This window comes from Pinus tabuliformis, chromosome X (genome assembly GCF_031772625.1).
Source record: "Pinus tabuliformis cultivar Carrire ecotype Pingquan chromosome X, CPIR1, whole genome shotgun sequence".
In the NCBI taxonomy this organism is placed as follows: domain Eukaryota; kingdom Viridiplantae; phylum Streptophyta; class Pinopsida; order Pinales; family Pinaceae; genus Pinus; species Pinus tabuliformis.
In genome coordinates, this window is record NC_142308.1 from 681,145,886 (window position 1) to 681,434,243 (window position 288,358).

General features: G+C 37.1%; 1 protein-coding gene across 1 annotated transcript; it reads left to right on the forward strand.

Annotated features, from left to right (window-relative positions):
• Positions 1-13,125: 13,125 nt before the first annotated feature.
• On the forward strand, positions 13,126-120,281 carry LOC149141813 (FK506-binding protein 2-like). Its single transcript, XM_089446363.1, has 6 exons — positions 13,126-13,368; positions 50,335-50,381; positions 59,637-59,699; positions 87,608-87,698; positions 108,248-108,352; positions 119,876-120,281. The coding sequence occupies exons 1-6, from the start codon at positions 13,269-13,271 to the stop codon at positions 119,956-119,958; spliced, it is 489 nt and encodes a 162-aa protein (XP_089302489.1). The 5' UTR covers positions 13,126-13,268; the 3' UTR covers positions 119,959-120,281.
• The last annotated feature ends 168,077 nt before the right edge of the window (positions 120,282-288,358 follow it).

The following is a 288,358-nucleotide window of genomic DNA, read 5'->3' on the forward strand; positions in this document are numbered from 1 at the left end:
GATCTGAAGAATGATCTTAAAAATTCGATTTACCTGCGAAGACAAACTCGAATTTTTCTCTTCTATTGTGATTGTCGCTCCGATACCATGTAGAAATTCCTTGTAGATTCAAACTGCTTATGTAATTTGCTAAAACAAAAGACTTTAATCTACTCTACTCATAAGCGAAAACAATTAATCGATCAAGAAATCACAAAACATGAAACAAGATTCAATCACATATGCTCATATATTTATCTAAGGGGAAAGCTTGTTACTCAACACCCCTTCCTATTTGTATATTGCATTAGATCATAAAAATAAAGAAGAAAATACAATGCTTGTTCAACCTGAACAATCTCTACACAAGTACAATCTATCTCACTACCTCACAAATTGACTTTGTCCAATACTTAGCTAATTATGTTGCCCTGCCAAGCTCCTATTTCCTTGCCTTGTTTCTCAAGGAATTAGTTCCCTATTAATTAGGGAAATCCCCATCCTGAATTGTGCAATCCCTATAGGCCCTTCTTTGACCGCATGCACCACTTGTACAACTCGAAATTTTTTACAACTGATAGTACACTGCCCTTAAACCCCAATCTCAACTGGAGAACTTGAATTTCATGCATGCATGAGTTATGGTAGATTTATTAGTTAGCTGGTTGAACACATGAAGCTACACCCCATTGCTAGACCTCCTACTAGTTCCTCCAATAGTTGGAACTAGTTTAACTGACATTAACTAAGTTTAACTGAATTACACTATTACAACTCAAATTAAACTCAACCTAGGCTCCTAAAATTTAGGAACCACTCTACATGACTCAAGTTAGGCGCTCAAATTGAATTAACTGAGAGAACTAAGTGAAATTAACTTAGTTAACTCATTATTGTTGTCTTGTTATGTGGAATTACAATTTTCTCCTAATTCAATTAAAAGGAAAATTAAATCAACAATTTTATTATTGCCATTTCCAACATGAATTTCATTAATCTCCCCACCCTGTAGCCTTCAAAGAACTTGGTACGAGGGTAGGGGATAAAATTAAGGCTTTCCCAACATCATATGGTGCCACATGTGAGGGGTGAGTGGGTGCATGGCCTACACGCTCAACGTCCGCCACCTTAGTCATCACGACAAGACCTCGATGCCAAATGATAAATAAATGATTGCATAAAAAGGAGGAGGTGGGGGGCTTAGAGAGGAGAACCTTAGAAACCTTCAAAAAGTAATTCCCATGATGCATATATCCAACTATCCTAATGACAGGAGAAGGAATAATTTCATGAGTGGAGCTCTTCATGGTATAAGTTTCCATTTAGACAAGTCGTTGATAATGCACTGACCTGCTTTAAGGAGACAAGCTTGGTTGGCTTATGCATTCACCTCTTTGTTTTGATTTCTTAAAATGTGGTAATAGGCCTTTCGAGAGATTGAATCCATGATACCATTGATTCTATTTAGAAGGAGGCATAAATGGTTGTTCTTAGGTAGAGAACCCTTTTAAAGGTGTTGAATAGTGATAATGGAATCCCCATGATCACTATCTTGGAGACATCCAATTAGAGTCCAAGAAGAAGCCTCTATATTTATGTGAAATTGTTTGTCCTTTGGCCAAGCCCCCATGAATACTTTATTTCTTGAATTCCATTAGGATTTAAGAGAGTTCCTCCCTGTCTTTCCACCCAATAACTTAAAAGTTACTTGCAATAATAGTTGGCAATTTTAAAGGACTTCGCTAAGTTTGAACCTGTAACATATATCCTCACACACACACACATATATATATGAAAATGAAGAAGTGTTTGCAATCCCCATCTAAAATGCAAAAATGATCTAACTTATTTTTATTATAGAAACAAAAGTTATTTAATAGAAAATTATTGTGCTGCTCTCTAGCCTAGTATGGTAGAGATGTTGTAATGTAATGTAACGCCTTTTGAAAAAAAAATAAAAAAATAAAAAATAAAAAAAAAAAAAAAAATATATATATATATATATATATATATATATATTACAAGCTAGGATACCGGATTCGTCCAAAAGTCTTGTCGAATCGCGAATCCAGAGAATCCGACACGATTCTCTGCGGATTCGTGTCCAAACTGCATGACACGTCGTGTCCCTTTATGACACGTCGTGTCCCTTTATGACACGTCGTGTCCTATAACGTGTCCCGAATTTGCACAGCATGTTGCGATTTTTGGGACGTGTCCTGTTTCTGGGACTCGTTTCCAAGACTCGTTTCCAGCTGCTAGGTTAAAGGGGCATGTTTGCTCTTTGGCAGGCTCATTTTGCAAGTCATTTGGCAACTCATTGTGCTGTTGCAGCGAGGAGCGGACTCTCAGCAAGGAGAATCGACCACCAAACGTCCACAGTCCACCAGGTCTGAGGTAAGTAGTCCACCAGATAACGCAGTTTATAAATTATAACACAAGTGGACCGTGGTTATGGTGGATCATTGGATCAACGGTCAAACTGGCAACGCATTGTAATCATTTTTATTGCTCTGAAATCAGACTTGAATGCTAATGTAACATTATTTTGGGGCCCTTGAATTAGTTAGAAAGACATCTCAGTAGTCTTACAGTTTATAACTTTATCGTTTTCCTGAGCGTCAATCGTTTTTGGAGTTCTGAATACATTAGTTGTCTTTGAATATGCCACCGTTGCATAATTATTCCAGGCTACTTGAGCTTGAATGTACTTCAGATCTCTTAAAATATCGTACCAGTTATAGGCAACTGCCATCAACCATAATAATATTGATATTCAATGTTCATATAAGTTTATAAGTTTATAACAGTGCCATGCTTGTTTGGAGTGAGAAACAAGCTATATGCATAGCAATAGACATGTTATTTGTAGGTATTATGTGCCATAATTGTCAAAAATGTGTCCCGTTGAATTTCAGCCAGACGTAATGAACTTAAATGTCCATGTTATTCTCATAAAAAGCAGTTCCTCTGCAGTGGAATTGCCCATATAAGTTCTTTAGACAACATTCTAACTAATTATAACCCTACCCTCAGCAATGTATTAGCCTTTGACCATTTAAGCACAGAAATTCAGTGAAGAAAGTATTCCGCTGCTGAAAAAGCCAAAGGCAAATAGACAAAGTTATAAGTTATTAGTGTTAACCTCCATACCAACAGATGCAGAGGCGACTATGGATACAGGGGAGGAGGAGGATGCAGAGGAGAGCAGTGGGGACCATGATGATGGGGACAGTTATGTTGATTCTGATGCTGATTGATGCCTTGAGGCTTGTATACCTGTAGGCTGTAGTTGTTTTATATTTTCTATTTATATTTGCCATTGGCATTGCACCAACACTACCTATGTAACAGATTTTGATTTGATGACTTAATGAGAAAACTACAGTTGTCAGTGTGTTTATCTTACTATCTTGTAGTTGTAAGTTGTCTTTCAGTTATGAATTATGAATCATGATTAAATTCTCAATAAATTTATCATTTATGTGACCAGTACCACTGACATTTATTTGAATTTTGTATGTACTATGCATGCTAATTAGTAATAGGCATAACTATAGATGAAGAATCAAGATCTATGTTTGAAATCAATAAATTTGTATCATTAATTAAAATTTGTGTAAGAAATATGATAATATCTAATTTTTAATATATATATATATATATATGTATATATATATATATATATATTTTTTTTTTTTTTTTTTTTTTAATAAAATAATATATAACGTGTCCTGTTCCGGGGGGTCAGCGTGTCCCGAATCCGACACCACGAATCCCGAATCCTACGTGTCTCGAATCCCCGTGTCAGGTGACTTAGATTACAAGTGGTTTTTGAGTTCCAAGTTTATGAGATCCCATGGTATTCATATGGAATATAGCCTATTTAAAGGGGGAATTAAACCAGTGTAGATCCATCTTAACTTCTTATATACCAAGCATCGACGATCTCTTGAGATGGAAACCCTCTTTTAGAGTGAAAATAATTTTGATCTGTCTTGGTGTTTGGTACATTTAGAGTTAAAATAGATTTAGACGAGTTTTAATAAAATTTGTTTATAAAAAACTAATCTCCTCAAAACTGAAAAGAAAAAGAAAAAATTTAAGAATTTGAGTGGACCATTATGTAAACGCTTGAAATATAAAATATTTCCATAAAACAAATTTCATTCACTATCTTGCAGAGAATAACTTAATCAAAATAACTTAGCCAATTAAATTATTACTTTATTATTATTATTATTTAAAAAAATTAACAAACTAAATTCTTTTTATTATTATTTAAAAAAATATTAGATAAATCTAAAGCTAAATTCTATTTACATTTTTTAAATATTGAATTATAGTACATTTATTGGGCCAAGAGGTATGGGGTAGATCTCACATAAACATGTAAACGTAAATGTAAATGTAGACCTCACATAAACGTGTAAATGTAAATGTAAACATTTAACATGTAACATTTAACATTTAACATTTTTAATGTAATGTGGGCCCTATTTAGAAAAAATGTAAATGTAAACATTTAACGTGTAATGTTTAACATTTAACATTTTTAATCTAATGTGAGCCCTCTTTAGAAATTAATCTATTTATTATTATGTATAAACACAATATAAATTTAAAATATAAAGATATTTATGAACACTAAAAAAATAGATATGGTAAATAAATAAAAATATAAATAAACTAGAAGTATGGTAAATAAATAAAGCCTCTTTTTATATTTAGTTCATAAACCTCTTTATATTTAAAGAAGACTCAAAAAAGAGGTTTTATTTAGGTGAAGTCTATGGGCCAAATACCATTTTAATACCATGGGCTAAATATCACGGGCCAAATACCATATTTATAAAAGAGATATGGTAAATTAATAAAAATATAAATAAACTAGAGGTATGGTAAATAAATAAAACATTTTTTTCATTTACTCCATAATTCACTTTATATTTACTAACACTAAAAAATGAGGTTTTATTTAGGTGAAGCCTATGGGCCAAATTATTATTAATATCATGCAAAAAAAAATTAATAACCCTAATATTAAGAGTAAAGATGACACATGATATTGACCCATGGTATTGAGAACCAATGGTATTGATCCATGATATTTATACTAAGGGATAAAATATCTTGATATGCAAACTAACATAGAATGAAAAAAGATTTGATCCCTCTCAGGATTTTGCAGATCAAGATAGATCTTTGTTGGTTTTAAACTCAAATCAATAATCCTAAAATAAAAATTATTTAATATTATATTAAAATTTTTAAATAAGAACTTAGTTTTATTTTAAACTGAAATCAATAATTCTAAAATAAAAGTTATTTTATATATATTAAAAATATTAAATAACTTCGAGCTATTTTAGAGCTTAGATTTATGTGATGTGAGTAATTTTGATATATTGTTTCAAGATGTATCACATTATTTTTGAGTCCACTCATCATCACCGTATTAATGAAAAAATTGATAAGCTTCCTTAAATAAATAAGTGCGAGAGATACCAGGTAAGAAACTCACCCAAAAAATTGATAAGCTTCTTAAATAAATAAGTGCGAGAGATACCAGGTAAGAAACTTACCCAAAAAAAAAAAAAAAAGCATGGAAAGAATGTCAAATAAACATTAAAAAAATGTTAAAATAAAATCATTTTAGAAATAAAGAAACAAATTATAAAAATACAATAAAGGTAAATCTAAGTTATAGATTTAGAGTTATAGTTTTTATCTTATGAGATTTGATCCCTCTTTCTAGATAGTTAAAATGGGTATGGGGTAGTTTAATTATTAATTATGCTTGTAATTATAAATATAATTATTAATTTTATGTTTTTATTTTATTTTTATGTATTTTGACCAAGTCAAAATGTTAAACAGGGCATTATATTACAACATCTATATTATACTCAATCAGAGAGTGCCTCTTGGCGCAATTAGATAATATATTAACTCTGAATCTACCAAGAAGGAATCAATTCTCTTTTCTCTCTAAAAGATGTTTGCATCTCAAGAGATTTGATCTTAGAGTGCTTCTCGACCCAATTACATAATATATTAACTCTGAATCTACTAAGGAGGAATCAAATCTCTTTTCACTCTAAAAATTGTTTGTATCTCAAGAGATTTGAGAGAGATCTCTCTCAGCATTTGGTAGATCTGGAGTTAAGATAGATCTAAGCCGATTCAATTCTTAATTATAAATATAAATATAAATATAATTATTAATTTTATGTTTTTTTATTTTATTTTATTTTCATGGAGTCAAAACTTTATATATATATATGTTTGGTTAAGAGATCATTTTTTTGGACGTAAGGAAACAAGTTAATAGCCCAAGGTCGATAGACATTTGAAGGAGTGAAGAGGGTAATTCCATGTGGTGTGGTTTCTTTAAATAATATTGATGAATTAGCATGCATAGATAGCAAACAATAATAACTATCCTCATTGCTGGTTTGACAAATAAATTATGATTTCTTTTCTCATTAGAAAAAAATAATATAAATAATGATATTTATATATGAATAAATTCTTTTTATATAAAAATATTAATATATTAATAAATATTTTTATTACATTTAAAATATTAAATTATTAAGGTTGAAACAAATAATAAATGTATTAATAATACCAATATAATTATAAAAAAATAGTAATACTTATATTGATTTTAGGATTGTAAACTTAAAAATAAGACAAAGAAAAAAAAAACATGGATGACCGAAAGAAATATAAGGATAAGTTAATTGAGTTAAATATGTATAAATTAAGATTAGAATGAGAAGGCAACGATTAATATAAGGAAATAGGCTAAAAGGAAAATTAGAAACCAAAAAAATATAGAAATGTGTTAATTGAGTTAAATATATATAACTTAATGTTAAAAGAGAAGGAAAGGATTAATGTAAGGAAATAAGTTAGAAGGAAAATTAGAGGGGAAGATTAAGGATCAATAAAAAAAAATATAGAGAGAAAAGAGAAAAAAGAAAGATGGAAGATAAGAATAGAGAAAAGAGAAAGATAAACTATTAATCTAAAAAAAATAAAGGTAAAAAAGAAACAAAAAGAGAGGGTTTTGGGAGGAAGCAAATCGTGAAGCAAGAGCATAAATCTAGTTCTTACGGATTTTCTAGCCAACATCTTTGTTTAGATTGCTTGATCGCCTTTTGATCTCAATGGCTTCTTTTAACTTTATATGATTATAGTGCCTCATTTTGGCTAGGATCTTGTAGTTTTCAATACAAATGTGGTGTTTGGTTTTTTCAACGCGCTCAACTAGAGCTAAGGAATGACACCAACTATGTTTAATGTTAGCCACATTTTCCTGAATCATCAGCTTAACAGACTAGCGTGTCTCACCAACATAGGGAGCCCCACATGAGCATGAGATTAAGTTAACACCTTTCATGTTTAAAGGGTCAACGGGAACTTTAACTAATCTCAGGATACTATGAATGGTGCTCAAAGGTTTGAAAGAAGCCGAAACTTGAGTCTTTCTTAAAATGTGAGCAATCTTAACTATCATTCCCTGAATAAAGAGAAGTAGAACACTGGATATAAGATCACTAAGGCGACTCTTTAACCTAGGACCCATGCTTGATTTTCGAAAGGCCCTGATGCCTTGGTATTTATTATAACCATTTTTCACAAAAAAACATCAAGGAGGTGGGCCTTTTCCTCATTAAAGTGGTTTTCATCGCAAATTATTAATGTGTAGGTGGCTAAGGTGTGTTAGGCCCCTATACTACTAGTGTAACCCCTTATTGTTATTAGTACAACCCCCTTATTGTATTGTTGTACCCATGCAGTCCCCATATTTTTATTATTGTGCCCCATAGAAGTCCACTATTGTTATTATTGTTATGTCGACTCTGATTATATTATGACCCCTTAGACTCCTATATATAGAAAGGAGGTCTTGTCATTTGTATCATCTAAGAATTGTTCATTTGTGTAATGTAAAGGAGGTTGCCCCCTCGAATAGGCTTATTTCTAAGGCGTTCATCTATCTTTTCTATCTTTTTGTGAGCTGGTTTCATAACATTTGGTATCAGAGCTTTGGATTCTAGGGTTTCGCGGCTCCAAACAGGTCGTCATGGCATTTTTGCTATAACTTTGTCTTTGCGACGTTTCAGAAGCGAAAAAAACCCATTTGAGACGAAATCGCGCTAAACCTCGGGTCTGAATTTCAGATCTTGTCTCACTATATTTTCAAAGATATGATATGAGGAAGTTAGGGTTTTGGCAAGCTCCTGAATTTCATCTAAAACAAGTCAACCTTAGAAATAAGCCTCTTCGAGGGGGAAACCTCCTTTACATTACACAAATGAACAATTCTTGGATGATACAAATGACAAGACCTCCTTTCTATATATAGGAGTCTAAGTGGTCATAATAAAATTAGAGCCGACATAACAATAATAATGTAAGGGCACAATAATAACAATAGTGGGCTTCTATGGGGCACAATAATAACAATATCGGGACTGCATGGGTACAACAATATAATAAGGGGGTTGTACTAATAATAATAAGGGGTCACACTAGTAGTATAGGGGCCTAACATGCCCCTCTCCTTCAAAAAGTGTTGTCCTCAACGCTTGAGTAGTTCTTGATGCTTCTGTATAAAATTCTTGTCCTCCCATGTGGAATCTTCAACGGGTAAGTTCTTCCACTTGATGAGATACTCTGAAATTGATCGGTTTCGTAGCTGTCGGGTTCTTGTTTCTGTGACTTCTCTAAGTTCCAATATGATTTTTCCTTCCTCTTCAAGTTCTAGCAATATTGTTTAAATTGAGATATTCTGCAACTTTTGAATGAGTGGCCACACTTCTTTGTCCTTCTTCTATTCATCCCTTGCTTTGTTTATCCAATCTGGTTGGATAATAGAAATAGCACAAAACAATGCTTCCACATCCTCATCCTTTCTTGAGAGTGCATTTGCAACAAAAAATTTCTTCCCTTTTTTGTAGATGATGTCAAAGTCATAACCCAACATATTTGTGACCCATTTTTTTGTTCTTTTAAAGATAATATTTGTTCTAAAAAGTATTTAAGACTATCATGATTCATTTTTACCTTGAAATGTCTTCCCATTAGGTAAGGTTGCCATTTATTAAGTGCATGTAGTATTGCCAAAATTTCCTTCTCACAAATAGCTTGCTTGCGATGTAGCCGTAAAAATACCCAATCACATACATCAAAACTTTTTTCACTGCGATGTTGATCTACCTGTTGTTTCATTCGATTCTACACCAAAGTGGCGTTATCCTTTAAAAGTTGGAGAACTTGTTGTTGATGCTCGATGTGATATTTCACTACTTAAAACTTTTTCTTCTTGATATGTCCTTCTATCTTGAGATTTTGAGGAGTGGTAATTTCTTCCAATGCTTTACAATATATGGCCGGAGTCATTTCTTGATCCACGATGTGATCTTTCACTTCTTGAACATTTTTCTTATTGATATGTCCTTCTATCTTGATAGTGTGAGGAGTGGTAATTCCGGCCAATGCATTACAAGATATGGTTGGATTCATTTCTTCTTTCTCGATGTGATCTTTCACTTCTTGAACCTTTTTCTTCTTGATATGTCCTACTATCTTGAGAGTTTGAGGAGTGGTAATTCTTGCCAATGTTTTACAAGGTATGGTCAGATTCATTTCTTCTTTCTTTGGGGTTAGGTCCTGGCATATATCCTCTTCTTTTGATGTTTCTTGATCCTTTTCTTCCTCCTCTTCATACTCTATGTAAAATAATTTCTTCTCAGCACACTTATGACCTTTAGTGCAATTGCTATGACAATTGTAACAAAACCCTTTTTCTCTTTTTTCTTCCAATTGTTGTGGTGTAAACCTTGTAGGTTGTGGAAGGCTAGGAGAAGAAACACTTCCATAATTATAGTCATGAGTGGTGGGATTCCTTGTTTCCATAATTTTGCTTTCAATTTTTCTTGCCCAACTGAATGCCTTCTCTAATGAATCAGGTTCCCAAAGACGGACCTCATGTTGAATGTTATCCTTTAAAGTACCTATGAAGACATCAATCCTTTGCTTCTCTAGAATATCATTTACCCTTATATTCAATTTTTGAAAGTCCTCAATGTGCTCTGCGATTGAACACTTTTGTTTGAGATTTATCAATTGTCTAAGGAAGGTGTTTCTCTTTGTATCCTCATAATGTGCTATCATTCCCCCCCTGAAAATTGACCACGTAACAAGTGGTTTACGAGAACAAAGCCCTTTATACCATAAAAATTGATCTGGTTCTAAATATGAAGATGTAATACGTACCTTTTGTAACAGTTGCATCTCTTGTAGATCAAAATATTGCTCCATCTGTAGTATCCAATTTATCGGGTCCTTGCCATCAAACTTCCTCATATCGCCTTTTCTTGATTTTAGGAGCTCGATCTTGAAACAACTATAACTCTGTAATTTCGGCTCTTCCAGTTCTGAAATTGCGACCTGCAGTATCCTTCTGTGTCCTCTTTCCAATACCACCAGTTTGATCAAAATTGGATTCTCCAAGAAAGAGTTATGCACAATATCCCAAGATGCACTGATTATATACCTTTTCAGAAGAGCGAACTTGTATGAAGTGCCACGTGTCACTGTTTCAACCTTACATTCTGAAAATTATACCCAAACACAATACAGTCTGTCCTCTTTTTGTAACTTCTTACAAAATTTCAATTTGATGCTTAGAGAGAAAGTTATGATGATTTTCCCAAGGTCACCTATTTAGGATGTAATTCGGGAGTCTGCAAAAACCCTAACTTCCTCAAATCATATATCCGAAATATAGCAAGCCAAGATCTGAAATTCGGACCCGAGGTTCATACCGATTTCTTTTCAAATGGGTTTTCTTTTTAGCTTATGAAACTTCATAGAAAAAACGGTATAGAGAAAATTCCACGGTGACCTATTTTAGATGAAATTCAGGAGCTTGCCAAAACCCTAACTTCCTCAGATCATATTGCCGAAAATATAGTGAGACAAGATCTGAAATTCAGACTCGAGGTTTAGCGCGATTTCGTCTCAAATGGGTTTTGTTTTTCGCTTCTGAAACATCGCAGAGATAAAGTTATATAAAAAATGCCATGTTGACCTGTTTGGAGCAGCGAAACCTTAGAATCCAAAGCTCTGATACCAAATGTTATGGAACTAGCTCACAAAAAGATAGAAAAGATAGATAAACGCCTTAGAATTTAGCATCTTCGAGGGGGCAACCTCCTTTACATTACACAAATGAATAATTATTGGATGATACAAATGACAAGGCCTCCTTTCTATATATAGGAGTCTAAGAGCCGACATAACAATAATAATGTTAGGCCCCTATACTACTAGTGTAACCCCTTATTGTTATTAGTAAAACCCCCTTATTATATTGTTGTGCCCATGTAGTCCCCTATTGTTATTATTATGCCCTTACATTATTATTGTTATGTCAACTCTGATTATATTATGACCCCTTAGACTCCTATATATAGAAAGGAGATCTTATCATTTGTATCATCCAAGAATTGTTCATTTGTGTAATGTAAAGGAGGTTGCCCCCTTGAAGAGGCTTATTTCTAAGGCGTTCATCTATATTTTCTATCTTTTTGTGAGCTGGTCATAACAAGGTGTTTAACACACCAATTTTTTTTTGGGCCGGATGATGATGAGACTCAACGTGAAGGTTTTCGTGAAGGTTTTGTTTTGTGTGAGTCTTTTTATGAAACACTTGGTGCGAAATGGAACCATCAACATTCTTGGAGATAAGGAAATTCAAGAATGACAAAATACCATTAACCTCAACCTCCATAGTAAACTTGATAAAGTCAGATTGATCATTCAGATGTTGCTTGAATACTTCAAACTTTTCACAACCATGATGCCAAATAATAAAAGTATCGTCAACAAACCTTTTCCGTAGCTTCAAATAGAATGGTGAAGAGCCCAAGGCCTTGGTCTCAAAGTCCTCCATGAAAAGGTTTGCCACGACAGGGGAGAGAGGAGAGCCCATGGCAACGCCACAAGTCTGCTCATAGAGTTCACCATGAAAACTAAAGAGGTGCAATTCAGACATATCCCGACTAACTTAGCTGTGTCAAAATATGTTATGTGGTTAATAATATTAATGACTTCACTAATGGGGATCTTCATGAACAATTAAACGACATCAAAGCCCACTAAAATATCAGAAGTATTGAGTTTGATATTTTTTTTTGATTTTGACATTTTTTTATTTGGATTGAATTTGATAATTTTTTGATTTGACCCTTATTTTTTATTTTTATTTTTATTTTCCTGTGAATGTTTATTTGACCTAATGCTAATTGGATTCTTTTCCATCTTTTGACTTTTTAAAAGTTTCTCACCCAACATCTCCCACCTATTTTTTTAATGAAGTGATCAAATTTCTCATCAATGTCTCGTGAGCCACATTTATTGGCTCGAAACATCAACTAAAAAACAACATAATATTATGGATTTAAAAGTATAATAATAAATTTCATACAATAATTTGTCTCGAATCTTATAATATTAAAAAATGAAATAAACCTTTATTATCATTTACATCAAAGGGTATTCAAGCCGTAAAAAAATGGTATATGCCAATAATTTCAACCCAACATGGTCACATAATGAAAAAACCTATTTCAGTGCTGCAATCAAGGGGAAGGCTAAGATTGGATCCCATCATCTTAGATGCGAAACATGTAGATGGGTAGTTCTCAAGGAAGAGTGAGAAAAAAGAACTTGTGTATTTTGTGAGAAAGGAGCGGTTGAAACTGTATGGCACTTTATCATGGAATGTCCTGCCTATAAGAACAAGAACATTCTTAGTCATCTATATGAACTATTTGTGGAAAAAGTGAAAAAAATTAAAAGTTAGTGAACCATCTCTTTGAACTATTTGTGGAAAAAAATTTGGGGTCATGGACCATCTATGTCAACCATTTATGGAAAAAAATTCGAGTTCATGGACCATCTATGTGAACTATTTCTGAAAATAAGATTCATGCCCAAAAAAAATAATTGTGTGATGTTTTATTGTTTAGATATCTAGGTACATTACACCATTTTGGTATTGTACACGTCACTAAAACTCTTAATCTCAAGCTTTCCTCACCATTGTCGTATCTTCGTTTACTTCTTGGAACGACCTCCTTATAACCAGCGACAAATCAACTTTTTGGGTATAAAAGCTTAAACCCAAATCCACTCCAAAGAGCGTGTACTGCTTTTCAAACAAAGTTCATAACTGTAAAGCAGGAGCAGAGAGAGAGATTACAACGATGGCGAGCAAGAGGAGCCTGAGAACGATGAATGTTTGGGCAACGCTACCGCCATTGGTCCTCCTGCTACTCCTATGCTTCTCTTCCATGTCAAGTTCAGGTATGCCAGTCTATTCTATCGTATTCCATGCAAAAAATCACATCATCTCATGATTGGCCAGATCTGGGTGTTATCTTCTGCATCGGACAGAGTATACCAAATGCTAACAGAGATCTCACTAACAATGCTGAATTTTAAGTCAAGAGTCCAAGGGATGTATCCCTCGTCTTGTTGAAGGGAGAGAGATAAGCAAGGGTGAATGTTCAATAGCCAGGACTTCAGGCTTCGGTTGGATCCATCTATTGCCACTGCCACAACGTGTGTTTAAGGATTGTTTGAATCAAAACAACTCACTTTTATCCATCTGTTACATTAGATCCATTTGATATGGCCAAGGTTAGGGTACATGTTATCAGAAACCGCACCCGAGGTGGCGTTTCTGACAGAAACCCGTCCCGAAACTAAAATGAAACTTGAAACCTGTGTCTGTGCTCTGTTTCTCGTTTCCGTGCAGGGAACCTGTTTCTCTAGAAGTTGTCAGTATTTGTGTTGCAAGAAACGACAAACAGAGAAGGCCCTAGTTCAGGTTTTTGAAGTTGAATTTTAAATCACGTCATCTCCATTTTGTAGGCATGCGACTAGTTTTTCGGCATGTAAACAGAATTGGATCGAGGATTCCCTCGTCCATTCTGTGCAGTGGACTCGCCTACCTTGCAAGGCTTAATATCTGGTGTGTACTCACTCAAATCCTCACCTTCTGTTATGGCAACAGAGAGACTCCCCTTTTGCACCCACTAGAATGTGGGATTAGGTTGGTTCTTGAGATTATGGCGATGATGAGCGGCCTTTGTAGGTGTTGCAGAAGAATGTTTGAAAGTCTTAGTCGTAATTCAACTGATCCAGGTCAAGGCAGTGCCTCTGGCTTTTTCACTCCAAGGCTCCAAAAGAGCCAGCAGATGAGATGGCGTCTGAATATTAATCTATTTGTGAACTGAGTTATCATTGATGAACTGAATAGTGAACATTTTGATATTTGCGTAGTTGAAGACTTTCTGATGCGGATATGAATAATGTTCTAAATATGAATACGCTGTCTCTTTTCAATATTATAAATTTGAATGATTTGCAATTTTTTAGTTTAATTTATTCTTGCATGTGTATTAAAAACCCTAAAATGTTGCTTATTGTGAAACCTCAGAGTTATGATTTCCCTTTCTGAGCTTGTTCCTTGTTTCTAGTAAGTTGGTGACATAGAGGAAGGGCACTTCACAAAGCTAAGCTTCTTTATTGACGATATAAATTTTCTCATTCTCACCTTGCCCTCAATGGAGTTATCATATATATATTATATAGTTATTTTGAAGGAAAACTTTGCGAATGTTGAGAATTATAGCTTTCGATGGGAACTTCTACATATATTCAATGTGAATATGCAAGAATTAGTTTAAGAATTAGTAAAGTAGTGAAAGTCTTATATTTAGTAGTTGGGTATAAAATTGTACTTAGATTAGGGGAAATCTTAAACGAAGATTTTCTGTTTAGTATAAAGACAGGGCAAGGTCAAGGCTTTCTCACGCAATTGAGCAAGTTGGGCAATGAGGGAAAAAATTGGCACTGAGGAAAGTTATTTCCAGTAGCTCCCGGTTTTGTATGGACCTTTGTACAGTCATATGGACAGTACTGTACAGATCTGTATAGTTGTATGGATTCTGCATTGCAGTGTCATACAACAGCTGTACATCCTGTACAGTAGTGCTGCATAGCAAAGAACTGTTGTTGTTTTCTTTTTAGCAGCTGTACCTCTCAAATAGCTTGTAAAAGCTGAAGTTCGGGGTGATTTTTGATAACCATGCAGTTCTGTTTTTTGGGGCAGCATGTGGAGGTTTCTTTGTAGGTTTTTCAAAGGAATTAAAAGTTGATTTGAAGGAGAAATTACTTGTGTGTGCGTGCGAAATTAATTTTTATGCTTCTGGTATTTAATTTCTAACTATTGTGTGATTGATGTTATGGTCTGAAATTTAATTTCAATGTTAATTAAATTCAACAATTTATTTGTTGATTAAAATAATAACCACATTAGTCAACCAGGGCTTGAAGTTGCAATAATGAGATCCGCTCTCTCTCAAAATATTTGGATGGAGGGTGGTTCAACTGTGAGCCATAATAGCGGCTGTTACCCAATAGGATTTTGCTGGACTTGAACCTTAGCTGGACTAGAGCTGGAGGCCTCACGTCGAGCTCTGTTTTGCAATAGTCTGTTTTAACAGGTTGAGCTAACCCATTGGGCAGTTTAAAATTTGACAGACACAGGGGTGTGCTTTGTTCCACTTATGTGTGCACGAGTCGAGATCATTACATGTAATCTCTCTGGAACACACGCGCGCACACACATTTGTTACCCAAAATAGACTAAACATGATTACATTTTAACATTCCTGCTTCTTTCCTGTATTGTAGCTGATGGCTTGAAAAAATTTGCAAGTTGCAATCTAACCTAAAATACTAATTTGTCTGGAAACAGTTGTGGTAATTTACTTGCAGAGATAAGTTCATGTCAAATTCAGGCTTATGTACTTGTGTGCATCAGAGATGTGTGACTGCAAGGTTTATATCTTGCAGGGATAAGTTTGTGTCAAATTCAGGCTTATGCACTTTTGTGCATCAGAGATGTGTGACTGCAAGGTTTGTGTCTAAACCTTGCAGTCACACAAGATTTAGTTGGGCAATTTCAGCCCAGGGGCTTATGTTTTTCAACACACAGGTAAAATGACTTAAATTTCGTGAAGTTGAGTGACCAACTTAATTTTATATTCATAAACTTTGAAAAGTCTTTCTTGGTGGGAGTTATGAGTGCGTATCAACAATATAACTGTGCTGCTGAATGTCTGAATGTGTTGTGGGTTAACCTAGTGGATTTTGCCAACTGTTCGACATAATTTTGTAAAGGGCATATCCTGTCTAAGTGGTGCTATTTTCTACTTCTTAGGTCAATCTATAAACTTCCCAGCATAGAAGTTGTTGTCACTCACTGCTTTTTCAGTCACCAGTGGCTTTAGAAGCCAAATAGCAGTGATGTTTGATGCCAAATTTTGAGCCATAGAAGCTATCAGAACTAGATGGGACCCTCTCTAGTGTGTAGTTTTTGAAAAGAGCTTTCTGGTGGTATATTGAAGTCCAAAAAAGGGTTCCTGGTAGTTAGGGCCGGTTGAAGAATCCCTTTAGAAGGCTAAGAAAACCCAAAATTGTCTAAGTGTTGAAGAAAAATCGCAATTGAGACAGTTCATTGCAATTGCATATCGGTATTGGTGGGGACCAGGAGGCAAAGAACATTCGCGATTGCAGAAACTGCGATCCGCCGATATCGCATATCAATAGTGAGCGGGTCTGCGCACAACATATATTGCATATCGGCCATCGACAGGATCCTTGGGGCGCAAAACTACGGTTATTGACGGTTCTCAGCGCCGAAGGCCGATATTACAATCCCGCGATATCGGCGATCGGTGGATCGACAGGGTTCCAAAACTTGAAAGACCTATAAATTGCCGATCTTGCGATATAGTGGTGCATAGCCGGGGAGGCCGAGAAATGATTTATAAAGGAATTTCACTGAAAAACAAACGCCAGACAACCCCCTTCTCTCTCCTCCACATGGTAGTACAACGGTACGACAATCGACGATCAATGGCTTTGGGTTCTTGGCTATCGGCTATGGACGGGGGTCACAACTCCAAAACATGGTAAATCGCCAATATTGCGATTTATTGCGAAGTCGTCGGGGAGGCCGAAAATCGTTCACAAAGGAAATGTTTGCCGAAACAGGGTAGGGCATGCCTTTTTCTCTCTCCTCCAGGGGGCCATGTGGTGGCTTCTGATTGGTCCTCAGAGCTGATGTGGTGGATGACGTCAGCAATGATGTGGCAAGTACAAAGGATGACGTGGCAGTGGACATGTGTCACTTGTTTTTGGCATTTTTAGCGGTCCTATAGGGTTGTTTCTGAGTGCCACGTGGCACCACTCACAGGGTGACACATGGCAGTGATGACGTTAGCAGGTTATCGGTGATTGGTGGCGTTGGGTCTCGGATGCAATCTATTATAAATGATGACCTATAAAATTTTCGGGTCCAGGAAATCTGCCGATAAGGGACTTATTGCGATATAAAGAAAAAGGCCCACCGCATGTTTATCGAAGGCCTTAAGCACTTTGAGGAAAAGCCCCTGGTCTCTGCTTGCATTCCTTGGGGAAATTCATAAGAGGGGCTGAAACAAAGAGGGCCTAAGACTCAATTGAAAGCGCCCGTCGATTCACCTGTTTGAATGATTTAACAGCCTGCCTGTTCGCTTGTTCAAATGGTTAAAAGCCTGCGATATGCCGATAACACTGCACAAAGCCTTTGAAAGATGGATGAGTCGGTCGCTGGGCATTTTACGAGGATTATGGGCGCATTTAAAGAAAGACGACTAACAACATGCCTTTATTAGTCGATGCCAAAGTATTAATGGCAAAATTGACTTAAGTCGGTTGATGTATAAATGAACAGCCTCAAAACAACCGAAAAGAGTCTATGACAGCAGGGATGTGGCTCCTTCCGAGGCCTCCACTGAAGCAACAAAGGGACACCTCCTCCTTTCTCTCTTGATTCTCCTTCTCTGTGCATTTATTTCGGTATTTCTTCAAGAAAGGGATTTGATCCCGTTGTAATCTTTTTGGGGGCAGCAGAGCCTGTCACAAAGTCGAGACAGCTAGTCTAGTATGACAACTGGGGCTTGGGCTCTAATCTTTTTGTAAACTATAATGACAGTACCCCTCTCTTCTCATAAAAAGGGGGAATAAATATTATGTAAAGGCGCTGGTTCTGAGGGGTTGCAGAGATTCTCGGACCCACGAGGGCTGATCTTTGTGAGGCCGATTTGGGCTCAATTTGCCGTATTCATGGGAGGGCTTCACTGATTTCATTAATGGATGTACCGACTGGTGATTGGACCTTTAAGATCAATGGCAATTCTTCTGTTGATTCCAAACATGATTCCAAACATGGTTGATGTGTAGTAAGTTTTCCCTCTTCTAACTTCATTTCATTATGTATCTCTTCCTTAAAACAATGTTAAGGTAGCTGTCATGTTTCTGGCTGATAAATGGATTTGTCTTCACTGCTAAATAGAAGAGAGTACCTGTGCGAGACCACAAAATTACTTTTGTTGTCTTTATGCATGCAGTACTTGTCATCCTTAAGATTTACTCGTGTTTGTGAGTAGCGTATAGTACCTGTTGTGGCTCAGACTTACCTCAACGGTCGAACAGAGATTGATACCCATTAATATGCAACCTGAAGCCTTAGATCAACTCCCCATATTGCTGTCAGTCCACCTTCTTACTTTTTCATGTTTCTGCTGAAATACAGTGGCTGAGGTCTCTGTTTATTACAACCCTTTGCACCTGATTTCCTACTTCTCCGCCCCTCTCCATCACCACTTCAACTTTAGTTCAAGCTGTCTCATTTCTGTTGTAGGCCACTAGAAGAAGAAACCATTTCTCTTTGAGATTGCTCCATATACCCCCAGCATTTGGATTCACAAGTTGGCTTGAATCTCTCTCATTAAAGGCATATTGAACCAAACCCTCTTACCACCATCTTCATTTCGTGACAATTGGAGTGTTGCAAACCTCTCTCATACCATCTTACAAGCACTCCTTTATTTAAGATGTCCTATGCACTGGTCTACAATCAACCCATGGGCTGTCTCTAGGGAGATTTCCTTGCCTCCTGCTGCACTTGTGCTGCTGGTGCAATATTTAGCGTCAACATCTTTCTGGCGCCGTTGCCAGGGAAAGGATTAGAATATTTTCCCCAGGTACGACAAAGTTTTACATTTCCCCTATTAGGTGAGTTAGGGAAGTGTGGGTTGAAGATCTCTCACCTTGGCGACTCCACTGTCAATTCTATGGTAAACATCATGGCGACTCCACTGTCAATTCTATGGTAAACATCGTGGCAACTCCACTGTCCATATCTCTATTTGATCATCCTAGCTTCCAAGCAGCCCAAGCATCACTTAGATGCTACAACAACTGAAAACTCTCCCTACTTTTGAAGCTGAAATCAATCATATAGGGAGGTTTTCAAGATGGCCATTCCTGCATTCTTGGCCAACCAATTTGCACCACTGGATTTTTCTTCTATTGCTTGTTTTCCCAATCATGCTCCTCCATATCATGAGTGGAACACCTATTTGCCTAAATTCAGTGAGAACTCAGAGAAAAGACCTAACCAACACCTCAAAGACTTTCATGAATGCATGGAGGAACAAGGTATTCTTCTTGAAGGTGTACAAATGAAGTTGTTCAAATTGTCTTTAGAAGGCGATGCTAGGGTCTGGTTTAAAACACTACCTCATGGCAACATATCTTCCTTGAAATGTTTCCATACATCATTCTATCAATATTATAAGAGATTTTATCCACAGAATGCTCTGCTTGAAGATTGTTGCACACTTTGTAATGATGAAAACAGTCTTGAGGTTGATGAATCTGCTGAAGATGTTGGTGGAGCTCCTCTTCAAGAAAGCATCTACTCACATCAAGAAGCATCACCCTATGAGCCAGAAAGAGAAGAAGGAAACAACACTGAGCTACAAATAACCTCTCAGAGGGCTTATTCAGTTGAGTCCAAGGTTTCTCCTTCTATGATGAATATGACTTTGATGGAGAGTCTAGTGAGGCAGAGCTACCATACTCCCAGCTATGGGAAGTTGAACAAGAAGAAGAGGCCCATCAGGAGTTTAACAAAGAGGCTCCAACCCATGATGCATATCTTTCACATGAAGAGCAGGATCAAGGACTTCCTCCTATCTATGATTCATATGATTCAGAGGAGGAGGAAATGGTCATGGAGGTGTAGAAGGAGCTGTTTACTAGCAAGTGGGGAGAAAGCTCCCAACAACAAGTGTTTCAAGAAGAACTCAAGGCTAAAAGACCATGCAGAGTCTGCTGTTGCCTGCTGCAGTAAGATGCCTGCCAAGAATTCTCAACAGACCCTCCAATCTATGACTCTTACAGTTCAGACAGTGAAGAGTCTATTGCAGATTTCCAAGAAGATGGCCCCATTGAAAAATGGGTAGTGAAAGATCAACAACAAATTTTTCTTGAAAAGGCTGAAGTTGAGGAGCTGGATAATGTTTGTGGCTGCCCTGGCCAAGAGGATATTGGTCAGTAGACTGTATGTGAAGAAGAGGCTGCTGCAAACATTCATTGTCTATTCCATGACCCTGTGGCTGAGTATATGAATCTATTCTTTAGCCAGCAACAGAGGTTATTTCAACAACATGTATCATGTTCCATATCTGCAGATTTTTCATGTTGCATGCCTGTTTTAATCTTTCTTTTTCAGCAGTATGAAGGCATGTGGTCCAGTACTCTAATGCTGGCCTGGTTCTATTGGAGAGTTGAACATACTTAACCGAATTAAGCATTGTGCATAAGTAGGATTATACATAAATAAGCTCACCAGTTGAGCATTTACTTTCAGTTGTTAGAGTTTTTATTTTCTGCATGTAGATGGATAAAGAAAGGTCCCATGGAGATTTTGCTGATTATAAAGTACATATATTACTGACTCCATGCCCAATGGTGAAGGATGCTGGTCTACAGGTTCTCAGCACCTTGCCAGCAAGGCACTACTCCCAGTAGGAGCCAATGTTGTCACTTATTGCTTTTTTATTCACCAGTGGCTTCAGAAGCCAAATAGTAGTGATGTTTGATGCCAAATGTTGAGCCACAGAAGCTATCAAAACTAGATGGGACCCTCTCCGTAGTGCTCGGAAAGTGCTTTACGGTGGTATATAGAAGTCCAAAATAGGGATTTGGTATATAGAAGTCCAAAAGAGGGATCCTAGATAAGAAGTTAGGGCCTGTTGAAGAATCCCTTTAGAAAGCTCAAAAAACCCAAAAATGGCTAAGTGTTGAAGAAAAATCACAATCGGGACAGTTCATCGCAATCGCATATCGGTATCGGCGGGGACTAGGAGGCAAAGAACCTCGGCGATTGCAGAAACTGCGATCCGCGAATCGCCGATATCGCATATCGGCAGTTGGTGGGTCCAGGCACAACATATATCGCATATCGGCCATCGACAGGATCCTTGGGGCACAAAACTACGGTTATGGTGCCAAAGGCCGATATTGCAGTCCCACGATATTCGTGATCGGCGGATTGGCGGGGTTCCGAAACTTAAAAGCCTTGTAAACCACCGATTTTGCGATATAGTGGTGCATCACCGGGGAGGTTGAGAAATGATTTATAAAGGAAAAGCCCCCGGTCTCCGCCTTTGTTCCTATGGGGAAACTCATAAAAGGGGCTGAAACAAAGAGGGCCTAAGACTCAATTGAAAGCGCCCACCAATTCACCTGTTTGAATGATTTAACAACTCACCTGTTCGCTTGTTCAAATGGTTAAAAGCTCGCGATACACTGATAACATTGCACATAGCCTTTGAAAGACAGATTAGTCCGCCGCTAGGCGTTTCACGAGTATTATGCCGCATTTAAAGAAAGACGACCTGCAACATGCCTCTATCAGTGGGTGTCGAAGGCATTTTAATGGCATAATTGACTTAAGTCGGTTGATGTATAAATGAACTGCCTCAAAATAGCCGAAAAGAGCCTATGCCAATAGGGACGTGGCTCCTTCCGAGGCCTCCACTGAAGCAGCAAGGGGACACCTCCTCCTTTCTCTCTCGATTCTCCTTCTCTGTGCATTTATTTCTGTATTTCTTCAAGAAAGGGATTTGATCCCATTGTAATCTTTTTGGGGGCAGCAGAGCCTGTCACAGAGCCGAGACAGCTAGTCTAGTATGACAGCTGGGTCTTGTGCTCTGATCTTTTTGTAAACTATAATGACAGTACACGTCTCTTCCCATAAAAAGGGGAAGAAATATTATGTAAAGGCGCTGGTTCCAAGGGGTTGCAGAGATTCTCAGACCTGCGAGGGCCGATCTCTGTGAGGCCGTTTTGGGCTCAATTTGCCGTATTCATGGGAGGGCTTCACTGATTTCATTACTAGATGTACCGACTGGTGATTGGACCTTTAAGATTAATGGCAATTCTTCTGTTGATTCCAAACATGGTTGATGTGTAGTAAGTTTTCCCTCTTGTAACTTCATTTGATTGTGTATTTCTTCCTTAAAACAATGTTAAGGCCATTGTCATGTTTCTGGCTAATAAATGGATTTGTATTCACTTCTAAATAAAAGAGAGTACCTGTGCGAGACCATAGAATTACTTCTGTTGTTTTTATGCATGTAGTACCTATCATCCTTCAGATTTACTCGCGTTTGCGAGTAGCTTACAATACCTGTGGTGGCTTAGACTTACCTCAACTGTCGAAATAGAGATTGTTACCCATTAATATGCAACCTGAAGCCTTACCTCAACTCCCCCTATTGCTGTCATTCCACCTTCTTACTCTTTCTTGTTTCTATTGAAATACAGTGGCTGAGGACTCTGTTTATTACAAGCCTCTGCACTTGATTTCCTGCTCCTCCCCTCTCCATCACCACTTCAACTTTAGTTCAAGCTGTCTCATTTCCATGTGTAGGCCACCAGAAGAAGAAACCATTTCTCTTTGAGATTGCTCCATATACCCCCAACATTTGGATTCATGAGTTGGCTTGAATCTCCCTCATTAAAGGCATATTGAACCAAACCCTCTTACCACCATCTTCATTTCGTGACAATTGGAGTGCTGCAAACCCCTCTCATACCATCTTACAAGCACTCCTCTATTTAAGATGTCCTAGGCACTGGTCTACAATCAACCCATAGGCTGTCTCTAGGGAGCTTTCCTTGCCTTCTGCTGCACTTGTGTTGCTAGTGCAAGATTTAGCGACAACAAAAGTAAATAGCTCAATCATGGATTGTTCAACATCGAAAAGATTGTTTTGGATTGTATGTGGTTTTCCTCTTTCTTCCAATATTAAAACTATGTTTAGTTAATTTTTTTAATGTATCTTCAACTATGTAGATAGAACAATATAAGCTAATGTGTAAGATTTATGATGGAGCTTAGGCTAGAGTGCTTTGTTGGATCTCAAACTAGTGCTCATTGTTGAGAAAAATGAATAGTCTAAAGAGAGTTTTTAATCATTTGTTGGAAGATGAATTCTAAACAATATAAGCTAATGTGTAAGATTTATGATGGAGCTTAGGCTAGAGTGCTTTGTTGGATCTCAAACTAGTGCTCATTGTTGAGAAAAATGAATAGTCTAAAGAGAGTTTTTAATCATTTGTTGGAAGATGAATTCTAAGTGTAATGTATTTGTAATGTTCCCAGGAAATTAATTGCCTAAGGGACGAAATAGCCTATTGATCCTTGTAGGCTATAGTCTTTAATAAAGGGGAAAACCCCAAAAATTTCCAACTCCGGGCAAGTTTTGGGGTAGCTGGGCATTGAAACCTAAAGTTGGGGTTTGGAGTAAAATTTACCCAATCAATTAAGAAGAAGAGACCCCTCTAAGAAATCTATAAATATATGAGGGTTGATTTCATTTGATCATCATTGGATTGGATCATTTTACCTCTGTTTTCTGAGCTTGAGGCTTTGAGGGTTTTAAGACCCCTTTCCCCTTTCAATTTCGTTGGTGAAAGATTCCACCATAGTTGGTAAAATGATCTTCTCTTTTAATTTTCTTATTCTATTATGGGGAGGAAATTATCTATGAAGTAATTGAATTCTATGATTTAGGTTTGAAGGCAAGAACGAGCCATATGAAGCAACAAATTTTCTCGTGGGCAAAAATTGAAGGGTTTTTGAAATAATTCTAGTTTCCTGGTGCTAGCAACAAAGATTTTTGAAGCATCGAAAATCATCTGTGGCAGATGTCGAATATTTTGTGTGGAAAGGCTCTACGGATAATCCAATCGAGGCATACAAAAGTTAGTAGAAGGGTGTTGTTTCTGAGGCTCAGTCCATTTTGAGGGCACCATTCAGAACACAAAATCATCCATCAAAACATTTTTTTTGGACAAGGTCATAATTGAGCAACTCTCTTCCTCAGGGGTTGTGAATGCTAGCATGACGGTTGAAGGTAGCATGGGACAATGAACCTTCAGGCGTTCTATCTTGCAAACGAACTCACGAGTGATAATCTGTAACAATGGATCAAGACTTTTCTAAAGGTGGAAAGCAATGTTCGATCTTCCAACAGAGAAAAATATAAAGAAATCTTGAGGTCTGATTGGATCCTGTAACAGTGTGAAGAGATTATTGGAGGAAATCGGAGGACGAAGGTGACAATCGATTGGAAGCTCATTGAAAAATGAGGGAACGTTGAGAAGTTTCTAAGGATAGTTTAAAGTGAGGAACGAATGCATTTGATCATTCTCCAGAATTCGCATAGGGTCCACAATCGACTAATTAACCTAGAGTAATTGTGTATCTATGGATAGGATTCTTGGTACTATCGAAGTTTCAAGACGAAGGCATAAGTAATCGAAGTCCCTCGTTCTGAGTTCTGAGGTGGGTTAGCTGATTTTCTAAGGTATTCGGGGCACTGGGAGACATCCATAACAGGTTATTGAGTTTCGCAGAGAAATATGTTGATATGGTGTAACTCTAAACCTTTGAATGCTCTGTGCATGGCCTTACGAAATTTTTGAAGTAATTCCATTCTCTCGACGTGAAGTGGTGGGAAGACGAATCTAATTGTGGCAAGGAACGATATCACTGAGTAGGTAATCAAGATATTCTAAAATCTATGCAAGACGTCCTAAAAACAATTTTCGTGGCTCCTGCAGTAATCAGACCTGCTCTAAAGGAACAATGATCCCATTTGCAACCTCTGTGGAAAATCGAAGGGGTTTTCTCCGTGACCCAATCCATAGTTTGAGGTTTTGAATCAAGATACAAAAACCTTGGTTAGGTTATCATTTAGTTGTCAAAATGGTTATGCTTGCCACCATCGTACGTGAACCATATTGTGAATGAATTTTTAGTATTGTGTCAGATTTCTGGAAGAATTAAGGAACACGTCACTGAACTATGGAGTTTATTGCAATTGTTGATTAAAGTATGGATTTATTGAATGTTGTATTAATCTGTTCAATTTATTGAAGCATTGAGAAGTTGTTACTTGTTTCACTGAAGAATGCAATAATTGGTATTGAGTTAACTATTGTCTGGAAAGAGAAATTCTATTAAGAACCCTAGTATCTGAGAAAATCCTAGGGCAAAATTTCCCTCCTACATTACAGTGGTATCATAGCAGAAATCCTGCTAGTCGGGATGGTATTTGAAAATGGAACCACTGCGCTACAAGCAAATTTTTGGAAAAACTATGCAAAGTTTTGGGAGCAACAACCAGAGCCTTGGAGGAGGCTAGAAGAGCAACATGTATAAAATATCAGAAGATTAGAAGAATTCAACAAAATGCTACAACATCTAAGGAAAAGGAAATGGAATGACTTTTGGAATAGTGGCAAGAAAAGCAAGTCAAGTGATACTGATAATAAAACTAAGCCTGAAAATCAAAGTATTAGAAAAATTGAAGCAAAGGCAAAGGCATGGTCATGACTATACAAGAAGTAGACAAGTCTCCATGAGGACCAGAAACCTAAGTAATCATGTGATGAAAACACCAACCAAACCTCTAGTTCATCATGTCAGTTTAAATTGAGCCAATCTCAAACTAGAATTGAAAACAAGGGATTTAGTTTTCATTTGGATGATAAGGGTGGAATTAAAGGTGATCACCTATCTTGTAGTGAAAAATCTTTAATGCGGTTTGAGGATGGTAACATCCTTGAAGATGTCAATGTTAAAAAATGTGGCAGCAATTCAAAAGGTACCGAGGTTAACTTGCCGACAATAAGTTTTGCAGCTAGTGGTATGGTTGATTTAGATACACCAATAGAATAATTTCCTTGTACTGATGCCACAAATGTTAACAATTATGAAGAAGCAAATCAATTCACAAAGAAGCAGTAATAAGGACAAGTGAGTCCCAACTGAACTTTTCAGTTGTCGAAGGGCCAATCAAATCTCTTAATACAACTGGGTCCTTCTGTAAAGAAAATATGGACAATCTTCCTCTTATTGAGACAACTCAAAATTATGTTGGCTCGAATGGGTTCAAAAATGACAATACCTTGAGTGGGGAGTTAGATACAGGGTGCTCATTTATCAGTGTTGAAGTTGGTTCACTTTCTAGCAGTTAGGCTAGTAGTTGTAGTGAAATCATAAATACTGATATCATGGAAGGTTTGGTTGAACATGAGTCACTTTCTTATGGTGGGACTTCTAGCCCTAGCCAGATTGTATCCGTTGATACCTTGGAAGGTTCTATTTTTGAGGTTAAGCTTGAGAAGAAAAAAATGGCAACGTGAAAGTTAGACAAAAAACAACTACATGACATAGTTTAGATAAGATTTTGATGAAGGATGTCTCTAAACTGGAGGAGAAAAATTTGACAACAACACAAGAGGCATTTCAAAGGATTCAAATAAATCAATGCCAAAGTGATGAGGGTAGTATTGAGAGTGTAGATAAGATTTTGACCAATCATCTCTCTCGGCTTGAGAAGGTGAAATAGAGAGATCATCAAAAGGTTTTGAAATTTTGCCACCTAGGAGACAATGACAAGTAAAACCCTATAATAAGGATCTATTTTTGCAGGTTTCTGGCTTTCCATCGTCAGAGTTTAGACTTGGGCTAGGTGATAATGTTGTCAGTATGAATGGAAGGGCGATCCTTCACAAAGACGACAATTTTGTCAGTGATGATTTGAAGCTCTTGGAAACTGTAGAATATGACAGAAGAATCAAATTGGTAGCAATTATAATTGAGCAAGTTGAGTGTGAAGGAGTAGATCCTGATGACCTAACAAGTGATTTTCTGAGTGATGCAATAATGGCGATTTCCTCTGCAATGGCTATTCGTTCTTGAGGTGCTGATAATGCTTATTTTGAAGTTATAAATGCAAAATACGGTGCTATTATCCTGGAGGAAGAGAATTCCATCATACACATTGATGCCATGATTGATCCTTCAAGCTCCTTTGGTCAAAAGATTGCTCCACTTCTTCGCCTTCTACTGAGATGTTTTCAACCTACTTTGCACATTGTTATGAATCCCCTGAGCTCTCTTGTTGACCTTTCAATGAAGAACTTCTATAGATATGTTGTTCCATTGAAGGATAATTTTTGTTTTGATGGTTCGTCAATGAATGGCCCTATTGCTTGGTTTTCAAATATGCCCTTAGCTAAAACTTTAACCATGAATATGGATGTTCTTGAGCCATGGCTTGTTGAGCCCGTCATTCCAATTCATGACTTGGACAATATTATTCTTGAAAATCTCGGAGTTGGAAGCAAATTAGTCACTGTTTTTGAGCTAGAAGCACTTGTTTTAATTGGGCATTGCGCTGAAAAAAACCATGAGCCACCTCGAGGTCTTCAATTTCTTTTGGGGACAAAATAGAGGCCACACATAGCTGATACTGTTGTGGTGGCTAATTTGAGCTATTGGCAGCTAAAAGCTTCTTGTGGAAGGTGGACTCTACAACTTGCTCCAGGAAGATCTGTTGACCTTTACACCTTAGAAGGGACACAAGAAGAAACTAAGGAGGGTCCCAAGACAAAAGGGATAGTAATTGACAATTTCGGCGTACATTTAATCCACCTCAACGTAGTGAAAAGGAAAGGCAAAGGGAAGGAACAAATACTTATCAGTGCATACGAGGTTGATGATGATGGTCACTCACAAGAAGAAAAGGGGGGTAAGCAAAAGGGGGTGGAATAAAGGATTTCTAAAATGGGCATCTGGTTTGATTGGTGGAGAAGAGAAGCAGATAGGAATGAATAAGCCTTCGCATGTTCAAGGGCTAATGGGAAGGTCTTTGCTTCAGAGTAAATTCTCAAATAATCAAACAAGTCAAGAGAATTGGGCAGTGCTTTAGAATTTATCAACTAAGGATCTTGAATCTAGAGATATGCAGCTCCAGTAGTTGATGGTTGAACATCAGCATTTGCAGGAACATGTGCATGAAAATGGAAAATAAGACACTATGCATGATAATGAAATCATAAATAGTGGGCATAAAAAGGACGACAGAGGGGGGTAGTAGCTGAACTTGCCATTGCTTGAGGACAAGCAATGCCAAGAAGGGGGGACTGTAATGTTCCCAGGAAATTAATTGCCTAAGGGACGAAATAGCTTATTGATCCCCGTAGACTACAGTCCTCAATAAAGGGGAAAAGCCCCAAAATTTCCAATTCTGGGTGAGTTTTTGGGAAAATCTATAAATATATGAGGGTTGATTTCATTTGATCATCATTGGATTGGGTTTACCTCTGTTTTTTGAGCCTAAGGCTTTGAGGGTTTTAAGACCCCTTTCCCTTATTAATTTTGGTTGTGAAAGGTTCCACCCTAATTGGTAAGATGATCTTCTCTTTTAATTTTCTTACTCTGTTCTCGGCATGATATTATCTCTGAAGTAATCGAATTCTATGATTTAAGTTTGAAGGCAAGAATGAGCCATACGAAGCGGCGAATTTTCTTGTGGGAAAAAGTCGAAGGGTTTTTGAAATAATTCTAGTTCTCTGTAGCTAGAAACAAAGATCTTTGAAGCACCGAAAATCATCTGTGGCAGAAGTTGAATCTTTTGTTTGGAAAGGCTATGCGGATAATCCAACCAAGTCATACAAAAGTTAGCAGAAGGGCGTTCTTTCTGAGGGTACCGTTCGTAACACAAAATTGTCTATCGAAACATTTTTTTGGACATGGCTGTAAATGAGCAACTCTCTTCCTCGACGGTTGTGAATGCTAGCACGGCGGTTGAAGGCAACACGTGACAACAAACCTTTGGGAGGTCTATCTTGCAAATGAAATTGTGAACGATAATCTGTAATGACGAATCAAGACTTTTCAAAGGTGGAAAGCAACGTTCGATCTTCTGGTGGAGAAAAATATAAAGAAACCTTGAGGTTTGATTTGATCATGTAACAAAGCGAAGAGATTACTAGAGGAAATCCAAGGACAAAGGCGACAACCGATCGGAAGCTCGTTGAAAAATCCAAGAACATTGAGGAGTTTATGAGGATAGTTTGAGGGTGGGAACAAATGCATTTGAACATTCTCCAAAATTCGCATAGGGCCAATAATTGACAGATTAACCTAGAGTAATCATGTATCTCTGGATAGGATTCTTGCCACTGTCGAAGATTTAGGACAGAGGTATTAGTAATTGAAGTCCCTCGCTTTGAGTTTTGAGACGGGTGAGCTGATTTTCTAAGGTATTCGATGCACCAGGAGACATTTGGAACATGTTATTGAGTTTCACATAGAAATATGTTGATTTGACGCAACTCAGAACCTTTGAATTGCTTTGTGCATGGCATTACAAGATTTTTGAAGTAATTTCGTGCTCTTGACATGAAGTGGCAGGAAGACAAATCTAATTGTGGCAAGGAATGATATCACTAGCTTGGTAATCAAGTTATTCTGAAATCGATGCAAAGCCTCTTGAAAACGATTTCTGTGGCTCTTGTAGTAGTCATACCTACTTTGAAGGAACAACGATCCCATTTGCAACCTTTGTGGCAAATCGAAGGGTTCTTTTCTAGGACCCAATCACAGTTCCGAGGTACTAAATCAGGATACAAAAACCTTGGTTAGGATATCATTTAGTTGTCAAACTGGTTCTATTTGTCACCACGTGAACCATATTGTGAATGAATTTTTAGTATTGTGTCAGATTTATGCAAGAATTGAGGAACGATCTACTGAACTATGGTGTTTATTGTAATTGCTGATTAAAATTTTAATTTATTGAATGTTTTATAAATCTGTTCAATCTATTGAAGCATATTGAGAAGTTGTTAATGTTTCATTGCAGAATGCAATAATTGGTATTAACTATTGTCTGGAAAGAGAAATTCTATTAAGAACCCTAGTATTTGAGAAACCCTAGGGCAAAATTGCCCTACTACATTACAATATTAAAAGAAAAGGATTAATTGGGTTTCAAGTCTAATTGGGTTAAACATCATTAATATGGAGAATACATTTATTTTTTCTCTTTTGGGAAATTTAGATTCAAATCTTACTTTTTTTGTCATTTTTTTCTTAGGAATATATGATTCATTTTCAATATCATCCCCTGCCTTTTAATTGGTGGATTACCTTTCTTTTTTCTTTCCAAAAATCTTTTTTTATATGAGTTTTCCTTGATGGATGTAGTCTCTAATCCCATTGACCTTGTTTAGTCTCTAGTGGTCATTCTTAAAATGTTTAATTTCAATTTTTTCTAGCATCTCTTCCTTAAATGTCTCTTAACTATTCTTATTCAATAAAGAGAAGTGAATAGAAATTGAAATTGCATGCTAGACAAGAGTTTGTAGACTCACTTGAAAGGGGAATGTTAACAATGCGAATGCTAGGTCTTAGTTGTTTTTGCTTGCATTCTCAGTTTAATGGGCACATTCTTTCACCATATCATAAATAATTTGGCCTTAGGACTATGATTATCAGTTCATCAAGGAGGATTTAAATGGATGCGCTTCCCCCTCCACCACTTTTCAAGTCATAGTCTCTCCTCATGTTTCCCATTTGCCATTATGTATTTGGTTTATATTAATTTTAGTTAAATAACTACATCATTTAGACTTTGGGTCTCAACTTTAGGTAAAGATCACAATACATATATGCTACATGCTATTTATATTTTCTAGTTGGGTCTTAGCCTTGGACCCCCGCTAGGAATTTACATGACCACATATTTGCAAATTATTCATGATATTTGGACATGGCCCATGTTCAAAATAAGGACCTCAAAATGAGGTATTACTTTCCACTTTTCCCTTGAATAGCGGCAACCTCGTGCAACTCTCATGACGCAAAACAAAAAATGGGTATTTTGTGTCTATTGCGTCATCTGTCTCATAGGTCACCTTATTTAGCTTGAAGTGCTCCCTTTGCAGCTTGATTAGAGCAAATGCTCAATTATAGAACGTAAGGTCATCATCTCGTCAAGGGTGCATGGTTGCTTGAATCTGAACTAGTTGCCTAGTTTTACTTAAATCAAAGTCCAATTAATCACATAATTAGGATCATGCAAACCATTGTTGTTGACATCATGTCGGCAAAAAGATCATCGAGGGTTCGAAAAAGCAAGATATTGTATAAATCATGAAAATATTTGAAATTATTAGCAAAATTAAATGCAACATCTAAAGCAACAACAACATCAAATAAATGCATTGCCATATAAATATGAAAATAGAACTAATATATAAGATGTCTAAGATGTCTAGTGCTACATCACTCATCAACATTGAATCATGTTTTGACTCCCGAGTCTTGATGTAGCCTCAAAATATCAAAAATATATATAATATCTCATCATCATGAGTCATCTATAATAAATTCAAATACATAAACTAGTGATTTATTTTGCCCCTTTTATAGGCAAAGGTAATAGCTTTAGAAATGGCTTTTCCTCTAGAGAAAGAGGGCCTTGGGGTTGGTGTCAGAGTTTGATGTCCTCTAGAAGAAGTAGGGGGTAATACTTTGATGCCCACTATTGGCGCTACTACTAAGTTAGTAAGTCCAACTCGCTTTGTCCGAGTCCCTGAAGGTAGTGGTGCTAGCTCACTCCTAGTCTCAATAGTCACCTCTTCCTCCTCCTCTAATCTCTCTCCCATGCAACCTCTCTTGGTGCCTCCTTTAACCATCTAGGGATTGATTCCATGATAGGCCTCTAGGTATCAACCCTCTATGTAGTAGTGGTGTCAATCCCATGTAACAAGATTGCATACACATTAAGTGTTTTTTGAAAGTTGAAGGAAAGTATGAAAAGACAATGAAATTTGAAACAAAAGCTTACCTGGCATATTGGACTTCCTATGTTGGATAACCATGTCAAAGCCAAATGTTCCATCTTCCATCCTATATGTCTCCATTTCTTTAGAGATATTTGCATGTTCTTTTGTAGATGGCCTCATTTTCTAAACACAAGTGAGTAATCAATCCATCACCTTAGCATCAAATCTAGAACCATATGAGTAAGAAAATGTGGGGTTGATGTAGATCCTTGTAGCTTGAATGGAGTGATGGAGTGTATTGTTCTATCACTTATCAATCACTGTCCATATTGATAGTCGTTTCTCAAACCCATCATCCACCTTATTCTCACAAAAGATACAGATGGTTTCTTTTGCCTTATCCATGGCCTCATACAAGTAGCCCATTACAAGCTTGTCTCCATCAAATCAATACGATGTGTAGTAGAAAGAGTCCAAAACAAGATAAGATACCTCAACATAAGCAACCTTCTAGCAACTACATAATTTGTAGCATTGTTTGTTATGACTTGAACAATATTTTGTGGCCCTGCTTCTTGAATAAACTTGTCCAACAACTCACAATAGTTGTACATCTTTAATATGTACAAATGCATCAAGAGATTTAATAAACATTGTCTCATTGGAATAATAAACCAAGAAGTTAAGAAGGGTCTTACCATTCTACTTAGTGCAACCATCTGCCATCACAATGCGTCCAATGCGTTCATATAATGCATTTACACTTTCAATTTATTAGTGCAATTGGCTTTTTCATTTTGAAGAATATGCCTTTTCAACTCATCATGAGAAGTGACCTTCTACCTCAAGCCAAAAATAACATCAACATCAAACATAGGTTTGTAGAATGAATTGTTTTTGGCAATGTTGAAAGGAATTCCATTCCATAGAAAAGGCCTACCCACTAGCTTGTCAACATCTTTCCTTATTCTTTATTTTAAGCATCGACTTGATAGAAGGCTGTGCACCAGGTGTGGTTCTAGGAACAAAAAAGGACGAGGTTGATGGGGGATCTACCATTGTGGAAGGTGATGCTAAAGAATCACTATCACCTCTTTACCACATTCCTTTCATTGCAACCCGACTTTTCATAGCTTTCCTGTTCTCTTTGGTTTCATCCTTATTTACAAATGTTCTGTTGGCAATATAGATGATCTCTAGGCTTGCTTCTAAGCATATTTTCATATCTTGTCTTAGAATTTGTGTGGTGGTATTTCAATCAGGAGGTTATGGCCATCACATGCTTTCCACACAACTTGCAATTCAAATTTTGTCTACCAAATCCCCCGTTGGGTTTACCATATTCCCACATGGGGTCCAAATATTTCGACATTTTTTAGTCTTCAATGTAATGACTAAACCTAGGGCATAAGAAACGTTTGAAAAAAATTAAAATCAACATTCTCAGAATCAAAATACAAAATTTTTACATGGAAAATACAAATTTAAATGATACGTAAATGGTATATATCCTACAATCCAATAAAAGTTAAAGAAAAAAGAAGGTAAATTGATAGGCATGCAAAATCTATTAAAAAAATGTTATAAAAAAAGAGGTGGACATACCTGCAAATACAACACAAGTTGTGTGAAACCCTCCCCACTCCACAATAAATTGTTGATGGCAAACAAAACACTCTCTTCCTAGCTAGATGAAGCAAAACTAATTAAATGAAACCCTATGGTGTTTTTCTTTAATTTATTTATCTGTTTATTTTTAAATCAAACGGTGAAAATTGATGCCCATACATGCAAATGAGTACACAGTTGAGGGAAATCAATCACCACTCCAAAAAACCATGGTGATGGCAAAGGCAATTGGTGTCCTTCTCATCCTTGGCTTAAGTAAAACCAATCTTCTTCTCTTTTGCTCTCCAAATCCTTTTGTTGATTTGCAAAATGAGTCTAAAAAACCCCCAAAGTACCATTTCAAGCTCCTTTCTTCGCAACTTGGCATTTTTTTTGGATTGTTGTGTGATGTTATCATGATTTTTACAATAATATCGTGATATTAGTATCGGGGCAAATATTGCCAATTTTCATCGATGATATTATCATTGAGTGGTAAATTTATTCATATCGTGATTTTCGTAACACTGATGCAAACATTTCTTAAGCAAAGAAACTATATTATGTGCTTTAATGTTAATAGACAATGCCTATATGCAATTGGCCCCATTCTTTCAGGAATCTCAAAGCGCCTACAAAATCTAGCTATTGGCTTGGCCCAATTCATTAGCTTCAATGATTATTTTTTAGACTTACTCTAAGAAGCATGTGATTGTCAACTTTGTACTTGCTTATGAGATATTCTTGGATTTGCATGGCATTTCTATTTGCTTTGGGTTGCCTTTAATTTTTTATTAATTCAAACAACTTGCTCTTCTATCTCTTGGATTAATTGTGGCCTTAGCCAACTCGCTTTCTAATGGGTTATCCCAACTCATTGGAGTGTTGCATCTTTTGCCATATCAAGTCTTCAATTGACTCATGCCCAATGATGTTGAGTGCCCATTGTTATATGCAAACACCACTAAGTGAACATGGTCCCACCCACTTGGATGATTTGTGTATCACGTACACTTGTACCATGTCCTTGATGGCTTGATTAACAAACCATCTTGGTTTGCCCATCTAATTGTGAATGATAGGTCTGTACTAAAATTCAACTAGGTGCCCAACCTTGAACAAAAGCTCTTCCATAAGTTTAATGTACTCCATGTCTCTATTTAACACAATCACTTGAGGCACACCATAAAGCCTCATTGCTTTGACAAATATTCTAGTAATATTTATTGCTTTATGGGTAGACCGAATGGGAATCATGGTTATCAGAATTGGACCGGTCATTGAACTGGTAGACCCGCCAGACTGAGAATTGGTCAAAACTGTACGGAAACCGGTCAACCAAAAACACATAAAATATTCAAATTTTAAAGAAAAAGATAAATACTCATGTACATCCCATATGAATCCAAACCATTTATACACAAATAAGCAAAAGTTCTCATTTATATAGCATGTAAGGGTGCACATAACCAAAATAGCACCAAGTGCAATCCATCTCTAAACCAAAAATACATTAGCAAACAAGCTCCACATGGCCTCTAACATCCAAAAAATATGATGCTACAACAAATACCTACATATCATCAAAATCATTGCCTATATTGGGATATTTGTCATCAATATCACCCTCTAAGCATTAAAATAAGATAGAAAAATCATAGCATGTCAAGTCAAGATTTTGTTTGAGTGATGGGTATTTTTTTAGTAGGCTCATGATAGAGGAGTTCAACAACCAATGCCACTAACATCAAGGTACATAGAGGGCTTGGTGCTCTTGATTAAATACTAGTTCCATACCCTCGTACATGAGAAAATCCAATGTAGCGTTGCAATCCCCCCAATCCTGAAATCCTGGAAAACTGTTAAGTCTGTTGGATTTTGAGTGAGATCTAAAATTCTACTTTCTCCATATGAAATCCAATGAGGTCAAAACCACTCTCAAACATCCTGAGTCATTTCATGGTAATGTTAAAAATTTAAGTAAAAGGATGAAAATGAAAGATAAAGGAGAATGTCACTTTTACTTTAAGAATTTAACATTACCATGAAATGCATAGCAATAGTAGGGCCATATGCTTGAATATTAGGCACCTATTATGGGCTAGTGCCCAGCTAAGACAAACATTAAAATAAAAAAAGCAAAATAGGGCCCACTTGTTGCGTTCTACGTGGCTTTATCATACCCAACCAGACAATAACAGTTCAAGTCACCAATTTGAACCGGTTTTTGCCTCAAAATAGGATGACCAGTCTAAACTGGCCGGTCCGGTTCGGTCCTTATAACACTGGGAATAAAGTGTTGAAGCTTATAGTAGTTTCAGAAGGTCTTCTGCATAGGCTTGGTGTTTTAGCATGTAGAAGATGATATATTTCTCCTTAAGGTGCCTGCTTGGTGGAGTAAGTGATTTATGTCTTCTTTCCGAAGTTTAACTTAGGAAGAGTACAATAATTAAAGTCAATTAATTATTGTTGACTATTAAGTAATTTTTTAAAGAAGTAATTTAATTATTTAAGTGACTTAGGAATGATGTCAAACATTGATCTCCTAGATCTTTTAGAAGGGAGATTAGGGTTAGGGATCCAGGCGTAATGGAGATTATAAAAAGAAACCTAAAGGAGAGGTGAAAACACAAGAGAGGAGACACAACAAGAGAAACTGATTTTCTCTAGTGCGAGTGGCTCAATAGACTCAAGTGTAGAGGAAGAGTGCAGGAGGATTCGAGGGCATATGTAGGAGGCCAAATTACTAGTAATTGCAGGGCCGAGTTGTTGGAGTGTTCGATTGGAGAGGCCTATTTGCTAGGGCTGAATTTCCTGAGGCGCCGTGGCAACTCAAAGGGAAGGCGTAGGGTTGATTTGCTAGCAAATTGTTGGGACGAAATTCTCCAGGCCAAGTTCTGTAAGAGGCTGATTTCATCTAGTGGGGGTCGACTCACTGAGTTGCAAATTCCAGTAAATGTATTTTTCTAGACTAATGAATGATGGAGAATTCTTGTGGTATTTATCTGTTGTAATGTGTGATTTATCTCTCCTATTTTTTATTTTCTAATGCATATATTTTTAGAGGTTAAATTACCAATGATTTCATTTTTTTGGAAATTCAGAATTTATTTGGTTGATTAAATAAATTGTTGGGAATAAATAATTGCTGCGAGAGAATAAATTTGCGCTGGTATTAGGAGATTTAACATAAATTTTGTTGGCTTTGTCACCATATCCACTACTACCTTGAGAATCAGGCTTCTTTGATAACTTGGTTAACCTAGTTATGATATCTATCATGACCACATCATCTTTCCATTTAGGGAGAGGTAAAGGCTACACCGACCTAACTAGATATTGATGGTCTACTTTGTCCTTCCAACTCTGTAGGTGTCTAGTGACATATTTTGTGATGCCCTTCTTCATACTTGGAAAAAAGCATTGCTACTTTTTAGAACAAAAATCTTGTATTACTTTGGTTGTCTTGCATAAGGAACATTGCACTTCTATCTCAAAATTGAATTCCTTAAATTTGCAGAGTTAGGCTCGCTTATTCAACCTTGAACTTTAAAACATGGTCTATTCCCAACTTGAACTTTCTACCAGTGAGGTAATGTCACAACATCTTTAAAACATGCACCCCTGCAACGTGTTCTAAATCGTACATGAGAATTTTCATCCATGCTACTTAAGTTTTTGAGACTCATAGCATATCACATACCCATTTTACACACATAAATATGCATGATAAGATTTTTTTTTTGGATTTGTTATTCTCAACATTGGTGCACTAGTAGGAAGCTTCTTCAACAATTGAAAGTTTTCTTTGCACTTAAGTTTCCATGCAAACTTCCTAGCCATATTCTAAAGTTAGTAACAAATTCCATATTGGACAATCCCTTAATGAATCTCATGTAATACCCTACAAGACCCATACATGCTCTTACATAGACACATTTATTGGAATGGGCCTTTATGTAATGGTGTCAATCTTCTTTGCATCCCACTAATATACCCTTTTCAGATACAATATGTCTCCAATAGTGGATGTACTTTTGGAAGATTTTGTAGTTGCATAGTTTAGCGTATGGCTTGTGTTTTCTCAACACTTGTAAAACAATATGTAAGTGTTCCTTGTGCTCTTTTTCTAGTTTAGAATAAGGTATGTCAATGTATCATTCAAGAATATAAATACAAACTTGAACACATTGTTTATTGGGCACATAAAGGTAGTTGGTTTGTTGGTTAGCTCAAATCACACCACTATAAACTCATAATGATTGCAATGCACCCTAAGTTGTCTTGAATATGTTTTGATCCTTTGTCTTGACTCTTGATTTGAAATCAATTTTGATAAGGTCTTTGTTCCTTTCATTTGATCACAAAGAAGTCATTGATTATCAACAATGGATACTCGTTCTGGATTATCACTTGATTCAAGTTCTTGTAATCTTATGCATAATCTTAGGGTTCCATCCTTTCTCTTCACAAAAAGAATTAGTGCTCTCTATAGGGATACACTTGGGCTAAAATATTTAATATTCATTTTCAAGCAATACTTGCAATTGCATTTTGAGCTGTAGTGTTTTTGATGTGCTCATTCTATATGGAGCTTTGGATGTAGGTTAATCTTCCAGAGCTAACTCTATAGAAAAATTTCTCTCCTTTCTTGGGGGAAGTCTACATATTTCCTCTAGGAATACATCTTGATTTCCTTCAATATTGCAAACTACTCAAGCTTGGGACCGTTATCCTTGGACGACTTGATCACATTTTTTGTGAGGATTTGACAACCTTTGTTGAAATAATTCTTTACTTCCATAGTGAAATTAGGTCTCGTAAATACATACCTAAGAATGTATGGTATAGTTCTCACATTCCTTTTGTCATTGATGCAACCAATTTTTTTACTATAAAAGTGAACTTTGGTTTGATATGGCACTATCCAATTCATTTCTACTATCACATTACATTATCCAAGAGGCATGATATTCAAATCTACATAAGAGGAGAGTATGTTTATTTGTACTAGACATTTCTTCACCATCTCACTTACACATCTCTTTATCCTAGTGGCTCGCTGAACTAACCATGCCTTACTATGCTTAACATGATTAACAATGCAACTCTAATTTAATTTAGGTGTGTTACCCCTCATATTTTTTGTTTGTTTGTTTTGTAGTGTATTAGTGACTTGCAAGACTAGCTTGTGGTCTAAGAAACTGCGACCCAAGGGCATCTAAATTGTCAAAATCACTTTGGGAATGCGCTCGGCTGAGGCCACACTAACTCTTAACATGGTTGGAATTTTTTTGTCTTCTCTTGACCATTGTAATATTTTGAACCTTGGTTGACTTATAGAACAAAACCCTCAAAATCCAATTGCACTAGCGGGAATTGACTTTTTTAAAAGGACATGGGGGTGGGATTTGATCCACTTATGTGTCCATGCTTCACAAGACCATTAATATAATCTCTTTGGGGTGTGTTAATCCTCATATTGAACGAGAGGTGAACTTGTGATTTTCATCACATAAACAAGATTTGAGGATAACATATAGGGTTGATGATGGACTCCAAGTATAAACTCTCTTTTGCTTGGAGGTGATGCATATTTGGGTTAAGTAGATTGATTATTATAGGTTTGATGATGGACATGAGGTATACACTTTCTCTTTTGCTTGGGGATGATGTGTTTTTGGGTAAAGTAGATTGATTATTATAGGGTTGATGATGGAATTGAGGTATACACTTTCTCTTTTGCTTGGAGATGATGCATTTTTGGGTTAAGTAGATTAATGATTATTGATCCTACTACCTCATCATGATGTTGCATGGGATGTTATGCATTCATTCGTGTATGATGGTTCTAGTCCCCAAGGGTTGGATAGTAGTACGATGGGATGGGAGTGGCTTATGTGGTGGGTTGTATTAGTGCTTAGTTCTCTCTTCAAGATTGCCTATCTTGGTTAAAGGAGCTAGGAGCTTATGGTTCCATTGACAATTGTGGGATGCTTCTTGGCACTTATGATGTTGATCCTAACATATGATTTTGACATATGGTGGAGTTTACTTGAAGATATTACTTGTAATGATGATGGTGAAAAGCTTTTACACTCCCTATTGGCACATATGAATGTGAGAAAGTCTATTATTATGAAGGGGCAACTCCCCCTTTTATTATCTCATACACTATCTCATCTACATTCTACTCATGTGATGAAGAGGGTGATGTCGTGGTGGCACATGTTCACAAAAAATCATACTTTAATGGGGCTGCCCACTCCTTGTTCATGTGGCTTGCAAAAAACATGAACTTTGCAAGTGAGGGTGCCATATGATGATGTCAACTGTGAAATCCTTTTATTGGATGAAAGTTATCGAGTGGAGCCCCCTTTGAATTAAGGATATAATTTAGCTGAGAGGTGCCTTGAGTCGAGAGGCTCATTCTACAATCCAATATGAGGGACATGTGTAAGTATGTCACATCCTCAAAAAAATAATAAAAATAATTTTCTCTCACGTCAGCCAAACAAAAAAAACAAAAAATAAATAACCATATAAAAACAATTAAAAATCTATTAACACAACAATTAACTCAATTGTTGATATTTCACTTTCACTCTTCAAGTAATAAATACAATATTTCAATGTCCATCTTAAATAATATAATAAAAACAATCTATTTCTCTTATAAATATCTCAATATAGAACTTAAATAAATTGTTTGAATATCCATATTAACTAATATATTTCAGTATGAACTTTTTCTCTCTACAGAAAGTGTGTGTTTATATATATATATTGATAAAATATCAAAATATACAATTTAAACAATGAAAAATTACCACTATAGATCTATATTAATCACATATTTACCAAGCACTAAAATGGATTAATTGACGTGTAAATATTTTTTCAAGTTTGAGATTTGATCCCTCTAGGCTCTTGGTAGATCCGTGGTTAAAATGCATCTATACTAGTTCTACAGCCCAGTGTGAAGGCGTATGTGTAAGTATGTCCGTCCCTCTTAAAATAAAAATAAAATATTCTCTAAATAGAAAAGCAATGTCAGCTATAATAAAAAAGAAAAAAATATATGCTATGCATTTTTAATTAGTTGTCCATATGACCTAATATCATGTAAAGTAATTAGAAGTAAAAAAAATATGTAAGATGTTTAAACCTTATGCTTTTCAAAAATATTTTAATACGTGATATCAACTTTATATATATCTATATATAGAAAAAAATGTTAAAAGAAAATATTTTAATGTCGTATAGAATAAAATATCCAATGTGAGTTATGAATAAAATATTTTAATATGAATTAATATAAAATGACTCAATACACATGTTATGTAATCTCTATAACATTCAAAAATGCAATTTAAACAATAAAAAATTACACATTGTTTTTTGCACTCTAAAATAAGTTTGCAACTAAAGAAATTTGATCCCTCTTGGCTCATGTTAGATCCGTGCTTTAGATGGATCTATGCTGGTATATAAAGGGGCCAATACATGTGCATATATGGAGGCATCATTATAAACCTTATTTGTCTTCATTTGGCTGTCATTCATATTGTAAATTATGAGGGGGTGATTCATATCAGATTCATTTATTACTGTGCTTATCTAGCATGCAGAGCTCCCTTTGACTTGAAGGGTCCGATATAATGGGTCCATGAGTGCATATACTAAGATTTGAGCTACCATCCATTGCATTCATTGGCCACGAACTAATGTTTCAACTTATACTGACCACACACATTAATTCTTAAGAGCATGGGTAATTACAATTCCAAACAATGCCACGACATATTGGACCATGTGGAACCCAACCACAATATGCCAAAGCTACAGGGATGAGGAACGATGTTTTAGATTATGGTTTTCACTCATTGGACTTTCTGCTCAGTTCACAGCCCAATGCATCCAAAGGAATCACTGGACGATTAAGCAATTAGTTTAGCCATGATAAAAGTCGGCTCAGGAATGTGGAACACAACCTAGGCAAGTGGGAAAATGTCCCAACTACTTGGAAAATGTCCTAGGCAACTGGGAAAATGTTCCAGGCAATTGGAAAACGCCCCAAGTGGTTGGAAAATATCTCAGGTAGGTATTAAATTGGCCTAGGCTGTAGTGCAGTCATCCATGTAAAAGGAATTCGACCAACAAGATATTAATTTGCCCAGGTGAAAGAAATTCTCCCCAAGCAAGATACTCAGTCGCTTAGGTGAAAGGAATTCAACCCAAGCAATATGAAATTTTCCATGCAATGTCTAAACACACCAAGGCATGTAAGAATTTGACTTAGAGTTAGGCAATATGAAGTCTGCCCCACAATGTCTAAAAATGCCAAAGCATGTAAGAATTCAATCAAGGTAATGTGAAATTCTCCCAACAATATCTAAAAATTCCTAAGCATGTAAGAAGCTGATCGATGTTGAAATTTTCTTGATGTCGGCAAAGTGCAAAATTGCTAATCCTATAGAAGATTGACGCTTCCTTCAACCCAACTCTATGGAATCCACACACAAACATATAGCCACAAGGATAAATCTCTCTATAACCAAACATCGACCTATGTGGTATACCCCTTTTTTTAAATATTTAAAAGGGCACATAAATAATTTATGGGCCAAAGAGGAGGGGGAACTACCTTTTCAAAACCACCAAGTTCAAAACCTTTCCAATATATATGTGTTTGTGTTGCATGCCAAATATGGAGTTAACCCTCCAAAGAGGAATACGACAAAGTCCCAACCTATGTGATGGAGGAGTATGTATATCATAATGGATATAAACAGGGGGGAAGGGAAGAATGCCATTTACTATAACCTAAAACTACCGGGCTCAAGACTTTACATACCATATATGTGTGTGGGCCAGTTAAGCCTTAGCACCTACACTTCCAATGAAGGCCACATGACCATATCCGTAATCTGGACTTCAGTCCTTGGCGATTTTGTTTGTTGAACAAATCTTTAGTGCTGGTGCTTCATACAACCATACCCCGTGACCAAAACTCCAGCCCCTGACGATTTAGTACTGTACTATTGACTCACCCTGACGGTTTTGTATCGAGTCCCCCTTTTTATTTCCGATGAAAAACTTCCAGGATGGTAATATTGCTTATCTCTGTCTATTCCAAGTTTGTCCTATTGTTTAAATGCTTGTCTTAGCCCTCTACCCCCTCAACGAACTTTGACTTTCGAGATGCCAAATTTAACTGTCAGTCGCCAAATCTATCTTCCATCAGTGGTCGCTAATATGTCTGTCCAAGCATTTTGGAATGTAGTCACTTAAAGAAATCTTCGGGTCAGATCCATACGGGACAGGAAATTCTTGACGGAACTCCAATTTTGTCTATGGTTTGTTGTCAAGTGACAACTCCTGGAACCAAAAAAACTAAGTCTTTCCTCTTGTTCTATTCCATAGAGAAAATTGGCCTTGTTCACCATTATATGATGAAATCTTGCATACTCAAGTAAACTAAATCACGACTCCTATTCTCTATTCTCAGTTAATTGGTTATGTCGCAGGATTTTACAACAATTATATGAAACTTTCATGCGCTCTCCTTCCATTAGTCAGAATCATTCATTGTGCTATTTGATCAATGATCAACAATGAAATATTTCACCCGATTGTGAAATCGCTTTGGCTCGTCCAAGGAATTTTAACCTTCTCTGCGCTAATTCTTGCACTCTTCAAAGACGCTCTCCCTCTTGACCTTTATTCTGATACACTTGCATTACTCTCAATTCAATATGTTTTACAAAGGTTCAAATTTACAAGGTAACATGCATTCCCAACAATCCTTTCAATACTCCAACAAAGTACTTTCTATTAATTAAAATCCATTGTACATAAATTACAAAAGACTTCTCCTTGGCCTAATCTCGCAATATTGGCTTGATTGTCTCTCTAATGGTCAATTGCCGAATGCCTATTTTGACTTACAAATTATACACACGGATCTTGAACTAGAATCTGTTCAGATCCACAAGTTTTTCAACTAGTAATCCCTAAGGATCCTCTAGATCCACAAAATCCTCACAAAATTTATTCTTAGCCTAAATCTCTCTAACCATCACAAATTCTCGAGATCTCTCCTTAGAAGCAGATCTGATTACACACCAATTACATTAATAATACAATCTTTATAGAATTCGCAAGAAACATAAGAATTAGAAACTAATTAAACCATTAGGGAACCAACTCCTTTGGTCTAACCAACATGTTTGAATTTTAAAGTTTGCTCCTGCATCACAACCTAGGTCTGGTCTATGACTTAGCTAAGCACATAAATGCACTAGAGATGCCCAACTATAAAGCACTTTGCACAACAGCATATAACAACAGAGAAATCAACAAAGTACACAAGAATTTTATGGCTCAAACACATTTCTTATTAGTCCATCAATAAGAAAATCACAAGGCTTCCATACCAGGGATCATGACCCTTTACAATCCCTATACAAATGCTAATATACAACAAAATACAAGTCTGTCTTTTGACTGATACAACTAGGGCTGAGGTCTAGTCCATCGGGCTCTCATCTGCCCATAAAATCAAAGAATATACAAATGCACTTCCTTGCTGTTGTTGTCCTTGGCAACCAACCCTTTCAGTCCACCTTTTTCCATAGAGATGAACTCCTCTAGACATCTTTCTAACTGATCTTCACAAGTAGACTCCTCCTTTAGCCCACTCAACAATACCAACCACTGATCAACCCTCCTTAGCAACCCATTTGTTGCTATCAACAACCTTGGTTTTCTTCCCTTGGGTTTTGTTTAGCCTTATCTAGGCATGTGTAGGCCTCAACCTACTTTCTAGCCACAATCCAACCCTCAACTAGGGCTCCAACCTGTCTTATATGCCTACGGCCTTGCCCTCCAACAGTGAGCCACTTGTATAAGTCCTTGAGGCCTGTTACCCACCATTTTGTGGGTGATATCCCTAGATTTTTTCTTTTTTTCTAGAAGATGGTCCTCAGTCGACATTCAACAACCCCTTGCAGCCACCAACTAGCTCGTTGTGCCACTTCTCCGCCACCTGAGCCAACCATGTGGCCCCTCACCCATCTGTCATGATTGTATGTTTGAAGGTGGGCCTCCCAAACCTAAAGGTATGCCTTGTCATTTGGTAATTGAGTATTGTTGTTTACTTATCATGGAAACTTTTGGGCATGGATTAATGGGGGGATTTAGCAGAAAGAGTGGGCTAGGTCTGTGCTCTTGTCCCCTAGACCTCTTTTGGATTTTAACCGTGGACCCTAGTCTCGTGGGATCTCTTTTACTTACCTTTGGGATTTAGAGATGGTAATTTATGGGAAACCCTGATTTTGGTTGCGTGGTCTTGCTTTCTCATCCACATATATCACTTCTCTTCCGCTCATTATAACCCCATTCACCATTCCTCCCACGTGGGTCCACTTTCCTCCATTGGGTCCACATAGGGTTAGCCTTCCCCTTCCCCTTATCCACACCTTAGGTCGGGCCTGGAACGATGCCTTGGAGGTTGATGCAGCTGAAAAGAAAAGTAAAAGCATAACTGACCACATTCAACAAGGAAATGTACCACAAAATGCAGAAGATGGCCTAGACAAACACATTTAGCACGTGGGCAAAAGCCAATGCATGAGCTCTACCCCATTCTCATGGCCATCACCCTGGTCCCTATAGGACCTAGATGGGTCTCTTTTATTATTCAGGAATCCAAGATTGTCGCAACCCCTAATGGGCAATGAACCGCCCCACCTCAAAGGGGGTATCCATTGCTATACCTTATATATCATGCTCTTACTCCTTGAGCTCTGAGCAATTAGCCAAAGAATAATCATCAAAGACTAAAGGCAAATGAAGAAAGGTGGACAAATCAAGGTCGGGGTGACTCATTAACCACAATTGCTCCCTCCTATACATCATATACTCAAGTGTGGACTTCCCCTTTATTAGCTACCGTTGTACCTTGGCATGTGACCCAGGATTGTCCCCTCCATCCCCTACTCTGTACCATCACTTTATTACGTGCTACCACCATTTGAAGGATGTACCTTGGACATATCATCCACTTTAAAAGTAGAAACCACCTAATAGGGCACTTGTTTACCTTGGACATATCATCCCCTTTAAAAGTAGAAACCACCTAATAGGGCACTTGTTTACCCCCTCTGGAGCTTGGAGACATTAGCACATGCCAAAGCCCACTATGGAAGGGCATGCCATTATGAAGTACCCACTTGTTTTCTAGGTTTGCAATCTTTTAAACTCAATTTCTTTAAATGACTTGTTGTACTGGAAGGCAAGGGGACGCATTGGATCTTATGTAGAATTACAAATGGTCTCCATTTTGGGTTTGGTCTCCCTATACGGGGTCCCAACCCTTCAAAGTGCTAGATTGGCACATATAGGGTGTGTGTAGAGAGCCATGGGCCTCCACAATAGTAGACAACATTCCATGGATCCCCAGAGATGTTTAGAGGTTGCTTGAGTTTCATCTGTTGGACGAAGAAGATGCACCTCGTTCACCATGCCCAGCTGGCCCCACAGTTGTATCATGCACTTTGCAGATGACCTAGGACTTGTATGCTGATGTGGCATCACTTACATTATCATTTGAGCCCTTATCGATGGTCTACATGCATTTTTGATCTACTTGGAGACCCATGATGTTGCTTGTGTACCCCCACACCCATTGGGAGCACCACAAGTTTATTATTTGGAGAACAAGGGGCCAACCCTTGTCCACTACTTTTGGGAGTCCTATTTCTCATTATGGCACCTATGGACTTCATCAAGTCTCTTAGAAGGCCCAACAACATGTATTATTGATCATTTAACCTCTTGAGAGACTTATTCTTTTGTTTATGAGCTAGTTTGGTGGCCTTGTCACCAAAAGTTAGTTATTTTGCACATTATTTTATTTTAGGGTCTAATGTAGGTCTAATTAGCTAAATGAAACTCATTAGAAGTGTTGTATAAATACAAGTGATGTGAATTCATTTTAGCATCATCACTTGGATTGGACTTGTACCTCTGTTGAGAATTTCGCTATCCTTCCTGGAGGACAAATTTTGGAGCATGGAATGAATTTTGATGTTTGGATTATTTTCTCTTATCTTGGAGCTTCTTGATTGGAAAATTCTTGATGGTTGGATATACTCTTAATACATGTAAGTACAATTTAATGCTATTTTCTTTTCTATTCTTGTCAAATACATTGTTGCTGAGATTTCGCTATACTAGGGCTAATTTACAACGTACATTTATGCGAAGTTGTGGAAATTCGGTTTCTAGATTGTGATGCTTCATGTATGGGCCATGTATTATGAATGAATGTTCCTAGAGATGCTTCTTCATTGAAATTCATCTTGATAAGCCATCGATCTTGCAAAACGAAGTATAGATTTCTTGAAGCTACTTTTGCTGCTGCCCTAATGCTGTGCGAAGTTGTCTTTGAGGCCTCCTTGACATAGAAAATTCAATGTCTATAGTCATAATTACTCTTAACTTTAAATTTCCCCTAAGGATTAGGCACTGGTCCACCATAAGGTGATCACCTAAGTCACCTGACACGGGGATTCAGGATTCGTAGGATATGGGGATTCCAGTGTCGGATTCGGACACGTTGACCCCTCAGATATATATATATATATATATATATGAAAACTTAGATATTTCTTGCACAAATTCTCATTAATGATACAAATTCATTGATTTCAAATATAGATCTTCATTTAGATGTTAGTTTTATTGTTTACAAAGTAAGTTAGTAACATTATAGCATGCATAGTACATACAAAATTCAAATATTTGCATAAACCCGCACAAACCTCATAAACCCTCATAAACCTCATAAACCCTCACAAACCTCATAAACCCTCCCTCATAAACCCTCACAAACCTCATAAACCTCATAAACCCTCACTTTTTTGGGATTCGAATCCCAAAATCGGGACACGATGTGTCCTAACGGGACACAACCGGGATTCGATGGTGTCCTGTTAGGACACGTGGTGTCCCATTTTAGGATTCGAATTCCCATCGAATCGTGTCGGATTCGTGGGATTCGAACATGTGGCCTGTTTTGGACGAATCCGATTTCATATGTGATCACCTTAAAAACCTATTTTCCTCTCCCCTCTCCTCTTCTCTAGGTCTAGTGCTCTAAGTCACCTAGGGCATCAATTATCTCACAATCTAGGCATCCAAATACTTCAATTTTTTGTCCACAACTGCGCTGGTGTGTCCTCAAGAAGCCCTCCAAATTTTGTGAGATTCCCACAGTGGGATCTTGAAATATCACAAGCCCTAGCTCAAAGACCAATTCTTGCCCTTGGTTTCCCTTAGGCTAGAAACCTCATTGGGATCCTTGAATTGCCTTTTATTGAAAATTCATTCTTTAATCCCTTTCCCCTCCTTAATTAGGTCAAGCATATCTTTGGTTGCTAAATCCTATGCCCTTGACCTAACCTCCGGTCCACTTGGTCCCGTGTGGTCCCATGCACTATCAAGGTTAATTCTTCAAAGATCACCTGGAACCCAAGTTTCCACAAGAATTATAGGGCTTGGGGATCTCCTTTATAAGCCACATACTCAAAACCTAACCCTTGAAATTCTCCCCACGCCCTTCCTTGAGAGCCTTTCATCTTGTCTTCCAAGACAAACAAGCTACATATTTGAGCCTCTCTTGTGAATAGGGTTCCAGGATCACCCCTTGCCCTATCATTGGTCCATCCATTTCGTGATCTTTATCATAACGGGTCTCCTCCCATTGGTGAAAGTCTGTAAAGAGTATGGAGCCTTAGCCGGGGTGAGAGTGGGCTATCGCTCCATTGTTGCCCTTAGCCTAGTAGAAGCCCTTCAAGGATCCCTTTTTAGGACCCTTGCTAGTTTGAGTGGTAACAAAGCCCTCAACCTTTCTTAACAGCCCTGTGGTCAACATTTCAACCTGAACAAACCCTTGGCCAGGCCTAACCACGCTGAGGCCCTCACAAAAACAATCCTTCAACATATCAACGAGACTTCTCGAGGCCCACGACCCTCTCCTGGCTATCTTTCAGTCCTCCAATCTTCCTTGGTCTTCAAAACAGAAAGATACCTCAACTCGGCCTTCTCATGCTAGTTGTCGCTCCTCCAAGGTCTGCGGCTTTTCTAGGGCTAATCTTTTACATAAATGAAGTCTCATCTCACTTGTATCTTGGCTTATCCTTTGGCCTATATTTATATCTCTCCAATAAGTGACTTAGGAGCCCTTTTTATCCTTCAAGAGACCCCACTATACAAATTAGGATATAAAATTCATTATTTGGGTTCTAAGCCCACTCCTTTGGGTCAAGACCCCCAAAATTTGGGTACTTTGTCCACAAACTCATCTTTTTGTGGGTTTTCTCCTCACAAGCCTAGCACCCAAGGTTTGTGGGAGTACCTCCCAAGCTACCCAAATTTCAACAATCCAGGCAAGGAGAAAATAAACCAGACAACTAAGATTGCAGACCGTAGGGGAATTTGAGCGTCTAGGAAAGGTTAATTCACCCAACAGCCATTATTGAACCAAATTAGATACTCCTACAGAGGTGCAACTGCTCTGAGATGACAACCGTTGATCTCTGGGCCTGGAAATGCATCCTATTTTGCTAGCAATAGAGCTGTTTTACATTCTATTAGACAAGGAATAACATTAATGAAGTAAATTCACAAGTATATTCACATATTTCATTTACACTCTCACTATTCACTGGCAGCCATTAAACCAGAACTAAAAGATGAATACATAGAGCACAATCTCATAAAAATCTGAATAATTTAAGACACAATGGACACCATATTTTTCCGAGAAAATTAAAATGGAAAACTAACTTTGAATGGGGCTTAGTTTGATCATTTTGGCAATCTCTGGTACAATGCTTTCATGGCTTTGTTTGCCTCTTCCTCTCTTATTGATGAGAGAAATAGGGAGAGATAGGGGGTAAGAAGAAGGCCAACAGCCATGACCCTTCACTCATATTCCTCCGCCTTCTCTCTCATTCAATTTTCTTATTTCATTTTATTTCTCTATTTTTCCCTCATTCTCAGTTTTGTCTTATTCGAATTTCACATTTACAGTGCTTTACATTCTTTTCTGACCTTCATAAATTGCTAGCTTAATCTTGTACGTACCATGTCTTACACCCATTCATTCGTTCAAATCCTTTCAGATCAATAGCTTGATGAAGGATACATGTAATTATGAAAAAGTTTAATTTCTACTAGTACTCATTTAAAATTAACTTTATTTTTGTATCTTGATGTGTCTTTTACCATAATATTAGCCTTTGGGGTCATGATTTCTGTTCATTATTATACATATTTTTGCTTGAACTGTGCCATATTTATTGTACACTTGATCCTTAGGTAGTGCCCATCATTTTCTGGATTCTCTCTTATTCATTTATGCATTCTACGTATCCTCATGAACAAGATTTGGATGTACCTCCATTATATATTAAATGATGTGTAGGATATACTTCCATGATTATAGTCATACACATGCACAAAGAGAGGGAGAGAGAGTGTGTGGCAGTTTTTGATTGATTTTCTTAACAACTGAAATTCTTGTTATTGCAGTGGTTGCTAAGAAGAGTGATGTCTCAGAGCTACAAATTGGAGTGAAGGTAAATTTCATTTCTTTCACAATCATTTTCAATAAAAAGGAATCAACACGTCCAAAGAAAAAAATGACAAGATAAAATGCCTTTGACTTGTTTGAATCAAGGGAAAATAAAATCATGACACTAATGGTAGGTTTGGGTGTTTATGTTTGCTTTCTCTGAGTGAGTTGGGGAAGCTTCCCTAATTGCATAGCCATTTTGTTAGATCATATTTTTGAAATACAAATCTTCTTTTGTCATGATTTCTTAGGAGCACTACTAAATTGGGTTTTTGAGATATGAGTCTTTACTAGAACAAGTAGTCTATTTTTAGTTGTTATTGGCAATTGCATGGGAAGTGAAAGGGGGCAATTAATTGTGAATATTGTGACAAAATGTTCTTTCTTTGTGGATAACATACAGGAAAATTATCTTCCTTTAAAATTGATGATTTTGGTTTCCTAATAATATTGAAATACACTCATGTAAATGGTTGTCTTATGTACATAATAAGTTGGTTTGTACTTTTTGATTGCACCATTCCATGGGTTTACTTGTACTTATAGGCGATACCTTTCTTATAATCTGTTGGTCACATTAGCAAATCAAAAAACAATGCATAGGAAAAGATTTCTTTATGATAGATATATTATGAAGGTCTATCGGTATCCATATGGGTAGTAAACATCATAAAAACTTACAAGCATATTGTAAGGTCGCACACCCACTATCATTCGAGTTAAGCGCTTCTACAGCTTAACCTTGACCTTCTCCATTGTTTCCCTTGTATTTTAAACAGGTTATTGATGAAATACCTTAAAACCTGGTAGGAGTTAATTAGACAGATCCTTGGGGCTTCATTATAAGTGGCCATGATTACAAGTTGATGTCATACATGTTATGGTGTTGGCAATGAAGTCCTCACCAAATGTAAAACATTTATCTTGTATTTTTCAAGTCATTGAGGATATCCTATATGCTTAGCAAAAAAGAAAATATTCAGTCAAGGGCATGTTCTTTGACAAGGATTAAACTGTTTTCATGCTAGAAGAGTAATTGTAATAATAATGGAAAAGGGTTGCCTTAAGTATAGTAGAATAGCTATGCACTTTAGGATGACAAGCAAACCCAGAAAATTGATAATAATGATTCAATCTGGAACCAGAGTGTTGACTTGAGACATAGGGAACTTATGGTGATTGTAACTGTTGTTAAACACCTCATATTTAGGGCATATTTTCTGGAAGTTTTTCCTGCATTTTCCTTTGCATAATTGAGTTGTCACCTCATCAACTGTAGCAGTTAATCATTGAGCTATAATAATGGTGTAAATTGAAGAATTACTAGCAAATCAATAGCATTTTGTAAGATGATGGTGCTTTTCTACTTATCTATGTTTTTTATATTTGCATACAGGTGCCATGATCCTTATTTTTGGCCCTAGAAATTAGCTTCCTTTGCTAAAGTTCTCATTCTCTTGTTTATGAAGAGAATATTGTGTTTGATGATGGAAGTTGTTGTGTTTCTTGTAAGGGTTATCTTATCGATTGGTTGTATGTTGGAACCTCTTGCGATTAGTGTTTTGGTTATTGCTTTCATTCTTTTGTAATATTGGATTGTTTTGGTTATACAGTGAAGATTTGTCAATCATCTAGATCAACCCTTTCTTAAGCAACTACAAGTTGGGTAATTATGTTTTATTGTAAACTCGTTTGTATGATTGACAAATCTTCACTGTAAACTTGTTCTCTCACCTTACTAGGGGGGTTAGTCTTTGACCCTATTCCAATGGGACCTCCCTGAGGCCTTAGGGTTATAGGAGAGGCACTACTTAGGAAACTTGTATTGAAGTAGCATGTCCATAACCATTCCATACTTACCACTCTTCACCCATCCCTTGATTGCACATCCATCCTTTGGCTTTGCTATTATTGGTTCATTAAGATTGGCACCCTCATAATGCATATCCTCATCCTTGTGTTTGGGCCAAAAACTTTGCTTGTAGGTTGATGTGACTAAAAGAAAGGTAAAAGCATTAAATGGACACAATGAAAGGAAAAGAAAAAATGTAAAAGATGGCTGAGACAATAACTAGTACGTGGGCATCACTCTGTTCCTGAGCACTTGGTGCTCCATCACATAAGGAACCCTTGCATGTCCCAACCTTGACGAGCGAGAAGTTGACTCATCATTGAGGGGTAAATCAATGCTATACCATTAAAAACAAGCTTGGACACCTAAGCTATGCTCCTTATTAAAGCATTATCAAAACAGAGTAAAAGGCACACCGAGGGGCGAAAAAAGCAGGCTAAGGAATGGGGTAACTTATGCCTCCACGATTGCTCCCTCCATACATCTATACACTCAGGATGACAAACCTCCATAAGCTAGTCCCATGATGATGGCACCTTGCCATGAAGCATTTCCCCTCCATTGCCACACTGTCACAAACACCTATGAATTGAAGGGTTGACATTGGACATGTCACCTTCCCTTAGTGGCTAGAAGCACCTAATAGGGTTTACCACCTAGCCATCCCTAACGAGGTAGTGAATACTTTTACTGGACTTGGTCTAGTTTTATATTTGAAGGTGATCCCAATTTGAAGTCTTATTATTCCCTTAACAATTAAGTATGGTCCACTATGATGCATCTATGTTCATTTTCTCTAATGAATGGTAACTTTCACTTGAGTTTGAGATAGTTTTGCCAGGTGGTCTTTCATATAGTAGCAAAGGCCTTGAGAGTACATTCCATGCCTATACTACACATGATTTCCTAGGCCGTGCCATACTTCTAGAGAGCAGTGATGATCTTGTAGATGCATCGTTGCCCCTTTATAGCAAAGTGTTGAGCTCACTTTGCTTGGCGTTGGAGATTCTTGATGATGTATTCAATGGACCCAAATGCCCCCATGTCGGCCTTGACATTGTTTGATGGGCATGACTTGATCCAGAGTTTAGATATATTCATTAATATGTTGAGTTATTATCAATTTTGTGTTGAGGCTCGTCTAGTTGACCACGTTAACTCTCCATTTTGGACCCCTCATTGTAGGGTTCCAATAGTGTAAATGATCAACACTATTCTTGTAGAACTTCATTGAATGTTAATTCTTTCAAACATTGTTTGAAGCATCATGTTTTGGGTTTTTGATTTTGATTTGGTAACACTAGGGATGTTGGGACTCAATCGAAACTTTTCATTTATTAGGGGCTTGATGTTCTTGCCATGGTTTGGGAGGTTCATACCATTGTTGCATGTAAAGAATGGCCATGGTATCTTAAGGGCTACTACAAATTCCCTTTTGATGTCTTTTGAGAGGTTGAATAGTAAAATTCCTTTAGTTTACTTTTATATGCGTTCAAGAGATGACAAAAACTACTTGTAAGGGAATTGGTTCATTAACAAGTAGATATATCTATATTAGTGGTATTAGAGCTCAAGAAAATAGCTACGCCCATCCCTAGCATAATTGTCCAAAAATTGGATGACCAACCCACATATATAATATGCCTTAAGTCAGAGAAGGCGAAGGCAATCTCAAGTAATAGTTGAGATGCAAAGCAGTTAATTAGAAAGATAAAATCGCAATTCAAGGCAAAGGTTAGATCCTAATATGTTGTAAGTTTACTTACATATGGAATCTAACTCAATCTACACTTGATGAAATCCTACGTAAGAAGCTCACCAAGGTCGCATTCTTGGACTAGGATGTAAGAGAGAATTGAGCATCTGTTTAGGCATGGCTAAGGTCAATAAAATGCTATCTTTAGTTACATTACAAGTACCTCTAATAGTGTTACATTTCTGAGGCAAACTAAAGAATCGTAGAATAATGTGGAAATAATTGTCGAATCCAAATTCTATAATCTTTTAGTATGTTGGGATGATATCCAAATCAGGGATACTACAATTTTTTAGGATGGGGTTTCTCATGCTCTAAATTTGCATTGCCAAAATGAGTCCATGATGGGAGCATTGTTGGGAGTGCACTCTCGATTTATTATTGCTCTTGGCCACTGTTGAATTCAATCGCTAAAGTGTTGCTTCAATCATGCTCTACCTATGATATTGATAATCACCTCCAACTTGCTCGTTGTGATGCTCTTGGAAAAGTCAAATGCTCTCTCACATAAGGTAGGGTTGGCATCTTTTTAATTTTTAATTTTTGATAATGTAGACCCATAGGCAGGTCCCATGATTTAGGCTAAACACACCCATGAAAGTAAAACTCTTCTTCGTTGTTCTCTTTCATCATCTCATTCATTTTTGACTAGGGTTTTGCTTGTTTGAAGTGCACAACTTGGCCATTTTGCTGGTTTTCGAGGAAGCAAACTTTGTCACCATTTGGAGGTGTGCTTGAAGGTTGCCATTGTTAGATTTTACTATGGTAATAGTTGGAGAGTTGAAGAAGGGAAAAGCCCATTTTGTTACTTACGTTGTTTGTTTGTGGATTTGTTCTCCTCTCCTACACTTTTCCATTCATTCACCCTCATACTATTGTAGGTTTTAAATCTAAGACGAAAAAGTTTTTCAGGTGGTGTATGCTTCCTTTTTTTATTTTCATGGTGTTGGTAGGGAACAAGCATGTTGGGGAAGAAGAGGACAACAATTGTAGTGACTATTATGTACATAAAATGACGCTGTTGTGGCCAGAGGCACTCTACAACCTAGTGTGGGGGAGATATTGTGTCTGTAAATGAGTGTAAACATTTAAATGTCAGCGCAATATGGGAGATATTTTGTAGTGTACATACAATGAAGCATTATATTAAAAAATAATAATAATAAAACATAATGTGAAATTATCATTATGTTGGCTTATTTAGAGATGTGAAATTTATATAACTAGCACTATTGAAAAGTGTAGCGAGAGAAGGTCTTCTCTAGTGTGTGCCTTGGATATAAAGACCTTGAATTGTTCTTTGGAGATAGACTTCAGTTGTGGTGAGTTAATTTCCAGTTTATGGGAATAATCATCACGAGTTCATGCGTAGAGTTGGAGCTCCAGTTAAAGAGGAGTCTTCTTCAGTTAACTATAGGATAGATGGCAGTTTGAATTTAGAAAAGGACGAGTTGGGAACTTAAGTCCTTGATTGAAGGAGGACGAGTTATAAGTTCAACTGATGATTTGGAGAAGAGAACTAGTTCGAGTTAGTTAACTAGTAAGTCACAACTCAACCTCCAAATTTGTAACTTGCCTATTATAGTGTGGAAAAAATTTATAAAGGAAGGACGAAAGGCACAAGTTGTTCAATTTTTTGTGCACAAAGGTTTGTGTGATAATATAGAGATCACGAGTTTGTGAGAGAGCCTTGATTGTGGAGAACACAAGAATTGTGTCCTAAGAAATAGGAGGCACAAGTGTGCTAGGATTTAGGAGCAGGTCGTGTGTAGAGAAAAGGAGTTGGGTCCTAAGATTTAGGAGGTAAGAAGTGCACAAGGATATAGGGATTTTCCCTATAAAATAGGAGCTGATATGCACAAGAGAATAGGGGCTGATGTGTGCTAGGAAATATGGAGCTAGTGTGCAAGGATTAAGGAGCCTCTAGTGCGCTGAGATCAAGCAGAAGTGAGTAGGTTTTGTAGAGCAAGTGAGGGAGGCAACAAAGGAACAATTGTGTGTTAGAGGACTGAGATCAAGCAAAATCTAGGCCAACCAAGATCAACTGTATCAATTGAGATTTGTGTGAGAAGCAGAATGCTTTCTCAAGAGAGACAAATTGCTTTGTAATAGATCCAGTGCTCAAGAACAATCAATAAAATAGCCACACCAAGCAAGCAAGTTTTCTTTGTTAGGTTTCCTGATGAAATAAATGTGTCAATTTGTGCATATATGGTAGTTAATAATACACACACTATAGAACTTATGAATTTAATGTATTGTTAAAAGCTACATTCATAAAGACAAAATTTCAACTTTACATGAATGGTCACCACAAGGCCTATAAATGTAAGACCATTTTTCATTATAAAACATCATTCATTTTTTCCCTTGATGAGGTGTTATGCCCAATGAGTGGCAAGGCGCATGCAAAGGAGGGTGAGGTGGTGGATGAGCATGGAGATGTGGGAAGTGTGACATATGAGGTTGAGGTTCATCAAGTGATTGAGGGGCTCAGCTAGTACAGGCTCCCTTGATGGTCACCTCCGCTGCAGTTGAAGTATGTCTCCATATCTAGATATGAGCATGTAGATGATGGCCATTAATAGCCTGTACGAGGGAGAATGCTAATCCAATTGGCATCATGGGCAGTTGCATGGGGAATAAGTTTGTTTCTAGATCTCGGGGCACAAATTGAACTTAGGGTTCTAGGTAATGGTATGTGACGCATGTGGAATAAGATATAATTTTAGCATGCAGCCAGTTCTGATATCGATAAAGCTTGCATAGAAGATATCAATTTGAAGGTTCAATGACCATGGGAGGGCACCGCATGGCTTGCATTCTAACAGTTCTTAAGGTTGGATTTTGGACCTAGAAAATTCTAGGACTCTAGAGGCGAGGTGTTTTAGAGTATCGAGGAAATGTATTGGACTATGAAAGTTATGGTAACTCAGGCCATGACTCTAGAGTGGGTTTGAGAGGTTGTGCAGCTTTGACAACAACTCTCGCTTTTTGAGGGTAAATTCCAAGCTTGCATTCAAAAAAAAAAAAAGCTCATGCCATACAAAATTTTCAAGTATCAAACTTTGAGACAACCAATATAAATTGATGTTGGAATGTCCTAAATAATAATATGTTTAACATAGTGTCCCAAATTTTTGACTCTAGCACATTTGAATACAAAATTGCATGGCTTCTAATATGAAATAAATAACCAAAGGGGGAAAATGCCTCAACTCATGCTTGTAACTGTTTGTAATGTTCAGGTCTGCAAAGCCACGGAGTTAACACTATTTTGACTTGGAAATTTACAGACTGAATTTTATTTAATAAAAGGTAGCTGCTGTACGGACCTGTGTTTTGGCTTGGCTTGATCACAATTTTTAAATATTTCTTATCTCTTGTAACAGTACCTTCTGAGAGTTACCTACAGCAGATGTCCTTTTTGGCTTGGAGATCAATCTACAGGTCCGGAAATGAAACTGAAAATGACTGCTTGCCTGGATTGACATTCTGTAATGACCAATATAATCTCCAACAATATTACTCAGCTTGACACATTCTTCTTGTACTCTGGTGACTGGTCTATGGTTACAGCTTACAAGTGTTTCATGCATTTTTGCCTGGCCTTTGTTCAGTTCCTGGATTCCATAATCCAACATGCTCTTTTGTTTTTGTTTTGTTTTGTTTTTTTTATTGGTTGGTTTTTGGCATATACCAGTGACAGCGATCATGGGCTCCAGTCTTCTCACAAATAAATTCAATACTGGTGGCTGATTCATCCTATGCTCAACCAATCTTCTCACCAGATTTGGCTCTTGAAAACAGACCACTGCAAACCCTTCTGCTATTGCATGTGATGAAATGACCTTATGGCAAGGTGAGCTTATGTACTATGTGGCTCTGATACCAATTGAAGAATTATTATTGCCAGTAATAATGGAGCATAGCCAAAATTTAACAATAGTGCAGACTAGCAAAATCTTATTCATTATCAAGGCATTTATACGCAAATGATAGTTGTCTCATGAAATAACTATCACTTATAAGTTATAATCATTCAATACACACCCCTTAAATTCTCTTACCAATAATTATCTCAATCTCAAGTTATCTCTGCAAGATATCTGCACTTTAACAACTTTAACAATTCCTCTGAATCTAACGACAACACAAATGAATCATTTAATATATGTAGAGTGGAGATCCGATAAAATTGAGGGACCACTTTAATTGAACAGTCAAGAAAGGGAATAGAATCCTAAGAGAAATATTAATCAGAATGTTATCAACCTTTGAATAGATTTTTGGTTGCGAAGATAAAAAATCTATTAATTAAAAAGATTATGTCAAGGTTTTCTTGAAGGTTACAGCTTCATTACATATGTTGCCAAAGCTCACTATAATAGTGAAGATAAAGACAATTCTCACACACTTTACTGGATGCTGTTTCTTGAGCTCACGACTTCCATGTTTAGAAGACATTCTAGGTTAACAGGACACATGGAAGTAATATTGGGGTAAAAAAAAGGTCGGGATTCATTTAAGGTGCGATCTTCTGCTCAGGATCTGTTTCAGCATAGTAAGTATCCGTTCCCAAGTTGGATTCTAGCCAGATCCTGGTGGATCAGGATGTGATCCGTGGATCCACAGTTCCAGCACCCAGGAAGGAAGGATCTGGTAAAGTAGCTTAATTCTATTAACAGTGAACACTTTATTAGCTTATAGTTGGTCACTTTACATGGATGTAACCTTTATTGTACACTAATGTTACCTTTATTTAACTTTGACTTCTATTATTGTAGTGTTAATACTCCAACATATGGCAATGGGAAATTAGTGTACATTGTATACAATTTCTGATATGGGATGTGGGACAAGGTCTACCTGTATTCCAAGTAATTCATAAAGTGCCTGACAAGCTATCGGGTGTCCTTTTAATGGCCTCACTACCCATGAGATTATTGCCAGTGTTCTTTTAGAAAATGTTAATCAATTTCAACATCCATGATTTCAATTTGTTGTCCAGTAGCAACAACAGTATTCTCCACTGTTACTGCATTACCATTTGGTTAGGCACTGGGGTAGCATTACCAATTAATGAATTTTTTATCTCTAGGACCTTTTCAATTTTATGCCATTGTCAAATTATCAAAATCTTGAATGTTTTTGTTCATGCCTAGGGAGTGGTTGAAGTTTCTGCAAGACAAATTATTTTTCCCTAGATATACCCATCTTGTCACAGATTTTTTTGGATATTCTCTATCCCAGTGTGGGAGATACTAGAGGTTGACAGTCAATGGTAGCTGGCAATCTTGCAGATTCCAAGCTAGAATGTTATGTGCGAGTATAAAATGGTACATCAAGTTGCTTTCTCAATAGAGGGCAAGTTGTGATGAAGTAATGGTGTCTGTCAGGCCTAAATTTTATTTACCACCATCATATGTGTTTTCTATTTGGACAATGACTACCATGATCGGATTTCTGCTGCTTGGAAGATGCGTAAAGATAACAGTGTATGCTTTCATGTAGAAACGTTAAGGATTATATAGATTCCTCCAACTATTACTTATTACTTTCTAGCTGTCATGGAAACAAACATATTGGATATTCTAATTTTCTATTAGTTTACGAATTTCGTGTCTTATATGGGGTATTGTTTGGTGCAGCACAAACCAAAATCATGTGATATTCAAGCCCATAAAGGTGATAGAATCAAGGTGCACTATCGGGTATGTGCAAATCCACCTCTAAATATTGGTAAAGTCAAAATAGCTGAGAATAACATCATTAATTGATTTCTCATTCTTTGTTCCTTTGTGTTCTCCTGTAGTCTAATATATATGAATCTGAATCCTAGTACATTAAACTGCTGATTTGTATCATCTGCAACTAGTTTGCAAAGCTGCAATTGTTTATACATGGAGAGAATTAATCTGCAGAAATCAATCTTTAAGACACTGGCAGGGCATGCCTCACACTGGTTCTTTTCTTGTACCTGTCTTGGAGAAATAGTTTTCAATGTTCCTAACAAGACAGAATGACTGACTGATTCACTGGATGTGAATTGCTTGTTTCATTAGTCCTAACAAATAAAATAAAAAATAGAAATACTGTTTTTTAATCTATTGACTGTTAAATCCATTGGGACAATGGATATTTTGGTTCATTCAATGCAGGATGTCATGGTTTTGTTTCCCAAAGAAAAGATCTTTGTAACTTTGGGAAGAGAAAAGTCATACATGAGGCTGTCCATCAACTGGACTAGCTGTATCACCTTTCAAAAACTCTACAGGCCAAAAGTCTGAGCCTCCTAAGACCCTTTACGAAAGTAACTGATCCTCCTTGGCCCCTTGCCTTTTCTGTTCATTCTTTTCTTGTAATGAATTCCCTTTACAAAATTGTACATCTATCCCATGACAAGGACACAAAAATACCTACGAAAAATGGACAAAAACATTACGGATGAAATTACATGGCCTCACATTCCTCATCTATGAACTCATAGACTCCAAAAGAACTAGCTGGGAGAAGGAGAGTTTCCTTTGAAAACTCACTTGGTTTCTGATTACATTCTCTAAGAATGTGGATGAAAGATATCCACTGGAAAGATTGAACCAGAATGAGAATCTCCTGAAGCAACCCTTTTAAACTAACATTTTCTTAAATTTCCATGAAACTCTGCAACTAATTAGCTGAATAACTGAAAACTGAAACCTAGTTTACTTTCACCAAGATACAGAGTCTCTCAACAATTCATAGCAGCGGAATGTAAACACAGAGATAAAAACACATCGCACAAATTGACATGCTTAATTTTTTTCAAGAAACCCAAAAGGGAAAATCTGGTTGCTTGATGTGGTATTTTATTGATTGTTCTGGAAGCAATCAAATCTATTACAAAGCAATCTGTCTGTCTTGAGAAAACGTTCTACTTCTCTCACAAATCTCAGCTGATATGGTTGGTCTTGATTACTTCTTGATCTCGGCCCTCTAGCTTGCAACCAATCCTCTGCTGCCTCCTTGACTTGCTCTACAAACCCGGTTCTGTTGCTCGATCCTGCTCCTCCTTCCTTGCGCACTTGGTAGCCCTGTTCCCTTGCACTAATCCCCTATTTCCTAGCACACATCAGGTCCTATTTTGTTAAATTATGGTATGTTTTATGCTTAGAGCAATTTACTTCAATTTCTTCTTATTAGCCCAATGTCAATTCACAGTTTAGCAATCACATTAACATAAAGTAAAACGCTGATAGAACATAAATAAATTGACAGAAGACAAGCCAAGACAAGAGACACCAGATGTGGCAGCTAGCCAGGGACAAACCCCAATGTGGGGAAACCCTTTGATCAATTCTTCTATATTCTTCAATAATTCAGCAGAGAGAGAGAGATAGTACAATATCACAAATCTGTGATTTTATATCAGCAATAATATATCAGCAATCGCAAGTCAAAGCTAGTCAAACAGCTCTAATTTGACCTTAAGTCAACTTTGAAGAACTCGGTCTTCAACAGCAAACATCAACAGCCCAAAACAGCCCTCAGTCAATGGTCAAACAGCAGTCAACAAATTAGCAGCCTGCGGTCAGCCCTAACCAGCCGCTGGTCAACGCAGCACCCAAACAACAATCTGCAGATCAGATATGGTCAACGCTTGGGTCAACGCATTCCTAGCAACCTGCACCTTGGTCAATGCAGCCCAGAAAAAGTCAATGCTGCCCAGAAAGTCAACACTGCCCTAGAAACAGAAATATCGTCCTCCTTCTAGCACGTGTGAGAGAGACTGCTCCTACGCTGGCCCAATAAGATTAGGAGAGAGAAGATGAAGAGATGAGTGATGGTGTAATGAGGCACAATGTCTTCTTCCTTTATATGCAACGTTGAGGTTTAGCTGGGGTGTGCCACACACTTTATCTTGCTGGCCGACCTTGACAAATTGTCAAGAAATACAAATAAATTCATATCTCCATGAATACATGTTGGAATCGGATGATCGTTAGATCAATCCTACACCTCTCGACGAGAGGAATCCAAGAAAAATATCAGCTGCCATAAATAAGACGACCCACATGGAGCTTGACCCTAGTTGCCAATTTTAACATATTTTCTAGCGCACTTGTGCCCTATTTCTTAGCGCACTTTCTGCTTCCTATTCTTTAGGCCCTGGGTGCTATTCACTGTGCACAAGCAACCTCCTAAGATCTAGTGCACTTGTGATCTTCCAAAACTTAGCACACAATATCTATGCTCTCCACCAGTGTTACTTGGGAGCGGGAGCGAAAGCGAAAGCGGGAGCCGGAGCGAAAACGGAGCGGGAGCGACATTTTTAGAAGCTCCCGGTTTGGGAGCGAATCCCAGAGCGTCTTTTATATAATATATATATTTTATATATTTTGATATATATATGTCAACAAAAACATGTAGAATATTGAATTAGATATAAATAACATAAAAAAACGTAGATTGAAACATATAACAACAATCATCTAGAAGTTATAATCTTCATCAACCACGTCCACAAGTTAGTAACATAGTAACATACAACATATTGAGTCTCATGATTCATCAATCTTAAAGTTTCAAGCTTTCAAAATTCAATATATAACATTTATCATCATTGATCACCAAAGTTGTACTTGTAAGCTAAGTGTAACCATTACAACAAATAATATCTAACATGAAATGAAATGAAACAACTTTCAACTTTCATGAAGCATCATATTCATAATTCATTGCTAATGAGTTATAATTGTCAACTTCAAACTTAAATTGTCATATATTGTTTAAACAAATATCATAATAAATATGAAAGAGTCAATAGTTATAAAAGCTACTAGAAACTGGAAAAGAGAAGTAAATCTATTATCTATTTCTTATGCTTGGGCCTCTTGCCACCACGAGAAATGTCTAATTTTTTAGTCTTGTTGGAAAATCAGGATCTGCTTCATTAATATCACCCTTTAAGCATTAATATCCAGAGGTATCTTTGTCATTACCTTTGTATTTGTATCGGGATCTTTGTCATGAATATCACCCTCTAAGCATTAACATAAGATAGAAAAAGCATAGCATGTCAAGTCAAGATTTTGTTTAAGTGATGCGTACATTTTTAGGAGGGTCATGATAGAGGAGTTCGACAACCAATGTCACTAACTTCAAGGTACATAGAGGGATTGGTGCTCTTGATTAAATACGAGTTCCATACCCTAATACATGACAAAATTCAATGGAAACATTGCAATCCCCCAATCCTGAAATCCTGAAAAACTGATAAGTCTGCTGGATGTTGAATGAAATCTAAAATTCTACTTTCTCCATATGAAATCCAATGAGGCCGGAACCACTCTCAAACATCCTGAGTCATTTCATGGTAATGTTAAAAATTTAAGTAAAAGAATGAAATCCTTTTACTTTAAGAATTTAACATTACCATGAATAGCATATCAATACTAGGGCCTAGACTTGATCATTAAGTTGCCCCACTAAAAAATTATTTGTTTCTTTAAAAAAAATTGCATTTCGAACATTACTACCAAAAAAAATTGCAAAAAAGGCAAAACGCTCCCGAAAAGGTAGGGAGCGAAATTTTTTTTAGGGAGCGCGCTCCCGAAATTGCTCCCGCCCGGAGCGCGGATTGGGAGTGGGATCAGGGGGGGGGGCGCTCCCATGCAACACTGCTCTCCACAATTAAGTGTTCTCTCAAAAACTTGTGAGCTGTCTTGTCACAAACCTTTGTGCACAAAACAATTGAATTCTTTGTGCCTCTTCGTCCTCCTCTTTATAGGTCCAATTCAAACCAAGGATTCAGCCTCTCTTGTGAGACTGGTATGTTTCCTTGTCACACTGCCTTCAGTCCCGTAACCTATTTGCTCATGCATGTACTCTTACTGGCTCAATTTCTGAGTGAAGAACACATCCACCTTCAGCATAAACACTCAGTAAATGCCATGTCAAGGGTCTCATTCATATAACCAATGCTAATCGTTCCATTCACCAGATGAACTCATCCAGGCCAATGAGGGAAACACGGCTCAGTCAAACAATAGGAAGCTCAGCCTCAAGATTACAGACTCGATCACGATTCACAGTCATAAATGGAGAATCTCATCCTTCCTTACACAGTGAAAATTGTGTTTAGAACTTTAGTGAGAGCTTGGATCTGTTCCTTTACTCCTATACAACTTTAGGTGGCCACAGAATGGTAACTAGTTGAACCCTGTATTACAGTTCAGCCTCAGAAAGGTGACGTTTTAGCTTCACGAGGGCTTCGGCCTGCTTCACATAATTACTCCTTTTGCTACAGGGTGATTTTCAAAGGATTAGGCCTTAGGAAAGTGTGACCCTGATCCAAGAATACTTCGCTGTCTCAGGCTTACGATCTGCTCATAAATTTAGCATCAGAAATTTTGACTAGCTTCAAGTTTATTTTGCTGCCTTAAGAACTTCAAACTGACCTTGAATTAACCTCAGACTTCGTCCAGATTCAGGAAGCTTGATTTGACTTGCTGCTCCTTAGTTAGAGAATTGCCTATGCCAGAACAAGGTAAAAAAAATAGAAAATAGAACTAACTAGGGTGGAATCTTTCACCACCAAAATTAGTAGGAGAGATGGGGTTTTAAAACCCTCAGAGCTACGGCTGAAGAGAACAGATGATTTGTTGGAAAATTGTAGCCGTGGTCGATATTTTCATTATCAAAAACAAAGGAAGAATAAATTGATTTCTTGCTGTCCAAGTGGGCCCAGTTTGACAGGTCAGCCCCACCTCATGAAGGGGTTTGACCCTTGGTCAAAACCCCTCCAATTGAACGCCTATATATTGACAAAAGGTTCACTCCATTTGAACATCACGTTCTGTTCACACGTGTGAAGGAGGAAGATGATTGTTTTGACCAAGCGAAGTTGACCTTGTGTTCTCTGCATTGTCCAGCATTCACTTGCATTCTTCTGCTGTGGTTTGACCTAATCTCTGTCTGTGGTTGAAGACTGAATATTCCTTTCAGCAATGACCAGCTGTTGACCGAATCTATGAAGATGTTTATGGGTGTTGACCATGTTTTGACTGCAGGTCAAATTCAGAGAGTTGACTGAGCTTTTCTGTGGAGTTTCAGGACAGAATTTTGGCCCTTTGATCAGCTACTGTAGGCCGAAATTCGGCCCTTTGACCAGTCTTGATCTGTGACCTAAATGTTGACTCTCTCTCCTTGGACTTTATATGACTGGGCATTTAATGTGGTCAATGGTTGACCTTTTGACTGGAAATATCTGATGTACAAATTGATTGATTTGAACATTTCTCATAAGGAAAGATTATCGGGTTTTCCCCCTAGAAAATTTTGGTGTTTTTTTGTATCATTGTTTCATTGTGATCTCTGCTCTACTGAATTTAAGTGGTTGAAATTTTATCAAGTGTAACAGCTTGACGATTTGAATGCTCGAAAAAGTTAACTTGTATCATTGGAAATAGTTATCTGGAAGAAAATTGTTCTAGTCAACCTAGCTACTAGAAAATCAACATGGTATCAGAGCTATGGTGGAGGAAAAGAGCATTGAGATCACATCTGAATTGATCATCTCACAAAGAAGAAGTCGTTCTTGTGATCAAAGTTTAGGGCTTAATCTGTCAACAAGACCTAGATTAAGAATCAGATTACTTAGGAGGCACTCATATCTCTGATAACAAGCAAAGAAAGACAAGACAATTGGAGTAAAATTTTGTCTCTTATCTCTGTTGAAGAGGAGCAAAAGATTGTGATTATATCTCTGTGCTAGAGGATCAAAGGTTTGTGGTATACCTTCTGTGGAAGCCAGTGAAACTGTGACATATTTTCTGTGGAAGCCAGCGAATTATCTTTGTGGAAACTAGCGAACTACCTCTATGAAAGCCAATAAAGATCTGTGGTACATCTTCTGTGAACGAGGGACGTATATACTCTTTAAAGAAGACTGAAATCTATGGTATATACCTTTGTGGAGAAGCCCTTGTCAAAACTGAAGTTTCATCCTTTTTTGCAAATCAAAATCTCTTGCAGACCTGATCACGATCTGATCATAATCTAGTAATGAAAAATGTATTGTTTGTCAAGTCTCCGTGTCCAAGACCGAAACTCATTTGAAGAAGGTATTAAGCCAAAAAGGCCTCAATATACTTTAAATCTCAAAACCACAGAAGGCCAAGGAAGGCCTCAGGGCCTGTTGAAGAAAGCCTTGGATGAATAGCCTATTGTGTGTGGTTCCTTTATGAGAATTGTGAATATTGTTGAAAGACTAAAGAAACCAAAGTTACCCAATTCCTTAAAGTGCCAAGCTTACGAAAGAAGCTGCCTCTTGCCTCTGAAATGAGCCACCAATTGTGTAGAGCAAGCATGAAAGAGTTTGAGGCTTGAAGGTACTATACTCAAGAGAAGGTGTTGTTTCAAGGACCAGATCAGATGGACAAAGTTGCATCAGAATCAAAAGGATTCAGGTTGATCATGTCAGAAAAGTCTAGAAGAAAGGACCGAATGTCATCTCAGCCTGTTGTGACATTCAGTCATTGCAGAAGGCCAAATATGACCAAGATAGCTGGGGATTGAAGACAAGCAAAGCCAGTAAGTTAAGGTATGTATCTGCTAAAAAAATCCTTTTGTTTGAGAGAGTTTGTGGAACAAGCATATGTCTTTTGAAGTCCGCTTGCAAAAGTAAGATTGGTGAAGATACTAAATATTTGATCTCAAAAGGGAGTCTCTCTCAAAACCTTATGTGGCATTGACATTACACAGTTGACAAGATTGAAATATTTTTTTCCAACTTGACATATTGCTTGATTGTAAAGGGATTCCATGCACAGCATTCTACAATGCGAGAACTAAGATTGATGACTCCTAGAATCTTTGAAATGAAAACTATACATCATCTTGTTTGAAGTTTTTGATGATCTCTTATCATCATAAGAGGAGCTATGAAGAGTTGTATCATTATATATCAAAGTCTATGTCAATGTCCTGCCTTACAAAATCTATGGTAGACCGAATGTTTTCTTCGAATGATTTCAAAATTATCACTGTTTATTTCAAAAATTTGTGAATGATCATCTAAACCTCTGTAGTTCAGGCCAAGCAATTAAATCAGTTTTTGTCACTCAACAAGATGATTGATACATTGGAGCATGTTTCTGAGCATGTCTGATATTCTATGATAGTGCATAAAATCTAATCTATGAACTATGAAAGACTCCGTTATGGAGGAAGGATTGGTCCATTTCATGAATCTCATAGATCTGAAGGACATTGTTTGAGCATGAGGCATACCTATACAAAGATCAGCAAAGCTGGACGTCTGTGGATCAAGAGGTTTGTAATTCTTGATGATATGGTATCAAAACTTTGATGAAAGGTTGAAAGACTCTTCAATATTAATGAAAAAGTATCCTGGAAGAAACCATTAAAGGACAGATGATAAAGTTCCTCCATGAATAATCTTCAAGGAAATATTGTGATAGGAAGATTGTAACTGCTATTTGACCTGTAAGAGACGATATTTGAAGAATATGATCAGTTTTGAAAGAAGGAAATCACTGTCATAACACCTTTGTTAAAGGAATCTTTATTACAATGGAAAAGAGGTCGAGTCCCTCTTCAAGATCAAAGTCATTTACTGATCTAATATTGTCCCATCATAAGATAAACCTATTGAGGTCAGATATGCCACTGTGAAAGACCTTGCATTTACTAATGGTATGGGTACTTGGATTCATTTCTTGCACATTAAATGAAGACCTAATTTATGTTGCTACAATGAGAAAGTAGAGTTGCTTGGACCAAGGACAACCTGTGGACAAAACAATGATGTGTTTCATCACTAATGTAAAGTCCAAGACAAATCTAGGGTTTTGACATTTATTGAAATTCAAATATTTTAAGACCCTTGTAAGCAGCAAGGCTTGATAAGTAAAATCCTAGGATTGGTTCCATTGAAAGGAGAAACTCTAGGAAGAAATGATATCACGATGATGATGTGGAAAATGTGGATCTGCAAGTTGGATGTAAGAAAGCTAAGATCAAGAGGGAGTCGACATGTTCTCAAAAGATAAATATTTTATATCTCTCTTTCTTGATTATTACTATTGTTGTTATTTTTACTATTAGTCTCTTGTCTTTGTATATCTTGCTTGGTTGTATTTGGTCTTCCTTGGCCTCCTAGTGAGGAGTGTAGGTACTTATTGAAGGCTGTGTGAAATTTCCTTAAATTGCAGCAATTGGAAATTTATTCTTCTAATTGATTAATTATGCAGTTTATTTGCTACGACAAACAACGAATAAATCACACTACAAATTTTCACAATAAAAAATACGTTGCGGAAATAAATTGAAAATTGAGAAAATGATAGCACACACAACATAAAATTGACATCGTTAGTTTCAGACAAATGTCCTGGAAAAAAAAACCAATGTGGGAAAAATAGTGCAACAAATGAACATTTTATTATTATTATGCAACAATGAAATTTTCGAGTACAATATGGATGCCAAACTGACAATCCTCTCCTGAGAAAAATACTAGCAAAATATTAGAGAGAATTTCCTCTCTCAACGAGCAATCTTGGCACAGCCTGCTTTAGAAAACTGGCCCTCCTAGAACCCTTGCGCAGTGCTTGTGCAAACCCTCACACACACAACCTGGATTTGCATCTGAATGCAAAGGAAAGACTTCTCAATGTTCTGCGCTGGTCTCTGCAACTGGCTGGAAGAAACCCCTATTTGAGCCTCCAAAATTGCTTAGAAAATTCTGCCAAATTAATCATGAATTCTCCACCACAAACCCAGAAAATCTAGAAAGGGTTTGGCCTTTATCCAAGCCAAAGTCGAACCCACAAAATGGCGCAAATTCCCCAACTAACTAGCAATTCACCCTGTTATAAGAATTAGCATTTCAGGCCTCAGTATTGCCTGGAAAATTCTGAAATTTTAGCCACGGACTCTTCCCACAAAAACCTAGAAATGGTTTGGCCTGATTTTGACCTCCCAAAATCGACCCTCAAAAGGCATTGTGCAGTCCCCAACAATTCTACACTGTCTGCTGCAAAGATACGGCTAAAAACCCCACCTTTGGTGCTCAGAAAATTTTGCAAATTTATATCTGAGGTCCTTGTCAAAAACCCAGAAAAACCCAGAAATGGTTTGGCCTGGTTTTGACCTTCCAAAATCGACCCCCAAAAGGCCCTACGCCCTCCAAATCTGCTGAAGCACACTGCTTGCCAATACACCAACAAAATCCTTCTCAAACACTCCAGAAAGGTAGAAATCAACTCCACCAATACTTCCCTTATTTCTCCCGGCAAACAATAGCCCTCTAGAAGAATGTTGCAATGGCCACACTAGATACACTACTGTGTCCTCCAGAAATACACACTGCTGGGGCGAACTGAATATAGATGCTGGAAATATCTCTACAAATATCCTCCGAATGATAATGGATGAACCTCTCTAGGGTGGCACTCGAAGTCCCCTGAAGAAAGGGTGAGTTCTTCGCTTGGAAAACTCTTGCTAAACAACAATGACCCGGCTAAATAGCTCGAGCAACAAAATCAAATTCAATAATCCAAGAATGATGAAAAGTGAGGAGTGTTTCCTTCCTTTTATAGATTTCGTAGAGCCTTTTTTCCTCCATTTTCCCTCCTTCGTGGGTCCCTCACTAAGCCATCGATTTTCCCTCATGTAATTCGAACTATTGGCTTAGGAAGTGCTTATTTTCCTTGTGTGAACAAAACCAAAATAACTTATTTCTAACTCCTAAGTCTCCTAATAAAATTGAATGGGCCTCAGCTCCTCCAAAATTGGCCTCAAAATGTAGAAACAAATCACGTTCTAAAATAATTTAGGAAGGGACATTACAGGATGAAGTTTGTTTGCTTCCGAGAGAAGCTTGGAGTGGCTGAATCCTTCTTTGAGAGAGAGAGAGCATTTAATGTATAACATCATGAGAATAAATATCTTTCTCGGGCTTGGCTGAGAAACCATGGTTTATGGTTGGGAAGACTGTCTTGATTACTCCCTTAGGTCACTGAGTTTGTCGAGAAACCTTTATGGTTGGGGAGGTTGGTTATGAGGCTTTGAGTGCTCCCTTAGGTCATTGTATTTGACTGAGAGACCAGTGGTCTTGGTCGGGGACACTGATTTTGAGCACTCTCCCTTGTGTCGTTGTATTTGACTGAAGAGACTGTATGGTCGGGGAGATTGGCTCTTTTGACATCAAGATCAAGATTCCTCCCTTTGACAGTCTTGACCAGAGCTAAATGTTGACTCTCTCTCCTTTGACTTGACTTGATTGGGCATTTAATGTGGTCAATGGTTGAACTTTTGATTGGAATTGTCTGATGTACAAATTGATTGATTTGGAAAGATTATCTGTTTTTCCCCCCTTGTGGGGGTTTGTCCTAAGAAAATTTTGGTGTCTCTTGTATCATTGTGATCTCTGCTCTATTGAATTTAAATGGGTGAAATTTTCTTAAGTGTAACTGCTTGATGATTTGAATGTTCTAAGCAGTTAACTTGTATCATTGGAAGTAGTTATATGGAAGAAAATTGTTCTAGTCTACCTAGCTACTAGAAAATCAACATGATTTTATCCACAATTGATAATGATTGATTTGATCTCAACTCTCCTCCATTTATAGATTTTCAATGGGCTCCAAAATGTGAGGGGTTGTGGGTGCAACACCTAATTTTGGATTTCTTTTAGCCCCAGCCAACCCAACTTTTGCCCAATGTTGCCCCATCATAGGAAGAATTGGGTTTTTACCCCTTTATCAAGACTATAGCCTATGGGGTTGGATAGGCTGTTTCGTCCTCCAGTAGCCCATCAATTTGGAGAGGACATTACACCAATCTCGCTTGAAGCTGTTGTCGTAGGTAAGAATCTTATTCAAAAGGGCCTGCCAAAGCGTGATTTTACATTTGACTAGGCCATGAACTTTTGAAATCTTATCCCTCCACTACCTAACCATCCCTCCATTCAAAGATTCCACCTGAGCACTGCACCCAAGATTAGTAATAAAATCCCTTGAATTTGGATTTTGAGACCAACAAAGAAGATCCCCTTTGTCCTCTTTTAACTAGATGAAGCTCATACATTGCAGGTTGACAAAGTTATGCCATTCTTCTGCTTGAGCCCCAGGTATACCCAAATGTTCCTCACTTTTCTAGCCTTCCCTTCCTACATTTGGGCAGATTATGCTTTAGCATTTGCTAAAGAGAAAATTACCTGCGAGTGGAGGGAATCAACTAAAACATCAAACAACAAAAAACATTTCCAGCTGCGGTCCATAGGTCTTGACCAATACAAACTTTGGAACCGTCCCCTATCCCGCAAGCCATCCACGAACCAATCAAGGGAAAAGAAGAGACCAATGCTTTCCAGACTGTTGATCCACCTTTTGATGACCTCAACATCTTATAACGTTGTTCAATCGAGAGACCTCTTAAGTATTTCGATGACACAAATTTTGCCCCATAGAGCTTCATTGTGCATTAACCACCAAAACGAGTGAGCAGCTAAGGATTGAGAGAAGCTGTGGATATCATTTAACCCCCATCCCCTCTACTTGTTTGGTTTCCCAATGGAAGACACGAAGGGAATGCCATTCCTCTGATGAGTCCCAAACCAAAGGAATCAGAAACTGATCTTTCAAATTTTGGTTAAAATGGCTTTCATGATTGCAATGATAAAAGACCAATACACATAGTAGCCTCCAAATCGATTTCACAATCACCAAAGGACCACCTTGAGAAAGGAGTTTATTCATTGAAGCTGAATTTGGCCTCTATCTTTTTAACCAATCACACCCAATCTCATATTTTTATAAATTCAACTTGAGATGGAAACTTAGGTATTTAAACCCTCATCCAATGAACTTGACAAGAAGGGAAACCACTGTGGCAACTGATTTTGAACCCGCTTCAGAAGATTACTCCCTATGATGCAAGACATAGCCTCATTTAAATAAAGTTCTTCTCAGAGCTTGGATTTTTGGTGTCAAGCCATATTCCAAGATAATCACATCATCCACAAACAACAAATGAGATATGGATTGAACCTTAGAAGCCTTGACACCCCTAATCACATTGTTGGATTTAACATCAACCAACAAGCGATTCAGCCCTTCAACTAATAACAAGAATGAGAAAGGTGATAGATGACATCCTTATCTATGATAGATTGAAGCTTGGAAAAACTGCGAAGAGGTTCTGTTGATCAACACAATGAAAGAAGTTTATTGGGAACACCCCACTATCCAAATGACAACACTAATATTCATTCCTAGTTGAATTATGATGAGACTTAGAAATGTCCAGCTGACTCTATCATAAACCTTCGACAAATTGATCTTTATGACTACAAACGCCCTCTTAGACAACTTGATAGAATAGAGTGCTTCTTGATCTAGAGCTTTTATTTTTACATCATAAATTTTTGTCAATTGTGAAGGAAACCAAATTAATCTTTAGAGATGAACTCACTAAAATCATGTTTGAGCTTTGCTGTAATAATTTTGGCCACCGACTTATAGATAAAATTACAACAATAAATAGGCCTGAAATCTTCAAACTACTTCACATCTGCTTTTTTGGAAAAAGAATTAGATATGTAGAATTAAAAAAGCTCAACATCTTCCTTGACACTTGGGACTCTCAAATAGTCTTAAGAAGATCCTCCTTAATGAGAGCATAGGAAACTAACATAAAACGCAATAGAAAGCCCATCCAACTACTTACTTTTACCTCGCTTGAGAGAGAAAAGAGTACTTTTGACCTCTTCTTTAGAAACCTCCTCTACCAAACTTTGGTTGGCCCCTTTTGAGAAAGAAAGAGGAAAGAGTCTCTATATCTCTAATATCTTGTGAATAGGGCAATCACTCGGCTCTTGAAATAATGCCCTGAAAAACATGATTGCCACTTTTGCTTTCTCCTTGAATGACTTGGCCATCTTTCCATCTTGATCATGGATTTCCTTGATCGATCATAATTAGTCTTGTAGTTAGCATACTTGTGAATTTTTTTGTATTATCATCACCTTCTTGGATTCATATAGCTTGGCTTTTAAGTCTTCATAAAGTCTCTTCTTTAGCCAGTAAATCATGCCTAATCGCCTTGAGACCTCTCAGACTTATCGGATCTTCCTCCAAAAGGAGACTAGACAAAGAACCTTCATAGAGAGATTTCATTTTAGATTCTACCTCCCATAGCTGAACACATTGATTGGCAGAGAACTCTTTACCCAACACTCTTGAAAGAGAATAAATTTTGGCTATGTTATCCGTGAATTGCTTCATAAAGGATTAGGAATCATTGGAAGAAACAAGACTCCAATTTCCTCCACCAAATTTCTAGTCTTGCTCATAAATACACTTTGGGATTAAACGTGAAGGGACACCTTGGAATCATGCTTGCTCTCCATTTCTACTTTCTGCTTTTGCTAGCAAATCATCCCTAAAATCGACTTCTACATGAAACCTTGCACTTCTATCGACCTTTCTATTCCAAGTTTCTTCCAAACCTAGAAATCTACCTATTGTCTTCCCCTTTGCCTCTACATGTTTTCTTTTCGAAACATCAAGGGGAATCCAAGCAGAATTTCCTGAACTTTCTGTTTATAGGGTTCCTTATGGGATCGAAATCAACAAACCGATGCTGTGGGATAAGTCCCAAGGGACACCAATGCTAGTCCTTGCACATATTTTATTCACATCTTCTGTTGAGAGAAATAAGAAAACTAACCACCCACGAGCTAAAATGTAAAAAGAAGGGGAAGAGTCCAAAAAACTATAGCCCAATTCTCCTCCACCCAACCTTTAAGAGCTTGAGTGCACAAACTTACCACTAAACCTCCCCACCACTGACTTTTCCATTGCTTTTGTAATGTTTCCGAAGGAGTAATTGGCCTAAGGGGCATAGTAGCCTGTCAATCCTTGTAGGTTATAGTCCTCGATAAAGGGGAAAACCCCAAAATACCCAATGTTTGGACAAGTTTGGGGCAACTGGAGCAAAAAATCCCAAAGTTGGGGTTTGATGTGAATTTTATTCAATTAATTAAGGAGAAAGTACCCTCAAGGAAATCTATAAATATAAGAGGGTTGGATTCATTTAGATGATCATTGGATTGGATCATTTTGTCTTTGTTCTTTTTTGAGCCCAAGGCTCTGAGGGTTTAAGACCCCTTTCTCTTGGACTAGTTTTGGTGGAGGTGATCCCACCCTACCTATTCTCCTCCCTTCTAATTTTGGTGGTGAAAGATTCCACCCTAATTAGTTTTATTTCCTATTTCTTCTTTGTTCTGGCATAAGGCTTCTGTACAAGGAGCAACAAAATATATTCATGGAAGGGTCTAGGATAAAGAAGATGGAAACATAGTAAAGATGGACACTTTATCTCTAAACAAAGTGAAGTTCTCAAGTTGAGGCGACTTCCATCTGAGGCTAATCATCTAGATTAGATACAATCTCATTGCGACCGAGCCCTTGCTCAACATTCTTGTAGCAAAGAGGAGCTTAATTGAAATAGGGCGAAGCAATTTTGGGGTTAACGCTAGCCTTTCAACTATTTTTTGTGATAAATTTGTGGATAGATAGCCCTCTGTGGTCACCAAATTGATTAAGAGCGTAAGTCCGAGTCTTCTCTAGGCTAAATAGAGACTAGAAACAAGTTGAGTTACCTTGAAGTAATCATTGCAAATCTTGGACGAGTTTTTGAAGGAATAATGAAGTAGTTTAGCGGGGATTCGTGTAGCTAAATATCGCAACTTGAGGAAGGTCTTTGAATTTCTTGAATAGTCCGAGGTTGGGCTGAAGTAGCAACCTGAAGCAATCCGAGGATCCTGGCAAAGGTCGACATTCTTGGAGCAAGTTTGGCACAAATCTTGAGGTAGGCTTGCGAAGTAATTGGAATATGTCCACACCAGGTATTAACATCCTGTAGCAGATATAGTTTGAGGACAGTCATATTTAGTTTACTCACTAGAATCTACAAGAATACTCGTTGTGCTCAGGTGGAATCAAATCATGCTTAGTATATAAGCATTGGTTATTTCTGTGGTACTGGAACTCTTTGTTTATCAAATTGCATTACATGAACAGTGATATGGTTGTTGACAAATGTGTAATGATACTTAGTGTGGATCATATCCTATTGTGCTATTGAATTAGTTGATGGTTTATTTACTGAATGAGTGAAATAAATTTCATTTAAAACCCTAGATACCTGAAACCCTAGGCCAAAACTACCCCAGGATATTACACCTTTAGGCACATATGTAATGTCTAGGTCTTGGCCAACCACCATCTTAACTTTTGCGGCCTTCATTTCACTCCCTTGGACATCATCCCAAGTTTTGGTTGCATATGAACTCCAATATCCTTAGTCGGTCGCTAAATAGGCTATGGAACAGGGCTACCAAGGATTGATTTTAAAGACAAAGGAATTGGATGAAGGGAATGAGCATGGCTTGAGACAGAAGCTTCACCTTCTCGCTGTGACTCCACCTTGCCCACTTGCATAGGATGTGAGCTTACCCCTTCCTAATAATGTCTCCAAGACTCTAGCGATGTCCCCCAATCTTACATGTAATGGACAATGGACCATGGAGTTGGATTTGAAGGAAAGAAAAAAGCGATTGTGTGGGCCGAGCTGTCAGGCTTAGAATCTATAGTGCCCATCTACTTTGCTACCATATCTGCTATGGACCTAAAACCCTATCTTATTCTAACTATTGACCAATTCTGGCCACTGTCTCCAAGAGGATGGGTGACTTCTTACTAGCTGACAAAGGCCAATTGTAATATCCTCTCTAAATTGATGGGTTGATGGAGGACGAAATAGCCTATTTGACCCCGTAGGCTATAGTCTTGTTAAAAGGGTAAGAACCCAAATTTTCCAATATTGGGGCAACATTGTGCTAAAGTTGGGCTAACTGGGGCCAAAAAACCCAAAATTGGGGGTTGCATATTTGGGGGCCCATGGAGTGATCTATAAATAGAGGAGTTGGAATCATCATGTCAAATTGGATCAAATATAATTGTTTTCTTGAGCTATGGCTTTGAGGGTTTTAAGACCCATTTTCCCCTACTAATTTCGGTGGTGAAAGATTCCACCCTAGTTAGTAAAACTCTCTTTAATTTTCTATTATGGTCTAGAAAATCGTAGGATTTATCAATCTGAGGAAACAACAAAACTTGTGGCATTTCTAGGATAGAAAATTTGTGGCTCTTCTAAGGAGAAATTCGTGGCTTTCTGAAGGAAAACCCGTGGCTCTTATGAGGCGAAATTTGTGGCTATCCTGAGTTAATTTGCTGGCTTTCTGAGGTAATTTGGGGCATCTTGAGGCAACCTGCAAACATTCGCAAGGGTCGCAGGAACGACATAGGGCCGTCAGACTGGCCACAGGGCTGAAATCTGCTCACAATATAACAAGATCGATCACTTTCCTGAGGCAGTGTCCAGTAATTCCCCCTGAAGTAGCTCGGTCACTCTTGAGACAAAGTCTTGTAATTTTTGAGGCAACTTGGTAATTTCCGAGAGAAAACGTTTGGTGGATTTTAGACCACTTTTGAAGCAAGATCCGATGATTTTTCCTGAGGCATTTCGTAAGACTCTATGGTAGACACTAACTAGTGATAGTTTCTCTAAATATGATATAATACTATTTTTACTTGATTGTTGTCAAATACTTAGTACAGTGGGTAGTAAGCCCTAGAGCAGTGTGATTTTCATTTGTTATTGAATCTTATATTTGTTTTAAGGAAAGGATTTTATTGTTTATGTCTACTATTGTTTGCTAATGGGAACCCTAGCCAAAAGTAAAACCCTAAATTGCCCTAAGACATTACAATGGTATCAAAGATGTGCATCCTACTAGCTGGGACTACTTGAGCCTTGTATGCTTCTTGAAGATATAAGCAACGTTACGTTCAGGAAAAAGAAAACTACAAACAATCCAACCATGAGGGAGCAAGAAGAACCCATGGGAATTTTGGCGGAGAAATAAGCAAGGGACAACAACAAATAATTTATGGGCAACAGGAAATAGACAGAGTGTTAGCTCGAGGACAACAATAATTAGGCCAATTGATTAACCACCTCATAGGGAATACTAACATTGCTTGTAACAATTCTAACAAACTAAATGAATGAAACAAGGCTTGTACTGAAGGCAACAACAACCATAATCCTAAACCCACTAGGCACACCAACATGAGGAAAGTCAATGGGAAAATTCATAGATCGCTACTTCCCTAGTTTTTAAATAATTAGGCGACAACAAATCAAGGGGAAACTGATTTGAAGAGAGCCTTTGATGAATACCTTTAGGAGTATCCAACCCCCAGAGAGAATAAACGGGCCGCCTTATCCTTCCAAGAATTCTGCAACATCAAACACAGGAAGAAACCGAGGGGACTCCAAAAATTTTGATTTGATGTGCAAGGTAAGTAAATTATCTCTCCCTTCTTTTGATGGATCATCTAAATGTTCAACAAGAGCTTGGGTACAAAAATTCGACATCTACTTCCTACTCAATCCTATGACAGAAGCAAACACTATCCAATTCGTTACTCTACCCTTGGAAGGGGAAGCCCATGAATGGTGTTATCATGGACTGGTTACATTGGGACATGCAAATATCACATCTTATGTAGACTTTAAGCAGAGATTGGTAGATTGATTTAATAAAAAAAATTTGGATATACACTTCAGAGAATTGCACAACTCAAACAAATAGGATCACCAGAAGAATATATCACAAAATTTGAACGAATCGTAGTCATGGTGACAAACATATCTAAAGAAAGACTAATTATGCTTTTCACCGAGGGATTATCCGAGCCCCTATAAGTCTGGGTTAAGGCGTTCGATCCCACAACCCTACAAGATGCCTTAAAGAAAACTCGAGATATGGGAAATGCATCAACCAAATCTAAGTTCCTGTCCAAGCCTTTCATCCCTTAGAAGGATAAGGAGAAGAAACCCTTTCAACATGACCGAACCAAAAGGGATAGATTGGATGATGAGACCCGAAGTGAATTGAGACATAAGGAATTTTGTTTCACTTGTAAGGAACCACGGGAGCAAGGACATCTTTGTTTAGGCAAAGAAAAAATCCACTACATTGAAGTAGTCTTCGACAGATTAGGGAATGGTTTTCATGGAAAGTTCTTAAGGATGACGTACTTGTGAAAATTTAGAATCCCCGAATCACCATTGCAACAATTGATTACGTTCCTCCTATTTGTTAATTACTTGAACACATTATTTATTGTTTCCTACAGTAAACACCTAAACTAATACATTGCAGCCTTCACGATTTAAATAAAATGCAGAAACAAGAAACTGAGTAAGAAAGAAATACACACCACATCTACAGTTATTTTTGGACAAATGTCCCCGGAAAAAACCAGTGTGGGAAAACTAGTGCAACAGTTGAGGGTTTTATTATTAAGCCCTAGTAATTTCTGAATACAATCTCTGGATGCCTTCATGGCTATCCAGTACAAGGAATATCGCTGACAGAGAGATGAGTGAGATTACCTCACACTATCACCGAAAAGCCTGGTTGATCTAGTCACTGAATGACTAGCCCTTGGCTGCCTCTGCGCTGCTTCTGCGCAGTCACTGCATCAGCCCAGCGTCACATTGTCTGGGGTCTGTGTCACTCCTGCCGGTTGATCGATTTGCCTATGAGATTCTAACTTTTGCTCTCCCGGTCTCACACCCTGGCTTCCAGCTACAGAAATTGATCCCTCCTGCAAATTTCAGATCTCCTCAAGGCTCTGCATTGCCTCTGTGTGGTCATGCGTCAACCTCTTCTGGATTTGCGCTGCCTCTCCCAATCTCTCTCTGCCTCCTCTGCTGAGTATTCCTGGATCAGGAGAAATCTCCAACCAGAACTATCCCTGCCCCTCACTGCAAAAGCTCACTTCGAATTTCTCACCGGTAGCTGCTCCGCTTCAGAAATTTGGTCTTCTGAACTTTACTTAATGTGTGTTCTCCAAGTGCCCATCGATGTCCTTATAATCCTCCAGTTGAGAACCAACGACCCAGATTAGATCCTAATCAATGGCTCAGATCATTTGGACTCAATCTCCGTCTTCTTCTAGAAGTTTCACCCACAATTTAGATTAATACCCATTAATTATTTTAATTTCCTAAGTTTAGACTTAGGGACCCATTAAAAATAATTAATTATTTTAATAAAACTGTCTCCGGGTGGAATTTCCAAAACGATTTTTGGGTATTGGAGAATGCATGTGTCTAAGCCTCCCTGCAAATTTTGAGACTTAGAGCACATCCAATGCTACCAGAAATCAACACTCCCTCTCAGCGAGGAATGTGCTCTAGTAATGCAACCTGTTGAAGCATCACTCTGACTCTGAAACATCTCCCTTTTGCACTGCTCATGTTTGACGTCATTGCCCACCAACTATTGCACAAACGCTACATCTATACTGTTGCTGACCTTGCATTGCCAACACTTCATCTGTACTGCAACTCCCTCTCAAATTCTGCATCCGTGCTGCTGCTGGCACTGCCACTGCCAACACTGCAACCTTCTCCAACTGCTACTGCTACTGCATCAACAACGGAAAAGCATCCCAAATTACTGAACAAGTGTTCAGTATGATACATCTCGTTGCTGGAGTCCGACTGCTGCTATTCTCTACGCTGATCCTCTGAAGCCTCTGCGTTGTTGCTGACCTATGCTCTGTGCCAACTGCATTGCTTCCAACTCTGTTATGAGCTGCTTAGTCTTTGGCGCTCCTAGCCACTGCAACTGTTACTCCGACACTCCTCTGCATCAACTGACCCAGTCCATCCTGTTACTACTGATTTGGGCTGTCGTAGCAAGGAATTGATTAAAGAGGTGGGCTCCTCAAGGATCCTGCCCATCTACAATTCTTTTGAACTACAACTCTAAATCAACCCACCTCCCTCCTGGAGGTATCTCGATTGTCATGGCAAACTCCTCCTCCTCAATCTTCGCGGGGGCAACCTTCAGATCATGCTTCTCATCTATGTCCTTCTTCTTGAGAGGACACTGTGTTGCGTAGTGACTGAATTCACCACACTTGAAGCATTTAATCTTCGAGACATCTTTCTTCCTCTTTCGCTGCTCCTATTGCCCCTTAGATGCAAGGGCTGCATTCTCAACCTCCTCCTTGGGCTTTGACCCACTGCTGCTGCTTCGTCAAATTTACACTTGACCAAGTCTCTCCTCATCTCCTCTTGCTTAAGACTTGCCCACATTCCTTCCCAGTCCAGCAAGTCTCCCTGCTCAGGATGCTCTGGACAAATACTTGCCACTCATGTGAAACTGAGTTGAGGGTCAGTCTTACCATCTCGGAAAACTGAGGTGTAGACCCCACAACTGCTAGCTCATCTCGGGTCTCCTGAAGCTTTGCAAGGAACAAATCAATGTGTTCCCCCTTCTGCATCTACGTGGACCTCATCTTCTGCTCTAAGTACATCTTCTGTTGCTTGGAAGATCCTTGATACAACGTCAAGAATGCATCCCACGTCTCTTTGGCAATCCCTCTGCCAGCGATGTGACAGGCCACATGATCCTTCACTCCGTCGAGGATCATTCTCTTTGTCTTCGCCATTTCTCCCTTGTACTTCTTGAGCGGATCTGGATCCGCGGGTATAACTACCACACTGTCACCGTAGGTCTTGAGAAAATTTTCATCCAGAAGGCATGACATCCTTGCCTTCTAGATCACATAGTTGGATGCACTATCCAACCGATCCTGATATCTCAACCCATTGGTTGCCATCTCTGCCAATCGAAAAATTTGAATGACCTCCTCTCTCCTGTTGTTGCTCAGCAAATGAGAATTCAAATTCCCTGGCTTGGAATTCTCTGAGGAAGAAATTCCCTCAAGTGTCTCTTTTTCCTTCTGACGTCTTTCTGCCCGACAACTGCCTGCAGAAGACTGTGTCATACTAGAAACCCCTCTTCGCTGAACCTATTGTTGCGCTACTCCCTCTACTGCCTGACAAATTTCGATCTGGAAATCCTTAAAGAGATTTACCACGAAAATCTTGCAATCCCTCTGGGGATTCAATTTGCTGCCTATGCAACACTTCGACTTCCCTTCTTCCTTCAACGATGGGCTCTTCCAACACAACTCTCTTGTTTCACCTGCAGCTCTGATACCATGTGAAAATTCAGAATCCCCGAATCACTACTGCAACAACTGATTATCTCCTATTTGTTAGTTACTTGAACAAATTATTTATTGTTTCCTACAGTAAACGCTGAAACTAATACATTGCAACCTTCACCATTTAAATAAAATGCGGAAACAAGAAACTGAACAAGAAATAAATACACAACACATCTACACAATTATTTTTGGATGAGTGTCCCTGGAAAAACCCAGTGTGGGAAAACCGGTGCAACAATTGAGGGTTTTATTAGTAAGCAATAGTAATTTCTGAATACAATCTCTGGATGCCTTCCTGGCTATCCAGTATAGAGAATATCACTGACAAAGAGATGAGTGAGATTACCTCACACTATCACTAGAAATCCTGGCTGATCCAGTCACTGAATGACTAGCCCCTGGTTGCCTCTGCACTGCTTTTGTGCAGTCACTACGTCAACCCACCGTCACACTTTCTGGGGTTGCATCACTCCTCCCGGCTGATCGATTTGCCTCTGAGATTCTGACTTCTGCTCTCTTGATCTCACACCCCGGCTTCCAGCGAAAGAAATCGATCCCTCCAACAAATTTCGGATCTACTCAAGGCTTTGCGCTACCTTTGCGTGACCCTGTGTCAACCTCTTATGGCTTTGCGCTGCCTCTCACGGATTTGTCTCTGCCTCCTCTGCTGAGTATTCCCGGATCAGGAGAAGTCTCCAACTAGAACTATCTCTGCCCCTCACTGCAAAAGCTTACTTCGAATTTCTCATCGGCAGCGGCTCTACTTCAGAAATTCGATCTTTTGAACTTTACTTAATGTGTGTTCTCTAAGTGCCCATCAATGTCCTTCTTATAATCCTCCAGTATAGCGGGTGGTAAGCCCAAGAGCAGTGTGATTTTCATCTGTTATTGAATTTTATATTCATTTTCATGAAAGGATTTTACTGTTTATGTCTTCGGTTGTTTGTTAATGGGAACCCTAGCAAGAAATAAAACCCTAAATTGCCCTATGACACTATACCAGTTGACATCTGACAACCCTCCCACGAGATCTGACAGGGAAAAAGGACTGGTGACTAATAAGAGATAATCTCCCTGCCTGCTGAAACTCCATTACTGCAGATTGCCTCTAATGCTAATGCAACCTCCTTTTGATCACACAGAAGCCGCTGGTATCCATCCGCAACAAACTAACCCTAGCCTGGGCTCAGATTTATCAAAACTACTCCAAAGCAAACAAATTTACTAAACTTGTTCTGATCAAGGATTAAAAGTGACCATTTTCAACCTAAACCTATAGAAACTAAAAATTCAAGTTCTGAGAGTTCTTAATGCAGATCTGCAGGGAGAAATGTATGTTGAATTTTGAGTTGATTATGGGAAAGCTGTCAAATGCTAAAATCCTCAGATTGTTTTTACATTGATTTCATGCGCATACCATCCATAAAATCATATCAAGAAACAGAAGCAAAACCTGGTAGAAAACTGAGAAGCTTTCTCCATCTTCAACGGGCTTGATTCATCCCATTCTGGCAAGAATTGCATTATACAACAAAATGAGTGGCACAGTTGGCACCTTGTGAACTTATGATTCAAGAATTTTTAGCAGAAAATAATACTAGAGTTGAACTGTTCTTGTTTAGACCTAATGTTAGGAGGAAACAAAAATGTAAAAATGTCCACACTGCACAGAAATACTGCAATGCTTTTATGGATTACCATATCAAGGCCAAAAATCATTGGACTTGGGCTAGGCAATATATCTCAAAAAACTTAAAGTGCTGATTCAACTCATAACTCAGCACAAAACCTGGCAATAGGTCAACTTATTACAAAATCAGGGAACATAAAGTCGGCAAAATTTTGCAAAACTTAACAAAACAAAACTTGACAAACTTACTTACTAGAACTGAGTCTGACTGATTTTGACCGGGAGTTTTGATTCTGCTCACCATCTTGTAGAGTGAGGTTAACTTGGAGTTCTTGCAGAGTTACGAAGCTTCCTGTTCCACGATTTTAATTAATAAAACAAATATGTTAGGATTGAATGGACACATTATAATCTCCCAATCAAATTTGGCTACTTAATTACGCACTTTGTTCACTTACAGAAATTGAAAATTTGATATTTAATTGGCTGAAATTGGTGGTTCTGTAATTGACAGTTAATTTTGCACCGAAGAATTGAAATGGTCAGTGCATATTTGTTTGCCAATTTACAATGGACATGTACAGATATTTTAAAAAGAAAGATCAGTTTTTTCTCTTAATAACAAATAGGATTGTCCCTTCTTTCACAAAATATTCGGATTGAGCCAATACCTGCGAGAGAGAAGGTGCATGACTGAAGTTGAAAAATCGACACATGTTAGTAAAAATGCTTGGCCTATTTACATATAGGCTATGTTGCATGAAATTGGGGGTGATAAAGTTTCTAAAACAGGTAGAGGTTGCAAAAACGACAATTTCACAATCTCAGGAAATGGGGAAATACAGGTATTAAAATAATATAAAAAATTACGAAGATATAGAAGAAATTACAAAAAAAATTATAGCCAATTAATATGAGTAGAAAATATACTCATAGATTGCAGAAAACCAAAATGCAGTGAGAAATACCCAAGACAACTGGAGTACAATAGGGTTTAGCCCATATATAAAAAAGATACAACCTGTCAAGATTATCAAGCTCCATATCATCTTAAATCTAATAGCTGATAATGTGTATGATCTATTTATATAAAAATATGCTTGGAAAACCCTAGAGTAAAATAAGTTTGTTTTTATAACTAAAATCTGCTAATGCAATAAATTACTGATATTAGAGCTTAGGCTTTTTTTGTTGTTGCTATTTTCTACTGGTAAGGGTTGTGGTACCTATTGTGTACCATATGGTTACCTTTTTGTTTGCTACCTCTGAAATCTTTCAGAGCATGAAATACGTATCTTCCATTGAGTTTCTTGCATCATAAAGTATGAGCTTGGCCCATGAAAGCTCCCAAAACGAATGCATAATATATTCATATTTCCAACATATGGGATCAGTAACATTCATGAGGTCCATTCTCGCCCTTTTTTCTTTGATTGCAAGATCATGAAAAGGGACAACCAAGTTAAGATAGCCCTTTGTGAGCTAGGTTGACTATCTACAACACTTCTTCCACAAAAGGTTCAAAATTGCAATCTTGTACTATGAGTTTTCTATAATATATGTAATAATGGTTTTATTATTTAAGCAAAGATTGACCTTAATGATTGTTAGAAAATCATCAAGGCAGAAATCTTTTCTTATCATTGATAATTACTTGTGATATTCTTGTAATCTTATTATCTTCTTTATGTCTGGTTTAAGTTCTTTCATCAAGCAACTATCGAAACAAAAGCATGAAGATCAATGACACAAGATGTTGGCTCTCAGCCAGGCAAAACTCCTTTCAAGGGGAAAACCCAGTCTAACTCTTCTTCAATAGTAGAATCATGTCAAATGAGACAACCAAGACCTTTTGACCAAGACAAAGACTCTCCCCCATCTACCAAGTCAGCCTCCCATGATGACAAGTCAAACTTTAGTCAAATCTTCTATAGTCAATATTAATCAGCTCTTCAACATGAGTCAACAAGGGTTTGGGTCCTCTCTTCAATCCTGAAACTCGGCCTGCACCTTCGGCCCTGCAATTACCTCAGTCTCCAACTCTTCTTCAATAGTAGAATCATGTCAAATGAGACAACCAAGACCTTTTGACCAAGACAAAGACTGTCCCCCATCCACCAAGTCAGCCTCCCATGATGACAAGTCAAACTTTAGTCAAATCTTCTATTGTCAATATTAATCAGCTCTTCAACATGAGTCAACAAGGGTTTTGGCCCTCTCTTCAATCCTGAAACTCGGCCTGCACCTTCGGCCCTGCAATTACCTCAGTCTCCTCGCACGTGTGGCAGAATAAGACAAATTTCAGACTTCCTCTCCTTTGTTAGAGTTCTTGTCTTCTTCGCTAGGCTTCTTGAATTTGGATAGGCACTTCTGTTTGTACTTCACACTTTCTTCTTCTCTCAAAAATTGCAGATCGAATAATGGATGAATGAATCACACAATAGGTCGAATCCATTGCTATTTATAGTTGTTTGAAGCTCTTCTATTAGGCCGACATGACAGGCTTGAGGCCGACTTGATGACGGAGGAGTAGATGACCTAATTACATTAAAATAATTATATTTCTTTGATATAGAATGCCCAATAAGGGTCTAGACGATAATGACAAGGACATAGACTCATGACTCAACCCTAAATGCCTTCAATGGAGGCTTTGACCTAGAAATAAAATAAATAATGCATGAAACCCATGCTAATAAATAAATTTTCTTGTATACTAATTTTCTTTTTCTTTCTTTTGACAAATATATTACATCATAAATACAATTATGAAGATCGATACTAGTTACATTTCTCAACACTCCCTCTTAATAGGTACAAGGATGAACTCAAATTGACATGTTCTAAGAAGAGTATCAGCATACACAATGCTAGGGATACCATAACTGCCAAGGCGATTTCAGCATTCAGGAGGAAATTCAATCATATGGGTCTGTGTTTTTTTGTACCCTATTGGGTGTTACTGGAACTGATGACAAAGTTCATGTGGTCAATGTGTGGTTTTTCTTTTCCATAGCTGGTTTGATATTCAAGAGGCGCAATGTGTTGGGATGTTAAAGCTAAATGACACAGTGTTTGTCTACTACAATCATTGGTTGTGGGTCAGGCCGTTGAAGAAACCAACTGATGTTGAGGTTATTTGCTTGGATGAGATTGACCCTACTTCTGAATGGTTGATGGAGATTCAGAGTCCTAATTTGGAGGATTCTCCTGGTTGATTAGATGGGGAAGCTGACACAAGAGCAGGAGGCATCAGAGGATGTTCCAGACCAACTATTGCAGGAAGAGCAGAGGCAGGTTCTGGCCCTGGTGCCCCCCACTAGATGTTTGACCCTGGCCACATGACCTTCAACTGCTAGAGGATGTCCTATCGATGCACATAAAAGTGGTCAAGAGCATTGTTAGTATCATAGTAGATAGTAGAAACATATATATTTGACAGTTTTGTTTGGACTCTTCAATTTTGACTCAGCAACTACCCACAATAATGTATGAACATTGTACATGATTGGACATTTTTTTACATCTTTTATATGTATCTTATTTTCATACTAGTATGGAAATGTGATTATTTAATGTTATTTTAAGTTTATATTTTAATTTAATTGAATTTTTTAATCCATTTCTTAATGTTTGCCACTTTTTTGCTGAGTTGGCAGAGTTTTTCAAGAGTCCGAATCCATTAAAACTGCTAACAATAACTGTTTACTTTTGCCCTTTATGCTTAGTTGCAGGCAGTTTGTAATAAAAAATTATTTCTCCCTTGCTCCTTCCTGCTCTTTCTGCCACCTCAATGCCATATTGTTCAATTTCTTTTTCGATCCACTGGATATATATATATATATATATATATGCACAAAACTTAGCTTATGGCCTCTCACGTCTTAAGACAAAATTGAACGTAGTTTATGGCCTCTCACGTCTTAAGACAAAATTGAACTTAGTTTATGACCTCTCACGTCTTAAGACAAAATCGGGTTATTAGCTTAAATGTTAAATCACCTGCTGAAAGGCAGTTGAACCCTTGCAAGGTTCCACCATCACCAAGCTGAATATTGTCTTAACTTCTTAATAGCCCAGTTTTTGAATGGCAGATAATAACTGATCTGGATTTCTTCTGCCGGCCACAACAGTCACATGCGTCCTGTGATCACCATCAACCCAGGCAGACTTATTCTTAACGACTAGATCTCTTTTTATGAATACAAAATGCTCTTTACTGTTGTCAAAAATAAAATCTGTAACCAAGAGTTTTTTTACTTCAACACTGGAATCACAGGATCCTAGTCTTGGTAATTAAAAACTAATAACATAGGCATTCAAACTAAAACGTCTCACGAAACTGATCTAGGGCAACAAGAATAGTAGTTGTTGAATAGCTTTGTGAGTATCCTCTCAGTTTGTGGACTCAAAACAATATATCAATCATTGAACTTGATCTTCTGTTTGTGAGCTCTCCAAATTAGGCCTCCTCATTCAACAGATCACTGGCTGAAATTATGTCATTATCCACTTTTATGCATGACCATTTTTCTGTCTTCAAGTTATTGCTTGTGCTTGTAGGAAGCAATCTTCTTGCAAATAGATATATTGCAAATGAATGATTTATTTTAATGGTTCTCATGTTTCTGAAGTTTAACTGTTAACGAAGGCGAGACTTTTCTTAGGCAACTAATTGCTATTTATTGACTTGTGACCTTGCCTGAAAATTGTGAAACTTTAAAAAGTGTGTAGCAGTGAAGTAGTTTGCATTGCAAATATCTCTTCCATGCATATATAATTTCAACTAAACTTCTATGATTTCCTCCATGAATTGCAGGGATCTCTTACAGATGGGACAGTTTTTGACTCAAGCTTTGAGAGGGGTGATCCAATAGAATTTGAACTTGGTAGTGGCCAAGTAATTAAAGGTTAGATCTTGGTGTTTATACCATTAACCACTATTAGATCTCTCTCTCTCTCTCTCTCTCTCTATATATATATATATGTTTTTAATGATTAGGAAAAGTTCTTGGAGTTATTTGAAATTGAGATTTATTTTTAAGACTGGTTCAAATCAAATTTTTAACTAGCTATTAGTGTGTGTAAAGTATTGTAAGTATGTGTGTGAGGGTAGGACCCTAACAGAAATAACCTTTGTAATAGGAGTCAATCAAAAAAGGCAAGAGAAGAGAGGTACAACAAAAGTAAATTGATTTTCATCTGGCAGAGAAGTTCTTGGAGTTATTTGAAATTGAGATTTATTTTTAAGACTGGTTCAAATCAAATTTTTAACTAGCTATTAGTGTGCATAAAGTATTGTAAGTATGTGTGTGAGGGTAGGACCCTAACAGAAATAACCTTTGTAATAGGAGTCAACCAAAAAAGGCAAGAGAAGAGAGGTACAACAAAAGTAAATTGATTTTCATCTGGCAGAGAAGTTGCCAAGGAGGGTTGGGAGATTTGTGGTCTCATTTTGATATTGATAGGTGACATAAATCGTAGCTGATGGGTCTTCTTTCTCAAGGGAAAGTTAGTAGAAAGAGGAATATGCTTTCTTTTGTGAGCAGTAGGGAATCAAGTGGCAGATAGTCAGTGGTGAAAGAAGAATCAAAAGAGACAGAAATGGTGAAAAATATGCTTTGCGGAAGTAAATTCTAGATACGTGTTGGGTGAAGATGCACAGAAGGATTTGTCTATTGAATAGGAATCTCAATAGAGGAGTGATAAGAGTCACACCCGAGGAGGCATTCATGTGGTGGGAAACCAAATGTAAATTTTCTAATTCTTTTTGGTTTAGCTGCTTGTGTTTCGAAAGCAAACAATAGCAGTGTTGATGCCAAAGTTAGAAAATTGTTGTGTGTGGGTTATTCAACCAAGCAAAACCATGTAGGCGTTTAGACCCTTGCAGAGATAAAGTTGTTGTGAGTAGGGATTTGAGATTAAATGAAAAACCAAACCTAAATCAAGATATTGCTTTCTGGTTGGTATTGGGCAATGATTATGATTGCCCACCTAATCATAATCATAATCATAACCATAATCACATAATGATTGCCCAGAATCACATAATCTCTATAGTTATTGTTGATGCACATTTTTAATCCTTTCAACTTATACCTATATTTTCTAATTTGGCATGGGACCAACAAAAAAGTAAAAAACATGAATACAAGAAGAAAGAACATAAAGATGGTATATTTGGAAAATAATGAAGTTTTGATATGCCATTTATGAAAATCACCAACTTTTTGATATTTATAATTATTTAGAAGGCATCTCTATGTGCGCATGCAAGCACACAGCACGCACATATATACATACATACATACACAAACACATAGGTTGTGCATTATTTCATTGCCTACAACAATTTTAAGTGTCATTTTTAATACCCATCCTTGTTTTGGAACCTTGCTTTCTTTCATGTTTCAGGTGATAGTAGAGCAATAGTGTGTAATGCAGAGATGGGTGGAATTTAATGAACGTATGGATAATACTTCAATTGTTTTAATTAGGAATAGGATCTGGGGTAATGGAACAACAATCATTAAATTTGTGTAGGTGTCAAAATATATAAAATGATATAGTGTAGGTATAATGGCATTTTGGCCGAGGAAAAGAGCTTTCATACACAATTAATGCAAAATGATAAGGTGGAACACCTACGACGGAAAACGTACAAGAACATAATCGAAATCAATAATAAACTTTAAAGAAGTCTATAAACCTATACAATTTGCTACTAAAGATAACAACAATGCTAATAATAAACCTACATGAGAAGCAATGTGCTATTAAATACGCTTGGGTGTGGTGGGTGGACTGTATATATTTGTGTTGACAACCATGTGCATAAAGCATAGTTACAAAACACATCTTGACAAGGTCAGAGAGTAAGAGCTTGACTTGGACTTGTCAATAATCTAGAAAAGCTTGAATAAGTACAAAAGTTGGAACAAATTCTACTATCTCAGTAAGAAAAATCCTATGTTGCATTGCCTTTGGGGACGAAGGGATGGCGGGGATGGGGGGCCGAGTTTCTGGTACGGCTAGAGTGCACCCCCAAATTTTCTAGGGTATGGCAAGTTGGGGACGACAGTAATATATATATATATATATATATATATATATATATATCTATCTATATATATATATATACTTGATTAAATGATGATCTTTTTACAAGGAGGGCCCTGGCTTAAATAAAACCTTGGGCACCTTTTCTAGAAGGGGCATGATCTTTGTTTGTGCCCTAAAACCCTAATTACATTTTACATAACGTTGCCTTCCTCTCAAAAGAATGCTTTGTCCTCAAAGCATAGCTAACAAAGTGTGTTGTTGACAAAATGCCTTTGTCTCCCAAGAGGCTTCTTCTTTTGGTAGATTCTTCCACTTGATAAGGTATTCTTTAATTACTCGTGAACGTAACTTCTTTCCCCTGGAAGTGATGATTCCCTCTGGTTCTAGAATGAGCTTGTCTTCATCATCTAACATTGGCATGGAAGTTTGTGCTGATTGGTGTTTGGTCAATGCTTTTTTTAAGACAAGATACATGAAAAACGTTATGAACTCGACTATTATCAGGAAGGCTTAAGCTATATGCTACTTGGCCGATCTTTTTTTTAATTTGGTATGGTCCATAGAATTTCGGCGCCAACATGTTTTTACCCTTCTGCTTTAAGGATAATTGTTTGTAAGGTTGAAGCTTAACAAATACCCACTCTCCAACTTCAAATTCTCTTTCTGATCTATGTTGGTTGGCCTGTTGTTTCATGCGATTCCTTGCAATACTTAGATTTTCTTTCAATGCTTGAAGGATTTTCTAGGTCTCTTCCAACTGGTCTTTAACTGCTGGAACTCTAGTTTTAGTGAAAGCCAAGTCTTTCCATTTAGGAGTTTCATAGCTGTACAAAGCTTGAAATGGGGTCATTTTTGTGGAAGTATGATATGTTGAATTGTACCACCATTCAACAAGGTGTAACCGCTGAGCCCACTTATTTTGTTTGTCTGCTGCATAACAATGAAGGTAAGCTTCTAAGCACTTATTGACAGTTTCTATTTGACCATCTGTTTTAGGGTGATATGCAAAACTCATGTTGAGGTGTGTTCCAATATGTTTGAAAAGCTCCTTCCAAAAATTCGCCTTAAACTTGGCATCTCTATCACATTCTTAGAAATCCATTCAATTTGTAGACATTCTTGCAAAATATCTCGACAATCTCTTTTGCTGAATGATGAATATGATTTCTTCATTCCTATGAAGTGTGCATACTTTGTGAGTTTGTTTACTACTACAAGAATTTTATCTTTTTCGTCTGACATGTGTAATCTTTCAATAAAATCCATTGATATTTCTTCCCATTTTTGATTAGGAATATTCAGGGGATGGAGTAGGCCAGAGGTCTTAATGCTTTCACTTTTATTCCTTTGGCACTGCTCACATTTTGCTACATACTTTTGAATGCCATTACTCATTGCTTTCCAGAAAAAAGACTGATGTGCATTATAGTAGGTTTTAAAGAACCCTATATGTCCTGCTGAAAACAAGTCATGGGATTCCTTGAGCACATTGGACTTAAATTTAGAGTTAGGGCTTAGGTAAATTCTCCCTTTATACCACAAAATATCTTTCTTTCATTCGAATTTTGGATTTTGAGTAGGATTATTGATTATAGCATATGTTTTTGGGTCTTTTGCATATTCACTGTGGATTTCATTAAGCCATTATGGGATTATAGCTGAGACTGCAAACAAGGATGTTTATCCATCTTTTCTGGAAAGAGCATCTGCCACTACATTGCCCTTTCCCCTTTTATGTAATATCTCCATATCAAAAGCATCATTTTTTTCAATCCACTTTTGTTGTTCTTCAGAGAGCGTTTTTTGTTGGAGGAGGTACTAGAAACTATTATGGTCTGTTAGGATGGAGAACTTACTTCCCAAAAGATATTGCCTCCACTTGGCGAGTGCGTGCATAATAAAGAGCATTTCTTTGTTGTATGTAGACTTAAGACGTTCTCGCTTATTGAGCTTTGTGCTTTCGAAAGCTATTGGATGACCATCTTGCATCAATACTGCTCCTATAACAAAACTTGAAGCATCACATTCAATTATAAATGGTTTTGAAAAATTAGGAGTTGCTAATACAGGTGCATTAGACATAATTCCTTTTAAGTCTTCGAAACACTTTTCTGCTTCATCACCCAACGACATAAGTTTTTCTTTAGAAGGTTTGATAGAGGTGTAGGTACACGGGCATAGTTTTTAATAAACCTTCGATAGTACCCAGTTAACCCTAAGAAACCCCTTAACTTGGATATGTTAATTGGTTTCGGCCACTCTCTTACAGCCTTGATTTTATTAGGATCTACTTTCACTCCTTCCTTGGATATTATATGTCCGAGATACTCTACTTCCTCTTTCCCGTAAGTGCATTTGGATTTCCTGACATGAAATTGATGCCCTTCTAATACAGTGAGAACTTACTCTAAATGCTGTAAATGCTCCTTCCATGTTTTACTATAAATTAGAATATCATCGAAGAACACTAACAGAAACTTCCTTAGATATGGATGGAATATCTCATTCATGGTGGCTTGGAACATTGCTGGAGCATTAGTCAGTCCAAAAGGCATTACCTTAAACTCATGTGACCTTCATGTGTACGGAACACAATTTTTGCTATGTCTTCCAACCTTATCCTTATTTGGTAGTACCCAGATCTCAAGTCTAATTTGAAAAGTATTAAGCTTTGTGTAGTTCATCCAACATTTCATCGATAAACGGAATTGGAAACTTATTCTTAATCTCTATCTTGTTTAGCCCTCAGTAATCTACACATAGCCTCAATGATCCATCTTTTTTCCAAACTAATACATCTGGAGCAACATATGGACTTTTACTTTTTGTGATAACGCCACATTTAAAAAGATCCTGGACTAATTTCTCAATTTCGGTTTTTTGATGATGTGGATATCGATACGGTTTGATGTTGACGGGATTTGATTTTGATTTGACTTCGATTGTATGCTCGATTTCTCTTTTAGGAGGCATCTTCATTGGAAGGTCTTGGAACACTTTTTCGTGCTTTTGAATTAGTTCTTGAACTTCACGTGAACCTTTGTTAACTAGGTTTGGGCCACTCTCTTATAGCCTTGATTTTATTAGGATCTACTTTCACTCCTTCCTTGGATATTATATGTCCGAGATACTCTACTTCCTCTTTCTTGTAAGTGCATTTGGATTTCCTAACATGAAATTGATACCCTTCTAATACAGTGAGAACTTACTCTAAATGTTGTAAATGTTCCTTCCATGTTTTACTATAAATTAGAATATCATCGAAGAACACTAACACAAACTTCCTTAGATATGGACGGAATATCTCATTCATTGTGGCTTGGAACATTGCTGGAGCATTAGTTAGTCCAAAAGGCATTACCTTAAACTCATGTAACCTTCATGTGTACGAAACACAGTTTTTGCTATGTCTTCCAACCTTATCCTTATTTGGTAGTACCCAGATCTCAAGTCTAATTTTGAGAAGTATTTAGCTCTGTGTAGTTCATCCAACATTTCATTGATAAACGGAATTGGAAACTTATTCTTAATCTCTATCTTGTTTAGCCCTCAGTAATCTATGCACAGCCTCAACGATCCATCTTTTTTCCAAACTAATACAACTGGAGCAACATATGGACTTCTACTTTTTGTGATAATGCCACATTTTAAAAGATCCTGGACTAATTTCTCAATTTTGGTTTTTTGATGATGTGGACATCGATACAGTTCGATGTTGATAGGATTTGATTTTGATTTGACTTCGATTGTATGCTCGATTTCTCTTTTAGGAGGCATCTTCATTGGAAGGTCTTGGAACACTTTTTCGTGCTTTTGAATTAGTTCTTGAACTTCACGTGAATCTTCGTTAACTAGGTTTGAAGTTAGCATCTCTAATTGATGACACTGCACTAAATAAGTTGGTGCTCCTTTTTGGATCATTTTCATCATCTGGGATGATGATACAATTTGATTCTCAGGGGGTTGGAACACATATAACTTTTATTTTTGCCCTGCTCATTTAAATTTTATAAATTGCTTTTGATGGTTGGCAAAGTAAGTGCCTAGGGTTTGTAGCCATTGGATACCTGGGACCACATCCACTCTTCCTAATGGTACAATGTAGAACAGAGACTCTAGATTATAGTCTTGAATATGTAATTTGACTTTATGGCATTTCCCTACCTTTTCAATTTTCTTACCGTTAGAGACCATAACTTTCATGTTGGGCCTTTTCGCCATAGTTGAGTCCAAAAAGTTGTGGGTGCTACCAGTGTCGATTAGATCAATTACATTGCTTTTTTTGAAATGACCTTTTAACTGGTTTTGGAGAAAATTTGGAGAATATTCGATCTCTTCTACGTCCGAGTCTTCACTGCTTAAATCATTAGTTGCTTCACACTTATACAGGGTCTTGGTTTCTTTTCCCTTAGCACATCTATGTTTAGGGTTCCACTTTTCGCCACAACGTTTGCACTTGCTTTCTTTCATTCTTGTATTTCCACGTTAGTTTTTTGTCCTTCATGAAGATGTGGTGGAACATATCTTGTATTATCCGTGTTCGCAGTATGGGGAAATCTTCGTCTCAAATATACTCTTTCAACTGTTGGCCATTGCATCTTTTCGTGCTTCTTTTTAGTATCTTTTGCCTTCTGTCTTGCTGCTTCTATAGAAGTGATGTCATGAAGCTCTAGCTCAACCTGGAGATGGGGTTTAATGAGATGAGTTTTTGATAATCCAGGTACTCGTGTAGCTAATGAGACGAGTTTTTGATAATCCAGGTACTCGTGTAGCTAATGAGACGAGTTTCTGATAATCCACATCTTATTTTTGTTGCAGTCTGGTGAGTGTTGAGAAGAACTCTTCTTCCTTGACACTTTGGAACCTCTTAAAGAATGCATTTTTGAATTTCTTCCAACTGATAGCAAGTGTCGTCTTCTTCCACCACATATACTAATTATATGCTTTGCCTTCCATTTGCATGGACACATGCCTGATCTTTTCATCATCATTGTCAATACCGTAAACCTCGAAATATTCTTCTGCTTTATTGAACCATGCAACACTACACTTCTTGTTACCGTTAAATTTGGAGAGCTCAAGTTTTGCTCTTTGTTGATATGTAGCAACTGATGGAGTGAAGAAGGGGTGTTGATTCACGAGCTGCATATTTGAGTATTGATTCCAGAGTTGCATATTTTGAAAATTCGTGTTACTATTTTGTTGGTGGGGTATGGACAATGCTTTTGGAGACTCAAGTTTATCATGTGAGTCTGACAAGTTTGATGTATCCAGAGAATTGAGATGTTGAGTAGCTTCATTATTCTGCGGTATTTGATCGGGTGTAATCTTCAACTTGTCACAAATATAGGTCAACATTACCTTTGCTTGGTTATGATTTAGATCCACCTTATTTGAAAGGATTGCATGATCCTTTTTAAATTTGTTATGGTTCTATTCGAGCTGGCTCTCTATTCTCTTTGTTGTATCCTGGAGCTCCTCAATTTTTTCGCCATGTCTGGTCACCTTAGTCTCAAGATCTATCAACCTTTTAATAAAATCGACCATCGACATTGATGAAGACATTGAGCGGGTATGAGGTGGAGTATACTTATCCAACGTAGCCTTTTTCCTTAATTTGACCTAATATTTTTTTTAAATAAGATATATATATATATATATATATATATTTTAAATAAGATATATATATATATATATATATATTTTAAATAAGATATATATATATATATATTTTAAATAAGATATATATATATATATATATATATATTTTAAATAAGATATATATATATATATATTTTAAATAAGATATATATATATTTATTTAATTAACTATATATATGATTTAATTAATTATAAGTATAACTATATAATTAATTAAATAATTATACAGATAACTATTAATGTTTGAACTTAAAGATATGATTTTAATGGACATATGAAATTGAAAAGGAATAATATGGAAGTCAACGGGGAAGGGTGCGAACAGGTGCGATGGTCAGAAAGTCGGGGAGGAAACAAAATGGCGGATGACAGTGGCTCAAATTGATAGCGGCAGACAGGGCTTGTGCGATGATGTGTTGAACAAGAATGATGTAACTACGGAGGCAGAGGGCTTGGAACAGGATACAGACGATGGCAGGGAAAATGATGGTTGTGGATGGATGCGAACGATGGTAGGAAAAACGATGGAGCAATGGATCGAAGGCGGCAGTGAACTGGTGGTTCGACTTGTGCAGTAGTAGAGCGATGGAGGATCGTCTGCTCTGAGACTAGATGGAGCATGAAAGCTCAGAAACATATATATATTGATTAAATGATGATTCTTTTACAAGGAGGGCCTTGGCTTAAATAAGCCCTTGGGCACCTTTTCAAGAAGGGGCATGATCTTTGATTGTGCCCCAAAACCCTAATTACATTTTACATAACACACACACACAGATATATATAATAAATTCTAGCCATCTTCACCTCCATCATCCAGTCATATAAATGACAAAGGCTTTCTGGCCTTTTCTATGCAAAGCATTCATGCCTACTCTCACCATCTCAAGATGGGAATACTACTATCCCGATTTTAGGGCGGCTTGGATATGGCGCTGTTCAAGTAGCGGGATTGTCATCATGACATTCAGGCTTAACTCAGTGTTGATAGATTTTTCTTTTATTTTTATCTGAGTAAGTGCTCTAAAATTAAAAGGAGTAAGACCTCTATATACATCAGAAGGTGAAACTGGGGGAAGTTTCCAATTAACAGTAGGATTATCTTCTTCTTCATTTAAACATGCTTCATTTCCAGAGGATTCTTCAGAATGACATAAATCATCTAGACCAGATCTCAATTCTTGTTCAGATTGCAAAGCATCAAAATATTGGGAACCAAAACGTCCCATTGAACTAGAAGTACTTGCAGAATCCATAACTACAGATGTTTCTGAAAGATAAATACCCGATAAGATTTTGCAGAATAATACCAGGAAGAGATTGCGGCTTCCTTTTGCAGGCTAAATTGCGGCTTCCTCAACTTGAATTCTCAGTCGAACGTCTTCAACACCCTCCAAACGCCACCACGGCAACACGGGCTACAAACGCTATTCATGACTTCAACAAATTCACGATCCACTCAGACAATATAGCACTAGCAAAATCCACTCAAACAATAACTTGGCTCTGATACCATTTTTCACAGGATCAATTCAATCAACACAATTCTTATCATTATTATTTCAGAAAATCATGATTTTACAGATATGGACTCAATACAGGGACTGAGTTCTCTTCCTCAGATTGACTGCAACAGCTTTTAACAGATATGTCTTAGCTAAAAAGCTTAAGAGATCTGTAGGCTACCTGGCATGCATGTAGACTGAGTCTCGAAAACCAGCAGGCTTACAGACCTATAGACTTACTATATGATTCAGCCACTTTAGGTTCATACCGGCGTCAAGCACTGATACGCAGGCTTCTCAAATCACCTAAGGACTTGAATTTTTCTCGTGATGCAAGCAGTTCAGACTGAAAGTCCGCAGATGCAGAGCAGGAGAGAAATTCGACTCAGACCTCTCAGATACCAAGACTCTTAATTCCGAATGAGCCTTACCTTGTTGTTCACATTTTATTTATAGAACACCAAGGGGGACAACCATCCGTGAATCACCGAAAGCAGAATGTACAAAGCTAGATTCGGGCATGAGTGGACTACTCATGTTATCTCATCCCTTTTCCTTTCGGAAAGCCATCTGGCATATGGGGACCGAATCCAGGACAGAGAAAAGACTTAAAGTAAAATTAAGAATCACGACATGTGATCTTAATTATTGTACTAAAGATTTACACAGTGGAGATTCATGATCGAGTGAACCCACGAAAACTCGTCCAACACCATCGTCGGTTGGAAAGACAACACTATTACATTGTGTAATAATCAATCTGAGGGTATGTATAATGCTGGTACTGGAATCTTTCAATTAGATAATTATTGAAGTACTGGACCCTTACTTCTTTTTCTGATTCCCAGGTCTGCGAACTGTGGCTATCAGGTGGCTCCAGGAAGTTGATGTACAGAAAAGGATTTGATGCAATATCAACTTGATTGTGAAAATCTTCATAATTGGTACTGGAAGATATTGTTCTTGCCTTGTAATGATTCGTGACGAACCATCAGATATGACCACATCGCCGTGCTCCTTGCAAAAATGAAAGATCTTCTATATCAACAATATCTTCAACAGATTTGTACAATATTCCATTCATATGGGCTCTTGGTTCACTAAAGCCAGGAATCTTTAACATGTGAAGAGTGTATGGCTTTATGATTAAAGCTGAGAGTCCATATATTCGCCACCATTCAATGAACCAATCTGGTGTGGGGTCTTCTTGTTCTAGTGCTCCAACTGTCATTCCTTCAAATAAAAATGAAAACTGTATAGAATAAAACAAATTGGCTGAACAATTTTGGAGATTCATAGCTGTAAAGAAAGCTTCCTTCTGTCGATCAGTATCATAATTATCACGATGGAGATGATTATTAAATTTTCTGAAAGTAATATGGCAACTTGTGATTCTGTCATCATCTTCATCATCTCTTTCAAGAGCATATAATATGCTACCAATGTGTTCTAAATACTCCAGGGCTTCAATTGATTCTTCATTCATTTCATTTTGCATAGTTTCCGTCCAAAGATATGGAATATCTTCTCTGTATCTGACTTCTTTAAGCGGATACCAGGCTTCATCATGAGTAGGTAATGGAGTTTCAAGATCATAACTTACCCATCCAGTTGGGGTTTCTATTTCAACAGTGCCTTCATATCTTCTTAAGAAATTGCAATTCAAAGCAAGGATGGAATGTTCTGATAGGAATTCCCTGCTTAACATATCTGCAAAACTATTCTTATCCCCTGGAACAAATTCTATATCAAAAGAATATTGGCTTAATTCCATGATCCATCTGACCATTGCCGCATCTTCAAATTGACATTTGTGGATAGCATATTTTAAAGCCTGACAATATTGCTCTCAATTCTTTTTTCAAACTGGACCAATTCAACTGATTTTTGGCCCAAAGTCCAGAGGCATACTGGCATACCTCTATTTCTTTCTTTCCGCCAGATTTATTATGATTTTCTTGGCACAAAACTGCTCCCCAACCAGCCTGGCTAGCATCTGTCATGATTATCTTTTTCCATTCTTCTCTTATTGGAGACAAAGGCTGGATGCTCTTTACTCTCTCTTTTATTCTTTTTACTGCTTGGGTGCAGTTTTCATCCCATGGGATTGGGATCTTCTGGAGTCTCTTATTCAATAATTTCCTATCTTGGGCGCAATGACTCAAAAATTTTGAAATATAATTAAGACTCCCTAGGAATCTTTGTAACTGATTTTTATCAATTATTTCATTTCGGAAATGGTCCACGAAATTGAGACTCCTTTGAATTACAGTATATGAACCATATTGGATATTATATCCCAGAAAATCTATCATTGTCTTGAAGAGCTTCATCTTTGATGTAGATAAGACAATTCCCATTTCATTGACTCTCTTCAAGAAAATCTTCAAATGTTTGATATGATCTGGTATATTATCAGAGTGTATTAACAGATCATCAATGTATTTTTTCAAAAATTCATCCATACCTTCAAATGTCTCATCCATGATTCTTTGAAATGCTGAAGGTGCGTTGATAAGACCAAAAGGCATGATGTTCCACTCATAGTGCCCTTGTGGAACTGAGAAAGCTGTTTTCCATTTATCAGCTTCTTTTATACCAACCTGCCAAAAACCTGACTTCAAATCAAATTTAGAAAACACCTTGGATTTTGATATTTGGGCCAGAATTGTGGATGGTTTTGGCAAAGGATAAGCATCATAGTCAAGAATGCTGTTTAGAGGTTTATAATTAACCACCAGTCTGGGCTTACCTCTAGCAATCTCTGCATGCTTATTTACATAAAATGCAAAGCAAGCAATAGGGCTCTTGCTTTTCCTTATTAATCCTTTCTTCAGAAGATCTTTGATTTCTTCTTTGCACAATTTCATTTGTTCTTCATTCATCAGAACTGCTCTGGATCTTCTCAGTTTTGCGCTGAAATCTGCCTTTAATGGGAGTTCAACTTCATGTTTATGAATGTGCCAGAATGCATTAGGGTCATCTGAACAACATTCCTTAAACTTAGCAGTGAGGTCTGCTATTTCCTTAGCATACTTCCCATTATCTAAAAGTTCATTTGTCTTTAGAGATTCTTTCTTTATTTCCATTTTAGCCAATAGACTTTCCAATCTTTCTATCCTTCTTAGTCTATTTGGTGCATTTGAATTGATGAAGGGAAAGAATATCTCTCTATTATTCAAGCTGACAAAATATCCATACCTTTGAGTAGCAGTGTCAAGCTTGGCTCCATGCTTGTCGAAGTTCTGAAAGAAAGGCGTTCCAAGATACAAGGCACAATCCATACTTGGAACTATCGGACATACAACTCTTACTCCGACATCTTTAGTCATAAATACATCGATTTTTGCCTCTGTTTTAGTAGCAGTGTCACCACGCTATAGTGACTCTGGGACACACAATAGGTCGTCGCAAATGTGCATTGACCATTGTATCACTTACAATGTTCAATCTTGAACCAATATCCATCAAAACTTTCCAATCTTCGTACTGGTTCCCGATCTTTACTCTCATTTTGATGCAATACATTACATCCCGATTCACAATGTTGCATCCAAGTGATAATCTGTCATCCTCTTTTTCTTCTTCTGATGGCTCTTGTCTATGAATCTGTTTAGAAATTGGATCAACAATATAAGTCCAGTTTTCTGTTTTCCCTGAAAGAGGAGGATTCTTTGATGTAGAAGCTTCTTGAGATCCCATCATTTTGACTGATAAATCTTTGTGATTTTCAATGCATAATCTCTTATTTTCTTTCACAGTCTTCCTTAGTTCTTTTATAGCTTGATGGATAGCGGGAAGAGTCTATGGAAGATCTTCTCCAAAATCTTCATTTTTGAATTGTCTTGTTAATGCTTCTACTGAAAATAATGTTGCAGGAGGGACATACCCTTTATGCGGCTGGTTCTTTAAACTTGTGGGTACTTGCTTTAGGTGATCCATTAACAATGTTTTATACATTTCTTTCAATTGTGGATCTGACGCGGCCATCATCTGTGTGAAGAGATTCCTGCTAGTCTCTTCATAATCTGTCTTCATCATTCTTACTGCATTGCAGTTGCAGACATCTGGGTCACTGCATTCACAATCTCTGCATTCAGTGCAATGAGGATCTCTACATAATTCTTCTTCTGATGATGAAGAATAATCTGCATAATTTAAGTCATTTTCTGACTCTGATTCAGAGCTGATTAGCTCATCACAACTGCTGGGAAGATCAAAGAAGTTGACCTTTCCTTTCTTATTTCTATAGGTAATCTTCTTCTTAGAAGATTCCTTTTTCTTCTCAGGACACTTATTTGCTGTGTGCCCTTTCTTATTGCAGTTGTAGCAGATTATTTCTTTTTCTTTCGAGAACATTTCAGTATGTTTGTATGGCTTCTTTTTGAAATGTCTCTTGGGTTTGCTCTTGGAAGGCTGGGAATTCTTCTTAGAATGGTACTTGTGCCTTCTCTTTTGCCCCTCAGAATTGCCAGCTTTCCCAAGGTGCCATTGCTTGCAGAGCTGCTGATAGCCATGAGGTTTCCTTGGATTTGTAGCAGCACGAGCAATTTTCATTTGTGAACAAAGCTCAACAATTACAGCTTTGACTGCTTGCCTGATCACACCAAATTTGTAGTCTCCTACTTTGCCTGGAAGCTTATTTACAATTGCTGAAGATACCCATTGTGGAAGAGAGGCAACAAAAATCTCCTTCCATTTTGGTTCTAGAATCAAATCAGAAGACAAAGTATGGAGTCTGTGAAGAAACTCATTAAAATACTCATCAAAATGTTGCATATTATGCAACTTCATAGCAAGCAGTGTTATGGTAGTGATTTCATTAGTGATCTGAGGAAAACCAACAAAATTTACAGTGATCCCATAAAGTAGTTTTCCTATCATATTATTTACAGGAAGATGGGTGACAGGATCCATATAAGTAGTTCCATCTTCATTCAACATAACTGACTGTTCCCAAGAAGGAAGAAGGTTAGGTTCTTTTAGTGTTTCAGCTCTTAACCATGCATCCAAAGTACCTTCAAATCCTCCAATTATTCTTCTACAGGCATTAATAGGGCCAATGTCATCTGCAAGATATGTTCTGTAACATACTAACATTGAATGTAAGACTGACATTACCTCTGCCTCAGTACAATTATCAATATTCCACGAATATGTGGAATTTGCAGACCAATCTTTGTGATACTCAGATTTCATTAGATCACGGCGGTCTGGGGCTGGATCCCAAGTAGTGTTCCACTTGGATCTGGAAGAAGTGGCATTGATCTGATTTTCTAGATCTTCTTCAGGTTCTGTTATGCCAAATTGTTCTTTATCCTGTGCAGAAAATTTACTAATACAAGCTTCAAGATCCTCAAGTTCTGGAGTTATTTCAATCTTGTGAAGACTTGTATCTACATCATCCTTGTCATGTGAAGATTCACCAAATATGAATTCAGAAACACTTCCTTTAAAATCATCAGATTTTTCTTCATGAGGTTTTTCTGGCAAATAAGGAACTTTACTGAAAACACTGGGATTAGCAAACAAAGAATAAGGATGTGTAGAAGTAGGCGGTGGAAAGTTTATGGAGCTAGGAGCTTTGATCAGGCTTTCCACTGAAGGAGTTATAGAGTATGGGACTGGCGTTTTAGGCTCAGAAAACAGAGTGGTTGATTTGTAAGCCTCTGCACTAGGCTTCTTTTTCAATGATTCTACTCCGGTAGACACAACCCATACTTGATGTTTGACTATATCAAGGCTTTTACTCACCTTAATAATTTCCTTTCCATGAGCTACTGCTGCTTCATGGATCTTCTTATCTGTTTGGATTGAGAGTCTGTCCAAACTCTGGGCAATAGTTTGATCATTTTCGGCCAAAGTTTTCACACTATCATTCAAACAGACTGTATTATAATCTTGTTTCTGTAGAACTCTGTTCAACATAGCTTTCATCTCAGAGCAAGCAGTTTCTACAGAATCAAATCTATTTCTTACAAATTTTTCCAAACTGGATATGGCTAAGTTTGTCTAGTTGGTTGCTGCAATTGCTTCTTTTGCAGACAAAGAAGGATCATCAGGATGTGAAGGAAGAAGTTTGTACAATTTTCCATCCTGTTGTCGGATCACAAAATTTTTCCATGGTGGGAATTCAGTATCTGTCTCTTGGATAGATCCATCAAGAAGTTCCCACTTATGCTTCCTTGGAGTTCCTGATCTGATCATATTAACATGAAACTGGGAGCATACAGACTTTATTAATTCTTCTCCTTTTGCTCTGACAACAATCAAATGTTTTGGCAAATTTGGCTTTGAAAGCATATTTTGAATTTTAGGAGAAAATTCAGGAGTGCGGAGAGGAGAAGGAATGATGACACGATTCTCCTCTAATTTCTTTTCTACATATTGTTCAGGTTCTTTGATTCTTTTCTGTTTGGCTTCATTCCTGAACTGTTTTATTAGAGATTCCTCTACTTGACTTGCAGAGGGATAATACCATTCATAGAATGATATCCAAAGGTCTTGGGCTTTCATGTATTCTTTCCATCTCTCATTGTTTTGCTGATTGAAAGCCTTTCTATCTTTCTTTTCCAGAAGGAGCATTTCTTGCATGTAGAGATGTTCCTTCTCATGAGTAAAAATATCCCAATTAAACATTTTCTTTTTCCAGACATCATCTGGATTATATGGTCCAATTCCCTTAAAAATCTTCAAAAAAGCAATTATTTCTTCATCTGAGGGAATTTCTATTGAACTGGGAATTTTATCAATAGGATTTCTTCGGTAGGCTGGGATAGCAGACTCATGTACAAAACCCAAAGCTCTAGAAGATGTAGGATTGACAGAATTTACAAGGAGATCTTCTTGAACATTAAAGAAGGACACTTTTTTGTAACTTTGCTCAGAAAGATCTTCATCAGAAGGCGGCACAAATTTGATCATATTTACACGGTGGTTACTGGATGATTCTCCATGGGGAGTAGGAGGATCAGACGAGAATTGACAAAATGTTTTTGAGCAGTGTGGATGGTCACAGACTGAGCTGAAAGGCTGAGATGGGCCTGGCTGTGAGAAAAGTCTTTTGATTGATTCATACACTGCTTGGTCAATTACAAACTGTTGTGGAGCTGGGGCTTGAGCAGGATGTAATTGATTGACAGAGACTGTTGTAGGAACTGTGGTGACAGAGGGTCCACCACGCTGAGCTGTGTTTACTCTGGGGAATCTGGTGATAACTTTCCCATCTGTCTCTGTAATAATAGACTGGGCGGCAACAACAGTTTTTCTTGTAGGTTTTCCCCAATTGGTAACCCAATCATCTGGAGGACAAAGATCTTTGCGGGAGACATATACAGGAGCTACTGGATTACATGCAGAGTCATATTGTACAAGGGTTACTCTGCCAGAATCTTTGCCAGGGGAATGTAAAACAGCAGGAATAGTAGTATTATAGAAGCAGACACAAGTAATATAAAAAATTGTCAAATTTTTTGATTTTGCATGAAAATTTTCATAACCTTGTGTCTGAACACCTAAGGTTAGACATTTTAGAATATGCGGGTCATCAAGAGCAACAGAAAAATCAGGAAAGACATCATATTGAATCGGACCATCAGAAAGACTAGTCTCGATTCCTCCTATCAAGGCTTGTGTGAAAGTTGTCCATCGATTATCAAACAGGGCTGAAAAGACAAAGGCTTTCTGGCCTTTTCTATGCAAAGCATTCAGGCCTACTCTCACCATCCCGAGATGGGCATACTGGTATCCTGACTTTAGGGCTGCTTGGATATGGCGCTGTTCAAGTAGTGGGATTGTCATCATGACATTCAGGCTTAATTCAGTCTTGACAGATTTTTCTTTTATTTTTATCTGACTAAGTGCTCTAAAATTAAAAGGAGTAAGACCTCTATATACATCAGAAGGTGAAACTGGGGGAAGTTTCCAATTAACAGTAGGATTGTCTTCTTCTTCATTTAAACATGCTTCATTTCCAGAGGATTCTTCAGAACGACATAAGTCATCTAGACCAGATCTCAATTCTTGTTCAGATTGCAAAGCATCAAAATATTGGGAACCAAAATGTCCCATTGAACTAGAAGTACTTGCAGAATCCATAACTACAGATGTTTCTGAAAGATAAATACCCGATAAGATTAGGTAATCCTGAGTAACAGATTCCAACATCTCACTAACAATGTTCTCTCCATCTAAAATTCCATGCTGCTGGGGAAGACGAATATCTTCATTAACAACATTTTCTCCACCCAAAAATTCATGCTGTTGGTGAAGATGAAGATCTTCATGTTTGTTTTCAGAGGCTATTTCCCCTGTCACAACAATTGGCTTTGCTGTGGTTTTTGATAACAGAAGCTGGCTCATATACTTCTAACAAGGTAACTAGAGTTCGTGGTGGAGGTGAAGATGGTTGTGAAGAAAAACCAGTATTCATGTCTGTATTTGTATGTTTTACTTTTGTTGCAGCATCATTTTTTTGTGGAAGTGGCATTGAATGCTAGGTACAAATACCACTCCTCTGAGAAATGTATCACTTCCTCCAATCTTAACAATAATGAGATATCCTGCAGGAAATGATCCATCAAGTATTCTATAGACAGTTTGTCCAATCATAAATCGATAGGGCAGCCGATGAATTGTCCCCATTTTCATTACTTGGATTTGTGATTTATGATAAGAGGGGGGAACATACTGTTTTTTCCTTGGGGATGGCAGAATGGTGCCTGAAAAGTCCCCAGAATTTTCTCGAGATGGATTGGGAATGTCTTGGAAGTCCCCAAGTCCTCGATGACATTCCCAAGAAACTGGGGATGTTCCCAACCCCTGTAAAAGTCCTTGGTATGCTGGAATGTAGGGTACAAGGGATTTTTTGGTGGGGACGTGTCCCCGTGCAACATAGGAAAGATCTTAGGAAGAACTCAGGGGAAATTGAATCTAGAAAAATTTGGGAAAAACTCAGCTGATCCTTGAGCACTTGCCAGTTAGATCAACTTGTTTTATATGTCAAGCCGAGTTTGATTGATGAGTTTGAGTCAAACTTGATAAGTTTTATAAAGTCGTTCAAAGATTTTTCTGTTTTCCTATGGGGAAACAACATTGGACTGTTTGTTTCTAAACTAGGATTTCTAGAGTGCGAGCAATCGACAACATTCTAAAACCTCTGGATAGCATGGGAGAGTGAAAAACTCCAAGACATTTTTTGTTATGTATAGAATAGTTGCTGCTTCTTTCCCAGGTTCTATAGAAACGTACATAATCATGGCTAATCCTATAGTTGATGCCTTCCTGTTAAGTTTTGTTAACAATGGTATGTTCTATGCTTAGCACAATTACTTCAATGTTCCTTTAGTAGCCCAATGACAATTTCCAATTTAGTTTTCCAATAGCAATCACATTAACCATAAATCACATTGATAGTAACTGTAGATAGAACATAAAATAAAATGCAAAAGACAAACCAAGACAAGAGGACACCAGATTTGGTAGATGCGAGGGAAAAACCCCAATGTGGGGGAAACCCTTTGACCAATTCTTCTTATTATTATATCAAATGTCAGCAGAGAGAGAGTACAAAATGTCATAGTTGACTTGACAAATCAAAGTCAAAACAACCCTGTCAAATCTGCAGTGAAATTCAGCCCTAACCGGAAAGTTAAAGATGGTCAACGCAGCAACAAAACTTCCCCTTTGAAGTTCATTCAAAGGGTGCCAGACTCGACCTGCAGCATTGGTCAAATTCAGCGCAAAATAGTCATAAAATTTGCAGTCAAACTTGGTCAACCTGAAGTCAACCCTGTGGTCAAATGGGCCTGTGGTCAACGCAGGTCAAACAGCCTAGAAAATCTTGGTTTTTGTGCCAATCAATGTGGCCTGGTCAAACAGAGTCAAACCCTCCAAAATCACAGTCAAACTTGGTCAAACAGTCCCTAGTCAACGCTGGTCAAACTTCAGTCAACTCCTGAAATTTTCGGCCCTGTACTTCAGTCTGAAATTTGTCCTCCTTGCCACACGTGTGAGAGAAAGAGAATGCCCAATAGCTGTACAAACCAATGAGAGGAGAGAGAAGAATGTGTGAGTGATGATGATGCCAAATGAGGTGAGAGGTCACTTGTATTTATACAAGTCGTTGAGGGTGAAGTGACATGTCTCTTGGGCTTCATGAGCCTACATGATGATGTGACCAACCTTGACAATTTGCACATATGTGGGCATAAATTCAAAAACTCATTTCTGCTTGTCCAAATTTGATGATCTTTAGGTCAATTTTGGTCCTCTCGAAAAGAGGAATTAAATGCAATCATCATCTCCATCAAATGATTTGTCGAAAGTGGAATTTGGCCCGAGTTGCCAATTTTAACACTTCCTTTACTTGTTTTTGAGTCTTGAGATTTAAACCGTAATTGCGGACAAAAGTTAGTTTATTGATCAAGTTTGCCATCTTAAAATCTAGCTGAATTTGATTTAGCTAACGAGTTTGCCATTTTTTTTTCCATTTATATTGAAATAAAAACTCATTTCCATTAGAGTATCCACACCAAATTCCTGTCTTATTAGATTGGTAAGGAGCAAATATTTCCTAGCAATTACACTAGTGTTTGCATGATGCTTCTCTAAACATTTCTTATGGGGCTGAGTTTAAATGGTGAAAAGTCATTGATAGAAATTAATGAATCCTATTTTCTAGAAAGTACACGATATTGTATTGCTGCATTACTATATGTTGTGTTTATTTGAATATACATTATAATCTTATTTTGTGTCATTTTCGTAAAACAAGTATGTGCCCTTGCTTAAGTTCAAGTTGATTGGTTTTATTGAGGAAATGTGGTGAAGAATATTATGGAATTTTGTTATAGAGTTTTTGATTTCTGAACTTGTACCATTTAATCTTTGATCCTTTCCCATGTGGATTGATGTGTGTTGGTTTGACATGAAAATTATGAATGTTCACTGATTAATTACAACGCATGCAATCAACAATCCCTTAATGCATGGGCTTTCAAGAATGACCTCTGATTTATGTGCTTTCTGCTTAGGTTAGTGCCTTGAAACCCAGTTTATTTGGGGAATATATCGGAAATGCCAATAATTTTTTTATAGTTTGACTGACCATATTAATTGGTTCACAAAATCTGCTTGTGTTTCCTTGAAAAGGCAAAGATTGTAAGGTATGTTTAATATTCTTTAGGTCATGATATAAGTATAATTTTCTGAGCTTGATAAATTTGGCGTAGGATGGGACCAAGGACTTCTAGGAATGTGTGTTGGAGAAAAGCGCAAGTTGAGGATACCTTCCAAATTGGGTTATGGAGCACAAGGCTCCCCTCCCAAGATTCCAGGTATAAATTATTTATATGTTTGTCAATCTTAGTGTTTGCAATTCATCTTTTCAATATATAGATTTTAATAAATGATGGATAAGAATTTTTCCAAACATTTCAATAATGCATAAGTGGTAGTACAATCATGCTTCTTCTTATGATTCAGAATTAATGAACTATGAACTATTGACAAAGCTGCATGAATTGGACTTCTTTTTGAGTTGGTAGTCCACGTGCCAGATTTTGAGATAGGCTTTTGAGTTGGGAGTCCAAGTGCCATATGTTATATGGCATTTGAACCTACTTTATTTGTTCTACATTCTTTATAAATACCCAGAGGCTGTTTCAAGAGGTCATCACTTTGTCACATGCATTGATACGGGAGGCACCCTTTCCATCTAAACCCTCATCCTATTTCTCCTCCCCTCTACCTGTATGACTGTAGGTCCTGTTACATGGAGTTTCTTTCATAGGCAAAATGGAAAGCATATTAAGTGTTCTCCACTTGCTTCCCACTTTTGTATTGTGGGACTTGGTATACAATGGTTCCTTACACGTTGGGCAGGGGCAGGGGGTGGTTGGTGGGGATCATTCAAAAGGGATGGGTTTTCATCTTTGATTCCCTTATCTGCATCGTGTCTTCTATCAAGGTGGGCTGTCAATTGGGATTAGGCTCTCAAGCGCATGCTTCATACCCCAATCTGAGCCCCCACATCCTCGGATAGTGATACACCAACAAGTCACTGTGATGTAGAAGACATAGGTGCAACCAATAGATCAACATTGGCAAATCAAAGTTAGACGGGCATTAATTTTGAAAGTGACATGGCATGCTACAAGAGGAACAATATGCCAAATCAGAAGATGATGTGGACACATAATCCACTAAGGGTTATGGTGTGGAAGCTGAACATTCAATGGAGCCCAAGAGATCACTTGGAATATGGAAACCAAGGGTCATTAGACAATGTATAGATGTATATCACTGTGAATAGTAATGTATTCAACGCTTATCTTTCGTCTCTGCTTGTACATTCCAACATGGTATCAGAGCAGGTTTTGCTCAGAAACCGGTCAAATCTGCCTCTCCAAATTGGTCAGATCTGCCACTCTGAGCAGTACTGCAACCCTTGGTCTTTTCTGCCCTTGCTCTAATGCTAGTATTGGTCCATGCTCTAATGCTCTGCGACCTTAATGTTCACTCTGCCATTTTTCTATTCTCGCTCAAACTTCCTCAATGGTTTCGCTCCATGTTGTGACTTGCATTTTCTGAGAGCAGGCGACATAACCCTCCTCTCATGCACCTGGCATAACATCCCTCTTTTCTCCCCTTCACAATTTAATAGGAAGTTGCGTGTCTCCATTCCTTCATCTTCTTTTTCTTCGTTTCCTCATTTCAAAACCCTTTCTTGCTCTGCTTCTTTTCCTTCTCTCAATAGAAAAAGACAACATTACTACTGCTTGCAAACTGTCAGTAACAAAAGAGGACACAATAGACGCTCTCAGGGCAGCGGTGGAGGTGTTGGATATCTGAGTAGGTCGCATTTTGAAGGCGTGGAAACAGCCAGAGGCGGATTCATTGTACATTTAATAAGTCGATGTGGGCGAGCAGGAACCCTGCACCATATGCAGCAGCCTTGTCAATTACTTTGCGCAAGACAAGCTCCAGGAATGTGGTAGTCCTTGCAAATTTTAAGCCCAGGAATATGCGGGGTATCAATTCTAATGGCATGCTTTTGGATGCCTCAGATGCATCTCATGAAAATGTAGAGCTTCTTACCCGAAGATTATTGTCTTGGGAAGAGAGTTTGGATTGGTTCGGAGGAAGAATCAAACGCTCTGTCTGATGCTGCACTGAACGGGTATGCATTGAAGCTGTGGATTTGCCCGACAGTGGAGATTTTCTGTGTCTTAAATTTCCTGGCTTTAATCTTTGTAATTTTTCCAAAGATCTTGACGCCCAGAAGAAGCGTGAAATATATGTTTATTTTTAATAGATTTGCGTTAACATTCCTTGAAACAAGGCCATTTTCTTTCAACTGTCTATCACTGTTCAGGGCAGAATTATGTAAGGAATAAAGTTAAGGTTTTGGTGCAAAAATGATCGAGGCAGACGCAACATACAATGTAGCTTCCGATAATGAAGCAGATAGGGATGATGTTGAATGTTCTATCCCCTTAGCAAAAACGACTATTGGAATCAATGTTGGGACCTTCCAGTGCCATGTGGCAGTGTGGAAATATTAAAAGATCGGGCTTCTACAAAGCTCCAGAGGGGTCTTAAAATGACGCGCTCGTTTGTTCTCTTCACAAGTGATAGCCCTTCAAGTGGAATAAGTGCCGAAATACCCTATGATGAGCAGGTTTTGTTCTTCAGGACATTCTTGAGCCATGCGTTGGTTGATTATGCTAGTTGATGGTATATGTACGTGCATTGAATCCCCTTCCAAGCAGTAAGTTATGTGGAGCTCCGTGTGCAGTTCATAATAGTGAAGCAGTAATATTCATCAGAGATTCTTGTAATTGCTGATAAAGTTTGCTGGCTTTGGGCATTCTTTCTTTAGTTTTAGAAACACTGTACATCTTGTGCATTCAAATTAAAAACAATGGTAACTTGCAAATGGTGTTTTTTTGTAAGTTTACCAGTGAAATTACATTGTAAATGGGTGCATTTTCAGTAGAAACCAACACCCTTCTTGAGTTCCATGCATGGGGGATCATTGTTTTTTTTTTACCTTCATCCATGTGACTATTTTATAAACATATTCATCTTCTCATTTTGTATGGGATAAGAGGGGATTGACAGTGAGGCTTCTTGTGTTTTGAAGGCCTATCAATCAAGCATGTACAAGCGAGTTTGAGTAACAGTGATATCATCTTCTCACCTTGTATCTGATAGGGGGGAATTAATGATCAGCTACAAGTTTCAAAGAGCCTAAGCCACAACCTGAGCAACAGTGAAAACCAAACTCTCAAGCTTGAACCAGAATCAAAGTTGCAGCTTGAGTCAAAGTTATGAGTGTGATTCAGTTTACGGTCATCTTTAAACCGAAATTGGGAGCACCTCCTTTAGCAGAAGACTTCAGCTTGTAGCCAGATTTGCAATTGTTTTGGGAATTGCACTAAACGTTCTAGAGTTGGTGGTAAGCCTTAAACCACCGCAGGTTGAGACCTCCCTTTGCAGGTTGAGGTGTTGAAATTTCTAAGTTTGACACTTCAGAAATCCCTAATGCATTATCTGGTTTATTTTATCCTACTTGTTCTTATTATTAACAAGTTATTTATAAATATAAATACTGAAAATAAACATAAATGCAGCCTTAACTCATATACAAATCAACAACTGAAATACTGAGATAGACACACAAGGGACACTGTTATTTTTGGACAATCGTCCCCGGGAAAACCCAATGCGGGAAAACTGGTGCAACAGATGGGTTTTATTATTAAGCAGTTTCTGAATACAACTAGGGTGCCAGAAATGGCTCACCCAACAGAGAATGCCTTCGGTAGTAGTACCTCTCCTTGGAGACAGATATTCCGACTAGACACCAGATGATTGATCCCACAACAACTACGATAGTTCCTTAGTTGGACAACGAAAGCTGCTCCAAGCTTCTCCACTGCTCTGTGTCACTCAACTAGGGACTGTGTCACCCTTCCCAGCTCTAGTCTGCCCCACAGCTCCCTAGGCCCGGACAATTGAAGGAACTAAGCGTTCCAGCTCTGCGGAATCTCGGCAAAGGCTAAATCGCTCCTCTGGCCAACTACATCAAGCCTACCTGGCTGAGTAGGATGACGTGGCTCTTTGTGAGCCTCTTCTGCCTCTCTTTGCCTCTGCGCTGGTCCTCTCTCTGCCTCGAAATGATGACGCAGGCCCTCTGCGTCACTCCTCTGCTGCCTTCTACTTAGCAGTAGCTCTGTCTCTCGAGACAACTGCTACTATTGCAAATTTCCGATATTGCTGATGCTTTCAGTCCTCCTGTGATTTGCAATCCTATGATACCATATTGAAATTTCTAAGTCTGACACGTTAGAAATCCCTAATGCATTATCTGGTTTATTTGTCCTACTTGTTTATTCCATTAACAAGTTATTTATAAATATAAATACTGAAATAAACACAAATACAACCTTAACTCATATACAGATCATCAACTGAAACACTAAAACAAACACACAAGGGACACTGTTATTTTTGGACAATCGTCCCCGGAAAAACCCAATGCGGGAAAACCGGTGCAACAGTTCTGAGGGTTTTATTATTATGTAGATTTCTGGAGTACAACTACGGTGCCGAAATGTCTCACCCAACAGAGATTGTTACACGACAGTAATACCTTTTCTCGGAGACAGATATTCACCCTCTCAGCTCTAGTTTGCCCCACAAAATCCTTCCAGCGCTTCCTCTTGGCTTTGCGTCAGCCCTGCTAGCTTTAGATCAGCCCCTGAAGCCTCTACGTCAGTCCTCTGGCCCTATGCGTCAACACTCTGGCCCTCTGCATCAGCTCTCTGGCCTTCTGCGTCACCCACGCAGGTCCCTCAGCCTCTGCGCAGTCTCTAGCTGCCTCTGCGTAGCTTCTACTGCCTTTGCGTTGCTCTCGTTGCCTCTACGTCAACCTCTTCAGTCACTGCGCTGACCCTCAGGCACTATCCCTGCCTCTCTGCTATGTACTCACCGCCCCTCGCTACAACAGATCACTTGCCCCGCTCCAGAAAATCGAACTGACTGATCAATCTTGGTGTATCTCCAACTGACCCTTGAGTCTTCAGCGGTCGAGATTAAGTCTCTAATCAACGACTAAGATTAGATTTGGCTTGATCCATGTCATTTAGAACATTCTCACCTAGTTTTATATTAATACTCGTTAATATTTTAATTTTCTTAAGTTTAGACTTAGGAACCCCATTAAAAATATTAATTATTTTAATATCTCTCTAACCGGGTGGAATTTCCCCAAACCATTAATGGGTCTTGGAGATCTCATGCGCTTTAGCCCCTCCACCAATTTTCATGGCTAGAGCACATTCAATGCTACCACAAATCAACTTTGTCATCTGGAAGTCCATGATTCTCGCAGTCCTGGATAGACATCGCATCAAGGGCTTCGCCTTGAGAACCGTGGCTATCCCAGTCGACCCAGCTGAAAATGAAAATTATGAGGATGCGATGGTGAGGGCTAAGTGCATAATCCTTAATGGGGTCAAGGATCATGTCGTACCACATATCGCTGAAAAGAACACAACAAAGGAGATGTGGGATACTTTGACGACATTGTATCAGGGCACTTTCGTGCAGCGGAAGATGCTATTGGAGAATCAGTTGCGGTCGTATCAGATGCAGAAGGGGGAGCAGATAGATCTATACCTCCTCAAATTATAGGAGATTCGTGACCAACTTACTTCCATAGGGGCCATGCCGGATCAGGAGTTCATGGTGAGGACTGCCCTGAATGCAGTCTCCGAGGAGTGGGAGACATTTGTCCAAAGCATTTTGGGCAGAGCTAATCTTCTAGGATGGGAAGAGATGTGGGAAGCTCTTCGCCAAGAAGAGATCAGACGGTTGACCAAGGCGGGGAGTAGTGGCAAAGGAGGTCGAATCAAGAAAGAGGAGGAGGAGGATGCGGCTCTAGCATCTGCGGACAACAGGGGAAGAGTAAGAAGAAGGATATCTCCAAGGTGAAGTGTTTCCATTGTGGGAGCTGGGTCATTATGCATCCCAGTGTCCCAGGAAGAAGAACAAGGGAGAGGCTTTCGACTCCAAGGCAGCTCTGGCTAAGGTGGAAAAAGAAGTTGACGCTGATGACGACTGTGCCATGAGTGCTTATGCACCTCTAGAGAAGAGGTGGGGAGCTAGAGTTGTATTCGAGAGGACTACAGAAGGAGGGCAAGATCCTTGAGGTACCCAAACTCTTGGATCATATCCGGCTACGGGAGCCCTTAACGACAGTAGAAGGATGACAGATGTTAGGTAGAAGCAAGATGCGATGGAGCGACAAGGCAGTGCTAGAGTGGAGAGGTCTGTAGCAACGCAGTGGGAGTTGCAGCAGTGCGAGAGGCACAGAGGTGGTTGCAGCAGTGTGAGAGGCACAAAGGTGTTTGCAGCAGTGCGAGAGGCACAAAGGTGTTTGCAGCAGTGCGAGAGGCACAAAGGTGGTTGCAGCAACGCAGAGGCAGCAGAGGGAGCACAGGATAGCAGCAGAGGTAGCTTCAGCATCAGGAGGCTTCCGCACTGACAAGGATGTCAGAATTTGGGTAGATCAGTGACTTACTTCCCGGTAACTGAGTTGCAGTGCAGCAGTTAGTAGTGGAAGTGCTATGGGCAGCATGATGCAACATGTTGAGAGGAATTGCAGTACAAATGTAGTAGTGGCAATGGCAGGGTCATGGGTAGCAGTGCAATGGATGTTGGGCAATAGGCCAAGCATCAACACAGGTACCGGTGCAGAAGGATCAGTGTGATGTTCAGTGGTGGAGCATTACTAGAGCACATTCCTCGCTAAGGAGTGTTGATTTGTGGTAGCATCAGATGTGCCCTCACCATGAAAATTGGTGTAGAGGCTAAAGCACATGAGATCTCCAAGACCCAGAAATGGTTTGGAGAAATTCCACCCATTTTAATGGGGTTCCTAAGTCTAAACTTAGGAAAATTAAAATATTAATGGGTATTAATATAAAACTGGGTGAGAATGTTCTAAATGACATGGATCAAGCCAAATCTAATCTTAGCCGTTGATTAGAGACTTACTCTCGGCTGTTGAAGACTCAACAGGAAAAGTATAATAGGAAGCTTGAGGGTCAGTTGGAGATACACCAAGATTGATCAGTGAGTTCGAATTATGGAGCGGGGCTTGTTGAGAAATTTCGAACAAGTGATCTGTTGCAGCGAGGGGCAGTGAGTACATAGCAGAGAGGCAGGGATAGTGCTTGAGGGTCAGCGCAGAGACTGAAGAGGCTGACGCAGAGGGATCTATAGTTACACAGAGGCAACTAGAGACTTCACAGAGGCTGAGGGGCCTGCGTGGGTGATGCAGAAAGCCAAAGAGTTGACACAAAGGGCCAGAGGACTGATGCAGAGGGCCAGAGGACTGAAGCAGAGGCTTCAAGCGCTAATCTGAAGCTAGCAGGGCTGACGCAGAGCCAAGAGGAAGCGCCAAAAGGATTTTTGTGGGGCAGACTAGAGTTGAGAGGCTGAATATCTATCTTCGAGAAGAGGTATTACTGTTGCGTAACAATCTCTGTTGGGTGAGCCATTTTGTCACCCTAGTTGTACTCAAGAAATCTGCATAATAATAAAACCCTTAGAACTGTTGCACCGATTTTCTTGCATTGGGTTTTTCTGGGGACAATTGTCCATAAATAATGTGCCCTTTGTGTGTTTGTTTCAGTGTTTCAGTTGATGATTTGTATATGAGTTAAGGCTGCATTTGTGTTTATTTCAGTATTTATATTTATAAATAACTTGTTAATGGAATAAACAACCAGATAATGCAGTAGGGATTTCTAACGTGTTAGACTTAGAAATTTCAACAGTTCTCCCTTTTTCTGTAGGTTGAGACCTCCCTTTTCCAGGTTGATGGTCTCCCTTTTCAAGACAATGGGGAGCACTTCCTCTAACAGAAGACTTCAGCGTCTTGCTAGATTTGGAAGAGTTCCAAGAACTATATTAAGCATTCTAGTGTTGGTGGTCATACTTAATTATAGACCTCGAGTTCTCCCTTTTCCAGGTTGATGGTCTCCCTCTTCAAGACAATAGGGAGCACTTCCTCTAGCAGAAGACTTTAGCTTCTTGCCAGATTTGGAAGAGTTCCAGGAACTGCATTAAGCATTCCAGTGTTGGTGGTCATCCTTAACTATCATCGGTTGAGACCTCGAGTTCTCCCACCTTATGCCATCTTTTCATAGAGCACATTTAGCCATTGGTTGCCACTTTTGTATTACAGCTCTTTTCTTGGACTCATATATACCGCTTCGGATTGGGGGGGGGGTTGGAATGTCGGACACATAATCCATGAAGGGTTATGGTGTGGAAGATGAACAGTCAATGGAGTCCAAGAGACCTTGGAAGATGAATCCAGCTGTCACAATATTGTATTTATATGTAAATTCTTTGTGAATAATAATGCAATTCACACTTATCTTTCATCTCTAGTTGCACATTCCAACACTTGCAACATGATTGCATCTAATATGAGGGTGGCATATATATCATCTGTGCACATGAATGTTAGTCTTTTCCTCTTATACTGCATTTTACACAGACAGAGAAAACGATATCCCATTTTTCAAAGTTCCAAAGTTTTGTGTTTATGTGCTCTGATAAACAAACCTAGTTGAGTAAAATAAACTCTGATATCAATTTCAATTTACACCCACAACCAACAAAAGACTCTGCAAAATTGATTCACAGTTGTCAATGTATCCTGTTACAGTAAAACAATGCACTCTTGCAGAATCAACGCTGGTTTCTACAACACATCGTACCCTGCTCAGAGGATGCTTAATGCATTAACACAATATTGTACTACTTGGTAGCTATAACTTCAATGTTGACAAGATGTTAGTAAAACAAATGACATTTATTGCAATAGTTGACAAGGATAATAAAGATGAAGTACACAAGTACTTCAGGAAATCTAACTACGATAATTAAAATATTGCGAATGTGTAGTAAGTTACATAACAGTACAAGATGGCTTCAATAATATCAGAGTATCTCAAACTGTATAACTCCAATGGCCCACACAACAACTGCTTATAGCTCTTAGCCTCACATGAAGAATTTACAACACTTGTCTCCCTGGTTAATCATCTCTCAAGACTCTATGTGGATAGATCGACCAATTCACTACAAATCTCTTTGTTTTTGATAGACTCATCCATTAACATTACTGGTATTAACCTCAAAGGAGAGGTCACTGTGTATAAATGAATGTCTGGGTTGGTGAGCAAATCTAAGCAAGTGATCAAAGTTGACCAGGTATTCACTTTCCTAACAATCAATTCCATGTGAAGTCACACCAATTCATTATGGCCATGCTAGGTTAGCTTCTGCATTGAGGTATGTCTGCGAGAAAGTGCTACTGTCGTGTTGCTGCACTTTGCATTTCTCTGCACCTGTGCTCACCTCCCCTACGCTAAACACCCTCAAGTGATTTACACATGCACTAAATTATGTTTGGAATACCATTATATTTTCCAACAATTTATTGTATGCAGAGTTATTTCAATTTGCAGTAGCTTTTCTACACGTATCAACATAATTTTAAGGTGACAAATCTCAACCAGAAGATCTGATACTACTATGTTACATATCGTTTTGCTTTCCTTGGAACGTGGGTGCCAGATCTGATTCTATCTTGTTAAGGGATTTTATTTCAACAATGCAATTTATTTGATAACATCAAATCTGTTCATAAACCCTCAACCACAATCAAGATCTCGTGTAATCTTACATTGATTGACATACCTCGCCATACATATATTAAAACACAATAAGCCGTCAAAGATCTGAACAGTTAGAGTTGCATTATTAAATTCATGAAACTAAATAAGAAGAACCGCATGTACACAATATTCGTCTTTGATGGGTAAAATATACAACTTTAAATCTCAACTCTTGCTATCTATTGCTAGATTAAGGAAAAGGTTAATACAGGGCAAGAAACTTGTTGGGTCCACCTAAACATAGAGTAATCATGAGTTATTAAATTGACAAGTAGAGAGTAATAATGCTTTGGAGAATCTGAAAGAAAATATCCATTCCTAAAGTGTTTTGCACTGTTTGGTGACTCCAACGAGATCAGAGCCAGTTTCCTTTTGCTACTTGTTGCTACAACAAAGATCGGGACAATTGGATTCATCCCTATAATTTGCTACGACAAGTAAGACAGACAAGCATCTTATGTGCAAATGAATTACCTTGCATATATTCATCACCATTCGTCCTCCACGAGAATGATACGATCAACCTCATATAATCAATAATTGAAAATACTTGAGCCTTCTTCTCTCTAACAATATTTATAGCAAAGAATGAGAGCTCCAAAAACTGTAACGGGCAAACAATGAACATGGCAGTATATAATTCCTTTCGCCGTCTCTGGTGTTTATCCAATTCCATCGATGTATGACTTGCCAGCTGTCATACATGACCCACTCCTTTTTTCCGCCTATGCAATTCTTGTGCTTTTATTTTATTAATAGCTCATAAGCTTTTGGATTCTATCACATCTTTACATATAGTCTATTTATCATATGTTTTCGAATAATAGGGTCTTTAGTGATGAGATCCCATTTTTGCTAACAGCAGAAAGGATAAGATGATTTTTACCTATGGCCACATTTTTTAATAGGGAATCAAAATTGGGGTATTACATCTCACTACTAGACAAACATTGACAAAAACTCCATGGATTAAATGATTTTTCAAAATATTGTATTCAAAATTTGGAATATTTTGATTAGATACAAATCATTACATGGCAAATCCCACATTTACACATCAAACTAGACATATAATGGTCGAGTCCCAAGTGACTTGACGAATATTTGATGCTAAGATTGTCCAATCTCAGCGAGTTCTAGCGATCAAGGAAGCATGGATGTTTTAATTTTGGAGGGTGACTTTATAATATTACTATATTACTATATTACTATGTAATAGAAAATAAGTTTTCAACTGCTAATAAGCTAGTCACATTTAGCAATGCTATTCTATTCATTCACTTGTGATCTTCAATAAAAATATAACAAATTTACAGGAGAATGTTCAATATATTGGTAGAAAAAGCTCTTGTTTGCAGGTTTTATTTATGATTTTGAAGCAGTTTCCTTATATTGGAATATCAAGAAGTAACCCTATATATTTTTTGTGATCAGATTGTTAGCTAAATTGATTTGTGCTAAATTAGATGTTTTGAAGGCTCGATTCATACACTCTAGTGAAGGTTAAAGATTAATCTATTCTATGCTATCCAACTTCATACTTCAAGCATACTATTTTAGCCAAGTATTTAGAGATCGTTGGCATGTGTTTATTATTACAGAATTGTTGGGTTTAGTCCACTGCCATTTCATGGTATTTTTTTTTCCTGGTGATGATTTGAGTCTCATGTAGGGCATCTTTACAATCTATCTCCTAGAAGTTCTTTTAATGCACCCTTGTTATTTGTCTTCACACTTCTTTAATGTCTCTTGGAGTGTGTAACATTTCTCATTGTATTTAATTGCGTTGACTATGATGGTTTTCCCTTATATGGAGTAATTACATATAGAGGATTCAAGGTTGTTGGGTGCTCATCTTTTAAGCCTTAGGAGGTCACTGTTGCATAGAGGGTTTTTGATTTTCGAATGTGCTTAACTTCTACGTTTTGGGAGGCACTGTGTCATAGATCCTAAAGTATTGCACTTAGCTTCTGTCCTGTTAGTACAAAGTTGTTTGTGAATGAAATTTGGTCTGATTTTGGAATACAACTTAGCTTCTGTCCTCTTAGTATAAAGTTGTTTGTGAATGAAATTTGGTCTGATTTTGGAATGCAGGTGGAGCAACGCTTATATTTGATACAGAACTTGTTGCTGTTAATGGGAAAGGCATTAGTAACGATGGTGATAGCGATCTGTAAATAAGATTGCTCCATTTTGCTTTAAAGGGCAGAGTTCATACTTTAGAAAGCGAACTTGAAGTAACTTAATTTTAACAGGTTACATAATCTATTGTAGCATTCTCTTGAAATGGGAAATTGAGGTTGACTGTGTACTTCTCCAGTGGACAGGAGAAAGCGATAAAATTCAAATGTTGTTGTCATTATTTCCTTCGTTGAATGACATGTGATACAATGAAAGGGGGTCTGAACCGTCTTTGTTGACCTTTATTATTACTCGATGTATATTTCTTCCCATTAAAGAGGCAAAATATTCTATTTTAAATTTAAAGACTTTAAATTAACTGTGTTGTTTCTTGTTTATTTTTTCAGTTAAATTGCAATACTTGAATTTTCGATGGTACAAAGTGCTGAGATTTTGGGACTTAAACTTTCCTACAGAGTAGATGGTCATGCGCATTTAATGTTAATGATTATATTTTTAAAAAAGGTTTTACTGGCAAATCTTATTATCTTTCTAATAATTCTCGTAACATTAGGGTACTGGTCACATTCATCATCGCACATTTCAGCGAGGTTATAACGTCAATGAGGATTATACTTCTGTTACCCTCTCATCACACACTTCTTTTAGACTATGTAAATTGGTCGTTTACTTTCCAGGGTTCGATATTCATTATAAAATTTTGGAACAATTTAACATAGATTTTGTGATAGGAAATTATGTTTTTGCATAAAATCAATAAGTTCATAAATTTGATTTTATTTTGGAATTTTTTTTTACCAAATTTAAGAGGAATTTTGTTAAGACTTATATTTTTATCTATTTGATGGGAACTTTGACCATGAAATTTTTGTCTTTAAGGTTTTGATTCAATTTAAGAGAATCCAGATCGTTTGAATTTTGAACATTTACGCATTGAGAAAAAAAAGTCATTAAAAAGGTTGAGTTTGTCCACTATTAATTTTTTAATTATAATTTAAAATAATCCAAGAAAAGGGCCTCTTAATTTAATTAAGAAAACGAAGATTACATAATTAGATTTTGTATAGCATTCTAATGAGCTCTTTAGGCCTATAACAAAAAACCTGTGACAACCCTCTTTTTTATAAATAAAAGCTTCCAACATTTTTTTTGTTTGCTAGCTTGTCTGTGACCTATGGGACTCGTCAAAATCACCCAATGATTGCACCCAACTTGGGCCACACCAACCTTTGACATCACTGGTTCTGTGCCCACAAGGTTATGAACCTGAGACCTTAATAGTGCACCCTGTCCCATGGGAAAAACTTCCAACATTATGGCTTTAACCATTTCTACTCAAAAGAAAATTGCTTCCTGTCGTATTTCGAGAGATATATTTCTTTTGGATTATCTAACATGCATCTGCTAGCATTCATTGTTTGTTTCATCCACCACTTTCGTGATAACCTTAGAGCCTAAAAAATTAAAATATCGAGTAAGAAAATATATCCCATGATGATGTATATGATCAGAAATCTGTCCTTGGCGATTCTCAAGTGATTTCTAGATTCCTTTTGTCTAGCTTTAAAACTATCCCTTGTAAACTTGTGCAAGGGAAATATGAGTGAAGTCTGACTACGAAGACAAAACATCAAGGGACAAAGGATGTAGCCTAGAATTCCTTATGTCTGCCTCCTGTTTCATCCACTAAATTAAAAGTAGTGAATCTCCAAATATTTGTAAAGTAATTATGCCTTGTTCTTGGGCCAACATCAATAACAAGCATCATCAATTTAGAAGAGTTATTTGTTTCGACTTATTCTTGCTTTGAAAGAAACATTGTGGCTTAGGGATAAACAGAGGGGCCCCTTTGGAAGTGCCATTGAAGAAAATTTGTGGAAAATTGCTATTAAGCTTCAATTGATTGTCTTGTAGATTGTTTTTCTTGAAAGTGAGGAAAGATAGATAGAATATGCAAGTTTTGGACAACACATCTCAAAGGTGATGTGTCCTTATTCACAAACAATTTTGTCTTCTTGGCCAACCAAATGCCTTGAGAAACATTTAGAGGGAGGGATTTATGCCTTTAAGTTTATTTATTACTGAACCAAGATTTGAGAGAATCCTCTATAGAAATCCTATTCCAAGAATTTTTTCAAGCCTTTCATTTCTTTTACCCTGTTTCAATTATGTTTACTATAAGGTCCAGACATAATAAGATGTAGGTTTGATTCATTCTCTTGTTTATAGAGGTAGCGCCATCCGGTACCCACAAAATTTCTCTTTTCTCGGATATCCCAAGTTAAAGCTTTGTTATTCAAAAGAAGCCACATAAGGATTTCGAATTTCACTGAACATTTGGTTTTCCAAACTTGTATCCACCACCAAGCCTGATGGTTCTCCCTTTGCCTCGTTGCTAAAACTTTGTATTTAATGCCTGACATGTAGTCTCCAAATGGATTGAAAGACCAGATGATTTGGTCCTCATTGTCTCTTAATTTAACATGTTAGGCTTTTAAATTTCTTGTGCATCTCTATCTAAGTAATTGCATCTTACTCCCTTACCTCCAAGATAGCCAATGTTGTTAACAAGTATTTTCCTTTGCCCATGTAGCAACTTGTTTGAGAGTATAATGGTTAAGTGTAATGGTTGAGAGTACAACTTGAGTGGGCCTAATGGTTAATAGAAAGTGTTTCCTCCTAAGAGGTCACATGTTGAAAACCAGAGGGGGTTAGAGTATGTATGCCTATGTAGACTTAGCATTCAAATCGCTGCGTGGAGGTGGGTCCCTTGTCCCACAAACAAGGGAATCTCATATACCAATTTGGTGTCTAGCTTGGTGGTGACCTTAAAATTGGATAATAGTATAATAATACCCTTTATTTCTTATTATACGTTTCAAATGTGGGGTTATCCTATGCAAATCCCTCCTAATCCATGGTTCTAACCCAATTTGAGTTGTTTCCCTTCCCTACACACCCCACTAGCTAATTCTTGGCTAGGGAAATAACTATAATCATCACTTACGGGGCGATGGAGGCATTATGAAATCTCTTTTCCTTACCCATTCATTTACAACATTAAGAACTATGTTTTTGTCCTTAATGACTAGAGCCCAAAACCCATAACCTTAAACCAAGCACTATACATTCTTTGTTGCTAATGCTTTAGAAATTAGAAAGATGTTCTTTAACCCCCATCCTCGTTCTTTTGGTAATGCTAACTTGATTTGAGAAATCAACACCATTATTTTTATTTTTACCTATTTCTTCCGACTAAATGAACTTGTAGCATAATTGATTGATCTTTCCAACCACTTCCAATGACCTTTTTTTTAATACACATTAGATTTTAATGGAATTCCCAAGTATTTTAGTTCAACATTATGTTCTACTCTATTATAGGGAAACAATTGGGTAAATTGTTTTGCCCCCTGTGATATTTGACAATGATATTGTTGATTTCGCTATATTTATCTTCATAGTTGTAGCCATTCATAATAGATCAATGATTTCTTTGAGCTTGTCAACCACTCTTTTGGAACTGCTACAGAATAGGAGTATGCCAATGATAATGAGTAGGTGTATGACATAATAGGAATTTCCAACATTTATCTTTTGAAACTACCATTTCCAATGGTTGGCCTTAAGGATTTGCTTTGGCCTTCTATGACTAGAAGAAATATAGGAGGCAAGATAATGGGCACCCTTGCCTAAGACCTCTTTCTAGTCTAAGGAAGAATGAACTATATCATTTATTAGTGTTGCGAAAGAGACATAATTGATACAGTTCATTACCTAGGTTACAGAGAAGGACAAAAGACAAGATGTATAAGAATTAGGATTATAGAGCCAACTCATGCTATCATATGCTTTGGATAGGTCCACTTTTACTATCATTGCTCCCAAGTTTCTTATCTTGATTGATTAGAATTTTTCTTGTGCCACCACCATTGTGTCGTTGATTTGCCTTCCTAAAAGCCAAATTGTTCTACATATGTTTGTTGTGACAATTTTTTTTTATCCTTCTAGCAATAATCCTTGATTTGATTTTATAGATGCAAATACATAGTGATTTTAATCAGAAAATTTTGAAGCTTGCTAGATTATCATACTATTGTATTGATGTGAAGTTGTGTTAACCGCTGTGACGGTTTTTTCAGTGGTTCAAGATGACTCAACCACCCTTCTTAAATTCTCTTTAATGAACTCACAAGAAACTAGAAAATATTTCACTGGTAGCCCATTTGGCTTGGGGCTTTTATCCTTTTGTAAAGCTTTGAAATATCTAGAGTAACTCCTCTTTACCTACTTCCTTTGTTAGAGCATGATAATATTTCGGGCTAACAAAGGTTAGGAAGGATTTACACAATCTAATTACCTCGACAATTGCAACTCTATTTTGATCCGTAGAAAACAATTGGAATGGAAGTACTTAAATGCCTTCCAATTGCTATATCATTAAAATTTGTTGCCCATGATCTATGTACATTTTCAATTTTCCATATAGAGTTATGTTTTTCCTAGAATTAGCATCAATGTGGAAGAACCTAGTGTTCTCATCTCTCGTTTGTAGTCATAATGCCCTACTTTCAAGTCTTCATTATTTCTCTTTATCCATTACGATTGTCTCTTTTTCTACTGAACTTGTTTTATTTCTTCTTCCTAATGTTTCCTCTACCTCCTTAAGAGTTATGCCATCCTTTTTTTTTTCTTGTGACCATTTCACTGCAACTACATTGGCCTTTCTAGATTGTGATGAAATTGAAGAGAGGTTGATTCTCTTAAAGAGGGATCAAAATGTTTATGTGCTTCTTTTATCTCGGTCAAAAAACCTTCTTTTAACCATTTTGGATTCAAGTTAGAAGGACTAGCTGGTTCCCTTGAACTAGGGCCACTTCCAAAAGCACTATGATCCGATCTCCATGTAGTGTAAGCCCATTAACACAATTTTATATCTTCATCACTAAAAGCTTCTCAGATAGAGGAAATTTGAGGTCTAAAATGGGAGTCTTAAGGAAATAATAAAATAATAGTTAAAATGATAAAATATAAGTCATGAATTTTCAAAGGGATAAAAAGAAAATAATTTTTAAATTGTATTTTCGACTTGCCTCCTTATATGTTTACTCAAATTTCCAGTGCAGACACTCGTTGTATCCATAATTAAATTCTAGGTCCAAGAAGTTCCCACTTTGGATATTTTTGATAGATTGATAGTGAAATAAATTCAAAATACATGAAAATATGATTTAAAAAATTAGTTTTGTCCTATTCCTTACATAAACATGCACCTTTTGTGGTTGACATCATCATCTTGAATCATATTGCTTCTTTTAAAGTTGACTTTGATAGTACATTTTTTGTTTTGAGACATTTTTTTTACCTCAAAATTTCCCCTAATGTAGAAAGCTATCCAATCTTTTTGCAATATGCTCAACCACCTGCACCCCCCTCCCGTTCCCTTGTTTCTATAAGTTGGGGTTCATTTTGCAGAATGTAATAACCCTAACACCCCTAATTTGTTTATAAAATAATCAAACAAAGAGTCAACTTAAGCTATAGGTCCTCATAGAACTTTTGAATCCATTCACTGTTGAAGATTTTGTTCCAATTCATTCTTTCCAGATAGGAATCGTAAATATTAATAAGGATGATTTCTTTCACAAGGTTACATAGTTGCCCCTAAACCTGAAAAGAAAGTCCATGAGTAAAACATAAAATTTTCCACACTATAATGTTACTCCTTGATCTTCCTACAAAAGCAATAAAACTAAATTCCCAACCCCCTAAAAGCTTTGGAAGATCTTTTACAACTTTTTCCCCATCTACCATTAATTCTTTTGAAAATATGATAAACGAATTATTTAATATCTATTAATCTCTTTAAGACATTTTTTTGAGGCATTGGTCGATCCTCTACAATTTAGGGTAAAATTTATCATTTTGACAATTTGATGGGGGCAATTCTTCTAAAAGCCTCAAACAACAACCATTGTTTTCTATTTTTCACTTTAGAGTTGGCTTGCTTTTGTGCCAAAGATATAAATGATTTTCTTCTTCTCTAAGATGATTTTGAATTCTTCTCTTCTAAAAATCCCAAAGCCCTCTCTATCCCACCTAGCCCTCAACTTGAGATTTCATTTTGTAGCTTCTAATAATTGTGTTCAATGGGGGATCCTTGGTCACCTTACTCCATAGTTGAAGTCACATATTTCTTATGCGCGAAGCCCTCACCAACTTGAGGTCCACTTAACCCTTCCAAAGGTGTAAGAGGTCGAGGCTTAGGGATTTTTACGCTAAATAGATTGGGAAATAATTCACTAGCTAGTTCCTCTTCCCTTTTTTCTAAACCTACCCCTTAAGAACCAAAATACTTCTTTTTTGAATTCTTTCTAATATTAGAGGAAATATAGCTTGGATTCTTTAGATCTTCCGAGATCCACCCTTGCATGTTGCAAAGCTCTTCGGAGCAATTCCAAATGCTAACCCTAATTACACTTGGGGCTATGGATATGCTCTACTTTGCCTCTCTTCGCGACTAGGGTTTCTACCTTAGCAATTGCAACCACACCTCTTTCATCTTGTAGGCCATGTTGCACAACCATGGAGATGAAACCTCAAGATTGGTTTGCTCACTTAAGAAGCATTGTCCTTGATCCTGAAATTGGCAAAGTGGGTGGATGTTGCCTCTAGGGTTTAGTTATCCATCAAAATACTACGCCATGGCTCTAGCTCAAAACTCTTTTGCTGAAAGTTTGAGTCAAATACCTCCTCAATATGTGCACTTATTAACTCACACCTATGTTTTCTATGTCAAAACAACAAATGAAGTCCATGTTTGCTTAATGTTGGTTAAAAAGATAAAAAATAAGTCCTTGAAAAAGAAGCAGTAATGCAATATTTATACGTTTCATTAAAAAAATGATGATATAGTATAGTTCCATTTTAGAGATAATGATATTCATTTTATTAATAAATAGTGAGAAAAATGATAGATTTTAGTTATTTTATTGAAATGAATTTAATAAATAACATAATTTAATTGTGGTTAATACTAATCTTTTCATAGAAGTATGGTGAAATGATATTACCACTTTTTTTATTAAATCTTAATATTGCGAAGAAATTATAGGGATGAAGTATGGTGAAATGATATTACCACTTTTTTTTTTATTAAATCTTAATATCGTGAAGAAATTATAGGGATGATTCCCCACATTAGTGGATGTCATCCTCAGTAAAACCAACCATTGGCATAAACTAGTGCACTTAATTTAGGAAGACTTGCAATGAGTACTTGTTGACATGGAGCTAGATAAATCTCCAACAACATTGGGAACAATGTGATGTTCCTGTTTCTGATGTTCATCATGACATGGTTAGGATGGAATTTCAGAGTTGGGCGCAAACAGTTCATAGGTGCAGGTTGGCATCATGAGCGGACCCAAGGGTTTTTGGAGGGGTTTTGAAGAGTTTTTATGAGGTTTGATGGCATTCATTTGGTATATTTCATCATCTGCACAGTTTGCCTTTCCTTCCGTTGCATTTCGACAATTTTCAATTATTAATGGGCCTGACTCTATTAATTACGCTTAAGGTGGCATTTCAGGAGGAATACTTGGCAGAACACCTTAGTGTAATAGCTTGTTGCAACCAGAATGAGAAGATCTACATAATGTGATGGTTAGAAGTGAGTTTTAGTGGCCTGAGGGGGCATGGTGGTCAATTTACCATTTTTCCACATTAAAAAGATATTTTAATTAAAATAAAAAGAGGCAAATGTGCTCAATGATCAAAATAATAATAAAATAGGAGGTTCTAAAGGGGTCCATCAAATCTATAAAAAGAGCAGGCCATTTGAGGAAATCTTGGATTGTTGCTATTTTCTATTGATGAGCTTGGGAGAACCTAGTTCCCAACTTCTAAGCCCCAGCGTGGAAACCCTCGGGTGTGCTAGTGGGTGTTGAACGAAAACCCAACATTTTTGAGGAGATTTCACTCAGAAATATCACAATGTTTCATTGGAGTCTTGGAGAGAGTAGTTTTGCAGTAGCAACTTTGTGCATTGGAGTAGGGGTCACATAAAGTTCCCATTTGAGCAATACTTTCATTACACTTTGGAGGCCGAACTAGCAATGTAGCAGAATATTTGGAGGTCTTCTCAGCTATTGTTTTGCCATGTAACCTTTCTCATATTATAATAAAATAAAGCTGAGATTTCTGCTCATTTTATTATTGATTTGCATGCATTCTATTTGTTATATTTTACATGACAATCTTTTGTTGAATGAATGGTAAACTTTTTTTTATGGAAAAATTCAAGTTAGGTTAAATTTATACAAAATTAATGAAATATCTTGTTAGGTTAAATTTATACAAAATTAATGAAATATCTTATTTGGGATATTACAATAGTATAAGAGTTGGTCTACCTGCTAGCCTAAGGGTTTTAGGCATATCAACTTCAAAGGAAGATCAAGGGTTTATTATTTTGCAGACATTATTGGATCTGGGAAGCTGCTTGTCGAATGTTTGACAAAATGCTCGACAAATTCTTATTCCATGAGCAAAATTGTCTGGTTCTGAGTCCAACGTTTGAAGTTGTCGATCAAAAGGGCCTAGTGCATAGTCGAATTATTATATTAAAAGGGCCGTGGATTATATAGGCCAATGTTATTTTAAGAGGGGTCGCATATAGATTTCGAGGGATTATTGGTTGCTAAATAATTTCTTGGCCACACCGAAAAATCGAATTCATGTGGAACCGCAATTATTAAGGGCCGAGTTCCTTTTCTGTCAATATCTCAGAGATCCCATGAGCAAGAAACCTAAATTTTAGTTTTCATGCATACTATTGCCGATTGGGCTTAAAAAAAAATAGAAAAGAGTAGGATCGACTTTCCCCTATGATGCACAAAATTGTGTAATGTTTTCTGAGGAATAGATGCCAGGCGGACTGTACAAACACTAGAATATGAAGCAATAGACCAGTTTGGGGTGGGCGACATTACTCTCAGAAGTTGACCGTGACACCAATGGCGCATGACCATAGGTGGTGGGTGGTGTGCTAATGCAGTCCAAGATGTCAAAGTTGATGAGGCTAATTAGCAGAACGTGTTGTTGGCAATATTAATTGGGGATGAAGTAATGCAACGAAACTAGAAACTGAGAACATAAATCGAACCTGTAGCAGAAGATTGACATGGATACTCTGCGGGTATGAGATATATTGATCCAATAATGTGTCTCTATTTACCACGTTTGCTTTTATTTTTCTGATGTATGCATTATCATTGACAAGACAGAAGTGTACTAAAGGTTGTTAGTGATAATTGAGTTATGTACTGTTGTCTGAGTTTGGGTTCAGATGTATTACCATATGTATTGATACCAAGCCCTGAGGTCAGCGGTATGTAAAAAGAGAAATTGCTTGTATGGTTGGAACAACGCTAATATTGTGTACATTGCTGTAGTAGAGGGACACATTTATGATTTGCGGAAAAATACGTTTATGCCAAGGGGTGGTCCGACTTAGGTGCATCTCAAGACTTCATCATTCGAGAGTACCACCGTGGAGGCATAGTTATCACACCACGACACCAAAGAAGGAACATATATTCTCCGAACCAGATTATAACCGAGGGTCAAAAAATTTGTATATGCATTGGTGCTAGGAGGTTGCACGTTCCGGTCACAAAAGTTGACTGCTTATGCATTGGTGCTAGGAGGTTGCACGTATCCGGTCACAAAAGTTGACTGCTTGATTGTTAGGTTACTAGTCAAATGTGAAAGTCTATGTGATTGTACTTCTAGTCAGCTTGATGCAATGTCATCATTAAGCTAAACTATGGATCAAACCTTCATAAATTATCTTCATAAACTGGCAGCAACAATCAATAGAACATTTTCCAAGGAGATGCTTTATATGTTACAACAAAAACAACCACATAAATAACAAAAACAGCCACATAAATAACATGAGTTGGGACCCAAAATTTATGCACTTTGGGACAAATTTGAGTTTCATGGGGGTTACAACAAAAGCCCTTCTCAAACTAGAAGAACTTGCTTCACTCCTCTCCAAGGTGCATCGGTCAGATGGTAAAAACTTAATTTGGGCTCTCAAACCAGACATGCTTGCCCTAATACAAAACTAGTTCTTGGAGTACCCTTGTGAAGGGGTCACACTTCTATTTGCCTCTCGTCTCAACTGTATCATGATGCTGACTGCCCCTATACCCCCTTATAGTGATGACATAACGAGAAGAGTCTTCAAACCGATAGTAAAGACCTTTCAGGATTTGGATAATAGTGAGGGTCCTATATTTGGGAAGAAGCTTCAGGTTTTGGAAATTATGGCCATGACTAGGACTTACGAAATCATGTTTGATATTGAGTGTAATGATTTGGTACTGCAGATGTTCCAATGCTTCTTCAACATAAGGAAACATCATCTTGACACATTCATCACACACATGCAATCCAGTTTGTCTTAATGTATGGAAGGTCATGATGCCATTTGCAGGAGATTGCAGACTAGATTATTAACCATTTGGAGGAGAGAACAATTGATCTCACCTACTACTTATGAGCTAGATGAAAGGTTGGTTGAGCAAAACATTGGGTTGTTCATGAGACAGTTGACCAGGGAGGAGCTGCTCAGGTTTGGTGGATCATGCAACAAGAATGAGCTAAGGAGGAAGGGTCTTTGCTTCATATTCCAAGGCACTGTGGGGACCTAACCCCTCATGCATGGGTGGCACCGACGAGACGACAGGGGAAGATCAGGAGGAGATTCCTTCTGACTTTCAGGATGAGGCTTCTTCTTCTATAGTTGAGTCCATGGATACCTTTGAGGAGCATGAGCAGTAGCACAGAGATGCAACCATGTTTGGGAGAGGATATTGACGAGAAGCAACTTGTTCCCATTCAACATGAGCAACACATAGTGGAGCATAGTGTGCATGATGGGACATCTTTGGAGAGTCAGTCGGCTCATGTTGAGCCCATGACAGAGGAGGATGAGCATACATCCTTGGGGCCATCCATTGATGAGGAGCACACAAATGTATAGATGACCACTAGGGAGGTAGTATTTGCAGACATTGGGTCATTAGGAGACGTTGGGACCGTACAAGACAATTTCGCTGGTGACGAGTGGACCAGTGGATCATGGAGTTTTCGCCAGATGAGGGAGGCTATTTTGGAGATAGTGGTGCATCCATCCTTGGGTCTATCCATTGCTAGGGTGCAGGTAGATGTAATGGCAGCTAGCAAAGTTGTAGTATTTCCAAGCAACAACCTTCTCCAGGAGTACATAGACAGGGTGTGTAGTGTGGGTTGCCCACTTCTAAGGAGAGAGGAAGGGATTCCTAGAAACATCCTATTGATTGGTTTGGAAGATTTGCATGAGTTGAGCATGGTGCAAAACAGTGGACTCATGCCATATATAGGAGCACATGCATATGATCCTTCCCACGAGATGGATTGGTGGGAGATTATGAATTGGTATCCTATTGGTGGCACGATATTCTCAGTCAGGAGCATAATACAACATGGACCCTTAGACATGAGGAGTACCACATGCTCCAATTGGCGGTGGGAGGTAGGCCAATACCTTTCCATCCCTTCAAGCCCACATCTACATAGTGGGACTGACCTTGGCCTATGCCAAGGGCTAGATTGGAGAAAGGTGATGAGTTGGTACACAGTTAATAGAGCAACATTCATAGCCATAGATGTAGCATATCAGGAGCCATGGAGCCTTGATACTTGTCCTTGGTGGCACTGGGATCCAAGAGGATTTGTTGGTGACATGTTCAATAAGAGATTGGTCTGGGATCTGAGCATTGAGGGGTTCGTTCATGGTGGTTTGGCACAAAGGTATAAAATTACCCAATGGTTTGTATGGGATCCGGGCATTGGGCCACCAAATTGGTCCAAAGGTTTGGATTGCTTGAGGGAAAACAATCTTGGGGCAGGAGGATTTGTGATGTTCCTTTTTCTGGTGTTCCTCATGGCATGGTTAGGATGGATTTTTAGAGTTCGGGGCAGATAGGTCACAGGTGAAGGTTGGCGTCATCAACAGGCCCAGGGGCTTTTGGAGGGGTTTTGAGGAGTTTTTACGAGGTCCGATGGCATTCACTTGCTATATTCCATCATCCGTGCAATTTTCCTTTCGTTTCATTGCATTCCAACAATTAAAAAAAAAACAAAGTTATTAATGGGCCGGACTCAATTAATTACGCTTAAGGTGGCATTTCAGGAGGAATACTTGGAAGAACACCTTAGTATAATACCTCGTTGAAACCAGAACGAGAAAGTATACAGAATGTGATGGCTAGAAGTGAGCTTTAGTGGCCTGAGGGGGCATGATGTCCAATTTAACATTTTCCCACATTAAAAAGATATTTTAATTAAAATAAAAAGAGGGAAATGTGCTCAATGATTAAAACAATAATAAAATAGGAGGTTCTAGAGGGGTCCATTAGATCTATAAAAAGAGGAGGAGGAGTCCATTCGATGACATCTTGGATTGTTGCTATTTTTTATTGATGAGGTTTCAAGAACCTAGTTCCCAACATCTAAGCCCTAAGAGAGAAACCCTCGGGTGTTCTAGTGGGTGTTGGACGAAAACCCAACACTCTTTCACTCAGAAATCTCACAGTGCTTCATTGGAGATTTGGAGAGCAGTTTTGCAGTAGCAACTTTGTGCACTGGAGTAGGGGTCACATAGAGCTCCCATTTGGGCAATACTTTCAGTTATAGTTTGGAGGTCGGATTAGCATTATAGCAAAATATTTGGAGGTCTTCTCAGCTATTGTTTTGGCATGTAACCTTTCTCATATTATAATAAAATAAAATTGGGATTTCTGCTCATTTTATTATTGATTTGCATGCATTCTGTTTGTTATATCTTACATGTCGATCTTCTGTTAAATGAATGGTAATTTCTATGGAGAAAGTCGGGTTGGGTTAAATTTATGCAAAATTAGTGAAATATCCCGTTTAGGATATTACAAACAGCCACTTGAGTTAATCCCTTGGATTTTTTATGAAAAAGTTGTAGAAAAAGCTAAGAGATGTTTTCATAACATTTTGGATGGCATCTTTAGTAAACCCATTGGTCTAAACTAGTGCACTTAACCCAAGGAATTGTATTGGTCACCTATTACCACAAGACTAGCCAAATGCCCACCAACAATAGTGACAATAGATTGAACTAACTTGTGGAACTATCACAATGTTTTAGTTAATATAACATCTCTTTTTTTTTATTATATATAAAACCACTTAATCTACAATTCAACATTGATATTATTTGTTAAACATTGACATTATAGAAAAAACTCTTGAAAAGAAGATCATCTTCATCCTTCTATCCATTTACGTAAAAACTACAAAAAGTAACACATTTGTAGATAATTTTTTTCTTTTTCTTTCCCAAAGTTTGCAAATCACCCATTTCCAAATTAATGAATTCACTATTTATTTGGGAACCCTTATTTTGTAACCTTATTGTGTTGTGAACATGTTAATCATAAATGCATCTCTTTCATATGGCTAATAAACTACATGCATTACTTACATATCTATGTTACGTTGATGTTGTGTCTACATAGACTACTTTTAGTCTAGTGGACATTAAAATATCATTCATTCATACATTATTATTATTATTATCGCGTCACAAACATGTATTACACATTGGGTAAGCCCTTTGACTACCCATTAGTTGCTATTTGACTTAAAATTAAATAACATTACTTAAAATTAACATTATCAAATAAAAACATATTTATGTTTTAAAAAAAATATTTTGTTTTTCTCCCTTTCATCGGTTGTGATCTTATTTTGCAATCATATCTTTTTATTAATGTAATGTAACTTGCTCTGATACATGTCATATCTATCATATCAATATTGACAACTTTCATTAATTGTCAACTGTCACTACTAGATTTTCTTTGGCCCCGTTATACTTGAATGACAAATTTTTAGCAGGAAGCTTAGTACCTAGACGTTAAATTTTGGTTGCTGCTAAGCCAATAAATTGAGGAACTATGGCATCTTGATGAACAAAGAAAAAGGATGCTAGCACATATGTTTGTATTCATATGCTCTTCCAGCTAATAAGACCAAAATAATGGTGAACACAAGGCAACCATGCCATGCGAGGTAAGAAAAGGGCAAAGTTGTATGAGAATTTACACATGGTTAAAAACCAATCTAAAATTATTCAATTCAAAGAATGAATTTACATGCTTGCGAACGATTGCATTAAAGCTATTATATTTAAATTATATAGTTCTAATATTTAATATTGATGATTTTAATTTAAAAAATTTAAATACATATAATTTTTTTTTTTGGGATAAAAACACGTTTAAATTATATTTAGAAATTAAAATTAATTTTAAAAATACTCATCTAGATTTATCTCAACTCCAAGAGTTGAAAGAAATTAAATGGGCCAATAACCATAGGTTATAATAAATGTGAAGCTAAAAAACCAATGGTAACTTGACCAAGTTAAATTTACCTAGTATCGAAAAAAATAAAATAAAATAAATATTTACTAACTAGTATAATATAACATTCCATGCATTATTTTTTACTTTAACTTCACTGTATTTAAACTAACTAGCGCTTGATTACACTCATCACTCTAAAATATTAAAAAATAAAAATAAAATTAAAACCACAACAAGGGTTCCCTGTAGCTTGGACTAGTCTGGCAATACCTCTTTTCAAGAGTGGTGACGCCAATAATCCCTCCAATTATAGGACCATAATAATAAACCCCTTGTTTGCAAAGCTATTTGGAAGCATGCTAGAAAATAAAACTAGCAAGTGGGCAAAAGAAAGAGATAAGCATGCTAAAGAGCAAGCATGTTTTAGACCTAAACATTCCATTGTTGATCACGGTATAACATTAAGGCACATCATTGAAAAAGTGTGGTAGAAAAAGGAAGAAGCCTTTTGCTGTTTTGTTGATTTCATAAAATCCTTTGACACGGTTCCTAGGGATAAGTTGTGGCACATCATGGAGGAACTTGGGATTCCTAGGCATTTGAGAGTAGTTGTGCATAAGTTGTATGAAGAGGTGAAAGTTAAGTTAGAACTTTAGCAGGCATCTTTGAAATTTTTAGAAGTGATATCGGGGTCAAGCAAGGTTGCCCATTGTCTCTAACCCTTTTTGGTTTATATATCGACAAGCTCGAAGGGTGGCTAAATTTGCAAGGGGGCGATGGTATCCATTTGGGCAAGTTTGTTACAAGGCTTCTTTTGTATGCATATGACCTTATTCTGATTGCTAAATACCAAGAGCACTTACTTTCCCTTGAGCATTTTTGTAGAAGGGTGGGGATGTAAGTCAATATTAGCAAAATGAAACTAGTGGTTTTCTCTAACAAAAGAAAACATAACCAACGTAATTTCTACTTTGAAGGCAATGCTTTGGAAGAATTTGCGGATTACAAATACCTCAGAATTGACTTCAACAAAAATATAAGCTGGGACGATTATAGAAAGAAAATAACTTTGGGGGGTTGGAAAACATTTTATTCTTTTCAAAATAGGTGTAGAGTGTTGTGAAACCAACTCACAAAATAGAAGAAGAGATAGATCAATGACTTCAAAATAATCCTCTTTGAGAGGGCAACCTCCTTTACATTACACAAATGAACAATTCTTCGATGATACAAATGACACGACCTCCTTTCTATATATAGGAGTCTAAGGGGTTACAATATAATCAAAGCCGACATAATAATAATCTTGTAAGGTCACAACAATAACAATTGGGCTTCTATGGGGCACAGTAATAACAATATGGGGACTATATGGACACAACAACACAATAAGGGGGTTGCACTAATAACAATAAGGGGCTACACTAGTAGTATAGGGACCTAACATGCCCCTCTCCTTCAAAAAGTGTTGTCCTCAACGCTTGAGTAGTTCTGGATTCTTCTGTATAAAATTCTCATCCTTCCATGTGGAATCTTCAGCAGGTAAATTCTTCCACTTGATGAGATACTATGAAATTGATCGATTTCGTAGCTGTCGGGTTCTTGTTTCTGTGACTGCTTCAAGTTCCCATATGATTTTTCCTTGCTTGTCAAGTTCCATCAATATTGTTTGAACTGGGATCTTGTCACCTGTAACCTTCTTTAGGTAGGAAACATGGAAAACTGGGTGCACTCTGGAAGATGCAGGAAGCTCCAATTTGTATGCAATAGTACCAATCTTTTGCAACACCTTGTAAGGACCATAATACTTTGATGATAATTTATTATCCTTCTTAGCTTGCTTGAGGGACATTTATTTGTATGGTTGTAGTCGTAAAAATACCCATTTACCAACATCAAAACTTATTTTGCTACGGCGTTGATCTGCATGTTGTTTCATTTGATTCCGTGCCAAAGTGAGGTTATCATTTTAGAGTTGGAGAACTTGTTGTTGATGCTCGATGTGATCTTCCACTGCTTGAACCTTAGAATTTTCTTTTAAAGATGATGTGTTGGATGTTGGATGATATCCATAAAGTTCCAATGCATTACAAGATATGGTCAGATTTATTTCTTCTTTTTCTAGGGTTGGTTCTTGGTGTATATCCTATTCTTTTGACATTTCTGATCCTTTTCTTCCTCCTCTTCACAATCTATGTAAAATAATTTCTTCTCAGCACACTTATGACCTTTAGTGTATTTGCTATCACAACTGTATCAAATCCATTTTGCTCTTTTTTCTTCTAATTCTTGTGGTGTCAACCTTGTAGGTTTTGGATGACTAGGAGCAACACCACTTCCATATTTATAGTTGTGAGTGGTAGGATTCCTTGTTGCCATAATTTTGCTTTCAATTTTTCTTGCCAACTTGAATGCCTTCTCCAATGAATCAAGTTCCCAAAGACGAACCTCATTTTGGATGTTATCCTTTAGAGTCTCTATGGAGACATTAGTATTATTATCATATTGAATATCATTTATCCTTATATTCAATTTTTGGATGTCCTCAATGTGCTCTGCCATTGAACCCTTTTGTTTGAGATTTACCAATTGGCTAAAAGAGGTGTTTCTCTTTGTATCTTCATAGTGTGATATCATTTCCTCTGTAAAATTGATTAGGTGTCAAGTGGTTTATGAGAACAAAGGCCTCTATACCATACAAACTGATTTGGTTCTAAATATAAAGATGCAATATGTACCTTTTGTGTGTTTTGCACATTATGTAGATCAAAATATTGCTCCATCTGTAGTATCCAAGTTACCGGATCCTTGCCATCAAAATTCTACATATATATTTCTGGAATATGGTGGGTCTTCAATCCAACATTAGATTATATGAAATCATGGTTAAGATTTCTTTTATTCTCATCATGAGTTTCCTCTACTACCTTTTTGTCATCAGGAATATTTTTTTGTAGCAACTTTGTCCCACCTTCCTTCAAACCTTCCATGTCTTTCTTCAAATATTCCATGTTGCCTTTAAATTTTGCTTCCAAACCATCTATCTTTGCTTCCATTCCATATATAAAGACATTTATCCTAGCTTCTATCGCATTCTTCAAATCATCCATCTAATTTTGCTTACTAGATGTTTCTATTTTCTTGATTCGAGTCATTCTTTTTCTTTTTAGGAGCTTGATATTGAAATAATTGTAACTATGTAATTTCGGATCTCCAAGTTCTGAAATTTCATCTTTTGGTATCCTTTTGAGTCCTCTTTCCGACCTCACAAGTCTGATCGAGATTGGATTCTCCAAGAAAGAGTTATGCCTAACCTTCCAAAATGACCTGATTATAGACATGTTCATTAGAGAAAACTTGTATGAAGTGCCACATGTCACTGTTTCCACCTTCGACACTGAATCGGAACTAAAAACAATACCCAACAAACTACAGTCCGTCCTCGTTCTGTCGCTTTTTATGAAATTTGAATCTGATACTCAGAGAGAGAGTTATGACGATTTTCCCAAGATCACCTATTTGAGATGGAATTCGAGAGCCTGCAAAAACCCTAACTTCCTTGGATCCTATCTTCGAAAATATAGTGAACCAAGATTTGAAATTGGTACACAAGGTTCAATATGATTTCTTCTCAAATGGGTTTTAATTTCAGCTTCTGAAGTTTCGCAGAAAACAAGTTATAGTGAAAATTCCACGATGACCTGTTTGAGATGGAATTCTGGAGCCTACAAAAACCCTAACTTCCTCAACTCATATCTCTGAAAATATAGCGAGACAAGATCTGAAATTCGGACATGAGGTTCATCAAGATTTCGGCTCAAATGGGTTTTAATTTCAGCGTCTGAAACATCGTAGAAAAAATGTTATAGCGAAAATTCCACAATGACCTATTTGAAGCAGCAAAACCCTTGAATCCATAGCTATGATACCAAATGTTATGAAACCAACTCACAAAATAGAAGAAGAGATAGATCAAAAACTTCAAAATAAGTCTCTTCATGGGGGAAACATCCTTTACATTACACAAATGAAATATTCTTTGATGATGCAAATGACAAGATCTCCTTTCTATATATATGAGTCTAAGGGGTCACAATATAATCAGAGTCGACATAACAATAATAATGTAAGGGCAAAACAAAAACAATAGTGGGCTTATATGGGGCACAATAATAAAAATATGGGGACTACATGGGCGCAACAATACAATAAGGGGGTTCACTAATAACAATAAGGGGCTACACTAGTAGTATAGGGACCTAACATAGAGAGGCAAAGTTATGGGACTAGAAAACCACTCAAACTCTTTTTGGGATTTTATTGATTTCAATGATTCTCTATGGTTGTGAATTGTGGGCCAGTAGTACATCCGACATGTAGTGGAAACAAATTGAGAAAAATAATAAGTTCTTGACTACAAACAAATTCAAAATTAAAAGTGAAGTTCCTTATGCTATCTTGTTAAGTGAAACAAGAGTTGCTCCTATTGAAGCAATTGTTATGGTGCGAGTCATAAGGTATTTAAAAAAATTGAGTAAATGGAATATGACATAAGATTGTTTTTAATGACATATTGTGCAAAAGAAAGAAGAATTGGATTTGGAAAAATATCAGATGGTTAAGTAAATGAGGTATTTGCTTGAACATGTGTCCCACAAATAGTAAATAGATAAAATCTTTTGGTATGGATAAGTTCCACAAACGTACCTGGTATAAGGAGCTAGGGAGAAATAAAAAGTACTATATTGAAGAGTTTAATCCCACTCATAATCATCGACAAAAAGCCTACATAGGGGCCAATATTTCTTGGAGATCCAAAATTATTATTGCTCAGTTAAGGACTAATTCTTAACAGCTCCTTTATGAAACATGGAACTGGAAAAGGCTAAAAGAAGTGTAGGAAGAAAGAGTGTATTTCTTGCTCTTCCAGAAAAGTGGAAACATAAAGAATTTCATTTTAGAATGCAAGGACTTCAAGGACAAAATGGAAAGTTATGTGGATATTCTGGTAGCTGGCTCTTGGAATAAGCTATTTAACGAGGAGTTTGTCGAGAAGTTGGGAGCGTTTATTGTGAGGCTTCATAGGAAAAAGGCTGAATACAAGAATGAAATGGAGAAGTAATCTATCCCATAAACTATTTTTAGCCTTGTGGACGTTAAAATAATTTCTTCTTATTCTTATTCTTCTTCTATATGTAGATAACAACGATCTAACAAAATCCCTTGAAGGGCAGATGCAAATGATATATATACTCGTGCTCGATGTTCTGGGCGGTAACATGAGATGAAAATCCATCAACTCCTTTTGAATTGAGGGAGGCATGAGAGAGTGAGCCAGAGATTTGATATATTTTTGGATTTATCCATGTTACTTGAAACCTTTGAACCCAAGGAAGAGAAGCAATAGAGTGGATGTTACCGAAACAGAGCCTTTAGAACCTCAGAACGAGTACCCTCTTGCTTTATTGTGCCTTGCTAAAATCTCCACCTCCATGTCCACCAAATTTGAAACCATCTTTTCAAATTCATAGGCTGAGAGTGACGGGAAATATTTATCCTTCTAGATCAACTGAGAGAGCTCCCCCAGTGATTCATTATGTACTGAATCCACCCCTATATGAAGAAGATCCCTGTTTGAATCCATAGAAGAAAAAGGGCCTCTACCTGAAGCAGGGAACTGAACTAAACGTGAAATTGACCCTTTAAAATCACAATCTGACCCATAGCGCTCATAAACAAGGAAAGCCTTGGGTGAAACTCCTTCCAAATGCATTAATGATAGGATCCCCATTCAAGGAGACCGAGCCTGACAAGAATCCTCTGGGTTGTTAAGAAAAACTAATATGCTTCTAAAAACAAACATTTTGTTGGAAAACAGTTGGACCTATACATGCAAAATTCTAAACTATAGGGGAAACAAAGCTTGAAACTAAGGACTTCACCACCAATTTAGAAGAAACCATTGAACCACACACCACTTCACTTGAAGAGTCACCATCTGTGATAACCCCACTGCACCATGATGACTATTAAGTTGACGTAAACTGTAAGAACTGACATCTCAATCGTCGTGCTAATATCTTGACACCACTTCGCTGAGGTTATTACCATAAAGTCACTCCCTGTTACACTTCCTTTGACTAAGCCTCCCCTTCCTATTTAAAATTCTCGAAAAATATGAGTAAAAAATTAATTTTAAAGGATTTTCCCATATGTTTTAACTTCTCACCCATAGCCCCACGAATGACATTGAATACTATTTTTCCATTCATCAAATCAATGACAAATCCATAGTAACTAAAATTTGAATATGCTTAAACAATTTTTAGTGCACATTTTTAAAGAAATTTTAAGGTTGTGAATTCAATGTTGTTATTTGTTCGCCCCCTTGCCTTATACTTGACAATTGAATGTCTGACTCCTGAGATATATGAACTTCCTCCAACACTACTAAATTCTGGAGGCCCCTGTCTAGTTTCATTAAAAGGAAAACCCATGCTCGAGATTTACCAAATAGTAGATTCTTTATCTACATAAGATTCCTTTATTTGATAGGCACAATATGGCCTGATGCCATAGATCTAATTTGTGAGGAACATTGAAAGGAGGGATGGATTTTTCCTTGAATATTTGAGAATCTCTTGCTAGCCAGATGCCTTCAATGATTGTGCAAGGCCCTGCCTTAAGTTCCTCAAGTTAATATTTGTTTATTCAATCTCTAATACTTTGTTTTAGAGATTCCCCCCATATAATTTTGACCCCTATTAAGTTCTCAACATCAGCCCAATTTCTTATGCATAATAACATTTAATAAGTGAGAGATTGTTTCGCCATTCTCTTTTGATTTAGTGCAAATCCTTGGCCTTGTTTCCTTATCTTTTTTGTAAAACCTGCCATGTTAGTGCCTTATTTTATGAATCTATTTTGGAGCTTTTAACTTCCAAACCATCTTCCAGCACTAGTTTGGATCTTGAGTATAATGCTTGATATCCCAAGTGACCTATGTACTTACCCAAACTATGTTTTTTTGACCAAGCTAGGGTATTGCCCTCATCCCTTATTTTATCATGTCTCTAGTTAAGGCTATCCACATATGATTTCCATAAGTCTATTTTCTCACCTTCCAATCCTAAGCTTGAGTAGTTACCCAACCATACTTCCATATATCTTTTGTTTCCTAATTTGCAACTTGATTGAGGGTGTAAAGGCCTGATTTTTGAAGATTCTCCATCATCTCATCTGGAAATGTTTCTTCCTAATTTGCAACTTGCATTAGGGGAATTTTGAGGTCTAAAATGGGCCTCATAAGAAAAATGTACCACCAAAATAAGCTTTATAAGAACCAATATGATTCAAGATGATGATGTCAACCATGGGGGATGATTCACCATTTTAGAGTAAAAAAGTAAAAAGATTAAAAAATAATAAAATAATATAACTATTTTTTCAACTCGTATTTTTAAATTATCTCCCTAAGGTTTTACTTAAATTTCAAGCGGGAGTACTCATTGGATGCAAAATTTAATTCCTCATCCAAGGAGTACCCATGTTGCATACTTTTGATGGACCCTGCTACACGAAAAATGAGAAAGACATGAAAAACGTGATTGCAATCACTTTTTTTTTTCATGTATTTCTCATTTTTAATTTAGTAGGGTCCATCAAAAGTATGAAACATGTTTACTTATTGGATGAGGAATCAAATTTTGCATCCAACGAGTGTTTCCACTCGAAATTTGAGTAAACCCATAGGGAGATAAGTTGAAAATACGAGTTGAAAAATAGTTTTTTCTTTTTGCCCTCTAAAATTTGATGATGTAATCTAATATTATTTTGTTATTTCCTCTATTATTTTATAATTTCCTCAGGAGGCCCATTTTAGACCTCAAAATTCCCCTAATGATTGAGGGTATTAAGGCCTTGATCTTGAAGATTCTCCATCATCTCATCTGAAAATATAACAAAGTTTTTTCATCCTCTCCAAGGATCTGTGCTAAGCAATGTTCTCCATTTCCAAACCCCATGATAACCTACCTCAATAATAGGAAATTCTTATGCAACTTCCTTCCAAAATGTAAAGCCATTATTTGTATTTTTCCTTGATTCCTGATTCAATCAATAAAAATAGTACGATGTTTGATATATTTATGCACTATTATTTGCTTCCACAATTGCTTACTCTTAATAACTCTCCATAGATAGCAATGCTTTCCCGAAGAAGGGAATATTCTTTTCACATCACCCTCTCTCCTCTTCCAACTTAGATATGTTCTTCCACTTTACTAAGGGATTGCAATTATTTTCTATTTTACTTTCCTATATAAACTTGAAACATCTTTCCCAATCTTTTCCAAGACACCTGTTGGAATGTAAGTCAAAGAATGCCTAATATACTGCAATTTCTTTCAGAATTGACTTCACCAATGTCAATTTTCCCTAATCGACAAACATTTATTGTATTAGAGATTTATTCTAGCCTCATTTTTTTCTAACAAGAGTATGGCATCCACAAACAACAGGTAGGACAAAAGCCTAATCGGCATAACCCATGAGATGCCACCTACCTTCCTACCTTCTAGAATTTCCCTACTTAGACCCTCAGCAAGAGCAAAAACAACAAAGGTTGCATAATAAGGGATCCTTGTCTCAATCCCCATGTAGGATTGAAGGATTTAGGCACTGACCCATTTTAGTTATACATTCCATGATCCATTTGAAAATTGGAAAACTAAACTCCATAAGTAGGAACATCTACCTAATATATTTCTAACTTTCTCTATAATATTATTTTGATACATCAAGTTTCATAACCATTTATGCTAGTTTCTTTGTTTTCATAGAATATAATCTTTCTTGAGTTGCTCCAATAGAATCATGTATTTTTCCTCCAGCCATAAAAATAAACCATTGAGGAAATTTTCTTCACCCTTGTTGCAAAAATATTTGCAATAATTATATATACACAACATAAAGATATCAACTTGAAATCATCAAAATGTTATGGCTTATCTTTCTCCGGAATGAGTGCTAAAAAAGTAACATTGGAAACTTTTAAAAGTTTTCCTTTACTCGATTCCTCAATTACCCTAATTAGATCCTCTTCTAATATGTCATAGAAGACAATGAAAGACTTTGCTAGCCATCAATTTCACCTTAGGATTTTGTCCCTATTTATAGGGTTCTAGTACTGATTTGAACTCTTCCTTCAAGGATTCTTCCAACAGAAGTCAATTTTTTTCTTTAGTAAAAAAACTTGGGAAGAAAAAAGTTAACTCAAGATTTCAATAATGTTTGATATATCCGACTTTGTGTAGATAAAGTGTGAGAACCCCATTGCATCTATGTCATTTAAATTTATGGCCTTACTTCAACAGGGATTCTCCATTTTCTCTATTGTATTTTTTTTGTCTCTATCCAATGCATGGTTATGAAAAAAATTATATTTTTGTCATTCTCTACCCACACTACCTTATTCTTCATTCCCACTTTGCTATTCCCAAATCCAACACCACCTTAGAAATGTCTAGGTACATTAAACTCATTTTCTTCTTTTCAATGAAAATCACACTTCATTCGTCTCATGAAGCTCAACTATCTTGCTCTTCACTTCCTTTAGATCCTTCTCTATTTTTCAAATTTAGTATATTCCTGAGATGACATTGTCACCTTTACGTTTAAATCTATTTCAAGTTGATATATCCTTTAATACCTAGGGGTTCCATCAAAGGCAACCCATTCATATTTACCAAATTCAAACACTTCTCATACTCTAACCCACTTGGTTAAATTTGAAAGGGTTTTCTGACTTTGAATTCTATTTCTGTAACTTAATTAGAATGAGCATATGATATGATCCTCTCCTTCTACCTAAGACATGAATTTGTTGTATTCACTCATTAGATTTTCTATTACCAAAAATTTATCAAATCTCATTGATACCCTTGCTTCTTATGTTCTATTATTACACCAAGTAAGCATACTTTTTATAAGCTCCACATCCAACAAATCTGGCTTCTATGTTATACTTAAATAACTCTAATAACATGTCCAATCTCATTGATTCTCCCCACACCTCGTATGTAAAGTTTAAATCCCCCTTTAAAATCATCCTTTTGTTCTTGATATAGTCCACAGAGAAGAGAATCAATAAAGAAGAGAATCAAGATCCTCCCAAAATATTTTCCTTTCTTCATATATACCATATTAGTTGATCATAAATTTAGTTTGTTTTAACTCTGGTGCTAAAAACTATGTCATATCTTTAATACACAGAAAGATAATTTTAGTAAGGAATAGTTTTGTCCACCCAATTAAGGTCCCCAAAAATTTCCTAGAACATCAAAAGTTAAAAATAAATTCGAGGCAAGCCACTAGTCAATGCAAGTGATTTTGAGGTAAGTTGCCAACCAATGCAAATCATGCAAGGGGAAAACAACCACCCATGTGAATAGTACTAAGGGTATTAATACTATCGAGAAACCTAAATTATTAGGACATGAGCCTAAGTTTCCTTGTAATATTCGCAAGAGAGATAATCTTACTCATTTATGCCCTACCATTCTAGAAGTACAAATATTATGGTCCTTGCCACAAGGATCTTTTGCTTCCAAATGATCTATGATTCTTCAACCACCCCTTTCTTGATGTGTAAATGTATGCTTATAGCTTATCCTTTTCATCAACATATAATCCTAGGGAATGTCAATATTATTCTCTTCGTTTCTTTCGTTGTGGACTTTGAGTTTTACCAACCAACAAGAATTATTCAATCCATTTAGGACCAAGTATCTATTCCATTTGCACACGGGTTAGAAAGAAAACAACTATTAAAAGAACTTATGTTTTTGACCAACAAGTGTAAAACACCCAACACTAGTAAGTGAATAAAGAAACCATTTTGTATCTTACAAAAAAAATTATTTCCATGAAACAAGTCGACCAGGTGGAAAGGAATTCCCCAAGCAGGAGAGTCGATTAGGTGGAGATTAATCACTCATCTCACATAAAGAAAACACATTCAATCACACTTTGTTTTTAACCAGTCATACTGCTTAGTAAGTTAGAGCCACTACTCACTTAAAATAAGAGAGAGAGTATAGCTCAAAGGGAGGGTGCATTATGCTAGACAATAAAGAATTTAATACCCAATGTTGAACATAGCACAAGGTATATTAAACAAAGGGTGAAGGGAATGCTAAAAAAGTTAAATAAGTCACCAAGCCTCGAAGCAATAAACTCAACAAACAAAATAATTTGACCACGTTGCAGGGAGCATGTAAGAGAGTCAATGCATGGTTTGTGGACAGAAGGAAGACACCCAACAACATACAAATGCTGAGAATGGTCAATGGGAAAAGGAAAAGCACCCAGGTAGTGTTAGAACACAAAGTATGGTTTGCATATAGCTTATGGGAAAAGTGTAGATGCCTAACAATGGTGAAAACGTAATGCATGGCTTGTGGGCAAGGTGTAGACACCAGTCAAAAAGTAGGAGAGAATCCACCCTCCCCCCCATCCCCCCAAAAGTCTCTTAGAGACCAATTAACGACTTCCAAATAATTAGAAACAACTTTGAGCGGGATTCTTCGATTTACCATCTGTAGAATCACTCAATGGTAGAGAATGAAGAGTTGTTAATACTTGTAAAATGTCATTAAACCTTACTGAAATCTCCACCTCCATGTCCACCAAATTTGAAAACATATTTTCAAATTCATAGGCTAAGTGACATGAAATATTTTACCTTCTCGATCAATTGAGAGTTCCCCCCCAATGATTTTTTTTGCACTGAATCTATCCCTTCATGAAGAAGAGCCCTTTCTGAATCCATAGAAGAAAAAGGGCCTCTATATGAAGCAGGGAACCAAACTAAACGTGAAATTGACCTTTCATAACCACAATATGATCCATAATGCTCATAAGAAAGGAAAGCCATGGGTGAAACTCCTTCCAATTACATAAATGATAGGATCCCTACCCGAGGAGACCAGGCCTGAGAAGAATCCTCCCGGTTGTTCAAAAAAACCAGTATGCTTCTAGAAACAAACATTTTGTTGGACAACAATTGGACCTATACATGCGCAACTCTAAACTATAGGGGAACAAATATTGAAACCAAGGACTTCACCACTACTTCAGAGGAAACCATAGGAAAACACACCACTGCACTTGAAGAGTCACCATCTGTGATAACCCCCTACACCACGATGCCTATTAAGTTGAACTATACTGTAAGATCTGACATATCAATCGTCATGCTAATATCTTGACACCACTTCGCTAGGTTATTACTATAAAGTAACTCACTATTACACTTCCTTCGACTAAGACTTTACTTGCTCTTTAAAATTCTCTTGAAATATGAGTGAAAGAACTAATTTTAAAGGATTTTTCCATATATTTCAGCTGCTCACCCATAGCCTCATGAATGACATTGAATACTTATATTTTCCTATTCATCCAATCAATGAAAAATCCATAGTAACTAAAATTTGACTATGCTTAAACAAATTTTAGTGCACATTTTTAAAGAAATGTTAAGGTTTTGAATTCAATGTTGTTATTAGTCCCTCCCCTTGACTTATACTTGACAATTGAATGTTTGACTCCTGAAAGATACAAACTTCCACCAACACTACTAAATTATGGAGGCCCCTGTCTAGTTTCATTAAAAGAAATTCCATGCTTGGGATTTACTAAATAGCAGATTCTTTATCTACATAGGATTCCATTGTTTGATAAGCACACTATGGCTTGATGCCATATATCTAATTTGTGAGAAACATTGAAAGGAGGGATGTATTTTTCCTCGAATATTTTGGAATTTCTTTCCAGCCAGATACCTTCAATTATTGTGCAAGGCATGGCCTTAAGTTCCTCAAGTTAATTTTTGTTTAATCAATCTCTAATACTTTGTTTCAGAGATTCTCCTCCCATAAAATTTTGACGTATGTTAAGTGCTCAACATTAGCCCAGATTTATTATGCATAAGAACATTTAATAAGTATGTGAGAGATTGTTTCTCCATTCTCTTTTGATTAAGTGCAAATCCTTGGCCTTGTTTCCTTACTTTTTTTGTAAAACCTGCCATGTTAGTGCCTTATTTTATGAATCTATTTTGGATCTTTTAACTTCCAAACCATCTTCCAGCACTAGTTTGGTTCTTGAATGTCCAATGAGAATAATGCTTGATGTCCCAAGTGACCTATGTACTCACCAAAACTATGTTTTTTCGACCAAGGTATGGTATTGTCCTCATCCCTTATTTTATCATGACTCTAGTTAAGGCTATCCACATATGATTTCCATAAGTCTACATTCTCTCCAATCCTAAGCTTGAGTAGTTACCTAACCATACTGCCATATATCTTTTGTTTGCTAATTTTCGACTTGATTGAGGGTGTAAAGGCCTTGATTTTGAAGATTCTCCATCATCTCATCTGGATATATAACCAATTTTTTGCATCCTCTCCAAGTATCCGTGGTAAGCGTTGTTCACCATTTCCAAACCCCCTGCTAAACTACTCAATCACAGGAAATTCTTATGCAACTTCCTTCCAACGTATAGAGCCATTATTTGTATTTTTCCTTGATTCTTAATCCAATCAATTAAAATAGTACCAGGTTTGATATATTTATGCACTATTATTTGCTTCCACAATCCCTTACTCTTGGTAAATCTCCATGGATTCCTAGTAGTAGTGATTTCCCAAAGAAGTGAATATTCTTTACACATCACCCTCTCTCCACTTCCAACTTAGCTATGTTCTTCCACTTTACTAAGGGATTGCAATTATTTTCTTTATTACATTCCCTTATAAACTTGAAACATCTTTCCCAATATTTTCTAAGACACCTTTTGGAATGTAAGTCAAAGAATGCCTAATATACTCAAATTTCTTTCAGAATTGACTTCACCAGTGTCAATTTACCCCAATCGACAAACATTTATTGAATTAGAGAATTATTCTAACCTCACTTTTTTTTTTTTTTTTCTAACAAGAGTATGACGTATACAAACAAGTAGGACAAAAGTCTAATCATCATAACCCCGAAGATGCCCCCTACCTTCCTACCTTCTAGAATTTCCCTACTTAGACCCTTAGCAAGAGAAAAATCAATAGAGGGTGCATATGGAATCCTTGTCTAATTCCCCACGTAGGATTTAAGGATTTAGACATTGACTGATTTATTAAAATTTCAAAGAAAATTGAAGTTATACATTCCATGATCCATTTGACAATTGGAAAACTAAAATCCATAAGCAGAAAAATCAACCTAATATATTGCTAACTTTCTCTATAATATTATTTTGATACATCAAGTTTCGTAATAATTTATGGTAGTTTATTTGTTTTCATAGAATATAATCTTTTTTGAGTTGCTCCAATATAATGATGTATTTGTCCTCCAGCCAGAAAACCAAACTATTGAGAAAAATTTTTTCACCCTTGTTGCAAAAATCTTTGCAGTAATTATATATACACAACATAAAGATATCAACTTGAACTCATCAAAATATTATGGCTATCTTTCTTTGGAGTGAGTGCTAGAAACTTAACACTCGAAACTTTTAAATTTTTTCCTTTACTTGATTCCTCAATTACCCTAATTAGATAATCTTCTAATAAGTCATAGAAGCCAATGAAATTTTTTTCAAGCCATCTATTTCACCTTAGGATTTTGTCCCTATTTGTAGGATTCTAGTACTAATTTGAACTCTTCCTTCAAGGCTTCTTCCAATAGAAGTTGATTTGATTCTTTAGTAACAAATCTTGAGAAGAAAAAGGTTAACTCAAGATTTTAGTAATGTTTGATATATCCGGATTTGTGTAAATGAATAAATGTGAGAACCCCATTTCATCTATTTCATGTAACTTTTGGCCTTACTTCAACAGGGCTTCTCCATTTTATCTATTGTATTTTTTCTCTCTTTATCCTATGCGTGGTTATGAAAATTTTTGTATTTTTATTTTTCTCTACCCACACTACCTTATTCTTCATTCCCGCTTTGCTACTCCCAAATCCAACACCACCTTAGAAATGTCTAGGTACATTAAATCATTTTCTTCTTTTTAATGAAAATCCCACTTCATTCGTCTCAAGAAGCTCAACTATCTTGCTTTTCACTTCCTTTAGATCCTTCTCTATTTTTCAAATTTAGTAGATTCCCGAGATGGCATTTCCACCTTTACTTTTATAGCTATTTCAAGTTGATAGATCATTGAATCCTTAGGGGTTTCATAAAATCCAACCAATTCATCTTTACAAAATTCAAACACTTCTCATACTCTACTCGACTTGGTTAAATTTGAAAGGGTTTTCTGACTTTGAATTATATTTTTGTAACTTAATTAGAATGAGCATATGATATGATCCCCTCCTTCTACCTAAGATATGAATTTTTTGGTTTCACTCATTAGATTTTATATTACCAAAAATTTATCGAATCTGGTCGATACCCTTGCTTCTTGTGTTCTATTATTACTCCAAGTAAGCATAATTTTTATAAGCTCTACATCCAAGAAATCAAGCTTCTTCTATGTTATACTTAAAGAACTCTAATAAGATTTCCATTCTCACTGATTCTCCCCACGACTCATATGAAAAATTTAAATCCCCCATCCTTTTGTTTCTCCCCATACCTCATATGAAAAATTTAAACCCCCCTTTAAAATCATCCTTTTGTTTCTCCCCACACCTCATATGTAAAATTTAAATTCCTTTTTAAAACTATCCTTTTGTTCTTGGTATAGCCCATAGAGAAGAGAATCAAGATCCTCCCAAAGTATTTTCCTTTCTTCATAAATACCATGTCAGTTGATCATAAATATAGTTTGTTTTAACTTTGGTGCTAAAATTATGTCATAGCTTTAATACACAGAAATATGAGTTTATTAAGGAATAGGTTTCTCCACCCAATTAAGGTCCCCAAGAATTTCCTACAAAATCAAAAGTTAAAAAAAATTCGAGGCAAGCCACTAGTCAATGGAAGTGATTTCGGGGTAAGTCGCCAACCAATGCAAATCATGCAAGGGGAAAACAACCACCCATGTGAATAATACTAGGGGTATTAAGACTACCAAGAAACCTAGATGATTAGGACATAAGCCTAAGTTTCCTTGTAATATTCACAAGAGAAATCATCTTGCTCATTTATGCCCTACCATTATAGAAGTACAAATATTATGGTCCTTGCCACAAGGATCTTTTTCTTCCAGACGAACTAAGATTCTTCAACCACCCCTTTCTTGATCTATAAATGTATGCTTATAGCTCATCCATGTCATCAATATAAAATCCCACGGAATGTAAATTTTATTCTCTTCATTTCTTGTGCAGTGGACTTCTGGTTTTACCAACCAACAATCATTCTTCAATCCATTCAAGACCAAGTATCTATTCCATTTTCTCATAGGTTAGAAAGAAAACAACTATTAAAAGCACTTATGTTTGTGACCATCAAGTGTGAAACACCCAACACTAGTAAGTGAATAAAGAAGCCATTGCGTATTTCACCAAAAATGAAGTTATCTTTCCATGAAACAGGTTGACCAAGTGGAAATGCATTCTCAAGAAAGAGAGTCGACCAGGTTGAGATTAATCGCTCATCTCACATCATGCATGAACACTCAATCCTTCTTTGTGTGTAACTAGTCGTATAGTTCAATAAGATAAAGCAAATTCTCAGTCAAAATAAGAGAGAAGTATAACTCAAAGAGAGGGTGTATTACACCGACCAACAAATAATTTAATCCCAACGACGAATAGAGAACATGGTATATTGAACAGAGGGTGAAGGGAACACTCAACAAGTTAAATAAGTGACCAAGTCACAACAAATTCAACTCAAAGAGTGAGAGGAGAGACTACCCTTTCTGCCCCCTCCACCCAAAAAGGTTCCGAGAGACTAAATTAGCGACTTACAAATAATTGCAAACATCTTTGAGTGGGAATATTTGATTTACCATTTGTAGAATCACTCAATGGTATAGAATGAAGAGTTGCTAAGACTTGTAAAATGTCATTAAACCTACTGAGCAACCATTAAAATGCCTATATTAGTTTCAATAAATTAGAAAAAGTTAACATAGCTAAATATGGTGACACACAGAAGAAAATTAATGCACATTGAGACATTATTTGCCTTGGAAATCTAAATAAAAAAACTAACATTTAATTGGCTTCGACCATGTCCTTCATAGATGTACAATGGGAAAGTTACAGGCTCGACCATGTCCTTCATTGATGTATAATGGGCAAGTTACATGCTCTCTAGTTCAACTCTTTGTGTCTCGATGAAAACAAGGTAGCATTCATCTTCACTCTCGTTGCCTCTTGATGAGGATACACGAGGATAGTGAACTAATGGATAGATGGAAGGTTCAACATCCCAACCCTTTTACTCCACCGAAGCTCGTTTTTCCTCCTCCTTTTTCTTTGTTTTTTCCCTTTTTTTATATATTTACATTGGAGAAGAAATCTTATGTTGTTTGTATTTATTTTTTAATGCATCATTTATTTTTCTTATACAACAATATATTTCCTTAACTTCATATCTTACGGGTTTTCTTTATATCTTAAATGACTATAGGGGTGGAAATAAATTATGATGACATAGGGCCTTTCATGTCAACAAGCTAGTATTTTTAATCATCCATAGCCTTGAACCTTGTTAATGTTGATTATTGTAGAGCTTGTGTCTTATCTAGTTATTCTTATTTGAATCTAATTTGGATCAAAGCTATCAAGAAGCCTTTTGGTTCCCAAAACTATCAAGAATAGGTGAGAGAACATGCATGCAATTTGGTTCCACTCCTAGCTCTTCACCTTCCTTGGAGTTTGTCCTTTGACACCAATCTACCATATTTCTTGTTGTCCTCTGCATGATATCCACTCCTTACATTGTAAAAATATGTCGTCCTTCAAGTATTCCAGAGTATGTGGTACAAAGTCTTTTATGGTAGGAAGAACATGATGTTCATCCTCGTCATCCAACATGGAAGGTTCAAACAATTCCACATACTCCAAATTCACTATTGAATTGATCTAAGGAGGAAGATTTAGCTTGAAGGAATTCTCATTCACCTATTCAATGATATCAAATGGTCCATATTTGAATGGATTGAGTTTCGTTGTTACACATTACAATCATTCCTTGTGGAGGTAAAGCCAAACCTTGTTTCCAACATGGAACTTGTGATCATCCCTATGTTGGTCATGGATGAATTTATACAACTACTAGCTCCTTTCAAGCTACCCCTAAAACATTAGACGTGTCTACTTGCTTTGTCCAAAAATATGCTCGCATTTGTTTCGTCTCCTTGCAACCTTGCTTCATCCTTCTATTGTCCATACACAATATCAAATGGTGAAGGGGGTAAGTAACCAAAACATGTCTCAAAAAGAATTTTATTGGTGGAAGAATGGACTCCTCTATTGTAGGAGTGTTGAATGTAAAATAATTGATCATCCTAAGCTTTTGGATGTTTGCTATTGTAGCCTCTCAACAATTGGACTAGCATCTGAAAAACAATGTCTATTTATTTGTTAGTTTGGGAATGGAACACAATGGAATGCTTAAGGTTGGTATTCATTCATTTCCAAAGTGTTTTCCAAGATTTACCCAATAACCTATTGTCTCCATCAAATATGATGGATGTAGGCAATTTGAAATGACCCAAACATGGCTAAAGAAATGTGTGTCATGAACCTATCTTCATTGCAAAATTGTTGTCAATACCCCTACTAACCAAAATTAGTAAGAAAATGGATTTATTTCCGGGATTGGTTTGTTGTGAAGAACAAACTTGTTATTGTCAAACAAGTTTTCTTAGACCAAAATAACTAATTATATAACTTTAATGACCTTCCCAAGAAAGACCCTGGACTAATTACACTCATAGCCCACACAAATGACTAGGGAAAATAGTGGTGTAAACGAATTAAACATCTAAATTTTCAAAATCTGAACTTGATGGGAAAATGCAATATGGTTGTTGGTCTACCCACTAATGTCCCTCCTAAAGTGGTATGTGAGAATGTATGCTTAGAAAGCATCATTGAGTTTCTTTTGAAACAAGGAATATTGGAGATCAAAGACTCAACTAGAACTTTTCCCTAGTGACATGTATTCCATGAACAAACCACTACTAATAGGTATAAAGTTTGTATCAACCTTCATTTATGACTTTTCTAGGTAATTTGGCATATTTTTCAAAGAATAAGAGTCATGTATTTGAAAATTTCAAGGAATTTAGGGCATTTGTTGAAAAGAAATGTTATTGACTTATGAAATGTTTAGGACAATAGAGGAAAATATGATAGTAGGAAATTTAAAAAATTATTGTCATAGAATGTTATCTCTTAGTATATATTTTTACCTTACACATCCTGACAAAATGGTGTTTCTAATAGGAAGAATCAAATGCTAGTCAAAATAACATGTGCTTGCTTTAGGCCAAAGGTATATCAACTAAGTTTTAGGTAGAATTTTTCTACTGCTTAAAGTATTGTTATAATTATTACTAAAGTTGTCTAGGACACAATTCCTATCAAATTATGGAGGGCAAAAAACATTCAGTTGAACTTATCAAAACATTTAGACGTATATTATGGATTCATATTCCAGATATTGGGTTGAAGGAAGAAACTAGATGTAAAGAGTCATACTCACATCCGATGGGCTACTATGAAGTCACTCATAGTAGCTATAAAACTCTACAAGTAGAAGACACTCTTCCCACTTCCTTGGCAGGTGCATCATGTACATCCGAGACATGTCTTCAAGGATTTTGTTTGTCCTCTTTGTTTTCCCATCCGTCTGTGGATGATAAGTTGTACTGAAGGCTAATTCTATTCCCAACCTTGCAAATAATTCCTTCCAAAAATTTGAAGTGAACTTGGCGTCTCTGCCTGAAATAATCTTCTTCGAAACTCCATGCAACCTCACAATCTCCTTAACGAATATTTGTAACACTTTACTAGCCGATTTGGTGGATTTGATTGCCACAAAATGAGCCACTTTACTCAACTTGTCAATGACCACCATAATAACATCATGTTTTCTGATCGTTCTTAGTAACCCAGTAATAAAATCCATGGAGATCATTTCCCACTTCCATTCCAGAATGGGAATAAGTTGCAATAAGCCTATCATATGTTTACATTCGGCTTTCACGTGCTAAAATTCAATTCATTTAGCCACAAAATTAACTACTTATCCTTTTAAAATTGGGCCAATAATAAAACTTCTTAATGACCATGAGGGTCTTTTGGTATCCTGGGCGATCAAAATATGGCTTAGTATGAAACTATCCCATTATGAGTATCTTCAATTCAACACTGTTTGATACATATATTCTATTTATGAATCTAATAAAACCCTCATACATGAGATTATATCCTCCATCCTTACCATCCTCGTTACCTTGTTGTAGCCTTTCTTTTATCTGCCGATACTTCTCGTCATGTTGTCCTGCATTTATGACTCGCTTCTTCAGGTTTGTCCAATAAGAACTTATGGTTGTTAGGTTATTCACTCGGATCCTCCTACTAAGTGCATCCACAAACCTATTTTCCTTGCCCTTGATATACTTAATCTCAAAGTCAAACTCACTACATATAGCTGGCCACTAGGCTTTCCTTGCATTCACATTAGGTTGATCAAACAAATATTTTAATCAACCATGATTTGTCATGAGCCTAAATATCCTACCGAGTAGGTAGTGTCTACACATATTCAATGCATGAATATGGTTGCTAACTCTTAGTCACGGGTTACATAGTTTTCCTCATGTTCATTTAACTTCGTGACTCATAGAAAAAAATCCGCTCTTCCAACATTAAGAGCCCACTGAGCCCTTCCTTATAAGCATCTATAAAGGCCACAAAATATTTGTCTCGGTCTGCAATCCTCAACATTGGTGAATTAGTGAGAAACTACTTCAATTTCTCAAAGCTTGTTGTACATTTAGCTGTTCATTCAAATTTCTTTCCCTTCCTTTGCAACGAAGTGATAAGATGGCCTATCTTGGAGAAGTTTTTGATAAACCTCCTGTAATATTTTGCCAACCCCATGAATGATATGATCTCATTTACATTCTTTGTTGTTGGGCAATCCATAATGGCCTTGATCTTTTATAGATCAACTTATATCCCGTCCTTGGAGATATTGTGCCCCAACTAATGTATCTGTGACTGGAAGAAGTTACACTTGCTGAGATTTGCATAAAGTTTATGTTCCCTAAGCAATTGTAGCACTGCAACTATGTTCTTGTGATGCTCTCCTTCATTCCTTGGTTATACCAATATGCCATCAGCAAAGACAATTACAAACTTATCCATATAAGGACGCAACACAATGTTGATTAAACACATGCAAGTGGTAGGGGCATTTATAAGCTCAAAGGGTACCACCACGAACTCATAATGTCCGTATTTTGTCTAGAAAGTTGTCTTATGGATTCCTTCTTCCTTGATGTGCACTTGATGATACCCTGACCTCAAGTCAATATTAGAAAAGATTGTTGCTCCTCTCAATTGGTCAAATAAATAATCAACTCGTGGCAACGGATACCATTTCTTAATGGTCACTTTGTTTAGTTTATTGTAGTCAATACAAAGTCTGAGGGCACCATTTTTTTCTTCACAAACAAAATTGGTGCTCCCCACAGGTTCACATTTGGCCTTTTGTAGCTTTTATCCAATATGTCCTTAAGTTGTACTTTTAGCTCAATCAATTATGGAGTGTTCATTCGATATGGTGCCTTAAATGTTGGAGTCTCTCTAGGCATCAACTCAATAGAAAAATCTACCTCTCGATAAGGAGGAAATCTGGGACCCTCTGCTAGAAATACATCCCTGTACTACTAGTACAAGAAATCATTTCAGTGTCTCAATCCCATGTTCCTTAATGTTTGTATTGACTCTGTCATCACTGGAAATTGGCACAAAATATAATTGACAACCCTTTTGGCAACAACATTTAGCTTGCATGGAAGTGATCAAGCTCACTGAAGTGGGCTTCCACTTGCCCTATAACATTATCCTTTCTCCATGCTCATCCAGATACTCAATTGTATTTTCAAAGTAATCAACCTTGGTCATGTGTGCGTACAACCAATCCATGCCCAATAACATGTTGTATGCACCCAAGGGAAGTAAATGTAAATGCATTGTTGTTGGCATGCTATTAAGTTTGAACACACATGATTCTATTCAGTAATTGATTCTTCTCTATGTCCCTGTTGCTAATTGAACCAACGATGGCTCTGCATGCGCTTTCACAACCAACTGCCATTTCTCCACAAGTTATGGGATAACATAACTATAGTTAGAACTATGGTCAGTTAAAATAGGAATAATTTGGTTCCATGGCTTACCTTCTTATCGATGCTTGGTGGTCTTCTAGACGGTTATCCACCATTACATAAATTTTGGGTAGGTTTTGCGCTACTTCTACCACTGCACGAGCCTCCTGTGCACTATATATATGATGTACAACATTTTTCTAATGTGGAAAATATTTCTCTAGTGATTCTCACCACATGTTAAACATTTCAATGCTTCTCTACTCTCAACTCCATGCTTATATTTCACATACTGGTTCACATGGCCTTTCTTAGCTAATTAAATTTCTGTTACACTTGGCCTACACTAGCAATTCCCACACTTTCCCTCTTATATGGTATTTTCTTTGGCCATTTCTTCTTGTCCTTATTGTTGTCCCTTGATTTCAAATATCCTTTGAAGTCTGGACTTGTTTTAGAATATTCATAGTAGTGTTTTAACATCATTTAAAGTTTGAGGCTCATGCATTTCAATTCGATCTTTAAATGACAAGGGTAGCCCACTGATAAATCTTTACACTTTTTCCTTCTCATGCTTCAGATATGGCACATATCTCAAAAATTTTAAAAAATTAGTGGTGTATTCTTCATCTAACATTTATCCCAGATTAATGTAGGTTTTAACCCTATACAAAAATTACTTTCATACGAATTCTAAAAACGTAAAATAAACAATGGCGAGAGCATCAAACATAAAACAGATATACACAGATATTTTCCCCTGGCTCCAAAAACTGGGACTACCAGATTGATTTTTCATTATATTCCTTTCAATGTTACAACACATATATATACATGTCGAAGCATTCATAATCCCCAATCCATTAACCCTGAATTAGAACATAACTATAGTTCCCTTGATCAGATCTAAAAGATACCATGGGAAGAAAACCATCATGCCCCCATGCAAACCCTCGATAGGTGGGGTTGCCAGCCCCCTACTACGCCCCGATGTAACGAAGGGGGGGCGCTAACCCCCCGCTTCGTGCATGGGGCTAGTCATGGAAAGAATATAACACACACCCAACACTTAAGCTCATAAAACTCCTTCACCTTGCTCTCATAATAGCTATCTAATAAATACCTATCAATGACGATCCATTCAAATTCATTCCAATTTAACTTCTCTTTTGTTATGCCCTTCACATTTTTTAGATTTTCCCCCGTATGTTTACTTTTCCTTTCATATTTTAGGTGCCCACCTTTGCCTTCATGTTCTCAGAGTATTGATGGATTATGAAGGAATTCTTCATTCCGAGCAACCATGGTTCAACATCTTTAGATTTATTCATTCCCCCATCAAGTGTGGGTGGTTTGGCCTTCTTAAGTACCTCTGACATATAATCACTTTCTCTCTTCTTTTGGTGATGATGATGATAGTGATGGTAGTGCCTTCTGGTAGTGGAACTAGAAGGTCTACTAGAATGATGCCCCCAAGTGCTAGTTCTTCCTTCCCGGGTACTGAATGGTGAATTTTCTTTCATAATGTCTTTACTGTCTCACATGTGACTCTTTATGGACCTATTACCATCTACCCCATTTGTTCTTTCTTCTGATCTCAAAGGGATATTCTTGTCTCTACAATTGGCCCCTTACTCATACTGCCTCTTCCTATGCAATTTAGACATGATTTGCAATATAAATTCATTCACCTCATCTTGCTTTTCCTGAGCTCTCACCAACCTTTCATTATCTTCTTTACAACTCCTAATCTCGACCCTTAGGCTCCTCAATATATCCATCCAGTCAGGAGAGTCTTCCCTTCCCCCTTGCCCAACTAATCTTTCTTCTTCATTCGTCCTGATCTCTTCATGTCTGTGTTATGATTGATCCGAGCTATATTGCACCAATCCTGTCGTCATTTCCTTGTTGCTTGAAATGTGTTGTCATTCACACACAATTTTTAGACACATTATGACATAAATAAGTAAGAATAATCATCACCATGAAATTTCTTTTATGAAGATTCCATGGAAACTAGTTGTACAAAACAAGCCATATTAGTACTCCAATATCAATTTGATCATCAAGCTATTAACATTACTATGGGTGCCTACATGGCCAACATAGTATGTCAGTCCACACAACTATTAGTACCATACTACATGGTTAAATGATAAGGTAATCATTTCCATGATGTCTGAGATCAATCAATCAAACCCACTTTTAACACTTAAACATTTGTGTTATTAAATTTCTAAAAATCGATATGAAACCCATTACAAGAACCTTGCCTTTACTTGTCCATGATAGAGCCCATCCAGTCCAAGTGTTGAAACCGGATGCTTTGATACCACAGTGTAACACCACCCCCTCCTAATCCCTTACAACACATGTTGGGAGGAGGCAAGTTACTAGACTGACCCAATATCTAATGCGCCATTATGGGAATGGGGTCTAATAATTTTGATCCCTTCAACTTGCTCATAACCTCAAGTAGACATCACCGTTGCATACCTCTCATCGAGACAATTCCGACGATATAAAATTTTACTTCAATTTAACCTTCAGACCATGAGATATGACCATTTAAATATATGACAAATCAAAAGGCACCATGTCATCAACCTTGCCACGTAATGCTTGCATTGTGCCCTCATGGAACCCACATGGAAATCCAGATCATCCTCCTAGTGCCTCCTAGCAATGATGTGTTAGTTGTTGAATCGATCATGACACATGCCTTTACACTAATGCATATTTTTATACATATATCTGTATATGTCTAATGGACGTTTTGTTAACTATTGGAAAATACTATATTACCTAGGCCCATTACCCCAACCCTTCTCACATTGCACCCTCACAAACAACTCCGAGATAAATCCTTTGGGTTGACTTGTCTATGGGTTCACCCTTGTGTGAATGAAAAATATGCTGGGCTTGTGTGTACGCTAACATGTCTAGGATTGTGTTACCCCACACCATTTAAATACACTCAGACATTGAACAACCGGGGGTTGACGTTATGGCTTATATCATCACAGTGGGTCCACACACGCAGCTAATGCTCCTAGTTGACCCACATTCTCTCATTCCTATTTGATAGCTCTAATGGCCTTGCTCTTGCCACGACATCCCAGTGTTGAGCCATCCCAACTTCCTGGTGAACACTGCACCTTTCTACCTCTAAGAGATGAACTCTGGGACAAAAATGTTCATTTCATCTGCCACAATATTTCCTGTTTAAACAAGTTCCGCCTTCCACTTCCTCACGTTGTGATGATCCTTTTTTTGCATAGGAATTGGTTCTTTTGTCAACCAATGCACGACCTCCAAATGATCCCGGCCCAATCCACACCACTGGCCCTACCACAATAGCCCGACTCTTGTCAGCCTGATGTTTCTCTTGCATGACCTCTTGTGGGATTCTGTTGACACAGCCTTCTAGGAAATGCCATCCCAAGCTTCCTCTCCTTTTTTTATTCTTCTAATTCATTCTTAGTTGTTGATCACATGAGCTCTTTCTCTTGGTCATATGTTGCGGTCATACAGGATAACAACATGGCTTTGAAGTTGACTATCATGCGGCCTGATAAAATTCATCCAATGTCATGGATAAGATTAAAAGGCTGAGGATGTGAGATAAGGTTATGAGACAATATCTTTGCGAGTTTTGCGTCATGAGCAATGTGCGAAGGGTCTCACCCATGGCCTCACTGTAGTGGTTCTATAATTGCTTGGGCTTGCAACTGAACTCCACCACCACCCTTATCATTTATGAATAATGTTTTGGTGCTATCCTTCCTGAGATTATGACAAGATTACTCTTCCTGGGTTTCTGATGTCTACATTGGAATGTGTTGAATAGGTACTTGTCCATTCAGCCTCTCAAAGGCCTATGATCCCTTGACACTTAATGGTTTGCAGGAAAACAACCGCTCTTTTTCCAGAGATCTGCAGGTCTCCTCATGAAACAACTAAGCATGATAAAGGTTATAAAAAACAACCAGAGAGAATGCAATGCCCAATAGGCTATAAAATGGTCAACATCACATCAAAAATGTGAAGGTTCCTTCCCAATTGAATTACATGCACACACCTTACAGTTGCACATAAAATGATCACGCTCACATACAACAATAATATTTAGTGCACATGACACTCACACAAACAACATTATATATATATATATATCTATATATATATATATATATATATATATATATATATATGTATGTATATGTTCCTACATAAGGAATGTTACTGAATACCACAACCACAAGATACACATTCATCAAATTTACCATTCCAAACACAGTGAATCCATGAACCATTCACACAATGAACACAACATCGATTTAACAATTCAATGACAATTCAAGAACAACGAATGGATTTACAATCAATTATATTTAATTTGTACTAGAATGGGAAATTGAGTTCAGGATGACAACTCTCCACCCAATTGTAGATAAACTGCAGCCAGTTCTCACTTGCACCTGTCACCCCCAAGCCAAATTTCAGAGACTGAGGTGGTTCTGCTTGGATTAATCAACATTGTTGATTGGAAACCTGGACTCCATAGGCTCACCCACCTCCACCCACCAATGAACTAGCAATCCATAACATCAACAGGAATTGAAGGGCTTGTTGCCTCCACTCGTCAGCTAGTCAACGACCAAAACACTCAAGGGACTCTAGAGGCTTCACCTCTACCCTAAAATATATAACACAATGGTACCACCCACTAAAGGAAATCTAGAACCCACTGTACACAAACACAACAAAAAAGGCTCCAAAAGTCTTATCTCCAAGATCCCAAGGAAAAATCCCTCCACCCTAGCCTTCAAGGGACTTGAGAGAAAACAATCTCTAGCTTCTACCCAATGGGGAATCGAGAGGCTCTTATCATCACCTGAGAGATATTCTTATGCTAGTATTTCCAACCAAAATTTTTCTATCCAAGTGTTTCTCCTTGGCCTTGAACTTCAAGGTCTCTGATGAGCCTAGGTATTGCGACAATAATGCTGCAACTCCCAGGGCTACCAACTTTACTTATCAACTCGGGGTTCATACAAACTTGGAGGTGACAATGCTATATGCACAAGTAGAAGTGAAGGTCCTGCCTGTTGTCACTATTTGTCTGGTAAGAGACCCCAGGGGTTCCAAGACAAACTTCTATAGAGTCAGAAGAAGCTTAATTCTTTGATGGAAGGGGAGCAAACTTATTCTAAGAGAGAGCTACTCTATTGCAATAATGAAGAAAACAACATGAAATTCTAAACTTACACCATAACCTAACTAACCAATTAAACAAATATGCTAAGAGGAATTGCTAAATCAACACTAACCTAATGCTAATTATCTAAGTTGCAGAAGTAAAGAGCATCAAAACTAGACTAAGGTGTAACAAAGAAACTTAGGCTAAATCGGGTTTCAAGCGGAAAAAACAATCGGAGGTCGAAATCAGTGAAAGGAGGAAATGAGGGAGAAATAATGCATAAGAACCGTTGGATCATTCAGGTGAAAGGAAAATTAATGGTGAATATTGGATCGCAGGAGGTTACTTAGATAGATGGGCAAATAGGGTTAACTAACATGATGAACGATGGAGATTATATTGCGGTGATTCAGTAAATAGATGAATGAACAGGATTAACCGGAGATGGATGGCTGAGATTATAGCGCGGAGGCTAAGTCAAGAGATGGATGGATGGGATTAGTTGGCAAATGGACAACAGAGATTAGATTGTGGGAAAAAGAAACATGTGGAAATGACAAAGCGGGTTTAGAGGGCAGTACGCTGTTTATCACGCACCCTCAAAGTTGTAAGTGGTTTTCTAAAATTTTGCGCGATTAGCCTAATTGGGCAACATTTAGCACGGAGAAACCACTCTCATCGTGTGCCCTAGGGTGGATAATGATCAGACAGAAATCCACGCGATAACTGTCGGATTTGGTGAGGCAGATCAATGGTGGAGATTTGACCGAGCTAGTTGGTGAGCGGGTGTGCGATAGCCGTCGGATCTGATGAGGCAGATCGACGGTGGGGATTTAAAGTGCAAAAAGTCAGTGTTAAAAGTGAATCGGGTGGTGAGTGGGAAGGTTTGTTGGTGATCAGATGGTGAGGAAGCGATGTAGGAGGAACGTGTTGGAGGTGGTTTCAAATGAAAATGACAGAGAAAACCAGTGCGGGTGAACAAATAACTGCATTAAACAACGAACTCCATAGCCCATGTAAGAACCAGACACTGTGTTTTTGGGGTTTCTGGAGGGTCCCTTCCTTAAGTCATGGTCCCAGAGGGAGGAGTTGAGGCCGAGACACTTGCGCACAACTTGGTAGTGATCTTTTTCCTTTAACTAACCTGTGAACTGAAAGAAGGCATAAATGAAAGTAAATTGAAGCACAACGCAGATGAACAGAACCAGAAAGCTACTTCAGTAAATAACCAATGAAAAACCATGAATCTATTTAAGAAAATGAACAAGTAAACCAAAAAGTTATTTAAGCAGGTAAACAGAACCAGGAAGCTACTTAAACAAATGAACAAAACATAACTCTATGCTAGCATAAATGTACAGTAAAGAGGAGTTGTGGCTGCTTGGGTCGGGCCCTAACCCAAGAGCTTCAGCCCTCGAAGTTAACTCAGAGCTGGCTTAAATAGAACTCATTCTTATTGTAGAAACCATGGATTACAGAGAAAACTGTCACAAGTCTTTGCAACTCAGAAATAAAACAGAGTTTTACAATAGAAGTCTGAATCCTACTGAGGTCCTAAGCCTCTCTATTTATACATTTGAAGTCTCTAACGACTTCCTTCCCATTAGGGAGGCTTGGATCCCAAATTAAGATAAACTATTTTCTGCCCCTTTCCCTTGCTTGGTTGTCTTTTAGTCTTCAAAGTGATGGCTGTGTGCATTCCGAGATGATGGTGGAATATTCGAATGGAGGGGTAGTAAATGAGGTGGATTAACCTCCTATAGTTACTTTCCCTTGTCCCATTCGAGTCTTTACCATAGTTCTTTGCTTTTATCCTTTATACCTGCATTTTTCCTTGCTTTTATCCTTTATTCCTGTATTACATGGACATTAGACCACAAAACCAAATATTCAACTCTAACTCATTTCATAAACAAAATATAATCAAAAGTATGCAATAAGTTGTGAGAATAGTTGGTTTGAATAAGCTAGGAGGTGAATTAAGGCCAATTAAGGCCCATATAACTCAATAATGAGGCTCATCATCACCCCCCCTACTGAAAGTGTTTCTCATCCTCTGAGCAACTTAGTCAATGTCCATGTCCTTCATGGCTCTGGTAGCCTCTTTGACATCCCATTCTTCTGCTGTGGTCTCTTCTTCTTGTTTATAGAAGCCTGCTTTCCTTTCTACTTCTTCCCACTGCATCTTTTCCTCTTCTTATTTTCTCCCTTCTAGCATCCCTAGGAGTAGTGGTGGACTGAGTTTTAGGCCTATTCAATTGACCTTCAACCTTTGCATTGATTTCTTATACATAAGTGTTCTGTTGAGTGCCTCTCTCAACCTTTGAGGGGAGTGATATTCTCTAATCTTCAAGCTATGTTGCAGTGTTTTCCATCTCCTTCAGCAGGCATGTATATTATCATCTCTTTAGAAGCCTAAACATATCCTCAAAATTTGATTTTTCTTGCTCTTGGGCAGCAAGATATCTAAGTGTTAGTTGAGGATTAATTGCAATTAGATTATGGGTGCTGATTAGGGCCATGGGATTTGATTGTTTAACTCTGATGAAAAGAGGTTCATTTTGCTCTCTGGCCAATAGTCTTTTTGTCTCTGCAGCCCTTGACTTCTCATGGTTCATCCATGATGCCAAAACCATTAATTGTAGATCTCCTAGCCCTGCATTAGGATCCCAAATATTCATATCTATGAGGGCCATGTTATGCAAGTAAAACTCAGCCATTTTGGCCCCATCCTTTAGTGCACTTTGATCACAAAGGTCAATAAATTGTCTGCAGTCCTGAAATGGCATGGTGCTCCTTTGTGCTAGTGTTTTAATATGAAATTGCAGCCATTGTTCTCTGAGGAAAAAAACATAGGATTTAGTTGGCATCCTACACTGGATGGCCTCCAAGGAGAGGTTGGCCATATATGATAGTTGGTCTTTCTTTTCCTGCAATTGTCCTCTCTGTTTTTCTTATCTTATTCCTTTTGCTGTTCTTTCTCATCTCCATTAGTTTCTTCCTTTGTTTCCTCCTTTTGTTTCAGCATCATCCTCCTTGTCTTCTTTCAGCATGTTCCTCTGTATTAGTTTATTCTTCATCTTCTTGTTTTTCCTCCTCCTAACTAACAGAAGGACTAACATCATAGGTGAGGGTTTTGATTTCATCCTCCACTGGTAAGTTTTCTGAAGACTGACCATGTTATGGGGATCCTGAGGCCTTGGAGGGCATCCTTAATGAGGATCCTGATCAACCCATGGTGAACTAACTGCTGGGAATTTCCTTCCTTTACATTGCTACTGGAGTCTATGAGTGATTTCATCAAGAAATAGGGAATGCTAAGCCTTTGGTGAACTGGTGTTTCTACCCCAAATCTTAATTCTTCAAGCATTCTCAAATGGTTGCCATAACAATATTGTATCTATGGACGCTTGCATTCTCTTTTGCCTTATTCAAGAATTTCCTTTTTGCCACTTTTTCGCTTATAAACCAACTACCTCTTAACCTTTACAACTTTTTATCAAATGATGCATATGAGTGAGTGAGTGGGATACTTACCTATGGTCTTGATGCCATGCTTCAGTTGTCAAAGATTAGAGGTGCTGCTGATGGTCATTCTTCTTCCTCCTTTGCTGCCTGCTGATGGTTTATTAGCTTTTGCAGGTGTCTGTGACTGAAGATTTGATGTTGTTGCTATTGCTGTGGAGCTCTTGGATCTGATGCTGCTGCTACTTTGGAGCTCTTGGATTTGATGCTGCTACTGCTATGAGGATGATGTAATGAATGGACAAAGGGAGTAGGAGTGTATGTGCATGCAGGGATGATGGTAATGGTTGAGGTGATTCTGTTAAAAACACCATCTTCACCTGAATTGAAGTAATGAAGTGAAAAACAATAAAATTGATGGAGGGATGCATGGTAAGGAGTGGAGGAGATGAATATATGTGAGGCAGGGTTCCCTCTGGATCTTCTATTTGCTCCTTGCTTGTCTTTTTCACCCACCTGCAAATAACAATTATGTTTTTTCTTTATATATATATATATAATTTTTTTTTTAAAGAAACACCTAGGTTGCCTCAGAGAGGTTTTCACCCTAGATATCTGCCCTGGGCACCTCAAGGAAGGTTTTCACCTAGGGATCTTCTTACTCTTTTTCATTTTTCTCATCCTTGGGCCGCCTCATGAGGTTTTCAACCCAAAGATGGGATTCAGGTGCCTCATGGAGGTTTTCACCTGAATCCTTATTCTGTTGTTTTTTCCTTTTTTAGTGACCTGATGAGGGAGGAGCTGGAACTTTCTCTACCATCATCACTATCTTATTGATACTATCAATGAACTCTTGTTTTGATAAATGCCTCTTGTACATTTTCAATCTGTGTCCATTAACTAGCAATGGAATGGATTCTTCATCAATAGTTCTGATTTGCACTAAATCATTGTCGTGGCACCTTTCCACCACAAAAGGTCTGAGCCATCTTGTCCTTAGCTTGCCCTTGAAGTCCTTAAACCTAGAATCATATAACAATGCCCAATATCCTTCTTGAAATTGCTTCTCCTTGATGTGATTTTCATGCTAGATCTTCCTCTGAAGCTGAACTATCTCTGTATGTAGTAGGGCCTGCATTCTGAATTCATCCAAGCCATTCAAATGCAACAACCTTTCTTTCTGTGCATGACTGAGATCTAAATCTAGTTGGGCTGCCATCCTCAATGTGTTATATTCAAATTCAATGGAAAACACAACCTTTTTACCATAGACCAGCTCATAGGGTGTAAATCCAGTGGTGGTCTTCCATGTTGTATTATAGGCCCAGGTGGCCTCAACTAGTGTCTTTGCCCAATCCTTCCTGCTGCTGCTCACTACCTTGGTTAAGATGTTCTCGAGTGCCCTATTGGTCACCTCCATTTGCCCATTAGTTTGTGGATGATAAGGAGTGGAGGTGCTATGCTTGATTTTGTGATGGCTGAGCAGTTCTTCAATCACGCTGGAGGTAAACTAGCTGCCTTGGTCTGTGACTAGCTCTCTAGGGTACCTAAATTTGTAGAATATATTCTCCCTTAGGAACTCAACCAACTTTTATTATGTTGATGCCTTAATTGCTTTGGTTTCAGCCCACTTAGTCAAATAATCAGTGCACACAATGATGTGTTGTTTTTGCTTTGAAGGAGGGTTGATAGGCCCAATGAAGTCCATGCCCCACTTGTCAAATGGCTCGAAAGTCACTTGAGGTTGTAGGGTAATTTCATCTCTTGGAGTAGGCTTTCCCATCCTCTAGCACCAATCACACTGACTAATATACTCTTTCACATCCTGATGAAGAGTTGGCCAATAATAGCTTTCTTGCAACACTTTGAATGTTGTCCTCTTTTCTGCAAAGTGACCTCCACATGGCCCATCATGATAGGTCAGAAGGATGTCAAAGACTTCCTCTTCCATTACACACCTTCTTAAGATTTGATCTAGGCCAAGTTTGAACAGATTGCTCCTAATCCAGGTGAAGGGGGCGTTATTTTTGACTATCTTGCTCTTTTCTTTGGAGGGCAAGTTTGGTGGGAACTGTGCTGATACCATATAGTTTGCTATATCAGCAAACCATGGGGAGAGAACTGAAATAACAAACAAATGCTCATCTAGTAACTGGTCATCCACCATTCCTTCTTCACCTATAGGCAGATTCATTCTAGATAGAAAGTCAGCAACAACATTTTTCTTTCCATGCTTATCAACAATAGTTATATCAAACTACTGTAATAGAAGCAACCATCTTATGATTCTAGCATTCACATTTGGTTTTTTCATTAAATATTTGATTCAATCATGATCAATATGCACAAATGTTTGATAGCCTATAATGTAATGCCTAAATTTGTTCAATGAATGCACAACAACCAGGATTTCCTTTTCAGTCACAATATAGTTTAGCTCAACCTTTGATAGGTTCTTACTGATAAAATAGATGGCATAGGGCAATTTCTCCTCTTCCTGACCTAAGGCTGATCCTATGGCTTTGTGTGAGGCATCAACATGAATATGAAAGGGGAGGGCCCAATTTGGGCCTCTAAGGATTGGTGCAGTAGTTAACTTACCCTTTAGAATGTCTAAGGCCTCTTAACAACTCTTTGACCATATAAACTTAGAATCTTTGGCCAACAATCCAAACAAAGGAGAGGCCAACTTGCTGAAGTCCTTTATGAACCTTCGGTAGTATCCAGCCAATCCTAAGAAACTTCTGACATCTCTCTGCTTTTGTGGAGGTGGGACCCTTTGGATGATTGCTATTTTGTTTGGGTCCACCTGCAGTCCTTGCTGAGATATTGAATGACCTAGCACAGTCCCTTCAGTCATTAAGAATTCACACTTTTCTGGACTGAGAGACAGATTCATTTCAATGCATTTGTGTAATACTTTGCCTAGGTTAGTCAGGGCTTCTTGGAAATCACAACCATAAGGTGCAAAATCATCCATATAGATTTCCACACCATCATGGACTAATTCAGCAAAAATACTCAAGAATGCACTCTAGAAGGTGGCAGGCATTGCATAGGCCAAAAGGAAGGACCCTATAGGCAAAAGTACCCCAAGGACATGTGAATATGGTCTTATCCTAGTCTTCTGGGTAGATTTGGATTTGGTTGTACCCACTGAATCCATCTAGGAATGAAAAGAACTTCTTCCCTTCCAGGCCATCTAGCACTTGGTCAATGAAGGGTAGGGGGAAATGATCCTTTTTTGTGGCTTTGTTCAACTCCATATAATCAACAAAAATCCTCCACTTACCATTTTTCTTGGGAACTAACACTAAATAAGAGACCCACTCACTGTCTGAGATAGGGTAAATGAATCCCGCATCTAGCAGTTTTTGCAGTTCTTCTTTGAATATGTCTTTAAGAGCTGGATTCATCCTCGTTTCAGGTTGCCTGACTAGCTTGCAACCTTCTTTGATGTATATGTGGTGAGTACACACTAAGGGGTGTACTCCCTTCATTTCCTTATAGCTCCAAGCGAAGGCTTCTAGGTTCTCTCTCAGCATGTTGCATAGCTTTTCCTCTTCTAAAGCAGAAAGAGATGGGTTAATGTTCAAAGTTCTCTCTAGGCCAAATTCTATGGTTTTGACACGGAGGGGGTTGGAATTGGCTAAGCATAGGTTAATTGGATGATTTTCCTGGGTTTCCCTTACTTCTTCTTCTAATGGCAATGAACTAGGAGTTGGACTTTGGAGCAGGTGTTCAATTAAGTCATCCTCATCTTGTTGTCCTCCTCCTATGATTGCTTCCAAAGTATAAAGTTGGGCAAAATAACCCTCATCTTCTTCCTCCTCCTCCAACCATAAAGGTAAATCATGCTCTAGAGAAGGTTGAGCAGGAGGGTATAGGACTAATTGTTTTGACATATGCCCATTCTTGATGGTCATATTCCTAGCTCTGCAGCTAATGTAAGCGTCAGCTGTGGCCAACCATGGCCTCCCAAGGATGAGAGGGTAACTAGTAAGCTTAGCCTTAGGCTGGAGAACTAGGAAATCTGTAGGGTACTCCCAGGAGTCAATGGATACCATCACATCCTCCACAATTCCCTCAGGGGTGACTGTGGAATGGTCTGCAAGTTGCAAAACTGTTGTGGTCTTCCTTAATGACCCTTGGAGGTTGAGTTTGAGCATGGTGTCCTTGGTCATCACATTAATGGTAGCCCCAAGATCAATCAGAGTGTGTGGGACAATGGTGTCATTGATGTGCACATCTACTACAGGGCTTCCAGGGTCTAAATATTTTGGACATATTACCTGCCCTAGCATTAAGTCAGACAACTGCCCAATGACATTAATGGTAGGGGCATCCATTTTTCTTCTTCCTAGATGTTTGAAGCACTTCTCCTTAATCAGCTTATTGTAAATAGGAACATCTTTGATTGCCTGGAGAAGGGGGATCTTTACACATAGATTTTTCAATTCTCCCAGAAGTTCAGTTTCTTCTGGGGTAGGCTGGAGTGGTTGGGTTAATCTTTGAGGAAAGGGTGGATTTACTTTAAGGTTGCTTTCCTCTCTTTCTTCCTCAACCTCCCTATGTGGAGAGGGAGGTTGGTTGTCTGGGAGAATTCTCCCAGATCTTAGGTTGATCTCCTGGATTTCTACAACATAAGCTGGGTATGATGTTTCTCCACTGTATGCTTGTTGAGCCTACCTATTGTTTGGGTTCAGATTTGGTTGGGTAGGCATCTAGGGTTGCTTAGGTGGAGCAGTGTGCAAGAGTTGTGGTTGGGTAGGTGGTGGAGGCAATAGGGCTGGAACATTGTTGAATTGGGGCCTCCACCCCTAAGGTGGGGTATTCCACTGATGTTGTGGTTGAACATAAGGTTGAAATGACTGGCTGGCTGGCTGGGATTGATATTGAGATGCATAGGACCAAGGAGGGGGTGTAGACCAGGAAGGATGAGAAGGGGGTCCCCAAGAACGAAAAGATGGTTTGGTTGGGGTTTTAATATGCATGGGATGGCCCTTGCATACCCTGCTGGTATGGTCTAGGCCCAGGAGGTCTCCTTTGCTTGATGTAGCAAAGCCGCTCAGTGACCCCTTCAGCTCCTTGATATACAAATTTGAGTCCAGGTAAAGATGGGCACTTATCTATGGAGTGGTTTTCTTCACAGACTGAGAAAATCTTAATACAATTCAATGGACATTCGTCCCTAGGATGCCTCCTAGTGCATCTAGGACAAAAGATGGCCAAGGCTCTCTCTGCTTCCTATTGCTTCCTTTTGATGTTCATGGTGTCCAATTGCAAGTCAAGGGTTTGCATCGTGTCACTTTTGAAATCTTCCAACATATTTCCAATTTCACCCTTGATGAATAAGTTAGAGGATGATGTACTGGCCATAGGTTGACTACCCCTACCCTTTTTCCGGGTTGCCTTAGAATGGTTTCTAAAGATAGTCTTACTATCCTCATAGGGTAATTGGTAGACATATCCTCCTGCTATCATATTTAAGGTATCCAAAAGATCTTCCCTTACTCCTCTAAGCAAGACCAACTTTAGTGACTCAGGGTCAAGTGTGCACCTGGCCCTTTTGTAACTAAGCCGAAATCTTTCTTCATAGTCTTCTAGGGATTCATCCTGGCCTATGGTCATCCTAAAAATATCTTCCTTAGTGTCCTTTGACCTACAATAGTCCCTATATTTGTTGTTAAAAGTCTGTTGCATCTGAGCCCAAGTTGTGATGCTATCTCTAGGTAAACCCATGAACCAACGTAATGCTGCATCCTTGAGGGTAGATGGGAATAGTTTTAACTTTTTCTCATCATCTGTATAGTCATACGTTCAGCATATAACAAAAAATTCAAATAGGAAAGTGTCAGGGTCCTCTGTGGTTAGGCCATGGAAATGAGGTAGAGCAGAGGGGCTTATATTCTTCATCTTGGTGTCCCCAATGGTTTCCCTGATGGGGAAGGCACTCTCAATTCTCTCTCTATCTCTCCTGTAATTTTGGTTTCCAGCCATTGGTTTAGTAGGAATGGTTCTTCCTCTTATTCTTCTTCTTCTGTAGGTTCCTCAAATAGGTAAGGTTGCTCACCTAAAGGGTCTTCCAATTCATTGTCACTGAAGAAGAGAGAAGGTTGCTTGTTGGATGCAGTGGGGGTATTTGAGAAGAATTTCCTTGAAGTATCCCTAATCCTATGACGCATGAAAGGAAATGTTTTTGGGTTGGTTTTTGTAAAATTTTGTTAAAGCTAGAAGGTACTTACATAATGGAAAGGAAAGAAGATAATGACAACTGAAAGAAAGAAAGAAACTAGGCTACTTTTTTAGAAATAAAATAATGGAAGAAAGTTGAAGACTAGAAGTAGAAGAAAAGAAAGTTTGGAGACTAGAAATAGAAGAAAGCAATAATTACTTCTACTTAGACACCTCCCCAACAACGACACCAAAAAGTGATGAGCCTAGGTATTGCAACAATAATGCAGCAACTCCCAGGGCTACCAACTTTACTTATCAACTCGGGGTTCATACAAACTTGGAGGTGACAATGCTATATGCACAAGTAGAAGTGAAGGTCCTGCCTGTTGTCACTGCTTGTCTGGAAAGAGACCCCAGGGGTTCCAGGCCAAACTTCTATAGATTCAGAAGAAGTCTAATTCTTTGATGGAAGGGGAGAAAACTTATTCTAAGAGAGAGCTACTCTACTGCAGTAATGAAGAAAACAACATGAAATGCTAAATTTACACCATAACCTAACTAACCAATTAAACAACTATGCTAAGCAAAATTGCTAAATCAACACTAACCTAATTGTTATAGACATTTTTGGGCACTGCAACCCCAATCATAAATGTCCATAAACCAAGGGCTCCTAAGTCCCTAAAGGTGTTGTTCCAACCCATAAAAGAACAAGGTCAACTGATTATAGCATCTCCCAGAAGTTCTCCATGAAAAACTAGTCAGAACTGGTCGAAACTGGACCATTTCACCTGCTCCATGGTCAAAGTGCGATGCATTGCACCTAATACACACAGGAAGTGTGATGCATGTTGAAAAGCCCTTCTATGGGGTGCGATGGACGAGAAAAGACAAGTGGAGGAGACAGTTTGCGAGGTGGATGATCATGGAATCTTCCAGAAACTTCTCCTGTGTCACTTGCCTCTCAGAATCGCCCAAGGATGAGTAAGAGATCAATGAGATCTCCAAGTGGAATCAAGAACTATCAGAGAGAAGGCATTAATAAAAAACCCAGAGCTGACTCGCACCTCTGAAAATATCTATATATAGATCTCTCATCCTAGAGATCCAGGAGGTTGGAGGCTGGAATTTTGTATCTTGTAAGGAAGTGCTGTTGGTTTCTTGGTGCAACATCATAGTGTTGGGTGATATAAGCTTTTCATGAGGTGAAGAAGGGCTTTCTTGCTGAGAGGATGATGTTGGGTCAGAACAGTTGGTTGTAATCCTCTTTGCTCTTTCTTGATTATCAATAAAGCTATTCAAGTTTTCCTCCACATTCTTGTATGATTGATGATTTATGCATTTGTGTGGTCAATATACATCTGGTCCTATATTGTTTATGATAATAGATCTATGTTCTTGGATAGTGTTATGCTGCTTTGATTCTACAGGTACTCTTTGAAGCTGGGTAGACAAGGAAGCGAGTGGCAAAGACCTACCAGAAGAGAGAGGAATCGAACAAGGAACCAAGCGCAAGACAGAGGTTGGTCTCCTTATTCTTCTCTCATCTATTTCTCATAAAGGAAAACGAAAGTAGTTTTTAGTTTGTTTGTTTCTAAGGTAGCTACTAGCCTTAGTGGGACTAGCAGCTCTGCATAGACACTAGTTTTCCCGATAACAAAATGGCGACTCCGCTGGGGAGCGAATAGATTGTTTGTTTATCTACATTTGTTTACTTTATAAACTTACAGACGGAGCCTGAAGTCAAGCTAGCTAGCCTTCGAACTGCATTTGCTATGCAAGCGCAAAATAGACCAACGTTGCTTTAGTCTATCTCCGGGTTTTGTTTATGAATTAAACGATTGATTTACAAGCTCTCTAATTGCCCTCATGGTGGCTCTAGTAACCTCCTTAGATCTACCCCTGTGATTGATTTACTGATTACCACTTGCTCGGCCTAAATCCCTGAACTGAACTGCAAACTGTGACCCGGAATCCAATCAAAGTCTCGTCCTTGGCCCAACGCACTGTCTGTTCTATGAACTTCAAATGCATCGCACTTCCCGAGTGTAGTAGGTGCGTTGCATTTCAGTTTCACTGTGTTACAGGTGCGCTGATCAGACAAGGCCTTGTTCCTAATTTTTGGTTTCTGTGTTCACTCCTTTAAGCTCTATTCAGGAGTTTTGCTGCCTGTAGTCAGTACACCTCTATTGAAACCCCTTTCCTTGCTGTTATTCCGCCTCCATTGTGCAAAGAACTATAAATGTTTTTATGTATTTTTGAGTCATTTTCAGTTCTCCTTTACAAAGAAGTAGCGTAATTGTACTGTCGTTTCTTGATTTGAAAGTGTCGCAAGTGTCGTTTTCAGTCATAGAAGAGAATCTGATTGTTCTTGATAGTCGATTACACTGTTACTCTTGTATTTGATTTGAATTAGTAGTTTTTCAAGTGTCGAAAGCAAGTTTTCAATTCAAAATAACAAAGTGTCGTCATTGTCCTCATTTTGTTTTGAAAAGAAGCTTGTTAGTAATTGTCGCTTTGAAAAATAATTCAGATTTGCGCTTAGCTTTCTTTTTATCATTCACACATTAAGAAGGCTGAAAACAAATACATGCATGTGCATTTGCATTTAGACTGTTTGTTGGTTTGATTTAGGATAGTGCATATAGTGTGTGCTCTCTGCTCTTTGTTGAAAGAACGCCATCTCTCTTTCCTTAGTAGCTAAGATTTTCATTGCAAAAAGAAGATTAAACGACTGTTTATCGTCTTAGATTGCATTTTAGGAATTGTACATCTACATCACGCGGTGAACCTGAAAGACAAATTTCTTAAGCAAGATCAACCATAAAATAAATTTAATGAATCTAAAAATGCTTTGGAACCTAACGCACAACATCTAGAAGTCTAGGCTAGAGACGTATTCCGGCGTCGTAAAGCCCGGTAACTGTTGTTTTCACTGTTGGTTGGGTGATTCCTCCACTTTGAGACGATAAGTTCTAGTATGGACTTGTGCTCCCACGTACCATCGAGTATATTTTGGGAGACCGCAATAGGCTTTATCCTTTATCCATAGGAAGCCGTGTCTGCCACCCTATCGATCGCAATGCACTGAACACAGCATTCGGGAAGATTGACTGCCGTACCGTAAAAAGTGTTCTGCAGTTTTGCGATTGGTTTGGTAATCCCTCTGTCTAGATTTCTAGAGCAGTACCTTTCGTTCCTTTTCAGACTCCTTAATGGAAAAGGTCCATCTGAGCACTTGTCACTTCAGGCTCATTAAAAATCGAAGGCGACTAGAGTCATCTTTTGCTTTTTCTCGACTCTTAAAAATTGAAAAAACAAGTTGTGTCAAAGCGTCTAAAATTCATCTAATTCGGAAACATACTTCTCCTTGATTTTTAGTTGATCGAGTAATCCGCAATCGTGGAAGAAAGTCAATTGAAACCCCGTCGTTTGCGGAGGCTTACGAGTCAACCGTCTTTGTCTCCAGAGTTGAAACTGTTACGGACAAAGCGAACTCATTTAACCGGTTCCAAATCTCCTGGTAAAGTTAGAACAAGTGTTCCAACACCATCAGAGACTCTGGTTACTCCAAACATTTATGGTATCCCTGCCTTTACAGAAGAAGTTCAGCAGCCACTAAAGGATAGTAGAAATGATCCTAGTGTGAAGGTAAACACTTGTGTTACTGAGCCAGCTCCATCTACAGCTGATTCGGAAGGTGTTATTCCCCAAACATCTGTCGCTGCAGATTCTATACCTTCTTCGTCATCATAAATATTTTACGGACCTGACGGTCTACCTCTTCCACCTGGTCTGATTGCTATAGAAGAGATCGTGGATGATCCTCCATCTAGTACTGCACCACGATTTGGAGTCGGGATCACTCTATATCCTTCTTCGTCAGAAATTAGTCTACCGCCATCGGAAGCTCCTGTAGAATCGCTAGGCAATATTTTGGATAGACTAGAAATGTCTGAACAACCGTCGACATCTAGGACTGTGTCATCCGACAGAGCGACGGCATAACTTCCTGCTGTCACTCCAACAATGTTCGCCGGCATACCATCTGTCCCAACTAGCTCTCAATCGCTAGACAGGGCCCACTCAGGTGCTATTTTGACAGTGTGGTCCGTTCCTGTTTGTTCATCCGGAATAGTATCCGGGAACTCTTATGTTGAGTCTCAGCAAATTGATCCTTCAGGGTGTCAATTTGGGCAGTCTGGTCCTCAAGGGAAAACAATTCCTTTAAGTACCGGATTACCGTCGTATGGGGGGCAGTATACTCTTTCATTGTCTCCTCCGGGAGGACAACCATACGAGAGTTCACAACAAAATTTAGGTTATCCTGGAATTACATCTAGCAGTTGGGTGTCGATACTGCCTCAACAACCAAGAGTTGTATATTCGATGCAACAATGTTTACCTATGTCAAATATACCAACTACGTCGGCTATTGTGACAGTGTCACAAGTACAAGCGCTACCCGTTGTATGCCAACCTCAGGTTTCTCAGGTTGTAATGCAACAGCCTTTTGTCCCTGCGACTCAACCACAATCGCCAACTAGTGGAATGACACAGGCCCAAACGGGAACAATTACCCCTCATCTTGGTCAAACGGTAAGTATTGGACAACAGCACATGGCTTCGCAGCCATGGCTGGTGCAATACCAACAATCGTAATTCCAACAAGTATACCAAGGATCTGAGCAACAAATCTTTGCAAATAGTGGGCAGCCGTATATTCAAAACGGTCAAAATCAACCATTCTACAATGGTTATGCCCATCAACCTTACCAAATTTACCAACATCAAATGCATTATGCTGGTATGCAAAGACCAACTACTCAGGCAATCCCATCATATCCTGGGTATGCTTCGCCAAACCTGAATCAACAGTTACCCTTCGTGGAAACTTTAGAGTTACCAGATCTAAATCGGCTAACAAACGATCTGATTGCTTACGCCCCTTGGTGGCCAACAATTCCACATAAACTTCCGTAAGATATTCCTAAATTTAATGGAAACCCGGGTGAAGACCCGTCGAATCATGTGATGACATTTCATCTGTGGTGTTCATCAAACACCCTAAACGATGATTCGATTAGGCTTCACCTTTTTCAGAGGACGTTAACTGGTCCGGCAGCAAAATGGTATATCGAGTTACCCAGAGCTTCGTTTGACAACTTCAGTACCCTAGCCACAACCTTTTTAACCCATTTTCAGTTACTGATAAGGTACGAAATGGGAACAGAACTTCTTACCAATTTCAAGCAAACAACGGCCACTCACATATCCGATCATATTCATGAGTGGCGACGTCGTCGTAGAATGGTAAAAACGTATGTTCCTGATCAACTTTTAGCTGAATGGTTTATTAAGTCATTATTACCTTCTATTACAGAAGATGTGGCAAAAGGAGGAGTCGTCACTGAAGAGCAAGTTATTGCTCGTGCGCAATATTTAGACTTGATTTATACTCAGTCTGGCACGCTCTACGATAAAATCCCTGACGCTCCCAGACCGGAATTTTCCGTCCCTCCTCCTAGATCAAACAATGACTCTCATGCCGGCGATGGCGTGATTGGTACGACAGACATGAAATCGACAAAGGCTACATCTAAAAAGGCCCGTAAGATTTCTAGTCAAAATGCAAATGAGGAACTTCTTGCCTCGGAAGTAAATGCCGTGTCTACTGACAAAGGCAAAGAAACCAAGCAACCAGGAGGCAAGAAGAAAAAGAAAGGCAAGAAGAAAAAACAGGAAGAGTCGTCTCCTGAAAAATCTTCTACAAACCCCTCCGGAAATAGGAAACTGAGTCATCCATGCTTTATATGTGATGAGGATCATTGGACGAGCGATTGTCCACATAGAGCCGAGCTTAAGAAATTCTTCAAGAATTCAAAAACCTCGGCGGTATTGACAGATCCGTTTCCGAATCCAGGAACAAATCTGGTTGCTAGTAACAATGCTTCCCCGTCCCAAGTGCTAATGTTGTCTGTTTCGAAGCAGAAAAATGATGCTTTGATATCGACAAGGAATAAAGATTACAGGAATCCACAGATGTCGAACAACAAGGATAATGATCAACCTAGTAGTTCGACAACAACTTCGACCGAAGTTGTGCCACCCATCATTCCTGAGCTAACAATAAAGCCGCCAAAGGGAGTAGTACACAAATCGACATTTAATCCTCGTGCCAGAGCAACACAACATTATAATATAGTGGAGGATCTGGCCCAATCACCGTCCGCTATGTCGACACTTGAGGTACTGCAAAATTGCCCCTCCCAAAAGCAGGCTTTATTATCAGCAATAGGTGGGATTGACCCAACAGATTCCAATCTTGTGTCCTTTAATCACAAAGGATATGACCCTCAGTTACCAGCTCAACTAGCTTTCCTCATTCAAGTGAAAGCCCTCAACAAGACTGTTCATCGAACAATTATTGATGAGGGGGCATCTACATGTATTATGTCGATGAGTTGTTGGAAAACTTTAGGATCTCCAACCTTGTCGCGATCTTCGACAACATTAAAAGAATTTGATGGACGAACATACACCCCATACGGGATTTTAAGTAACTTGCAAGTCGAACTGGGGGGCAAAATAGTAGAAATAGATGTTGAAGTAATTGACGGAAACCTCGATTACAACATCCTACTGGGAAGGCCCTGGATATACGCCATGGCTGCCGTTGTGTCGACCTACTTCAGGAAGATTGCATTTCCCTTCCAAGGAGGAATTACAATCATCGACCAACAAACATTTCTCCCCAACAGTTCACAAGTTACGAGAAGCATTCCGATGATCCACGGAAACCCTCATTCGCTTCAAAATATCGGAGTAGGCCTACTAAAAGACCCTACATTGATAGGGACTTTTTCCCTACCGCCTCCAAACAATCTGGTGGAAGTGGCCACAGTGGGAACTTGCAACATGATATCTTCTAGATTCAGAAGTTTCCTGAACATTTTGACAACATGGATCATCGCCCTAATAGAAATATTGTAGCAATCAATTTTCTTGGCCTGGGGGGCAAACCCAAATCAACGCTCATCGAGTGTTTGGATAGATAGGTCTAAGGAATATGGCACCTCTTCAGATCCTTGGTCACATGTACATTACACAGACGAAGGAATTGTTCAGTCAATGATGATTGACGGGGCACCATGGGAAGATTACCACCATCGTTCCCATCTTCCAAATTACCACGAAGATTATTCCGGCAACCTTAATCATCCTTCAGTTTTTGATTTTCTATCAAATACTGTAAATATGGTGGATTCTGAGGATAGTTCTTTTCCAGTGTCAACCTCATTAAAAAATGAAACAACTCCCTTTCCAAATCGAGTCTTTGACTACGATCTCGTAAAATCCAAGTCGAGTATTTCAAAGATCTCGAAGGTAAACCTTCATTCCAACCACCGTGTTGAATGCAATGAAGCTTGGGGGGCATGCACCTCGATTTGCGTTATTATGCTGGGGGCATGCAAACTTATCACGAGCAGTGTTACCGCAGGGTTCAAGCTCATTAAAAAATAAACCCGCCACGAGCAATGTTTCCGCAAAGTTCAAGCTCATTAAAAAATAAACCTAGCCACGAGCAATGTTACCACAGGGTTCAAGCTCGTTAAAAAATAAACCTGCCTCGAGCAGTTTTAATGCGGAATTCAAGCTCGTTAAAAAATAAACATAAGAAATGAGCAAGTGTTTCCCCCAGCGTTTAAGCTCATTAAAAAATGAACCATTTTCCGGTAAATAACCATCGTGAATGTATTATCATCAGCCTTTGAAGCCTTGGTTGTGTTCTCATTATCACCTCCACTCTGTATTGGCCGATCATTCACCTCCACTTGATTGTTTACCCCTTTTGAGGAAAAGTTGCGAAGAGTGATCCTGTTAGCAATCCTTGTGACGCTGCCGTGATTGGAAAATTCCAACCCTTACCTGGAATCAACTGCTACCCAAATCTATCACTCGTTCCTCAAAGACGAGTCTCCTTTAAGCTCTTTTCAACTGACTCGTAAAATATGAAAAGATTGCCAAGCCATTGGCCTCTCCAGCTCGTTAGAGTGACCGGAAGTGCTATCCCTCCTTTAGATTTTAATCTTTTTGGACCTGATGGATTATTACACAAAAAGATCGAGTGCTTGTTTTTTTCGGCTCGTTAAAATTGCCGAAAATTCATCCCTTTTGTATTATTTTATACTTTTTCAGACTTAAGGGATTAGATGACGAAAAAGGATTTTTGGAGTTTCCTTTACGTCCCTTTTCAGACTCTCTAAAATTGAAAAGGACCGAGTTATCTTTGTCGTTAAACTCGTTAAAACCGAATAGCGGCAAACTTGTCCGTAACAGACAAGAACGAGTTTCACTATCGCTAGGCTCGTTAAAACATAGCAATGGGTTTTCCCAAAGGGAAAATTATAGAAAAAACATATGTTATCCTCCTCAAGCTTGACAAAAATAAAGAGGTACTGGTTAGAAATGACTGGGGAAAAATTGGGAAGAAAACTTGAAGAAACTTGTTGGTAGCAAGTTGCTCTTGAACATGACACTTTCACTCCGCATCCGAGTCGGGTTGGGTTGTTCCATTCACTGGTCACATTACCATGGTTCCGTCACACCATCCATATTTGGGGTTAATGCTACCAATCCATCATGTCAGTGCCACCGATATGTTCAAGAGAAGTCGCTCGAAGAATTCACCTGTGTCTCACCCACTGCAATACATTTACGCTCCATTCTTTCATGACTGCCACCCTTAACCTTATATCACCAGATCGTTTTCACCTCCATTAAAATAATTTGCTCCGTTCCGTGTCATTGATGTGGGATTCACTAAGGCCCTCCTATGACGGATCGCTTCTTGTCGACATCAGCTCATTATCCAAAAAGTCGATCTAGGAACAACCCTTTCAGTACTTTGAAGCTTGCATACCTCAATGGCAAGTTTCTCACTTCCGGCGATAGGTTTACATCAATGGCCTTCGACCGAAAGATTTTGCGTGGTGTTCGACGCCAAGTCCCTTATTCACACCACGTGAATTGTACTGTAGTACCTTGAGGGTCATCATCATTATCGGTGATTCCTCTCGCGCCTGTTAACAGCTTACATCATTGGCTGGTAATCAGGCGATGTCTTTCCATGTTCGACTCCAGAACATCTCTCACATGGATCGACTTGTACTTTGAGTGAAGATCAAATGAGATTGAAGACCCCAGATCTAGTTTCATCCATCCGGGCTGCGATATATATTCAGGAAAATAAAGACATCAAATGTACACCATTGCTGCATAGATAATCATCCAATCTAAGGGATGATGGCTCTACTAGAATCATCAGTCTACACTCAGACGATTGTCTGTCTCATGTACATGAAAATGAATTTATAAAGCTGAGCATGGGAATTCCTGCCTCAGCTAGATCATGAAAATATTATGAAGATAATGTATTGTATTGTATCTTATTATAGGTCGCCTTCCAGCTCGAAAAAACTTCGGATCCTCATGATAAAGCATTTCACCCGACATCAAAAGATTAACGACCTCATGTTTTAGGGGGCAACTGTTATAGACATTTTTGGGCACTGCAACCCCAATCATAAATGTCCATAAACCAAGGGCTCCTAAGTCCATAAAGGTGTTTTTCGAACCCCTAAAAGAACAAGGTCAACTGATTACAGCATCTCCCAGAAGTTCTCCATGAAAAACTACTCAGAACTGGTCAAAACTAGACCATTTCACCTGCTCCATGGTCAAAGTGCGATGCATCCCACCTAATACACACAGGAAGTGTGATGCATGTTGAAAAGCCCTTCTATGGGGTGCGATGGACGAGAAAAGACAAGTGGCAGAGACAGTTTGCGAGGTGGATGATCATGGAATCTTCCAGAAACTTCTCCTGTGACACTTGCCTCTCAGAATTGCCCAAGGATGAGTAAGAGATCAATGAGATCTCCAAGTGGAATCAAGAACTATCAGAGAGAAGACACTAATCAAAAACCCAGAGCTGACTCACACCTCTGAAAATATCTATATATAGATCTCTCATCCTAGAGATCCAGGAGGTTGGAGGCTGGAATTTTGTATCTTGTAAGGAAGTGCTGTTGGTTTCTTGGTGCAACATCATAGTGTTGGGTGATCTAAGCTTTTCATGAGGTGAAGAAGGGCTTTCTTGTTGAGAGGATGATGCTGGGTCAAAACAGTTGGTTGTAATCGTCTTTTCTCTTTCTTGATTATCAATAAAGCTATTCAAGTTTTCCTCCACATTCTTGTATGATTGATGATTTATGCATTTGTGTGGTCAATATACATCTGGTCCTATATTGTTTATGATAATAGATCTATGTTCTCGGATAGTGTTATGCTGCTTTGATTCTACAGGTACTCTTTGAAGCTGGGTAGACAAGGAAGTGAGTGGCAAAGACCTAACAGAAGAGAGAGGAATCGAACAAGGAACTAAGCGCAAGACAGAGGTTGGTCTCCTTATTCTTCTCTCATCTATTTCTCATAAAGGAAAACGAAAGTAGTTTTTAGTTTGTTTGTTTCTAAGGTAGCTACCAGCCTTAGTGGGACTAGCAACTCTACATAGACACTAATTTTCTCAATAACACTAATGCTAAATATCTAAGTTGCGGAAGTAAAGAGCATCAAAAATAGACTAAGGTGTAACAAAGAAACTTAGGCTAAATTGAGTTTCAAGTAGAAAAAACAATCGGAGGTCGAAATCAGTGAAAGGAGGATGTAAGGGAGAAAAAATGCATAAGAACCATTGGATCAGTCTGGTGAAAGGAAAATGAATGGTGGAGATTGGATCGCAGGAGGTTACGTAGATAGATGGGCGAACAGGGTTAACTAACAGGATGAATGGTGGAGATTATATCGCGGCGATTGAGTGAATAGATGAACAAATAGGGTTAATGGGAGATGGACGACTAAGATTATATCACGGAGGCTAAGTCAAGAGATGGAAAGACGAGATTAGTCGGCAGATGGACATCGAAGATTAGATCACGGGCAAAAGAAACGTGCGGAAATGACGGAGCAGGTTTAGAGGGTAGTAAGCTGTTTATCACACGCCCTCAAAGCTGTAAGTGGTTTTCTAAAATTTTGCGTGATTAGCCTAACTGGGCGACACGTAGCATGGAGAAACCACTCTCATCACGTGCCCTCGAGTGGATAACGATCAGACAGAAATCCACACGATATCGCGTGATAGTCGTCGGATCTGGCGAGGTAGATCAACGGTGGAGATTTGACTGTGCTAGTTGGCGAGCGGGTGCGCGATAGCCGTCAGATCTAACAAGGTAGATCGACGGTGGGGATTTGAAGTGAAAAAAGTCAGCGTTAAAAGTGAATCGAGCGGTGAGTTGGAAGGTTAGTTGGTGATCGGACGACGAGGAAACTATGTAGGAGGAACGTGCTGGAGGCGGTTTCAAATGAAAATGACAGAGAAAACCAGTGCGGGTGAAAAAAGAATTGCATTAAACAACACACTCCATAGCCCATGCGAGAACCAAAGACTATGTTTTTGGGGTTCCTGGAGGGTCCCTTCCTCAAGTCATGGTCCCAAAGGGAGGAGATGAGGCCGAGACACCTGCGCACAACCTGATAGTGATCTTTTTCCTTTAACTAACCTGTGAATTGAAAGAAGGCATAAATGAAAGTAAACTGAAGCACAATGCAGATGAACAGAACTAGAAATCTACTTCAACAAATAACCAATGAAAAACCATGAATCTATTTAAGCAAATGAACAAGTAAACCAAAAAGCTATTTAAGCAAGTAAACAAAACCAGGAAGCTACTTAAACAAATGAACAGAACATAACTCTATGCTAGCATAAATGTACAGTAAAGAGGAGATGTGGCTGCTTGGGTTGGGCCCTAACCCAAGAGCTTCAACCCTCGAAGTTAACTCAGAGCTGGCTTAAGCAGAACTCATTCTTATTGTAGAAACCATGGAATACAGAGAAAACTATCACTAGTCTTTGCAACTCAGAAATAAAACAGAGTTTTACAATAGAATTCTAAATCCTACTGAGGTCCTAAGCCTCTATATTTATACATTTGAAGTCTCTAATGACTTCCTTCCCATTAGGGAGGCTTGGCTCCCAACTTAAGATAAACTGTTTTCTGTCCCTTTCCCTTGCTTGGCTGTCTTTTAGTCATCAAAGTGATGGCTGTGTGCATTTCGAGCCGATGGTGGATTATTCAAATGGAGGGGTAGTAAATGATGAGTATTTACCTCCTATAGTTACTTTCCCTTGTCCCATTCGAGTCTTTACCAAGATCTTTTCCATAGTTCTTTGCTTTTACCCTTATACCTGCATTTTTCCTTGCTTTTATCCTTTGTTCCTGTATTACATGCACATTAGACCACAAAGCCAAATATCCAACTCTAACTCATTTCATAAACAAAATATAATCAAAAGTATGCAATAAGTTTTGAGAATAGTTGGTTTGACTAAGCTAGGAGGTGAATTACGACCAATTAAGGCCCATATAATTACTCAATAATGAGGCTCATTAGTGTCCCTTGCTACTGACCTTAATTGCTATGCTCTAATGCCTTTTTAAGTCTCCTATACCTCTGATACCATTTCATCCATGGTCATTTCTATTTTTGAAATGTTCCCCTCTTGTGGTTGACTTCCTTGTTCTTCCTATTGCCTACACAACTCCATCCTCCATTAATTTTTGGTCCTTATTGTTTGTCACATTTCTTTCCAAGGAAGCATGACCTATGTGACTTTCTTGCAGTTCTATTAAATTTAGGAACCAATCTATTAAACACACAACAACCATATTTAGTGGTTTTCCCAACAATTTAGAGTTTCATGCCTTAAGGAAGCTTACACCATCCCAAAAAGCAACCTCCCTCAGTCCCTGAAATTTTTATCCCTTACTTAACCTATTTCAATTTAGGAATCCAAATACATGGAAGTGTTTACATGAAATTCATAAATAAGATATGACCGGGGTTGTCACAAACCCCTCCCCCTTAGGGAAACACTGTCATCGGTGTTTAGTGTTTATAAACAACACAAGAGACATGCTAAAAACAAACATACTGCTTTGTAATATCCCTAGGTTTATTTTCCATTTAAATGGAAGGACATTATAAAGGAAAAATAAGACCAAGGTCATGGGACACGTATTCCAAGATGAATGAATGGAAAAACATTATGGTGGGCATCACTTGTGGTTAATTATTGGCTATTGAAATTGGCATTGGCATTGGAAAAAGGAAAATTGCAATAAATGGAAATTAATTAAAGAAATAAAGGAAATAAGAGAAAAGGAAGATGAAGATACAAGAATATTCATGCAAGGGAAAATGAAGGAAATTGAAGAAAAATAAAAGGAAAATAAAATAAAAAGAAAGAGAACATTCTAACACCCACTCTTTTGGACACTCTTAGTCACTCTTGGTTACACTCTTACACTCTTGGTACTTTTGGAGGAGAAGGAGAGAGAGAGCACTACAACAAGAGAAGAAATGACTTGAGAACAAGAAAGTAAGCAAAGGACAAGCAAGGAAAGCAAGGGAGCACAAGAAGAAGGTTGGAAGAATAGCTACAAGAAGAGGATTTCATAGGTAACAGGTTTCATGTGTGATTTCCTTGCTAGGATTTGAATGTATGGTGCGTGCATTTTTTTATTTGGTCATTTTTATATCATTAGCATGGGATTTTCTTGGATTGACAGTGGTTATAGCCTTTCCTTTTCCATTTCCTAAAATAGCCATGGTGTATTGGGATTCATTCTTGGTTGAGCTTTGGATTTTTGGAAGATTTTGGATTCAGGTGAGGTGGTGTCAGGAAAATCCCAAGGGTTGGGGGTGGAGATGGTTTTCTTCGGGAAGCCCTTGACAGGTGGGTGGAGATCCGAAAATTCCTCTGGGTATGGTGAAGAAATTTTGAGGCATCCAAGCTTGTTTTGGTTTGGTGATCTCTAGATCAGTTTAGGTGAGATAATTGTGGCGTGAGGGTGGATGTGGTTTAACCTCTGGAGTCCCTGTTGGTTATATTTGGTTTATCCCATGAAATCCAACATTCATTCTTGGAATATGGCACGGGGGTGATTGGGTTGAAAGAAATATTTGGTTCAACCCTAATCTATGGTCGGGTGGTATGTGGAAGTCCCTGATTTGGTTGGAATTTTTCATATGTTATTATGTGTTCATTCTTGTTGAGATTAATGAGCACAAGTTTTTATTTTATGACTAGTTTGTCATGGTTTCATTATGGTTAAATTCTAGTTACATGCATGATATATTTCTCATTTCATGGTGTGCTCCGGTTATGGATCCATTCCATGGTTTTATGGGTTCTTGGTTACTTGATATGAATGCATGGGCTAATGTGTGCTTTTACAACTAGTAAGAGAGGGTATTAATCATTATTGATGATTCTATGATGAAACTAAGCATTTATGGCCTACAGGTACCTTGTTTACAAAGTGTTTGTCTAAATAATTTTCATGTAACTGATAAGTTTGAGAAGGGATAAAGCCAATAATAGTGATTAAAGACTTATACAAATGATAGTGATTATGGAAAGTTTTGGGTAACTCTGGACAGTTGGCATGGAGTTAGCCCTAAAATTCTATAATAGAGTCGTTGGTTGCACCCACAAAATTGGGGAATTTCGGCTGTAGCTGCATGGAAGATGGATTATGCATGTGGCTGAGGTGTTCTAGCCGTATGCATTGGCCTACATGCGAGCGGCTAGGCTGTGAAGTGAGTTAAAAAGACAGTTCCAACTCAAGGAAAAATCACTAGGGGTGTTTTTTGACATATTGGATGACCAAGTGTCCCTCAGAGGTTGCACAAGGTTTCTGGTTAGTAGACCCCACTTCCATAATTGGAACTTGGTTTTTGGGTCATGTGTATTAACTCTAAGCTCATTTTTACCCTGGAGAGATTGTAAGAGTGGGTAAATGTGGGGTGGGGTGTTACATGCTTCATGGAGATTTATATGTGAAACTATATATAGTATTTATATACACATTTGGTTCGACCAACAAATAAAAAGGGATATGATGCCCAAACTGTATCAGTCATTTCCCAAGTGGCTTCCTCAGGCCCAAAGTTCCTCCACTACACCTTGATTTTATTTATGGCTCGATTCCAAAGCATGATGATCCTCTTGTCTAGAACGAATAATGGCTCTGGATGGAATTCTCCCTCTAGTTCCACTTGTAGCATAGACTAATCAGTCACATGATTAGAATCCTATACATATATTTTATGAAAAGAAACATGGAAAACATCATGGAATCTATCTGATGGAGGTAAGGCTAGCCTATAAGACACTAATCGTACTCTTTCAAGTATCTCAAAAGGCCCACAAAAATGTGGTGTTAACTTAACACATGACCCAATCTTCAAGGAACTTTTCTTGGCTCTAATTCTTAAGTAAACATGTTCCCCAACTTGGAACTCTTTGTGCACCTTATGCTGATCCACATAACTCTTTTGTCTGTCTTGAGCCACCTTTAAATTATGTCTAATAATTTTCATCTACTACTCCATTTCTTTTAGCATATCATGTTTAAAGAGGACCATGTTAACTGGATCGCTCCAACTAATAGAATTGTTGTAACTCCTTCTATAAATTTCCTCAAATGGCCTCATCTTTATAGATTATTGATGCCCATTGTTATACACAAACTCAACAAGTGGAAGATACTCTTCCCACTTCCTTGGCTAGTCCATCACATACATCATTAACATGTCTTTGAGGATTCTGTTTGTCCTCTCTATTTTCCCATTCATCTATGGATTATAAGTTGTATTGAAGGATAATTTAGTTCCCAAGCCTACAAATAGTTCCTTCCAAAATTTTGAAGTGAACTTGGTATCTCTATCTCAAATAATCTTCTTGGGAACTCCATGCAACCTCACAATCTCCTTAATGAAGATATGTGCCACTTCAACAACATCAATGGTTCCTGGCTATTCTTGGAAACCCAGTAATAAAAATCCATGGAGATCACTTCCCACTTCCATTCCAAAATGGGAATGAGTTGCAATAAGCCTGCTAGATGTTTACATTCAACTTTCACTTGCTGGCATTAATGCATTTAGCCACAAAATCAACTACTTCTCCTTTTAAATTGGGTCAATAATAAAACTTCTTGATGGCCATGAGGGTATTTTGGTATCCCGAGTGACCAAAATATGGCTTAGTATGAAACTCTCACATTATGAGTCTCTTCAATTCAACATTGTTTGGTACATAGATTATATTATTGAATCTAATTAAACCCTCATTTGTGAGAGGATATATTTCATCCTTACCATCCTCACTACCTTGTTGTAAACTTTCTTTTATCTGCTAATACTTCTTGTTATGTTGTCCTACATTTGTGACCCACTCCTTCAGGTCCTGCCCAGAAGAGCTTATGGCTGCTAGGTGATTCACTTGGATCCTCCTATTGAGTGCATCTGCAACCTTTTTTTCCTTGCGCTTGATATACTTAATCTCAAAGTCAAAATCACTAAGTATAGCCAACCACTTTGATTGCCTTGCATTCAACTTAGGTCGACCAAGAAAGTATTTTAATCCACCATGATTTTTCATGAGCATAAATCTCCTATTGAGGAGGTAATGTTTCAAATGCGTGAATAATGTTTTCTAACTCTGAGTCACGAGTTACATAGTTTGCTTCATGTTTATTTAGCTTTCGTGACTCATAAACAATGACTTGCCCTTCCTGCATTAAGACCCCATGGATCCCTTCCTTATAGGCATCTTTACATACCAAAAAATCTTTGTCTGGGTATGCAATCCTCAACACTGGTGCATTAGTGAGCAACTACTTCAATTCCTCAAATATTATTTCACATTCAACTGTCCATTTGAATTTCTTTCCCTTCCTCTACAAGGAAGTGATATGATAGCCTATCTTAGAGAAGGCTATGATAAACCTCTTGTAGTAGCTTTCCAACCCCATGAATGATATGATCTTGTTCATATTCTTTAGTTTTAGCCACTCCACAATGGCCTTGATATTTTTTGAATCAAATGATATCCCCTCCTTGGAGACAATGTTCCCCAAGTAATGTATTTGTGAGTGGAAGAAGTCACACTTACTGAGCTTTGCATAAAGATTATGTTCCCTGAGAAATTGTAGCACTGCAACTAGGTTCTCCTGATGCTCTTCTTTTGTCCTTGAATATACCAATATGTCATCAACAAATATAATTAGAAACTTATCCAGATAAGAAATCAACGCATTGTTCATTAAACACATGAAAGTGACAAGAGAATTTGTAAGCCCAAAGGGTACCACCATGAACTCATAATTTCTGTATCGCATCCAGAAAGCTATCTTATGGATGTCTTCTTCCTTTATGCACACTTGATGATACCCTGATCTCAAGTCAATATTATAGATGATTGTTACTCCTCTCAATTGATCAAATAAAACATCAACTCATGGACATATATATATCAGTTCTTAATGGTCATTTTGTTTAGTTTCTTTTAGTCAATACAAAGTCTAAGGGTACCATCCTTTTTCTTCACAAACAAAATTGATGCTCCCCATGGGGACACACTTGGCCTTATGTAGCCTTTATCTAACATTTCCTTAAGTTGTAGTTTCAACTCAATTGATTCTAGAGTGCTCATTCGATATGGTGCCTTATATTTTGGAGCCACTCTAGGCATCAAGTCAATAGAGAAATCTACCTATCTATTAAGAGGTAATATGGAAACCTATTCTAGAAATACATCCATGTACTATTGAAATACGAGATATCATTTAAGTGTCTCACTCTCCTATTCCTCAATGATGCTCTTGAATTTCATTGCTAGAAATTTGCACAAAATATAATTGAAAACCCTTTCAGTAAAAGCGCTTATCTTGCATGGAATTGATCAACCTCATTGAAGAGAGATTTCACTTGCCCTATATCATTCTCCTTTCTCCATGCTCATCTAGGCACTCAATTGTATTTTCAAAGCAATTGACCTTGGTCCGATGTGCATACAACCAATCCATGCCTAATAACATGTCGTACGCACCCAAGGGAAACACATTTAATTGCGTTATTGTTGGAATTATATTAAGTTTGAACACACATGATTCTATCCAACAATTAACTCTTCCCTTTGTCCTTGTTGCTAATTGAACCAACCAGGGATCTACATGCACTTTCTTATCCAACTGGCATTTCTCCACAAACTCCAGGCTAACATAACTATAATTAGAACCAGGGTCAATTAAAACATGAATAATCAGGTTGCATAACTTACCTTCTATCTCAATTATGGATGCTTGATGGTCTGCTTGATGGTTATCCACCATTGTGGAAATTATGGGTAGGCTTTGCACTACTTCTGCCACTGTTCGAGCCTCCTGTGCACTATATATTTGAGGTCCAACGTTTTTCTGATGTGGAAAATCTCTTTTCTAGTGATCCTCACCACTTGTCCAAAATTTCAATGGTTCTCTACTCTTAGCTCCATGCTAGTCTTTCACAAACTGGTGCACATGGCCTTTCTTAGCTGAACTAAATTTTTGTTGCACTTGGATTGTTGTGGTAGTGCCCACACTTTCCTTCTTGTCTTGTATTTCCTTTGGCCATTTCTTCTTGTCCTTATTTTTGTTCCTTGATTTCCAATCTTCTTTGAAGTCTGGCCTTCTTTTAGACTGTTCGTAGCAATGCTTTAAATTTTTAATGGCGTCATTTAAAGTTTGAGGCTCATGCATTTTGATTTGATCCCTGAAAGACAAGGGTAGCCCACTGATAAATATTTGCACTTTTGCCTTCTCATGCTTAAGATATGCCACATATCTTAGCGATTCTAAAAACTTAGTGGTGTATTCTTCATCTGACATTTGTCCCAACTTAAGCTCATAAAACTTCTTCACCTTGTTGTCATAATAGCTATTTGATAGATACTTATCCCTGAAGAGGCCTTCAAGTTCATTGTAGGTTAACTCTTCTGTTATGCCCTTTAAATTATTCATATCTTCCCACCATATGTCTTCTTTTCCTTTCAAACTATAGGTAGCCACTTTTTCCTTCATGTTCTTAGAGTATTGATGGATTCTGAATAACTTCTTCATTTCGAGAAACCATGCTTCAACATTTTTAGATTTATTCATTTCCCCATTAAGTGTGGGTGGTTTAGCCTTCTTAAGCTCCTCTGGCATATAATCCATTTCTCTCTTCTTCTGGTGATGATGATGATAGTGATGGTAGGGCCGTTTGGTAGTGGAACTAAAATGTTTACCAAAATGATGCCCGCAAGTGCTAGTTCTTCTTTCTGAAGTATTCAATGGTTTCAAATTGTCTTCATTTTCTCAACTGTACCTCTTTCTAGACCTACTACCAACTGTCCCAGTTATTATTTACTTTGATCTTGGAGTGAACTGATTGTCTCTATGATTGACCCCTTGCTCATACTACCTCTTACTCTGTAAGTTAGACATGCTTTGTAATATGACTGCATTCACCTCGACTTGTTTTTCTCGAGATCTCACCATCCTTTCGTTATATACTTTACAACTCCTAATCTCGGCCCTTAGGCTCCTAAAGGTATCCATCCAATAAAGGGAGTCCACCCCTCCCCCTTGGTCAATTGATCTTTCTTCTTCATTTGTCCTTATCTCTTCATATTCGTGTTGTGATTGATCAGAGCTATGCTGCACCATTCCTGTGCTCATTTCGTTGCTTCTTGAAATGTGTTGTTGTTCACACACAATTGCTAGATGCATTATGGCATAAATAAGTAAGCATAATCATGATCATGAACTTGCTTTTATGGAGTTTCCATGGAAACTAGTTGTACAAAATAAGCCATATTAATACTCAAATATCAATTTTATCATCAAGCTATTAACATTACTATGGGTGCTTGCATAGGTGACTGAGTATGTCAATCCACACAACTATTAGTACCACACTACATGCTTAAATCACAAGGTAAGAATTTCCATGATGTCTGAGATCAATCAAACCAACTTTAAACACCTAAACATTTGTGTTATTAACTTTCTAAAAATTGATATGAATCCCCTTATAGGAACCCTGCCCTTACTTGCCCATGATAGAGCCCATCTAGTCCAAGTGTTGAACCCGTGTGCTCTAATACCACACTATTACACCAGCCCCTTGTTGAGATTGCAACAAGATGATGGAGCTTAGTGAAAAGAGTCGCCTTCACTAAGTGGGCCCGCAGGCAAATTATGGCGCAAGTTCTATTTTTGGATCACAACAGGGATGATCACAGCAGGAGTGACCGCAGCAGGAGTGATCACAGTAGGAGTGACCACAGCAGGAGTGATCACAGCAGGAGTGATCAAAGTCTATTTTTAGGCTAGCTGTCCAAAATAGAAAAGTCAAATATTATTGACTCATAATAATATTTGGACTATAAACTTGATCTTATTCTCTTGGAGCACTTCAATTTGAGCTACAGATGTGGCCCATGCAGCTGTCAGAATGAAGTACGCTTTTCTTATGAGTCAGTTGAGTTGTTGCATGCATGACTTCAGTTAGAACTCAATCAGTTGAGTTTGGTGGAGTTGATTGTGGAGTTGATGGAGTTGTGTTCAGTTTGACTTGGTTAAAATAGTTGTAATTAGTCTAACTGCAAAGAGACTAATGATGAGTTGCTAAAATAATTATTAACTCATAATGCAACTATAGAATACATCAGTTAACTCAGTTGCATGTCAGTGCATGTTCAGTTCAACAGGGACAGGTGTTTTAGAATCAGATTGCTATCAATTGTGACTATAGTTGTGCATCAGATATTGCACAATCAAGGAATTGAGTATGCCAATGAGTTTGCTCATGTATTTGCCCAGTATTATAGCCTCTTCTCACGTCTAACACAGTGTGAGTGATTCTTTGGAGGTGAAATATGAGTTTGGTAAACCATTCTCTTCATTCTTGAGCAGGTATTGAGCAGTGGAGGCAGGCAAGCAGTGGAATAGATTTGGGGATCAGATCTTAGCTGTATTGTGTGTAACAGGTGGAGCTGGTACTAGATTGCTTGTGATAAGCATTGTACTTTGTAATGTTACATGGTCTCAATCATTAATATACAGATAGTTGGGGTTTTTAGTGAGATGCTTTCCCCGGGTTACATACTGTGTTAATGTGTGAATTCTCTTGATGTTTTAATGTTATTGATGCTGCTATATTGATGATCAACGTAGAGGAGCTTATGTATTGTGTATGTATTCCGAAATAGTACATGATCAGGGTAATCTCTGTTGAATATGTGTTAAATTATTCAAAATTTCTACATGGTATCAGAGCTGTTGATCATCAGATCTACTATTCAGGAAGTGTTTACATTCTATTTCTTCAGGCAGAGTCTGTAATCGGGCCAGGTAGCCTCTGGATTCATCCTTCCTTTGGAAGGTGAAATATCTGGTGAATGCCCATACAGTCAATCTCTGTATGAGAAATATTGTGTTCTCACGAATCTTAGATCCGAGGCGGTTGAGTTGGTTGCTTGTGGAATTCGAATTTGCAGCAGTGTTTTCTTGGTGGCAACGCAACAATGTCTTTCAACGGATTGCGATTGGAGTATGCTCTTGAGGGCAGCTAAAACTATATTGCATGGAAGGACAGGATGGAGGCAGTATTGGATGATAACAAGCTGAAGGAGTTCATAGATACAGATGTCCCAAAGCCTACTAATGCTACTCAAGGTGATGCTTGGCAAAAGAAGACCGCAAAATGTTGAAGGATTCTGTTGGAGGGCATGAAGGATCACATTGTGTCCAGCCTCCATGGAAAGGCTACTCCATATTTGATGTGGAAATCATTAACAAAATTATTCCAAAGCAAGAGCGATCAGAGGAAGCTGGTGCTCAAAGATAAACTCAGAAACAACAAATGCGAGAAGGGTGACAATATGCCCAAGTATCTCACGAAGTTCACTCAGTGTCGAGATGAGCTGGGAAGTGTGGGGGTTACTGTCAATGATGAGGACTTGGTGAGCTTGGCTCTCCTTGGTCTTTCGAAGAGTTGGCATTCCTATCAGGACTCTGTCAATGGTCGGGAGAAATTGCCAGGACGGGAAAGACTATGGTCAGATCTTGTGCAGGAGGAGATCAGGCAGAGTACCAGGGATGGATCTTCGTCAAAGGGAGCTGATGAAGAGAATTGCGCTTTATCTGCCAAAGCAAAGAAAGGGAAGAGCAAGAAAGCTTCTCAGTCTGGTGCGAAAGGCAAGAAGCAGGATATGTCCAAGGTGAAGTGTTTTCACTGTCACTAGCACGGACACTATGCCACTAATTGTCCGCAGAAGAAGAAGAACAAGCAGGCTGCTGGATCAGCAGCAGGAGAGGCTCTAGCCTCACAGTTTGAGCTTGATTTTTCATTGATCACATGCTTGGTTTCAAGTGTGATGGGATCGGTGTGGTTCTTGGACAGTGGTGCGTCTTTCACATGACGGGAGATAGAGATTTGTTCTCTGATCTAGAGGAAAAAGATCTTGGAGTGCACATCGAGATGGGCGATGATGGTAGATATAGTGCGACCTGTATCGGTACCATTTCCTTTGAGAGGGAGTCTGGTAAACCCTTCATATTGAAGGAAGTCATGCATGTTCTAGGATTGAAGAAGAATCTTATCTCAGTGGTGATGTTAGAAGACAAGGGGTATGATGTTGTTTTCAACGAGGGAAAGGCTTTCCTGCACAGCAAGACAACTGGTGAGACCCAGAAGATAGGGGTTCGAGTGAGGAACCTTTATCAGTTGCATGTAGATGGATGCGCAGCAATTGCAGGCAAGGCAGAAGGATTGGTGAACCGGGATGATGGCGAGTTATGGCACAGGAGATTGGGTCACCTTCACCATGGAGCCTTGAAGATACTGCAGCAGATCACTACAGGGCTTCCTAAAGGCACACTTGCACAGTCAGATCAGTGCAAGGGGTGTACTTTGGGGAAGTTTGTGAAAGCCACCTTTCACGAGAAGGATAGTCACGCCATGACGATCCTTGAGAGAATTCACACAGACGTGTGTGGACCTTTCTCAGTTGCTTCGACAGCAAAACACATGTATTATGTGATTTTTTTTGATGATTTCTCTCGTAAGTGCTGGATCTTCTTCATGCAGAAGAAGAGCGAGACATATTCAAAGTTCTGTGAATTCAAAGCACTGGTCGAGAAGGAGTCGGGGAAGAAGGTGAAGGCTCTTAGGAGCGATAATGGTGGTGAATACATCTCGGATGAGTTCAAGGATTTCTGCAAGGCAGAAGGGATTCGTAGAGAGCTCATAGCGCCCCATAACCCACAGCAGAAGGGGGTAGCTGAGCGGAAGAACATAACGATTGTGGGTGCTGCAGAGGCAATGTTGCATGATCAGGGCCTACCCCTTCACTTGTGGGTGGAAGCATGCAATACAGTAGTTTATGTGCAGAACTGTTGTCCTCATAGGATACTTGGCATGAGTACACCCGAGGAGGCTTATTCTGGTAAGAAGCCTGATCTTTCTCATTTGAGGATTTTTGGTGCTAACGTTTACATGCATGTGACGAAGGATGCTAGGAAGAAGTTGGAGCCGACCGCAGAGGTTGGGATATTTGTGGGGTACACTGATACGCCCCACAACTATTGTGTGTATTTTCCAGACAGTGGTAAAACTGTTGTGCGACGGGATATAAAATTTCAGGAGGAGAAAGCCATGAAGTGTTCGCTTGAGAGGGAGGTACACTTGCATGCAGATGAGGAGCTATTAGTTCCTAAGGATGAGCTTCAGGATGTGGATCAGCCACAGGACGAGGTTCATGGAGTGGAAGAGACCACTCATGCAGCGCCAACCATCAGAGGGCGAAAGCGCTTGACAGAAGCTGAGCGACTGGCTCAAGATGCAGAGAAAGTTGTAGGACCACCTACAGCCCAACGCAGGCAGAGACAGTCACCTGATCGGTACAATGGATACATGGCTCTTATGAGAAAGTGTGTTGTGACTGAGTCATCCTCTTTCGAGGAAGATGTGGAGGATCCCGCATGGGTAGACGCCATGGTGGAAGAGTATGATTCTATTGTCAGAAACAGTGCATGGGAGATTGTTCCTAGACCGGAAGGGAAATCAGTGGTGGGTTCGAGATGGATCTACAAAGTTAAGCAGGTAGCTGACGGGAGTGTGGAGAAGTACAAGGCAAGATTTGTTGCCCGAGGCTTTTCACAATTAGAGGGGATCGATTATGAGGAGAACTTTGCACCTGTAGCAAGGTATTCTTCCATACGGACGATTCTTGCTCTCTCAGCGCAGATGGGATGGCACATTCATCAGATGGATGTGAAGACTGCGTTCCTCAATGGAGTCATTGAGGAGGAGGTGTACATTGAGCAACCCGAAGGCTTTGAGGTCTTCAGCAGCGAGTCGCATGTGTGAGGCTCAAGAGAGCACTGTATGGGTTGAAGCAAGCACCACATGCTTGGTACACACGGATAGACAACTATTTCACAGGACTTGGATTCTCCAAGAGTGAGGCGGATCCTAACCTATACCAGATTGTGGTGGAGGGTAAGTTGCTTATCATTGTATTGTATGTTGATGATTTGATTCTAACAGGTGATGAGATGTTGATACTGTCATGCAAGAAGGATTTTGCTACAGAGTTTGAGATGAAGGACTTGGGCCTCCTTCACTATTTCCTAGGATTGGAAATATGGCAGCGCAGTGGTGGACTGTTTGTTTCTCAGGGCAAGTATGCTCAGGAGATACTGGAGAAGTTCAACGTGCATGGCTGCAAGCCTATTGATACTCCTCTTCCTGGAGGTTGGAGGAAGGAGGATGCCACTTCGGGAGAAGAAGTGGATGCCACTTCGGGAGAAGAAGTGGATGCCACTGTTTATCGACAGTTGGTGGGGTCACTGATGTATTTGGTCAATACACGACCCGATATATGCTATGCAGTTAACCAGCTTTCACAAGCTATGGTTAAGCCTACCAAGCTCTTTTGGAAGACGGGCAAGCATGTATTTTGCTACTTGAGAGGCACATCGAGATATGGATCTTGGTACAGACAGGAGGATGCAGATTGGGCAGGGAGCTCAAGAGGCCGAGTATATGGCAGCAAGGACATCAGGTACCATCATATCAGAGATTGTGTGCAGCGGAGGATCATGTTGCTTTCATACATTCCAACGGAGGATCAAGATTCTGATATTCTGACGAAGGCTCTCACCAAGAGCAAATTCGAGTACCACTGAGGCAGGATAGGGGTTGTTGATAATCCATATCTTGTTGAGAGGGAGTGTTGAGATTGCAACAAGATGATGGAGCTTAGTGAAAAGAGTCGCCTTCACTAAGTGGGCCTGCAGGCAAATTATGGCGCAAGTTCTATTTTTGGATCACATTAGGGATGATCACAGCAGGAGTGACCACAACAGGAGTGATCACAGTAGGAGGTGACCACAGCAGGAGTGATCATAGCAAGAGTGATCAAAGTCTATTTTTAGACTGGTTGTCTAAAATAGAAAAGTCAAATATTATTGACTCATAATAATATTTGGACTATAAACTTGATCTTATTCTCTTGGAGCACTTCAGTTTGAGCTACAGATGTGGCCCATGCAGCTGTCAGAAGGAAGTACACTTTTCTTATGAGTCAGTTGAGTTGTTGCATGCATGACTTCAGTTAGAACTCAATCAGTTGAGTTTGGTGGAGTTGATTGTGGAGTTGATGGAGTTGTGTTCAGTTTGACTTGGTTAAACTAGTTGTAATTATTCTAACTGCAAAGAGACTAATGATGAGTTGTTAAACTAATTATTAACTCATAATGCAACTATAGAATACATCAGTTAACTCAGTTGCACGTCAGTGCATGTTCAGTTCAACAGGGACAGGTGTTAGAGAATCAGATTGCTATCAGTTGTGACTATAGTTGTGCATCAGATCTTGCACAATCAAGGGATTGAGTATGCCAATGAGTTTGCTCATGTATTTGCCCAGTATTATAGCCTCTGTTCATGTCTAACACAATGTGAGTGATTCTTTGGAGGTGAAATAGGAGTTTGGTAAACCATTCTCATTCATTCTTGAGCAGGTATTGAGCAGTGGAGGCAGGCAAGCAGTGGAATAGATTTGGAGATCATATCTTAGCTGTATTGTGTGTAACAGGTGGAGCTGGTACTGGATTGCTTGTGATAAGCATTGTACTTTGTAATGTTACATTGTCTCAATCATTAATATACAGATAGTTGGGGTTTTTAGCGAGATGCTTTCCCCGGGTTACATACTGTGTTAATGTGTGAATGCTCTTGATGTTTTATTGTTATTGATGCTGCTATATTGATGATCAACATAGAGGAGCTTAAGTATTGTGTATGTATTCCGCAATAGTACATGATCAGGATAATCTCTGTTGAATATGTGTTAAATTATTCAAAATTTCTACACCCCTCCTAATCCATTACAACATGGGTTGGGAGGAGGTGAGTTACTAGACTGCCCCAAGATCTAAGGTGTCGTTATGGGAGTGGGGTCTAAAAATTTTGATCCCTTCAAATTGCTCACAACCTCAAGTAGATATCACCATTTCATGTGTCATGTTGAGACAATTCTAATGATATAAAATTTTACTTGAATCTAACATCTGAACCATGAGATATGAACATTTGAAACTTTCATGAATCAGAAGGTGCCACATCATCAACCTTGCCACGTAATGCGCACATGGTGCACTCATAGCACCCACATGGCAATACACATCATCCTCCCAGTGCCTCCTGGCAACAACGTGTTAGGTTGTGACTCGGTTATGACATATGCCTTTACTCTAATGCATATGTTTATACATTTATATGTATATAGTTTATGGACGAGCTATTAATTATTGGAAAGTCTTTCGTTACCCGAGCTTATTACCCCGACCCTTCTCACCTTGCATCCTCATAAACGGCTTCAAGATAAATCCTCCGAGATTACCTATTTATGGGTTTGCTTTTGCACTAATTAAAAATCTGTCTAGACCACATGTACACCATCTCGTCCCAGATTCCATCACCCCACGCCATTTAAATACACTCTATCATTGAACATTCAGGGGTCGACCTCCAGGCTTACATCATCCTGACGGGTCCATACCTCCACACAATGAATGCTCCCAGTTGGCCCACATGATTTTGTTCCTATTTGATAGCTCATGTGACCTTGCTCTTTTCACGAGAGCCTGGTGCTAAATCATCCTGAATTCCTCATGAATATTGCATCTTGCTACCTCAGGGAGACAAACTTTAGGACATAAATGTTCCTATCATTTGCTGCAATATTTCCCGTCTAAACAGGTCCAACCTTCCACTTCCTCACACCATGATAAGCCTTTTTCTCATAGGAATTGGGTCTTCCGTAGGCCAATGCACGACCTCCAAATTATCCCAACCCACACCACACCATTGGCCCTACCACGCTAACTCAACTCTCATCAGCTCGATGTTTCTCTTGTGTGACCTCTTCTGGGATTTTGGGGAAACAACCTTCTGGGACACATCATTTTGGGATTTCCTCTCCTTTGTTGATTATTCTCATTCATTCTGAGTCATTGATAATTAGAGCTCTCGCTCTTGGTCATGCGTTGTGGTCATACGAGCTCGCAACTTGGATTTCAAGCCAACTATCAGATGACCTGATAAAATTCATTCAAAGTCGTGAATAAGGTTAAAAGGCTGAGGATGTGAGATAAGGTTATGAGGCAAGATATCTATGGGTTTTGCATCATGAACCATTTGCATAGGGTTTCACCCATGGCTCGACTGTGTTGGTTCTATAATCTCTTGGACTTGCCACATAACTCTACCATTTCCCTTATCATTTTATGAAGCACATTTCATCACTATCCTTCTTGAGCTTATGACGGGATTTACCTCATGGGTTTCCGATGGCTGCATTGGAATGTGTTGAATAGGACTTGTCCATTGTCCATTTAACCTCTCAAAGGGCTATGATCCCTTGACACTTAATGGTTTACATGAAAACAACTTCTCTCATTCCGAAGATCTGTGGGTCTCCTCTAGAAATGACTAAGGGTGATAGAGATTATAAAAACAATTAGAGAACATGCAGTGCCCAAATAGGATGTAAAAGGGTCAAAATTACATTAATAATAGGAAGGTTCCTTCCCAATTGAATTTAGACACATGCCTTACATTTTCCTATCAAATGACCACGATCACATACAACAATAATATTTAGTGCATATGAAACTCACATAGACAACATTGTGTGTGTGTGTGTGTGTGAGGAACATTAGTGAAATACCATAATGGGAAGATATACATTCATCAGAGTTACTATTCCAAACATAGTGAATCCATGGATCATTCACACAATGAGCATACATTAATTTAACAGTTCAATGAGAATTCAAGAACAAGGAATGCATTTACAATCACTTATCTTTAACTTGTATTGGAATAGGAAACTAAGTTTGAGAAAACAACTCTCCACCCAACTGTAGACAAAGTGCAACCAATTTTCACTTGTAGATGTCAACCTCAATCTAGATTATAGATACCGAGGTGGTTTTTCTCCAAGGATTAATCACCACTGTTGAATGGAAATACGAACTCCAGAGGCTCACCCACCTCCACCCACCAATCAAATAGTAGTCGATAACATCATAGGGAATCGAGAGGCCTAATTCCTCCACCCTTCAGCTGGTAAACACCCAAAAAACTATAGGGACTCCAAAGGCTTTACCTCCACCCTAAAATATATAGCATAGTGGTCCCACCCACTGAAGGGAATGCAAAACCCATTATACACAAACACAACAACAAATGCTCTAGAATTCCTCTCTTCAAGATTCCAAGGAACAATCCCTCCACCCAAGTCTTCAAGGGACTCTAGATAAAACCATATGCACCCTCCAACCAATGGGGAATCGATAGGCCATTGTACTCACCCAAGAGATCTTCTTATGCCACCCTTTCCAACCAAAAATTTGCTATCCAGGTGCTTCTCCTTGGCCTCAAACTTCAGGGTCTCCCCATGCTACAGACCTTCGCTCCTCTACTCTAATGTGTTTTTGTGTCTCCTTTGTCTATGATACCCTCTCATCCATGCTGGTTCTCGTTGTTCCAATGTTTCCCTCCTATGGTTGATTTACTTTTTCTTCCCTCTGCCTACACAACTCCATCCTCCATTAATTTTTGGTCCTTATTGCTTGTCACATTTATTTCAAAGGCAACATGTCTGTGTAACTTTCTTACAGTTTTATTAAATCCAGGAACCAATATATTGAACACACAAAAACCATCTTTAATGGTTGTCCCAGTAATTTAGAGTTTCCTTCCTTAAGGAAGCTTACACCATCCCAACAAACAACCTCCCTCAGTCCCTGGAATTCGTGTCCCTTGGCCCGTTTCAATTTAGGAATCCAAATACATGGAAGTGTTTACATGGCATTCACAAGTAGGATATGACTGATGTTGTCGTAAATGAAACAAAATGTTGTCTTAATAAGATAAGAATTATGATGTAAATGATAGTGAATTGGACCTAAAATCATATGGAGTGGTGATGGAAGTTAAGAAAAGCAAGAAAATATTTTTATAAAACTATGAAGGTTATAATAGAAAGAATGTATAAATGTTCTTTTTACTTATTGGACAAAGATCAATCTAAGGACTCCATGAATTATGTTATATACAAACTATAGCAAGTGTTTTTAGAGCAATGGTCAATAAGACTTGCAATAACAAAAACATACAATAACAAAAAAGAATCATTTAAAAAGTATTATTGTCAAACATGATTTTATCTAATGTGTATATAATAGTCCAAAAATTACCAAATCAATATCTTTATTATATTTATTTTCATATAAATATTGTGATTTTTTCATTTTTATTTTGTTTTCATAGATATTGATAAAATTCCAAAGGACAAACAAGGTGATATCTCAAAAGTGATAACATGATGATAAAAAAGGTGTATAAGGAGATTATCAAAGATATGAGTGTAATCGTGTCATGAGAGGAGGCATACCAACAATAACATGCATCAAACATACTAATCATTGTTTTTTTTGTAAAGAGAGTTTGATCATTATATTATGTGAAATATTAATTATTTTGTTTTTGTAAAAAGGAAAAATAAATGGAACCCATTCAACACATAAGATGGGATGATACAAAAAAAAAAGGTTTATCAAAGTATTCTGAGTACATTCATTTTCCTTACTTATGATTCCGTAAGTTGATCCGAATTGGATCATTATATTATTTTTCATCTATCTTGATTCTTTTAGAATGGAAATTGGAGGAATTAGCTTGCAAGGTCATTTTAACGATAGGTCCTAGTTTGGTAGATTGGGGTTTGAAACCTTCTAAAGCCATTTTGAGGCACCGAATGACAAGTTTTTATGTTGATCTACATTCAAATACACTTCCAACGACTCGAAAATCACATTGATTAGAGCTTGTATGCATCCCACGAGTTGACCTACCTTGTTAACCACCATGTACAGAGGATGCCATGCCAATGCCCATTACTCATGCATATGGAACTAGCTACACGTGGACTCTCAAGAAGATTCTATAAATATCAAAACTATAAATTTAATTGAGGGGTAAGGAAGACAAAACCTTAACCCTAGAAGATTATCAGACTATGTTAAATATTGTGTCGCTAGGAAGAGTGGGGGTTCCATTCTATGACATTGTATTTGTTCTATAGTTAAGCATAGTAACTAGGAGTGTTAAGTTAGAGAGCATAAGAGAGGGGGATAATATTATGTTGCAACCTTATGAATCAAACCGTCTCCGGTGACTCTACAAAAATTACCTATTTCTTTGTATTTGCATATTTTCATGCTAGATAGAAGAGAACAAACCGCCCTTACCTTCTAGCTATGTTTTCTCTTGTAACAAGTTTCGTAGGGTAAATCTTGTGTTTATTTGTGGATGGTGTGTGAGTATTTTTTTTGTTCTCTACTTTTCACATTTCAGTTATTTCATACATTTTTTTTTCCCATATTAGTTATTTCATACATTTAAGTAGAAAACCAATAATTAAATAATCTAAGGTCTAAGAAATTAACCTCATAGTAAAAATTTCAGTATTTGATCATATTTGTTTTGGCAAATTGTTTTAGTTGAATATCCAGGAAAATTTACAGATCAATAAAAGTATAGAGTGGAGGCAATAAAAGACATCTTAGAAGAATAAACGAAGCATATATTTTCTCATTGTTGTTAATGCTTTTAAATTTACACAATCATGTCAATTATACTATAAATGTAACTATAGTCATTATGCTCTTTTGCTATGTTTGGAGATGGAACATGAAAAATGTAAAAACCAAGCCAATCAACAAACCATTCTGAATAACTCAAATGCAATATCCCCTAGAACTGATGAAGAAATGAGACATGCAAGTAGCTCAAGCAATGATAGTAGTTTGAACAATGAAGTATGATCATCAAAATTGAATGTTACATGTTGTCTATTTTAGATAATTTGTTTTACTAAAATTATAAAATTTGTTTATTGTGAACATATCATTCAATTAGATGATGATGTGCTCTCAATAATTGTGACAATTATTTATTGACATTTTGATTATTATAGACCTTCATGTTATTCCCTTTTGTATGATGAATGTTTTTTGTTTTAGTTTTAATTTTTTTCCTGTATATAATAAAATGAATTTTGTATACTATTTCATTGTCTAGTGTCATAAAATGTTACATCAAATATATGGATAATTTTACATTGTTTCAATGAATAGAGGTGTAACTAACTCATATACTTGTTTAAACAATACAACAAATTATTGCAATGGTTATATCTAAACCATAATAATCTAAATATAAATATTAGTATGACTATAAATAATAATTAAAAAAAGCTTCTTATAATTAATTGAAATTTTATTTTAAAAAATGGTTGCATATGCATACTTGCGACACAAAAAAATTAACACTAAAACATATTAATACATTATATTCATTTGAACTCAAAAATGTAGTTCATACATACATACACGTCAATGCATTTTAATCAATACATTTTAATTAGTATTACTCATTACTATAAATAAAATTATAATATGAGCATTGATGCTCCTAATCACAACAAAAACATCATTCATTTAAAAATTATAATTATTACTATTATTATTATTATTATAATAATAAACAAAATAATATAAACCGTATTTCTTTTACTGATATAATATATATTGATACTTTCCTTATATAAAATGCAAAATAAAATTATAAAAAAAAATATATTAATATATAATATATATTTTTAGAATTAAAAATTTATCAAATATAAATATATATTATTTATATAAACTCTTCGTTCCTTTTCAATATTTATAATTTGCATTAACACTTCAAAAATACATTATACATTAGATATATATAACCTATATTAATATGTATTATATTTTTAGAATTGGAAATTTATCAAATATTAATATATATTATTATACAAACTCTCAGATCTTTTTAATATTACTTCAAAAATACATTATACACAATAGCTTATTTTATATATATTTTAAGTTCCATCTCAAATAATAGTAATATATCACTATGTTCATTAGATATATATAACCTATATTAATATGTATTATATTTTTAGAATTGGAAATTTATCCAAAATATATATATATATATATATATATATATATATATATATATATATATATATATAATTATTATTATATAAACTCTCAGATCTTTTTAATATTTATAATTTATTTTAACACTTCAATATATTATATACAATGGCCTATTTTATATATATTTTAAGTTTTTTTGTATATTAAATATAATGTTATACTATTATTTAATAAACATAGTTAATATACTAGCGATTATTTGAAAAAGTACAAAGAGAGGTCGATAAGATTTTTAAATTGAAAAATTTATATTTTAATTTTCATAATTAAGCAAATAGCAATTGAGACATTAAATATAAGTTTTTTTTGTGTATTTTTTTCTTAAGTTTATAATATGTAAGTATATCAGAGTTGGTTAACAAAAGCATTCTTGAATGTCATGTCATGTCATTACAACAACATGCTGGAACATTAAATACTTGACACTCAAAGTGCCAATGCCTTCTAAAAATCAACCAGACTAGATTAATTATATCATATTTTAAAGTAGTATAACTAATATGAGAAGATCTTTTTGGGCATTTTTTCTGGTTAATTTGCTCAAAATTATGTATAGATTTTTAAAATTCATAAGTTTGAGTTTTTTAATTTGCAAAAATTGAGTGCATAGCGGATTCATTTATGCATGCAAAAACATTTATAAAAAACAAAAAATTATAATGTGGTTACTGGCCTTCCATTTCCCTCAATCTATTGCTAATATTTTTCTTTTTATAGCCTTGTGTACAGGGTTGTCTAGTTCAGAATAAGAGTTGGTTAATGCACTCACACTTTTATTGTCAAGATCAAAATTATCTTCATTCTTAAAATTTATCAAATGCATTGTCAAGATTAAAATTATCTTCATTCTTAATATTAATCAAATGCAGAACTGCCATGCACAATGATCACTTCTTGCAATCCTACAATTACCATAACTAAATCAATAATGACACTATTTTTGAGTTGAATTTCTTAAAGGATGATCAAGGATTTTATTTTTTTGAAATAGACTATATGGTAATGATTGACAGAAAATTCATTTTAATATATATACATAATTGGCTTGTCGTTTTAATAAAAAATGAAAATGAAAATTAATAATCACTTTCCCTCTGTGGTTATTTGTTCCAGCCTTAGCCTACCAAATATGGGCTCCAAATCAAATTTGGTTTGACTTCAAATTCTACATGCTAATATGATTCAATATAAGGTTTTTCCTTATTAGTCTCTACCATTCTAAGTTTATAGTAATAAAGAAGATTGTCTAGATTAACCTATTGAAAGTTGTATCATAGCTTATAAAGAAAAATGACTTGCATTCATCCATACTAATGCCTATATTTTTTTGATTGCCAAATCATTCTTTCTGGTTGGTAATGATAGGGATTATGGATGTCATTGTCTTTCAAAATTTAAGTTTTGGATTTTCTTATTAAAATTATGTTGTACAGGTCTATTTTTGAACGTTACAAGAGACTCGGATTATGGAGATGAAACAATTCAAATTTATAATTAAAACAAAATTAAAAAATTCCAACCAGTTAAATTTAAATGTAACAAAAATTATCAAAACTTAAAAAACCTAATTATTTTTCTAAAAAACTATTCAGAATTTCTTAATAATTTTTTTTTGAAAACAACTTTCATCATTGAAACTCTTTTATTACGATTTTAGTCTTTTTTTTTTTTCAATCGTCAAAAGAAAAAGAATTAAAATAACATCCTCAAACTATTTTGAATTTTCACTTTTAACACTATACACATTTTATATTTATGAATAGTAAACTTTTATACTCTGGATGCTATATTGCCAGAAACAATAAATATATTACAAATTACATAAAATATCCATTTATGATATACCTAGAAATTAGAATTATTATAACCTAACTTTCACAATGAATTTCATTGTGTTTCATAACACCTTTTCTTACTCCCTGGATATCATGATTTCATTTCATTTATTGTAACATGAATCACAACTTGAACTCACATAATGGGTAAAAAGTTCAATATCCACCGTTGTCTTCAAACGCAGTGCTATTTAATGATAATTCATGTTAATTCATAATCACGTCAATTTAATGAGATATTTATAACATTACAAATAGTTTCGGTCATCACTTTTTATATCCATCTTATATCATTATTTTTATATATGGCTATGTAACAAATATATGGGTGTTTGTATTCTTATCAATGCATATATTAGTTATTGAAACATTAGGGTGTGGGGTTTGTTTGGAATTTATCTTTTTAATTTCTTTAAGGTCAGGGAATATTTACATATTGATCGTGGGTATGAGAAATTATTAAATTTTGTAAAAAGTTTATCTAAATGTTTTATGATTAATTTTATAGTTTTTATATTTTAAAGGTTTAAGTAAAGATAATGTAATTGAATTTAGATTAAAATAGTTAAATGTATTTTTTTTATTGGGTCATAATAAAATGTCTATTTGTTTAAATATAAACATCTGGACCATAGGAAACAAGTGTCACTTCTAGAAACAACACCTCTATCTACTTTATATATAAAACGAAGTTCAAAAAAATGTCTGGCCACATAAGTAAACAATACTCTTTTTTTCCATCTTGATGGTATAAGACTTTTGGATATAGGATTTAAAGAGTTTGAGGTTTAGCCATTGCCCCATGGGCTTTCTAATGAAAATCTAAGTTATAAATTCCACAACTTTCTTCTTTTAACCATCGAAAAAGATCATCAACATGGAATTCCTTTAAGTCAAATTCATAGGGCAAACCTTAACAAAATTCCTCACTTAAACTTTGTTTCATTGTTAAGTAACATTTTCATATTCATAATGACAGAGAAAATTCTTATAATCAATATAACTAAGCAAATCATTATCTATGCAATCACTTTAACCCCTCATCCCACCAAAGGGTCTTCTAATTCAACAAGCAATATTTCAAATTGGATATGTTAGATTTGTCATTATAACTACATTGGATTCGTGAAGTTTGTTATAGATTCAAAATAACACTTAATTTTTTTTCCATGTTGTCGTAATTGTTAAAGTGCCCAATTAGTACATCACAAGTCCCACACATGCAACTGCCCAATTAGTACATCACAAGTCCCACACATGCAACCACTACCTCTGGGTGCCTTCATACCAACCTTAAAACATTGTACGAGCACTCATGGGAATTGAACGTTGGTCATTAATGAAAAAATCTTCATTCTTCACCATTGAGTTCAATCCTTTTGAATAATGATAATAATGATGATGATAATATAAATTAAAGATTAAAATATAATACCAAATTAATTTATAAGAAATCCTTGTTTGCGGGACAAAGAATGCCCTTTATATAACTATTTTACTGATTAATATATGGAAATATACATATACTGTTTTGAACTTGTAAACTCTTTTAAAAAACAAATGTTCTTAATGGTGAATCCCACTTAACTACACAATATATATAAACTTAAAATGTGTTAAAGAGTAATAACTCAAATATGATGTGTATACTAACTTAGATAATAACTTACAATATATTGAGCATTCTCTATTGGAACATCACCACATCTAAGATGCACATATGTACGAGGATAACACAATTTTTGTGGTTGGGGTAAAATATAGAGCAAAATGAAGAATTAATTGTTTAGATATGTGGTACTGCTAAAAAGATGTGCAATGAAGTCATATTTCCATTTCAAGATGAAATGGTAGGAGCGTGGAAGGAAAGGGGACATGGACATGAAATTAATTTGATTATGGAGAAAAAGGCAAGAAAATTAAGAATTTTATCTAGAAAAATTGACATGCGAAAAAATTCCACTGCAACTGGTAGTTACCACCCAATTAGGGTCACAATTAGACCCCTATCCATTCGGGTTGGTGGTACTCTTTGGAACAAAGGATCGATTGCTTATATTATATTAACCTAAATAGATGGAAAAAAATAAATTAAACTAGCAAAAATATATGACATAATAAAATATTTACAATATACTATCACAATTAGACCCCTACTCATTTGGGTTGGTGGTACTCTTTGGAACAAAGGATCGATTGCTTATATTATATTAACCTAAATAAATGGCAAAAAATAAACTAAACTAGCAAAAATATATGATATAATAAAATATTTACAATATACTATAAACAATTTTTGTAGTTGTTTTGTGTGTGTGCGCGTGTGTGCAAGATAAGCTTCAGCAATTTCAACAATATGGGAAGGACAATCACCCAAATACAATACTTAGAAAGTATAGCAAATGTTTGAGATAGTGATCTCTAAAACTGATCTGCGAGCTCAATGAACCACTAGATAGATTTGGGCTCTCTATCTAAATGAGAGCAACTTAGTAATCTTTCTTTTTAATATTAAAAAGAAAATGTTTTATCGTTCAAAAAGAAAGAAAATAAACCCTGTTCAAGCATTCAACAAGAATTGAAAGTAAATGAAAATAATAAAATGAAAACAACAACAATACATCAAATAAATTTAAAATCATATTGTATTCCACAAAAGATATGTCAAACACTTCAATTCCTGGTATTCTTCAAAATTTGCGCTGTAATTTCTGATTCAAAATATTACTATCATCGCGTTCAAATATTTCCAACCCTTACTCCAACATAAAGGGTTCTATAAATACTAAAATTACAAAAAGTAAGAAAATACTTGTTTTTCTACCAATAGAAAATCTGAAGATTTTCCTACATGAAATAAGCAACAAATAAAATCCGGTTGATTTGTCTAAATCCTCTTGTTCACTGAGCAAACCGTTCAATTCTACTCCTCCATTTAGCTGCTTGCTTTGAGTCATCCACTATTTTAGCAGGATCGATTTCTTTAATGTAACGAGACCATTGAGAGAATCTATCAAGTATTTGTGGAAGGTGGATATGCATGAATCTCTTTAAGCTGACTTGTCACTGAGATATGTGTCTGTCAATATATCTCTTTTTTTGGTTATACTTGGATAAATATTAAGAAAATGATTTCATTTATTCAAATGGAAATTGAAATAATCTTTGAATATTTTGTGTATCCTAGGTGTTCATTTCCTTAATTTTCTCACTGTTGGATGACCTCTTTACTTCAATGAGATTTGGTAAATTGTCATGGAGTTCCAATCATTCACCATTAGCAAAGATTGGGAATGCTTCTCTGTTTAGCAATTTTTCCATTATCTAGTGATGAATCATCTAGATTGGGTAGGGTTTGAATGTAAAAGTGTTGAGAAAATAGTTTAATGTTTGGATCACAAGATACCGAGAGAAGTGGTGGTGCCTAAAGAAACCGTTGCTAAGATCTTAATGGCCACTATGACAAATTAACATGGAGTTTCTTGGCCTTTAAGTAGACTACATTGGGGATGATTACCATGGACAAATGTTGAAATGTGGCAGCAAGAATATTCCAATTTTAATTTGTCCTAAAATTAAAATTCGAATTTAGTCTCACCAGCGGTTTGAAAAATAATTAATTAATTCATCTTGAGTTAATTAGTTGGAGAAATTCAAACATGAAGTCTTTGTGAAGTCATGCAACAATTATCCCTTTGATTGAGGAAGTTATCCCTTAATTAAGGAGATAAGGATGAGTTGCATTTGAGTTGTAATTAGTTAGCTCAGTTAACTGAGTTAAGTCCAGTTAAATTAGAACCAAACAGTTTGAGGAACTAATTGTGAGTTCAGTGAGTTAATGCATGCATGCATGAAACTAGTGTACTCCAGATAACTGAATATTCTCTCATAAATAACTCATGCATGTCAGTTCAGACAAAGACCCAGTTGAGATTAAAGGCAGGGACAATGTACTATCAGTTGTAAGAATTTTCCTATAAGAAAATCTCTTGCATGCAGAAGGAATTCATTCCTTGAGATTTGCGCAGTTTTACAGTGTGTTGGAGCAGTGTGTGAGATCAGTGTCACACAAGGTTACAACAGGAACACCCAAGGAAAACAACACAAGGAAATAGGAGGCTTGGAGGACAGAGGGAAAGGAATATGAGTTGTCTAGTCTGTCTATGAGCAGTGAGAGGGATTGTACTGAGAGCTGGATAGCTGTGAGAGCTAAAGCTTTGTGTAATCCTAAGATATTTCCACTTGTATGATAATACAGATAGCGGGGTTTTTAGCTGAGGCTTTCCCTAGAGTATTCTTCTGTGTTTCATGTGTATTGATTCTTCTTCTCTGTTATATGTGTTCTGTTTGATCTTGCTCAAATTGATTCAGCTTCCGCAAGTTTGATTGTAGAAGTAGATTAAGTATTGTGCTTTAGTCTATTGCATAATTAGGTTAATCTACAGTGAGAATTTCTACATGGTATCAGAGCAAAGGTGATCAGAGCTATGAACAATATACTGAGGAGGGAAATTTGAAGTTTGAAGTTCTTGATTGCAGGTACAAAATCGAATTCTTATCACATCTCAAAGTTCACCAATGGCGTTCAATGGCTTAAGACTCGAGTATGCACTGGATGGCAGTTCGAATTACATAGCATGGAAGGATCGCATGGAAGCGGTATTAGAAGACAATGGTTTGAAGGATTTCATTGATAAAGAAATCCCCAAGCCAACTACAACTAATGCACAAGAATTAGCTGAATGGAAGAAGTGTGTGGTGAAGGCGAGGAGGATTCTTCTGGAGGGAGTTCAAGACCATATTGTCTCGAGTCTCCATGGGAAGGAGACTCCGTTTTCAATGTGGAAGACATTGAAGGACCTATATCAGAACAATAGCTACCAGAGGAAACTAGCGCTCAAGGATAAGCTTCGGAAAATCAAGTGTGAAAAGGGCGACACTATTTCTACATATCTGAACAAGATCACCACCTGTAGAGATGAGCTTGGTAGTGTGGGAATAACAACAACCGATGATGATATGGTGAGTCTTGCTCTCCTCGGTCTTCCTAAGAGTTGGCATAGCTACCAGGACTCAGTGAATGGAAGAGAGAAACTGTCGGATTGGGAATGACTGTGGTCGGATCTGATGCAGGAGGAGATTAGGAGGAGCACCAGAGATGGTTCTTCATCTAAGCATGATGATGAAGAAAATATAGCCTTAGCAAGTAAGGCAAGGAAAGGGAAAGGGAAGGCTTCCCATTCCAAATCGAGTTCTTCTCATGGTGGGAAGAAGATTGACAAATCTAAAGTGAGATGCTTTAATTGTCATGAGGTGGGCCATTATGCAACTAATTGTCCATTGAAGAAATCCAAGAAGGGATCCTCCAAAGGATCAGAAGGTGAGGCACTGGCCTCTCAATTCGAATTGGATTTTACCCTCATCGCATGTATGGTTTCATCGATGGTGGGTTGTGTTTGGTATCTAGACAGTGGAGCCTCATTCCACATGACCAGCGATAAGAGTTTATTCAGTACCTTGGAGGAGAAAGACCTCAAGATGTGCATAGAGATGGGTGATGATGGAAAGTACCATGTTTCAGGTGAAGGTACGGTTGTTTTTTAGAGGGAGCATGGAGCTCCTCTCACCCTGACTGATGTAAAGTATGTGCTTAGACTGAAGAAGAACTTGGTATCGGTTGTGATGTTGGAAGACAAAGGATATGATGTAGTCTTCAGTAAAGGAAAGGAATTCCTAAGACACATAGCCACGGGTCAGACCAAGAGGATTTGGATTCGAGTGAAGAATCTCTACAAGCTAGAGGTAGATGACTGTGCTGCATTAAGTTCGAAAGCAGAATTGGTGCAAAGCCAAGACATTGGTGAGTTATGGCATAGGCGGTTGGGCCACTTGCATCATGGGCCCTTGAAGATAATGCAACAGATTTCTACCGGACTTCCCAAAGGTAAACTTGAGCAACTGGACACATGTAAAGGTTGTACCTTGGGAAATTATGCCAAAACTTCCTTTCATGATCGAGACAGTCGAGCTGAAGCAATCATGGAGCAAGCTCATACTGATGTGTGCGGACCATTCTCGACAACATCCACCGCGAAACAAAGGTATTATGTGATTTTCATTGATGATTTTTCTCGTATATGCTGGATCTATTTCATGCAAAAGAAGGATCAAACCTTCTCAAAGTTTTGTGAGTTCAAAGCTTTGGTTGAGAAAGAATCAAGGAAGAAGATCAAGGTCTTAAGAAGCGACAATGGTGGAGAGTATGTCTTTCAAGAGTTTAAGGACTTCTGTGCAGCGAAAGGAATTAAATGGGAGGTGATGGCACCTTATAACCCACAGTAGAATGGGGTGGCCGAGAGGAAGAACAGAACAATTGTGGGGGCAACTCGGGCGATGCTTCATGACCAAGGCCTACCACTTCATTTGTGGGATGAGGCATGCAACAAAATGGTCTATTTGCAGAATAGAATCCCGCATCGCATTCTTGGGATGAAGATACCAGAGGAAGCTTTCTCCAAGAAGAGACCAGATGTGGGTCACTTCAGGATCTTTGGCTCATCGGTATATTGCCATGTGACCAAGGATGCTCGGAAGAAACTTGAGCTGACAACTGAGTTGGGGATACTTGTGGGGTACACTGATACACCCCACAACTATCAGGTGTACTTGCCTACCAGTCGGAGGACAGTGGTTCACAGAGATCTCAAGTTTGATGAGCAGAAGGCCATGCGAGTTTCCCTTGAGAGGGAGCTCCAACTACAGGCTGTGGAGGAAATTTTGGTTCCTAAGGAGGAGGAGCCTCAGACTGATGCGGAGTAGCCACATGTAGAGGTTTCGGGAGTGGAGACATCCACTCAATCAGAGTCTTCCAGAGAGGGACAGAAGCACACGAGAGAAGTTGACAGATTTTTGTTGGATGCGAGAGAGAATGTGGGAGAACCATCTTCTCAGTGCAGATAGAGGAGGTCACCTGATAGGTACACTGGATACATGGCCCTTGTTGGGGAATGTGTTGAGACCGAGACATCTTCCTTTTAGGAAGCAGTGCAGCAGCCGATTTGGGTTGATGTTATGGTGGAGGAGTATGACTCCATAGTTTGGAACAATGTTTGGGATGTGGTTCCAAGACCGGGGAACAAGTCAGTTGTGAGTTCCCATTGGATTTACAAGGTAAAATAAGCTGCTAATGATAGTGTGGAGAAACATAAGGCAAGATTTGTTGCCATGGTTTCTCACAGGTCGAGGGGATCGACTATGATGAGACTTTTGCTCCTGTAGCAAGGTACTCATCTATTAGATCGATGTTGGCACTATCAGCACAGATGGGTTGGAAGATCCATCAGATGGATGTGAAGACTACATTCCTCAATGGCAAGATTGAGGAATAGGTGTACACAGAGCAGCTGGAAGGCTTTGAGACCTTCGATCGTGAGTCGCATGTGTGCTGACCCAAGAGAGCTTTGTACGGGCTTAAGCAAGCACCTCGTGCTTGGTACACCAAGATCGACAACTACTTCACGGGGTTGGACTTCACAAAGAGTGAAACAGATGTGAACCTGTACCACATCATGGTAGAAGGTAAGCAGTTGATCATTGTGCTTTATGTTGATGATCTCATATTGACAGGTGATGATCAGTTGATCATGTCTTGCAAGGACGACCTTGCAAGAGAATTCAAGATGAAAGACATGGGTCTCATGCACTACTTCCTTGGCATGGAAGTGTGGTAGAAGGATGGGGAGTTGTTTGTGTCTCAAGGCAAGTATGCCAATGAGATACTCAGGAGATTCCACATGGAGAAGTGCAAGCCCATGTAGAATCCTCTAGCAGGTAACTGGAGGAAGGAGGATGCTACTTCAGGAGAAGTAGTAGAGGCTACTGTGTTTCGGCAGCTTGTGGGTTCACTGATGTATTTAGTGAACACACGACCAAATTTGTGCTATGCGGTGAACCAACTGAGTCAAGCTATGGTTCAGCCTACCAAGATGTTTTGGAAGGAAGCTAATCATGTTTTGAGATACCTTAGAGGCACATCTCAATATGGATTATGGTACAGAAGGACAAAGGGAGTGAAGCTACAGGGTTTCACAGATGTAGATTGGGTAGGTAGTCCATCAGTTCGAAAGAGCACATCAGGAGGAATTTTCAACCTTGGGTCAGCTATAGTTTCTTGGTACAACAGGAAATAGAGGTTAGTTGCACTTAGCTCAGCAAAAGTTGAATACATGGCTGCAAGTCAGGCAACATGTGAGGCCATTTGGATGCGGAAAATTCTAGTTGGTTTGTTTGATCAGAGGATGGATCCAACTGTGATTTATTGTGATAATCAGAGTTGTATCAAACTCTCTGAGAATCCAGTATTTCATGATAGGTCCAAGCACATCGACATTCAGTATCATCATCTCAAATACTGTGTGGCAAGGAGGATCATGTTGTTGCAGTATGTTTTGACTGAGGAGAAAGATGCTGACATTTTGACTAAGGCATTGTCAAAGTGTAAATTCAAGTTCCATAGAGACAGGATTGGGGTGGCAGATAATCCCTTTCTTGTTGAGAGGGAGGGTTGAAATGTGGCAACAAGAATATTCCAATTTTAATTTGTCCTTAAATTAAAATTGAGAATTATAATTCGAATTTAGTCTAACTAGTTGTTTGAAAAATAATTAATTACTTCATCTTGAGTTAATTAGTTGGAGAAATTCAAACATGAAGTCTTTGTGAAGTCATGCAACAGTTATCCCCTTTGATTGAGGAAGTTATCCCTTAATTAAGGAGATAAGGATGAGTTGTATTTGAGTTGTAATTAGTTAGCTCAGTTAACTGTGTTAAGTCCAGTTAAATTAGTTCCAAACAGTTCGAGGAACTAATTGTGAGTTCAGTCAGTTAATGCATGCAAGCATGAAACTAGTGTACTCCAGATAACTGAATATTCTCTCATAAATAACTCATGCATGTCAGTTCATACAAAGACCCAATTGAGATTAAAGGCAGGGACAATGTATTATCAGTTGCAAGAATTTCCTATAAGAAAATCTTTGGCATGCAGAAGGAATTCATTCCTTGAGATTTGCGCAGTTTTACAGTGTGTTGGAGCAGTGTGTGAGATTAGTGTCACACAAGGTTACAACAGGAACACCCAGGGAAAAAAACGCAAGGAAATAGGAGGCTTGGAGGATAGAGGGAAAGACATATGAGTTGTCTAGTCTATCTATGATTAGTGAGAGGGATTGTACTGAGAGCTGGATAGCTGTGAGAGCTAAAGCTTTGTGTAATCCTGAGATATTTCCACTTGTATGATAATATAGATAGTGGAGTTTTTAGCTGAGGCTTTCCCCAAAGTATTATTCTGTGTTTCATGTGTGTTGATTCTTCTTCTCTGTTATATGTGTTCTATTTGATCTTGCTCAAATTGATTCAGCTTCCGCAAGTTTGATTGTAGAAGTAGATTAAGTATTGTGCTTTAGTCTATTGCATAATCAGGTTAATCTACAGTGAGAATTTCTACAACAAAACCATGGGTTCTCATAAACCTAGAGCTCAGAAACCACCGGTAAGTTGACTGAGTCAAATTTACTTGAACCAACCTAACATTTAAGTTACAAAAACACCGAGGATCTATCTCTATTTTCCCAAGTAAAAAATGCTTGCCTAAGGAAATTGTAGAGTAACTGTACCTTTCCTGCATCTATTCAACAAAATAACTATGTAAACATAGTATGTGAATATTTGAAAAACAATTATATTTGATTATAAAATTGTAAGAGTTTGTCAAAATTGATAGCTAAATCAAATGCCCAAAAAGTATTAGAACCAGTAGTTATGTAAATATCACGGTGGGATGAAGTTTCACAGCAATAAGATTAACACAATAATTTCTTGATTATATACCTATTCTCTGTGCTAGCATCTTAATATTAACAATTTTCAAAGGCTTCTTCATGGACATCTTCTCTATCTGATTCTTCTTGTTAAAGCATAAGATCACATGGTCTATATTTAACTTATATGTAATGATGAAGAGAAGTTGGTCTAGGCACTTAGTACTGACGTTTCAACTAACATGGCTTAAAACATCTTGATTAAGAAATACAATAGCTCTTTTGCAGGCCTTTTTTGTGTTCAATAATACATTAGCAAATCAAGAATATTGTACAGAATTAGAAGTCAGAAAAATGTAATTTTAATATATATTTTTTCCATTGCAAGAATGAAGAATAGATTTAGGAAAATAATATTACTATTTTTATGGTTTAATGGGATTTGAATTTTGAAGGGAGGATAACCAATTTTATTATTCTAAGTAACTTTGAGTCATGGTTAGAGATGTATGGCAAGTTGCAACTCACTTTCTAAAGCCATCCAAGGACAAATTTCATTTGGGGGCATAAAAATCAAACCATATGGCATAAATGAGTTCCATAAACTCTAACAAGAGTGTTTGGCCAAGTCCCACATGAGAAGGGTACCCACAATCACTTGAGCTAGTATGTAAGGCCTATATTTTATAGAATAACATGACAACCAAAATTTTACGTAGATTAACCAATTTAATTGTAGATACATACCTGGATATCTCGTTTGAAGTCGATCCCTGGGTTGACGTTGCTCTGATCCTACTCCTGCTACGAAACCGACTAATTTCTCCCTTCCTATCTACGATCAATCTAGCCGGTTCCTAGATCCACAAGACTTTGGAGTTGAAGTGTTCTAGCCCCCGTGCCCAAAACTCCAAGAGAAATGCTCAATTTTCCCAATTTCTAGTCGCATCTCGAGCACCAACTCATCCTTTACTATACACAATTCTTGCTTCAACGTAATGTTTTCTCTCCCCCCCCCTCTCTTCTGTCTCCTCCTCTCCTTAAATCGTCGAGGTTCCTTCAACCCTACGTATTCTCCCACTGGTTTATAATAAAATATCATTTTGCCTTCAAATGGTGGCCATCTTGTCAGAGGTTCAACCGACAATGAGATAAGGTGATAACGTTGTGTTGAAGTCCGAGCAGGCATCCACTGCCTGTGTTAATGGTTGACAACAAAGCCCTCCCTTTGACATACAAAGTCATTCTTAAGGCTAAGTTTATTATGTACTTTGAAATTTGAACAATTATAATATTTCTTTATAAATATAATTTATTTATGTTTCTTCCTTAATTTAATTATAAGTATGAATTTATAATATTTGTTTATAATTATAATTTTATGAATATTTCTTTATCATTTATTCATAAATATAAATTTAAAATTTTCTTATGAGTTCGGTATTCAATTAGTATGCATACTAGTGTAGTGCATGGGACGCATGCATATGTAGCTATCATATGCATGCTAATATTCCATCTTGCGCATAATTCAAGATGGGTCGTTACATAGTTTTTTGCAAAATGGACCCCTTTGTGCAAAAATTGAATTGGTCTTTATTGTGCAAAACCCTATCTCTCAATATCATTGAATAAAACAATATTCGGTGAAAGGAATCACAAGGGAGGGGTGCCTTAGCTTTAACTCAATGTCAAGGGTCCAACATAATTGATAGTTTGCCCATCCAAGTCATGATTAGAGTTTTATGGAAAGTTGCAACTCACTTCCTAAAGCCATTCAAGGACACGTTATGAATTTGGTCCGGGGTCATAAAAATGAAACCAACCAATATAAATGAGCTGTGTAACCTTTGGAAAGTGTGTTTGGCCACATGAGCAAGATATCCATAATCACCTAAGCCGATCTTTTGCAAAATGGACCCTTCTATGATAAAATTGCATTGGTCCTTACTAAGCAAAACCCAAGCTCCAAATATCATCGAATAAAGCAATTTTTGGCAAATGGAATCATAGGAGAGGGGTACCACTGGTTGTAACTCAATGTCAAGAGTCCAACGCAATCAACAGTTTAACCATGTAAGTCATGGCTAGAGTTTTATGGCGAGTTGTATCTCGCTTCTTGAAGCCATTTAGGGACGCATTGTGAATTTGGTCCAGGGCATAAGTCCAAGCCAATCATCATAAATGAGTGCCCAACATCACAGTTCGCAATGTAACGATGCTTTAGTTCCCAAGTTCATAGTTCCCGAGGCCAAGGTCACAGTTCCTGAGTTCCTAAGGTCATAGTTCCCGAAGCCAACGCCACAATTGCTAAGGTCACAGTTCCCAACACTGAGGTCATAGTCATTGAAGCCAAGGTCACAGTTGTCGAGGTCACAGTTCCCAACACTGAGGCCATAGTTCTTGAGGTCACAACTCCCAACACACAGTGCCTAAGTTCTCGAGGCCGAGGTCATAGTTCTTGAGTTCCTGAGGTCATAGTTCCTGAAGGCAAGGCCACAATTGCTGACGTCATAGTTCCCAACACTGATGTCATAGTTCTTGAATCCAAGGTCACAGTTGCCAAGGTCATAGTTCCCAACACCGAGGTCATAGTTCTCGAGGTCATAATTCCAAACATCACAGTGCCTAAGTTCCCAAGGTCATAATTCTTGAGGTCAAGGTCACAGTTCTTGATGTCATAATTCTTAAGGACAAGGTCATAGTTCCTGAGGTTGAGGTCATAGTTCCTGATGTCAAGGTGCCTAAGTTCCTGAGGTCACAATTCTTGAGTTATGGAGGTCAAAGTTCCTGAGGCCAAGCTCACAGTCGTTGAGGTCACAGTTTTTGAGGCTACATTTTTGGAGCTCGAGGTCACAATACTTGAGGTCGAGGTCATAGTTCCCGGGGTCATAGTTCCAAATGTCATAATGCTTGAGTTCTCAATGTCACAGTTCTTGAGGCCAAGGTCATAGTTATCGGGGTCACAATTCCCAAAATCATAGTTATTGACTAACTAAGGTTTTGGTCACTGTTCCTAATGTCACAATTCCTGAGTTCTTGAGGTCATAGTTCCCATTGTCAGAGTCCCTGAGTTTCGAAGGTCGAGGCCACAACTTCGAGCTACATGCTTTATGAAATCGAAGATTCTGCCATTTTTAAGCATTATCTCATGCCCTTTTCTTGATTGCTTAATAACCCTCTGATCTTATTAACATATTTTCTGTTGAAAATATGAATGCTACACAAAAGATAAGGATGCCAATAGGATACACCATTAGCAATTTTTCATCACTAAAGTCTAATACTTCTTCAACAGAATTCAAAAAGCTACAACAATAAAGAATGCAGAGGAGATACTAGTAGCAATCTATTCATCACCAGGAAAAAAATTTAGTGTTCCGTGGATGGAGCCTCCATATCTTTCCAGCATGGCATGCATGTACTTGGTAGGGTCAAGTACCATTGGAGCTGCTGGTCTCAAAATTTGTATGGAAACAATAAGTTTGTTATGTTTTCTGCTTCCACATTATGCTTTCAAGTTATCTGCTGAGGTATGTGATAGTTGGAAGTGCAGAGATATTTGCCATATTTCACTTAATCGGAATATTTTCAAAATCAATCCAATATCAAGACAGAATGCAGTCATAAACAGTGATTCAAATGAGTATAAGAGCACTTGCATCAGCACACAAAGCATATTTTAGTATTTTACCATAGTTTAGAATGCCCATTATAGTGATGACATTATATCATGTAAACAATTTTCAAAATATCACAAATGACATCAAATCAAGACATGTTAACACTGCAAAATGGGACAGATTTTCTATTAAAGCAGATTTATATTTTAGAATCCTTCAAATAGTTAACAACACTTGTTACCTCTAGCACTATGCATGTATTTAGTTCGTTATATGCTGCAACAGAAATTGTTATTCTTCTAGATATGCTTGAGAGATTGGTAATTATCAGATCTGTGTACAAGATCACTGGTCTTTCAAAGTGAAATTTCATGTGTTAAGATAACAATGCTGATGGTGAGATCAGAGCTGAAGAGAACATGTTATTGAAGTGCTAGAAACCAAATCGTACTGATGGGATGTTAACAGAAACATCCCATGTACTAAGCACTAAGACTATTTCATGCTGTTAGATCTCTGGTTTGTTATATATGGTTATCAAAACCACATAGGTGTTGATCAATAAAAATAAGATAAGGGTGGTAAGTTTAATACTGAGCCGTTTGTGTTTTTTTAATTTGAAATATAAATTATTTAAAAACTTTATAAATAAAATGTATTACCAAGTTATTGATAAGAGATTTTATAGAATGATTCTTATAGGTCATAAAATAAAGTTTTCCAAAGAGATTTGTAATTACATAAACTATCTCAAAAAGTTATAATAGAGGCTATTAAGTTAGAGAAGTTTCCAATGAAATATTTCAAGAGATAACAAGACAGGGCTGTAACAGGGCTGTAACGTTGACATACGTACATTACTCCTACACATGTTGACATACGTACATTACTCCTACACATCTCTCCCATACTGGGTTGTATAGCGTCTCTCGGAGTAATAAATTATTATTATAGAGCACAAAATACCGATTTCCAAAGTGAACAAGACAGGGCTGCAATGTTGACATGGTTACATTATGCGTACACCTCCGCAAAGCACCTCCCGGCACAAAAAACTATTATTATAGAGCACAAAACACTGATTTCCAAAGAGATCTATAAACAAAAAAATTGTTTCAAAAAGGTTACAAGGTAGGCTATTAAACAGTTTCCAATGAAATATTTCAAGAGATAACAAGACAGGGTTGTAGTCATAATACACCTCCATTAATAAGGATAGGCCCATCCATACAACTGTCAATATGCAACACTTGGTATTCAAAGCCCTCAATAAAACATGTGAACAAAATCCCCAAGTCTCCATTCAATGAGAACATTTTAGTTCTTCTAAAGGTCAATATGCAGTCACCAGTGTTTTCAAATGCAAGCATAAATTTGTGAGGGGTCCCAAAGTGGGCATTCGAGCTTTCAATAAAAATATCCCAAATATCTGGCATCCAACCCAACCAACAAAGGGCTCACCAAGCATATAGTGATACTAAAGGCCATTCAAGTCGGCCTTGGTGTAATATACATAAACTAAAAAAAATTCTCAATCTGGAAATGGTTCAAAGTAGGGCTGTAGAGGTTGGCTCTGATCCTTTTTAAGGTTGACTCACAGAACAGTTTCAGGTCAGCCTATATTTTAATTTTGCTCCAGAACTTAATGATGTATATATAATATTTATCTCCCTCATTTTAAATACAATTTCCTGGGCAACGTTTTGCTACTTTACAGGGTCAGGGTGCACCATTTCTATGATCTGTTTGTTATGAAGAAGGGGTTGAGGATTTCAACCAGAAGTACTGGCTACCATTCTAATTAGACTAGCCGTGCTTTTCAATCTGCCCACAATCACAGGAGAGAAACCTTATTCTTGAATGCCTAGACAGATCATTAATTGCAACAACTTTTGAAACCGTGGCTTTTGATCTAAACTGCCTAGCCAAAACAGCAGCAATTTCAACTCTATCAGTTTTCATCTGGGGCTGGTGTACTAAATTTTTGTGATCAAGACGTCTGAGTTAAGAGTTTCTATTGTTGTTTTGAGCTAACTGTTCTGTTGCTGTTCATCGTTCAAATTCACATGTGGATTCAACCGTAAAGTCTTATACCAAGGATACAGCCTTGTAATCATCCAAATCTATCATACTGCTGAAACTAAATAGGCCATTTTCAACGTAGGTAATCTAGGAATTCAAATATTTGTATAATGTCACATCTCGTTACATGGTAATAAACTATAGGTATATTAATCCATAGAATAGTAGGCTTCAATTTCTAATCAGGATCATAGAAAATGTACAATCATAAATGCATTGCTTACACTTATGGTCATAGTCTCAGTTTGTTAATCAGTGATCAAGATTGCTCAATTTAAATCAGATATATGGAATAAACACGGGTGTGCTTGAAGTCTGTTATTAGATGACAATGTCTCATCTTGATAGCATTTAATGCCATTTTAGGGGCATTATTCATGTTGTATATCATTGAACTTGTAAAATGAGCCAGATAAGTCAATTCAGAAAATGGTAAATGGGAAAGGGATCGAGTATGTGACAGTCCACTCATAAAATAGGTTTCAGAATTACTAAACAGACAACCTTCAGTTAAGTTGTGATAAGTAAGTCAGGTCTTTGGTTTGATGTCTAAAACATCCAATGAAATCAGAGCAAACATTTACCAATTGATATTTCTTATGTCTCAAAGTGAAGCTAATGTTTCTTCGTTCTCCAATATCTCCAAATCTTCATAATCACTAGGGATGTCAGGACCACGAGGGATTCCTCCTGGATAGTCTACTGTGGGTAAATCTGTCCGAATAGTACTGCAAACGACAAGGATTTAGTGTCACTTTGTCACAAAGTAGTGGAGTTGGAAGATGCAACGAGATTCATAATATTTTGCTATAAAAGAAACCTATAACTAGGGAGCTGGGGCATATATGTAGAATTGGCAATAAAGCTGAACTACAGGGTCATGGCAATTCTCTACCTTGTTATGGTAACTTTCCATGATTTCTTAAGTTGTTTCCGAGTTACAGAGTAGTTGGCAGATATCAAATTATGTGTTGAATAAAAAATGAACTGTACAAGTACTATTGTTGTGAATTACTAGATATCCGCAAAAAGGGTTTGCAAAATTTTAACTTCAGATTATGTTCACCAAGGAATGACCCGAAATTGGATTTTCATCTATCTGGGATCGTTCTTTTTCATAGTAATAAAAGATGTTTTCCTTTTTTTCGTTTCTTTTCTTAACAAATGGAATAACCCAATGGAACCTTCTGTCTGCAATAACCATCGATCTAAGTTCACAGTTAGTAAAGCTGCAAGAATGGGGGTAAAGACAAAAGGTGTTAGCAGTGAAATTATAACAAAAATAATCACTTTTAAAACTAAAACAATTATATGGTGATACACTAATTCTGAAAAGGTAACCTAATTTACATTGTCGAAGGCAAAAAAAAGTAAAACAATAAATTTGCATCTGAGCTCATGTATTAGACAATTTTGCCAAGTACCCTGGTCATGGAAAAACACAATTCCACTAGCAAGCGTACTTGGTTTCAGAAATTGTATATGCTACTAGTACAAATTTACAAAACCATGCCAAATTGCCATGAAATTCTCCAAGGTATAGCCATGCAGACCTATGTACAGGTATATTTTGGCCTTGAGGAGAAGGTGTATCTTTCTTTGCATTCACCATTAGTATAATTACATGAACTCGTATAAGAAATAATATTCACAACAAAATTATCTACAGTGTACAAACTGCTCATGCCTTCAACCCACATACACTTTTTTTTCAAATTTCAATCCTACTATATATGTGTGTACATACAAGGCATTTTTGTTAGGAAAAAGGGCTGCTTGAGTAACCACCATGAGCACAAGCAAGAGGAATTAAAAGCTTGAACAACACTCACAGCTGCTCCTTCGTTGGACTATTGAAAACCTGGAGTATTGGGTTGAGTGTGCAAAAGTTAGAGTGCAACCTATTTAATAGACAAATGTTTATTGCATCTTTGTTTGAATGACAAACTCATGAATATCAATGGTAAATTTGTAATTTACGCACTGCTTGTTGCAACCAAATCTCAAGAGCATTATTCACCTCATAGTTTGCAACATGTATCATTCCATCTCCTTAAGTTTTCCCTCTTGTTTATGACGGGGAAGATAGATTTTTTAATTTTTTTTTTTTATTCCAGATTAAAATATGGTAGATTACCTATTAACCGAGTTTAGTTACCATATTATATAAGTGTTTGAACTTGCTCCACAATTCTGTTATGCAGATGAGGTGGACTTTACACCTCCTGACATTAAAATTTTGCTATCCCTTGGAGCCAGCATAACAAGTTGCATTCCAAACATAAGATCAAAGATTAGTTCACTTTTGTCACTCCCTGGATTCTAGATAGAGACCTCTTCCCCAAATCTGTTTATATTGTTACACCAATGAAGTCCATTGATTATCTTTGAAGTGAGGTATTCCCGATGTTGTTATCTTCTCTCCGTATTACAAAGGTAATCATTGACGTTCCTTTCCTTTCATTCATCATTACAAATCGGTGTTAATCTATGCATCTAGGATCCTTTGTAGAATTCAAATTGCTCTTATTTCTTAAATGTGTCCTATCCTAGGTAGAAGAGTGCCTTTGGGAACTCACATCGAGAGGTCAATTGCTTTACCATATCAGTTCACTCTATGTACAAGGAAATTCAAAACATTGTCAAAGGCTGCAAGCATAAATGTGCATACAGGTTGATCGAGATTCCAGATAGAGTGTAGACCCTCAAAGTATGCTTGATTGTCATATACAGTGTACTATTGGATGCAGAAACCAATGCAACATTCCATCTAAGTAGATTTTCAATGCAAAGCAACCCAAGAGAGGACGTACCTGCATATTTTCAATGCAAAGCAGCCCAAGGAATTGGTTTTCCACGTGTTGTGTAATGTGACAGCATGCTTGGGCAAGATAGATTAATAGATAGGCAAAAGAGATTGATAGACTGTGGGTTGGATGGGATAAACATTTACTAAAACACTCTATTCCTAACATCTTTCCTTGCATGTGTTTAGCCAAAATAAATAATATAATACAGATGTATTGAAGATATTTGTTTGTTTATAGTGTTCACATTATTGGTCCAGGACATAGTGAATTGAGTTTGGAGGCATAAAAACCAAACCAACTGGTATTAATGAGTTCCGTAAGATCTGGAAAATGTGTTTGGCCAATTCCCACATGAGCACACTATCCATAATCATCCAAGCCAATTTTTGGAAAAATTGACCCCTTTGTGCAACCCTAGCTCTAGAGATGGTCGAATAAAACAATTTTTGTCCGGTGGAAACATAGCTGGGGTGACCTTAGTTGTAATCCACTATCGGGAGTCCAAAACACTTGAGAATTCATCCATCCAAGTCACGATTAGAGTTTTATGGCGAGTTGCAACTCACTTCCTAAAGCCATTGAGGGGCACATTATGAACTGGGTCTAGGGGCATAAAAACCAAACAAACTAGCATAAATGAGTTGTGTAAGCCCTGATAACTATGTTTTTCCGATGCCTACATGAGCACGCTACCCACAATCACCCTAGCCAATCTTTTGTAAAATCAATCCCTTTGTACAAAAATTGTTGTGGTCCTTACCGAGCAAAACCCTAGCTCCAAATATCATCGAATAAAAAACTTTTGGCCCATGGGATCACAAGAAAGGCCTGACCCTAGCTATAACCCGAATTTAGGTGTCCAGCACAATCATTGATTTTCCAATCTGAGTCACGGTTAGAGTTTTATGGCGTGTTACAACTCGCTTCTTGAAGCCATTTAGGGACACATTGTGAATAGAGTCTAGGGGCATAAAAACCAAATCAACTAGCATAAATGAATTTCGTAAGCTCCAAAAAGTGTATTTAGCCAATTCCCACATGAGCACGCTACCCAAAATCACCTAAATGAGTCTTTTACAAAACTTAACCTCTTTGTGCAAAAATTATTGCGGTCCTTATTGAGAAAACCCCTAGCTCTAGAGATCATTGAATAAAACAATTTTCATCAAATGGAATCATAATAGAGGGGTGACCCTCGCTATAACCTGTTGTTAGGAGTCCAACACAATTGATGGTTTTCTCATCTGAATCAAGATTAGAGTTTTACTAGTTGCAACTCACATTCTGAAGCCATTCAAGGACACCTTGTAAATTAGGCCTGAGGGCATAAAAAACAAATCAATTGGAAAAAATGAGTTTCGTAAGCTTCATCAAATGTGTTTAGCCAATTCCCATGTGAACATGCTACCACAATCACTCAAGCCAATTTTTTTCAAATTTAACCCCTTTGTGCAAAAATTGAGTCATCCTTATTGACCAAAATTCTAGCTCTGGAGATAGTCAAATTGTTGGAAACCTAATTCATTAGGGTTGGTGTGGAGGAATTCCAACAACCACAAAAGTCCAAGAGACCTCTTGGAATATGAAACCAAGGGTCAAGAAAATGTATTAATATGTACATTTTGTGAATAGAAAGTAATCTCACATTGATCTTAATTTTGCAGTCTTTATTTTAGTGACTGTTAACATGGTATTAAAGTAGGCGAATTCTTGCCCTACTCAAGTTGGAGCCACTAGTTTTGTGGCCTTTCTCTATAGGTCAATTATGTCATCAGTCTTGCCTCCCAAGGATCTGCACCTGAGCGTTCTACCAACACTACTTGTCCCATCGCACCAAGCTCTGTTGCTCTATGTTGCCTTCCTCTAAGATTTCGTGCACTAGTTGTAACTGTAACACCTCTTTGCAATTTCTCTTCCTAGTGCCAATTTTCATGTCAAGTTTGTGACATTCTCCATACTGAGTGTCACATTAGAGCTTGTCCATTTTCTCAATCATTTGCTCTACGTAGGCTTCTGCACACGACCCTTGTTTCCTTTGTAAAAATGCCTCGACACTTGTTTGTAGTTTGTGGATGAATTGTCATATGTGAAGAAACCTTAAATTTATCTCTATAACTTCACATTACATTGTTTTCTAGCAATAACAAATTGCAATGCATAAAAAATGTGTATAAATGGAAAACATTAAGTACTAACCACTAAGGTGTTTTGAATAACACAACTTCTACAACAAATTTGTAATTGCCAACATTGTAACTGAGTTGGCCATGTAAAATATCAATGTTTTGATCTTCACCCTTATAAGCATTGTGGAAACACACTCATCATTCAAACAAATGCTCTAGACATAAGACTCCTACAAGAGCAAATATTCACCTTGGATGGATTGCTTCTTGACAATGGTCTTCAACATCCAAGAAGATGTATCGGTCGTACCTCAGAGTTCAGTTGACACGTATTGTAGTGGAGAGTTTTTCATCTTCTCACCTTGTATCTCACAGAGGGGAAATTGATGGTCAATTACCAAATTCAAAGCCAAATCAAGCGAGCCTGAGCCACAACTTGAACTAGAGGCAACTGCCAGGGCCTCGAGCTAGAGTCAACCATAGCTAGATTCAAAGTTGTAACCAAAGATAGTCATGCACCATGAGCATGTTTTGGTTGGTGGTCTGCCTTAAACCACCACCAACAGAAGACTTCAGTTTCTGCTACATCAATTTGTGGTCATCTTCAAATCATTATCAGGGAGCACTTCCACTTTGCATAAGACTTTAACTTCTATCCAAACTCAGGATTGTTTCAGGGACTACTTCGAGTATAGTTCCAGAGTTGGTGGTCAATCTTAAACCACCACTAGTAGAAACCATAGTTTTAAAAACCGGCCTGTTCAAACTGGAAATCGGCCAAACCAGTCAGTTAGCAAATCTGGGGTCAAACCAGTCCTCCGAATCTGATCCATAGGCTGGTCAAGACTGATTAGGTGCCAAACTAACCAATTTGGCACCTAACTGGTCCTGACCACTTGATTCCCTCACAATCTGACCAATTTAGGTGTCGTGTTGGTGGATGGAATGATGGGGCCTGCGAATGGTTTTTGAGCAAACCATGGGTAGATTTCCCCCCAAATTTTCTCCCCTAAATTTATAAAAGCAAGTCCAAGCTCCCATTTGCCTCGCAGATTTGATTTCTAGTGTTTGTAAGAGTTTGAAATCTTGGACAATGCTGCAATAGCCTTGAGTTTTTGAGCAATAGCAATAAGTTTGGAGGTCCTTTGTCATCTTGGAGGAGCTTTCTAGTGGATTTGGCATCTTTGGGAGGAGGCTTCATCAACTAGTTTTCATTTCAAACCTTCCTGGTATGTTTTTTTCCCTAAAAATTTTCCAGATTCCATTGTTGTCTCTATTTTAAAATATTTCCCCTTTCAAGTTAAAATACATCAAGGAAGAAGGATAGTAGTTGATCATAGGTTTTTCATTTTTCTATTTTTTTTGAAAATCTCTTTCCTTGCAAATTTGAATTTCACCATCAATTATGGCCCCAAAAGCCAAATATGTTGCATGGGTTCATTATGATGTTGTTAATTGAAAAATGTTGTGCAAATATTGCAAGCACTCAATGGGAGGAGGGGGTACTTATAGGTTGAAACAAAACTTGGATGGTATCTGAGGCCAAGTAGCCCCCTATGATGCACCACATTAAGTGATAGGTCATATTAGGAAAGAATATCTTGAAAAGTTTGAGAAGTTTTAAAAGGAAAAGGCTATACAAGATGAAAATGCAAGGAAAAAGGAACTTGCAAAAACTATGGCTAGGAGAGAAGCAAGTGGGTATGATGATTTTGACCTTCAAGTCTCCTCCTATATCCCTTCCACAAATCTCCATGTCTCGCTCTCAACCTCAAGGCCAAGCCAAAGGTAAAATAAGGATGAACATTAAGATTTATTTCACACCTTCCTTTACCTCTTCCTCTACTAATGCTAGTGCCACTGCCTCCCTACCAAGTCTAAGTCAATCCATCTTGGATGCTCACTAGAAAAATCAATGCAAAGTTGTTGCTTTTGAATACATTTCCAAATGGTAGTATGATGCAAATATCCCCTTTAATGTTGCTCGCTCACCTTATTACCATGTTATGTGGGATGCTGCTATCATTGTAGGAAAGGGCTTCAAGAATCAAAGGCCCTACTATGCATCGCTTGAGGGGAGCTCTTTTGCAAAGAGAGATTACATCCATTGGAGAATATTTAAATGAATCGAGAGAGTCATGGACCAAAATAGGTTATTCCATCATGTTAGATGGATGGACTGATGGAAAAAACCGCACTATCATAAATTTCCTTATCTCTTGCCCTCAAAGAACCATGTTTTTGAGATTGGTTGATGCATATGATAGGGTGAAATATGCCAACCTATTATTTGAGCTTTTGGATGAGACTATTACAACAGCGGGGAAACAAAATGATGTGCAAGTCATCATCAATAATTCCTAAAACTATGTTCTTGTTGGAAATATGCTAGAGGCCAAATATAGGACCATATTTTGGACCCCATGTGCTGCACATTCCATAGACCTCATGGTTGAAGACATAGGAAAAGTGGAGTGAGTAAAGAACATTGCAGAGCATGCCAAAAGTATCACGAAATATATCTACAACCACTCATGGGTATTGAGCCTAATGAGAAAAAACACTGGGGGCAAGGAGCTTGTTAGGCTCGCCACCCACCATCACGGGATTTTCAACTCACTTCCTCACATTGCAATCTCTCACTTCACAACAACAAAACTGGCAAAAAATGTTTTCTAGTGATTATTGGAATTCATCTCGATGGGCTCACTGAGCAAATGGAAAAGACACCAAAAAGAAAGATTTTGACAACACTTTTTGGAAAAGAGTAGAAAATCTTGTGAAAATCGGCGAGCTCCTTGTTAAGGTCTTACAGTTGGTGGATGGGAAAAAATTGGCCATGGGCTACATTTATGAGGCTATGGATCAGGCATAGGAGCATATACGGGAAACCTACAAAGACAAAGTAAGTAATGTGGGTCTATTTGGGAGATTATTGATAACAGATGAAGCAATCAACTCCACTGTCCTATACATGCAACCAGGTATTTCTTGAACCCAAAGTATCATTATAAAGCTAAGCTAGGAGAAGATCATACTAAGGAGGTCAGATATGGGTTGTATGATTGTTTGGAGCACATGGTACCTGATGTGTCGCAACAGTTGGAAATACATCAACAACTCACTGCTTTCTCTAGCGCCACAGGCACATTTGGAAAAAAATATGACAAAGATTACAAGAGATGTGGATACGCCAGGTAAGCAATTCCAATTTTTTTGTTTTTTGTTGTTGTAAAGTTCAATTGTTTAAAATTGAAGCTATAATTTGCATTTTTAAAATTGTTCAAACTTACCATCTAAATTGCTCTTTAAAAATGAACTAACTCTGGTCTTTGTCTTTGTAGCACATTCGTGGGAGTCATTTGGAAGCCAATGTCCTCAACTACAAAATTTTGTAGTTAGAGTTCTCAACGAAACTTGTAGTGATTCTAGGTGTGAGAGCAATTGGTTCGTTTTTGAATGGATTCACATGAAGAAAAAAAATGTTTGGAACAACAATGATTAAATGATCTTGTCTTCATGCAATACAACCTTTGCCTAAGGCACAACCAATTGTTGAACAAAATACCTAATACAGATCCCATTTTGTTGGATGATATTGATCCAACTTCAGAATGGGTGGAGGAGACTCATCCAACTGAGTTTGATGTTGATTTTGATATTGATGCCATGGAGTTGGGGGGTGTTTATCCCAATGCAAATCTAGTAATTAAACAAATAGTGGAGGAAGTTGTAATGTTCCTAATTAGGAAAAACAATGATATGAAAAGCAAAACAATACATGCAACACAATTTTTTTAGAACATTTAATGAAAACCCATAAAAACTCTAGAAATGTCAACCAATTGAGCCATTTTATTACATAATTGGAGCAAGAGTACAAAGGTGTGGAAGGAGTGCACCTGGGCTCGCCTCAATGGTAAGATTGACAAGACCCAAGTGATAAAATAGAAATCCCAGATGAAAGAACAAGCTGATCCAATGATGCCATGTGCTACCTCAGAAAACTGCATCTTTTGCTGAAAAGATATTGGTGGAAACCCCACTTCCGGTGCTCAAAAAATTCTATAAAATTAGCCCCAAGCTCCTCACAAATAACCCACCAAAACCCAAAAAGGGTTTGGTCTGGTTCTGACCTCGAAATTCGGCCCCAATTACCACGTCCTCCTCAAACAACTGGGAAATACAACCTGCCTACAAACTCCTTGAAAATGCCCTCCAATCACTCCCAAAATGCTGAGTCTCACTACCCCAAAGTTCTCCTTATTTCTCTTGGCAAAACCTAGCTCCAAAACACTTCCCACAAACTCCCACGTGCTCCCATAAAATAACCTTTGCATTGGTCTTGGATGCACCACTTCGTGTTGCCTTCAATCAACAACCTCCTAGCCCAAAAATCCTCAATCAGGATGATCTCTCCCTGAAGCTTCTATGCCAAATTTCTCCTAACAAACACTACCCGGAAGACAACTGAAATGAGCCAAGCATTATCCCCTCCCGCGTCCTCCTGGAATGTGCACTAGCTCAGTGAGTGATTGTGTGTTTAGCTCTCTATCCCTCCAAACTCCTCTCCAAATTGGTATGATCTGACCTCCCTAGGGTGGCACTCGAAGTCCCCCAAATAAAGGGTGAGCTCTCAGCATGGAAAACTCGGTGCTAAACAACAGTGTGACCTGGCTAAGCAACTCAAGCAATAATAGAAAGTTCGATTGGAAAAAAAGAACCCAAATGTGTGTTGGCATTATGACTCAGGTTTGGCACTATGGCAGAGGTGTTGTCCTTGATGGCAACTCACTCAAAAGACAGATCACAGTTCAGGCTCTCAAAATAAAAGAAAAAGAGATATACGTAGTTTCCACTTATCCAAGTCGCGTATACACGCGAGATCACCGATCAAAAGGTGCGTATGCGTATGCATGCACTTTCATGCAAGGAAAAGCGTGTACATGTGGGAAAACTTGTTTTTTAGTCCATGGTATTTAGTCCTTGGTATTTGGACCTATGGTTTTGGACCATGGTATAGTGTTCGAAGTGTTGAACCTAGGTATTGGGTCCCAAGTATTGGTTCTAAGTGGTTTTGGACCATGGTATTGAGTAAGGCCTAAGACTATAAAAGGGGAAGGAGATCATTAGGCAAAGTGACTCACTCAAGCATTGAATATCTTATGAAGAGCAAGATCTAGAATACTGGTCATTGGGTTATGGTGCATAGCTGGATCTGAATCAAGGAGGAACCTGAGCGCTAGAAGAAGGATAAGTTCTATTGATGGGTCAAGATCTTAAGACTTGAATAGTAGTATCTTTGTGCGATTTTGATCTGTTATATTTGGGGCATGACTTGATCTATAAATCTGATAATCTGGGTATAACTGATGTTTGAATATTTGAAAAGGGAAAATTGTCTTTTATAGATTTGTACGCAGGTTCGGCACAACAAAGGCGCGTATACACACTGGTTTGGTAATTCAAAATGGTGTATACGCTGGTTTGCCTTAATACATAAGCATATGCACGCAGGTTCTTCATCTTGAAGTAACGTACATCTCATAAAATATGTTTTAGCTACTTCTGTTTATTGTTGCAGTATTCTTGGTTCAGGATTGGTGTCTGGTTACTGTTACTGTATTCTGGTTACAGCATTTAGAGAAGTGATTGATTGATTTAGTTTTGGTTGGTGCAAAGGGGATTGGTTGATGCAAAGGGGATTGGTTGATGCAGATATATTTGATGTTTGATTGATGTTACTTATGGATCTAGTTTGGAAATTTATGAAACCTGGTCCTTGGAAGAAAAGAGAAGGGTGTAGGTTTCTGTAGGTCAGCACCTACATACTAGTACATCAGCTAGTACAAGAGCTAAGGGGGTTGTAGCTCCCTTCTAGGAGAAGCTGGAGAACGAGAGAAGGTTGTAGCCTTCTGCAGGTAGAAGCCTGCGTACTGGTATAAGACTGCACCAGTACAGAAATATTGTAAAAAGAAGTTTCTTATTAAAAGAAGATAGAGACGAATTGCAGCAAGTGGTTTTCACCCACATTGGGTTTCCACCTTATATCTTGTGTTCATGTGTGTGATGATCTGTTCTGTTTTACTGCACCTGTTTACTGTTCTTATGGTTAATGAAGTTCTGATGCACTGATTAAAGATCAACATTTAATGGATTAACTGAATCATAAGTTTACTGATATACGTTGGTTGCTTTAGACACAGTTGCATATATACGCGGGTTCCCATAACTGAAGTAGTGTATATATATCTATGAAAATGAAAATTGTTTGATTTAATAATACTGATTCACCCCCCCTCTCAGTATTATTTCCAACAATTGGTATCAGAGCAGGTCCTTCAAAAGAAGCTTGATCGCTTGAAGGAAGATCTATCATCATGAGAAACTACGAAAAAGAGGCATCCATCAGGCCACCAATCTTTGATGGGAGCAACTTCGTCTATTGGAAGGTAAGAACCACAACCTATCTTCAATCTCTTGGTGCAGAAGTTTGGGATATCGTGGAAGGAGGATACACATTTCCATCAACAACTCCTACAGATACGGCTAGTAAAAAGTAGTATGAAACAAATGCAAAGGCTATCAATACTCTATTGGGGAGCCTATCTCAATCAGAATTCGTCAAGGTTATGCATCTCAAAACCGCCAAGGAAATATGGGACAAGATCATCCTAAGCTATGAAGGAGACTATCAGGTAAAACATGCAAAACTACAATCTCTCAGAATTCAATATGAAACTCTTAGAATGCACAATGATGAAAGTGTGGCTAATTATTTCTTACGAATAGACGAGATTATTAATCGCATGAAAAATTTGGGTGAAGAAATAAAATAAGTTACTTTAGTTGAAAAGTTTCTAGGATCCTTGTCTTCTAAGTTTGAATCAAAAGTTTATGCCATAGAAGAAAAGTAGAATCTTCAGAGTATTACGATGTCACAGCTGCATGGAATCCTAACTGCTTTCGAAATGAGAAAAAGGGGGCCATCAGACATGAGAGAAGCCGCATTCAAAGGAGAATACAATGAGTCAGGGCATACGTTAGAAGGAGAGGAAGAATCAAACTTCGTGAAGAACCTTCAACGGGGTTTTGGAAGATTCAGAGGTAAGCTACCTTTCAAATGCTTTGCTTGTGGAAGAGCTGGTCACTATGCAGCTAAATGTCCTCATAAAGATAAGCTTGATAAAGGTAAGGAACCAGTTAAATGGAACAGAAAACAGAACGTAAATAAGAAGAGTTATTATACACATGAAGACAACGATGGACTTTCAAATAGTGATGAAGATGAACATGGTAATGATTATATACTTTTGATGGCTTTTGAAGATGATGATTTTTTGGATGCTGTAGATGAAGATGATCTCTATGAAGAAATTTCTAAACTTAAAATATGTTTAGAAGACAAGAATATGATCATAGATACTCTGACATTCCAACTTGCTGAAAGGGAAAAACACAATGAAAAGTTAGAATGTGAAATTGTGGGACTTGGAAAAGACATTGAGAAAAAAAAGCTCTTAATCTTAGATTTGCTAAAGGATCTGAAACTTTAGATGAGATTATCAAAGTGCAGTGTTCTCCTCTAATCAAAACAGGTCTTGGATATACTGAAGAAGCATCTCAAGCATAGAAGCCATCCACCTCCAAAAGTTATCTTGATGCAGCAAGGAGAAGTGAACAGGTTGACAATCATCAGCAAAGGCATAAAGCAAATCACCAAGTAAATCAGGGTCAATCTACTTCAAGAATGAATAGAAGCTACAACCAACCACAGGTAAATCATTCTCAATTTTCCTCAAGAATGAATGTCAATGGAAACTACAATCACCTGGATGGTAGATTTGATAATTGCAGGAATTTCTTTAATGGCCAATGCTTTTCATGTCATAACTTTGGACACAAAGCTGCACAATGTGTTGCCTACAAGACCATCATGACTCGAGAAGCACGAAATCAAAGGAGCGTGACTAGGATCATGAAGAGGACCTACAATAACTTTTCTTCTCTTGAAAATGAAATAGAATGCTCTATTTGTAAGAACTTCGGTCATGAAGATTCTGAATGCAAGAGTAAGTTTTGGCAAACATCTCAAAAGGAGCAACCTTCATTGGGTCCCAAAACTTGGAGAAAGAAAGAACCACAACTAGAAAGATGTGGTATAGCCTTATATGCGGAAGGACAGGAAAATCAGTGGTACATCGACAGTGGATGTTCAAAACATATGACAGGTGATAAAGAAAAACTTCAGTCATATAGTGCCTTAGAAAAGGAAAGGAAGGTCTCATTCGGAAATGACACACCTGCATTCATAAAAGGTAAAGGTTCTGTTCTTTTGAAAGAAAAAGTCAAAGCTGGAAATGTTATGTATGTTGATGGCTTAAAGCATAATCTATTGAGTGTTAGCCAAATGTGTGATCAAGGAAATGAGGTAATATTTTGATCAAATGGATGTATTGTTCGTGAGCTTGATACAGGAGAAACAGTGATCAAAGGCATAAGAACTCCAAATAATTTATACATACTCAAGGGAGGACAACAATAGTGCTATCTAAGCAAGAATGATGAACACTGGCTATGGCACAGAAGATTGGGGCATCTAAGCTTCTCTTAGATAAGGAAATCATGCAAATATCAGGTGGTTCGTGATCTCCTTGACATCAGAATGCCAGACAATACAATATGAAAATCATGTCAATTTGGTAAGCAAACCAGAACTAATTTCCCTGAGAAGGAAGGATCATCTAGTAAGCCACTTGAACTTGTCCATAGTGATTTATGTGGTCCGTTGAGGAAAAAGTCACCTCGAGGAGAAGAATACTTTATATTGTTCATTGATGACTTTTCAAAGATGTGTTGGATAGGACTTCTGAAGCATAAAGACGAAGCTTTTGAAAAGTTCAAAGCTTTCAAAGCCTTGGTTGAAAATGAATCAAATCGCAGAATCAAATGCCTCAGGTCTGATCGAGGAGGGGAATTTACCTCGGATGAATTTTTCGACTTTTGTGAAGAACATGGAATAAGAAGGGAATTCTCTACTGCAAGGACCCCTCAGCAAAATGGAGTAGTGGAAAGGATGAACAGAATGGTTCAACAAATGGCTCGTGCTATGCTTGATGAATCTGGAACTCCTGCAACCTTCTGGGGTGAAGCTGCATTTGCTGCTGTTACTATTCTCAACAAAACAAACGTTCGGGTAAACAACACTCAAACTCCTCATGAACTTTGGTATGGTAAGACTCCTATGGTAAAATACTTCAAGGTTTTTGGAAGCAAATGTTACATCAAAAGGACTGATGAAAATCTTGGCAAGTTTGAACCTAGAGCAGATGAAGGCATTCTCCTTGGTTACTCTTCCCGAAGTAAAGGATATAAGTGTTACAATAAAAGACTTGGAAAAATTGTTGAAAGTATTGATGTGGTGGTTGATGAAGAAGGCAACAATTCAAAACAGATAAAAATTGAAGATTTTGAAGACGAAGAGGACTATCCTTCAACATCAGACCAAACTAATGCTGAAGAAGAAACTTATGAGGCACCAGAAGAACAGATAAGAATAGAAGAAAAGACTCCATCCAGGTATGTTCAGAAGAACCATCCAGAGACTCAAATTTTGGGGCAGAAAGAGGCAGGTGTTCAAACAAGAAGAACTATAACAGAAGCTTCAAGCTATCTAGCATTACTCTCCTCTGCTGAACCACAAAATGTAAGTGAAGCATGCAAAGATGAATGCTGGGTCAAGGCCATGAATGAAGAACTTGAGCAGATTGAAAAGAATAACACTTGGGAATTGGTTCCTAGACCTAATGATAAGAATGTCATAGGGACCAAATGGATATTCAAAAACAAGCTGAACGAAAATGGAGATGTTATTAGAAACAAGGCCAGACTTGTTTGTAAAGGGTATGCTCAAAAAGAAGGTATAGACTTTGAAGAAACTTTTGCACCAGTTGCTAGACTTGAATCCATAAGAATGTTCCTTACTCTTTCTAGCTTTCAGAAGTTCAAAGTATATCAAATGGATGTGAAATCTGCCTTTTTAAACGGAGACTTAGAAGAAGAAGTGTATATTGAGCAACCGGATGGATTCATCCTTGGAAATGATCCAAAACTTGTATGCAGACTTAAGAAGGCACTCTGTGGTCTTAAACATGCTCGAAGGGCTTGGTATTATCGTCTGGACAAATACCTCCATCAACAAGGTTTTTCAAAAGGATCAGCAGATAACAATCTATATATGAAAATTGATAATGATAAATTGCTAATACTTGTTGTGTATGTTGATGATATCATCTTTGGTAGCAATGAAGAAGCCATGAGTCAAAACTTTGCTTTGGTGATGCGGAAAGAATTTGAAATTTCCCTGCTTAGTGACCTGGCATATTTTCTTGGTTTACAAGTCCAACAAAATAAAGACAGTATCTTTCTATCACAAACTAAGTACCTCAAGCAGATCTTGAAGAAATATGGCATGGAAGTTTTGAAACCAGTATGTACCCCTATGGTAACAAGATGCAGCCTCAGCGCAAATGATAATTCAGTAGCAGTACATAAACCAACCTATAGATCCATGATTGGTAGTCTGCTCTATCTGACAGGTACCCTACCAGACATCATGCATGCAGTGGGAATAGTTGGAAGATTCCAGGAAAATCCAAAAGAAGCACACCTTCAGGGGGTTAAAGGGATTTTCAAATATCTACAAGGAACACAAAACTATGGCTTATGGTATCCTAGAGATACAGATCTCACACTTCATGCATACACAGATGTAGATTGGGCAAGAAGTGTGGATGACAGAAAAAGCACTAGTGGTGGTGCATTCTTTATGGGTTCCAGATTAGTATCTTGGTTCAACAAGAAACAAAGTTCAATTGCATTATCTACAACTGAAGCAGAATATGTGGCTGCTGCATCTTGCTGCACACAATTCCTTTGGATGATGCAAATTTTGCAAGACTTTCAAATCATTTGTACTCCACCTATCTCCATTTTATGTGATAATACACGTGCAATCAGTATTTCAAAGAATCCAGTCATGCATTCAAAGACCAAGAACATACCAATCAAATATCATTTTCTTCGGGAACAAGTGCTTGAAAAAAGGTCAAATTGGAGTGTGTTCCCTCCAAGGAACAGGTTGCTGATATATTCACCAAACCACTACCCAGGGAGACATTTGAATACCTCAGACAGAAGCTGGGAGTAGTGGATGCATCATTTTGCTGTTGAAACTTATCTGTTTCAGAGAAAAGTGGTTGTACGCGAGTTTCATGAGGAGCATCTGCATACATACGCCGGTTTCTGTGGATACAGTAGCGTATATGTTGATTTGAAGAAAAATAGTGGGCCAGACTTAGGATGAAAAGAGTCTGACATGGGGCCATCTGGCACAAGTTCAGGGGGAGAATATACTTCTAATAATGCATTGTTGGCATTATCTTAGAAGATCTTGGTTCAATTTCACAGTTGTTTTTGGTTTCAGGTGGAACAGGTGTTGAGGGAGAACATGGTTGCTGGTCTGAATGATGATTGACAGATGCTGCTGATGATAGTTGTTGATGACTATCATAGTCTTGTTTTAGATATTTCGTCTCTATATTTCTTTTTATTATCAAGGTCATGTAACGCCTATGCCTGGGATGGATGATGTAATGTTCTTGTTTTATCATGTGTAAACTTTTGGTGTATCCCCACTTGGTTAGGTGGATGAGTCAATATTGGTTTATCCCCACTTGGTTGGGAGATGGATGTATGTATGAGTCCTTGGTGATAGGAAGGTCATTTATTATAGAGTCATGTCTTTCTTGTAGAACATCTTTTTGCAGCCCTTGCCTATAGTCAGGGGGAGCCATCAAGTCCGATGGGAGATATTGTTGGCATTATGACTTAGGTTTGGCACTATGACACAGGTGTTTTCCTTGATGGCAACTCACTCAGAAGACAGATCACAGTTCAGGCTCTCAGAATAAAAGAAAAAGAGATATACGCAGTTTCCACTTATCCAAGTCGCGTATACACGCAGAATCACAGATCAAAAGGCGCATATGCGTATGCACACACTTTCATGCAAGGAAAAGTGCGTGCATGTGGGAAAACTTATTTTTTAGTCCATGGTATTTAGTCCCTGGTATTTGGACCTATGGTTTTGGACCATGGTATAGCGTCCGAAGTGTTGAACCCAGGTATTGGGTCCAAGTATTGGTTCTAAGTGGTTTTGGACCATGGTATTGAGTAATGCCTAAGATTATAAAAGGGGAAGGAGATCATTAGACAAGGTGACTCACTCAAGGATTGAATATCTTTTGAAGAGAAAGATCTAGAATACTGGTCATTCGATTATGGTGCATAGTTGGATCTGAATGATGATTGACAAATGCTGCTGATGATAGTTGTTGATGACTATCATAGTCTTGTTTTAGATATTTCGTCTCTATATTTTTTTTATTATCAAGGTCATGTAATGGCCTATGCCTGGGATGGATGATGTAATGTTCTTGTTTTATGATGTGTAAACTTTTGGTGTATCCCCACTTGGTTGGGTGGATGAGTCAATATTGGTATATCCCCACTTGGTTGGGAGATGGGTGTATGTATGAGTCCTTGGTGATAGGAAGGTCATTTATAATAGAGTCATGTCTTTCTTGTAGAACATCTTTTTGCAACCCTTGCCTACAGTCAGGGGGAGCATGCAAAACACAGGAAAGCAAAGACTTCAGCATGTACTTAGGGGGAGCATAACCCTTTGCCCTTGATGAAAAAGGGGGAGAATGACCTTGAATGACTTGGGGTTTCCATCAAGTTCAAGGGGGAGATTGTTGGCATTATGACTCAGGTTTGGCACTATGACACAGGTGTTGTCCTTGATGGCAACTCACTCAGAAGATAGATCACAGTTCAGGCTCTCAGAATAAAAGAAAAAGAGATATACGCAGTTTCCACTTATCCAAGTCACATATACACGCGGGATCACCGATCAAAAGGTACATATGCGTATGCACGCACTTTCATGCAAGGAAAAGTGCGCACATGTGGGAAAACTTGTTTTTTAGTCCATGGTATTTAGTCCCTGATATTTGGACCTATGGTTTTGGACTATGGTATAGCGTCCGAAGTGTTGAACCCAGGTATTGGGTCCCAAGTATTGGTTCTAAGTGGTTTTGGACCATGGTATTGAGTAAGGCCTAAGACTATAAAAGGGGAAGGAGATCATTAGGCAAAGTGACTCACTCAAGGATTTAATATCTTATGAAGAGCAAGATCTAGAATACTGGTCATTGGGTTATGGTGCATAGCTGGATCTGAATCAAGGAGGAACCTGAGCGCTAGAAGAAGGATAAGTTCTATTGATGGGTCAAGATCTTAAGACTTGAATAGTAGTATCTTTGTGCGATTTTGATCTGTTATATTTGGCGCATGACTTGATCTATAAATCTGATAATCTAGGTATAACTGATGTCTGAATATTTGAAAAGGGAAAATTGTCTTTTATAGATCTGTACGCAGGTTCGGCATAGCAAAGGCGCATATACATGCTGGTTCGGTAATTCAAAACAATGTATATGCTGGTTTGCCTTAATACAAAAGCGTATGCACGTAGGTTCTTCATCTTGAAGTAGCGTACGTCTCATAAAATATGTTTTAGTTACTTCTGTTTATTGATGCAGTATTCTGGGTTCATGATTAGTGTCTAGTTACTGTTACTGTATTCTGGTTACAAAATTTAGAGAAGTGATTGATTGATTCAGTTTTGGTTGGTGCAAAGGGGATTGATTGATGCAGATATATTTGATGTTTGATTGATGTTACTTATGGATCCAGTCTGAAAATTTATGAAACGTGGTCCCTGGAACAAAAGAGAAGGGTGTAGCCTTCTGTAGGTCAACACCTACGTACTAGTACATCAGCTAGTACAAGAGCTAAGGGGGTTGTAGCTCCCTTCTAGGAGAAGCTAGAGAATGAGAGAAGGTTGTAGCCTTTTGCAGGTAGAAGCTTGCGTACTGGTATAAGACTGCACCAGTACAAAAATATTGTAAAAAGAAGTTTCTTATTAAAAGAAGATAGAGACGAATTGCAGCAGGTGGTTTTCACCCACATTGGGTTTCCACCTTATATCTTGTGTTCATGTGTGCGATGATCTGTTCTATTTTACTACACTTTTTTACTGTTCTTATGGTTAATGAAGTTCTGATGCACTGATTAAAGATCAACATTTAATGGATTAATTGAATCATAAGTTTACTGATATACGTTGGTTGCTTTAGACACAGTTTCGTATATACGCGGGTTCCCATAACTGAAGTAGCATATATATATCTATGAAAATGAAAATTGTTTGATTTAATAATACTGATTCACCCCCCCTCTCAGTATTATTTCCAACAATGTGGCTGATCTTCTCCTATTTATAATTTGTGAGTTCCTTTTTCCCACTTGGGGCCCTCCAACAAGCTCTTCGATCCCCCTTCCTTGGATCTTCAAATTCCATCCTTGGCAAGTACATTTTCCCCATGCGTGTGGCCTGCACGCTCCACTAGCAAAACATTTCGTCCTCCCTTTTCTCTTAAGTACTTCTCCAAATATTTGTGGGTCCCATGGTCATCAAAAATGCCAAAATTGTGGAAATAAACTTAAGATAAATTAGTTTAGGAAGGGATATTACATAAGCAAACCACCAAGGCCAATCGTGGAACATGGTATTGGTGAGGGGAGTAATAGTCGTGTAGATCAGGCGACTCGTCCTTCTAGTTTTGCTAGGACTAATATTGTTATTGAGGTTGGAAAGGAGTGTGAGGAGTCCTCAGACTCTGAGCCAGATGATGTTTATGTAGCTCCTATTGATGATCCCATGTCTAGTAGTGGTGCTAAGTTTGATGAGTGATCATGTTGATCAATGATTTGTAGTAGGCTAGTGGCCTAGTAGCTTGAGTTTTAACATTGTTTTTGAACCCTAGAGGCCATTTAGAGCCTCATTAGTTATATATTTTGTTGAAAATATCATTGACATGTATTGCACTATTTTCCATTTTGATATATTCACCCTTACATGGTATATATATGAGAATAATTTCCATATTTTTGTCTCTAATGGTTTGGAATCATGGTTTGTAATCTTAAAAATAAGTTTTTTTCATTAAAAAAAATATTTTATATATTTTTTTCAATTTTGGTTTTTTGAATCCAGTTCAATATGGCTTGATCTAATTCTAGTTCTAATCATGGTTAGATAGGCGACCGGTTTGATGCCAGATTCCGGTTTCTAAAGCTATGGTAGAAACCTTGTGTTTTTCTATCTCTTTTGGTTTGTGGTCTTCCTTAAAAACCACCATTTCAGGGAGCACATCTAGCCATTTGCTCCCATGCACTTTTGTATTTCAACTCTCTTCTTGGACTCATATACACTCCTTCGAATTAAGGGGGGAATTGTTGGACACCTAATCTATTAGGGTTATTATGGAGGAATTACAACAACCACGAAAGTCCAAGAGACCTCTTGGAATATGAAACCAAGAGTCGGGACAATATATTAATATGCACATTTTGTGAATAAGAAGTAATCTCACATTGATATTAATTATGTAGCATTTATTTTAGTGAGTGTTTAACATGATTAAAATACTTTTTGGGCCAATGGAATCACAAGAGAGGGGTGACACTCGTTGGAAACCAATGTCAAAAGGTCAACACAATCAACAATTTTCCCATTTGAGTCACAGTTAAAGTTTTACAGAAAGTTGAAACATGTTTCCTGAAGCCATTCAGGGACATAGTTCTTGACATCACAATTCCTGAGTTCCTGAGGTCACAATTCCCAATGTCACAGTGCTTGATTCTAAGGTCATAACTTCTAACATCACAATTACCAAGGTCGAGGTCATAGTTCCAAGGCTAAGGTCACAGCTCCAAAATCCAGTGTTTTGGAGCCAACGCCACAGTGCCAAAGGTCACAATTCTGAAAGTCAAATTTCTCAAGGTCGTAGTTCTTGAGGCCACAGTGCCTGAGGTTGATGTCATAGTTCTTGAGGTCAAGGATTCCAATGTCATTGCTTATGTTTATGGATCTGCCAACAATAAGAATTTCCTTAGACTAGCGATACATCTTTTGGGTTTATGGATTTTCTATTGGTGAACCTTAAATCTAGTGATATGAAACCATATATTTAAGTTTTTATATGTTATATTGGATAGAAATATGCAGTCATATATCTCATCTTTTGGCTTGGATCATCTCATTAGTTTTTCAAGAAGTGGATTTGCACCTCAACGATGTGGAGGAATCCTTGGTGAAGCCCTTCCATTAAGAAAAACCTCAGTTGCTTCTCATGGAAGCACATTCCCATGAAGAGTTATAAGATTGGTTGTAGAATGGCCAACTAATAGTGGAAGCTCACATTCATTTGTGAGTAATTATCATGCTCTAGATGGCTATTGTTGGCCACAAGCCAACATGAAAATGACCTATTTATTTATTTGGAACTGTCCTTTTGGGAAATGCTTAAAGGTTGATCTCCAACATTCCAACTTGCATCCTTTGACATGGATTTGGTCACTTGGGTTAAAAATATATTCAAAGAGGAACACCCACTATCTAATATTGTGGATCCAAGAAATAAGTACTTATTATATCTCATATTTCTCTTGCATGTGTAGAAACAAATCCTAATTTACTACCCATGATGAAGAATACATAAGATTCTCTTAACACAATTGGATTTACATCACAAAATTGAAAAGGATACCAAGCTATGTGATTCGAATGGAAAGAAGTATATACCCATGGTATTGAATGATGTAAAGAAGACATTGAGAATATTATAAATAACGGACCTCACTTTGCAAAAGGACAAAATTTTCCACCACGATGTAATGGTAAACAAATTTTCTGAAATATAAATGGTTATCTTGAGTGATTATCTTTCCTCTCACATGTTGCATGTTTTTCAATGCATACTTGTTTTTTAATGCTTTTTTGTGATCAGTTCTTGGCAGCTATACATTTTTCTCTCCTCTCTTTCTCTCCTCTCTCAGCATTCATGGGGGAAACAACAATTTTTGAAGTTGCATGCGTTGTTCGTAAGGTTGTGTTGTCATATTACCAAGGTTTTTGTGTGTAGTGTAGGTTCAATAGAGTTTGGGTTGCCACGACCAAAGATTTCAACCAAAAAAATGCATTGAAGGCAACAACACACATCAATGTCTCAAGTCAGGAGGGGAAGGAACCGTGGGAGGATGTGTTCAGTTCAGGTTGGTTTGCGGTTTGAATCCTTACAATACCTCACATGATAACACGTGGATCCACCTTGCCAATAGAACTGAAGCCCTTGCTCTTCACTCTCCCTGCACAACCTGGAGCGTACCTTATTCTCCCATTCTTCCATGGCTACATGTTTCTCAATTTCTTCTATAGCCAACTTCTCCACCATATCGTCTCCCATGGATACATTACAATTGCTCCTCAGATGTAACGTGTAACTAGAGCCAACACAACCCATGAAATAACCAATGTGGCAACGATCTACCAATCGTTATCGGAGGAGATTTCTTCTTATTTACTTAACAAGACTTGACTGAACTTCTAGGATGTAGAAATGGTAGAACACAACCACGACGAGAAGGTGGCATTCAGGTTGGACTTGGGTTTTTCCTCATAGAAAAAAGAGTGAAGGTTCTCAGTCCTTATGGGCGTAGATCCAGTTGATGGTATGGCTTGAGCCCATTAGACTCAACTATGGATTATCACTTATAATCCTCAATCCTTTGACTTCATAATCTTGAGCTTGGTGATTGGATTGGGTCTCAGGCCATTAAAAAGAAACCCTCTCTCCCTCCCTACACTCTAGAAGGGCTTTGTGGTTCAATTGCTCAAGTACATTTGCAATTCCATCCAGAATCACAATATTATCATAGTTCTGATACCTAAGTGTGACATTATTGGTGAATCGAAACAACTTATAGACGCAAATGCCAGTGCTTAGCAGTAGCGACAAAGGGTTGCAATGTCGATGCAATCTACTCCTTAGGCTCAACCAGTAAATGGAGTCTATCAAAAGAATGAGCACAATGTTGTAGCACCCTTATCCTCATATATGTCTGGAGTTAGAACTAGCTCATATACAATTCCTGCACAACCACTTCATCCAATGCAAATCCTGACAATTGTGGGAGGTTGTGCCCTAGCTGATTTTACTTCTCTACAAACCAACCGTGGGTTTGATGATGGTGTGCCTCTCAAGTCTACACCATCTAACGTGGATGCCTTTTCCCATATAAAAAAGTTGAAATGAGATATGTTTGAAAGGCCTAAAATATGTGTCTCCTTGTCACGGAAAGAGAAGTCTGATTATCTTATTAATGGAGAGTACTGTGTTGCAGAAGTCTGATTATCTTCTTAATGGAGAGTATTGTGTTGACAAAAGGGCAACACTTGAAGTGTTGAATTGTCTTATGTATAAATTATGCTACTACAAATTTTGGGAGCTTGGCACTATGTATGGTAGGCCTATTAGGTGGGATAAAGCCCGAGGAAGTGAAATAGGAAGATTTGGGTACTTGTAGGAAGCTTTTACAACATTTAATTGGATAGTGAAAATCTATAAAGGTAAGCCATTAGATTTCTACCATGCCTCGGAAAGCCAACAAACGAACTATCTCGAGGCCCATTTTCTAGGCCATACACTGTTAGTATCACTGTTGGACCACAAGAATTACAGGGTATATCTATCCTTAGACCCTTGTTCATCATGATTATGGATCACCGACAATCTCACAATTATGGGTCAACCACCCAAAACCATTGCCATCGAAGTCCATTTGCTAGGCCATACACTATTGGTATCATAGTTGGCCCACAAGCATTATATGGTATTTCTATCCTCGAACCTTCATTTATCATGGCTATGGGTCACCCACAAACTCATGATTATGGGTCAACCACACAAAACCCTTGCCATCAAAGCCCGTTTGCTAGGCCATACCATATCAACACCACAGTTGGCCCAAAAACATTATAGGGTAACTCTATCCTCGGACCTTTGCTCATCATGGTTATAGGTTAACTACACAAAACCATTGTCTTTAACAACACTTGATTTTGGGTCATCCACAAACCCACGGATATGGGATGACCACACAAAAAACTTCTCTTTATTGGCCCATATTCAACATAAGCTTCTAAGAAGGAAACTTGATGCAATGGGGACCATTGCTTCCTAAGGAGGGAGAATTGATTTGAATGGAAAGAGGTCTTTGCCTATGGTATTTACCCATGGAAGTTACCTATGGTATTGAATGATGTAAGAAGGCACTGAGAATATTATAAATAACGGGCCTCACCTTGCAAAAGGACATATTTGTCCACTATGATGTCATGGTAAAAAAAGTTTCTCAAATGATAAATGATCATCTTAAGTGGTTATCTTTTTTTTCACATGTTGGATGTATTCAATGCATATTTGATTTTCAATGTTTTTTTGTGATTAGTTTCTTGGCAACTATACTCTTTTCTCTCCTCCCCTCTAAGAATTCATGGTTCTTGGATCTTAGCCCCTAAGATTTGGATCACTATGTAACTTGATCATTTGTTTACCCTATTTTATGCGAATTATTGCTCCATTACTTGGGTTATTTTGTTAAGAGACACACCTAAGTGCAAAATCCATGACATGTTATATAATCTCTCCATCTATTTTATTCCTATATCAATAGGAAGTATTCCTTTGTTTCATATCAAAACCATTCGATGTTAAATTGAACACGTAGTTTATTATTTTGATTAAAGTAGCCACTTTTAAGAGTATTTGTTTATTTATAATAGAGTTTTCAACTATTGTAGAATAGCAATGACTAAATTTTCACTTTAATACATATGTTCCTGATTTTATTTTTTATTTTGTATTAAAATTAGAGTATATATTTTTATTTTTATAGCTAACATGATGACACTATAGATCTGAGATCTCCTTTGTATCAAAACTTGTGATTTCTTCCATGGACTCTAGCAACACTAATTGCAAATGATTGGAAATTTATAAGTTTGCGGATTTTGTACTGCAGTAGAAGGAATTTCAAGGCAAAGTAACATGGACTATTTGATGTTCTTGATTGTATATTTTTTTCCTTGAAGAATTATTAAGAACTTTATGCCTTTGTATTAGGATTTCTTATTGGAAATTAGAAAACATCTTCCTATAATGGCATATCTTGATGATGGCATTTTGTTCCATAATAATACTCACTCACATCTCAATTTTGCATTGCTTGTACTCAAATTAGCCTCCACTATTATTCACTCACTTTGGAGATGTTTTAAACTCATTTCTTAATAATGTTCCAAGTTCTCATTCTAAATGCAACATTATAATTATAAAAGAGTGCAAGATCTAGTATCTATATTATTGTACTACTATGCAGTGTTTCCCTTGAGGCAAATCCCCTAGAGACAAAATGTGGTTGCTACTTTGACGATTTTTTTCATCATGTTGGACTTGCTATTTATTAGTTGCATTCACATAGAATGGTGTATCAATTCTCATTCTTTTGATGTCAAATGTGTTAGATGACATCTTTGCTGCGTCGGTCAATAGTTGGTATGGTTCTCCTTTGTATGACTTCCATTACCTAAAAATGGTGCTAAAGATTCAACTTGTTGATTAGATGCTAACATTATACATATGTTTTATCACTTTTAACTTATTAAAAATGTTACCTTGTTACTATTTCTAACCACCCTTAGATATAATTGCTTTTGGATAAGTGTGTCTTAAGCTAGACCACTAGGTATTATTGGGAAGTTGGGGTGGGTAGTGTGATCATATCATTTGCATATTTAACATTCTCCATTAAATACTCTTACACTTTCCATTCCATCCTTATATATATATATATATATATATATATATATATATATATATATATATATATATATATATATATATATATATATATATATATATAACCCATGGTTAGAAAAGGGTTGTAAAGAAAGAAAAAATGCAACCCTCATAAAAGTCAAATCAAGCCAAATAAAAGGACAAAGAGGTGAAGAACAAAATAACCTAAAGAAAGGAACTACTTCATTATGACCACCCACCTCTCCCACCCATTCAAGGCCTAAAATAAGATTTCTTATTTAAAGAAAAAAGACTTAGAACAAATTAAGGAAAGGGGGAGTGTGTGTAGGTTGAATTAGTAAAAGATCCTTCTCACAAGGCTTTGCAAATGAAATAAGACTCTTAACAGTAGCTTAATCGCCTAGTCGGACCAAAATTACACTTTCAACATTATATATGATTTTGGAAGTTAATCCATATGCTATCCTTACATCCCCTTGCATAAAAAATAATAACATCATCCACTTGCTTTAACTTAGAGGACTTGTAAAGTATTTTATGTTCTAGGCCTGAAAATTCCTTGAAATGCAACAACTGGAAATATTTCTTCTAACTGATAAATTAATTATGTAGTTTATTTTGTTTACGGTAAATAACAAAATATTCACACTGCAATTTATTCACCAAATAAAATACTGCGGAAGTAAAAATAGGAACTGAGAAATACTAGCACACACATAAAAATGACATTGTTATTTTTGGACAAAAGTCCATGGAAAAACCCAATGTGGGAAAATCAATGCAACAACTGAGGGTTTATTTTATTATGCAGCAGAAAATCAGAGTACAATTTGGATGTCAAAAACTGACAATCCTACAGATAAAATACTAGAAAAAATGTTGTGAGTAAAATTTCCTCATCCCACAAGCAATCCAGGCTTCGACTTCTAGCTCTAAGTGAGTTGTCCAAACACCCCTACAAAGGCCCTGCGTCACCCCTACGCAACTTTCCACAGGCACTACCTAAAACAACTGCTACTCAAGCCATCCTATATGTTCTTGACTAGGTAAGTGTCTCTTCAGCCTTTGTGAAATTTTGTTGCCTCTGAAACTCTGAAATGACCTCCCGAATTTGCAAATGGAACTGCCTCCTAAAGGCTACTGTGTAGCCTCTCTGTGGCTATCTCTGCCTCTCTGCAAGATACTCTCCGGAACTGAAAATCCTTCCTTTGAATACTATTGATATCTCCTGCCATCTGCTACTCACGCAATGACTCGATCTCCACTGTTGAATCACTCGTACAACTAGGAATTTGAACTGCCTAGGCAAGTAAGTATTTGCACTAGTGTATTCTCCATCTACCCATCGACCTCTTCTTATAATCTCCCGTTGGGACTCTAATGACCAATATTAAAACTTAATCAATGATTGAGATCATCTCTAAGTCGATCTATGTGAGTTTCTAGATAATTCACACCTTTCTTAATTAATTACTATTAATTAACCATTTTTCATAAGTTAGACTTAGGAAAAATTTAAATGATGATCAATTAATTTAATTGAGAAAGGTGGAATTTCCAGGGTTTTGGAGAAATCCTATGTTTTAGCCTCTCCACAAAGTTTCGAGACTAGAACACCATCGATGCTACAGAAACTAACAACCCAAAGACACATGTAACAATGCTAAGGTTGCTTCCTTGATTAATTTTCAAGTAACTTGGTAACATTGGCTAAGTTATTTGTGTTAATTTATTTCATCTTTGTTAATGTCTAACTATTATTTTAAGCTAGATGTATTATTAAAGATTTGGAACCATGCATTGACATTCATATCAACCAACACAAATAACTACATGGTGCTTCATCGACTCCAAATGTATACATCAACATTATTTGGAGAATTATTTCTAAATGTTAAATTTTTTGTTAGCACATACATGAAGAATATTTCCCTTGTGAATGTTTAAAGTTGGGAAAAATATTTGATCTAAAATTGGATTAGTTAGCCAAATAAACACAATTAGGTTCAATTATTAGATTTCTAGAAGTTTCAAACAATGTTTTGGCCACTATTATTTTAATTGATTTTCTAGAAAAAGGGAACACATATTTTGTCCACTTTTAATTATTTTGTCTTTGACCTCATCAAAGTAGATAAATATTAGTTGAGACATCACTTGTATTCTCTCACGGTTTTTGATTGTACAAGGAATTGTAATTCATGGATTAGAGATCCCATTGTCTTATAAAACAAAGGTACTCTATATCATTTGATAGATTTGAAGATGATAATTTTTTTTTTTTTTCTAGTAGTCCAATGTATTTCTCTTTTTTTTTTCTTTGTTCATGTTGCATTATATAAAAATCTTGCAGGAATATGGTTCTCTCAAGTGGTTAAGGTTAGTGGGAAGGTAGTAAAAGGTACATTTTAATTTTTTAGGTTTGTTTGGCTTAGATAAAATCATTTTTAATACTTGAGAAGAATATTGTAACATTTTTCTTGTTATTATTTTTTATTTACGAAAACATGTTCATTTGATCGGATTATTTTATTAGTGTGAGATTTAACTCCCTTGGAAGGAAGTTTTTATGTTTCTTTCAAGTTGTTACTTTTCTTCCATACATTTATGTGAAAGAAATTTGCATCCCTATCATTTAGGAGAGCATTACAAGGGAAAGAAGGTCGATCCTGATACACATGGGTAGGAAATTCGTTTCGATCCTGATACACATGGGTAGAAATTCGTTTTGCATCTTCAAATCATGTACACAAGCATTTTTCCAAGTTTTTTGGTTACTTCAGCATATTTAGATTTTTGCTTAGGTTTAAGTTAAATTCTTTCTTTTTGTGTGTTTAAGGTAGATTTATTTATTTATATTTTTCTTTATTCAGGTTTAGCTATTTAAATTTAATATATATTTGTAAATTTTTTTAATTAATTTTAATTTTATTTTTATTTTTTCTTTAGAATTTAGTTAAAATAGAATTTAATATATATATATATATATATATATATATATATATATACATTTAAAATAATTTTCATTTATTTTATAATTTAATTTAGGTTAGATTATATATATATATATATATATATATATATAAAACAATTATGAGATCTCATTTAGCATTATTATTTTTTTAGATTAATTTAAATACATACTTTATTTAACTTCTTTGGGTATTAAAATTAGTTCCTTCATATAATTATAGGTTTAAATCATTTTTATTTTAGTTTATTTAATTTAGTTAAATTAAATAGAAATTAAATTTTTTAATAATTTTTGTAGTTAATGTCAAAGAACTTAGTTCAAATGATGTAGTTCATGATTTGTGTCCCAAGTAGCATGAGTTCAAGTCTTTGGAGATATATTGGCCTTTGTGGCATTTATGAAATATTGGTTCTATCAAGTGGAATAGTGACAACCATTTCTACGAAGTTACTGATTGTGTCTAATGGAATATACTCATTATTGTTAATAATAATAATAATAATAATAATAATAATAATAATAATAATTCTAGTTAGTATTTAATTTAGTTTACATTTATTTTATAGTTAATATTTAGATTATATTATTAAAAAAAACAGATATGAAAAATCAAACGGGAAGTAGAGTTTTTTTCCTTTTGTAATTCATTTATAGATGCATACAAGTTTAATTTAAATCCTTACCAATTAAACCTATTTAATTTTAAGTTATATAGAAAACACATTAAACATTGGGCACATAAATACAATTTGTACAATTATGTTTAAATGACTCTTTGATTTCGATATCTACATTTGAATATCAGTCTTCTAACATCAACCATTTACAAGCATATTTTTCTTCTAGAATCGAATTTATGATTGTTTGATTTTACTCCTAATAAATGGTGCAATACACTATTAAGTAGTGGGTTTAATTGCCACTTTAGCTCATCTTCTAAAGGGGCATAAAATTAATCATTCAATTTGTTTAGCAATTTAAACATGTGAATAAGGCATCTTCTCTAAACACAAAATCACATTGATTTATTTTATGGGTTTCTCTCAAGGGTTAAACTTCATTAACAATCACTTGTAATTTGAACAAAGGAAAAATTTACTCAACATTTAATAATCGATTTGTAAAATAACCTCTTTCTAGACAAGCAACTCAACCAATATGTCAAAAACAAAATATAACAGATCTGTTTATTAATACCATTGCAAAATCCCTTCCTGTTAAAGAAATAACTCAACCATCATACCAAAAGAAAAAATATCACAACAACAAACTCATGCAATATACTATGATATGGTTTATTAATATGACTTGGAATTACATGTTGGAGTGGCCTTTTGAGTTACAAAAATATATTTATGGAAGCCCATAAACAACAATGGCTAATGACACGATTTTTCGAGCAAGAAGACGATGACAACGTTGAAATTTCCCCTTACATTATTGCAAATTACTATACTAGAGCAGATTTGATGGCTAGTTTGACCCTCCCTTTTGATGCCATGGCCTAGCAAATGATGACTCAAACTATTGAAAAAATACAAACTGCAGTTGGAAAATACGACCTCCCAATCATTCCATGATCTCTGGCTATACCCATGACCTAGCAACAGGATGAATCTTTAGCAATAAATATCTATGAAATCTCTAAGTGATATTTCCTTCTAATCTACTAACTATGTACTTAGGCGGCCCATGGAGCCTAAACACCTCCTTAAAAACTAACTTTGCCACCTATGTTGCCTTATACTCCGACGAAATTGTGAAGAAATGCATGAATTTTTTCAACTAATCAACAATTACATAAATTTAATCTCAACCCTGAACCTTCGGTAGACTTGTGATAAAATACATCAACAAATTCTCCCACTTCTATTCTAGAAGGGGCAAAGACTGCAATAAATTTGTAGGATGAGTATTATTTGACTTCTTCTACTGAAAAATCATACACTCCCTCACATGTTGCAACACATGTACTTGATGCCCTTTGATGAGAAACTCTCTTTAATATCCCTATAAGTTTTAAAGTATCTAGGGTGTCTTGCAAAAGGTGTATCATGAGTAGCCCTCATAATTTTATCCTTAAGTGTACTGTCCAAAACTCTATACCTGTTATCTTGAAAGTGATCATCCATCAACTCACAGGAAAACTCATGCTTGAAATACTCCACCAACAGGTATGATTTCCAATCAACTGAAATCTCCATAAGGGAACATGTTGCCACTTTCTTAGAAAGAGCATCAATGATAATATTTTTCTTTCCCTCCATGTATTCAATGTCAAAATCATAATCTTGTATCTTTCTCACCCATTTCTGATGCCTCTCATTTAGATCCTTCTATTCTAGGAAATACTGCAAACTATTGTGGTCAATCCAAACCACAAAGCTGCCATTGACCAATTAATGTCTAAACTTCACCAATGGATGCATAATGGTGAGCATCTCCTTGTCATAGATGGAGGAGTAGAGCATATCTAGTTCTCGGAGCTTTTTTCTCTCAAACACTATTGGATGTTTTTTTCATCAAGACAACTCCTATACCCTCTCCAAAAGCATCACACTCAAGCACAAAGGGTTTAGTGAAATGACGAAGTGCCAATACTGGACAAGTACTCACCACCTCCTTAAGATTGTCAAATGCTTGTTTGGATTCCTTTTCCCACCTAAATTCCTTTCTTTGTAACATTGGTTAAGGGTGAACCAACCGTGAACGCCCCTTAACAAAGCGCCTACAATAGTTGCATAATCCAAAGAATCTTCACAACTTTGTAAGGATCCTAGGTGGTGGCCAATCTAATATAGCTTGGATCTTTTCTTGATGTACCTGTAAGTTGTGCACATTGATAACATGGCCTAATTATTGAACCTTTTTCAGAATGAATTAACATTTGGATGCCTTGGCATACAATGAGTTCTCCCCCATAATACCCAATACCTCATCTAAATTCCTAAAGTGATCCTCCCATGTCCCATTGTATATAAATAGGTCATTAAAGAACACCAACAAAAACTTCTGCAATTCCTTATTGAAGACGTGGTCCATGCAGGACTATAAAGTGGCAGGTGCATTGGTCAAACCAAATGGCATGACCAAGAAATCATAATACCAATAATGAGACCTGAAGGAAGTCTTGTGAACACCCTACCCCTTGACCTTGATTTGGTGATATCGTGATCGAAGATCAGGCTTCGAGAAGTACAATGCCCCATACAACTCGTCCAACAATCATTGATCCTTGCAATGGGATACATATTTTTGATTGTTTTCTTATTTAGGTATCGATAGTTAATACACATATTCTTAGTTCCATCCTTCTTCTTAGCCAAGACTATAGAAGAAGCAAATGGATTGGAACTAGGTTTGATGTGTCCCATCTCTAACAAATCCTTGATTGACTTCTTTATCTCATATTTGAACTTCTTTGTGTGCATGTATGGAGAAATTACAACCATATTGGCCCCTTCTTCTAACTAAATGGTGTGCTCGAAGCCTTTGTTAGGAGGTCTCCCTAGAGGGATCTCCCCAAAAACTTGGCCATGTTTGCTAAAAAATGAACAAACATCTACATGATAACACTGGCTGCCATCTGAAGGTTTCTATGTCATAATCAAACACTTTTCTACCCAAGATATATCACCATGCTTGAATATACTTTCCATTTTATTCCCTATAACAATATTAGGGGAACCTTTGGACATGCCCCTAAGAAATACCCTCTTATCATCTACTGCAGTGAATTCCATCTCCATTGTTTTCTAGTTCTTCGAGTGTTTCCCTATAGAGTAAAGCCACTCAACACCCAATACCACATTAGTGTATGTTGTTTCAACAATATCTAAGTCATTTCTCATAGTATAGCTACCCATCGTCAACTACAACAATGGAAACCTTTTTGTGCATATCATACCGCACCTATCAACTACCTCAACACCACATCCCTCAAATTCTTCTGTGGGAATGCCTCTCCTAGACACCAGAGTTGTGTCAATGACGTTGTGGGTTTCCACACCATTAATCAAGGTAATGACACATTGTCCATATACTACTCCTCTGACCCCAAATATCTAGGGATGCTTGATAGAGCAGCTATAGTTCCACCCTTAGTCTCCACACATGATTGCTCATCATCCATATTGTTATGCTCATCGCCATGAGCCTGTATTACCTCCTCTTCCCCCTCAGTGTCTGAGAGCAACTCTATGTAATGTGCCTTTGCCTCCCCATGCACTTGTGAGTTGCTTCCCAAGGCTCCTTACAATTAAAACAAAGTTTCTTCCTTCTCAAATCCTTCCTAGTCTCATCATCCAATTTTCCTTTCCTAGTCTACTCATTTTGGAAGGGTTGGTTGTATTTGTTCTTTTGAGGAAGGAAATGTTTGGGAGAAAATTCATTCTTTAGTACTACATCCTCCATTTATTTGGTTATGATGATAACATTCAGTAGAGATTTGGGTTTGAAGGACTTAACTTCACCATGTAGGGGTTCAAAGTCCTTCAACAAATAACATAATCAGACTATGCTCTGACACATTTGTCACTATGGCTTGTGAGTCTTTGAAATTCTAAATGTAAGCATTTGTTGTACCAATATAATTGAGTTATTCCAACTCTCTGAAATGTATTTGTGGGTCCTTATTATCAAATCGATCAATTAACCTCTGTTTGACGTCTAGGTATGAATAAATGCTCAAATGCCCCAAAGTGACTATCCCTTGGTACCACCAATCATGAGCTTCTCCTTTTAAATGTAGTGTATCAAATTTGATGGCCTTTTTCTCCGAAGGGATGGGAAATTTCCCCAACTTCCATGGAAGATCATAATTTTGTGAGCCCTTTTTGTACTCACTTGTCTTGTTCATGTATTGAATGGTATAAAATTATTGTAAGGACATGGTTGCATGAAATTCTTCACCAAGAGCTTGATACTCCCTCAAATAATCATAATACCCTTCACCTTGTTCTTGCTGTCCCTAATTTCTTGTTGGTTTTTCTTCTAAGAACTGAAGTAAGAGAGGTCTAGGAGTTGCTCCACTTGTTGTTCAAGGGTTATTATAAATTGGGATATGGGTGCTACTCCATCTAACATGTTCCCATTGTCATTATTTGACCTTATTGAACCATTTTTGCTGGCATTGTTTTGGTTCCCATGATTATTTGCTATAAATTGGGTGATAAGTTGAACTAATTGTTTTCCCCCTTGCAAGGTCATTTAGTATATTTGTAGTGCTTCATTGGAGCTATTCATTCTTATCCCCCATGTCTTCCTCTTATTTTGATTTAGAGTGAATATTGTTATCACCCTTTCTTTGTTTCCTGTAGGTGACATATTTCCTGTTCTCCAGAGACATCAAGATAGCATGCACTTATAGGTTGGAAAGAAAACCATTTCTTTGATACCACTATAAAATATCCTCTTTCTAGACAAGCAACTCAACCAATATACCCAAAATAAAATATCACAACAAATAAATTTAACCAATATAATAGATCTATTTATCAATATCACTATAAAATCTCTTCCCTCTAAACAAATAACTCAACCATCATACCATAGTAAACAAACTCAACTAATACGATCTATTTCATTAATTTGACCTAGAATTAGATATCGATAAAAACTTTTGAGTTACAAAAATAGATTTGTGTAAGCTCATAAACAACCACATTTAATGGAATGATTTGTTGGGAAAATAGGAGATGATGATAACACTAAAATGTCCACTTACACTACTATAAATTACTATACTGGAGCATATTTGATGGCTGGTTCGATCCTCCCTTTTGATGCCATGTCCCAACAAATGATGGCCTGAGCTGCTAAGAAAATACAAACTACAGATGGCAAATAAGACCTCCCAAACATCCCACTATCTATAGCAATGAGATCAATCTTCAACAATAAATATCTATGAAAGATTTTAGTGATCCTCCCTTCTAATCATCTACGATGGATTTGTTTCACCACTTAAATAAATTCACTTAGGGGTTTCACCCTTAGCACTCCAAATCCATAAGATATCTCTAATTCTATATGAGGAAACAAGTATGCATACCTAAAGAGTGAGCTCTAATCTCTCTTTTATAATTAGACTATCACGGCTCATTAGAATACCATGGGTCTCTCTTTTATAACCTTTTTTTTCCTTTCTTGGAGTGATCATTCCAAGAGAGACATTACACACTTATTTGGCCAAAAGTTCATAAAAAGATATTGGTGATAACACATTAAAGATAACATGTCTCTTTTATTACTTTCACTGTGACTGGATACATTAAAAATTTAAAAGATGAATTTAATACACATTACTATGTAGTCTTTGGACTTTATTTGATTTGGGTCATAAGGTATTTCAAATGGATCAAGCATGATTATTTGAAATGTATAACATTTTGGGCATTTGCACGAATTATTTAAGTTGAGATCTTGAAGAATGATTTGCACCTAAAATCATATTTGTATCAACAACTCTAGTTTTATTATTCTCAGAAGACAGTTAAGCTTAGTTGGAATAAAACAAATTTTATAGTACACAAAAATCCCTCTAAAACTTGTGTTATTTAACTTGAGCAACAAATATTTTTTACTTGCTATTTATGGGATTGCATGTCCTAATTACATTTGATTCACATGCTTTGGATGACTAAAATTTTGACTCTTTAATTGGAATTTTCATTTGAATGATTATTATATTATGCCAAGTAGTGTTTTTATTCAACAACATGAAATGAATGGTTATGCAATCTCTATGAAATGTTTCGGTCACGTAAAAAATTACAAACTTTTGAATGATGGAAGGGCTAATTGGAGCATTTATTTAAGACATTTACCTATCATTTGTTTCAAGAAAATTGTATTTTGTTATGGAATAAATGATGATGACAGTATATGTCGAAGAATACAAGTACATGGCTTTCACACACTTTTGAGCAAGAAATTGCTTTAGATATATAGGCTAGAGATTGTTTTCTAGCATATGTAAATAACAACAAATTTTTTGTTAGGTTAGTAAAACTATGGTTTGGGAGTCATACATGTAGGGAAACCACATGACGTCAGGAGGCTACTCATTGAATTTAAAGCCCACCTTGTTGAAGGTCCAATTTACCCCTATTGGTACCATTTAAATAATATCATATTAGATAGGATTGAACATGGACATTACTTCCATGCACCTTGAGTATATCAAAAGCCCCCATAGGTCAATCTCGAAACCAACGATTTTCTTACCTGACTGTTATAGTGCACCTAAAACAACATTTGGGAAGATTAATCTCTTGTACTAACCTAACATTTTTATATCTGATGGCTAACACCAGGAACACCCATTCTACAATCCATTTCTTGCTAAAAAATCCTTAATGTTAATTTGGATTACTTGATTGAGCATTTATTATTCAATTGTAGGAGTGAATTAAAGATTCATGAAGGTATACCTTATTATGTTCCAATTTAATTTCATTAAGATAAATGGTTGATGTGCTCTAGAGAATTCATTAATATGCACAAATAATTAATTAAACAATCAATAGTACACTAAAAACTTTCAAACAAATCATCATCATACTGCAACTTTAATAAAGGATCAACATGATTCTAATCTATCTTATTATCACTCATGCTAAAAAACAAACTTAGGATTAGAATCAAATGTAGGTAAAACCCTAGGCTAAGAAATCACACACCTAAACATGGAAGTGACGGGTAGGACTACCAAGGTGACACTAATGACTTGCTTGATAATTTCCTTAGGTTCTCCCCTAGTGAGGTTGGGATTTTTTCCAGAGGGAGAACCCAAGTGATAAAAAACAATTAGGTGGGTAATTGGTTGACTTGATATTTTGTAGAACTTTAATCATGGCAACTACTTAGAAACACTTGAATTATGTGCAATTTACTATATACAATTTTCAATCCTTTATTGATATTAGAAGAGAAAATTTGACCAAAGGCCTTGTAAAAAGTGTGGTTAAATATCAAAATTAAACTCATATTTAATACTAATAAAACACTGATAAAATGAACGATTTTCATTCACTACAGAATATCCAACATAAATATAGACAACTGAAATACGTATAGAATGTAAAATATAAGAATAAAATAGATGATCAATTGATGATTATAATAACCTACTTGATTTTAGGTTATGTATATGCATTAAAGGATCATAGGTGGAAGGTTATAATGAAAGATTAAGAACCTTATTGACATATCATTATTGTTTAATATTTTATTTATATATTTTATGTTTATTGCCATTTTACTTTGAGATTTCACTTATAACATGCACCCTTAATGCTAACTTATATCTATGGATGTAATAAAGTAAACATATATTAGATAGAGCGAATTAGTAGCAAAGTTCGTAGTTCATTACATGAAAGGATGTCGAGTGTAGTTCCCCTACTGGAGGTTTACTCTCTGTTTTGTGGCAATATGCACTGTCATAGTCCACTTAAGTGTAGCAACACAAGGAATGACATTTATCCCAAATGAGTGCATGTGCAATGGGAAAAATGTTACCAAATTAATGAGAATTGTGACCTCAAAACAAGAACTCTAGCCTAAAATACACTTATTTTTGCACCAAAAATGAAAAAACACACTGAAATTTAAAAGTGGTGCCACTGCATCACCCTATTTTTAGGGTTCAAATTCCAACAATTTTCAACCATAGCATTAAAAACCAAAATCATGATCATGGAAAACCTTAGAATTCCAATGTTCAACCATGGCATTAAATATCATATAGAATGACTCCATGACACCCACAAATCACTTATTTCGTTCATATCTTCCCCAAAAAATCAGTAGAACATGGTAGATGTTCGGCCACAATGCAGGACTCTCTAATTTCACATTGTCTTGATACACTTATTTGAATATGTTCAAGCACTGTATTTGAATAACCCAATTCATAGATTAAAAACCCATTCCATTCTTCCAAGTATTTCCATAACTACTATGCCCCTCAATGTAAATATCTTTCATAGGTGGGAAGATGATAGAATGGATGCAATGTGAGATTTTCTAGCCTAATGTTACTTTCACATTGTCTTGATACACTTATCTAAACATGCTCTAGCATTTTATCTAAATAACTAAATCTACTTATTAAAACCTATGCCATACTTCCAACTATAGCCATAACCACTATGGTGATCCAACCATATGCCAACCATCTTAGGATGGCATCATCAACTTTTCCATAAATGTAGAACAAAGTTAGGTGATAGATAAGAATTGGGGCACCAAATGCCTACACAACGGTGTAAAGTGAAGAGAAAAAGGGAGTTTTTTTTTTTTTGTAAATCAACTCCAACCATGAGGATTCTAGCTTGGCAATTCTGGCAAGAGTCTAGGCATTTCGATAGGCACTAGTACTTTTAGCCAGAAATAAGAGATGTATAGTAATTAAACCATCATAACTAACATAGTGATAACAATATGCCATAACAAAGAATGTGGTGAGATAACATGATTTGAAGACAAATTATCAAGAAAGAGACCAGGTAATGCATTTGACTGAGAAATAAGCAATGTTGAATTTCATCACTGCATCTTTTAAAAGGGTGTAGCGAAATTTTTAGGGGCTAGCATTTGTAGGTGGGTTAATTTTCCACACTTTTCCAAAAAAAACATTCCATAATTTCCATTTTTTTTATAAAATGATTTGCCCAAATTTTATAATATAAAATTATTTTACCATAAAATAGCCAAAATTTTATATAGAGCGTCTATACAATTATTATAAATTTGAATATTTTTTTCATAAATATCACCAAACATTTTATAGACTGCATATTACGAACTACTAATATTTGCAAAGGTTTTTAAACTTTAATATAAATTTTCATGGTTAAAATTTTCATTGAATTTGAATAATTTTACAGAAATATCACCAAACATTTTATAGATTGCATATTAAGGACTACTAATATTTACAAAGGTTTCTAAACTTTAATATAAATTTCCATGGTTAAATTTTTTGTTGAGGGAGTGTTTTGCCAATTTAACATGCAATAGGTTGCTAAGGCTGCTAAAAAAGCAGTTTTGCCAATGTAGCATGCAGGAGACTGCTAAAAATGTAGCAAGTATGCCATGGGCCAATAAAATATAGTAACTAAAAGTTCCTCCATGGTCATTAGGTTTCCAAAGTTGCGAGAGTTTGAAATATATAAGTGCATGAACAATAAAAAAACATACCAATGCTGTGATAACACATGGGAATTAAACCATAGTGTTTCTACCAACATAATTCATTGATAATAGTGATGAATTTAGCGTACTTTGAATTCAAATTCATACCCCCCAAAAAAATGCTAAACTCCAAACCTAGAAAAACTTCACCATGTACTTCTCCATGCTGCAATATTTCCACTAACAGAGGTTTCTAGTCACCAATTTCATACCATTTTTAGAATTTTAATATTCAGTGCAAATCTTGTCCATTCTAGTAAAGAAAGAAGCAACCAAAATTTGCTTAAATTTTCTTTCTGAGTGGAAACTTCACCAATTTTGCCTAAATTTTCTTTTGCATATATTTCATTATCCTCTGTTCATTTCTCTTTGGATGTAATTGCAAATTTACCTTCACTTCTTGTTATGATGACAAACTTGATTGCAAGCTCCACAATCAAAATTTTCCAGTGCTGCTCTCAGTGCATTGAAAATAATTGCAATTGCTTTTTAATGTCTACCCATATAGACTTAATCCCTTTCTTAACACAATTATTCTAACCCCATCACCATATGTATTCTTCTTCCAATTATTTTAACCCCATAAATCCACTGTTTCCACATGATTTTGGTTTGACTGCTACCAGCTCAAGACATTCACATCATTTCATTTTTCCCTAGGTGCAAATGTGATGAATCTTTAATGCTTCATCTATCTCACATTCTTTACATCATCTATGGTAGTTATGACACAAGGAAGAATGAGAACAATGGAATAGAGAGTCATCTATCTCACATTCTTTACATCATCTATGACAGTTGTGACACAAGGGAAGAGTGGGAATAGTGGTATAAAGAGTCATTTGCTCATTAGTAGAGCTCAACCTCAAGAGGATTTTGGAAAATTGAAAGTTGACCTCGTGAATTCTTATTTGCATGGTGCTTTAACAATAGGAATTCAACCAATTAAGTTAACCTTGAGGCGAAATTATTATTATAATTATTAACTATAACAAGAATTAATATATGAACTAAACATATATACATTTAGAAAAGGCATGTAATAAGATTCTTAACCATGTAGATTTTTAATTTGTAAATAGACTTTGTTATAATTCCATGGACCAATACCATGGTTTACTAATACCACATGACCAAAAAACCATAACTCATGTTCATATGACATTTTTCAGTTAATCAATTTAATTAAAATGGTAGAAATAGCATAATTACTTTTGAGATAAATTTATGACTACTACTAAAAAATGGAGGTTAAACTCATGCCATGTGTTTAATAATTATTCATAATTAAATTAAAATTATGAAAACCCATTCCAAAATAGCAATTATATAATATATATATATATATATATATATAAATACTCGAAATTAAAAAAATAATATTATATTAATAAGTAAAGTATTATAAAATCAATATGAAAAAATTCATGATAACATAGCTATAAAAAGTTTGATCATGATAGACAACATTCTTGTGTGTATAGTCAATTAAATTATGTTCACTTTCTTCCTCTCAATTCTTTGTTTTTTTGTTTTATTTTGTCCGTTAGATGATTGATTATGCCCTTGACATTAAATGATCATTACTATAAAAGGCATAGGATTCTAATTATTTCAATAAAACAAAATATTTATTAGGATATTTATTATCATTTACAACGGTACAAATTCATGATGTTGCATTAATGATCTATTTATTTTACATTTGAATGGATATTACATTTGTTTGATCTCTCTAGGTATAATACTAGAACCATTATGTATGGGGATAGATCAACTCAAAATCCTAGATTCATGAAACTCATGTAAAATTCAAAGAAAGAAAGTTGCCACTATAAGCCCAAAAAATCATATTTTGGAGTTATATAGAAGTAGAGTTACATTTTTGACATGATTATATGTACAATTTTCAACCGTCCCTTGAAGTCAAATCATTGACCCTTTTAATTATGTACGTTGAATTTTAAGCCATTCCCTAAAGTCAAATATTTCATCCTTAATTTAAACCCTCATCTCAACTTTTGTTGCTATTCACAAAAATTCTTTACATCTACAAAATTCTTTACATCTACAAAATTCTTAATGGTTGATATTATACTTTTCTTTACGTAAATGCCTTTTATTTTATGGAATGTATAATTGTTATTGTCAATTTTATTAGATTCTAATAGTCATAATTAAATATTCAAAGGACAATAGCTTGACTAGAAGTTAGCAGGCTTAATTCCCCTTCCACTCAGGTTCTGTTCTCTGGAGACATTTTATTTTGTGTGACAAAAAATTGTACAAGTTGAACATTTGTGTTGAGAAAAAATCCTATAAGCCTAAAGAGGTAGGAACACTGTTATTCTTAAAACATCTTTAATAATTTAATACACACACAAACACACATTGTATAATAGGGTATATGTCATCAAATGAGACTAGCTTAAGTGGAATTTGGGTAGAAATGTTGTTATTATATCTACCTAAGTTCAAATCCCATAATGATGACATGTTTCCCTTTGTAATTTGATCAACCTTTCATTCTACATCACATGAATGCCAACTGTAAACTTCTCCTTCTAAAGCTTAAAACATGGATCAATATCTCAATGAAGACTTTAGAATTATAGTAGCAACATTAGAACATAAATATAATTTGATATAGAAATAAGAGCTACACACTGAAAATATCTCGATATTTCTAGTGAGAATGCTCAAGGTTTTGTAAATTTTTGTGAATACAATAATAGATGCAAAGATAAAGTCATATAATGACATTTTCTTAACATTCAATAGCAAAGATAGTAGAAGTTAAACCAAAGCCAACGTCCTGGTTTGAAAAGGTGGTAAAAGCAAAATCTAAGTTGGTTCCTGAGAATATTAGAATTCATTACAAAAGAAATGTGTCCACAAGAATCCAATTGTAACCTACCTAGTCCCTTAATCCCTGATTAAGGACATGAGGTACCAAATTTTCATCTTTACTAGCTTAATGATTAGCTCATATACCACTTGCATCACATACCTGAATTTTTCAATGTCTTTAAGAGGATGAGGTCCAACATGCAAGGATGGATTAGTTAACAAAATTAGTCATTCTCTATTTAACAAAAGCCCTCCACTAACTACGGATTATGACAAGTTATGGTCTTGTCAAACCAGATGTGATGAGTTCATGACCTTTGAGCCTATATGCTCGTAGTTCGTACTTGTATCACATCCATGAGGAGGATTTGATTCCTTAGGGAAATATTTTGACCACTATAACTTAACTATGATTTATTCACCCATTTTAGAGTATGGAGTTCTCCATACCTATATTTAAATGATTATAACAATACCTTATTATTCTCTACTTTTCAAGCCACTAAGATCTCAATTTAATGATCCATAAATCATATGGCCTTAGGGCATGAGAACAACATTGTTTTTTAGGTTTTATTTATGGTGCCATTCACCCTTCAAGCCCCCCTCTCCTTAAAAGAATCATCTTGGAACGAAGTCACATATCGCTGGGGTTGTTACCATTCACAACACTCAAAATTTTGTTCCTCTAGCGATATATGAACTTGTATATCTTAGATGTTGGACTTCTTGGCAATATGATAAATGTGTATTACGTAGAATTTGATTGGCTAGTGGTACATGATTTTTATAGCCTACATAGTTCCTTATGTGCACATAATGCATAATATAGAACACTATTGTGCATGCCCTAACTTTCTCTACATGATAAAGGGCTATATCAAGTGGCTCCTTGACTCCTTGGCGAAATGATGCCCTCTATCGCTCAAATTGAGGGTTCTATCTAGTGATAAACTATGGTAGGGAATTCCAACCAGTACCTAGCCTCTATCTTAACTTTCAAGTCAACCAAATCTACAAGAGTGTAACCATGGAGTCAAGCCTCAAGCTAAATGTAAAAGGAATTGAATGTATGAGCTAATGGCCCAACCTACATGCATAAAGCCTCTCATAATTTGCTAGTAGGTCTCCTTCCATATAAAATAAATACTTATTGCACTATGGGCATACATTTTTACCACATGATACAAGGATAGTTACTCCCTCTTGTTGCAAACAAGATGAAGTTCCATGTAAGCTCCTCCTTCCCATACAACATGGGGTCAAACATTACCATATCATAGGAAAATGAGGTTTCAAAAGAGAGGGTATTAAGTACTCTAGGTTTCACTATTAATTGGTATATCCCTATGACATCACAATAACCTCATTGTAGTTAATTTAATATCTTAAATATGTATTAGGTTGTGGTTTAATTATACCTAGCCCCAAATTGATAGTTAAATCACAAATGGTGGTTAAACTAATTGACAGGAAGTGATAACGAATCTGTTTATCCAAGGGATCCTTCAATGGGGCTCAAATACATTTTGTCAATTGAATGGATAAGTTACACTCAGCATTAGGGCATTCAAATTAACAATTAGAGGAAATAAATAATTCATTATGAAAATATTATGATATCTACTCATAAAAGTAGACAAGGAGGCTCCTACTTTCCTTCCATTATTAGTGATTTGAGTATTATTTCTTGGAATTTTCAAAATGATAGAGGGAACTACATATCCTAGGATTTGACTTCTAATTATATTGATGCAACACATGTATGCATAGTTGTATGGTGTCTAAACTGACACCTTAGGAAAATCTTGCAAGGAAAAATAAAGATATTGTTGGACATTTTCCATTATACCATTAGATCTTTTGTAAAGACTCAAACTCAATGATCCCTCACTAAAGAAATTATCATGCTATATATTTGAGTTTTCATCAACCAAATCGACCTAAACTCAACTGTAAAATCAAACTAAGTTCCTAGGATTTCATTGACATCTTTCAACATTACCCTTCCCTAGTATAATGTATTTATTTATGTTGTAAATAACATTTCTAGTAATTGTGCCCCATATATAACATTATAAACAAAAATAAACTAGATAATTACATAACTGGAAAACATCAAGCTAAATGCAAATTGAATATATTTATCATAAGGAAGATACTTAAAATAGTGGCATATTCCTTTCCACCTAACCACAGGTTCAACCAGGCTTGCCTTGCCTAAATCTATCCACCACCTAGCAAAGCCATGATACCACCAGGGGAAATAACTTAGGTTTTCATGGCAATTTTCTTCGTTGTGAAGGTCACTCTCCTCTATAATTATCAAAGGAATTCATCCTCTTCCCAATAGGATAGTGATTCACTTAGATGCCTTCCTAGTTGGTTACTATTGCACAAGGGAGTCCCTACTATACCAATGTAGTCCCTCGATAACCCCCCCACCTTCAATGCTAATTCTTCAACCCTGTTTTCCTAGCTCAGGTTTAGACTTTGCCACCACAAAGTTGCAATTAAAATATAGATTTAACAAGTCAAACATTCTAAAAAGGTTACCCTTCAAATCAACTTCATTTAGGCATGAAATGCAATTTTCTAAGAGAGTTTTAATTTTCATAAAATATCAACAAAGACCTTACTTGAAAATATGCTTAATTGTCACTCATAGATACTCTTTTCTCCCTACAAACTATTTCACATGTCATTCTAGGCCCTCAAAACCTTCACAACACATGGGGAACATGTCCATTATCCCTCTCTTTCATCTCTCTGTTCCATCCAAGGGAAACCCACATTTTCTAGAGCTCTAATAGGGGATTTCATAGGCCTAAAAATTCTAGATGGGTACTGGATGTAACCATCTCTAACCACTTTTTAGTTTCCCACTATATTCCCATGCCTATTAGTTACTTGATTAATTTCTACTATTAGCAACATACCACTTTCTTTATCAAAATTGATTGAAAAAATAATCACATAAATACAATATTAGATAGAGCACATCATTGACTTTTTTAATGCAAGATGTACCTTCAAGATTTGTGAGGGTGAAAACTCTATCAAAATATTAACATTATTCATTGCTATTTTATTCACCTCATTTTTAATGAAAAATATAAGGATGACTCACCATGGTATAAGGATGACTCACCATGGCACAACTAGACATGGTGTGCTATGATGGGATGCTACAACATGCTCTTATTCCTTTGCATTGGTATGATATCACTCATTTGCGTTCCTCAACTATGGAAAGAAAAATCATTACAATAGTCATTAAATCCCTTTCTTTCCTTGTGACTCTAATTTTAATGTGTCCCTATAGCTAATAGAGTTAGGACTAGAGCTTTTTTCATCCTCTAATTATCAATTAGGGTTAGGGTTTGTGAATCTAGATAACATCCTTGTAAGATCATAGATGCCTAGCTCCATGTGTGATTTTTGGGCATGTTGTGGCATCTAATTAGTGTTGAGGTCATCAAAGCATAAGTTAACTATTGAAGGCCATAAATTTTCTATACAAACTCTGGTTGAGCTCCTATTTTCTCTATTAGAAATCTCTCAGGAAATACTAACCCATGGGGTAATTTGCTATGCCAACTGTGGTTTTTTTAACCCTAAAATCATATTTTTGGAGCCCAAGGAAGCAATGTTTTAGGGCCCTACCCACAAAATTTAAGGATCACTCCAAAAAATGTAACCTGTAAGTCTATAGCTTTTATTATTCACCTTAGATAGCACCAAAAAGGATGACAAATTATATAGTGATCCATTTCAAACAATTTTATTTTAGAAACTATTGTTCATCCCAAAATCCACATGAACCCACCCAAAACACTATATGACTAATTAAAATTAGTTTGACTTGACTCAAATTGAAGGAAATTTTGAGAATTCTTTGCTTTTTTCCCTAACCTAGTAGGAATTAGCCAAAATTCAATATGAGACAACATGCAAACATCATCTCATCACTAAGCAAAAAATGTACCAACAACATCAAAACTATCCAGCAAAAGACAAAAGCTCCTTTCACTTTCACTACATCACTCAAAAACACCTAAATATGTAAGATTTATAACCATATATGACATCAATAACATAGACAAGCATACACATGCAACACAATCTCACAATTGCTAGAACAATGTTTAGTCCTACCTATATTCATTGTAACATTGTAGATTCTAATCAATATGCCACATCATTAAATCACATGACTAAAACTAAGAATTCACAATCTCAATTGCCACCCCTAAAATCAAAATATTAATGCCATAATGATGTAAATCAAATAAATAAGTATTTTGTTGTAAATATACATATCATTGTCCTAGATCATTTACACATATATTTATTATCCTCAAAATAAAAAATAGTATAACTATTCAAACTTGAAAACAAGGCATTGAAATTGAATGCACCAACATGGTTACACAATTTAAAATAGCAAAAGACATATGCTTTTCTTCACATAGAAAATATATATCATGAAGCTATTGAGCACCTATCGAAGACTCTCCTTTGATCTACTCTAGTTCTCTTGGGGTTCTTTCAACCCTCTTCTATAGTTTCCACAATCAATGTTTGTTGGTCATTCAGATTCTCGGTGGATAACACATCTTTCACTTATTTTCAATTAGTTTATGTGTTTTACATCCTCCTATACTAATATTTCTATCATGTTTTAGGAATTTTTCTTCATTGCTAAAATCTTCACATGATGTTGAAACCTAAATTGAGTTTTGTGTGATAAAATCATGCAATTTAATCACATTTTGTGAGACTCTTCCGCTATTTTCAAGTTGTAATTTTCTATGAATTCTCTATAATTTGGAAATAAAGAATAATTACCCTATTAATATCTATAGATTCCACTTGAAAGAACCAAAGCCATAAAATTTCTAACACATTTGTTTTTGCAAAAGTACTAAAATAACCAAAATTATTGCAAGGTTTAACCATTTCCTTAAAGATCTTTATTCCAAAAAATAAATTCATTTTGTTGGTTTCTTAACAACCCTCGCAAGAATCCAAATCCATATCAATCCTATTCAATGAGTGGGAAGATAATAAACAAAAATCTAAGTTCTTGGTTAAGAAAAGGAAACTCTAAAACAAACTCGAAAGGAAAAATAATGCACACCATTATAGCTCTGTTCCAATTTTTATTTTTATTTTTTTGGTTAGTTTATCAACCTATCAAAGGGAATGAATTGTGGCTTGATAAAACACAACCTGGGGGTATCTACGATGTAAAAATCACCCTGGGATGAGACTCGACCTCAACCACACCAACCCGTTTTTGTGGTTAGGTTTATGCCAACAAGGCTTCAAACTGATAACCTTTTTACCATAGAGTGGCTTAAGAAAATACTCTATCACTGGATACTCTACACCCTGTGAGAAACTATGTTCCAATTATTATAGGGACAATAACACATGATTTTCCATCATGCATCACACTTCTATCAAACTAGCATGGTGTTCCCAACATGAGGAAATCATCCATGGGTATGAAAACACAAAATACTTTAGCCTAATATTAACTTATGTGGAACACCACATGTATCGATATGTTACAAGAACTTCACACACATATTGTAGAAAAACAACCAACATGATAGATGTTATGTTGCACCAATACCAATTGCTCTACCATCTTAATTGTGGCAATATTTTGAGTACTACCATGATCAATGATAACTTTACAGTATTTAAATTTAGATTTAATTTCTTTCTTTGGATATATTCTTGTTGGATATGTAATCCGCTAAGGGTTATGGTGTGGAGGTTGAACGGTCAAAGGGAGTCCAAATTTAGATTTAAATTTTTTCTTGGATATATTCTTGTTGGATATCTAATCCGCTAAGGGTTATGGTATGGAGGTTGAATGGTCAAAAAGAGTCCAAAAGACCTTGGAAGATGAATCCAAGAATCACACTAATAAAATATAAATGTATATCCTGTGAATAATAAAGGAATATCACAATTATCTGTCCTATCTATTGTCCAAATTCCATATATGTTTAACATTGTATCAGAGTTGTAGGTATATTCCTGCCCTAGTGTGATCCACTTGTTTTTGTTTTGTGGCATTTCCCCGCGTTTCAGTTATGCCCTCCACTCATCGAAATTGCTGCGATACCTTGTTTTCTCATTAGAACTACTGCCACGACTATTTATCTTCTGGATTCTTCCTTGAAGAGTGATTTTATGACATCTGCACAATTACTATTTCATTTCTCTGCCCTATAGCTCCTCTGCTTCATTAAATTCGCTTCCTGCTACGCAACCCAACTGATTTCAAATATGTAACACTCCCTGCGCACCTGACGCTCTGTCAAGTCCTTCCATCCTTGTTAGTGAGGACAACGTATTGTTGTTTGACTGTCAAAGTTCTTTGTGCATGTCTGTGACATTTCAAGAGACGAGCTCAGTACACCCGTTTCCTATTCTCTATTCTTCTACCCTGAGGTGAGTTGCTTGGGATTTTAGACTGTTATAGAAACATATTATTGATTTAGGCATGCATAAGTTGCGGTTTATGATAGTTGGACATTTTCCTGTACTCCTGTTGATACTTTTGATGAGGGATGAGCTCATGGAGCCATGCCACTCACACGTCGGCTGCTGAGAACACAATTGTTAAGGCACAGGTACGAGCTTGAGGGCCCAAATCGCTACGGCCCCAACAAATCTGAGGTTTTTCTATTGTACTATGGTTATATACTTAGTTTGAGCCAGAGGAGTTGTTTAAGTTATATTTGATGTAAATTTTAACGTGCTTGATGGAGCCGCATTTAAAAAAAAAGGAAGCAGTCAGACACTGAGTGTTGACCAACGACCTTATTGGTTCATTTTATATGTTGTGGTTCAAAATTTGTATACGTTGAAGATTACTTATAAGCTATATTGGAGACTAGTCATATGCCCACTAAGCCAAGTAGTCATATGCCCACTAAGCCAAGTAGTCAATTTCTGTGTGTGTATGGGCACCTACGTTGAATAAATGATTTGATCAAATGAATGTATTGTGTGCAATGGACAAAATCCCATTAAAGATATGGTAACATCGTAGTGGAACCTTCTCTTGTTGGAAGCTGATGAAGCCTTGTGACCATGAACCCGCATGTTTGAGTAATTTTCATTTTTAGTTCTGATTCTCTCGAGAGACCTGTTTGCCTAGACTAGTTAATAAACAACATAGTTTTAATGGTAAGAGTCTCAAGTTGGGAATTTTAGTCTAGCTGAAAATGTGGGTATCCTACATGGTGGATTACGAGTTCATATTCTTTGTGCATACATAAATGTGTTGGATAATGTGTAGCTTGGATATAGTTGTTAGTCTCAATTCATCTTATTTTCAGAGCCTGGAGGAAGACATGAAATACGTTGAAGAATGGTACTATGAAAATTACATCAAATATATGTTGTTCTACTACTAATAAGGAAGCAGTGACATAAATTATTGAATAGTGCACGTGGTATATCTGCGTAAGAATTTATGTTGGTAACATTGTTTCCTTATCTCTGAATTTGAAGGAGTCATCAACTAGTAATGGAATTATCCTTCTCTTCAGTGGATTTACCTTTTATTATTGGGCACATTTAATTTTGAAGAATATTGCATTGCTAACTATTTGCTTTTACTAGTGCATTTTTTGGTCATTTGTTGACTTGATTTGTTTGAACAATGGAGAAAATTCAAGGATTATTAGCGTTACTAAGCACTCTAATCCTATCTACTGCAGAAAATACAGTTAAAATCAGCAAGGGCACTCTTTTTGACATTCAAATCTGTTTGGAAAATGCACAAGAGAAAATAGATTTTTTGTAGCTCAAATCACAACTACAACAAGATGAGTTACAACAGAAAAGTCATCCTTATGAACTTGTTTTTTTTCAAAACAATCCTCTATTTGAGGTTGAAATAGTCACCCATCAACATCCATCAAGTAATCAAGTCAGTACAGTTGAGGATGATCCCCATCAAGTACCCATTTCAAGAGCAGATTTGCATGCAAATGCACAAACTCATCTTGCACTTCCCAAGCACATCATCAGACCTTAGGAAGATCTTGTTAGCAACAAGCATAAAAATAACCTTGGATATGATAAGGAGACATCCTTTCATATTCCAGACTATTCAAAGCCCATCAAATTTCAGAGTGATGGATTTCTTCAGGATAATTCTTCACATGTTCTTGCTCCTCCTCCACAACAACAGATTGTAAAATGCCAACATTGTAACATAGTTGGCCATGCGAAAGATCATTTTTTTATTATCTTCATCCATGTGAGCATTGTGGTCAACAAACTCACTCTTAAAAAAAATGCTTAAAAAAAAATCTCTTGCAAGAAAAAAAATTCACCTTGAATGGATCGTTTCTTGGCAACGGGCTTCAACATCCAAGAAGATATATTAGTCATATGTCAGAATTTCTTCTAGAGTATTAAAAAGTCTTGTAGTTGAGCTTTCTCCATCTTCTCACCTTGTATCTGACAGGGGGGAATTGATGATCATATACAAGCTTCAAAGCCACATCAAGCAAGCCTGAGCCATAGCCTGAACCCGCTACCTGAGCATACAGTGAAAGACAGCCATACCTAGATTCAAAGTTGTAGCCATAGTAATAATGCCTTTGGTTGGTGGCCTTCCTTAAACTATTTCAGGTTGTAGACCTCCATTTTTTTATGTTGAAGGTCTCCTCTTCAAAGCATTAAGGAGCACTTTCCTCTAGCATAAGACTTCAACTTCTTGTTAGATTTGGAAGAGTTTTGGGAATCACACTAAGCGTTCCTTTGATTAGTGGCCTCTCTTAAACCACCGCAGGTTGAAGACCTCCCTTTTTCCAGGTTGAAGGTCTCTCTCTTCAAAACATTAAGGAGCACTTATTCTAGTAGAAGACTTCAACTTCTTTCTAGATTTGAAAGAGTTTCGGGAATTGCACTAAGTGTTCCAGTGTTGGTGGTCATCCTTAAACCATTGCCGAGTTGAGACCTTGAGTTCTCCCACCTTATGCAATCTTTTCAAAAAGCACATTCAACCATTGTCTTCAAATTTTGTTTTATAGATCTCTTCATGGACTCGTATATACCCCTTCAGATTAAGGGGGGGAATGCTGGACATCTAATTTGCTAAGGGTTACGGTGCAGAAGTTGAAATAGTTAAAGGGAGTCCAAGGGACCTTGGAAGATGAATCCAAGAGTCACACCAATGTATTATAAATGTATATCTTGTGAATAATAAAGGCATATCATGATTATATATCCTATCTACTATCCACATTCCATGTGTGTTTAACAGTTCTTCCTCAACCACCTATCTTCACATAGCACTTTTTGTTTCTTTGTTATGTGATCATTTCTTTTTGCATCAGTTAATTTTCACCTTGTGTTTTTGTTGCCACAGTTGTTAACCAATCATTCTAGGATCCTTCCTCACTAACCAAGGTTTTTGTTCATTTTTGTTTGCATTCCTTAGATGTGAACATCCAAATGACCCGTGTCTTCTTACTCCATAAATATAACAATGGTTTTGTTAGTAATAATTCCCATTTTTTCTTTCCCAAACTCTAAAAATTTTGTGATTTTTACCTTTGTCTATAGCTATCATATTATTTTCTTTTGGTTTCTCAATACTCTCATTGCACATATCTTCCAGCTCCTTTGTATAATAGGTACCTTTTCCACAACCAAATTCTTCCTATTGGTGGTGTACACTAATTTTTCATCCACCTTTAGCTCTAGTTGATATGTTCCCTTAATCAAAATCATATTTTACTAACTATTATGAATTGCAATTTCAAACCATGTATATACCTCAACACACACTAGTCTTTGTCCTCCTTATGTCTAGTTGGAATTGAGATCTTATAAAAGTCATATATTCTTACAAGTTTTCTCCTTCACTTGTGGACTTTGTAATTGTATAAACCTTTTATAATTGTCAAGAAGCAAGAACTGATGTAGAAATGTCACCATCTTTCTCTAACTCTATTCTTTTTCTTTGACTTTCAGATTCTCTTGCATTTTATAGAAGCACACTAAATAATAATGGGCCCTTCCAACTTGTTAGGATATTTTGAAACTTAGGATTTAGTTAAGTTCAACTTAGTCTAATGTGTTTATTAGGTAAAAGTGTTTCTTTAGTATGCATTAGTTGCATTGTAATATGAAGGTCACAATATGTTCTAAATATAGGGTGATCTAATGGCTCATATTCTCGAAAATTACTAATAGCTATTGATTTATAGATTAACACATGACTGGTCCATAATATCTATTTAAAGAGCACGGGGAGTCATGGCTAATGGTCAATTGTGAAAAATATCTTATGTTAAAAGTTATTTCTCATTTATATTATTGCCTCAAGTGGTTATGTTGGTTAAGACCATGGATTGTTTTCCACTTAGAGGGTTTTATCTATATAAAAATACTAGCATTATGATCTTTGAGTTGGTTGTGTGTGAGGTTACTTAAGGAGTTTTTCCTGTATAGGACACCCTATTTTCTTATACATGGTATCAAAGCCTGTTTAAAGAATTATTCCTATTGTTGATTGAGATCTTGAGCCCATGTTTCCGCATTTATTAAATATACTATTTTTGTTCATTTCTATCTTGAACAGGTTGTTCCATTATGTCCAAAGTTCTTTTTATCAGAGTTAATGATGCCTTTCATTTCATCTGAAAATGTGTCAATTTTTCCAAGATACAACCTTTTTCATCAAATCTGGATGTACGTAGTTTGAATATCATTAAAAACAATTTACAAAGTTCCTTTTTTAATTTTCCATTTATATTCTTGATGTGATACTTTTTTGATATATGTATGCTTTTGTCCCCATGCTTTGTCCAATGTATATAAATAAAAACAGATTAGAAAGAATTTTCTTAACTATGTATGCTATTTGTTGTGTGCTTTGTATGATATTGAAAAAAAGAAGAATAAGAAGAGAAAACTTACATTTTCCAAGTAAGCTAACCAAAATCTAACCTCATTGTTGTTAAGTTTTGGAATTTTTTTTCAAACTATTGCTTGCTTTTGGATGAGAAATTTTTTTAAGCACATACTTTGAGGCAGAGCTCCAACAATAACAACACCCTCATCATCCTTCAATAATATTGTTATATTCTTTGCACTAGATCATTTGGTTGAAAGTTACTTTCTTTAGTAAGAGGTCTTGAGTTCAAATCTCTTTTTTATTAAATTACATTTTCGTAATTTTATGGTAAAGTGTATTTCACTTATATTATAAAAGTGAATCTTTATAAGATAATTTTAATATATTTTTATTTGTTTATTTATTTTTACATTAAACTCTAATTTATAAAGTAACTCCATTGTAAAAGTGATTCACACTTGTTTTTATCAAAGTGAGCCACTTTATAAAGTAACTTGTTTGTAAAAATGAGTTTATATGCAAAGCTAGTGAGGGAAAATATTTTTTTTTTCCCAACAATATCTATCACCACATGGGACAACTTCTACTTGCCACATGGCTCTTTCTTACCGTTAATGCCTTAAAAAAAAAGGAATAAATTTCACATCTAATGTCAATTTTTTGTGCTCATTATTGAAACAAATTTTTTTTTTCAATATTTTCCCATCTAGGCAGTTAATGTTAGTTTTTAAAACCATATTATCTACATAATTTAATATGGAAACTGGAAATGAACTTTTGTTTACTGGTACCAACTACCTCTCATGGAAATCTCACATTGAAGATGTAATAAGAGGTAAAGGTTTGTACTAGATTACTCGGGGGAAGAAAAATCCCCCGCCATTGCTAATAAGAGAGTCAAATATGATAGTAGGAATGAAAAAACATGTGGATTATTTGGAATGTCAATTTCTCCTTATGATTCCACATTTAAAGGATCAATGACCTAGATGAATTCTAGGAAAATTTGAAAAATATATATGGTGAACCTAATATCATTAAATCTTATCAAATTGAAAATCATATTATAACTTTAAGTCCTAATGATTTCTCTTGCATTGATGATTATTTATTTGAGTTCAAAACATTTATACTTTTACTTCAAAAGTATTCATTCAATCTAAAGGATGAACACTACATATAGATTATTCTTTTCAAACTTGGTTTTGCATATTATATTTTTGTATCTAAATTCTATGTTGCTAGATAAGCTCTAGGGGCTGCATATCAAAAACATTATCGTGAATATTTTTGTGTCTTTGATTAGAGAGCAAGACAAGCTTCTGCATATTGGAGTGGTCAACGCTATAAGTACCTCTAACAAGGCCTTATTCGCCCAAAAAAAGGATAAAATCAAGCATCCAAAGAAGCAACATCCTCACAACAACAAGAAAACAAACCCTCTTAGACAACTTATTCTCCTAATGGTGTCAAAGGACCAAATCAAAGAGTATGAACATTCAAAAAAATTGCATTAATTGTGGGAAATAAAGTCATCTAGAGTCTAAGTGTTTTAAAAGATGGAGGCCTTGGAAGTAGTAATGAAGAATTACAACATCAATATTGATTCTTGATATAACACTTCTTCTCATGGACATGCACTTTCTGATTTTGGATTCTCCTTCAATTCAACCTCTACTTCTTCTTCAAATGAGAGGCTTATTTATTCTAGATTAACTTATCATATGGCTAAGGATAAAGTCATCTTGTCTTCTCTTAATGATTGTAATACCAAACAAATGTTTATTAGTGATGAAAGATCTTTCACTCTTGTAAGGTCTGGAACAATTCAAGTAGATAATGGTGGTTTCAATGATGTGTTACATGTTCCAACTCTTTCTTATAATCTTATATTAATATATTAAATCACTAATTTTGATGAAGGTAAAACAATAGAGTTTTCACGACACCAAATTGTAATTAAGGATTTAAAAGATCCTAAGCATGTCCTTGCCACTGGAATAGTTGATGATATCACCATGTTGTACAATCTTGACAACTTTGGGTCATCACCTTTTCCCTTAGTTTTTATTTCTCAGAACAATGACTTGAGCAAACTTTGGCATGAGTGATTTGGTCATTTAAACTATTGCTCATTGTAGCAACTATGTAATCAAAATATAGTGAATGGTCTTCCTATCGTTTCTTGTAGAGATTATTTTTGTGTTGTTTTTGTTCTTGGAAAACATCCTCAGGATAATTTTGATAAACATGCCTCATGGTGCTCCTCAACCCCTTTGCACCTTGTTCATAATGATTAGTGCGGTCCACTTTCTTCTCCTTCTTTCTAGGGGTTCAAGTACTTCTTAAATTTCATTGATGACTTCTCTAGACACACTTGGACTTACTTTTCAAATCTTAAGAGTGAATTTTTTGACTTGCTCTTGGCTACAAGGTCCTCGTAGAAAAAAAAAAAGATTGGACTTTAATTACAAAGGTTAAGAAAAAATAATAAAGTTGAATATATCAACATCAAATTCACAACTTACTGCACTGCGTAGGGTATTTAAATGCAACAATATTGTTTCATATATACCATAACAAAATGGCGTTTCCAAAAGAAATATCATACGTTAAAATGGATAATTGGATCACTCAATCTAAGGGATTGTGTCATTATTAGGAAAAAGCAATCAGTTTTGCAAATCGCATAGTAGATCACACTCCCACAAAGGCTCTAAAAAATATAATGTAGATAGGATCATGGACTAAAACAAAGCCTTATGCAAGCTACTTATATATCTTAGGTAGTGTAGAACGATCTTGCACTCTTCATGAAAAAAGGAAAGATTTGCAACCTAAAAGTGAGAAGTGTATTTTTGTTGTATATTCTAAAGATGTAAAAGGTTTGTCACCTTAATAGATCTTTTTATGGTATTAAACAAGATCCTCAAGCTTGGTATGTAAAAATGTATAGATTTATTCTTGACACTGAATTCTCTAGATGTCATTATAATCCCAATTTATACAACAAGAAAGCAGGAAGCCATCACATAATCCTCATAATTTATTTTGATGACCTTATCCTCATTAGTTGTGACCCTAAATTTTTAACCCATGTGAAATCAATCCTTAAGAAGAAGTTTGAAATAATAAACTTAGGCCATTTTCATTATTGTCTTTGCATCCAAGTATTGCAAACTAAGGAAGGAATTTATTTTTCCCAATCTATGTATGCATGTGACCTTCTTTGTTGTTTTCACATGGAATATTGTAAACCATCTCCTTCTTCGTTATGAGCCTTGTGCATTAAAAATGATAAGAAACCAATATTTATAGTCTTGTTCATGGAGATACCTCCTTTAACAATGAATACAATGTAGACGACTAGATTTACTGATCCTAAGCCTAGGTCTCCTTAGTGTACATATAGGAGACATAGGGTATAATGATAATAAAATGGGACCATGAAAGGTTATACACTACATATCAATATAACAATAGAAATGTAATCACTCAATATATAGGGACTAATAAATGGTTTTAAAGTTAACATGGGGCCTATATAGGGCTTAATATGTCCCTCCCCTTCAAACAAGTGTTGTCTTCAACACTTGACTATCTAGAGGTGTTTCTACATGAACAATTCATCTTCCCATGTCACTTCTTCCACTGGTAGGTTTTTCCATTTTATGAGGTATTTAGTAATTTCTTGATTTATAAGTTGCATAATTCTTGTTTTCAATATTATTTCTAGTTCTAGTATGATGTTCCCTTATTCATTAATCTCTTGTAAATCAGTTTGCACTGGGGCCTTGTCATCAATTAACTTCTTTAAAAAAACATGGAAGACTAGATGTACATGTGAATTTCGTTGAGTGTGTTGGATATGTTAGCAAATTAGAAGGAATGTATCCTATTGAACTTTTGTTAGCAAGAACCACAACAAATGCATGAGTTCTCCCTATACTTGGAGAAATCTCATACTGGACCTCATAATTTTTAATGTAGATGACTTTCAAATCCTTGTCAAACAACTTTGATGACAAAGGAACCTCATATTCATTAAATCTAATATCCAAATACTTCAATTAAGGCACTAAAAGGACCGTGGAAAAAGCATAGTTAACCTTGTTAAATATTCCTTATGCAAATTTGTGAATGAGAAAGTTTACACAAATTATGTATATTTCTTTTGTACCTAAAATCTATTGAGTGTATTTTCTAGTTAGTTCATTATTTATTTCTCATATATTTTGCATATTTTAGTCATGAAAACAAAACTAAGCTACATACTTTATGTTAATATAATCCATAGTTTGGAACGTGCATTGTTATTATTACTAGCATTAATCCTTTGACACAGTAGTTGAAATCTTTACACTTTTGTTATCTACTCATTTTTGAAAGGGACATCAGACAAATTTAATTAAAGGATATATGATTGAAAACCCTAGTTTGGATTTTAGCTATGAATTCATTCACAAATACAAAGCCCAAGGTGCACACAATTTACTTGTGCAGTTGTTGCCCTTATCATATAGTTTTATATCATTTAATGATCCATAGTGCATTGATGCTAGCCTTTATACTAAATTGACAAGTAAAAATACTTGAGTTTTAGAACCCATTGATTCCCAATTTATCATTTATATAAAAATCTATGTTGATCAACTTCTAAATTTTTTGTTGGATTTCTACTGAGTTGAAACTGGAACTAAATGGATGGCTTGTTGTGGTGCAATGTTTCTACATTAAGTTAGTTAATTATATCCTATAGACATATATCATATAAAAAATCTCGGAACAAGATAGATATGGGTAGATTATTAAGAAAACACTCAGAGAATAAACCCGAGGAAGTAGTAGCAAAGATTAAATGTGTAGTATAATGATTGTAGTGGCCAAAAAGGACCAAATCTCATCATTTGGGGATACATATAATTAGTTGATGGCTTATCTATGTTTCCTTCACATATATTTTTCTATCATGCAAATAAATTGACTGTAATGAATGAAAACTACCATTATTCAATGGAAAAAACATTATAAAAATAGAACTCAAACATTGATTGTACTGAATGAAAATTTATAGAGTTTCATTTATGTAAATATCATAAATTCTACATATGATTTTGGCTTCCTCAAATGTTCTCAACTTGGAAATTTACTTGCTAGAATTCAACTATTTTGCAACCATAAATGTCAATTATTGTACTTCCCTTAAATTTCCCCTTCTTGGTTGAGTACACTACAACTACAAGCCTCTATTTTTCAAACTCTTGCGTCATTCAATTTGAGTTACGAAAGAAGGAGACAAGCATATGTTCTCATGCTTTCTATTGCAAAACTCCATATATGATGTTGTGTGCAAGAGTCTATTGCTGCAAATTTTAGAAAACTTGAAGGGAGCACGAGGAGCCTTGTGTCCTTTTATTTGTAGAGAAAGAGTCATAGTCCTAGCTCTAGTCCTAATTCCAAGAGATCTAAATTGGGATCTCTATGTTAGGGTCATTAGGTTTCATCGTCAAATGTATTTTCCATATTCTTTAATTTTCAGTTTTTGAATAATTCAAGGCTATGACCATTGCCTATGACCATTGCTGCTGTCATAGCCTCAAAGGTCCCTGTCCGACATCGTCAAATTTATGTAATAAAGGATTCACCAAAAGCATGAAAGAGTGTCAAGTCGATGGGAGTCATGGTCACACATCTTTGTATAATCAAGTCGAAAGGGTTATGTGTTAGTCGTCTATCTATCAGAATCATTCAATTGAGTTTATTACAATTAGAGTTCTGATGGTCAAGAGATATGGTCCTTAAAAATATCCTACATCTTATTCCCTATTCTTATCTACCCTTGCTTCCCTATTTTTACAACCCATTTCCCCATAATACCATTACCATTTCCCATACTCATAATATGACTCAACCCTCATGTATAACATGCGATTTCCCATGATTTTATGCTCCATGCCAAATCAGGTGGAGCACTCTAACTCATCAGTTCAAATCATCATTGCATTGCAAGAAAAGACACAAGGTAATTCAAATCGGAATGCCGCTTTAATCTTATGCACAATACCTTCATGCTAGTTCTGTGTTAATCTAACATCAATACATAATACCATAGATTGATCCCCAGTTAGTACTTGTTAAGAAACAAGGCTGCACTCACTGTGGACAATTCGCTGCGCACAAGTGCTACCCAACCTGGTCGCTATGCAAAATACCCTGTTTTAGTCATCATTTTGAAACATTGTTTTAGATAACATGGAGCCGAATTTCAAAAAACCGAAAGAGGTTTTCCTCAATTATAGACCAGAGAACAATAAGCTCCTTCATTTTTTGCACAAGTGTCATAGATAGTGATATTTGAATGCATATTTAAGGCCTATTTTTCGGACTGTGTAATTTCATGTTTTAGTCATGATTTTGGGGAACCGTATTCGAGGAGATGGGGAATAATTTGAAGAATTTGAGAGAGGTTTCTCTCCAAAAAAATATCATCTACAAAAACGTATCTAATGTCTTACATAGGTGTTACCATTTGGGAGCTACATGTGTCTCTTGGATACCCTTTTTCATAATTTCTACTGACAGAATTATGCAATTTTTTGAATTCAGTTTGTGAATGAGGAGAATCATGCATACCTTCTTGCGGTTTTGGATGTTGCTGGTATATCAAATAATCTTAGATGATTGGTTGTCACTATTTTTTTGTCTTGGGGCAGGAAGACATGGTGCAACCAAAAATTCAAAATTCTGCTGCACACATGCTGCACAAGGTGGAATGGATATTTTTAGGTTGCCAGTTGTCATAGAATGGATGGAAGGGTCCATTGCCTAATTAGATGTCTACTCAGTGCCCATTACTCATCTATTTTTCCTCTAGCACATAGGAAATCCTGCCAAGGTGAGCTGTTGCGCAACACAAATGGAGCTGCTATTTCCTTTTCTATTTTCAGTTAGAAGTTTCAATGTCAAGATAAGATTTTATGAGATAAGATTTTCATTTAGATAGGATGAATAGATAGGGATAAAGTAGTTTTTTGTGTTTTTCCTAAAAGACAGAGGCACTATTTAGAATTTCTTTATCTAATTTTGATGAAAAACAATGGGTTTCTGATTTTGTGGGTTTCGATCCATTCTAAATGGATAACTCATACATTGAATTTGGTCATGTAATATTTTTATGATGTAAGTCTATTTAAGATCATGAAAGACAATGTAGAAAGGGTTGGTTGGTTGGAATCGAAACAGGCCTTGTGTAAATATTTTAATAAAAAGCTCAGAGTAGGCTTGTGCCTCTATTTTTAGAGATTCCTGTGGTGTGTGGTTTCAAGTTTGTGTTTTCCTTATGTTAATCTGATATCCATTTCTGAAGCTGTTGTCTTGAATTCATTCTTAGATGCTCAAGATAATTTTGGATCTCATACGTGATGGAATTCTTCATTGCTCTGTCATGGTTCTTCTGAATATTTGGTCATTAGTTATGTAGCATAATTCATAATCATATGCTCTGTTGCATTTGAATGGATATTTTTATGTTTCCCTCATTCTTCACTATACTACAATCAATAATTGACTTAGAATATGTGCCTACCTGGCCTCTGTTATATAGATAGATCATGCATGCCATGATGTTCTATGATCTTATACTTTAGTGGCCCTCTCTCCCAAAAATTTTCATTATATCTTATGTCATCTACCTTCTGAGCTTAATTACCAGTCTAAAATAAATGTCCTATCAATCTTTTATTGATAGTTGATCCAATGAGAGAGCCCTCTCCAAGGTTAGGGGGACTGGATCTTAACCTACAAGTGGTTTGTGGTTACCTCTAGGATTTCTCTCCTCAACCTAGGAAAATTTACGAAGTTCTAACACCCTCCATGAATGCAACCTCTCCAACTTAATTGTTCACATATTGAGAACTGACATTACCAACTCTTATTATAGTTAATATCATCCTATTAATATGAACACTAACATTTGCTTCATTGAATTCACAATCATTGTTTAGATACATAAGCTATAGAATGAAAATTCTTTGATATTAATCAAAACAAAAAACATATATCCATTTTTCTTTTTCTAAGTAAGATTAATCTATTGATATAATACAAAAAGTAGTTACACAGTTTCCTGGCTGTAAAGGGACTCGGCCTTAATCAGCATGTAGCCATGAACATTGTCTGAGACTGCCCCAACAAAGGGGAAACCAGTCTGAAAGAGAAAAAGAAGTCTAAAAAGACAACAGTTTTAACCATATTTTTCTGAAGAGACTACCCAGAAATCAACAATTTGTTCGGACTGGACCACCACCCCTCAGAGAACTCTGAGGCCACCCAAGACAAGACAAAACTAAACCAAGAGCTAAAAGAAGTGCCACCTGGCAGACATGACACGCGCGATAAAATCCTCCGTGGCAGGTTCCTCCACAATAGGACAAGCCCAGTCATCTGGGTTGTCCACTTCGCCACGTCCCGCCGCCTGTTGTCTGCCACGTCCTGCTACCTGCTGTCCGCCCTCCCTGCTGCCGGCTTCCACCTGCGGACCCACCGTGTCCTCCATGCGTCTTTCCACTGCCGGCATGTCACTTTGAAGGCCCAAGTCATCATGCGAGCTGCCAGCATTGGCCTTCCCATGCTGTCTGTTCCGGCCACCATTACCACCTTGTTCTTCATCGTTGTCTCTGTTTCGACTAGGACCGGCTCTGTTCGTCTCCTCCATGGAAAAAGTCATAGGAATGTGTTGCTCATTCTCTTCTGTGATGGAGATGGAGACAGTGGCCACAATGACCGGGTAGTTCAGAGTGCTACGGAACCAGAATTGCATCGTGTGAGGGACCTGGTGCAGAGGCAGAGGAAAGGGCGTAGTGCGAACAACCACCTCTTCGCGTCTAGATCTGTGGAGACCTGCTCTGCCACGACCACTTCTGGTATTCGGATACTGGGGATTTTCAGCAGAGGAAGCCAGGGAAGCCGAGGAGCGAGAGCTGCCTCCTCGCGTGCCACCGTGTCTGCTACGCATACGGTGGTGAACCATGGTGGAAGTAGGAGCAGCGAAAGAGTCAGGGGAAGCAGAAGGAGAATAAACAGAGGAATTTTGCGCAGAGGTTACAGAATGCTGGGGGACAAAAGGTGAGTTGCAGAGGTTTGAATGGGAATGGTGGTAACCATTGCCCAAGTCAAGGTAGCAAACAATCCAGCAGCGGCGCCCTGTGCTGGTTCTCTCAGATGGCTCTTCCGCCTGCGGAGGGCAAGCACAGTGAAACAGGGGCAGAATGACTGGAATGTTTTCTAGCGCCATGGTTAAACAGGGAATGGCTCTGCCTCGACTGTAGCAGGCATTTAATGCCGCCTGCGAGGTGCCCTGAGTCTCATTTACGTTGATCTTGGGATGGTTGCAGAGGGCCATGTGGCCACCCCGTCCGCCGTCGTCCCGTCTCATCACCGTATACGAATTAATGAACACCCGCATCTGGGGATTGAGCTTCCTGATGCACCAAGTCAGTGCAAATTTGCAGTTGATTTTGGTCATCTATGATATCGAGAAGACCATAGCGTAAGGCCTGGTCCTGATCTGTCCCAATGTTTGCTAAAAGATCAACTACTTTGTTACTGTCCCTTTTGACATGAATAAAAGTTATTGCTCTCCTGTCTTTTATCCATTTCTCTATTGTTTCAAGCCTAGTCATTAGTCTCCAGCTGTTGGCAACTCGTAAGGCCGTGCTTCCCTGTTGTATTTGAATGGCCATATTGATGAGGATTTGAGTGTCCCCTTCTATAAGGATGGGATAAAAGTTATGTTGGTCAGCTAGCTTCATACCTTGCCACAAGCCTTCCAGTTCTGCAGAGTTGTTCGTGTCCCATCCAATGGATCCAAAAAAAGATAAAAGAGGTTGGCCCTCATGATTTCTATATATGCCTCCATATCCTGCTTTGCCCGGGTTGCCCTTGGAGGCACCATCGAAATTTAACTTAATCACTCCTGTAGGGGGGAGTGACCAGTGTGAAAGCTGCCTGGTTGTGATGCTGGTTCTATTGGTATTCAAAAGAGCTTGTGGGAGTTGTAGGTTCCAGTTAGCCCATATGCTTAATTCTTGTGGCTGGGTCGGAAAGTCCTCCATTGTCCATTGATGCAATGCAAGAGTTTCCTTGATGTTCTGACATAGGTTAGTCCATATGATTTCTAAGGAAGTTTTGTGATTTTTGAAAATTCGTTTATTTCTTTCCTTCCAGATCGTCCATAGAAGGAGACCTGGCAAGATTGTCCATAACTTGTTGAGAATTTTGCTGTTATAGGGCTCTGGAGTCCAGTTGCGAATGGTGCCTCTTATATCCCCAAGAAATCTGCAGGGTCTCTGGCATCTGAAAGTGAGCTTTTCCCAGAGTTGATTGGCCATGTGGCAAGAGTCCATGAGGTGCTGAATAGTTTCTTCATTATTTTGACAGTTGGGACAGTAAGAAGGACCATGAAATCCTCTTTTAATTAAGTTATCCCATGTGAGAATTCTTTGATGATACAACAGCCAGATAAAAGTAGAGACTTTGGGCCAGATCCCCGTAGTCCATATACGCTGCCAGGCAGGATCTATTGGTTCCTGAGTTTGGCACATTATTTGGTAAGCTTCTTTGGTGGTGTATGTGCCTTTCGGTGTATAACCCCATCTTAGAACATCGCTTCCTGTATGGACTCTGATTCTTCTACTGGTGAGCTCTTTGTGTAGCTCCATGTTATGAGCTTCCATTTCTTGCTGTGCTATTTGCCTCACCGGTTTCCATTGTCTGAATCCCTGTATAATGCTAGGAGTCCAGAAGTGTGCCACATTGTCTGCCTGGTTAATGTTGTTTCCATGATAATTTGTGTCTGGCAAGAATACTTCAATTTTGGGTCTTTGTTGCCAGGAGTCCATCCAGAAATGGGCTGTCCTTCCATTCCTTATCTCCCAGAAGCTATGCTGATAGATGACCTCTCTGTGTTGCTTAGCCGCGTTCCAGATTAGGGATCCTGTAGGTGTGGTGGTGATCCTAATTAGTTCTTGTTGTGGTCGATTATTTGCATAATTTTCTTTCCATAATTGCGCCCATAACTTCTGTGGACAGGAAACCCATTACCCCCAAATCCGTGCTCCCATCAAAGTGTTGCTGTGTTGGGGATCATGTAAGCCTAGGCCCCCTTGTCTTTTAGGCCTGCAGACTTTATCCCATTTGACTAGAGCCCATTTTCTGTTTTGTCCTATGGAGCCCCATAAGAAATTGCGTTGCAAGTTTTGAATTCTTTTCAGTACCCATTTCGGCGCAGCAAGCACTGAGAATAGATAGAGGGGCATTGATTGTAGAACTGCCTTTATCAGGACTAATCTGCTTGCCATGTTGAGAGTTCTATAAGTCCAAGATAGGAGTCGACTTTCCATTTTCTCTATGAGTTGATGCCAGGAAGCATGCTTTAAGGCTGAATCTATGAGGGGGGCGCCTAAATACTAAGATGGAAGCTTGGCTTGAGGGAATCCAATGATTCGAGTAATGACTCTTTGGGTGGGAATAAGAGTATGGAAGAAAAAAATCTGAGATTTGGAGGTGTTGATGGTGGTGCCTAAAGCTTTAGAGAATGTGTCTAAAAGAGCTTTAAAGGTTCTGGCTTGATGTACAGAAGGATGAAAAAAGAGCATATTGTCATCAACAAATTGTTGATGGGTGATAGTAGGGGATCCATGGACAGAGAGTCCTCTGAGCTCGTGGGACTGTATGACATGCTTTATGATACGGCCTAGACCCTCAACAATAATAATGAAAAGAAAAGGGGATAGTGGGTCTCCTTGACGTATACCTCTAGAGGGATGACACGGTTTAGAGGGGATCCCATTGACAAGGACAAAGCATAGTGGGGAGGTTATGAGTGTCATCATCCATCTGACCTAGGTCGGGCTGAATCCAAAGGCCGTTAGCAACTATTTTATGTAGGTCCAACTAAGTTTATCAAAGGCTTTGGAAAGGTCAATTTTCAATAGCATGCCTACTTGTTTGTTCTGCTTGAGAGAATGAATGATTTCATGGGTCAAAATAATACCATCCAAAATTTGTCGACCTTCTACATAACCATATTGCTCTGGTGAGATGAGAAGAGGGAGAAGACATTTGAGACGATTGGCTATGACTTTCGATATAATTTTGTAGATCACATTGCATAGGGAAATAGGCCTGAACTTCTTCAGAGTGCTTGGTTGCGCGACTTTGGGAATAAGAGCGATGAAAGTTGTATTGAGTGCGGGGAGTAGCCAATGCATTTCTCTTGATTCCTCAACCACATTCCAAACATCTGCTTTAATTAGATCCCAAAAGTGATGGTAAAAGTTGGACGTGAAGCCATCAGGTCCTGGCGCCTTCCTAGCCTTTAGTTGATTGGAAGCCTCTTCGACCTCTATGATTGTGACTGGCCTTAGCAATAGTTGATTATGCTCCTCTGTGATGAGTTTAGGGATATGCTGAAGAATATCATTGATGGCACTCTGTCTGTCTGTGGGCTGCTCTTGATGAACAGTTTTGAAGTGATTTATAAGCTCTTTCTCTATGTCTTCCTGTTTTTCCAATTTGTCTCCCTGAGAGTTTTGAATGTGTGAAATTGTATTGTTCATTCTTCTTTGTATAGTTGTACGATGGAAAAACTTGGTGTTTCGTTCCCCTTCTCTTAGCCATCTGATTCTTGATTTCTGTCTCCATAGCAGTTCCTCTTGTTTGCCTCTTTCATCTAGTTGTGTTAGTAGTCTTTGTTCCTGCTTGGCATACTCCTCTGTTCTGCCTTCTAGGATGATCTTCTGCTGTAGCTCTGTCATGCTCTGCTCAAGGGATTTTTTCTCTTGAAAGATGTTGCCAAAGGTGGTATAGTTCCAGATTTTGATTTGTTTTTTGATGTGTTTCAGTATTTGCTGGAATTGGTACATAAGTGAGCCTCCGTTGGGAATGAAACTTTCCCATGCTGATTTGACCACTGTATTGAACTCAGGGTGAGTAAGCCAGAAAGCTTCAAACTTGAATGGTTTTCTGTTGGAGTTTCTGGGATTTTTCCATTGTAGAGAAATGGGCCAATGATCCGAACCAGCTAAGGGTAAGATAGAGGCACTTATATCACCACCAAGATGAACAAAATTGTCTGAAATTAGAAATCTGTCCAACCTGGATGCTATTTGTTGAGTATCGGCTCTTTTGTTGTTCCAAGTAAAGATGTCGTTGTCAAAAGGTAAGTCCATTAGACTATTGTGTTGAATGTAATCTTTGAAGTCATTGCTTTCTTTGTCCGACTTTCATCTCCCTCCTAGTTTTTCCTCCAGCTGGGTGATCATGTTGAAGTCTCCTCCTGTTATCCAAAGTGGATAAGCTCTTGGAGCGTTAAGGATCTTCAATGTTTCTAATTGCTTTATTTTTTGCATACTTTCCTGAGGGAAGTAAACATTGGTTAAGTGTCCATGTATGTTGGTGCCGATTAGGTGGAACGTTGCTTGAATGAAATAGTGTGAAGCATGGAAATTTGTTAAGGATAAATGCTGAGAATTCCATGCTATGGCTAATCCTCCCGAAGCACCGGTTGCGTCAACTGTTGCTGTTTGACATCCTGCCCAGGCTTTGGATAAGATGGATTCTAAGGTACTGGTGCTGCATTTTGTTTCTTGCATGAATACAATGTATGGTTGTTCCTGCTGGATCATGTTCTTCAACATTCTGTACTTCCTGGGACCATTCAGTCCTCTTACATTCCATGAGATGAGCTTCATGGTTGATTGGTAGGTAAGGATCAGTAATATTTGGTCAGCTTGGAGCATCTTCCCGACTCCACTAGCATTTCCCCAATTAATATGGTACATTGTAGATCTGTCTTTCTGCCTCTTTTCTTCCCATCTTTGATGATATGTTTCCCATCCCATTTGCCTCCTTGTTGTATGCCCAAAGTATTGTGCTGATGCACTCTTGTGAGCACTACTTCCAAATTTTCTAGTTGTCTTTCCGGTATTGTGTCGAACTCTTTCCTTTTGCAGGCTTGCTCTAGACTGAAAATGTCTATTTCCCCGAGATCAAAGCTTTCTGGTTCTTCTTCCATTAAGCTTTGCTGAGTTTCTCCTTCCTGGTGGATTTGTGGCTGAGAGGGTTCTTCCAGAGTATCAT

Excerpts from the sequence above, each read along its gene's own strand:
- LOC149141813 (XM_089446363.1), top strand. The coding sequence starts at position 13,269 with ATGGCGAGCAAGAGGAGCCTGAGAACGATGAATGTTTGGGCAACGCTA. Across the intron at positions 13,369-50,334 it reads CTCTTCCATGTCAAGTTCAG|TGGTTGCTAAGAAGAGTGAT; the intron begins GTATGCCAGTCT and ends TTGTTATTGCAG. Across the intron at positions 108,353-119,875 it reads CTCCCCTCCCAAGATTCCAG|GTGGAGCAACGCTTATATTT; the intron begins GTATAAATTATT and ends TTTGGAATGCAG.